The sequence below is a fragment of the Ochotona princeps genome, chromosome 29 (assembly GCF_030435755.1).
Source record: "Ochotona princeps isolate mOchPri1 chromosome 29, mOchPri1.hap1, whole genome shotgun sequence".
Classification (NCBI taxonomy): Eukaryota; Metazoa; Chordata; class Mammalia; order Lagomorpha; family Ochotonidae; genus Ochotona; species Ochotona princeps.
The window spans coordinates 10265146-10546472 of record NC_080860.1 but is presented as its reverse complement, the minus strand read 5'-3'; the positions used below and the strand labels follow the sequence as shown (position 1 = coordinate 10546472).

Here is a 281327-nt window from a genome sequence, read left to right as displayed (position 1 = left end):
CCCACTGCTTTCCCAAGCATAAGAATGGGGAGCCAGATGGGTAGTGGAGTAGCCATGACTTGAACTGATACCCATGGGACATGCCAGCTCCGCAGGCGGGTGGTTTTACACACTATGCCACAGAAACATATGAGTGGGCATTTTGGCACTGTGATAAAGATGTTGCTTGGGATTCCTGCATCCCATATCTTAGTGACTGGATTTGAGTCCTAGTTCTGCTTTCAGTTCTGGCTTTCTGCTAGTGCTCACCCTTGGGAGGGATCCCATGTGGGCTCCAGTTCTAATCCCAGCAGCCCTGCTTCCCATCCAGCTTCCTGCTTGTGGCCTGGGAAAGCAGTCAAGGAAGGGCTAAAGCCTCGGGACCCTGCACTCACATGGGAGAGCCGTGTGGGTGACCTGCTTGGGAGACCTGCGTAGGAAGAGGCTCCTGGCTCCTGGTTCCTGGCTTTGGATTGGCTCAGCTCTGGCTGTTGTGGCCACTTGGGGAGTAAACCATCTGATGGAAGATCTTTCTGTCTCCCCGTCTCTCTGTAAATCTGACTTACCAGTAAAAATAAATAAATATAAAAAAAAACAATGTGGATTTTTCAAGGTATATTTAACATACATACATACATGTGTTTATTCATTTACTTTACTTGAAAGAGTTACACAGAGAGAGATCCATCTGCTGGGTCATTCTCCAGATGGTACAATGGGCAGACCTGGGCCAGTCTGAAGCTGGGAGCCAGGAGCTTCTTCCAGCTCTCCTGCGCGTGCGTGCAGGAGCCAAGGCCTTGGGCCATCCTTCGTTGGTTTCCCAGGCCATAAACAGGGAGCTAGATCAGAAATGGAGCAGATGGGACTTGAACTGGTGCTCAAATGGAATGCTGACACTGCATGCAGAGGATTAGCCTGTTATGTCGCCATGTCAGTTCCTAACTGATTCTTTTACCCATATATGATTGATTCTATAATGGCCTGCCCTGGTCACTGAGTTATGCACATTTCTCTAAATTTTCTCCACTATGGAAAACGTCACATTCATTTTTGTCACTTCAGATCTCATAATAAGTATCTTTAAAGCATGAGGGGGGAAGCTGTTACATTCACTGAGATAGACAGGAGTTTTCCAAAGTTCTTATTTTCTTCAGAAAACTCAAATGTTAGTCATCAGTAACAAATGTTGACCACCACTTGCCTTGAGGTGACAGTTTCCCTCGTTCATTCCTGAGAAAATAACTGGCCAGTACATCCAAACCTAAATGCTGTAGTGTGTCGGTCATTTGTTCCAGTAAAAACGGTATTCTATGGAAAACATGGCTGCTTCCCTCCCAACTCAGACGGCAGTACAGGTACCTTCCCTCCAGGCCCTTGATGTGTTTCAGTACGCAGAAGTGCTTTGCGAATCCTTTCTATTTGATCATGTGGAATACTGAAATGGTGTGTGCTCGGAGGTATGGAATTTATAATCACTACCTCATCAGGAACCTTCTTTACTGAAAATACCCTTTTCCCTCTATGAACATGTGGGAGGGAAGAATCACGTGTCCACCAGTACGTCTGGATACCGCCGCTTTGATTGATGCTAAGAGAGCAGTACTGTCACCCACCATTGTTTTGCACCATCATTGAAAACACCAAAAGTGTCAAAAGGCAAAAATGTGCTGGGTGCAATGGTTAAATCTCCCTATAGGTCACCTGTATCCTGGTTTGGATTCTGGCTTCTCTCCTTGTCATCCAGCTTCCTGCTGAGGTTCACCATGGGAGGCAGCAAGTGATGGCTCAAGTTCTTGAGTCCCTGCCAGCTACAATGGAGACCTCACCTGAATTCTGGCCTCCGGACTTTGGTGTAGTCCAGTCCTGGCTGTTGTGAATATTTAGGCAGTGACCCAGAAGATGGAAGATGGAAGGTCTTTCCTCCTTTCAAAGAGAATGAAAATAAATTTTCAAACAGATATTATGAGGTAAATGGATCATGACAAAATATTTTTATCATTATTAATAAAATTAGATTGACTGTGATCACAACCATGATAAAATCAGTTTTGACTTGAAAGCCTCTCTGGGACTTGCAGGATCAGTGTATGTACTCCGAGAACTGCTGGTTTAGAGCTACTCAGGCTTGTCAGGTCAGCATTGAGGTCACGAGATGAACCTGCACCTGCCTGCTTGGAAATTAGTGCCTGGATTTAAAACTCAGGCAATGCAAGCATGTGACAGCCTGTAGACTTCTAAGAAGCTTCTTACTGCGTTTATCCTGCTTCATGCCTGAATAGCAGCTAAGATAGATGTAGTGTCATGTTGCACAACCTGTATATAGCATGATCTCATTTAATCCTCACACGAACCCTATGAAGGGTACGTTACACAGGGATGCTGATAGCCCTAACTCCAAAAGCCTTACTCTCCACTACTGTGCTTCACGTCCCATTTTTACCTTTTAAGTATTACCCTGTTTAATATATTTACCTTGGTGTTGATTTGGGTGAACTTGAACATGACTCACTTAACACACCTTGGATGGATTTCCGCAGAAGTGCTGTAAAATCACGAAAGGGTGGCGCAACATGAAATTTTCCTTCTTAGGATCCTGATAGCTCCAAATGTGATAACACTCTTACAACTTGCCCAGTTGTTTGCTTCCATTAACATCTTGATCTGGGTCCCGGCGGCGTGGCCTAGTGGCTAAAGTCCTCTCCTTGAACGTGCCGGGATCCCATATGGGCGCCAATTCTAATCCCGGCAGCTCCACTTCCCATCCAGCTCCCTGCTTGTGGCCTGGGAAAGCAGTCGAGGATGGCCCAGAGCCTTGGGACCCTGCACCCGCATGGGAGACCCGGAAAGAGGTTCCAGGTTCCTGGCTTCGGATTGGCGCAGCACCGGCCGTTGCAGCTCACTTGGGGAGTGAATCATTGGACAGAAGATCTTGCTCTCTGTCTCTCCTCCTCTCTGTATATCTGACTTTGCAATAAAAAAATAAATAAATAAATCTTTTTTAAAAAAAATCTTGATCTGAAAAAAAAAAAACCCACAGAAAGGGTAAAAGACAAAACATTTTCCAGAAAATTTGTTTTCGAGAAGTAGAGTGTTGAGGAGACGGGAGGAGCTGGCAGAACACAGAATGAGCACAGTTCCAGTTCTGGGCTTGTATTTTTGTGCCACAGTGATGAGTGTGTGTGTATGTGTGTGTGTGTGTGTGTTAAGCTGTATGTTTTCTTTGTGAAGAAGTAGTTGTGGAAACATGAAAATCTCAAGAATTCCTAAAATGTTACCCAAAGCTCCTTATGTAGATATCTATCTATATATAGATATAGGCATATAGTTTGAAGATGAGTTGACTCAATGTCACATAAAATGCAGAGTGTATATCCTTGACGGTTCTCAAGTTTTAGAAAGAAAATACTACTTTTCAGTGCCTGCTGTTCATCACCATCGGTCTTTACTCAGTTTTCTGCCCTGCCTGCTGTGAGGCCAGTTTCCCTGCAACCCAGAAAGTGGATTGAAGCTTCATTTTGTCCCTATCCTGAGACACATCCCTGCCCTGCCTCCCTCTCTTCTACCTTCTGTACCTCCTCACCCTCATCCCTGCCAGCTTTGCTCTTCCAGGTGAGAACTCCTTGGTCCCAAAGATTGGCTTTCTATCCAGGTCCAGATGTCTTTTTCTTTCTTCCTGTTATTTCCTCCCCACTATTGTTTTCAACCCCACATCTGTTACTAAGAGGATCGTATTCAAGCTCACCAGAGTACCCAGGCACCAAATGCAGTTCTGATGCTCTTCTCCCTGAGTGGTTGAGGATATGGACTCACAGGATGAAGCTGTCACTGTTAATACCGGCGTCCCTTGTGAGCCCGGGGACTCCAGCTGCTCTGCTTCAGGCCAGCTCCCTGCTAATGTACTGGGAAATCAGTGCCAGATAGCCTGGGTGCTTGTGATCCTGCCACCCGTGGGAAAGACTTGAATGGAGTGGCAGGCTCCTGGCTTCTGCCTGGCCCAGTTTGTGGCCATTTGGGGACTGAGCCAGCGAGTGAAAGATCTATCTGTGTCTAGCTCTCCCTCTGCATCCCCCTCTCTCTGTAACTACCTTCCAAGTTTTAAAAACCTTGGGCCCGGCAAAATGGCTCAGTGGCTGAATCCTTGTGTTGCAAGCACCAGGATCCCATAGGGGCGCCAGTTCTTGTCCCGGCTGCTCCATTTCCTATCCAGCTCCCTGCTTGTGGCCTGGGAAAACAGTAGAGAACGGCCCAAAGCCTTGGGACCCTGCATCCGTGTGGGAGACCTGGAAGATGATCCTGGTTCCTGTCTCCTGGGGTCAGATCAGCTCAGCATTAGCTGAGCTAATGTGGGCCATGTGGGGAGAGAAGCAGCAGGCAGAAAATCTTTCTGTCTCTCCTCTCCACAAGTCTGATCTGCTTTTCCAATAAAAATGAATCAGAAAATTTAAAAAATCTTAGAAAAGAAGTGAGAATATAGATTCACAAGCTAGTCTTCCTGGGTTGGAATCCCACTTCTGCCACTTTTGGGTGACTTTGGGCCTCTATGTCTCTGTTTCCTCATCCATAAAATGTTAATCATCATAGTACTTACTTAATAAAGTTGTTCTTGAGATAGAAAGACTTAATACATAGAAAGCACTTTAACAGAGTCTGACCCATGGTCAGTACAATGTTGAGTGTTTGGTAAACAAACAAATAAACAAATAAATAAATAAATAAATAAATAAATAAAATTGGGGCTGGCACTGTGGTGCAGTAGGCTAAGCCTCCACCTGTGTTACTAGCATCTCATATGGGCATTGGTTTGATTCCTGGCTGATCCACTTCCACTCCAGCTCCCTGCTAATGTGCCTGGGAAAGCAATCCAGAAAATGAACCCAGTGTGGGATACCCAGAAGAAGCTCCAGGCTCCTGGCTTTGGAATAGTCCAGCTCTGGCCATTATGGTCATTTCAAATAAAAATAAATAAATCTTAAAAAAATAAACTGAACATAATTATCTCCTTCTGATGCTATGATCTTTTCTAATGTTTATGTTGTTCTTTTCCCGTATATACCTGTTTCCTTTCAAAATAAATTTGAGTTAAAAAGCAAGCCAACCCAAGGTCCGGTGTGATGGTTCAACTAGCTAATCCTCCCCTGGCAAGTGTCCACATCCCACGGAGACTCCGGTTTGTGTCCCGGCTGCTCCAGTTCCCATCCAGCTCCCTGCTTATGGCCTGGGAAACCAATGGAGGATGACCCAAAGCCTTGGCATCCATGTGGGAAACCCAGAAGAAGCTCCTGGCTCCCAGCTTCAGATCCACTTAGCTCTGGCTGTTGCCTGTTGTGGCCATTTGAGGAGTGAACCAGCAGATGGAAGAGCTTTCTCTGTCTCTCTCTGTAAATCTACCTTTCCACTAAGAATAAAAAAGCAAGCCAACTCCAATAAAAAATAATCAAGGGTACAGATGGCATTAAATGGGAAAATAATCAGGATGGTGGTATGCCAATGACTAAAGTTGGGATGCAGTGGAATTATGGGAGTGCCAACCTGGGGTTCCTAGATTTGATCTACCATGAAGCAGCTGTGTATGTTTGAGCACAGCTGGATCATCATTCCTTCATTCTTTAAACCAGTGTGTCTGAGCTTGGGGTGACTCGGTGTTTTGGAGGCAGAGGCAGGCATACCACCAGGCACCCAGGAACACGGGAAACATTGGGAGGCATTTGTAGTTGTCCCAGCTGGACAGCACAGGTGCTCCTGGTCGAAGTCAACACTCCTGCTTCATTAACATCCTACCAGGTGCTAGGCAGGACAGTCTGGAGTCAAGTGTCCATAGTGCCAAGGATGAGAAACTCTTATTATAAGTGATGGGCTTCTGTAATTTGACTGTGGGCTTTGTCTCTTGAAAAAGGTACAGATGGAAGCCCTCTGTAAGAAGCTCAGATGGAAGCCTAAGGGTGCATTTGGCTTCACTTAGAAATTTCCTCCAGAAAACCAGCCTGTAGCAGAGCCATAGCATTCAGGCAAACAAATACATAAACAAGCAGCGTTTTTGCTTTGGGCTGAATTGTTCTCAACATTGACTAAATTGCTTTCTGTTCCCTCCCTCCTTCTACTAATGATTTAGCTGTCCTCGTTGCCCAAACTCATCAGAAAATGATTGCTTTAGATTCGGGTTGGCTATTTTTGGTTTTTCTGTTGCTCACATCAAAAAAGATTTGTGGTTTAATTTTCTGTGCGATCACATTGTCAATGATCTTGGCCTTCCAACACACTGCTGATGTGTTTTGCTACATACATCATTCGTCTGAAGCTATTTTGAAACATTTCCTAGTTCTATTTCATCTCAAGAATTTGCTAAACATTTGTTATATCTTGTTCTTTCTGCATCACATTCTGGTTTAATCTCTTGGCAGGCAAGTTATTTATACTTTCCAATACTGCTCATACCAGCTCACGCTGTTTCTTAAGCGAATTTCCTCCCATATTTTTTTTTCTGTCAATTTCAGTGTAAACTGATTGTAGAAACTGGATATCATTTAGTTGCCAGGACAACTAAACACATTTGCGAGTAGATAGGGTAAATGTTTTTAATCTGTTTTTCATAGTTTATGTTATCGTTGCTAGTATGCCCCCCCCCCTTTTAAAGGGATTTATTTTAGTTTAGTTTAGTTTAGTTTAGTTTGAAAAGCAGAGTTGGAGGGCAGGGAAGTGAAAGAAACATGAAGAGTGGCCTGGCCTGGCCAGGTAGAAGTCAGGATGCTGGAACTCCATCCAGGTCTCCCATGTGGGTGACAGGGATCCAAGCCCTTGGACCCTCTTCTGCTGCCTTTCTAAGTGTGTACATACTAAGCTGGATCAGAGTGCTGGTGAGGCAAGAGGTAGCTTAATGCCCTAAGGCCAACCCCAGACAAATTCAGTTTTTTTTTTTAAAGCTGTAAGGACATGTCAGTGACTTCATGGTTATCAGTTGGTTAATTGAGAATTTATCAAGTAACCATTGGGAGTTAGTGAGTTTGGTATTAGCATTATCTGAGAATGTTAGGATTTTAGAAAATTTTAGAAAACATAGTCCCTATCTTCAAGGAGGATCCTGTATTTATATAAGGAAACGGTCAGACTAGGCATTCATTGGTCTTACCATGGCTTGCCCATAGCACATGCCATAGGAAATGCAATGATTTAGAACATGATTCTCATGTGAGCCCTGGCTCAAGTTAAGCCCCTACACCCCCTACTTACTAGCTGAATAACATCGGCCTCTTTTTACAGGCATTGTGTAAGGAAATAATTTTGATCATTAGTGGACTCTTATTTATTTGTATTTGAGTGACACAGAGATAGAGAAAGAGAGAGAGAGACATTCCGTCCACAGGTTTGCTCTCCAATGCCGCAATGTCTGGGTCTGGGCTGAGACTGGAGTTGGGAACCAGGAATGCAACCACATTTCCCAAGTGGATGGCAGGAACCAGTCCCCTGGGCTATCTCAGCCAGCCCCTGTTGCTTGCGTTAGCAGAAAGCTGGGGTCCAGGACTGGAGCTCATACTGAAATCCACGTGCTTTTAGTGGGATGTGTGTGTCTTAACCAGTGCCTTCACTGCTAGGTGAAATGCCCATCTAACACAGTGGCTACCACACACTAAAAACTGATACATTTTTATGGTGAGTAAATAATGTGTAAAAAGAAAGCACTTAGCACATTGCCAACACATAGTGATCACCCAAGAAGACATTAAAAACAAAACCTAAAACCTTCTGTCTCAGAAGGCTGGATTTGTTATGTGTGAGAGTGGTCTTTGTGGTTTGTGTTAACTTCTTCACTTAGAATATTTATCATACCATTGTAGAAATCATTGGTGTGTGTGTGTGTGTGTGTGTGTGTGTGTGTCCAAACAAAGATTCTGTGATCTGTGCCCTCAGAAAGTTTCTAATTCCATAAGGAACAGAAAATAGGGGCAGAAATAGCTGTTATTATAGGCAGTACTGGAAGTATATTAAGCAGTATATTAAAAGCATTACAAAATATGCAGTACATTTCTAGGATTTATAGAACGGGGATCCTTCTGGGTACCACAGTATAAAACAAAAGGCTCATGTGTTTTATATGATCACCGTGGGCAAGCAATTCAGCACCAACCTTCTGCACATTCCCTCCCATGTCCTCTGCCCTCGACTAACCCCTGCACACATTTGACACGGTTTGTACAAAAGATTGTGATCAAACTGATCATTGGCTACTACTCTCACTGTGGCTTGTCCATTGCTCACCCCACAGGATGGAAAGCAGGTGTAAGTGTGAAAGGAAGCGTGCCTGCTTTATGAGGCCATTTTCCCATCTTCTCCAACACCCACCTGCAGCACAGGGCACCCGACCCACTCCACCCGCTCATTCTTGCTCTAATAAAGGAGAGGATTAAGGAGAGAAGCAGACCTTGCCAGTGGGCTTAGGAAATAATTGCACAGAAAGCTGTGTGCACATTTGATTCTACATCTGCACTTGCAAAAATCAAGAATGCAAAAGCTCATGTTCAAGAGGCCATCCGAAATCACCCGATTAAAGGAAGAGATGGCAAAGACTCAAAAAAAAGTGGTTACATAATTTAATTTAATTGAAGGAAAACCAAGAAATACATCAAAGGTATAAATCTGCATTTCCCTGGGGTCTCAACGGAGTGATTCAGCATTTTTCTTTTTCTTTTTTGGTAAGTGGGTCAGAAAACTGCTAATCTTATGATGATTTTGTTCAGCTGCACTCAGCTGGTAGATTTATTTCTTGCAATCTTTTTTTTTTCTTTTAAACCAGGCGTGTTAAAATTGTCAGAGTTGGTGTCAACCCAATGTCAAGTTACTTTCTTTATCAGCCGTGAATACAGGGGTTATTTTCTGGATTGAAAACTCTGTCCTTTTAATTGGTGCTCGGTGACAGTGTTCTTAATGGTCTTGTTTTGAAATGCTGCCCTCTGTGTGGCACAATGTTATGGTTTAGCTGATACAATGTTACCAAGTGAGAGTTTGCAGCAGAATTAACATTTGACAGCACAAACCCGTTGTACTGGAAGGACAAATGCAGGAGCTGATACAGCAGTGGTTTTGTGAAAACAGCTGTTAAAAAAAAATTGTACATTAGCCTGGAAGAACTACTTTTCTGTTTGTTCTTGGTGGTGTTCAAACATACAAACCATCAGGTTTATTTCTCCACTGTTTGTAAGCACAGTGGTGTTAACTACGTTGGCATTGTGCAGCACTCACTGTTGTCCAGATACAGAACTCTTCATCTTGCAAAACAAACTCAAGCATCCACTCAATAGTAACTGTTATCTTTCCTCTCTGCAGCCCTTGGCAATCTATTTTACCTTCTGCCACAGGAATAGGTCTACTTTAGATATCTTACATAAGTGGAATTTTCCAATATTTGTTATTTTTGTGACTGCTTTATTTCACTTGTTGTACTGTCCTCACAGTCCATCCATCTAGGTAGCGTATATCCAAATTTGTTTGTTTTTATCTCTGAGTCATAAATAATTGTATCTGTTTATCTATTGGTCATGTATTTATCCCTTGGGAGGTTATTACTTGGCTTGCTTCTACCTTTTTCTCCCGAAAAACTTTATTTATTAATTTATGTTTGTAAACTATTTATTAATTTGTATTTGTTTTATTTGAAAGGCAGAGACGTGGCAACAGAGAGAATCTTCCATTCACAGTTCACTCCCAGATGCTTGCCAACAGCCAGGGCTGGGACAGGCAGGAATCAGGAACTGGAAACACAATGCATGTCTTCCTGTGGGTCTCATGAACCAGGTACCTGAGCACTCACTGCAGCATCTCAGGGCGCATGTTAGCAGCATGCTGAAAACTGCAATAGAGGCAAACTCCAGCGCTGCGATACGGGATACAGGCGTTCCGGGCAATGTCTTAACTGCCATGTCAAGCAACATCCCCAAATTAACTTTTTGTATAATACCATTTTCATGATTTTTTGAAGTACCTTTATATATCTTTTGAGCTCCTGCTTTTGAGTTATTTTGGGTACATCTTCAGAAGTGGAATTTCCAGGGCGTGGCACAGTGGCTCAGTGGTTAAATCCTCCTGTTGCACATACCAGGATAACATATGGACACCAGTTGGTGTCCCAACTTCTCCACTTCCCTTCTAGCTTCCTGTTTGTGGCCTGGGAAAGCAGTGGAGGGTGACCCAAGGGACCCTGCACTTACGTGGGAGACCCAGAAGAAGCTCCTGGCTCCTGGCTTTGGATCGGCTCAGCTCTGGCCGTTGCAGCCAGCGGGGAGTGAACCAGCAGACGAAAGATCTTTCTGTTTCTCTATGAATCTGTCTTTCCAATATGAAGTCTTATTAAAAAAAAAAAATGGAATTTGTAGAATGAATGGTAATTTGATTTTTAATTTGTTTGAGAAATAGTCATTCCTAAAAACTGGCAAGCTGTTTTTGTTGTTGTCATTAGTGGCAGAACTGTTTTTAAGACCTCTGACATGGGGATGTATTCATTCATTTCTTCACTCTCATTCTCTCCATGAACATCCCTGAGGATTCGCCCTGTAGAATGACTCCACTAGGCTCTGTGAAGTTCATGAATATGACACCTTTGCTGGTGCAAAAACAAAGGGATCAATACAATGACTATGCAATAAACGAGAATAGAGAGCTACAGTCACTCCCCCAGCCAGAGCAAGAATTGCATCCAGCCATTCATCACAGCTAAAAGCTCTTTTTGACTCCTGGAAGGGGAGATACTCTATTTGGAAGCATTGAAAAAGAAGCTTCCATACAGAGGTAAACATTCAGAGTCCTATGGAAGCATAGCTCAGCAGTGAACTTCTATTGTTGCTGACTCATTGGTGAGTCTGTGCTGAGATGTGGTGTATCCAGAAAGCTAACCTAAGGGATGCTGTTTTAACCCATTCATCTAACTCTCCTTGCCTGAACCCTACGCTCCTGACACTGTGTCCAGATTGCAGTTTGGCTCCTTTGCCTGCAAATAGAGAATGATTTGGGTCCTGCCAATACCAGCAAGAGTTTCCGTTGCTTTTCATAAATATGAATCAGCTGGATCTTAGGTCTAAGCATTGGACTTTGTAAGCTCTAATTCATTAATATGAATCCAATTCTAAAACATGGACTCATTCTTGATGTGCTGAGAAAAAAATCAGATTTCTGAGTTTAATAATCTGCAGGCCAGAGCCAGGCTCATAGCAAGCACTTTGTAAGTGTTGAATATTGTTACTGACAGGAAATCCTCCAAAGCAATACTGTTGTCTTATGAGATCTTCTGACCTCATAGGCTTCTTTTCCATTGAAATCTGCATAGCTCCTTTTCTCAAAGTGCAAGCAAACATGGGGAGTAATTATCTGGGTCATCTCCTTCTTGCGGTCCCTTTACCTTACTCCCCAGAACTCCATACTCCTCATTTTTCACTCTGATAACACAAAGCCAGTGTGCAACAGATAGAGCCCCTAGCTCCGTTTTCCAATAACCTGACAGAGTCACTGTAGCAACTATGAGAATTATACCATTGTCGATGCAATCATGACTAACCATGTAGATCACACAAATGGATGTTTCAACCTTCCTGCAAATTTATGCCAACTTTGAGGTTGTCGAATTTAACTGACTTAAAAGAGGCCAAAGGAGACAAAACTGTTGGGTCTTTGGACCCATTTGATGTCACTTTGTCTATCGTCTTCTTTCCTGTCCCTTTGAAGAATTCTGGGTGGCAACATTTGGTACAGTGGTGAAGCTGTAGGACACCCACATTCAAAGGTGGAAGGTGTAGATTTAAGTCCTGCCTCTGCATATGACTTAGCACAGGCCTGAGCATCATCAGACAATGGCTCAAATATCCAGGCCCCTGCCACCCATGAGAGGAACCTGCATAGTCCTGGCTTTGTTCTGGCTCAGATCCAGTTGCTGTGAACATTTAGGGGAATGAGCCAGTAGATGGGAGATATCTTTTTTCCTTTCATATAAATAAAATAATTAAAAACAAAAGTTCTTTCTTTGCCATGGACCTAGAATTTCTTTTTTATTATTATTTATTTTAATTTTATTAAAGGCAAATAGATAAGAGAGATATCTTCCATGTACTGATTCATTGCCCAAATGCCCACAACAGTTGGTAAGAGCAAGAACTCAATTCAAGTCTTCTATTTAGATTGTAGGGACTCAACTACTTGAGCCATCACCTGCTGCCTCTCGGAGTAGCATTAACAAGAAACTGGATTGGAAGTGGAGTGGGCATTCCAGCCCAGCACTGTCACATGGGACATGAGCATCCCAAGTGACATTTTTTAAAGGATTTTATTTATTTTTTGGAAAGATATATACAGAGGAGGAGAGACAGAGAGGAAGATTTTCTCTTCTTTGATTCACTCCTCAAGCAGTCACAATGGCCAAAGCTGAGCCAATCCAAAGCCAGGAGCCAGGAGCTTCTTCTGGGTCGCCCTTGTGGGTACAGGGTCCCAAGACTTTGGGCCGTCCTCCACTGCTTTCCCAGGCCACAAGCAGGGAGCTGGATGGGAGGTGGGGCTGTGGGGATGAGAACCGGTGCCCATATGGGATCCTGGTGTGTGCAAGGTAAGGACTTTAGCCACTGGACTACCTAGCTGGGCCCTCAAATGACATCTTAATCACTATGCCAAATACCACCCCCAAGGACTTTAGTTATTATATGATTTCATAGGATTTTCTGAGCTCTAAAGAGATGTATGTGAGCATGGGGGACACCGGGGCTAGATTAGAGGTTTGGATGTGGTCAGGCACAGAATGATCATTGGAAGGTAGTTTGGGGCCAGAGGAACCAAAGAATAACATGAAGTAGAACCGACCGCAGCCTGGGCCAGATGAACTTTCATGTGGCATACAACTCGGCCAGGAGGAAGTGAAGCAAAAGGGCAGGCTAGTCCTCATTCACTATGCTAGTTTCTAATGAACACTCGAAGTAGCCAATGGTTCAGAGAATCGCTAAATGGAGCTGGTAAACAAAACCCACAATGAAGATACTTGTGAATAGGATTATTTAAGCTGAAAGATGAACTAGCCTACCCTGTTATTTCACACAAGGTAACGATCAACTCTAATTGCATTGAGGGATTTTATTAAATCTCTAAAGAACATTTGCTGGAAATATAGGTTGTGGCACTCTGTAATCACATACTGATTTTGCTGGCTGTGGATGGTTTTTAAAAATTAGTGTGCGTTGGAGATGAAATTGGCAGACAAGTCTTGGGCTGGGTCTCGTGGGGACATTGGAATGCAGGGACCCTATCCTGTTTCTATAAGCTCTGCAGAAATGTTTCAATAAAATCAACTCTGGAAGATGCAAAATAAATAAGTAAATAAATAAATAAATAAATAAATAAAAATTGGTGTGTGGGGGAGGGTGGCCCAACACATGGCTTGGTTGACTAATCCTCCCCTTCAAGTGCCAGCATCCCATGTGGGCACTGGTTTGTACCCAGCTGCTCCACTTAATAAAAATAAATTCATTAATTAAAAATTAATGTGGGATTGGGCCCGGTGGCATGGCCTAGCGGCTAAAGTCCTCGCCTTGAAAGCCCCCAGATCCCATATGGGCGCCGGTTCTAATCCCGGCAGCTCCACTTCCCATCCAGCTCCCTGCTCGTGGCCTGGGAAAGCAGTCGAGGATGGCCCAAAGCTTTGGGACCCTGCACCCTCGTGGGAGACCCGGAAGAGGTTCCAGGTTCCCGGCTTCGGATTGGCGCATACCGGCCATTGCGGCTCACTTGGGGAGTGAAACATCGGATGGAAGATCTTCCTCTCTGTCTCTCCTCCTCTCTGTATATCCGGCTTTCCAATAACAATAAAATCTTTAAAAAAAAATTAATGTGGGATCATGCATTTGGTCCAGTTGGACATCTGCATCCCGTGTCTCTCTGTTTCTCTCCAGTAAACAGGACAACAGGCATCATGGCCCAAGGGGGTCAATGGTTGCTAGGGACGTTAGCACTCTTTTTCCTTGTATCTGAGTTCAAATCCCATTTCACTTCGAATCCAGCTTCCTGCTAATTCTCTCCCTGGGAGGTGGCTGATGACCACCAAGTACTTGGGTCCCTGTCACCCATGTGAAAGATCTGGGTGGAATTTTAGGGTTCTGGCTTTGAGCTGACCCTTCCTGGAAACGTGATTGGAACTAAGGTTGATGGCTCTGACTTGCATGACAAAGGGTACTGCTCACTCCTCTCTAGGTAACTGCAACACAGAAAAATTCTCCAGTTCCAGGAAAGTGGTCCAGGGTTCTTGTCTTCAGAGGCACTGTGTGTGGTTCTCATAAGTTTGAGATTCTAGGCTGAGGTGATGTGAACTTCTGGGTGGGAGCAAATATAGGGAACAGGAATGTTAAATGAAGGAGCGTGTGAGTGGGAGGTAAGAGCAGGACCTGCAGCTCCAGCAGCCTTCAAGCTTTTACAGGATCAGAAACTCAGAATCCTCTATTTTTCTACTTTCTTTTTTCTTTTCATGTTTTTAGTACTTCCTTTGTTTACTAGAGGATCTTCTTTTGAAAATTGCAGCTAATCTCATCTTTGCTAAAGGGAACAAGGGAAAATGGGTTCTATTGTTGAGAGGAAGAAATTTTTTTTTTTTTTTTGAAAGGCAGTAAGACAGGACCAAAGCCAGAAGCCTAAAGCACCACCGGGGCCTCCCATGTGGCTGGCAGGAGCCCAAGGCACCTGGGCCATCCTCTGCTGCCTTCCAAGGAGCATTACAGCGAGCTGGATCAGAACCAGGGCAGCAAAGGATTAGAACCTGAGCTGATCCTTCAACATGGGATTCTGGTTTTGCCGGTGGCAGCTTAGCTCGCTGACCCACACCAGGCACACCCCCACTTTTTTTTTTTTTTATCAGTTTTCTTCTTTTGGAGGCTAAAAATCCAAACAGCAAAGCGCTGTCTCCAATGAGAGTCCCCTAGCAGGTGTCATGTGTGAAACTAGAGGGATGGCAGGTTAATGCAGGGAGCCAGAGAAGTAAGGATGGGCTACACTAAGCCTTTTGTAAATCTTCTCTCGAGGACTAAACAGGACCAGGATGAATACCAAAAGCAGATCCTACAGTCCCAAGCATCTCCCTTGAGGCCTTTCTCTCTCTTTTTTTTCTTCCAAAGATTTATATATTTACTCTGAAAAAAAATTACAGAGAGAAATCTTCCATCTACTGGGTCACTCCCCAAATGACCACAACAGGAAGTGCCGGACAAGGTTAAAGCCAGGAGCCTGGAGCTTATCTGGGTCTCCCGCATGGCTGGCAAGGAACCAGGTAGTTGAGGCATCAACCATGCTTTCCCAGGCCACAAGCAGGGAGCTGGGTGGGAAATGAAACAGCCAGGATATGAACTGGTGCCCATATGGGATATGGCTGCTGGAGGCAGAGGATTAGCCAATTGAGCCATCACATTGGCCCAAAGGGGTAAATTTCTAAGCTCTCCAAACCAGGAGGGGTCTGACTGATGTCCTGGACCTGCCACCTGGTGAGCAAGGTCAATCACTTTGAGTATTGATACCATATCGATCACTCCTGCTAGCAGTCAGATATTCAGCCATGACCAAGGCAGAGCATCGTTCACGGTACCTCTATTCTTACCCATGTGGTCATTCATTCTATGGGCCCATTGTGCAAGAAGAGAAAGCAGTAGACAAGAAACCCCAGCAAAGACAGAATTTCTTATTCTTTTCTGAATAGTCAATATAAGAATTACTCGGTAAACACTTAAGTTTGAATTATTTACTCAACAAACATTTACTGAGTTCCTACAGTGCAGTAACAACCAGATAAGAATAGTAGCTGGGACTGGCATTGAGCTAAGCCTCTGCCTGTAACACCAGCCTTCCCATATGGACTCCAGTTCATGAAGCTTAGTAGGCCAAGCATCTGCCTGTGAGCCAGCCTCCCATACGAACTCCAGTTCAAGTCCTGGCTGCTCCACCTCTGATCCAGCTCCCTGCTAATGGGCAGGGAAAGCATCCATCCCATGTTGCAGGTTGAATTCTCTAGAAACAGATATTGGGAAGGTGTTTAAGGAGTGGGAGAAGGCAGATGTCAACTGCCGAGCCTCCCAACAGAGCATTGGTGAAGCCAGCAGGCAGCTCTGTACCCCTGTCCTGCTAGCTTACAAGCAAGAATACCGTCTTAAGGGAGGCTGAACCCAAAGCAGCTGACAGCTGGAGGTCCTCTGCTGACTGCACTCCTCACAGCTGGAGAGCAAGTCTTCGTTTAAAGCGAGATCCAAGCAGCTTCTCTCTCTCTCTCTCTCTCTCTCTCTCTCTCTCTCTCTCTCTCTCTGTTCATATCCCTCATCTCCCTAAAGGTTCACACTCCAGCGGGCTTCTCTTCTGAGGGAGAATTCAGAGGTCGAGTAGTTGTGGATGCACCACAGCACTTGCCACCACAACTCGTCTCAAGGTCACACTTGACATCCTCTTATCTCCTCCTCCACTGCCCATTCTATGTTTCCCCCAGCCCGGCAGGCAGGCTTTGATATCTTCCATGGGGAGAACTTCAGATCATCTCTAGAGCTGAGCAGGCAGGGTGTTGATTAGGAAAAGCTCTCTGCATCCACCTCTGGGAGGGTGAGGGAAGCAAAACAGGTCACAGGGAGGAGCTGAAATTTATCACCCATGAGATTTCTGCTGACCCTACATGGAGCTTGGAGGCTGGGCTCTCTAATCTATAGAGTTGTCCCGGCTGGGGTGAGAACATCAGGGCTTTTACTAGCCCCTGTGTTGGCCTCTCGTTAGATTCAGGCTGCCCTGGGGTACTAGGTGGGATGCTGGGCACAATGGTGTTTATAGCAGAGAGGGTTTCCCAGACAGGGCTGACAGCTGAGTCCGGGTATGTGGTGCCAGTCCTGAGGCTTTCCCGGGCATCCAGAGAAATGTCATTCATTTCTCCGAAGTGGGGAGCAGAGTGAGCGCCAGCCACACACCTTCCCCCATTTGTGTCCAGGACCCGACCCTCATCTCCCTTTGCCTCTGCAATTTCATGGAATTGTTTCTCACCAACTCTAATCTTCAGTGTTTTAAATTTTTTTCTTTTACTTAAAAAATATTACAGGAAAAGAACAGAGGTATAAATTCTGAGATAAGTCCCTCCCTCCCTCAATCCCCCTTCTTCCTTCCTCTTTCTTTCGTTCATTCTTTCTATTTCCTGCTTAAACGTTTGCAAATATAAAATGTCAGTCCACTCTGTAATCACAGGCTTAACACAGCACTAACTGTTAAATTCAACAAATATCCTCCCTCTTCAAGCGCTGGAATCCCATATGGGTGCCAGTTCACGCCCTGGCTGCTCTGCTCAAGCTCCTTGCGTGTGGCCTAGGAAAGCAGTGGAGGACGGCCAAAGCCTTGGGACCTGCACCTGCGGGGGAGACTTGAAAGAAGATCCTGGCTCCTGGCTCCAGATTGGCTTAGTTGTGGCTGTTGTGGCCATATAGGAAGTGAATCAGCAGATGGAAAATCTTTCTGTCTCTCCTCTGTAAATCTGCCTTTCAGATAAAAATAAATAAATCTTAAAAAAAAAAAAAGTAGGAAGACCACAGTGTGCCACAGGATAAACAAGGTCTAAAAACAACAACCAAATCACAAGGCGCCTGTCTCATTCCTGGTATTCTAGTATTCTGTTAACTCCCACATATGCTGAGTAGTATCCTCTGATGTATATCTTTTTTTAATTTTAATTAAAAATTGTAGTACATAAATAGGTAGCAGGAGCAGGCGTTTGATCTAGCATTAAAATGCCGCTTGGGATATTGCTGTCATATTGGCATGCCTCGGTTCAAGGCCTCACCTGTATCCTCAGTCCAGCTAGTGTGCCCCCATGGAAGGCAGCAGGTGGTGGTTCAAGTCCTTGGAGTTCCTGCCATTTATGTGGGAGACCAGGGTTGGGTTTCAGCCTGGCTCATTCTCAGCTGCCATGGGCACTCAGAGAGTCAATCACCAGTGGGGCGATTCTCATTCTCTCTCTCTCATTCTCTCTCTTCCTTTGACGTACATGATCCCTACCCACCTCCAAACAGAATAGGGATTTACTTGGCTCATGACTGTAGTGCCTGACAGGTCTGAGCAGCATGACTTGTGTCCTGGAAACATCAGCCTGGCTGCATCACAAGATGGCAGAGAAGCGGGAAGTGGCAAGGCCCCAGGAGAGAAGGAAACACACAGCAAGGCTTAAAGAAAAAGACAGCGGTCAGGCCAGCATGGCTGTTTTCCCAACAATCCTCGGGAAGGCACTTCATTTCCCCTGTGTTCCTTGTAAAGACATAATCACCAGCCCTCCCTCCTCCCCCTGCCTCTTTAAAGACTCAACCTGGGGACCAAGTGTCCGGCACATGAATCCTTGAAAAGATAAACCATATCGAACTGGTAGCATCCTGGCTTTTGTTCTTTTCAATATATGCCCAGATTTAGTGCATTAAAATAAAAAGATTGATTTCTTTTCATTGGAAAGGTATATTTACAGAGAGAAGGACATATGGAGAGAAAGATCTTCTTCCCACTGGTTCACTCCCCAAGTGAAGCCAGGAGCTTTCTCTGGGTCTCCCATGTGGATGCAGGGTCCCAAGGCTTTGGGCCATCCTCCACTGCTTTCCCAGGCCACAAGCAGGGAGCTGGATGGGAAGCGGGGCTGCCAAGACTATAAGGAGGGACTCTGAGGACTGAACCCACTATCCTGGACTCAGGGGCCATCTTGAATGCCTTGAATGCCTGCAAACCCAGAACTGCCTTAATCGCCTAGGTCTCAGTCCCCTTGAATACCTGGGTACCCAGCATTACAGTAAACCTCCAGATCTCAATCCTCTTAAGGCCCACTTGCCAAATTAAGCTTAGTGACCTTCAGCTTTAAACTGTGCGCTCCACCAATCCCCTGAGGCATATATTCCTGGTGTCTAGATACAGCCGCATCTGCCAATCCCTGACCCCACATCCCTATTCCTCTACCCACGAGGCCATAAAAGATGTCTCTTCCCTTTGTTCTGTCTCTGCTCTGCTCTCACTTTCTCTCTCTCCCTCGCTGAAATAAAGGCCTCTCGTGTGCCACACTTGCTGTATATGGCATCTTGGGTTTGTGAAAAAAAAAAAAAAAAAAAAAAAGCTAACAGGGACTAGTGTGTGTTTATCCAAAGTGGGTTGAGCTCTCCTGGGCATCATTCCTTCCAGGCTCAGCTAGAGGCGATGATGAATGACCTCATTCTCTATTAGTTCACAACACTTGGATTGGGTCAGGCGGATGCATGTTAGCCTTGGTTCACGATTAATTCTGAGCCCGTGTTTGCTGTCCAGTCCTTTCTGTTTTTTTCCACCCAAGGGAATGAAAGTATCTGTGAAGGAAATTTCCCACCTGCTGCTTGAACCTGGCTTCACATTTTGTCATGCCAACCTCCAAGGTTAGTTAATTACAAACAGGACAGCTTCCACAAGGACAGACACTCAGGTGAAGAAACAGGTTCGTTCCTAAGTTGTTGCTGTTGACTCTCTTTGTGTTGATGAGAAAAAATAGGGGCTGGCAAGAGAGACCGAGGCGTGAGCTGGGGGCGTGGAAGAAAACCTTGCCTGGCATCTAACAGTTCGTCGTTTTGTCACTGTTGTTGTAGGCTTCAGCTAGGCCACAGCTGAGCTTGCGCATGGCAGAAATGAAAAACGTGTGCTTTACTTTTAAAATAACTCGGGCTTCCCGGCAAGGATGTACACTTAGCCTTCAGGGTGGATTTCTTGTGTTTTGGTTAAAGGTGCTGAAACCTAATCAGCTTGACTCAAGCCAGAAGTTAAAAGCAGCATCAGATCCTTTGAGCTTTCCTGCCCTGCGGGAAGCCAGCTGAAAGATAGAAAGTGATCAAAGTCCATGTTGAACTCATTTTCTTAGGGGAATTCTCAACTCTGAAATTCACCCACGCAGACTGTGTGCCATTGGACTACTGATACAGAACAGGTTCCATGGCAACATCATCTAGGTGCATCCTGTAGTGAGAGGAACTTGACCATGGGTGATGGTAAAGAGGCTACGAAATAAATAACAGAAAGATTTTCTTACCACAGAAGGCTCACTTTTAATCATCATTGGAAATAATGATAGCTGACTACATCAGACATGTTCTGGAAAGAGAATCAACCCTAGAAATTATATTGCTAAAGTTCAATGATTGGAGATACCAAAGTTGGTAACTGCTCTACGTCGGCTGTGGTTTCAGTGTGCCCTTCAAAGGTTTGCACATGAGGGGTTTGGTCCCAGAGTGAGGGCCACAGCTGTAGGGCCCTGCAAGCAACCTGAGCTATTCATTTCATGAATAAGTAACTATAGCAAACTGATCATGAGTTGAGGAGGTTACACGCATTGGTGACTTTCATATTCCAGCCCATAGAAAGAAGCTGGTTTTGGGAGAGGAGGCAACTATGGGCCATGTACCTGAATACGGACTTAGAATCCTCCTCTCCTGTTGCTGTGGGGTTCAGGGCAAGCACTGGCTTCATTTGCATAGCCTAAGAGAGGCTGCCAGTTCCAGAACCAGCTGCCAAGTCTGTGAAAAGGAGGAAAAGAGAGGAATCAAGCAGACAAGTGGTTGAGATGGCGCCTTTCACTTCCACTCACTCACACGGTTAGGATGAGAACCTGCTCACCTGACCGCTATTAGAGTGGGGGAGACTGGGCAAGGTGATTTGCAGATGGACAGAAACCCTTGGGTGGAAAGAGAGAAAGAGAGAGAAAATGTAGGGCATCCATTGGAACAACAATGAATACTTTAAAAAATATAACTATGTCCCATTTTTTCAGATAAGCAATGCATGTCCCTAAGTGGGATGTAGTTATTCTAAAAAGCTATTCATTGTTTACCTGAAAGTCAAATTGAACTGGGAGTTCTGGAACAGAGGGATATAAAGGGCTATGCCCTTGAGCCAAAGTTCATGAACTGCTGCTGAATTCTCAAAACTCACCCTGGTGCATTCCTTTTTCTTTTTATTTTTTTAAAAAGATTTGTTAATTTTTATTGGAAAGGCAAATAGAGAGAGAAGGAGAAGCAGAGAGAAAGATCTTCTAGCCACTGGTTTACTCCCTAAGTGGCTGCAACAGCCAGAGCTGAGCCAATCCAAAGCCAGGGGCCTGGAGCTTTTTCCGGGTCTCCCATGTGGGTGCAGGGTCCCAAGGCTCTGGGCTGTCTTCTACTGCTTTCCCAAGCCACAAACAGGGAGCTGAATGGGAAGTGGAGCAGCCAGGGCATGAACCGGTGCCCATGTGGGATTTTGGCACATGGAAGGTGAGGATTTAGCCACTAGGCCATTGCCAGGGCCAATGCCTTCCTTTTCAAAATTTTAGTTCTCCAACTCTTCTGTTTCCATAAAATATCTCTAGTGTCCTCGCAGTAACTTCCTCTCCCTCTCCCCCTACCCTTCCCAGGCTTTTTTTTTTTCTTTCCTTTCATGCTCATGTTGTCTCATAGAACATTTCCGTTCCTTGCATTCAAAAGTTTGCAAACCAAATGTGTCCTATATCCAAGTTTAACCTTGAAAGAGGCATAAATGACAACAACTCCAGGGAGGAGTATTTGTCATTTTGAGACATCTGTCGAAGTCATCACATTTGTCAGCAACAGGATTGAATGTGCTCACACGGTTTGTATTTCATTGTTGTTTGTAAAGATACTTACACAAGGCCTGTGCTATTCACAAATGGGGGAGGCACGTATTGATGCAGAGAGCTGTCACCTCCATTTTGGAAGGTAGAATTTGAATACATTTCTACTAGGATGTTGGCCAAGGAAAAAAATTAACCAATGGAGGTTTTATTTTGCTCTTCTATCCGGGTTGACAAAGGAAGGAAGTGGAAGAGGAGAAACAGAGGGAAACTAGAAAGACAAAGAAACTGGAGGGAGAAGAAAAAGCCTAGGCTTTCTATAAAGATACCAGTTGGGAGGTGTGCATCTCATATCACAGTGCCTGGTTCCCGGTCTGGGATCCACTGCTGACCCCATCTTCCTCCTGACATGCATCCCGGAAGGCATCAGGTGCTGACCAAAGCGGCTGGATCCCTGTCCACCCATGTGGGAGACCCACGTGGAGTTCCGTGTTGCTGGCTGGGGCCTTGGCTATTGTGTTCATCTAGGGGAATGAATCGGGATGAGAGATGTCTGTTTTTCAAGCAACTAAAATAAGTTAATATTTACATTTAAAAAAAGGAGACGACACAAGAGAGATATGTCTTGGTAAAAGGTTCTGATATTCAGGGAACAACCATCGTTGGATGATAATAGATTTGGCAGATGAACTCATAAAAGATGTTTTAAATTTTTCAAATTTTATGTGTTTATCTGAGAAGTATATATGTATAGTATGTGAGAGAGAGAGAGCGAGAGAGAGCTCCCATCTGTTGGTTCACTCCCAAGAATCCCACAATGACTTGGGGACCTAAAACACAGAGCCAGAAATTCAACCCAGGTCTCCCACAGGGGTGGTTGAACCCAACTACTTGAGCTGTTACCAACAGCTCCCAGTGTGTGCAGTGGCAAGGGGCTGGACACAGATGCCAGAGTCAAGAATCCAGGAAAAATGTTGTGGAATGTGGCCATTCTAACTGGCATGTTAACTACCAGCCCCAATGCCTGTCCCAGGAGAGGTCTTGATAAAACTCAAGAAAGATACTTCTGGATACCTGAGGGACGACAGCACAATGAGAAAACAAGTGATCGTGGATCTTCATCTCTGGAAAATTGGAGGGGAAAGGGAAAACGACTGATTTGTCTGAGACAGATTGGGGAAGCTTGTCAGATTCTCCAGCGTCCTTGTACTTGTCTTTGGAGTTCTGTGAGATTTTTCTCCCCCTCATCATCGTGACTTGCCAAGGCTGAGCTCATTGCTCTACTGCCCCCATGAGTCCCTGGAAGGCAGAGTTTTTGGAGACCTTTGTGGGGGAACCCTCGTAGCACAGACACAACATCTGATGCCCCACACCCTTCAGAAGTACAATTTGGGGGGCCGGTGTGATAGCTCAACAGGCTGATCTCTGCCTGTAAGCAGCATCAGCATCCCATACGGGTGTTGGATTGTGTCCGGCTGCTCTGCTTCCCATCCAGCTCCCTGCTTGTGGCCTGGAAGGGACATGGAGAATGGCTCAAGTGCTTGGGCCCCTTAACCCCTACGGGAGGTCCGGAAGAGGTTCCTGACTTCAGATCAGTTCAGTTATAGCCATTGTAGGCATTTATGGGGAAGTGAACCAACAGATGGAGGACCTCTGTCTCTAACTGTCCTTCTCTCTGCAAATATGCCTTTCTAATCAAAATAAACAATTTTTTTAAAAAAAAGAAAGGAAATACAAGCCAAGACTCATAACCTACTCAGAAATGTGGCATACCCAACAGTCTGTCATACACACACACACACACACACACCACCCAAGTTCTAATTATGCAGAACAGCAGCAATCATATTCATGGTTACCTCTTGTGAAATTGAAGCGTGACACTTCAGTGGCTGCCAGGTGGTGCTGAAATAAACGGGGACACTTCACCTTGAGAGCTGAGTGAAGTGTTAGGAAACAAAACAGAAATCAATGATTTACAAAGTTGGATCTCCTGCATTTAAAAAGTTCTGAGCCCAGTGACATCATAGCCTGGAGATGTTGAGTCTTTGGAGAGTGTGATGGGGGGACTGAAGTTGTCACTTGAAATCTATTGGTTTACTCCCTAAATGCTGGCAAGTACCAGGACTGAGACAGGCTGACATCATGAGCTGAGTGCTCAATCTGCGTCTCCCACTTGGGGAGCAGGGCTGAGGGAACTGGAGCCAACACCTGCTATCTCCCAGGCTGTGCTTTAGCAGGAAGCTGGGATTGAGAGCGGAGTCAGGACTCTGATATAGGCTCTCTGATACGGCATGCTGGTGTCCAACATGGTGTCTTACCTGCTGTTTGGTGGTTTTTCTGAGCTCTGAGTACAAAGGAATTATTTCCAACTCAAACTGACTTCCTGAACTGAGAGACCGAAAGTATAAGAAGTATAATTATACACTGACATTTCTAAAGCTTTAGACACAAAAAAATGTAAAATAGCCCATGCAACTTATTACATAATGCTTGTGTGTTGAAGTGACACTGTTTTGACTATAATATGTGTAATAAAATGTCTCATGGACCTGGCGCGATGGCTCAATAGGCTAATCTTTGCCCTGCAAGCACTGGGATCGTATCTGGTCACCGGTTCACATCCCAGCTGCTCAACCTTCCATCTAGCTCCCTGCTTGTGGCCTGGGAAAGTAGGAGAGGATGGTCCAAAGCTTTGGGACTCTGCACTTGTGTGGAAGACCCAGAGAGAAGCTCCTGGTGGCTTTGGATGGGCTCAGCTGTGGCCGTTGTGGCCACTTGGGAAGTAAATCACTGGATGGAAGAATGCTCACTTTGTCTCTCCTCTCTGTAAATCTGCCTTTCCAATGAAAATAAACAATTGTTTAAACCATGTATCACACATGCTGTTGTTGTTGTTGTTGTTTTGCTTTTCTCATTCTGCTACTTGAAAATTTAAGCTTGCGTAGATAGCACTGCAGCAAGATTGGGTGGAAGGCAGGAACCAGGGCACTGTTGGATTCTCTCATGTGGGTGATGAATCCTTGAGCCGTCACCTACCAATTTCTAGGAAAGAAGAATAAGCTCATAAACATGGGAGCTGAGCAGACTCTTGATATGGGTCCCCACCGTGCACAGCTCAGCAATCCCGACAGGAAGTGAACCTTGCAGAAGCCTGGAGTCCTAGAGGGAACAAAAGAGAAGTCTTAGAGAGCTGTCTTTGTGTTGTCTTCCCCAGGAATTCTCACTGAGTGAGGCAAAGACTCAAGTGCAGAGAGTTTGGGAGGTGATGCCAGGAGGCAGCAGTATGGGGTGCCAGAAGGGGAGACACAGAAAGGAAGAGAGCCTTCGGGCACTAGGAGCTCATCGCTACTGGGGACCTCTGGAAGATGTACAGAGTGTGGCTCAGTGCCAGGCCCCTGGAGGGCAGAAGGAGCTGGTGTATTCAGTTACCAACTCCCAGCCTCCAATGGGTGGAGGCTGTAGTTAGGGACATGAACTTTCTGGGTCCTATAGGCTGTCCTCATTGCTGGCCAGGTGTGCTTCCATGATCAGAACAAAAGCCTCATTTAGGGAGTCACGTGACCCTTGTTGGGTGTAGAGAGGTGAGTGTGGAGGGGTTCTGGGCAGGACCCCAGTCGAACTGGCTTATACCAGCAATGACGCCGTGTTTACCTCTGTGTGAAACTTCCTTCTGACCCCATTGCAACCCTCATTCATGTTTCAACTTTCTTTTTTTTTTTTTAAGATTTATTTATTTTATTACAAAGTCAGATATACAGAGAGGAGGAGAGACAGAGAGGAAGATCTTCCGTCCAATGATTCACTCCCCAAGTGAGCCGCAACGGCCGGTGCTTGCGCCAATCCGAAGCCGGGAACCTGGAACCTCTTCCAAGTCTCCCATGCGGGTGCAGGGTCCCAATGCATTGGGCCGTCCTTGACTGCTTTCCCAGGCCACAGGCAGGGAGATGGATGGGAAGTGGAGCTGCCGGGATTAGAATCGGTGCCCATATGGGAACCCGGCGCGTTCAAGGCGAGGACTTAAGCCATTAGGCCACGCCGCCGGGCCCATCTTTTTGTTTTTCTTCTCCTATGTGTAATTCATGCTAGCTGGCTGGTTTTTTTTTTTTTTTTCTTTTTTTTTTTTGAATGTATCCATTAAAAACAGCCTCAAATCTTCTTATTCTGTGATCCTGGAACAGGGAATCTTTACCTGTGTTAAATGCACTCATAGATAACATTTGATGATGATGATTATTATTATTTGTGTAATAGGAGAATATAGCACAAAGATTCACAGAACTTTCCAGAAACTTATTCTGTGACCAGATACAAAGAAATCATCCCTGACCTGCTGCCTGTCACCCAGTAGGCTATTAGAACAACCAGAGAGAATCCTATATCCCAAGACATCACAGAGATCATCCGCCGGAAATCCACCATTCTACTAGAACTGCGCATTTCATAAGCTCAAGGTTGCCCTTCAATTGCCATCTTCTGGGTGTTTTTCTTTTCATGAGCACTAGCTTGGAGGTAGGGTCTAAAGATAGAGCTGCAGATAGTGTTTCAAATGGGTACCCAGCAGGCTGCGTATGTCTAAGAACATCCAATGGGCAATTCAAAAGCAGCCTGCTTATGAGCTTAATCTGGGCTTGTAAGTGTCCTAGCAAACTGTGCCTAATAAACACTCCCGTGGAGATAGGAATTGCCAGCAAGGCTGGAAACTGGGCTCCCCAGGAATTTCAGATGCTGGGAATGGCGCAATTTCTTTACAGTCTATGAACCAGAAAAAAATTGTGCTAGGTCACAGGCATGGAGGCATCTGGGGGTTTGCACTGTCATGTTTTTCCCTTCAGAGTCAGGCATGGTAGTTTTATTTCATGAAACACTAACTAGAGCTAGAAATAAAAAAAAATTAGTCTAGTCTTTGGAAGTCAAACTCATGCCATTGAATTTATTGGTGTTTATGCATTTTAAAAAATAAATTATTTGAAAGGCAGAGCGAAGCAGAGAGAGAGAGAGACTCTGATAATTCATTCCCCAAATGGCCACAACAGACAGGTTTGGGCCAGACTAAAGCCAGGAGCCAGGAACTCCATCTCAGTCTCCCATATGGGTGGCAGGGGCCCCAAATACTTGGGCCGCCTGTTGCCACCCAGGTTATCAGGAAGCTGGATTGAAAGCAAAGCAGCAAGGACTCAAAGAAGTGTTCCAGCTCAAGATGCTGGTGTTGCGGGCTGCAGCTTAAGCCTGCTGTGCCACTACACCAGCCCCTTTGATGTGTTTTTAATTGATAAATAGTTCATGTAATATAAAGTTCATCTTCTTAAAGAGTAAAAACCAGTGGTTGTTAGTCCATTCATCACTAATTACAGAATCGCCACGACTCTCTAACTCTAGAACATATTCTGCCCCCACCAAGAAACCTTGTACCCAGTCCCCATGCTTCCCTCCTCCTGTCTCCGGCCACTAAGCTACTTTTTGTCTCTTGGGATTTACCTATTCTAGAATTAGGGTTAGGATTACGTTTAGGGTTAGGTCTTTCACACCTGGCTTCTTTCATAGAGCATCATGTTTTAAGGGTCTACCCATGTTGTAGTACAAATCAGTACAAATTAACCATTGTGCTAAACCCCTGCCCCAACAAATACTCGACTTTTCACGTAGTTTTGTCTTTTCTAGAATGTCACAGATTTAGCATCATACAGTATGCAGCCTTTTCCCACCGGCTTCTCTCACTTAGTCATGGAAGTCCTCCCACCCATTGCACCCTGTGGCTTTTTGTGGCTTGGTATTTCATTTCTTGGTATGCTTGGCTATTCTGCAGCACTAGGCCACATTTATTTTCCCACTTGAAGGACATTATGTTTGCCTTTGGCTTTTGGTAATTATGAATAAAGATACTCTCGACACTCACAGGTTTTTGTGAGGATGTGAGGATTCAAGTCATTAGGAGCACAGGCGGCTGGGACACACAGGAAGCTGCCCACCTGTTGTTCAAAGGGACTGTCCTAGTTGGCATTCCTACCAACAGTGAGTGAGTATTCTTGTTTCTGCGCATTCCTCTCCTACCCAGCATTTGCTATTTAACTTCTTCAACACCAGTCCAAACGTTCATAGGAATGTAGCGGTGTCTTGTCTTTTCAATCTGCAGTTTCTTAACGGCATTTGATGCTGAGTGTCTCCTCACATGTTTTGTTCATTTATGTATCTTTATGGAGAGGTGTCTGTTTTTTTCGTCTATTTAAACAGTGCCTGTTGTTTCCTGATATTGAGTTTCAAGTGTTCTCAGGGAAATCTGCCAGCAGGCCCCGAGGCCATCGAGGGGTGAGGTGATCCTGTTTTTCAGCCATCTGGTGGAGGAGCTCCAATTTATTGTGCATGAATTACAAGCTTATAAAGGCTAGGGAAGAGAAGAGCTGGAGGGTGTCTCCTGACAGTCCCCTCGGCCAGTAATGGCACTGTAACTGACTAGAAGGCATGTTATATACCCTTAGACCCTCCAGTCATGTCAGAGGTCACATTCTGCACACAGGGCTTGGAGCTGCACCTCAGCTCCGGGGCACAGTGCGATGAGTGAGCCACTCGTACCAGGCGATCTCCCACAAGGTGTTTTTTGCATATGTTGGATCTAAGCCCTTGATATAGGTAAACAAAAATATTTTCTCCCAGTTTGTGGCTCGATTCTGCATTCTCTTCCTCCTTTCCTCATCTTTTTCACATGCTTTTTAAACAGTTGTAACAATGAGGGGGCAGAATTAATCTGGTTTTTTGTTTCCTGCTGCTTATACTCTAGTTGAGGAGACCAAATTATCTGATACAGTTCCCATATACTAGTTTTCACTACTTAGGTTATTTTCATTTGTATTTTATTTGTTTTTATTGGAAAAGCAGAGAGACAGAGAGGAAGGTCTTTCATCCACTGCATCACTCCCCAAGTGGCCACAACAGTCAAAGTTGAGCGGCTCCAAAGCCAGAAGCTAGGAGCTTCTTCTGGGTCTCCCATGCAGATGCAGGGCTCCAAGGTCCCTTGATTGCTTTCCCAGGCCACCAGCAGGGAGCTGGATGGGAAGTGGAGCAGCCGGGACACGAACTGGCACCCATATGGGATCCTAGTGCATGCAAGGTGAAGATTTAGTCATTAGACTATCACACCAGGTCCGACTAAAGTTATTTTTTTAAAGATTTATTTATTTTTATTGGAAAGACAGTTTTATAGAGAGAAGGGAAGACAAAAAGAAAGATCTGTCATCTACAATTTCATTCCCTAAATGGCTGCAATGGCTGGAAGCTGAACTGAGCCAAAGCTAGGGGCTAAGAGCCTCTCCTGGGTCTCCCATGTGGGTGCAGGGTCCCAAGACTTTAGGCTATCCTCTACTGCTTTCCCAGGCCACGAGCAGGGAGCTGGATGTGAAGTGGAGCACCCTGGATACAAACCTACTCCTATATGGGAACCTGGTATGTGCAAGGTGAGGATTTTGCCATTGAGCCATTGTACTGGACTCTACTTAAATTAGTTTTAATCTAGCTGCTACAAGCACTGACATAGACCAAAAAAATTATAAAAGAGAAACCACCCTAAGCTGCAAAAGTCATTAAGGAGGAGAGAACTTTCTGGACTAACCTTGAAAATTAGGTAGCATTTATGTAGTATTTTCCCCTGTCTGTAATACCCCCAATCAACTTAAGAAGGCCCATTCAGGGCCCAGCATGGTAGCTTAGTGGATAAAATAATTGCCATGTACACACTGGGATCCCCTGTGGGCACCGGTTCTAATCCCGGCAGCTCCACTTCCCATCCAGCTCCCTGCTTGTGGCCTGGGAAAACAGTCTAGGACAACCCAAAGACTTGGGACCCTGCACCCATGTGGGAAACCCGGAAGCAGCTCCTGACTTCTGGCTTCGAATGGGCTCAGCTCCGACTGCACAGCTACTTGGGGAGTGAACCACAAGATGGAAGATCTTTCTGTCTCTCCTTCACTCTGTAAATCTGACTTTCCAATCAAAATAAATAAATCTTTAAAAAAAGAAAAGGCCCATTCTGTTGAGTGAGTGACCTGTCATCTACTGCATGCTTGATGGTTTCAGGGTCCATGTTTGCAGATAGAGAGGGAGGAGGGAGAGAGAGAGAGATCTTTCAACATAGAAGATAATAAATGTTCATAAATATTCAAAGCTGGACATGGTGAGCAATAGGGAGGGAGAGAGAGAGAGAAAGCGAGAGAGTGGGAGGCCTGTTATCATTTGCTGTGATTCTTTCCCATGACCCACTGAGGCCTCGGTAATCTCTAGTGAAACCTGTGAAATTCTTGGGTCAATGGTCAAGAGGTTGTGTCTCCATTGACGGGGTAAAAACAGTGTCAGCTGAGGCTGGAAGGAGAAACACCAGGCTTAGAAAAGACACTGCAGGGCAACCAGTGTCACATGTTCAACCCAGAGGAAGGCAGAGGTGGCCTGATGGGAGACCACAGACTGGACTTGTGTGTTGTGGCTTCTCTTTCTCAGCTGTCCCCAAGACAGTGGCCCTTCCCCTGTGAGAAGACCATCTGCTCCTGCTAGGAAAACTCCAGATAAGGCTGTCCATTCCTGAACCAATCACTGTCTAGGTTTTCCAAAGGACAGTGGCAGGGGTGGTGTGAGGTGGCACAGAATGGATGTGGAGACGGGGGAAGACAGAGGTGACCTCTGCATTGCACTGTAGACAGTCTCCCCAACTTGTGTCTGATGTGGCTGTGACCTGGAAATGGTGGAGAACTATTACCAAGAGGCCAAATGGTAAACCTTGTATTTTAAGCTCGAAGATCAACCAACAGTCATCTTGAGTTGGAAACAGATGCTATGGGGTCCCCAGGTTCCATCTCTCGGTGTTCACATCCTTCTGGAACATCCTCCTTATGAATGGAGACAGGGCCTGAGCCTTGCTTGTGATGAATGAGTCTGGCAAAAGGGATCAGATGTCTCTCTCGTGGTTATGTTACATAGATTGTCATATCTGTCTTGATGGTAGACATTCTCTCTTGCCATTTTTGATAAAGCAACTTGCCTTACTAAGGAAAACCCAAGTGGCAACGGCGATGACACCTGGCCAACCCCCAGAAGGCTGGTAGAGGAAGACACGGAAGGACAGAAGCTTTTGGTTGAACAGGTTGTAAGGAACAGAGTTCTGCCAACAGTACATGAGCCAGGGAGAGAGTTTCCTTTTGCAGGTGAACCTGGGAGACCTCAGCTCTGGCCAACACCTTCATGGCTGCCCTGTTAGAGTCGAGACACTGGCTAATTTGTCTTCATACTTAGAATCCACAGAGATTGTGAGCTTATACATGTGTATTGCGTTAAGCCTCTAAATTGGTGGCACGGAGTCATGGAAAAAAACAGCCAGGGCATCTAGCTAAGGAATCTTCAGTCCCGTGATCCTGGCAGGTGCGTGCTGTGAGTCACTTAAGTCATAGGAAATAGAGTGAAAACCTTGCTTCAACTCAGACCAAGGGCTCTACCTACTTCATGGTTCTTGAAGAGATACCAGATTGTTCCACCACACACTGAATTCCATCCTATCCATACAATGAACCACACCATGGAGAAGCCTCAGAGCCATTTTACCATGTGGCATTTCTGGATAGGTTTGTGACTGAGGAGTCGGGACAGCGCTGTGAGTGTAGATGACAGCCGCAGCTATATTGGGTGGTTTTTCTTCCTTGGCAACCCCTTATAAAAATTACTTGGGTTTAGTATCATAAAGTTAGAATCCAGGGATTTCAGTATAAACTGAAATTAGCAGGATTTAGGACTTCTTAAGTGAACCATGCTCTATAGTGGATGTTGTCAGAGCCATTCCCTTATTCTCTTATTTTCCTGCCTCTTCGGCGGCTGTGGGTCCATCCGTGAGCCATCTGCATTCCTCTGATGGAGGGATTATCTGAATGCTGGAGGCTGCTTTCCCTGCCCGGGTAGCAGAGATGAACGTGCCAGTGAGCTGGAGGCTCTGGGAACAGACTTCAGCTGCTTCCTCCTAGGGCTTGATGTATAAACACCCCAGCCCTGCCCCTCAGGGGCATCTCTCTGAGGTGCTGTCTGCTCTAGTTAACTCTGAATTTCCCTCAGAAGGATAGTTTTTGAGTTAGGTTCCCTGAAAGTAGATGCTTCTAGGGAGTCTGATACAAAATGCTAATTAGAAATCAATCCTGGTTAGGAAGAGGGGATGTTTAGCCTAGAGTTTAAAAAAATACCCATACCAGGGGCCCAGCATGACAGCCTAGTGGCTAAAGTTCTCACCTTGAACACGCCAGGATCCCATGTGGGCACAGGTTCTAATCCTGGCAGCCCCGCTTCCCATCCAGCTCCCTGCTTGTGGCCTGGGAAAGCAGTCAAGGATGGCCCAAAGCCTTGGGAGTCTGGACCCACGTAGGAGACCTGGAAGAAGCTCCTGACTCCTGGCTTCAGATTGGCGCAGCTCTGGCCATTGCGGCTGCTTGGGGAGTGAATCATCTGATGGAAGATCTTCCTCTCTGTCCTCTCTGTATATCTGAATTTCCAATAAAAAAAATAAATCTTTAAAAAAAAAAACCCTCCCACATTAGGGGTATCTGGATTTGATTTTTGGTTCTACCTCTCAGCTCCAACTTCCAGCCAGTGCAGACCCTAGAAAGGAAGCAAGGATGGCTCGGGGGGTTAGGCTCCTGGCCCCCAAATGAGAGACCTGCACTGAGTTCCCAGCTTGTTGCTTTGTTCCCAGCCTTGCCTGCTGTGGGAGTTTAGGGGGATGGACCCGTAGAACCACATGTGCATGCTTCTCCTCTCTCTGCATGGCAAATCAATACATCACGTTTTTAGGACCATATCCTAATTTGCATGATTTTGATTTTATGATTGTCCTACCACTGTTTGAAAGCGAGTGAACCCTTGACGAGAAACACAAACAGGGCAAAAGGGTTCATTTTGACCTTGAACGTCATCACCTCATTTATTTTGAGGGAGACATCACATTGTAGGGCTCCGACAATTTTCAGGGCCGCCTGTCCCGTCAACTCTCCTTCTCTGCTTCTGTCCCGGTGCTCACGGTCAGAATACACCTGCACACCACCCCCATGGGAATTCCCAGTGTCCCAGCAGTGACGGTCCCCATCTTCCTCCCACTTAGGAAAGCATATTCAATGCTGGCAAGGATGGGATTGTTATCAGGATACTGTGTTATGTAAAAGAGCTGACTCATGTGCAAGCTCCTCTTAACCATGAGCGTCAAGTCAGCTGTGACACCGTTCACGACTGATCAAATGCAGGAACTGCTGATCTTCCAAACCCCAGAATGACACCCAAGAGTCGTTTAGTCTCCTGGTATCTTCATCTTCTCAGCTGAAAATGGGAGTGGCCAGGTCTCCTTCTCTATGTGGTTGAGCTGTGGTGGATGACAAATGAGATAGTGAGTGTGCAAACATGAACATCTGAAACAGTATATACATGTAGTGTATGGGTTCAGCACCGACTGTGACTCCTAATTCCAGCTTCCTACAAACACACACTGTGGGAGGCAGTGGTGATGACAGGTGTAGTTGGGTCCCTCCTCCCATGCAGAAAAAAAAACCTCACTTACATTCTTGGCTCCCAGTTTCAGCTCTAGCTGTCAAGGACATTTGGAGAGTAAATCAACTGAGACATAATATTCTCTTTTTCTGCACTCCCCACCCCTTGCTCTCTCTCTCTTTCAAACAAACAAACAAAAAATTAAATATTTATTTATTTGAAAGGAAGAGATACATATTTTAAAAATTTTATTTCTTTACCTGAAAGAGCTACGAGGAGAAAGGGAGGGTACTACTCAAGAGAGAGAATCTTTTATCTGCTCATTCACTCTCCAGCTGGCCGTAAAAGGCTGAGATCCTGCAGCCAGAAGGTTTTCTGGGTCTACCACATGGGTGGCTATCTTCCACTGCTTTTCTCAGATCATTAGCAGATTGGAGGTGCGGCAACTGGGATGTGAGCTAGCACCTGCTTGGGATGCCATTGTTGTAGGGGGCAGCTTTACCCACCACATAAGGTGAATGCAGGGTCACGATGCTGACCCTGGTATTAACCTTCTCTCCACTGGCTCACTCCCTAAGTGGCTGCAATAGCTAGGCAGGGCCAGGCTAAAGCCAGGAACCAGGAATTCCAGCCAGGTCTCCCACATGGGTGGAAAGGGCCCCAATTCTTGACTTCCTCTTTTGCTGCCTTCCTAGGCCCAGTAGCAAGAAGCTGGATCAGAAGCAGAGCATCCAGGACTGGAACCAGCACTCTGATGTGTGATACTGGATTCTTAACCCCCTAGACCACGATAGCAGCTCTCAAAATAAATTTTAAAAACTAATAATAAAATAAAAAGAATTTCAACAAATAAGGCCATCTATATATGACAGGAGAGAATTATGTCAGAGCCACATCAGAATTTACATAACAGGCCCGCAGGTGAATCTGCATCTGCTTTGCATAGGGATTCTTAGCTCAGCATATTTGCAAGTCAAAATGTCATTAGTTCTCCTGGTTGTTGTCTTTTTAAAATTATTATTAAAAAGATTCATTTGGTTATTCATCTGAAAGGCAGATTGACAAAGACAGGAGAAACAGAAAGAAAAAGGAGTCTTCCATGTGCTGGTCTGCTCCCATAAATGGCTGCAGTGGTCAGGAGCCAGGAGCCAGGAACTCCATCCGGGTCTTCTATATGCGTGGCAGGGGCCCAAGGACTTGGGCCATCTTCAGCTGCCTTCCCAGGAGCTTGGACAAGGAGCTGGAATCGGAAGCCGAGTACAAGTGCTCTGACCCGGAAAGCGGCATTGCAGGTGGCAGGCTTCCCATGCTGTGTCAGGGTCCAGTCCTCTTTCCTGGTTGCACGGTTTACCTCTTTGCTAAGATGTGCTGGTCAGAGCCTCACAGTTACAAGGGGCAGGGGGAAAAAAAGGTTGCAAATTGGTTTGAGCCTTGTGATTCTGACTCCTGCATCCCACATCATAGGACCGGGGTTGGCTTCCCTCTGGCATCAAAAGGAAATCTCTGTGCTTTTCACCCAGGCAGCTCTCTGGATCAGGTCAGTTTCCTCCTGAGTTGGGGCCGTGGAAAGTGGACTGCAGACCCCTATTTTCACGGCTTGTGACCAGGAAGGCTAGGTGCCCTCCATCTCTGACCTGTCCCTCCAGATCAGTCAGAACAATCTCATCTTTTGTCTTGGTCTGTTCAGGTTGCTCTAACAAGCGTCTGAGACCAGGTCATTCATCAGCCACAGAACTCATTGAACCAAGACACCTTTGGTCCGGTTGTTGTAGTCCAGGGACTAAGGTCTAGACTGAGCCAGTGAAGCCCAAAACCCACACCTCTGCTTCCTGAGCCAGCAGCTTCCCCGTACATGTCTATGAAGGGTAGTTGGGGGCTGGCAGCTACCAAATCCATGCCTATCACTGGGGAAAATACAATTTTATGCACTGTCAACCCTTAATTCTTAATGAATCTATCACACACTTCCAAGACTATAAATAACAAATCCATTCCCCTTCCTTTCCAATGCAAATATTTTGAATATTTTAATGATTGCCTTCCAAAGCCTACTTTTCAAATCACCCCTCCAAGTCTTGTGCCAGCGGATACTCCCACAAACAGATGGTGCCGGGCAGCCTTGAATTACACGCCCATCTATCTTGATGATTTTCAGGTGAGGACATTTCTCCCTCCCCAGGGGAACAACAGCAGTATTTGGTTGTCACAACTGGGTGAGGGGGTACCACTGGCTTCTCATGGGTAGGAGGACAGAATGCTGCCTGGCTTCCTAGAATGAATAGGACAGCTACCCACAGTAGATAATTATCTGGTTTTAAATGTCAATAAAGCTGAGACAGAAAAGCCCTGACTGTGCAAACAGAATCCTCACCAGCGGAATGTAAACTGGTCGGAACTAGAAGACTCCGCCTGACAGTCAGGCTTTGGCAGCGTGCAATGTGCTATAAGGAGGGAAAGAAAAGGGGGAACTCTCTCTGCCCAGAGTCCAACTCTGACTCCACTAGATATTGGTGTGGCTTGGGGAAAATCATGCAACTAGCCGTCACGTGCGGATTTATAAAATGACTAATAGCACCACCTTAGAGAGTTGCTGTGAAGATGTGTAGATTAAGTAGTTACCATACATAAAGAACTTAAAATGGTGCCTAGGACAGGCTGAGTATTCTTTATCTGAAAACATGTAGTTAACTATTTTTTTTAAAGATTGATTTATGCTTATTGCAAAGTCAGATATGCAGAGAGGAGGAGAGACAGAAAGATCTTCCATCTGATGATTCACTCCCCAAGTGGCCACAGTGGCCAGAGTTGTGTTGATCCGAAGCCAGGAGTCAGGAGCCTCTTTTGGGTCTCCCAAGCGGGTGCAGAATTCCAAGGCTTTGGGCTGTCTTCGACTGCTTCCCCAGGCCACAAACAGGGAGCTGGATGGGAAGTGGAGCTGCCAGGACACAAACTGGTGCCCATATGGGATCCTGGCATATGCAGGGCGAGGATTTTGACCACTAGGCTACTGTGCTGGACCCATAATGCTTTTTTAAAAAATTTATTTATTTATTTATTTTACTGGAAAGTCAGATTTACAGAGAGAGAAGGAGATACAGAAAGAAAGATCTTCCATCCACTGGTTCATTCCCCAAGTGTGGCTGTAAACAGCCAGAGCTGAGCCTACTGACTGCTCTGGTCACTAGGCTACTGCGCCGGGGTCCAGAAGGATTTTTTTTTTTTAAGATTTATTTATTTTATTACAAAGTCAGATATACAGAGAGGAGGAGAGACAGAGAGGAAGATCTTCCGTCCGATGATTCACTCCCCAAGTGATCATAACAGGCGGTGCTGCGCCAACCTGAAGCCGGGAACCTGGAACTTCTTCCAAGTCTCCCACACGGGTGCAGGGTCCCAAAGCTTTGGGCCATCCTCGACTGCTTTCCCAGGCCACAAGCAGGGAGCTGGATGGGAAGTGGAGCTGCTAGGATTAGAACTGGCGCCCATATGGGATCCTGGTGCATTCAAGGTGAGAACTTTAGCTGCTAGGCCGCACCACTGGGCCCCAGAAGGATTTTTGAATTGGGGACTTTTTGTGAGCTTTTGGAATATTTGTGTATAATGAGATGACTCGGGGGTGGGACCCCAGTCTATACATGAAATTTATGTAAGTTCCATATACAACTTCCACATAGAACCCTAGGTCATTTTTTCCAATGTTTTTAATGCTTCTGACATTTAAAAATGTCATTTATTTGAGAAGCAGAGAGAGAAAGCTCACAGCTTCTGGTTCACTCCCTAAAAGTCTGCAACAGAGTGGGAACCTTGCACTCCATCCAGGTCTGCCATGTGGGTGCCAGGAAGGAGTCACGTGGACAGCCACCTGCTGTTGACCAGGGTCGGTATTCGCAAGAAGCTAGAGTTGGGAGTTGGAGCTAGGACTCAAACCCAAACATTCCAACATGGGACACAGTCACCTTAATTTGGGTCGGACCCAACGTCCAACTCTGTGGTCTGACACTTGACTGTGACCAGTCACATGAGGCCACACTGATGCTCAGAAAGTTCCAGATTTTGGATGATTTTGGACTTTTGGACTAGTGACTCTGCAACCAATGCTGTGCGAGTGTTTTCAACACTCTGCCGCTTTCTGAGAATCCGATGTCAGACTAACACCCAATATGAAGTTTTAAATGAATACTAAATTGTTTAGTGTGGGGTGATGTTGAGGATCTTTGGGTTTAAGTACCTGAATTTTCCGAAAAATAATATTTCCCATAAATCTTAGCGAATGCCTTGGTCTGTACATCAGAGTCCTCTGGAGTTAGGAATATTCGGGCTTGACCAAGTTCCTAGTCCACAAGCCAAATGCAGCTAGTCTTCTGTTTTAAATTTTTTAACTTTTTTTTAAACTTATAAAATTTATTTTAGAAGCAGAGAGAGAGAGAGAGAGAGAGAGAGAGAGAGAGAAGAGTAGGCGAGAGAGAGAAAACCACTTACTCATAGGTAAGTCACAGATATCGAAGACAGCCAGGGCTGGGTGGGAACTGGAAACAGGAGCCAAGACCTAGACCTAAATCTCCCTTGTAGATGTCAGGAAATCAATTATCTAAGCCATCACAGCCGCCTCCCTTGGTCTGCATTAGCAGGAACCTGAAGTCAGGAGCTGGATGTGGGATTCGAACCCAGGGGCTGTGATGTGGAGCACACAATCTCACACACACACACACAGAGAGAGAGAGAGAGAGACAGAGAGAGAGAGAGAGAGAGAGAGAGAGAGAGAGAGAGAGAGAGAGAGAGAGGAGCATCCTATAAACCAGACCAAATGCCCACTCTTCTGTTTGGGAAAAAGAGGATTTTACTGGAAGCCAGCCACATCTTTCGGTCCCGTTTTGCCTAAGGAGACTTCTGAGCCTTTCTGGAAGACGTGCAGTCACCTTGGCAGACTCCAGGGGTCAGCACAGAGGCTGCAGGACTTGCTAAACCGAAAACCGATCGATCCTTTACAGAACAAATGTACCAACCCCTAGATTGCTGCTACTCCAAGTGTGATTCACAGACCAGCAGTGTTCCGTCTCATGAGAGCTGGTTAGAAGTGCAGAGTCCCGGGTCTCCCCAGACATCCGCAATCACTCGGTCTGTCACTGTCCCTTCCAAGGGCCCCGTGAACAAAATGCAATGGGGGGAGGGGGGCCGCAACGTGGAGGATACTGGCTTTGGGAAGGTTCCCTCCAACATCAGGATCCTTGATTGTTTGTCTCTCACTGAGCTGAGCTGTAAAGTTTAAGCATTTCCCTTTAAACCAACAAATGAGAATTGAAAGGAACTTAAAAGGTGTCACTTCTTCCTTCTCTCTCTTGGTCCAGTTTTCTTAGTCACTCCTCAGGGTCTGTGCTTCTGCAGGGTGGGAGGAAGCTGTATTTTCTGTCTTCTACTCCTAGCAAAATCAGAGAAATGACAGCTGTCTGTTGGAGTCATTTAAAGTGTCAGAGAAGCCGCGTTTTCCTCTCCTATGAACTCTGCCCTGGACCTATGTGAGCTGAATTTCCGTTTCCTCATCTGTCACATGGGCGTACCTCAAAGAGGTAAAATAGGGATACGTTGAAATGTTGTAGCTGAAAATGCTTTATCACGGTGAGAAATCATCTATAGATGGCTTGGACCCAGAAACCTGAACACAATACGTACCGCCTTATTGTTTGTTGGTGGGCAGTTTTTTCCTGCGGGAACTGCTCCAACCATAGCCACCAGATGGCAGCAAAGAGCGAGCTTCCCCTTGGCTGTTCCCTCTGGTTTGCCCTGGGGGTTGAGGGGAAGAAAAATGGTTTTTCTGGCTTTTTCTAACAGGGGACTGCCTTGTCACTCATTCCTTCTCATCTTGCCACCTTCACGACCCCACGAGTCTTTTCCCCATTCTTCCTCTTAATGCCAACTAAGGGAATGATTTTTTTTTAATGCACTGAGGAGATTTGAAGTGACAACAATCTGTGTTCACAGCCAAGTCAATATGGATCGGCCATGGGATTAAACCTAGGGAATTTATGAAGTACTGTTCAGGCAAAAGGGATGGAGACTGATGAGGCAATGGAGGAAGAAAGGAAAATATTAAAAATATTGAAATAGATTTGTTCTTCAGTCCCATTCCAGAAACTGGAACATTTACACCTGGCTTGGGAATACAGCTACAAGGAGTCTTCAAAAATATGTGAAATCAAATGATGTTTATTTTGGTAGAAAAAGTTCAAATTGCATGCTTAGTTTCTTCATATGATGCATTTTCTATGAAATTGTCTTTTAAGGGTTTATTTATTTATTTGAAAGGCAGGGTTAGCAAGAGAGAGTTCCTATCCACTGGTCCACTCTTCAGATGGCTGCAAGCAATGGCGAGGACTGGGCCAGGTGGAAGCCAGGAGTCAGGAGCTAGGAACCAGGGGCTAGGAAATCCAACTAAGTCTTCCACATGGGTGGCAGGGACTCGATTCTTGGGATAGCTTCAGCTGCCTTCCTAGGAACTTCAGCAGGGAGTTGGATTAGAAGCAGAGCAGCTGGGACTGGAATGTGGGCATCACAGCAGGCAGTTTAACTGGCTATGCCATGATGCCAGTCCCTTTCCTGGTTGCATGGTTTACATCTTTGTGAAGATGTGTTGGTCAGAACCTCATAGTTCCAAGGAGGGCAGAAAGCCAATGCAAACTGGCTTGGAAATGGTCATTTACCTTCGTGGTTCTGACTCCTGCATCCCACATCATAGGACCTGGTTGGGTTCTCTCTGGCATCGCAAGGATTCCTGGGCTTCTTACCCAGTCTGCTCTCTGGAGAGTGGCTCCGGTTTCTCAAGAGTGAGAGGGAGAGCGAAGGAGAGAGAGAGAGAGATTCCATCCACTGGTTTACTCCCTAAATGCTGTGATTTTCAGGACTGAACCAGTCCAAAGCTAGGAGCTAGGAGCTTTTTCCAGGTCTCCCATGTGAGTGCAGGGGCCCACCAACTGGATGCCCATATGGGATACTGGTGTTGTCCCGCTATGAACATGTTTAAGGCCTCTTGTGTGTGCTGACTTCAAAAGTTTTTGTACCCAAATCAAAACTCTTGACTTCATTTTTGTAAGAACAATTTTGTTTGAGAGGCAGAAAGAGAGGGAGAATTGCCAGAAAGAATAGAGACAGAAAGAGACTTACAAAGAGAAAACTCCAATCTGTTGTTTCATTCCCTAAACGTTCACCATGGTTGGAGCCGGGCAAAGCTCAAGTCAGAAGCTGGGGTCTCAGTCCAGGCTCTCCCACATGGTGCAAGGGACTCAACTACTACGCCATCATCTTCTGCCTTCCAGAGGCTTCCCTGGTGGGAAGCTGGAATCAGGAAGGAGAACTTGAACTGTGGGAACTGCGCATCTTAGCTGCTGGGCACATGGCCTTCTTTTTTTTTCTTTTCTTTTCTTTATTTTTATTGGAATGTCTGATTTGACAGAGAGAATAAGAGAGAGAGAGGAAGATCTTCCATCCTCTGATTCACTTCCCAAGGGGCCGCAATGGCCAGAGCAAAGTCAGGAGGGTGGAGTTTTTTCTGGTTCTCCCATGTGGGTGCAGGCTCCCAAGGCTTTGGGCTGTCCTCAACTGCTTTCCCAGGCCACAAGCAGGAAGCTGGATGGGAAGTGGATCAGCCAGAATATGAACCAGCACCCATATAGGATCCTGGAGTATGCAAGGCAAGGACTTTAGCCACTAGGCTACAGCGCCGAGCCTGCCACATGTAGTCTGTAAGTATAAATGACAAATCACAGAAATATCCGTGGGGCCCATAATTTAGACACCTACAGCGGTCGCTGAATCCTATGTACGGAGTGCGGTTTCGCTGCTGTTATCGCAGAATCCATGCCCTTCCTGATGTCGAAGCCTGGCAGTTATTAGACTTGTTGCTCCATCTCATTATTTCCGCCATGAATAAAATCATGCACATCTCCCAGACTGGGCTTTTTAAAGTATTTGGATAACTGGATTTCAATATCACGGGTTCCTTTCTAACCCTGTGTGATTTATCTCAGGCTTTCAAACCTATTTATTCTGGAAGAGTCATTTAGTTTCCAAGGGTTGCCCAAGGGATTTAGGAAAGACCAGAAAATTCTGCAAAATCAAGGATTTCTTAAGCTTAGTTTTTAGCTTCTGAGTGTTATGACATTTGTGAGACCAGGGCGCTCTCTCTCTCTCTCTCTCTTTTTCTCTCTTTCTCTCTTTCTCTCTCTCTCTCTCTCTCTCGCTCTCGCTCTCGCTCTCGCTCTCTCTCTTGCCACCATGGGCTCCTCCTCCTCCAAAAGATACTGCAAGTTGTATTTCATGGGTTGCATTGGCGTAAGCACAAATACCACCCAGACTGAATTCATTATTGTTCTGTTTACTTCTTTTCTTCTGTGCTCAAAGCCAATTAAACCAGTCTGATGGCACCTGCTGATGCCTGCTGGAGAAATCAGCATTGAGTAAACTCCTCCATTTCCATTTCTTCAGCTCCTGATGAGAGTCAAGGCTCCGCCCAGCCAGTGCCATGCATGATCTTGAGTGAGAGTCACAGAGGGAGAAACTTCCAGGGTCATGCATGGCTCCCTCCTCTTCTTCACCCTCCACATCCCATCGATGATCAAGTCTTGCTGCCGCTGCCTCCCAGGCACAGCCAGGCTCAGCTCCCCGCTACCTCCCCGGAGCCTCGGCCACGGTGCAGCTCTGAACTGCTGGTCTGGATCTCCTGCGGCTCTCTCATGATCTTACTCTGCAGAGTCACCTGCCTGGGCGCTCCGTCTGACCATATCCCATCCTTGCTTACTCCTTGGACCTTCTTTGTCTAAATTAATCCTGAGTCTCACCCTGGGGACATTATGGAAGTAAGGATTTATGGCATGTGCTCAATTCACTTACTTTTGGATGAGGATCTGAAATCTGCCTTAAAAAATAATATTTGAGAGGAAGAGAGAACTCCCATCTCCTGATATTCACTGTCCAAATGCCCGAGAGGTTCAGGGCAAGACCAGGGTCAATGTCAGGAACCAGGAGTTCAATGCAAGTCTCCCAGGCGGGTGGCAGGAACCGAACTATCAGAGTCATCACCATAGCTTTTCAGGGTCTGCATTAGCAGAAAGCTGGAATAAAGAGCAAAATTGTGGTCCTAGTTGGCATCTTCACTGTTGGACTAAAAGGCCACCCCATGTGGTTCGTCATGTGACAGTTCTTAGATCCTACTTTGAGACACGCTATGGTCAGAACGGCTGAATATGCCATGGCTTTCATTTTGCTTTCTGACCTGACTCTTTTAAACCTCCTGGTCCCACGCTCCAGCTATGCCATGTCTCCCACCTCCCTCTAAGCCTTCACATGTTCTCCACGTCTAAAATGCCTCCCTCACTACCTGCTGGGGAGCGTCTTATGTTCTGGGGTCCAGTGCAAAGGCTGCTTGCTTCTCTAAACCCTCTTTGAGCCCTCCAGGAAGAGCCATGCAAGGGGTGTGTGGACACAGAGGCGAAGCAGCAGCACTGTTTGTGGAAGGAAGCCGGTGCGTGAAGATGTGCGTGCGCACTGTGGGTGTGTCCTGCCAGGAGGAGCGCATTAAGCCACCTGTGCGCATCGCTTCCTGTGGCTCCCTCCGTGGGCTTTGCGGTCTTCGAAAACTGACAGCTTCCACTGTCAGCCGGAATCCCTGGGTTTGAATCCTGCCTCTGGCTCCTGGCTCGCTCAACTGGTGGGGTCGCTGCCACTCATGCAGGAAACACCTGGCTGCCGCTGTCAGGCCGTTTGCAGGCATTTGGGGAATAAAACAGGAGGTGGAGATCAGAGTTCTGACTCTGTCTTTCAAACGAAAAAGAAAAAAAAAAGTAAGAGAAAGAGGGCATGGGGACATTCTCTGCAAATGCCCGTTACAGGGTCCCGCTCCAAAGCCACAAACTCAGACACTCTGGGTGGCGACAATGACTCCGCGCGACCCCATACATGATTCTGATGCAGGTGAAAGGTGAGAAGCTAGGTTAGGTTAGCATCCTTCAGACCAGGCTGCTCATGAGCACTGCCTGGGGAGTAGAAAAGAAGAAAAACGCAGTCGAGGTGAGCAGACTCGACCCCAAACCACTTAAACCGAATCCCGGCAGGTCTGGGGTTACTCGCATCTCTCTCGGTGATTGTGTTTGCTGTCAGGACTAAGAGACGCTTACACCGGTTAAACAGCCCCTGAACAACGGGTGTTTGCTGGAGTGAATGGGTAATGTGTTCTGTGCAATTTGATCTCAGACATCATTGTTTTATGCAGGGGAAGGGGGAAAACACCTTCCTGGGGAGGGGGAGCTGCTGTCCATGGGGGAACTGCAGAGTTAGCCACTTCCTGCATTTTTTTTTCCCAGCGCCGGGCACGGCGGTGTGCAAGGTTCTGAGGGTGGGCAGAGCTGGGGTCTGCGCCTTCACGCGTGCCTTCACACGCAGGGGTCTGTGTTGCTGGCGGGGCAGCTGCTTCGGGGCCTTGTCTGCAGTAGCTGAGATCCACGGTCGGCCTTTTGCCCAGCTCCCTTGGGAATGGACACAGCTCTTTCCCTCCTTGTTTCGTGAGATAAATAAGGGACAAAAACACAAGGACTCTGCTCACAGCTGGCTGTGTTGCAGGTGCCGTGGGCGAGGTTATGCAACAAGCAGGGATGACTGGATTCGAGTCCAAGCAGTTGGCCACTAGAGTATTTTTGCATCACATATTTCCTTGCCTGTTACCCTTGTTCAGTTTCAAAATTGTCGTTATATAAGCTGAACTCATGGATTTCAGAAACATAGATTTCAAAAGGGAATAAAAAAATTTTTTTAAAGATAAATTTATTGTATCGGAAAGGCAGCAATACAGAGAGAAAGAGAAACAGAGAAAGATCTTCCCTCCAGAAATTCATTTCTCAAATGGCCACAAGAGCTGCAGCTGAGCCAATCCAAAGCCAGGAGCCAGGACCTTCTCTCTGAGTCTCCTACACGGATGCAGGGTCGCAAGGCTTTGGGCCGTCCTCGACTGCTTTCCCAACCACAAGCAGGGAGCTGGATGGGAAGTGGAGCTGCCGGGATTAGAACCGGCGCCCATATGGGATGCCAGAGCTTGGAGGTGGAGGGTTAGCCAGTTGGCTCATCGTGCTGATATTGCTTGCTAACTAGAAGATATTGACGTTCATTCATATATATATATATATATATATATATATATATATACACACATATGTATATAACACTTGCACACAAACATGTAATATGTAAAGACACTGTTCTAAGCATTTTACAAACCATTTGTCAACATCTATGAGGGATTTTCAAAAGCATTCATGGATAACAGGTTTAATAAAACAAGATAGATGGATTGCATAATTTTTTGGCAAGGAAATAACCTCACGCTAACTTGTTCTAACATGTCTGAGTAGAATCTAGTCTGAGGCATTAAATACGCGAAGACATCAGTTTGAAAACAGTCCAAATGAAAGCAAGAACAAACACCACGTTCATATACAGTGAGCTTGCAAGCCAGAAGGTGAGATCATTGCTGTAACAGCCCCAAAGAAACCAACAGTGGAAGCATAGGAAAGTCATTTTAAAATGCAGTGAGGTTCAAAGAAAATAAAGCAATCTGATGATGCTGAACATGATGCCCACAGCAGTAGCAAACCGTTCACCACAATTTGCAAGGAAAAAAATTCATCTTGTTCATGCTCTAATTGAAGGGGACTGACAATTAGCAGCCAAAAAAAAAAAAAAAAAAAAAAAAAAAAAGAGCCGACAAGATAGGCATCTCAGTTGGTTCGGCTTGTTCAATTTTAATTCCAGCAGAAAAACATTAACTGGAGCCGTGAGTGCCGGAACTGTTGCTGCACCCGGGTCAGCTTCAGACAAGAGGAGATACATAAGGGACGGTTTTCAACAAATGGAATCAAGATTCGGAAGTGTTTCGGGCAAGTATCTGGATAGAAGATGGAGTATGGCCTTCACGGGAGATTGCTGAAGACCAGGCACCTGCACAGTCACATGGCTTGGCCAGGGGTTTGAGAAGGGGTTTGAGCCTCCCTCCCTCAAGGGACCCAGTGTGTCGGGAAAAGCCTCCAAGCAGAGGGTCTTGAAGGTCTGCCATGAGCACCCCTCCCCCAACAAAACATTCTAAAACTTCCTTCGCAGTGTAGCAGCTTAAAATGCCGCCTTTGATGCCAGCACCCTGTATGTGTGCCCGTGTGAGACCTGGCTGCTCGGCTTGCCATCCAGCTCCCTGCTGATGCACCTGGGAAAGCAGCAGACCATCCAAGTGCTTGGGCCCCTGCCATCCATGTGGGAAACGGGAAGAAGCTCGAAGATCCTGGCTACAGCCTGGTATAGCAGCTGTTGCAGTCATCTAGGGCAGTAAGGCAGTGGGTGGAAGATCTGTGTGTGTGTGTATTCTTCTGCCTTCCAAATAAATTTAAAAAAGAACAAACAAACATTATTTACACAAGCTCATTTTGAAGACATTCATAGAAAAGCAACTGGGAAAATACGCACATCATAATGCTTGATGGTTTCTTTGTGTTGCATTTTTTTCTTCCAAACTTCCTGTGATATCTGAAATTAGACACTCTGAAGTGTATGATAAATATGATCTTTCTTCTGGGAGTACATCTTTGCATAACTAAGAGGACATGGCGCACAGCGCGAGTGTAGTAAAAATCAGGACAAGAACTCGGCTGTGAAAACAGTGTTCTTCCGGGCATCTGTGAAGAGGCTCTGGGATGGATCGGCAGGGAGCGTGACCCTGCACAGCCGTAGCGTGGACGGGCTGCTCCTGCCTCCACACTTGGCTTTCAGATGCGCTTCATCTGCAGATGCATGGATTCAAGGTGTGAAATGTGGATGTTCCAGAAACCCAGGCGGTCTCAAGTTGATAGGGAAGATATTTTCAGAGTAGAATGCAAGTCTTTCAGAAAGAAAGTAGAGCCTGGGTCCTTTATCTTATTGGAATTAAAAGAAATAATAATAAAAAAGTTTAATTGTTTGAGATGCAGAGGAAAAGAGATTTTGCCTTGATCGGTTCACTCTCTAAAGAGCGGTAATAGCTGGGATAGGGCCAGACCCACGCCAGGCATCTGCAGCTCCATCTGGGTCTCCCATTTGGGCAGCAAGGATCCAAGGCCTTGCACCATCCTCTGCTGCCTTCCCAGACACATAGCACGGAGCTGGACGGGAAGAGAGACTCGGCTGATGGAACGTCACAGATGACAATGTGCTATGCCACAATGCTGTCCCCAGCCCCAAGTCATTTACCTCAAGGCATTTATGCGGTATGAACTTAAGCTCCAGGCTGTGCTGGGTGCTGAGGTCCCAGGATGGAAGGACACACAAGGACGGGGTCCCTGCTCGCACCACTCTCTGCAAGAGCTGAAAAAGATGAGAAGCCGAACTATTTGATTTGTTGCCAGCCCTTTTGGCTGTGTAACCCCCACCCCATGATGCAAGCTGCTAGGCAGATCTCAGGGTTATTTTATTTTTTTTTTAAGATTTATTTATTTTTATTGGAAAGGCAGATGTACAGAGAGGAGGAGAGACAGAGAGGAAAATCTTCCGTCCGATGGTTCACTCCCAACTGGCCGCAACAGATGATGCTGCGCTGATCCGAAGCTGGGAGCCAGGAACCTCCTCCGCGTCTCCCACATGGGTGCAGGGTGCCAAGGCTTTAGGTTGTCCTCGACTGCTTTCCCAGGCCACAAGCATGGAGCTGGATGGGAAGTGGAGCTGCCAGGATTAGAAACCGGTGCCCGTATGGGATCATGGCATATGCAAGGTGAGGACTTTAGCCACTAGGCTACCACGCTGGGCCCATTTTATTTTAATTTTTAAAAAGATTCATTTTAATGTTTTTAATTGGAAAGTCAGGTATGCAGAGAGGAGATACAGAGAGAAAGATCTTCTGTCTGTTGAGCTGATCCAAAGCCAGGAGACTGGCACTTCCTCCAGGTCTCCTACACGGGCACAGGGTCCCAAGGCTTTGGGCCATCCTTGACTGCTTTCCCAGGCCACAGGCAGGGAGCTGAATGGGAAAGGGAGCAGTCGGGACATGAATGATCACCCATATGTGCTCCCGGTAGATGCAAGGTAAGGATTTAGTCACTTGGCTATCGCTATAGGCCCTTGTTTCTGGGGTTATTTTACAAGAACATTCATCCTATTGACGAGGAGTGCGCCTCCAAATGCCATCCCGTTGGGGAATGGGTTTTGGGAGGGTTTGCACGCGACTTGCACATATTCCCTGAGGGCTCACTGGCCCTCAATGGGGAAATGGCAGGAGATGGAGCAAACTTCAGAGGGTTTAGTTTAATGCGAGGTAACCAAGTTGTGGCAGGTGTCAGCTGGCACCTCGGCTAAGGGCTGCCTCTCCGGCTTGTGTTCTGATTCCGCCTGGCTCACCCCTCGTTTGTGTCTCTCCTGCTCCAGGCCAAGACAGAGCAGAGGAATGTCAGTAAAGGCCAAAGCTGGCATGGCTGGGGGGCATCCTCCCCGGGAGCGTTCTAAGGAAGTATGGCCTTGCGGGCACCCTAATTGGAACCTCCAGCCTCCAGCGCCGTGGGAGAACAGAATTGTGTTGGGTCAGCTGCCTTTGTCAGAGCCGCTTTAGGAAACTAACCATGTTTTACTGGGAGGTTAATGAGGTGTCAGCTGACCATCGTTCGAATGCGCAGGACTGTCTAATGCTGGACATGAAGTGGGCATTCAAGAGATGCCTGGTGTGAAAAGTGAACTGAATGCTAATCAAAAGGCAACGTTAAGTCTGGATATGTGCTTTATTCATTTTCTTTAGACTCTAAGTGGGTGAGTACCTGCCAATTAGCACACTTGTATGTGACATCGGACTTCACACGTAGAACTGCAGCAGGCACTGGTATTCATTTTTGGACAATTTTAATGATTCTTGTGCCACTGCAAGGCATGTCCTGATCATTTAAATCAGATTTATAATTGTAAAATGCTCCTGGTTCTGTCCTCCACCTTTCTTGGGCTGCTTCTTTTAATCTCTGGGGAGCCCCCACTTCTATTTTTTAGGTGGTCTAGCTAGGTGGGTAATAGGTGGCTGGCAAAGAGAGTTTAGGAGCTCATTATTATTATGAGTCTAGCAATATTACTATGTTATTATATATCTGAGTTCTCATTATTGCCTGCGTTGCTACTCTACTGCTGAGTCACTGCCATGGGCCTTAACTTGCCTTATCGGTAAAATGGAGCTCTCATTGCTTTTACAAAAGTTAGCAATAAGACTCGGCGTGGTAGCATAATGGCTAAAGCCCTTGCCTTGCATATGCTGGGATCCCATATGGGCACCAGTTTTTGCATCCTGGCTGTTCCACTTCCCTTACAGCTCCCTGGCTGTGGCCTGTAAAGCAGTAGAAGACAGCCCAAAGCCTTGGGACCCTGCACCCGTGTGGGAGACCTGGAAGAAGCTCTTGCCTCCTGGCTTTGAATCAGCTCAGCTCCTGAGCAGGTGCCCTCAAAAGAAGCATAAGGCAAGGCTATCAAAGAGGGTGTGTTTGTTGCAGCATAGCTCTAGGTTGAAGCCAAACAATACAGGGAATTTATTATCTATTTGCTCACATAACTAAATGCCTAGAGATAGGGCAATTTTTTTTTAAAATTTTAAGACAGGGCGGCAGAGATGGAGCAAAGTTTTCCATCTGCTGGTTCACTCCCCAGATGACTGTAACGGCCAGGGCTGAGCCAGGATTGAAAAGAGAAAGGGTAGGGCCTGGCACGGTAGCTCAGCAGCTGGGGTCCTAGCCTTGCATGCTCTAGGATCCCATATGGGCACTGGTTCTAATCCCGGCAACTCTACTTCCCATCCAGCTCCCTGCTTGTGGCCTGGGAAAGCAGTCGAGGACAGCCCAAAGCCGTGGGACCCTGCACCCATGTGGGAGACCCTGAGGAAGCTCTGGGTTCCTGACTTTGGATCGACTCAGCTCTGGCCATTGTGGTCACTTGGGGAGTGAATCAGTGGGTGGAAGATCTTCCTCTGTTTCTCCTCCTCTCTGTTTATCTGACTTTCCAATAAAAATAAAATAATCTTTAAAAAAAATAGAGAAAGAAGGCTTTGTGCCTATATAGCCATCCACCTGGAGAATATGCTAGAACAACAAGAACAAAAAAATATTTTTCAAGTAAGATTATTTATATATATAAATTTTATTTTTGATGATGCTTACATAGTTGATCAAGCTGGAAAGGGTCAAGATTTAGGGGAAAGTGGGTGAAATCATTTCCAATTTTTTTTCTTTTTCCTGTGTCTGGGGGAAGGGTGGAGATGGTGCAGGAAGTCGCACCCAGCCTCACAACTACCTCAGTACCCAGGGATGGGGAATGGCCATCTGACGTCATCCCAGAGACCCCAGTGTAGAGCATGCTCCGAGGGATCTGCTCAAGTGGTTTTGGTAATTCTGAAATACTGTCAGTCCCACTGATCCAAGGATGAGAAAATCCTTCCAAGGTCCACTGCCCAACATAGTTGACCTCAGAGTCTCCATTCGCCCAGACATTTGCTGTCAATGCTTGCCTGGGGGAGTTTACCATTTGGTTCTGTTTTCCTTCCTCTGCTATGGTACCAGATGTTCTCTGATGGCCCAAATGGACTGCCACATCCTCTGTGTGCATCTGGGTATGTCGTCCACCGCTCCGTCTAAGCCACTGAGGAGACCCAGTTCTGATGCATGTACTCCACGGTCAGACCACAGATCCTGCAATTTCTGCCCATGGTTGGAGTTCTGAGTCCAGCGGTTCAGTTGGGACGATCCCCAAAGAAACCTCATCTGGAGTGATCCCAGACCTGACTCTTGTGTGAGCTTGTAAATACAGGGTCCGGCTCAGTCTGTCACTCATATCAGCCCATGCAAACACTAGTAGTTGTAATTGCTGGGCCAGTTTTGTCTCCAGCCCTTTCTCTTCGATAATCCAATGGGTGCTGTAGGCCAGCTCAACCCTGACCACACGCGGCCCTCATGCACACTGGTGGGAAGTAGGGCCTAGTTGGAGCACCCCTCAATAACCCCCACCAGACTCGCTCCCAGACCTGGTTCCTGTGCTTGCCAGTATGTGCAGCAGACTGGTCCAGTCTGTCCCACATCCCATTCTGCTCTCATACATGCCAGTGGGCTCCAGGTAAGATTTAACGCTACAATGGTCGTTGACAACCAGAGCTGGGATTTGGATGACTTCCTGATGAACCTCCCATTCCCTTCCCTCCTGTAGCCCCCAGCCCACAGGGGATCACCCAGCCTTGGCGCATAACTTGTTTAAGGGGAGAGGTCCTGTTGTGAATGCGCTTGCGCGGACTGTGTGCTCCTCCCAGCCCTCGAGGCTGGAGGCTGGCAGCTTCCGTCCAGGAGAGACTGCTCTCTTAACCAGCTGACCTCAGTCCCTTTGGAGATGCTCTTATCTGGGAGTGACAGACATTGTAACGCAAATGAATGAAGAGGTCCTGAGAGTCCTGACTCTTCAATGGCAGCTCTCTGAGGTTCGCAGTGATTTCAAGTGACACTTGAACCAGTGACTCACACCGTATTGGTGTTATTTTTTTCCCTTCTGGGCGCCCTCCTCATCTCCACAGAACATGGATGGGTTCAGTGCATCCACTTTCATGTCTTTAGCCTGTAACTGTTTAGGGCTGGCCAGTCGTCACCAGCCACTTGTGGCTCCAGAGAGACGTGGTCATTCTGAATTGAGGAGTGCTGTGTCAAATCTACACCAAACTGGGTATAGGAGAAAACCAACGTCTAATGTCCATGGATGGATTTCACACTAATTGCATCTTGAAAATGATATTTTTGGATACCTTGTGTTGAATAAAACATGTTATTAAAGTTAATTTCATCTTTTCTCTTTGTGTGTGTTTTTAAAGATTTATTTATTGGGCCCAACACAACAGTGTAGTGGTTAAAGTCCTCGCCTTGAATGTGTCGGAATCCCATATGGGTGCTGATTATAATCTTGGCGGCCCTGTTTCCCAACCAGCTCCCTGCTTGTGGCCTGGGAAAACAGTCGAGGATGGCCCAAAGCCTTGGGACCCTGCACCTGTGTGGGAAACCCGGAAGAGCTCCTGGTTTTGGATTGGCTCAGCTCCAGCTGTTGCAGCCCCTTGGGGAGTGAACCATCAGAAGATCTTCCTCTCTGTCTCTCCTCCTCTCTCTATCTGATTTTGTAATAAAAATAAATTTTAAAATAAATAAATACATCTTTAAAAAATGTATTTATTTTTATTGGAAAGGCAGATCAGTTTTATGGAGACAAGGAGAGGCAGAAAGATTTGTCTATTGATTCACTCCCCAAAGGGCTACAATAGCGAAAGCTGAACCGGTCTGAAACCAGCAGCCAGGAGCTTCTTCTGTGACTCCCAAGTGGGTGCAGGGTCCCAAGGCTTTGGGCTGTCCTTTACTGCTTTCCCAGGCCACAAGCAGGGAGCTGGATGGGAAGTGGAGCAGCTGGGAGTCAGACTGACATTCATGATAAATCCTGATGCTTGAAAGGTAAGGAATTGGCCACTGAGCTATTGCTCTGTGCCCTCTCTTCTTATTTTTAAAAAACATGCCCACTGGCAAATAAAAATTTGTTTGTGAGACAGATATTACGTTTTTGTCAGATCACACAGCTTGAAGAGACTTTTCTAGAATCTTCCTGGAGAGAACTTTCCTATTTAAGCCACCCCAGTCAACATCTCCTTGCACTTACTGGTTTTGGCTGAGCCAATTGCTGTAGGAGAAAAGGACAGAATACTTGGAATTCAGTGTTGTTCTCAGTTTACTGGCTTGCGGTGGCTTAGGCTGGTGGAAGAGGACCATGGAAAGTCAAGGCTCGTATGTTGGTGGACGGCATGTAAGACCATCTCTAATGTGACTCCCATCCTCTCCTCCTGGAGTATAAGCAAAGCCTGGGGCGGGCTTCTCACTGGGAGAACATGGCCAAGGTGACGGTCACTTCTACAATCACCTACATCAGACTGTCATGTGTGTCTTGCTGAGGGGCGCTTTCCCTTGGCTACCAGTGTGTGGGCGGGGCCAGGTGGTAGGAGACCCAGGGTGGCACCCACTGACAGCTGGAAGGAAGCCACAGCTCCAGCTGCCAGCCACCGTGGCAGACCCTTCCCCAGTCAAGGCTTGCCATGATAACACTAAACAAGCTGACCCCTTGATGTTGGTTGCTTTCCAAGCGCTGCCACGCCTGTGATCCGGACTTGGAGAAGCTAGATGAAAATTAATATGGGCTGAGACAGGCTGTGAAATAGGTGACCCTATCATTCCGCAGAAACGCAGGACTCCTACAGACAGATCTGATTGGTATCCCGCACTGAATCTACAATAGGAGTTCATAACACCTTTGAGTGTTGCTCTTTTATCGATCAACATCCATGAATAGCAAGACATTCCAATGGCTCAGAGAACAAAAACCGGGTCTCCGCCGCTTCCCGCGAAGTGTGGCCTTCCTTACCGTCGCGGACCACCTGCCGTGCGTATTTCCGATAAGTTTCAAAGCTCATCGATCCTCTGTTCTTTGAAGGATGTGAGCGAAGTGTTGAGGGAGCGCCTCTCTGAGGCATTAACTTTTTGTCAGTGCCAAGAGTGCTGGTTTTTTTTTTTTTTCTTTCTTGTTTTTGTATTTTGTCTTTTTATTTTTCTGCTCGGCGGAGGGAAGAGAGAGCTAAGGATGCCATTCCGGCAGACACAAAGCCTTTTCGGAGCCTGCTAAAGGGAAGAAGAGGGGAACGCTCCTTGACAGCGCGATCGTCCTGGAAGGAGACGTTTTAGTTCTCAAAATACACCAGCGAGCACCCCAATTGAAAGAGAAATGCCCCTAATGGTTGCAGAAACACCTTGAAGAGACCCAAGAGAAACTGGTGGCGTTAGGGTGCCAGCCTCGCTTTTATCCGAATCTGTTGATGTCTCCATTTATTGCTTTCTCCAGAGCTTTACAATCAATAACAGCAGCTCTGGGAGCTGACGCCGTGAGTTCATCTCTGTGGTCTCACTTCTTGCCTAGTGTAACCTGGAATCCACCAGCTCATGGTTGCAGGTGTCCTCTCCTGAAACTCCAGAATTTATTTTGGTTTAGAGGTGGCACACGCGGTCACACCACGAGCGAATAAGTCCCTGGAGGCCTCTGGGGGAGAAGCAATGTCTCCAGGGTGTCAGAGTCTTGCTTCCTTTTGCAATAGGATCATTCCAGAGGCTGTAGCCGGGACTTGGAGCTGAGAACCCAAAGTTCAGAGCCTCCAGGTCCCCAAGAGTGAAGAATAGCAGGATCCTCATCTTCTATGACGACAGAGATTCAGACCAGGCTAATGCTGTGGGATAGTGGGTCAAGTCGGCACCGGGGACTTCGGCATTCCATGTGTGTGCTGGTTTGAGTCTCAGCTGCTCCACTTCTGATCCAGCTCTCTGATAATGTGCCTGGGAAAGCAATGGAAGATGACCTAACTGCTTGGGCCCCTGCACCCACGTGGGAGACCTGGACGAAGCTTCTAGTTCCCAGCTGCAGACCTGCCCAGCTCTGGCCATCGTGTCCATTTTGGAAATGAATCAGCAGATGAAAGATCTCTCTCTCTCTTTCTCTTTCTCTCTCTCTCTCTCTCTCTCTCTCATTGTCCTGTCCCCTTTCCCTTTGTATCTCTGCCTTTCAAATAAATAAGTAATATTTTTTTAAAGATTTATTTATTTTTCTTGAAAGTCAGATATACAGAGAGGGTGAGAAACAGAGAGTAAGATTCTCCATCTGATGATTCACTCCCTAAGCGGCTGCAGTGGCTGGAGCTGAGCCGATCAGGAACCAGGAGCCAGGAGACTCCTCTGGGTCTCCCACGCGAATACAAGATCTCAAGGCCTAAGGCCATCCTCAACTGCCTTCCCCGGCCACAAGCAGGGAGCTGGATGGGAAGTGGAGCTGCTGGGATTAGAACTGGTTCCCATATGGGATCCTGGTGCATTCAAGGCGAGGACTTTAGCTGCTAGACCACCGTGCTGGGTCCTAAATGAGTAAATCTTAGAAAGAATGGGGTCAGGGAATGTGGTGGCATAGTATGCTAAACCTCTGCCTGTGAGATTTTTAACCCCGGATGGGCTCTGGTTCAAGTTCTAGCTGCTCTACTTCTGATCCAGCTCTCTGCTAATGGCCTGGGAAAGCAGCAGAGGCTGGGCCAAGTCCCTTGGTCCTCTTCACCCATGAGGGGGACCTAGAAAAAGCTTTTGATTTCTGGCTTTGGGCAAATCCAACTTCTGCCATTGTGGCCACTTGGGAAGTCAACCAGAGGTGGAAGACTCTCTTCTCTCTCTGTAATTGTCTTTCCAATAAAAATAAATAAATCTCTTTTTAAGATGAGAATGGAGAAGTCATTGCCAATTGGGGTGAAATCCCATCTACATTATATTTTTAGGCTCATGCTTTTATGGGTCTGCTTGGAATTTGCCCTTTGTGGCACTGCCAGTTAGACCACCAGAGGAATAAGGTGTCAGGACTAGTGTGAAATAGGGGCTGCCCCTGCAGTTACTCCATTGGGCCACTAGATAGCGCTTCTGCTTCGGTGAGGCAAAACTTCAACCGAGGCCCCAGCGCTTTGGCTCAAGTAGAGATGGCCGAGGCCACCGCTGGTGGCAGTAGTTTGATGGGTTTTAGAGAAGTTAAACAGGATTATCCTACCTAGGACCCCTCCCTGTACACCCCAAACAACCGAAAGCAGGGGACTCCATACAGACGCAGGTGCAGAGATGCTCCCTCAAGCAGATGGGGGAGACGGAGAGTGAATTCCAGGAGTACGTCAACAAGTGAGTAAGAGAAGATGATACAGGTCATGCAGCTGAAGGATGTTCCGGTGTGTGTAACAACACGAGTGAACCTGGAAAAAATGGCTGCCAAGATGGGGGAAAGAACCCAGACCCCAAAAGGAATAATGTGATGGTATTTCTATGTAGGACCTAAATTAAGCAAATTCATCAAGATAGAAAGTGGAGTGGGAGATGAGAAAATAGGACAGCGGTTCCTTGGGGTTGGGGAGAGGTTGGTGGATGAGTTTGTTTTGAAAGGGAATAAGTCCTGGAGATGGTGAGCGAGAATGGCTACACAACACCAGGAGTGGTTTTTTCATTTGGGCTGTTTGTTCAAACAAACATCACTCCCTCAGTGAGATGGTCCTTTCTCCCTTGTTTATTATTTTAAAGATTTATTTACTCGAAAGGTAAAGTAACACAGAGGGAGGGAGAGTCCTTCTATCTGCTGGTTCACTTCTCAAATGGCCACAGCAAGTCAGGGCTGGACCAGGCCTGAAGTCAGGAACCAGGAGCTTCTTCTGGGTCTCCCGTATGGGTAGCAGGGACTCAAGCACTTGGCCATCGTTCCCTGCTTTGCTAGGAGCCTCAGCAGAGAGCGCAATTGGAAGGGAATCAGCCAGGTCATGCCCTAGCTAGTGCCCATATGGAATGCTAGTATTGCGGGCAGTGGCCATAGCGCCAGCCCCCAACTAATCATTTGAATTTTTGTATTTTTGTCTTTTTTAAATTTGTTTCTTAAGTGGCTTTTTCAGGTGTCTTACAAATGTATCAGGGGCTCCCCAAGGCCAGGCACCTGCAAGACACTGAGGGCTGTTGTGTGTGTATGTGTGTGTTTGGGGGCAGGAGGGTGGCTATAGGAGAGAGAGAGAGAGAGAAATATTAACCATTAGATTGACAAGAAGCATAGTGAGTCAATTTTATTTAAAACCTATTATGACAAGCCAAACTAAAATAAACCCAAAGGAAAACTATGGAGGAGGGGGCTGTTTCATTGTATTTCCAGGAGAAGGGGTTTGTCTTCTTGGGGTTCAAAGTCACGTCTTGAGACGTTGTTTTAGTCCTTCATTGTCATTGTGAGCAAACACCTGAGGCTGTCAGCTGTGAATGGAAGAGGTAGATCAGGAGGCAGAAATTCCAGAGAGCGTGGAAGGGTTACCTTGGCCAAATGACGTCATGGTGGATGGTGTTCCAGTTGGCAGAGAATTGAGGCAGCCTTTGAGAATAGATGAGAAACGTGTGCCCACTCTCTGTTGGGTCTGTGTCTGTCCCTGTGCCTGTCAAATTCTCTCTGAAACAACATAATGGTTTGTAAGTATATGCTTTTCATGAATTTTGAGAGACTGATATTTGTCTAACGTCTGGGAAGAGTTTCCAGACTGATGGCACTCATCGTGAAATTGAATGATGGGGAGATGGTGAGGATTTGACAACATTCAAATTACATTCATTGAATTTGGAAGGTAGAGAGAGATCTTCCGTTTGGTGGCTCACTTCCCAAATGCCTGCAAGAACCAAGACTGGCTCAGGTTGAAACCACGAGCTGGGAACTCCATCCGAGTCTCTTAGATGGGTGGCAGGGACCCAAAGACTTGAGCCATCACCTGCTGCCTTGTAGGGTACATATTAGCAGAAATAGAAGATTGGAAGCATCGCTGCAAACGGAGCTCAGGCACCTGGATCAGGGATGTGGGTGTTCCAAGTTACATCTTAAGTCACTATACCAAATGCCCACTCCAACAATTATTACTATTATTTTTACGAATTGTTTTTAGAGAATAATTGAGATGAGTCAGCTGCGTGAGTTTCTTTAATTATTAATAAATTTAGGATGATGAAAAGCTCTCAGTGTTTTGGTATCAGTGTTGTGGCACAACCAATGACGTTACCACTTGAGATACTGGCATCCTGTATCAGTGGTGGGGATCCCAGCTGCTCTGCTTCCCAACCTGCTCCCTGCTCATGCGCGTGGGAAAGCAGTGAAAGATGGACCAAGTGCCTGAGCCCCTAGCACACATGTGGGAGACCTGGATGGAGTGTCTGGCTCCTGGCTTCAGCTTGGCCCGGATTTTGCTGTGGTGGCCAGATGCAGAATGAACCAGCTGATGGAAGATCTTTCTGTCTCTTCCTTGTGCTCTGTTGCTCTATCTTTCAAATAAATAGTTTTCTTTAAAAAAAAAAAAAAAGAGCATTTTTAGAGTTATTGAACTGAAGGATGAGAGATCTGGTTTACAGCTTCCTACATTTCTGGAGAAATTATAGCCAACGGACATGCCCACCCACAGTAGAAAGATTGCTCGGAATCAAATGGCACGAAGGCTAATTGCCATTTAATTGCGCTTTGAAAATTTAACTTCCCTCCTTAAATACTCTGTCTGAGGTCAAAGGAGGAAGGAAAAACATAGACAGAAAATCTTTCATTCTCATGATGAAACACACAGAAAGCGAGGAGATCAGAGTGAAGTTTCTAACAAGCTGTTAGAATTTTATGAGATCTGCTGCCTTAAATAAAGTACAAGGGTCGTCAATAACAGTTCATGGAAAATATGCATGATAAAAAAAATGGTAAGGATTTCAAAACTATTCTTGTACCTAAATACACGTTTTTTTGTTTTAAAGGTTTATTTATTTTTACTGGAAAGGCAGGTTAACAGAGTGAAGGAGAAACAGAGAGAAAGATCTGCTGATTCACTCCCCAAGTAGCTGCAATGGCTGGAGCTGCGTCAATACAAAGCCAGGAACTAGGAGCTTCTTCTGGGTCTCCCATATGGTGCAAGGTCCTAGGGTTTTGAGCCATCCTCTATTGCTTCCGCAGGCCACAAGCAGGGAGCTAGATGGGAAGTGGAGCAGCTAGGACTTTGAACTGGTGCCCATATGAGATCCTGGTACTTGCAAGGGGAGGATTAGCTAATTGAACCATAGCAGCAGGCCCCTTATAAATAAACTTTCTAAAATCCCTTTTCCGTGAACTATTTAAGTAGCTGGTGAGACCATTCAAGCCTGTTAACATCTTGTGTCAGCCCCAGAGGCAAACCTTGCCAGGTCTTTCTCCCTGGGCCACTATCTCCCTGCCCCATGTTTGCATATACACACTGTTTCTGGCCAATTTGCCTGTTTGTCTCTCACCAGGAGACCAGGAGACTAATGCCTTCCAATGGGCAATACAGGAATCGCCCAGCTATTTCCTAATTGGTTAGAGACTACCAATGAGAAAGTCTTCCGTAGGTTCTTACCCAGATAAGGGGGAGTCAGGGAACCCTTAAAAATCCCAGACACTTCTAGAAATCTTGGTGTTTCTCTCTCTCCTTTCAGAGACATCCCACCTCCCCCATCCCCCTCAGGAGTTGCTGTCCCCTTGGGCCTTTTCATGTTCACTTGTTGACTTTGCAGATAAAACCTCTCCACTGTTTGTAATGGATTCTCTGCTTTTTATTTCTATATGAAGCTGAGAAGAGAACCCATGAACTTTGCTAGTAAATCCTTTGCTTGGTAGCAGAGACAGAGGGAGAAATCTTCCATCCACTTGCTTACCTCCCACATGGCCAGTTTGAAGCCAGGAGCCTCTTCCAGGTCTCCCACATGGGTGCAAGGTCCCACGGCTTTGAGCTGTCCTTGACTGCTTTCCCAGGCCACAAGCAGGGAGCTGGATGGGAAGTGGAGCTGCCGGGATTAGAACTGGCGACCATATGGGATCCTGGGGCGGGTTCAAGGCGAGGACTTTAGCTGCTAGGCCACGCCGCCGGGCCCAACACGTGTTATTTTAATTTACTTGAAAACCAGAGGTACAGAGAAAGAGGGATTGATTTTTCCATTTGCTGACTTATTCCCCAAATGGCGGCAACAACCAAAGTTGGACTAGTCCGAAGTTGGGAGTCAGGAGCATCTTCTGGGTCTCCCATGTGGATGTACACTTGGATTGTATCCTCTACTGCTTTTCCAGGCCATTAGCAGGGAGTTTGCAAGTGGAACATCCAGGGCTTGAACCAGCTCTCCTGTGGAATGCCGGCACTCTAGGCAGCAGGTTAACTCACTACACCATAGCAGTGGCTTCAGCCTGGGCTCCCCGTTACACCTGTTGGGGATTTGGTGCCACAAGTGGAAGATTAGCACACTACCCCACTGTGCTGGCCCCTCTGTGAGCTTTTCGAAGCACCCCGGTCTGTTTTCATTGAGGCAGGAGGTGAAATCGTCGCATCATACGGATGCTTTATGATGAGCTTGTGGAGGAATTGTCAAACTCTTTTCCAAAGTAGTTGTGCCGTTTTCACATTTCCACCAGCGGTGAACAGGGTTCAGTCTTCTCGTATCCTGATCCACTCTTGGTATTGTTTCTCTGATTATAGCCATTCTTGGGCTATGAAGTGTTATTTTGGTTCGGATTTCCATTTCCCTAATGACTAATGATGTTGAGCATCTTTTCATGTGCTTATTGGCTATTTGCATATCTTCTTTGTTAAAAAATTATTTCAATGATTTTAAAATTGAGTTATTTGTCTTTTTTAAATTTTGTAATTGTGAGGATTCTTTAGACATTCTGAATACTGGCTTCTTACCGGAGATGTTATGTACAAATATTTGCTTCCTGTCTGTGAGTTGGTTGGCACTGAATTTTATAAAGCATTTTTCAGATCTCATAGCTCTTAAATCTCCTCATAGACATAGCTGCACGTGCACATGTGTTTACGCTCAAAAAGGCTCAGTGACATTTATGGGATCAGAAGTGGGCATAGCCATACATTTTAGCAGGAACTAGATGTGGAATTGAACCAGACACTCTGACCTGGTGGACAAGCAGATGTCTCCCCTACCACGCTATAACACGTGCCCCCTTGGCACAGTTCGGGTGACGGTTCATTCTGTTTGGTGTATCTTAGGCCTCTGATCACGTTGTAGTCTCAGTTTCCATGAACTTTCTACATAGTCACTACTCCTGACAAGAAACTTGGCAGAGTTAATGAGGTCTGTGCTGTGTTTTTTTTTTTTAATTACAGATTTATTTTTTTAGTGGAAAGTCAGATTTACAGAGAAGGTGAGACAGAGAAAAAGATCTTCCACCCTCTGGTTCACTCCCCAGTGGCCACAATGACCTGAGCTGAGTCAATCAGAAGCCAGGAGCCAGGAAGTTCTTCTGCATCTCCCATGTGGGTACAGGGTTCCAAGGCTTTTTTGCTCTACTGCTTTCCTAGGCCACAAGCTAGATGGGAAAGGGAGCACCTGGGATATGAACCAGTACCCATATGGGATCCTTGCGGATGCAAGGTAAGGATGTTAGCCACTAGGCTACTATGCTGGGCCCTTGCTGTATGTTTTTAAGAATCATTTGATTTGCAGTTTATTCATTATCTTGTTTCACAGAGGTCTGTAATTGTTCTAACGAGAAACCTGTAGGATATTTAGGTTGGATTTGGGACAGTGCTGTAAATGCTGTGTTCCAATTTAGGATGAACAAGTCCCAAGGTTCAGATAAAGGCTTCTATTTGGGATGCCTGAAAGCTATCGTATGTGGCTGGGCAAGAAAAATACAACAGAAGCGTCCACAAGATCCATTTTTATAGGAGTTTTTTTTTCATATGAAGTCAACAGATAAATCAATAGTCTACAACCTATTTTGCATTTCTTTTTTTTGTCACCCCCACATTTTGGCTTAATCTCCTAGTCGTTAGAATCATTTCTCATTTTGCGTGTTTCCCCCTTGGACTAGGTCAGCTGCTGCAACAGAGCAGAACAGAGGCTGAAAGAATTTCTGATGCCCCCTGAGAAGTGGGTTTTGTGCCAGAGGGAAAGCCTTGCGATCAACCCGGAAACATGACACTCAGCTCTACCAGCTGCACCTGCAAGACCCAGGGTGAATTATTCTGCCTCTTTATTCTTCCCATGTCTACCAGGTGGATTAGATGAGAGGAGGTACCTGGGAAACAGTGGCAGTGGTGAGATAATAAATAGTAACTACCCAGCAGGCATTTGGCAGAGTGGTTAAGACACTGCTTGGGGGCAACCAGAGCCCACATTCAAGTGCCTGGGTAAAGTCCTGGCTCTGTGACGATGACTCAAGTGGTTGGGTCCCTGCCACCCATGTGGGAGGCCAGGATTGAGTTCCTGGGTCTTGGCTAGCTGTTGTGGCCATCGGGGTTTGAATCAGAGGATGGGAGCTCTGTCTCTCAAACAGAATACAACACATAGCTACCATGATCATCCTGGGAACAAGAAGTGAGTTCTACGTGTTTGGGGAAAAAAGTCTTGTTTTTAAAGATGTATATATTTTTATTTGAAAGGCAGATTTACAGATGAGGGAAAGAGAGTGAAAGAGGAAAAAAGGGAGGGGGGGAGAGACTTTTCCATCTTGGCTGCAATGGCTGGAACCTGGCTGATCCAAAGCTGGGAGTCGGGGGCTTCTTCTGGGTCTCCCATGTATGGGTGCAGGTCCCAAGAACTTGGGCCATTATGCTGGCCCTGCAACAAGCATGTCTTAAGTCTGTGCTGATGCTTATGTGTATTTTGGGAGGTAAAGAGAGAACAACTCAAATTTTCAGTTCTATTTAATGTGGGGATCAGAGGGGATTGGGAAGGGTTGGCTCTGCCCCTTAGGACTTTCTACACAGGTAACTGGAATACACACACACACCCAGAACTGACTGACAATAACATCCATAGTATTGCTGCCCAGGTTAACTCATTGCAACAACACCCCACACCTTAAAAGACTCCACTTGAACGCCAGGGACTAGTGTCAGAACGTCGGCTTCCTTTCACCGTTTTTGCCACTGTGATTTGCCATCTCTTCCTAAACTATTTGGCTTTTGTTTTCCCTGACATTGCAGTGCCCATTTTTTATTTTGTCAATCGCTGTGACACATTTGGGTGGCTCCCAGTTTTTTTTTTAGGGGGTCTTCCCCATTTTGTTCTACCACACTAGTGTGCGTTCCTAATGTGCTCTGGCGAATGAGGACACTTTATGAAAAACGGAATTAAGAGCTAAGTGTACTTCGGCTGCAGAACGTTTTTGAAATCCAGATGCAGTTTCTCAACCCTGGCATTTCCCACGCAATCTTTGCAGATCTCTTCGTAGGTGACTGGAGGTCTCTTCTTGGAAACACTGCTCCCAGGAATAGTCAGTGTCAGTTGGCTGTGCCTGGTGGGGTGGTCCAGAGGAGGGGGCTCCCCATCCACAGGCAGACTCCAGCTTCCTCCTACTTCAATTCTGCACGTGTCTACTACCCGGGCCCTGATTATACGAAGTTGAACAACTGTCCACACACCCAGAGCCCTTGTTGGCGGGTTCAATGACCTCCAGGTACAGTCGCCCTGAGCTGGGGCAAGTTCAAGCTCAGGACGCGCGGCTCTCTAGCTGTGGAGCAGAAGCCGGGAGCGACCAGAAGCAAGCCCAGGTCTAAAGTGGCCTTCCCCCTTGAAGGGGGGTCCTCAGAGCCAGCAACTGTGCCGCCGCGGCTTCCTCAGGCCTTCCCAGAGAGACAGACCGCGACGCTGAGTCCGGCGTCCTTGCCTAACCGCCGATTTCAAACTCCTAAGAGCTGTCCCGCCCGGCCTCGCTCTTTCCCTTTCCCCATTGGTCGTGAGTCAAAGGGAGGAGCAATTTGATTGGCTCTCCTTCCTCATTTCCTCCGTCCCTTTAAGGCCGTGGGCGGGCCCTGCCAGAGACGCGGGTGTCTATCATTGGAGCACGATGATGATTGGTCTAGACACGGCTGAGCTCCGCCCCACGCCGCTCCCCTGGTTCAAACGCGACGGCGGGAGGCACGGGTTGGAGTAGAGAACGCCGCCGGTCGGGGGGCGCTGAGCGTGAGTGTGGGGGTCCCCCGCTCCGTGCCCCGGTTCTTCGCCTCCCGGCTGTCAGGGCTAGAGGAAAAGCCGTCCCCTTCTCACCAACCCCCGGCTTTGGGTCCTGCGGCGCGGTTTGTCCGCCCGGGCTGTGGAGGCCTGGAGGGAGGGTCAGTCTGTCAGCCTGGAGCACACGGCCACTGTCCCCGGGCGCCCGGGGTGGCCTGGCGGGTGGTGCCACGCGGGGCCAGGAGGGCTTGATCCTGGCTCTCTGGCCTTGCCTGCTCTGCCTCATTTTCTCTAGTTCTGTATGTGGCCCTCTCTGCCCAGGTCCCTACTGCCGCAGCCCCTCTCGGCCTCCCTGACCTGGGAGAAGCCAGGTTCTGCCTCCTGGAACCAGTGCCCGGGGTATTGTACCCTAGAAATCAGCTTAGTGAGGTCTGCTCCTTTGTGGGTTTTTTTTTTTTTTTTTTTTTTGGTTCCCCAAAAATTAATTTATGGATTTGAAAGGCAGTGTGCCAGAGAGAGAGATCTGCTGTCTTGCTGGTTCACTTCCCAAATGGCAAGCACAACCAGGGCTGAGTCAGGCTGGAGCCAGGAGTCAGGAGCTGGGTCCAGTTCTCCCGTGTGGGTTCCAGGGGCAGAAGCCTGCCCTTGGTGATGCTCGGGTACAGAATGGCCAGGACTGCGGCTGCCCTGCTCTTAGGATGTAGGGACAGAGACGCCCTTGTGGAGAGCTTACCTTCTGGTGGGCTAGTAGGGCAAATTATCAGCACGACCGTGAGTAACAGATACGGGTCAGATAAATGTTTCCTGTTAGGGTAAGTTTACAAACTAATTTTTAATTTCCATGGCCAGACTGACCTTCCTGAAACCTAGGTGCTGGGCTGGCATGGTGGCATACTGTGCTAAGCTACCACTGGTAGCACCTGCATCCTGTATGGGTGCTGGTTCAAATCCTGGCTGCTCCACTTCCCCTCCAGCTCCCTGCTGATGCATTTGGGAGAGCAGTGGAAGATGACCCAAGTGCTTGGGCCCCTGAACCCACAAGGGAGACCCTGAAGAAGTTTCTGGCTTGTGACTTCCGCCTGGCCCAGCACCAGCCACTGTAACCATTTGAGTCCACCCAGTAGATGGAAGATATCTCTCTGATTCTCTGTAAGTCTGTCTTTCAAATAAATCTTTTTTAAAAAGCCCGCAGCCTCGGTATGGGCTGATTTCAATTGCTTGTCCTTGATACCTAGAGGAGAGCAGGATGTCTCGAGCTTCTCTTGTTGAAAATGTCAGACACACTTGACCTTTTTCTGTATCCCTTCAGCACCAGTGAGGAGATGCTCAAGTTCAAGTATGGAGTGCGGAATCCCCCAGACACTGGGGCTGCAGAAGCCATTGCCAGCCGGGCCTCCCGGCTGAACCTTTTCTTCCAGGTAAGAGCTGCCGTGCCATGTCGCCTGCTCGTGTTTGTTCCTTGGGACTGTCCTTGGCATGCAGCTTGGCTCTCGGTGTAGATGGACGTTGCTTTTCTGGTGGTGTTTTCTAGGCACTGATTGGATTGGAAAAAGGAAGTTCAGACTGGAGTAGATTGCTTGCCCTTTGAAGGGAGATCTTTTCATCGTTTCTTAGCCTTTTTATATCTGTACTAAAGTTTGTCCTTTTGTTGAAGAAGGGAAAGCAACAGAGAAATAGAATTTTTGGATCTGCTGGTTCACTCCCCCAATGGTTATAGTGGCCTGGGTTGAGTGAGCCTGAAGCCAGGAACCAGGAGCTCCATCCAGATCTCCCACATGGATGGCATGAGCCCATATATTTGTGTTGTTCTCCACAAACCCGACAGGAAGCTGGGTTGAAATTGGAGCAGCTGCCTGACTTGAACTGGTGTTTATGGGATGTTGGCATTACGGTGCTGGTTGGGCCGCAGTGCTTGCCGCTGAGGCAGAAGCAGAAAGAGGGAGAGAGATCTTCCATCTGCTGGTTCATTCTCCAAATAGCTACAATGGCCAGGGCTGACCCAGGCCAGAGCCAGGAGCCAGGATCTTTTTTCTGGGTCTCCCACATGGGTGCAGGGGTCCACACACTTAGCCCATCCTCCGCTGTTTTCCTAGGCGCATTAGCAGGGAGCTGGATTGTAAGTGGAGCAGCCAGTCCCCAAAGGGATACTGGGGTTTTTAGGTGGAGTGTTTATGTGCTTTATCACAGTCCCATCACCCCATTTGCTAATTTTTGTTTTTAAAGATTTATTTATTAGAAAGGCAGATCAGATTTATGGAGAGAAAGAGAGACAGAAAGATCTTCCATCCACTGATTCACTCCCAAGTGGCCACGATGGCCAGAGCTAAGCCAGTCTGAAGCCAGGAGCCAGGAGCCAGGAGCTAGGAGCTTTTTCTGGGTCTCCACATGGGTGTCCCAAGGCTTTGGGTTGTCCTCTACTGCTTTCCCAGGGCACAAGTAGAGAACTGGATGGGAAGTAAATCAGCTGGGACACAAACTGGCACCCATATGAGATCCTGGAGCTTGCAAGGTGAAGATTTAGTCATTGAGTCATAATGCTAGGCCCTCGTTTGCTAACTTTTAAACAGAGGTTTAAGTACCTATTTCTTAGGGTTGTTAGGAAGGTTAGATGAGATCATCCATATGTAAAGCACTTAGCACCTTTCCTGGCTCTTGGTAAGCCTAGTGATTAGTATTAACACCAAGTGCAGGATAATATTCTTCATAGTCATGATAACTTTCTTAAAATATTTAGGAAGGCACTTCTGTAGGATACCTGTATTGTGGGAAGTCTTTCCCGCCAAAATAGTGGTACTGGTGGTATTCTAACAGATCAGAGTGCAAAAAATGGAAAAGTTAAGCTGTGCCATGGTGCCATCCCTGCCATCCTTTTCTGTCCCAAGTGAATCGTCTCCATCTCTAACCTTAGCTTGCTGGGATGCTACTACTCTCTAGCCCTTTTATTAGCTCACTTCAAAAAGTCTCCAGTCCATAACAAAACACCTAGTGAGTTTGTGAAGGGCTCCTGATGGGCTGATGACATAATAGTCTGGCTCCCACGGTGGTGGGCGTGGACTCCGTATGCTCCCATGGTCTCATTTTATCCCAGGGGTGAGATCTGTTATACTCACACAGAAAAGCCATGAATGCACATGTAGCATCCCCCTGACGCTTCCCTGGGTGGCCAGGCAAGGTTATTCTCCCCTAGCAGTGCTATTTTATTGGACTTTAGATCCAATAGCAAATTGGTACTCCATCCCAGTAAGTCTTTTACTGGGTCTCCATTTGTCTTTTTCCTTTTGGCTCAACAGTACTTCCCAGGGTGTTCTAGGTTAGAGGCTTGCCAACTTTCAGAGCCAGCAAAATGTTACAAATTGGGACAAGTGTTGTGGCATTACGGATCGCACTGACATTCGCAATACAAGAATACCATATCAGAACACCGGTTCAAGTTCTTACTGCTCTGCTTCCAGCCTGGGTCCTTGGTAATGAACCTGGGAAAGCATCAGAAGATGTCCTAAGTCCTCGGGCCCCTCCCTGTGTGGGAGTCCTGAAAGGAACCTTCTGGTTTCCGGATGGTTGTTGCAGCCACTTGAAGAGCGAACCAATGAATGGTTCTGTGTCACTTTGTCTTTCAAATAAATAAATACATTAATCTTTAACAGAAGCTTCAAGTTGCTGAGTACATATGGATTTTTCACTTTATATTTTGCCAAGTCAGGATAAAAAAACTAATAAAAAGAAAAAAATTATTGTCTTCTGGCCCCTTTATTTTATAAAGGAAGGACATTTTAAGATACCAAATAGGAAGAACGTCATCGTAGCATAAAGGACCATTTTAAAATTTAAGTACATTTGGCTTTATAAAATAGATGTCGTGTGGTGTTCATTTTCCCCCTCATTTTACTGCAGGCTGTTGAAAACTTTGTTAAAAATCAGTGCTATATTTGGTAACTCCTGCTGTAGCAGATCTACACTCATAGAAGAAGAGAAGAAACAAAGAATCTTATTTTTCTGAGGAGCAACTATGACTGAAGTGACAGGGTTTGTGACCCAGTGCTTGGAAAATCCACTGAAGTCTCTTTTAGGGGAACTTGTTAATAAAAGATTCTAAGATATAATCTAGAAAATTATTTTTTTTTTCAAGACTTATTTATTTAAGAAGAGGGACAGAGATTGGTAGAAAGAAAGAGATCTTCCGTCTGCTGATTGACTCTCCAAATGGCTACATTAGTTAGGTCTGGACCAGACCAAAAGTGGGAGCCAGAAACTCCATCTGGGTCTCCTACATGGGTAGTAGGGACCAGGCACTTGAACTATCTTTCAATGTCTTCCCAGACACATTAGCATGAGGCTGGGCAAGAAGCGAAACAGTTGGAACTCGAATGGAGAGGCAGTGAAAACAGCTTAACTGCTGGATTACCATGTGGACTCCTGGTCTGGAAAATTCTAATTCACAAGGGAGAAGTTACGAGCAAAGAACCTGTGTGTATGTGTGTGTGCGTGTGTGTTAAGTTCTCTGTCTTGTGATTTAATTGCAAACAGTTTGTTTACACTGTGTTATCCAGTGTTGGGCAACAAACTACTCACAAAGCTTAGAACAACAAGGATTTTTTTTTTTCCTTTGGATTCTGTGGGTTGGTTGAACTCAACTGGGTATTTCGGTCCCTCCAGGGGCTGCTGCATGCAGCTGTGGCTGTGTCTGGGAACTGAGCATGTGGGTGCTCTCTGCCACCTGGGACCCTCATAGACCTTGCAATTTTTTTGGTCCATAATAAATATCCTGTCCTTTGTGGGTCGTGTTGCTCCTGTCACCACTCATGCATTCTGGCACTGTAGCGCGAAAACAGCCCTAAACAGAGTGTGAATGAGTGGCTGTAGCTGTGTTCCAGTAAAACTTTACAAGAACCAATGGAGAGTTGGAAATGACTTACAGGCTGTAGTTTTCTGAGCCCCGGGTTAGTGAAAGCTTCTTTTAGATTCCCTAAAATAGTCAAGGCAGAAGCTGCCAGACTTCCTAAGGGCTCCCCTGCTCAGCTGACCTGGGGTATCTGCTGTGATATTCTGATGACCGCAGCAAGCATCAGCACAGACTCAGGGGCAGAGAGCTAAATTCCATCTCTTGGAGGAGGGAGCAGGAAACACCTGCAGAGTCGGCCGAAGTGTCACCAGCCATCTCTGCGTAGAGACTGAGATATAGTCCCGTGGCCTGACACGTGGAGTCGCTGTTATGGAGCAGGGGTTGCAGATGTGTGGCTTTAGGGAGGCATAAGAGTCAGGTGGCCTGAGAGGTGGATGGGGAGTCTGCTTGGAACATGCTGGGACCCGAGTGTGGTGTGGGGGATGGCGAGGGTTGTCAGAGCTACCGCCATGGCAGGAGAAGCCACCCATTCCATCTTCGTTTGTTTCTGGGTAAAATCTCGTGATTTTTAAATATTGGCAGATAATTGAAATGATTTTACACATTACAGGCCAAACACAACATGTCTGTGGGCTACACACAGTCTGCCAGTTTGTAGCTGTTGCTCCCCATCATGAATAAATTTGGCTTTGTGATAGTCGCTCCATTCACATGATTTTAGATTGTTCCAGTGAATCAAAGAGACCGACGTGATCTTATTAAAGCCCGTAACACACCAAAGAAGTGACAGCTGCGGTTTCCTGTCATTAAAACATGGAGATGTGTTGGAACCAGCAGGGTTTGGGAAGATGGGGCCATGCACTTCAGATTACGGAGAATGAAGGACATATTCTTATTCCTGGGCTACTTGTGGGTTTTTTTTTCCCCCAACTACTGGAGGCAGAAACCCACAGTAATGGAATCGACCGTGTGATAATGACAGTCAATTGACGTTGCCACAGAATTGTGCTGGTAGGGTGTCGTGAGCAGTGAGTTGAGTTGGTGGCTGGTAATTTACGCTGCATGGGTGTTATTGATCAAAGCTTTTAGTTATTGACAGTGTCTCCATCTGCTGCTTGCTGTTTTTAGGGGAAGCCACCCTTTATGACTCAACAGCAGATGTCTCCTCTCTCCCGGGAAGGGATATTAGATGCCCTCTTTGTTCTCTTCGAAGAATGCAGCCAGCCTGCTCTCATGAAAATTAAGCACGTGAGCAACTTCGTCCGGAAGTGTAAGTTTGGGGAACTTTTTTTTTTTTTTTTTTTAGAACTGTCGCAGTAGAGAGCGCGAGAAGGATGTATGCCAAATGTGGAGTGGGTTAAATTGTGGGTGGTAGCGAGGAGGAACTCTGGTCTCAGAAAGAAAGACCCAGTTGGGTTCATGTTTGTATTCCAGTTGTACCTGCTGCAGTTCAGGGACCAGAATCAGGTTTCTTGGTTGCAAGTGACACTCAGTTTGAAGAATGAATTTACTCAGTTGTGAAGCTGAGCCAGCCAGGCCTGCCTGGTTCCAGGAACATGTGGCTTCTCTGGCCCCATCTTGATGGACTTATTTAGGCATAGTCAACACAGTGCTTAGGGACTATACAATATGTTAATGTTTTTTTTTTTTTTTAATTTGAAAGATAGAGTTGCAGAGATAAGGAGAGAGAGAGGGAGATCTTTCATCTACTGGTTCACTTCCCAAATGGCTGCAACAGCTAGGGCTGGGCTGATCTGAAGCCAGGGACCAGAAGCTTCTTCTGGGTCTCTCACGTGGGTACAGGGTCCCAAGGCGTTGGGCCATCCTCTGCTGGTTTCCCTGACCACAGGCAGGGAGTTGGATGGGGAATGGAACAGCTGATCCACGAATCAGCACCTATATGGGATCCCGGCACCACAGACAAGGATTTAGTTTATTACATCACCGCACTGGCCCCCAGGGACTGCAGCATTTAATTGTAGTAAGATTTAACTTGCTCTTAATTAGCTTAATTTAATTACAAATCGTAAGAAAGGTGCATGCCACAATTGCATATAATGATTCTGAATTATGTTCATCTTGATAATATTGTATTCAGGAAGTACAGTGTTTCTTTTTTTTTCAATGAAAGAAGGAGTTAGTGAACACAAAAGCATCTAGGGCCATGGAAACTTTAGTCTGGCCTTGTTTTGTGATGTTTCTGGCTTTGCTTGCCTTCCGTGTGGTGGGTGGGCACACCCACCCTTTGACTTACACTAGTGTTTTCAGCCACTGGTGACTTTGCCACCTGGAGATACTCGACAATGTCTGGAGACATGTTTGGTTGTCACAGCTGGTGTGGGAGGGGGACTAATGGGTGAGAGCAGAGATGTTCTTCAATGTCTTACAATGCCCAGCAGTCTTCCACACAGAGAATGTTCTGAGCCATCATGTTCTGGGCAGGTGGGGAATGCCCAGCCTGCCAGGGCTTTAATGGCATAATGCTGTAAGTCTGATGTCCTCCCATGTGACTCTGGGGGCTGGTCACTAGCTGTGGATTCCTCTGCTGGGGAGGGATGCTGACCAAGGTGACTGTGCCCTGGGGCTCCTCCTGGCTGTAATGTGTGAGGTGGAGTATCTGGTGCTGTGGCTGGAGGGCCAAGCCTGGCTGACCATGGGGTGGCCAGGCCTCTCCTTCTCCCTTTATGAAATCTCAGACTCTTTCCCTTCTCATGTGGTATCTGTCTGGCCCCTGTTCCCCTTCCCCTGTGACTGCTGTCCCACTGGGATTGAGTTGTGATCAACTCTACTTTGGATCATTTGACCACCAGGAGACTGAGAATCATAGTTGGTCTCATCTGGACCCCAGAGGGCCAGGACATTGTGATGGCCAGGGCTTGTTGAAATGGGTTGGGAAGAGTGTGTGTGCAATGTAGTTACCCAGAGGAGCTGGGGCTGCTCAGGGAACAAAGTCAGTATATCTCTCCTGTAGTGATTGATCTCTACTTTTTTTTTTTTTTTCTTTTTCATGTTTGAGAGGCAGAGATCAAAAGAGAATTCCCATGTGCTGGGTCATTTCTTTTTTTTTTTTTTTTTTTTTTTTATCCATTTTATTGTACTGTTGTTGACAATCTTTACATAGTTAACTATAGTTGAAGGAAAAACAAGAAAAAGAAAAAAAAAAGGTTCAGGGGGATAGGGAGGTGGGCAAATGCTATTATGTCAATATTGTTTCCATCATGTATCTGAGGTAGAGGGGGACACTGAGGGAGAAGCCCCTCCTGGTTTCCCGCCCACCCCAAGTCCCGGATGTGGGGCATGCTCTGAGATATGTGCTCAAGTGGTGTTAATAGTTCTCCAGTTATGAGTCACTGCCAGTTTCGCTCGATGAGGTGGTCCACTGATTGATATGGTCCATCATGAAGTCTCCATTTGTCCCATATTTCGCTGCCAACATGTAGCTGAGATGAATGATTGTCCTATTCTGTCTTCTGTCTTTTCTTGGTTAGAATTCTGAGTCCAGCAGTTCAAGTGGGGAGATCTCCAAAGATACTTTGAGGTATTCCCAGATTAGTTTCTTGTATGTTCTAGCAAGCACAGGGCCCGGCACAGTCCATCACCCTGATCAGCTGGTGGTTGCAATTGCTGTGTTGGTTCTGTTTTCAGTCCCGAGTTGCACTGGAACCAATGGGTGTTGCAGTCCAGTCTGGTTCGGCCCTTACATCAACCAGTGGGAGCTGCAGCCTAGTTGGGGCGACCCACAATAACCCCCACCAGACCGCCCCCTACCCTGGTTTGCCAGTATGTGTAGCAGAAGACCAATCTGTCCCCCATCCCATTTGGCTCTGGTACTTGTCAATGGGTATTAAAGCTTAGTTTTATCTAACCAACTCAACCATCCAGCCCTCACAGATATTGTTGAGTACCTCTCTATCTAGCCATCCCAGCCCCCATCCTAGTTTTCATGCCCTCCCACGGGAATAGTGACCCAGGAAGGGGGAACCCACTTTTTCCCTCCCAGGTCTCTCTGTCCCGGTTTATGCACTCTTTAGGTGGTCCTGTGATTTGACTCGACAGAATTAGTCCCCAGTGCCAGCTTCTGCCAGCTGATGCTGTGGCCCTGATCTAGTCCACATGCAGCGCACAGGTGTTGTAGCCTTGCTTAGTCGTGTCTGTCTCTATCCCAGCCCACGCTCTCCAGTGGGAGTGGCTGTCCAGCGAGGGGACCAGCCCCTTAACCCCCCCGCCAGCTCTGCCCCTCCCTTCCTGGATCTCACGTGTGCTGGATGGGTGCTGCATTCATATCCAGTACAGGCAACCACGCCCTGGCGTTCCATAATGTGTACTGGTTTTGTCGCAACCAAACCCGGCCCATTCCACACTCTGTTCTGGTGATCGGATTTGCCAGAGGATGACATGAACTGATTCAGCCTGGTCTGCTCCTGACCCATGCCGAATGCATGTCAGTGGGAAACTTTCCATGGCCTATTCTGGGCTGTTTCCAATCATGCTTCTTGCGCTTACCTGCAGGGACTGTGTCCTGCCAGAGGAGTTGCCCAGGCTCCTCCATCAGAACCCCTCCCAATGCCAGATTTTGCGCTTGCCAGGGGGTCCTTGAGCCAACCCTACTCAGTTCACCTCCTGTCCTAGCAGGAACAGTGGCTTTTCCTGGCTGGCCTTCACCCCATTCTGACTCTTGTTGTTGGATGTTTCAGCCCAGCCATGGCTCGTCCATACCCACATACAGCTCACACATGGCTCAGAAGGGGATTGAGACCCAGCCTAGTCAGTCCCACATCTACCTTGGTTCTCCATAACACCAGATGGTGCTGGGATCTGAACCGGCCTGCTGCATCCAATCCCAGCCCACACTAGTGCCTCGGGTGACTACAACTGCTTCCTAGATAGAACGCAGCCCCCATTCCAGCACATACACCCCTTGGTGGGAACCTCATCCCAGCTGTGGCATCCCAGATTGGGACCGTTCCTAGCCGTAAATCACGCACCTGCACGTGGTTGCTTCGAGGACCATTAGGTGCCAGCCTGCTAGACAAGCCGGAGCTTATCTTTTACTTGATAGGTGTTCAAAGCTCAGCATTATTAAGGGATTGGAAGTTCTTCAAAGGAAGAGTTACTGGCATTGGGAATCTTTAGGATTGACTCAGATCCCAGAAACAGTGGGGTCACTCTAGAGCTATCTCAGCAGCGATTTAGACGTCCAATACCCCAGAGCTCCCCGCCCGGGCCCAGCCCGCCATGAGCCATGGGCACATGGCGGACTGGGTTCGGGATCCGAGCTAGACGTCCTCTCCCGCAGCCCTCGGCTCGCCTCTGGCAGCCGGAGGTTTAATCCTGCAGGCCCAAGGTTGCGCCCCTCCCCAATCCCGTTCACCACCCAATGAGGGTGGTGGGTGGGCCCCGGACATGCCCAGTCACGGAGGCCTCCCCCCTCGACGTACTCACCCCAGAAGGAAGCAGGCCCTGCACCCAGGCATGTCCGGGCCTGGGTCATTTCTTAAATACTTATACTGGCTGGGGCCGAGCCAGCCTGACCTCAATCAAGGTTTCCTAATCCAGGTCCCCTATGTGGTGGCAGGGACCTGCTGCACCTCAGTTGCACATTAGCAGGAAGCTGGGCTTTGGAGTGGAGCTGGGACTCAAACTCAGCGCTCCAGTGTCTACAGCCATTTCAACCAGTGGCTCCACTGCCGGGCCAAACACCCAGCTGCTTACACCTTATTTGCCTGCAGTGAAGAGAATGCGTGTCTAATAAGGCTGTGTGGGAATTAAATAAGTTAGTGCACAGGTTAGGCTTATCTTTTTAGCTGCCTGGCATGAAGCAGAAAGCAAGTGTTACCTAATAATGATTACCTAAGCCTCTGCAGCTTTAATATGTGTCCTTATGATCTACTTGAGGTATTTGTGCGAATAAGCTCTCAGCCTTCTTTCGTTGAATATTTAAGTTCTCAAGGAGGGAGTGGGAAGGGAAGGGGATGACATGCCGAGGCCGGTTGCACGAGCCAGCTCCAGGCGCTTTCTTTGGTCTTGGAGCTGCCCTCTGGTTACTTAGCAGCCCGTCAAGGAGATATGCTCAGTAACCAGGGGACCAGGTTTAACGAAATGTCAATATATTTATTTATTTATTTTTCTGATAAGCTTTCTAGCAGGGAACTGTTTCGTATTTCTGGAGTGGCTTCCTGGGGAACACTGTGAAGAGGCCATGATTGAGAATGAGTGATCACATTAGAATGGCCTTTTTTTTTTTTTTTTTTTCCCATTTCTGATTTGAAAGCTTTTCCAGGTGCAGGCAAGTCCATCAGCTGCTGGTGCCCACATTTCTTGAGTCTCCCCATAGGGGATGGTAACCTTCTGTGGGGACCCTTTGGAGGAAATGGAACAGGACGTGTGGCTTCAATTTGGTGCCTCTAGCAAAAAAAAAAAAAAAAAAAAGGAAAAAGGCCCTAACCTTGGGCTGAATGGGGCAGAGATTTTTGTTTGTTTGTTTGTTTGCTTTGGTTTTGATCTTTCTTAGGCATGCTGATATCTGTAGGACCTGAAACAGTGGCTGGAAAATTGGAGGCACTCAGTAAATCCTTGTTGAGTGGGTGTATGGCTAAGTGAACAGAAGCAAGTGACAACCGTTAAGCACCGTGTTGCTCCGTGTAAGCAGTAGCAGGCGTGGTATTCAGATGTGCCTGGGAGAGTGTCCCTCATCACCGAAGCTAGGCTCTTCTGGAAGGATTGACGGTCGGTAGCTGCGGTTCTGCCAGCTTCGCATTACATTTACTGTATGAGAATTTGCGACTTTTAGACCTAACTGGCTAAGGATGACCTGTGAGGATTTAAAAAAAAAAATTCTTATTATTATAAACTAAGACAAAGTTAAACTTTTAAAAGATTTATTTATTTTGTTTGAAAGGCACAGTTAAAGAGTGACAGAGAATTTTCCATCCCCTGGTTCACTCCCTGAATGGCTCCCGTAGCCCTGGCTGGGCCAGGTCAAATCCAGGAGCCAGAAGATTTATTCAGATCTCCCAAGTGGCTGCAGGGGCCCAAGGACTTGGACCATCTGCTGTTGCTTTGTTGGGCACATTGGTAGGGAGCTGCATCAGAACTGGAGCAACATGACTTGAACAGTTTTTTCTCTTATGGGATATCTGTGTGGCAGATGGTGGCTTAACTCAGCGGGCCACAGTGCCGGCCACAGGCCTGGGACCTGAGGGCACTGATCCTCAGTGTTCATCCAAGTGGAGCCCTCAGGATTCCATCGTGTCCCTAGAGGTCTCCCGCCACCTCCCCCTTTAGTACTGTCACACAGGGTGTTAAGTTTTAGCATATTTGTTTTAGAAGGATCAGCTGTGCATACCACAGCACAGCCCATGCATACACATGCCATGTACCACAATGAGAGAAAAGCCCTTTGGAGTCTTCCCTGAGACAGCCAGGGTCAGTGGTTTGGCAACTGGCAGTCTTTTTTTTTTTTTTCCTGAAAATATTGATTATGGAAAGTTTCCAAACGTACCCACTGGCAAGGAGACAAATGTAATGAATCTCTCTGTAGCATTCTGCTAATTCCAGCGATTGTTTTGGCCTGTGCTGACATCATTCTTGTTTAATTTTACACAGAAATAGGTCATATGTGGATAATGTTTTGCTGCTCATTTCACTGACTTCGCAGGCTATTTACTGAACAAATATTTATTGGCACTTCTATGTGGTGGTTTCTACTTTCCTACTAGGTTACAGCCGTCATGCAAGCAGAGCAAATTTCCTGCCCAGAGGAAATACAAGGGGTCTTCCGAAAGTTCGTGGAAAGTAACATTATGAAAAAACCATGCCTGGCATTGAAAATGTTTGTACCAAAACAAATTTAACTTTTTTTTTTTAATTTAAAACTTATACTTATTGAATTTTTTTTGCGAGAGAGAGAAGCTCCTATTGGCTACTTCACCCTTCAGAATGGGCCATACCAAAGCCAGGAGCAGGAACACAGCCACCTGAGCTATCGCCACCTGTCGCCTCCCAGGGTCTGTGTTAGCAGGGAGCTGCCATGCAGGGTGGAGCTGGGCCTCAACTCCTGGTTCTCCAGTAGGGGATGCAGGCCTGCCAAGCAGCGACTTAACTTCTATGTTGAATGCCTGTCTCTGGCATTTGTCTTTTGATTCCCTAGCCCTCAAACTCTTCCGTCTTAATGTACATTCTCATGGAAATTGAGCTACCTCATTCTTCTCAACATTTACCTAATTATCTTTGTTCATAGTTTATTTAGCTATTTCATTTTTGTGTATTTGAGAAGTCAAAGAAGAGAGAGATACCTTCCAATTCTCCTGGTTCGCTCCTTAAATGCCAGCAACAGCCAGGCCGGGTCAAGCTGGGCCAAGACCAGGAGCCAAGTATTTGGGATGTTAGCTGCTGCCTCCTAGGTTGTGCACGTGCAGGAAGCTGGGATCGGAGGCTGAGATGGGACTTGATCCCAGGTACTTGATGCGAAATGTGGGTGTCCCAAGTAGTGGCTGAACCATTGGCACCACAAAACCCACATCCCTAATAATCTTTTACACTGTTAGTTTGTTTTGCTTTCCTGTTGATGAACTTTTAGGTTATTTCTGATTGTTTTTGTGTTATGACTGTTCTCATCATGAGCTTGTTTTTTTCTCTTTTCTATATATATGGAAATATATATATAATATATAAAATATATGGACATATACTATATGTAATGTATGTAATATATATTTCCACATATATGGAAATATTAGCTTTTCTTTTAATTTTTTAATTTTATCGTACAATTCTGTATAGTCTGGGATTCTTCTCCTCCCAGCTCCTACCCCCCAACTGATTTTTCCCATATTGTCCCAACAGTACATTTCTTTATAAGGAGTTACAATTCCATCAGCCTGCTATTTAAGTGTGTCCCGACATTACTGGTACAGACAGTGTCAGACAGCCCATCATCCCATTGTCTAGATATGTCCAACACTTTCATTCCATTTTTTGTTTGGAAGTAAGGATGCATGTTGCACTGTGTCCCCACATCTGGATATGGTAGTCTCCATTACTCTATCATTATACATTCCAATTTGCATGATGGTTTCCTTATATTAGAGAGAACATATGGTATTTGTCTTTTTGGGATTGACTTATTTCAGTGAGCATAATGGTCTCTAGTTGAGACCATCTAGTTGCAAATGGTATATTTTCATTCTTTTTATTGACTGAGTAATATTCCATGGAGTAGATGTACCACAGTTTCTTTAACCACTCTTTGGATGGGCGTCTGGGTTGTTTCCATGTCTCTGCTATTGTAGATTGTGCTGCTGTAAATATAGGATTACAGATCCCCTTATCATATTAGTTTTATTTCTTTGAAAAGAGAGGAGAGAGAGAGATCTTTAATTGGCTAGTTCGCTTTTCCAAATGCCAGCAATAGCCAAATGGAAGCCAGGGGCCTGAATTCCTTCCTGGTCTCCCAGGACTCCCATATGGGTGGTAGGGGTCCAGGCATTTGAGCTATCACCTCTTGCCTTCTAGGATTTGTATGAACAGGAAGCTGGAATTGGAACTGCAGCTGGGACTTGAACCTGGCTCTCCAATATGGAATGTGGATATCCCAAGCAGCGTTGTAATCCCCTTGTCAAATGCCCACTGCTGTCCCTTTATCTCGGGACAGGTATGAGGATCCCTGTGACGGAGGGATTCCTTGAGGCTGAGATGGCAGATAACTGACTTTCAAGGTAGACTTGGCTGTATCAGCTTTTGCCCTCTTGGCAGCGTCTTCATTCCAGGACTTTGGGTCCTTATCTCTGCCTCAGTATTCTCGACCCACTGAGCTCTTAGGTGCTGTAACCTAGAGTGCACAGGGATAAAGGATGATGTGACTTTGGAGTCACAAAAGCAGCTGATGGGGAGAGAAGTTGTGAAGGAATCTTTTTTGTTTTTTAATAGTCATAGGCTTGAGTTCAATATGTCACTGTTCACTTGTTAGGCTTAAAAAACTCTGAAGCTTTTGGATAAACAACAATGAAAAAATGGAAATCTGAACAGTGTCTTGACATTCTGACAGAGTGTTGTGATGCCTTTGCTGGCAAAGCAGTTTGTCTCCCTGTATGATGAAGATACCTGGTCCTCTCCAGTGACAGATCCAAAGCCGTTAAGTTGGACGATGCCGCAAGCAACTTTGGGGCCCAAGGCCTGGTAGAGAATTAAGACAAATTGGCCTTGTGCATGAGCAATGACGAATCAGATTCCACTCAGAAAGTTGCAAGCCAGCATTATTTGGCCAAGGATAAGTCAAAACTCAAGCACTTAGATGGAAAAAAACTGAAAAAGGGCAGGGGAAGGAAGACAGAGCTTGGCCTAGTGGTGCGTCTCCAGCCCGGCACAGACTGTGTTGACAGTGAACACTGTCAGATCCATCCATTCTTCTTGCCTGGTTCCCTAAGGGAAGGTGTCTTTAGAGTGGTTGTCTGAAGGGGAGGTGTGGTCTGGAGGTGATGGAGGGAAGACCCTCTCTCTGTACAAGAGAATTCAGCCTCACTCTTGCAACAGAGAAAGAGAATGAGTACTAACTATTGGGATTGCCCTGGCTAACTCATCAAAGTGCTATTCATCCACTGTGGCTATGAAATGGCTTTCCCTTTGTCAGATTCAGCCCCTCTCATTCTGTGGACAACTTGAGTTGCGTGTGATTCTAGCATGTACGTTTTTTTTTTTTTTTAAAGATTTATTTTATTTTTATTACGAAGTCAGATATACTGAGAGGAGGAGAGACAGAGAGGAAGTGGAGCCGCCGGGACCAGAACCAGCGGCCATATGGGATCAAGGCGAGGACCTTAGCCACCAGGCCACACCGTTGAGCCCCTAGCATGTACGTTCTTGATATTCTCAGGAGTGTGATTCCAGGACCAGCCCCCCTCACTGCTGTTCTCCCTCTTGCCCCCTTTGGATACCAGAATCTGTAAATGCTCAAGTCCCTTATATAAAATGGTATAAAATTACATCTAACCTAAGCACATTCTCTCCTCCTATGCATATATTTTAGATGGCTTATTCTGTTTAGTACAGTGCCCACATTTACCCATCACTTCCTTTGTATAGATACAGTGAAGTGCTTGGCATGGTACAAATTCATGTTTTGCATTTTGGAACTTTCTGGATTTTTTTTTTCTTGTACATTTACCATCTGCAGTTGGTTGAATGTGCTGCTGCTGAGCCTGTGGATGTGGAACCCATCAGTAAGGTGGGCTGACTGCTCCTAGCTTTATCTGGTGTCCACCTGCCAAAATGGTTATCCTTTCTAGCACCTGGTGCTCTTGTATGCCTGTGGTGGGATTTTAGGTCAGCTTCTTGGGCTCTAGCATGGCCAAGATTGTCCAGGATAATTTTGATCAAAAATTCAAAAAAATCAAAAAATTCCAAGATAAATTTGCCTTCCTTTGGTTTGGATTAGGCATACATTGCAGTTTCCCCATACTGTGCAGGATTAAATTTTCACATCAGTCACTGCTGCTCCCCTCCTGTTTTGCAGGTTAGACAAGTTGCTGCATGGCCAGTGATGCCTCAGCTTAGTGCATTTAAAGTGCTGAGAAATGTGTATGAGGGCACGTAAAAAAGTTCATGGAGAAATTGAACAGGCATGGTGGGCAGATAGCTGAGGACCCCCAGCAGCACCCATGCATGCTCACACCCAGACTGTGCCCTCTTCTATGTGTGCTGGCCTGAATCACCCAACGTGGACACAGGCTCAGCATACCCATTCTCCACCACGCATCATGCATGAGGCACTGTGACACCTGCCTGGAAATGACCACATGTGCGCTCCAACTCAACAGGGAGACGTTGTGACACTAGAGATTCCCCCAAAAAGGGCCATGGCAGTCCCTCCCCAGTACTGCCTCCCTTGAATGTTTAATCGGGCACCACTCCCTAGCCTGTGAAAGGATCACCCTAGCTTTGATGGGGTGTGTAGCTTCACCTTCCCGAAGAAAAAAGAGGTTGCCTGCACTGTGCATCTCCCTTTCAAGAAATTTTACTTTGCCTAACAAGCATTTCCCCTTGGATTGTGTGTGTGTGTGTGTGTGTGTAGGTGTAGCCAAGAATTTGGAGCAAACCCAGCCAAGAGCCTTGTGCCCGCAACATAATGAAAAGATAACGACGAACATTTCCATGGACATTCTGAAGACCTCTTTTATATTGAATTACAAACCTGCCTCCCACTTAGTCTATGCTTTGTATTCTGAAGATCTTTGACAAATTGGACTTAGAAAAGGAAGTACAACTGTAGGCGAAGAAAAAAGACAGCTGCAGACCCAACCCTGCAGAGTAAATATCAGGGCTGTGTTTGGTTCTCTGGGCTAAGTCCCGTAGTCCTTGTGTTTTGAGCACTGTTGCTCATTAGGCAAGTAAAAACCTTGTCATTACTGGTAGAATCCAAGGGAAATAAAATGGGGGCTGGTGGGCTAAACTGCATAGAGCATATGCAATTAAAATGGAGTGAGCTGGAAGCCAGTTCCACAGCTAATTGAAATGGGAATCATGTTGCCTTATGTCATGTTATAAAACCGTCCACATGCTGATAAGCCTGTTTGACCACACACTGCCCGGCAGCCTTTAGAGAGGAAAAGAAAAGCATGGATTTTTATCCTGCCTCTCTCTTTCCTGCTCTACAGGATGCAAATCATAGCTGCCATGGAAACTGTACTTTGGAATTTCTGGAGCCCTTAATTTTAACTTAACATATAAAACCACTTTTGTGCCGATTTTATAATTATTCGTGATGGATGAGAAAGTGACTAAATGTCTTTTGAGAGCGGAGCGAGACATAAGAACACGTTTTTTCCCCCTTTCCGTTTTCATAAAGATGCATGCATCTGGAGGGCCGTATTTACCTGTGAGTAACCCTTCCATCTCCTGCAGATTCTGACACCATAGCTGAGTTACGGGAGCTCCAGCCCTCGGTGAAAGACTTCGAGGTCCGAAGCCTTGTAGGCTGTGGGCACTTCGCTGAAGTGCAGGTGGTAAGAGAGAGAGCAACCGGCGACATCTACGCCATGAAAGTCATGAAGAAGAAGGCCCTGTTGGCTCAGGAACAGGTAGGAACTTTTTCACATCACACTCTTCCCTTGGCTGTTCCAGAATGTTCGTGGCAGAGACAACAGTCTGCTGAGTTGGCATCTAGGAGCTAGCAAGTTCGCCTCTGTGACTGGCTATTGTGACATGAAAGGTCTCTTGTGGTGTCAGCTTTACTTTCTGAATCCACATTGGCTAATTTTGAAAGCTCACCAAATTCCCCTTTATTATTATTATTAATTAAAAATCATGTTTCTGTGGTTGTATTTTATTTCAAAACCATATTGGCCTTTTTTCTAATGAATTGGAGATCTCTTTCATGGCCACCAGCTGGGGACTCAGGGACGTGAGCATTGTGGGGTGAATCAGTCAGCATTGGCTTCTGTCCACTTTCCAAACATTGACGTCATGGGCCTGTGTATTTGATTTTAAAGCAGGCCACCAAAGGAGGTAGAGAAAATAGCTTTATTACATGGTGAGCAAGTTGGTTGTTGGCGAACAGGCATAGAAGCCATCTCTTCAGCTGTGGTGCTTTTCTCTGTATGAGACATGGTCGTGTCCCCAGGTGCATTGATTGGTTTGCAGTGTTTGAGAGAGACATCTGTCAGCATTGGAGCTCAAATTGTTCCTTAGTGACAGATGTCCTCACGTGCATCATGGGTCGGATAACGTGCCTGGCCCTGCAGGGAGTCTGCAAATGAAATTGAACTTCCATGGCTGTTACCGTCAGGGCTCCGAGACAACCCTGGAAGTGGAGGGAAAAAAATGCAAACATACGAAGCGGATGCTCACCATCTAAGCATTGCAGAGGGGGAAAGGAATTAGCAAATTCATTAGCAGCCCTGTGAGGGAGGTGTTGTGGGTGATCCCCACCCAGGACAGTGAGGAAGAGTTCTTGCTGAGGAGAGGTGAATGTTGGGTTCTGGACGGGTAGACGTGAGGGGAAAGAACAGGTGCAAACTTGACTGTGTGTGATACTCTGGAGGTCTGAGAATTTTGATACTGTGTGTGTTCCTGTGTGTATGTGGTACTAGAATGTGGGGTGTGTGTGTATAGGTGTGTAGTAGTAGAACACTGTGTGTGTGTTTGATACTAGAATGCTGTGTTTGTGGAACTAGAATATGTGGGTGTGTTTGTTACTCAGAAGCTGTGTGTGTTTCTAGTAGTATGCTGTGTGTGTGATACTAGAAAGTGGTATGTGTGGTACTGGAAACCATGTAAGGGTGTATGTGTAGTACTTAGCACATGTGTGTACGTTTGTGTTGTACTAGGACACTGTTTGTATATATTTTGTTGTCTGGTGTATGTGTGTTGCGGCTTAGAACAGACAGACTGAGAAATGGGGCAAAATGAAGACATGTGCGAAGTGAGGGATATGTAAGCCAGCTTATCATTGTAAGGTTCACTGACCACCAGGGAAATAAAAAACCTCGGCCGACTATTGACAAGGGGCCTTTATTTGGGATAAGTCCATTCTTGGACCTTTTCTCAGTGCCACGGAGAGGCAGAGAGAAAGCAGGGAGCCACAGGGTCGAAAAGGCGTGGGTGAAAAAGGTGCCCAGAGAAGCGAGCAGGCGGTTCTTAAACACCCCTCCTGACGTGGGGGCCAGGAGTGCCGCTCAGGTGAAGTACCGGATCTATACCGCTTCTTCCTCATCTGGTTGGAGGTCCCAGTGATGTGTCAAGTCTAATGCAAACTCCGCCCACCTCCGTAGCTGCCATAACCATCAATCATTACTTAGAAAATTCTGGAGAGCAGCTTCATGGGAAGGAAAAGTTTGGTTTTGGCTTCCAGTTCAGAGGTTCAAGACTGGGTGACCCTGTTAGTCTTACAATTCAAGACTGGGTGGCCCTGCTAGCCTTGCATGGGGTGGAGGGAAAGTCACAGAGTGAGCTGGGATGGACAGGGACGCAGGGAACACATTCCTTCCAATGCCATCATGACTCAACAGCAACCTAGTCCAACCCACTGGCTTTCCCAAGACCCCACCTTGGCCCTCTGTGAGTGGTCCGCCCCCAACATAACCCTCTAACCATATTGGCACTGACCCATTAGCGGTTAACATTAGGCTGTGGCATTCAAACATCTGTAGCAGCGTGGGGAGCCGAGACCTGTTCAATCTATAATGGGTGACTGGGGGGAAATCTCAAAGATTTTTTTTTAAACTGTGGTCAAATGTATGTGCATGTAACTAACACGATAACCATTTCCACATGTACAATTCAGTGTCTTAAGAGCATTTACAGTGTGGTGCACAACCGTGGCTGATGTCCATGTTGAGAACTTACTCGTTGTCCCAGACAGAAACTCTGTACCCCTGGCCTAGAGGTGGTGGGAGGCGGGGGGGGGGGGGGCCTTGTTTCTGCCAAGGGCCGTTTGGATACTTCGAATTTCATTTGCAAGCCGAATGAAACTGTCAGCTTCAACACCAGCCTTCGTAAGGTGTGCTGGATTTCAAGTCCGACCTGTGGTCATCTTGGCAGAGCCAGACCAAATGATTTCATGGGCCTCATACCTCCCACCCCAGGCCAGTCAAATGGGGAGAGTGGGGGCAAATCCTACAGACACAGGCGCTCATGGGATTCATGCATCCCTGTATTCGCTGAGAGAATGAGTTTAACTGAGTCATGGTAAAGATTTGAAATTCCTAGGGTGTGTGAGGACAGAGAAGCCAGCACAGGGAGCCAGTGAAAGGAAAGGCCAGACAGGAAGTCGGGGGAGGTGGTGTCCTGCTGACAAGGCCTGTGGTCAGCCAGGCGAGGCTGCACGCCTGCCCGGAGTTCTGTGACAACCGGGAGAAGTCCCCAGAGACCGCCAACTGTGACGGAGGCTCCAGAAGTCAGACAGTCAGTGGAAAGCAAGCAAGAGTGGAGACTGTTCTGTGCAGCCAAGCTCCAATGAGCACCTTTTGTGAGCTGGGCTAGGGAAGGACATCAGCACTTCTGGGTGGAAAATTGCCGGACTGTGTCTGCGTTCCTGGGATGCATTAGCTCCGTCCCTGGGAGTGGGTGAGGTGATTTTTAACAGTATGGTAGTCAGACTGTTTAAAGATATTTAAAACCTTAATACTAAACCAGAGCCTCCAAACCTATGGTTTTATTAGTGTTAGAACAAATCAGAAGAAAGTATGTTTGATTTTTTTTTAATTTGAAATAATCCCAAATTTCTAACAGTTTTAACTTGGGGTTCCTGAGAGAAATACAGCCAGAGACTGTGGTTCATGCAAAGTGGAATTAAAAAATGAATGTGTTTTGGTGTGAAAAATTGAAATTCATAGGCGTAATGGGTGTGTGTTTATTAAACAGTGACCTAGGATTGGGCATTTGGCACAGTGGTCAGGGTGCTACGTGAGGTTTATGTATCCCTTGTTGGAGTACTTAGGGTTCCAGTTCTGGCTCTGCTTCTAATTCCAGTGCACCTTGGGAAGCAGCAGGTAATAACTCAGGAGTTTGGGTCTCTCCACCCACATGGGAGAGCCAATTCCATCCTGGGCTCCTGGCTTCAGCCTTGGCCCTGTCCCAGCTGTTGTAGGTATTTGGGGAGTGAGCCAATAAATGTAAAATCTTTTTCCTTTTTTTTTTCCTCTTTGCCTTTCGAATAAAATGAAGAAAAAAAATCATACATGATCCAGTTCAGGATGACATATCACATTCAGTGTTTTTGTCTCTTGATTTTCTTTATTTGGAAATGATTCCTTAATTTTTCCCGACACTCATATGATAACTTGGTGATTCTGAAAATTACAGGCCACTTGATTTGTAAAACTTAAGATTTGTCCGATGTTGCTCATGTTTCTACAAGGTGCCCTGTTCTTTTTGTGCAAAATGATGCTTAGAGACCAAGATCTTGGCACTGAGTGTTCTCACCGCTAATGGGGTATCACTGCTTGTGGACAGCAGTAAGAAGTACATACAGATGTGTATATAATTCATACACAAACATTCACACAATCATATGTACATACCCGCACATCTTAATTCATTTCTGTGTCTCTCTGAAGAAACATGCCTTCACACTAATACCTCCAATTCTCAACTTCTTAGGCTCTTTTTACTTACGCTCTTTCCATGTTTGTAATTCCTTTCTCTGGCATTCTCTCCTTAACTGTGTTTGTTCTGTATGTTAATATGCATCCAAACTCCCATCCTCTCCTTGGTGGGCTCACATCTCCTGCTCTAGGCCGCCCCTGCACACCTGGCTGCCCTCTACCTGCTCTGCTTGGGCCTGGCACCCTGTTCTGGGCACCATGGTTCTCTCTGGCATCAATGCTCACTTTGTTCCGCTCTGCCTAATGGCTTAGGACTGAGTATGCAGGAAAGTAAACAGGAAGAGAAGTCTATTCAGTTTTTTTTTTTTTTTTTTTAAGTGAATTAGCTCTAAAGAAAGATGTCAAGTGATTGGAGAGGTAATACCACAGATCTGGCCAAAAAATTGTAAGCAAAGTAAGCACACAACTAAGAGAAATGCTAAGTGATGACTTTTTGTTGTTTTTTTAGAAGTATTTATGTATTTTTATCTGATACTTAGAAGGGCAGAATGACAGGGAGTAATAGAGGAATCACTCCCCAAATGTCCACAATAGTCAGGGTTTGTTTAAGCTCCAACTAACTCCAATTTAAATGCTTAGGACATCCTCTGTGCCTCCCAGGATGCGTTAGCAGGCAGCTGGATCTGATGAGCAGTAGCTGGGATGCAGACAGGTGCCTTGTAGGTGATGCAGGCATCCTCTGCAGTGGCTTAACTTGCTGCACCATGTTGCCTGCCCCTGTGGGTTTTTTGTTTTTTGTTTTTTTTAATCAGAAACAGCAGTTTCTAAAGAGAAAAGGATTGTTCCCATACCACCCTCAGCCACCCCCTTTAATTCTTTATAATTGACTAAAATGTTTTCTTTTTTCCCCCAGGTTTCGTTTTTTGAGGAAGAACGAAACATACTATCTTGGAGCACAAGCCCCTGGATCCCCCAATTACAGTATGCCTTCCAGGACAAAAACAACCTGTACTTGGTAAGTCTGTGTATGCCCACCTCTTTAGCGTTCTTGTGGTCAGAAGCTGCAGGCTCGAATGCGGTTCTTGTTCCTATGGTTCAGGTAGCCGCTCGTTCTTGCGGTCGCTTCCCGGGCTTACAGCTATCTATCTTCCTGTCCTTCCCATATTAAAGATGAAGAGCAAACCCCTTTGGAAATAGCCTTATTATTGTTGGATACTGGAGCTGTGGCTCAGAAGGCAATCGTGAGAAATCATTGGTTTGGGAATAGTTTGCTGTTACCTTTAACGGAATCTTGCCTTAATTTTTTGCATTAACATAGTTATGTGTGATTGATACAAGAAAATGCAGAATTTCTTTGAAACACATGGAAGCTGAGAAACTTACCTTCTCAGTGCAGAGTAGAATAGCAATGACCCCGGGCCCGGCGGCGTGGCCTAGCGGCTAAAGTCCTCACCTTGAAAGCCCCGGTATCCCATATGGGCACCGGTTCTAATCCCGGCAGCTCCACTTCCCATCCAGCTCCCTGCTTGTGGCCTGGGAAAGCAGTGGAGGACGACCCAATGCATTGGGACACTGCACCCGCATGGGAGACCCGGAAGAGGTTCCTGGTTCCCGGCTTCAGATTGGCGCGCACCGGCCCGTTGTGGCTCACTTGGGGAGTGAATCATCGGACGGAGGGTCTTCCTCTCTGTCTCTCCTCCTCTCTGTATATCTGACTTTGTAGTAAAAATAAATAAATCTTTAAAAAAAAATAGCAATGACCCAAGGTTGGGAAGAGTAGGGGCACATGAGAGAAAAGGAGGGACTGGCTAATGGTTGGACAGGAGGCCCGGGTTCCTGTGGTCCGCCACACAGCAGGCTTAGCGGTTTAGTTCAGGTAATGGTTATTGTATTTTTCAGAATACAGTACTTCCAGCTACAAGAGGGTTTTGAATGTTCCCAACACAAAGACACGATAAATACTTGAGATATGGATCTGCTAATTATCCTGGTTTGGCTATTGCCCATTATGTACCTGTGATGTAATTGCACCATGTATGCAATGAATAAGTGGTGTCTATGTGCCAGTTAGGAAGGAGATGCAAGCATTGCAGGCGTGGACGAAGTAACAGGAAAGTCCTCTATCTTTTCTCCTAATCCTGCTCTCTAGGGGACCATGTGCTAATGGTTGTGTATGTTCTTTCTGAGCCTTAACTATGCCGCAAGGGAAAAATATTTCTATATACTCATGGATGTATAGTTTTTTTGTTTTTTTTAAAAAGCAGAATGGCTTGCTGCTGTCTCCCTGGCTATTCAGCTTACTTTTTGCCTTTTAACAATTTATCCCAGGCAACTGTCTCTGTCAGAACATACTGATCCCCTTCATTCTGCCCAATGATGACAGTTTTCCCTTGTGTGCATCCAGCATAACTTAATAGAATGCTAAAATTAATGTCAAGGCCCTGTTTAGCCTCTTGGGGGATTAGATTTGTAGATTTCAAAGCGTATGCTAGAAACAGTTTTCATTCCTGGGTTAGCCCTTAAAACAGGGGTGGGGAACCAGCCAAAGCCATTTGGATATTTCCAAAATTGTTTGTGGGCCATTACAAAATGATCAATTTGAAAAATGAGCTCACTAAACAGATTTGTTGGGATCTTGAGTTCTGCCTGTGGTTTCCTTGGAAGGACCAGACCAAGTGCTTCTGTAGGCCTTGTAACAGCCCATGGGCCAGACATTCCCCCAACCAGGCCTTAAAACAAGACTGTTCTGTTACTTTGAAAAATGGAGATGGTCATGTGAGAGAAAAGGGTGGGGGAGAGGTGGAGTCCCATCTGGTTTGAATTTTCACTGGGTGTTTTTGAGGGACTTCAGCCGTTATTCCTGGCCTAGAATAAGCAGTTTATTAGTCTGGGTTTCCTATTAGTTGCGACTCCTCCCTGGCCCCCCTCACCTGCTGAGTGAGGACGTTGTCACACACAGGCGTACCGGAAGGCTCTCCGTGTATTCAGCACATGCTGCTTTGGTTCTGGACCTAGCCTCTTGGCTTCTGGCCTGAAACATCCTTTGCAGTGTATTGTCTTGGAAACCTTCCTTCTTCAAGACCTGGGGCGTTGGAGCCCCCAGTGCCACAGATGATGTTTTATTTTTTTTCTCTAAACTTAATATTTTATTGATCTTTTGAGATATGGTATTTTCAATTTGCAGTATAATCCAAGGCTTCATGGCTCTGTTTAATAAAGAGTGCAACAGAGAAGAAGCAAAAAGGCTCAAGTCTAGTAGGAAAACAAGGAAGGGCTATGAAACAGTGACCAAAAGAAAAGACATTCAGCTTCCCTCATATAAAAGCAAATTTAAAACAGCCACAGGCACATTCAGACTGAAACAGTGCATCATTTCTGTTGATTTTTCTGACACAAGCAAAGATGCCCGAGATGTGTTTCCGGGGTTGTTGATGTTCTAGTGTGTTTGAGGCCCATGCAGTGTTTGCCATGCCCTCTGTGGCTTGCAGAGCCCCCACTCCCCGCCCTGATTTGCTTGTGTGGTCACACAGCCCATAATGAGGTTTGGAGCAGTGGCGGCTGCATCACCAGCAGTGGTCCTATGAAATTATGACAGAGCTGAAAAACCCTGGTAGCCTAGGATTCTTCTTGTGCAGGTACACAGACCCTCCTCGTTGTGTTAACATCGTCTCCAACATTTGCGACCATGATGGACTGTGTGAGTCAGCAGTCCAGGAGCAGTATTCAAGGTTCATGCAGGTGCATGCGATGCTCACACAACACAGTGACCTGTGACTGTGGTAGCCAGTGGGGCTGGTCATCAGCCTTCGGGAAGGAAGTTCTCCTGAAACAGCAGGGTGTTTGGGTTGAGATCCTCATCCATTGTCTTTATTGTTCTTTGGATTTTTTTTTTTTTTTATCAGAGCTCTGCAAGAGAGTGAGAACATCAGTTTCTGAGGGTAAACCTCACCTTCCTTGATTTTTAAAAAATTTTAATTTTTTTTTTGAAAGGAAAAATTACAAAGAGAGAAGGAAAACCAAAATCTTCCATCTACTGATTGACTGGAGACAGGAGCTTCTCCCGGGTGTCCTACATGGGTGTAGGCTCCCGAAGACTTGGACCATCTTCTGCTGCTTTCCCAGATGCAATAGCAGGAAGCTGGATCAGAAATGGAGCAGTTGGGACTTGAACTGATACCTACATGGGTAGCTCGTGTTTCAGGTGGAGGCTTAACACACGGTGCCACAATGCCAGTCCCCAATAAATTTCATTTTCTTTTTTTTTTTTTTAAAGATTTTTATTATTATTGGAAAGCCGGATATACAGAGAGGAGGAGAGACAGAGAGGAAGATCTTCCGTCCGATGTTTCACTCCCCAAGTGAGCCGCAACGGGCCGATGCGCGCCGATCCGAAGCCGGGAACCTGGAACCTCTTCCGGGTCTCCCACGCGAGTGCAGGGTCCCAAAGCTTTGGGCCATCCTCGACTGCCCTCCCAGGCCACAAGCAGGGAGCTGGATGGGAAACGGAGCTGCCAGGATTAGAACCGGCGCCCATATGGGATCCCGGGGCTTTCAAGGCGAGGACTTGAGCTGCTAGGCCACGCCGCTGGGCCCCATAAATTTCATTCTTTTTCTTTTTTTTTTTTTTTTAAAGATTTATTCATTTTATTACAGCCAGATATACACAGAGGAGGAGAGACAGAGAGGAAGATCTTCCATCCCATGATTCACTCCCCAAGTGAGCCGCAACAGGCCGGTGCGCGCCAATCCAAAGCCAGGAACCTGGAACCTCTTCTGGGTCTCCCATGCGGGTGCAGTGTCCCAATGCATTGGGCCGTCCTCAACTGCTTTCCCAGGCCACAAGCAGGGAGCTGGATGGGAAGTGGAGCTGCCGGGATTAGAACCGGTGCCCATATGGGATCCTGGGGCTTTCAAGGCGAGGACTTTAGCTGCTAGGCCACGCTGCCGGGCCCCATAAATTTCATTTTCAAGGCAACACAGATCACAGGAAGCCCTGGAGTTGGGAAGGGCTCTAATTTTTGTTTCAGAAATTTAGAGAGTCTATAGTTTTCCTGGTGTGCCTTATAGTGTTTCATCAACTCACTTTTTCTTACCCTCTGGGTAGAAAAACTCAACTCTTAAATTTTTTTTTTAAATTTATTTGAGAAGCAGAAAAGTCTCCCATCCATTGGGAGACTTTTATCTACAGCAGCTAGGACTAGGCCAGGGCTGAAGATGGGGACTGGGAACTCAGTCTAGGTCTCCCACATGCATGGGCAGTCGTCAGTCATTTGCACCACCGCTGCTGTCTTGTAGGGTCTACATTAGCAGGAAGCTAGATTCAGAAAGTGGAGCCAGGAATTGAAGCCAGGCACCCTGATGCAGGGCGCAGGTGTCCTAAGTGGTTTATTAACTGCTAGGCTAAATGCCTACCCAAGAGTTCATCTTATTAAAAAATAAGATTTCTTTATTGTTATTTGAAAGACACATTTTACAGAGAGAGAGAAGGAAAGACAAATAAAGAGAGGTCTTCCGTCTGCTGACTCACTCCCCAAATGGCTGCAATGGCTGGAGCTGAGCCAATCCAGTGCCAGGAGGCAGGAGCTTCTTCCGAGTCTCCCACATGGGTGTAGGGGCCCAAGGACCTGGGCCATTCTCTGCTGCATTTCCAGGCACATTAGCAGGGAGCTGGACCTGAAGTGGACCAGCCAGGAGTTGAACCGGTGCTCATATGGTATGCCAGTGCCTCAGGAGGAGGATTAGCCTGCCACTGTGCTGGTCCCCATTGCTGTACTGTTAAGTGCTGAAAATTCCTTTTCATCAATTAACCACCTAACAGATTGCAAAATCTTTGAAGTCTGGAGAGACTTCTGTATGGTGATAAGCTCCTCGGGCAATTGCACATTAATTTGTGATGCTTACAAAATATAATGGAAGATATATTTTAAATCAATGATAAAAAAAAATCAGGACTCCTCCCCCTGCACCCCATCTCTGTCTACTGGCAGTGCCTTCGCTCTGGCCCTGTGTCTGCTCTGGGAGTTAAGCCCCGTGTCTCGCTTGCACCACTGCGGTATGGTACCCTGTTTGAGCTCTTCCTGCCACCTGAGGTGCCCTCCCTGCAGGCCTTCTTCCACCAGGGCATCCCTCCAAGGCTCCCCCCACCGCCTCCCTCCTGTCTGCTGGCTGCAGCCCAGCCCAGATCTTGCGTGGGGCTTCCAAGGGCCCTGTGGCTTCTGTCTTCAGCCTGGGGCTTTGTCTCTCACTCCCCTTTCCTTTTTTTGTTTTCTGACCTTGCCACTCGCTTTTCTCTGTGCTGTTCCTTCACTCCCTGATTGGCTTAGCCAACTCTTCCCCTTTTGTGGCTGGGGTCACATGTTGTTTCTTCCAGAACTTTCTCTTTGGGCCCTGTGCCGCTAGGGTGAAGCTCTTCTGCTGTATGCTCATAGCACCCTATATTCCTCTTCAAGAGCAAGTGTTGGTCCTATCCACTAGGCTACTTCCTCCATGAGCTGAGCGATTATTTCTCTCTTGCTGCTGGTAGCGCTTTGCCAGCGAAACAGCTTGATGAATGCACGATTAATTTCATAATTTGATTTACATACCCTTTTACTTATATAAACAGTGAGCACTTTGTTCTTGCATATATAATTCAAGATAGACTTAGTGGGATTTTTTTTTCAAAATTTGGAGTGCAGTGCAAGGCAATAAAACTTGGATCCTGTTGGATTTCTGATAGTTCAAAAGTTCCCCTTTGCTATGACACGCCAATGAATGGGGCTCGCCGTTTCTTGGTATATATAGACAACCATAGCCAATGGCCCTGTCACATCTAGTCCTGTATAACAAGGCTGGGCCTGGCTCCTGGCAGGTGGCCCATGGAAATGGTGCCTCATAGACGCGATTCATGAAGAAATCTGTTCAGTTCTATGCAACAGATGCCTGCTTCGGTGCCCTTCCACGAAGGAGTGAGCCTCGCACAGAAAGCACCGTGTTGCAACTCGCCACATGTGGATCTGCTGCCGCTGGGGCTTTTGAGCGATTCTCCGTGTCGGTGTTGGCTGCGCTCATGACCTCTTGAGGCCGCCTTGGCTTTCAGCCTGTAACCTACCTCTCTCCCCTGCTGTCAGCTCTCCTCTGTTGATTTCACAGTTCTTCCCCAGTGTGTGTGTGTGTGTGTGTGTGTGTGTGTGTGTGTGTGTGTGTGTGTGTGATAATCCACAGACCCAGGTTCTTCTATCTGTGGCACTCCCATTCTTTAGGGTTTTGGTGATCTCTATGACATGGTTGAGCCAGCCTACATCTTTGTTCTTGCTGGCTAACAGGAGAAAAGCACAGAAATGCAGAATCAACAAATTCCATTGGACACATCACTTCCTTTCACATTTTGTTGGTCAGAGCTTAGTCACATCACTGCATGTCTGGTGTGCCATTGAGCTGTATAGCCTAGATTCAGCTAAAGAAAAGGATGGATTTGGAGTTAGGGGACCATAGCTTTTTTTTTTTTTTTTTTTTTTTTTTTTTGTAATATGCATTTTCCGTGAATTTATTGAAGACTCCTTCATACTGGTGCATCCCCAGCCGCTGTTGCTAATAGAACCCTGGTTCTGACGTTCCATTTTTCTGTTTGGGATTTGTTCTGTCTGTTTCCCGTCCCATTGTCAGCCCAGCTGATCGTGTTTTTCAGGCTTCTTTCTGAACTCTCCTGGCTGTGTTCATGTGCTACGTCTCCCACAGCCAGTGTTTGGCAGCCAGATGCCCACCCTAACAGGGATGGGTCCCTGCACTGTCACTTCTACTCTCATCGCATGCCTTGTTTGGTGTTTCCGGAGTCATTGTCCTTTGTGGCTGCCATTTTCCCATCAGCAAAAAGGAGGCATTGATACCCCCTTTCAGTCAGCCTGATGGAGTTGCTGGGTATGTTGCTGCCTCAGGGAGTTCTCTGTGCCCCCTGGAATTGCCTGGTGTGTATGCTGGTGTATGGAGGTATACTATAAAGTTAGCGCATTTGGATTTTTGTCATTTTAGGAACCACAATTTAATTCCTTTGTTCTAGTTTGTCTTGTCCCATTCTCAGAGTTTCTTTTTTCTTTTTTTTTTTTAAAGATTTATTCACTTTATTACAAAGTCAGATATACAGAGAGGAGGAGAGACAGAGAGGAAGATCTTCCGTCCGATGATTCACTCCCCAAGTGAGCTGCAACGGCCGGTGCACGCCAATCCGATGCCGGGAACCAGGAACCTCTTCCGGGTCTCCCACGTGGGTGCAGGGTCCCAAAGGTTTGGGCCATCCTCGACTGCTTCGCCAGGCCACAAGCAGGGAGCTGGATGGGAAGTGGAGCTGCCGGGATTAGAACCGGCGCCCATATGGGATCCCGGGGCTTTCAAGGCGAGGACTTTAGCTGCTAGGCCATGCCGCCGGACCCCCATTCTCAGAGTTTCTGATCCAGGGGGTTAGGGTATGACCGAAGAATCTTTCTTTCTTTCATTTGAGAAGAAGAGAGACACTAGAGAGAGGCCTCCCACTGCTAATTCACTCCCCAAATGTCTGCCTGGGCCGGGACTGGAGCCAGGTGTTTGGGAACCCTGTCAGTGGCTGTCCTGTGGGTGTCATCCATCTAAGCACTGGAGCCGTCACCTGCTCTCTGCCAGGTGTGCCTTAGCAGAAAGCTAAGATTAGGACCTTGATCCAGGACTTGAACCCAGGTACTCCTATGTAAGATACAGGCGTCCCAATTTGGCTTTTATTTTTTTATTTTTTTATTTTATTGGAAAGGCAGATATACAGAGAGAAGCAGATACAGGGAGAAAGATCTACCATCCACTGGGTTACTCCCCAAGTGGCTGTAATGGCTGGAACTGAGCCAGTCTGAAGCCAGCAGCTTCCTCTGGGTCTCCCATGTGGGTGCAGGGTTCCAAGGCTTTGGCCCAGGTCATAAGCAGGGAGCTGGATGGGAAGTGGAGCAGCCAGAGTATGAACCGATGATCATATGGGATCCTGGCAGATGGAAGGTGAGGATTTAGCCACTAGGCTATTGCACTGGGCCCTAATTGGCCTTCTTAACTACTAAGCCAAACACCTGCTCTAAATTTTGTATTCTTTTCTTTACTATTTATTTGAAAGGCGGAGTGACAGAGTGATGGGAAAGGGGGTCTGGCAATGGGAGAGAGAGTTGGGGAGAGAGCGAGAGAGAGAGAGAGAGAAAGAGAGAGCTGTTTTGTTCTCTGGTTCACTTCTCAGATACCTGCTGCAGCCAGGGCCGGGCTGGGCTGAAGCCAGAAACTCTGTCTTCCACAGGAACAGCAAGAAGCCAAGTGCTTGGCCTGTCACCTGCTGCCTTCTAGGTGAATTAGCAGGGAGCTGGGTTGGAATCAAAGGCAGGCTGATCCCTGACACTGTGATGATGGGCTCGGGTGTCTGAAGGAGTTGCTTAACTGGCTGTGCCACAGTATCTGCTGCTGCACTTTTCTTTTTGAGGGTTTATTTATTTTACTTGAAGAGCAAAGTTACATATAGAGAGGGAGAGACAGAGACAGAAATCTTCTTGCCACTGGTCCATTCCCCAGATGGCCACAACAGCCAGAGCTAGGCTGGTCTGGAGCTGGGACCCAGCAGCTTCTTCTGGTCTCCCCCGTGGGCGCAAGGGTCCGAGTCCTTGGGCCATCCTGTGCTGTTTCAGGGAGCTGGATGGGCAGTGGAGCGGTTGAGACCAGAGCCGCAGTCCTATGGGATGCCGGTGTGATAGGATTGCCTTGCCACGCCACCGTGCTGGCCCTGCCTTTGCATTTCTAGCAAGTTCTTAGGTGGTGCTGTTAGGCCTGGTCTGGGGACCTCGCTTGTGAACCATTCCTCCGCAGCTGCCGTTCCTGGCGATTGCTGTTCCCTGTGGGCTGTTAGCAGTCATGCAGGTGTCTGAATTCCCTTTCCTCCTCTCAAGCCTAGAGTTGTACCTGTTCCCCTGCACTTGCTGGCCTTCCAGTGCTTGTCAGCTCATGTTTATTTCCTTGAACCTAACTGGAAGCTGTGTAAACAGCTCCTTTATTAGTTAATGTCCTCAATTACCTGGTTGGAGGATGCTGCTTCTTGTCTTGACTGTAGATGATTCAGTTCTCAATCAGGCTTTTTTTTTCCCCAGCAGATGAATGAGTCAGGCTGCATTCACGTTTTCTGAGATAAACAGCCTGTTGTCTTTCTCATGGTCACCTTGCCCTTCAGGAAGGATAGTCTAATTCTCTGCCGGGGGCCAGTCTGTTTAGAGGTGCCCTCCCCTCCCCTGAGCCAGAAGTGAGGAACACTGGGCAGATAACGATGCCAGCGATATCATTCCATCTCTCCACAGCGCTTCCAGTCATGCTGAATGCATGAACCTTTCAAGGAGACGTTTCTCAGAGGCAACTAGCACAGCATGCTGCTGCCAATGCCCTATGCAAACGGCAGTAGAGGATTTGTCTTCATCTGCAGTCTGTCAATGTAACAAAATACTGGTCCGGGATCATGTAGACAGAGGAGAGTTTACTTGGCTTATCATTCTGGAGGATGGGTAGTCCAAGAGGCTGGTGCTGGCCTCGGCACAGCTCGTGATGAGGGCCTTCCTGCTGCAGCAGCACATGGCAGAGGACATCGTGAGGCCGGGTGGGCTTCAGTTTCTTCCTCTTCGTGTGAATTCACTCTTGCCATCCCTGGGGCCCCACCCTCATGACCCCATCCAACTGATTATCTGCAAAGGTCCCAATTCCCAATACCATGGTCAGATCACTTTGGGCATTATGTCTCCAACACATGACTTTTAAGGAGACCCACTCCCACCATAGCAGGTCTAAAAGACTATCAACTATTCTCCATCCCCATGTGTGGGCATGTGTATTTGAGTGTGCATCTGGGTCAGAGTGCATACGTGTGAACACATGCCCACACACACACACACACGCTCTCTCTCTCTCTGTTCTTCATTTTATATGCAATAGAAAAGATAGAGTGTCATCCTACTACAAGGTGTTTCGATGCAAACACCAGTAGAGAGGCAGCCACACGCCTTGCAAAGGGAACACGTGTAAGATTTGCCCTTTAATTAGCATCTGCAGCTGCTGCCATCAGAAGGGGTGTCTCTGTTGGCCGGAATGTCTTTGCTTTAAAGAGCAAGTCCGTTATAGCTCCGAGCCAGGCTTGTCTGTCAGCTGCCATGCTTTCCTGCCATCAGTGGGGTTGCCATGCTGTGTGGGGCTGGTTCCCTGAAGGGCGCCTTGCCCCTGTCTCGTCTCTGCAGTCTTGTGGCTTCTGTGCCTTGGTAACTACCATCCCAGTGAGGATCTGCGGCTCTTCACCATGTGCAGGGATATTTCCAGCCCTTGCAAGGATATAGAATCTTCATTGCCGATGGACTGGTTATTTCCAGCCCTTTGTTGTCAGTTGATATATAGAAAAGCTACAGAGAGAAAAAGAGAGAAGCGAGAGCTGTTTTATTAAAGCTGAGCTTTTTTCAAGGGCACCTCTGCTGTACAAACCTTGAATTCAGCAGGAGTGGAGAGCCACACTGGTTGCATAGCCTCATTGGCTGTGAGTCTCCATGCTGCAGCAGCCGCACTGGCTGCATCAGAAGCACACCAGTGGTGACTTAAAATGCATGTTCCTGGACCCTAGTTAACAGAGCTGAACTCGCCAAGTCTGGGTGTCAGTCTCTGGAATCTGTAATTTTAACTTGCTCCCTAAGAAGGTGGCATAGGAAGGAGATATAGCCCACTGCTTTACACTGCATATTTGTTATTTACTTGTAAACGTTTGGTTTATTTGAGAGACAGTGAGTGAGAGAAAGACGCACACACACACGCACACACACACGACTCTCATCTGCTGGCTTACTTTCCAGCTGCGTGCAACACGCAAAGCTGGGCCAGGGCTGGAGCCAGGAGCTGAGGACTAAACCAAGGTCTCCCCTGTGGGTGGCAGAGACGCATCTACCTGAGTGATTATCTCGTGCCTCCCAGGGTCTGCATTCCCAGAAAGCAGGAGTCAGGAGCTGGAGCCAGGGACTGAATCCAGGCACTGATGTGGGAAATGGCTATCTTAACTACTAGACTGAATGCCCTCTCTATTATTATAATAACTTAAAATATTTTTTCCCATTCCACTGGAATGCTGATTCCACGAAGGCAGCAGGTTTCCTGTGTTTTATTTGCCGCAGTTTTGCTCAAATCTAGAACAGTACCTGACACTGAAGTCTTTATTTGAATGAGTGTGTCTTATCCTTTTTCAAACAGCCACTTCTTCCAGGAATCCTGATTGTATGGGCAGGCGTGGGAAAGCCTTGCTCACAGTCTCCTTGGATTAGCAGTCCCATTGTAAAGGAGCAGCACCTCACCAGCTCTCTGTGTCAAGGTCTGTTTTCGACAAGTTCGGTGGCAGCGAAGAACCCTCTGATATAGACCTCAATGGCTGGTGCTGAGTCAATCTGAAGCCAGGAGTCAGGGACTTTTTCCAGGTCTCCCACGTGGGTGCGGGGTCCTAAGGCTTTATGCCGTCCTCGACTGCTTTCCCAGGCCACAAGCAGGGAGGTGGATGGGAAGTAGAGCCACTAAAACTGGCGCCCATATGGGATCCTGGCATGTGTTAGACGAGGACTTTAGCCACTAGGCTACCACACCAGGTGCTGTTTGTGTGTGTGTGTGTGTGTGTGTGTGTGTTTTGTTTGTCAACCCTGGTTTCTAAAGAAATGGAAAGTGATTTAACATGTAGGAAAGTCTGGTTTGAGCTGGATTTTTCTGAATGGGAGCAAGGAACACATATCTTTTTTTTTTTTTTGCCTTTTTTTAGGGATGCTTTTTTATTTTCAGAACAGTTCATCTAGACATTACAAGTAGAATCTTCTGGAACAGCAGCTGAGGACCAAGTGGCACTCATGCTTGACCTCCTTGAAGTTGTAATGGCTTCCATATGTGTGACTTGCTCAAACCCACAAGCCAGCCCGTTTTCTCACACCATTAATTGAGCCACAGGAAATTCATAAATGCAACCTGTCATAAATATGTATTGTTATTATTTTAAGACATTTCCGTTCTAAAAGTATGAGTACTTCTGTTATTATCTATGAATTCCTTTTTTTTATGTTTAAGACCTTTTCAATGGCAATATATATTTAAAACAGACGTACAAATTAGCATTCACCCACGTACCCAGGGCCCGAGGAGAACCAGGTTGGGATGAGTGGGTGAGCTGTCGGCAGCCAGGTGGCTGAAGGATGGGGACGAGCGACTTACGTCAGCTGTGAATTTGGGGGAAACTGAAGATGCACTGGAGAGGCTGCCCCTTCCAAGTCTCACACTTTTTAGTTCCTGAGTCAGTTTTGCTTTTCAGCAGTTACCATGCAGATGGACCCATATTCTTCATGTCCATGGTTAGGCTGAGTGTCAGCCGGGGGATCTGGGTCGAGGCCAAGGAGCCTTTGGGAATTCCTGGGCAAGTCCTTGGCTTCCCTAAGAGTCTCAGATTCAAGGATGACTTGGTGCAGGGTTAACTTCTGCAGTCTTCATTGGGCAGCCAGGGTCTTAGGATGCTCCATGTCCACTTATCCAGAGCATTCTCCTGATTCTGGCCTAAGTACAAATAAGAGTTGGGAGGCTGCTGTGGAATGTAGTAGTTTGATTGATTTAGTGTTTTTGTTTGTTTTTTAAGAAATATGTTCAGATATCATCTTTTTCTAGAAAAGATTTGAGGCCTTTCAGGACAAAAGACATTCACTGACAAAGCTTGGAGTTGGGGGGGTGGAGGTGGGGAACTCTGGAGAGTTAACACGGGTGCACTGATGGTGAAAGTGGGGCCGAGCTTCTTGGCAGCCAGAGCAGATAAGATCCTATAATAAAGGAACAAGGAAGGTGAGGAACAAGTGGTAGCCAGGGCCTTGACACTGGTGCCAGGCCTTCTGGGGACCTGGCTCTTGAGAAGGTGAGGGCCGAGCTAAAAGCCAAGTGGCCTGGGTGCCAGGTGTTGACTCTTGATTATCAAAACGAGGAAGGATTTCAGTTCCTCGCATAGGAAACATTGCTTCTGCTAATCACAGATTTTCACCTGAGGCATTATGTTGTTCTTGATGTTCCCCTGTGTACATTGCAGTGTGTGTTTTCCCACTGTTTTTCTCACAAGAAGAGGGTTATACCTTATCCTGTAGAGGATGACACTTTACAAGAGACTCCTGGAAGAAAGGGAAAGAATTCATGTTCTCCACGAACTTTTTGAAACTCATGCCTATGTTACTTTGGACAGCTTCCCATGGCTACATGAATATTTGGAACCCACTTATTTATTTATTTTTTTTAAAGATTTATTCATTTTATTACAGCCAGATATACACAGAGGAGGAGAGACAGAGAGGAAGATCTTCCGTCCGATGATTCACTCCCCAAGTGAGCCGCAACGGCCGGTGCGCGCCGATCCGAAGCCAGGAACCTGGAACCTCTTCCGGGTCTCCCACACGGGTGCAGGGTCCCAATGCATTGGGTCGTCCTCGACTGCTTCGCCAGGCCACAAGCAGGGAGCTGGATGGGAAGTGGAGCTGCCGGGATTAGAACCGGCGCCCATATGGGATCCTAGGGCCCTCAAGGCGAGGACCCTAGCCGCTAGGCCACGCCGCCGGGCCCGGAACCCACTTATTTTTAATATCTGCATCATATCCCATGATTGAGACGTTATCATATTCCAGTCAGGGTCCTGCTGACAGATATTTGGCTGACTTCCAAGGTTTTGTGTATGTGCTACAACACTGCAGCGTGTCCATTTATCCATCTGCAAACTAGTGTACCTGGAACATAAATTGGTAGATTTGGAATTATAGGTCAGAGGTTCTAGCTTTCACATTTAAGTGTTTCCTGGAGGCTGCCGTTCGTCTTCTAAGCCAACCGTACAGGAAAAGATGGCATCACGTTTTCTGCACGCCTCCTGTAACCTGCTGCCTGAGGAAGGCAGCACAAAGAAAGATGCAAGGGAGTTTGTTGTCCTCTAGGAATATGCATCCATGCTGTGTACCTGCCCCTGGGGAATGTCTGGGTGTCGACTTGGGTGGGTGGGGGAGTGGGTGGATTTAATTCAAACTTTCCAAGCTTGCATTGCAAACGTGACTGTGCTTGGTGTCTGGGACTAGTCTTGTATTTTTATTGATTCTCTTGGGAGAACGGATATGATTTCCCCTAGCGCAAGGACCACTCTTCATAACTTCCCCTGTGCCTCACAATTCTTCCTTGCCTGTGGAGGCATTGTGGTTGTGACATATCAAGCGGTATTTGAGGATTCTATTGAAGTATTCCTTTGTTGTTGTTATGTGAAAAATTAATAACTCTGGCATTCTTTGCAGGTCATGGAGTATCAGCCTGGAGGGGATTTACTGTCCCTCTTGAATAGATATGAGGACCAATTAGATGAAAACACAGTTCAGTTCTATGTGGCTGAACTCATCTTGGCCATCCACAGTGTCCATCAAATGGGATACGTTCACCGGTAAGTGGGGCTCTCTGGTAGCATGCTGAGGATTTATCTGCATTACCCATGGGTTCCTGCATAGCTAATGAGCAGACAAATGGCTGCAGTACTGGGATAATGCTTCATCTGATTTTTAACCCTCCTCTCTTGGGATAAGCCAAAGGGGAAACTTTTCAAGATGGCAGGCACCTCAGCTTGCCATTCAACAGTGAAAAATAGGCCTGGAACTGTCATGCTTCCTCAGTTTGCCAGGGAGTAAGCTCTGTTTGTGTAGCTGCTAAGATGAAGAACTCTCGCTTTGCTTTTCTGGGGTGGATGGTGGAAGGACCAGGTGTGATTTGCGGAAGGAACTGGGCTACACACAGGAGCCGAGCACGACTGTCAGTATTGTCCAGGGGCTCCCCAGTGATGCGTGTTCCTCACATCCCCACTTGTCCGATGTTTCCTGTCTGTATGCAGTGTTGTGATGGCAAGACCACGAAACCTGAAACCTGCTTTCTTTGTTTTTTTCTTTTCCATTGGCTATCTGCAAGATTCGGGCTACATGATCTTGGGCAAGTTCTTCAGCTTCTTTTTTGCCTGTCTACCTTCCTTTTCTCTTCTTGCCTTTCTTTCCATATATATATGTGTGTGTGTGTGTGTGTGTGTATATTCCATATATATGTATATGGAATTATATATGTATATATATAATTTTTGTTTGAGAGGCAGAGAGAACACGAGAGCACATGAGTGAATGTGTGAACACTCTCGTCTACTGCCATACTCCCCAAGTGCTCCCAGCAGTGAGGACTGGGCCATGCCCAAACTGGGAGCCAAGAGTTCAGTCCAATCTCCCACCTAGGTGATAAGGACCCAAGTATCCAAACCATCTCTGCCTCTCTCAGCCTGCTTTCTCCAGAAGTTGGAGTAAGGAGCCAGAGTGGGAATTGAATCGGAGGATCCTGATAAGGGCATGGGGTTAGGGCTGGGCAGGGCCCCCACAGTGTGTCACTGACTTATGCTAAGTGCCCACCCCTGGGCTTAGCTTTTGTGATGTAAAATCTGCATCTCTGGGGGAAATAATTCGAGTTATAACAGGTATGTGGGCCTGGCGCAGTGGCCTAGTGGCTAAAAGTCCTCTCCTTGAATGCGTTGGGATCCTATATGGGCGCTGTTTCTAATCCCGGCGGCCGTACTTCCCATCCAGCTCCCTGCTTGTAGCCTGGGAAAGCGGTTGAGGATGGCCCAAAGCCTTGGGATCCTGTACCTGCGTGGGAGACCTGGAGGAGGTTCCTGGCTCCTGGCTTCGGATCGGGGCAGCACTTGCGGTTACCTGGGGAGTGAATCATTGGATGGCAGATCTTCCTCTGTCTGTCTTCCTCTCTGTATATCTGACTTTGCAATAAAAATAAAATAATTAAAAACCAACCAACCAACCAACCAACCAACCAACCAACCAAACAAGTACTTGCCTCCATTCCTCCTTCCCTCCTTTCCTTCCTCTTCAAATCTGCTTGGCAATGTGTATGCTTCTCGTTGACACCCATCTGCAGGTGTAGAGGAAAACAGAAGCTAAGGTTCTTGGTGGAACGCAGATCCCAGGTTAGCAGTTACTGCTGCTGATTTGCACAGGGAGGGCAGTGCTGATTCATTGTTCCGACTTCCTTACAGAGACATCAAGCCCGAGAACATTCTCATTGACCGAACGGGCCACATCAAGCTGGTGGATTTTGGATCTGCTGCTAAGATGAATTCAAATAAAATGGTAACAGAATGGAATGAGATAGCTTATTAGCACAGGACTTTGTTTGGGAAGTACTAAGATAAGATTTGGAGCCTTTGTGGGAGTTGGGGGAGGGTTAGCATGGCCATAAGGGCCATTTTCCAGGTTGTGACACCTTTTATATGTAGTCCCCTTAACACCCTCAAAAGCAGTTTTAGGAATATTCTTATTTTGGTTCAAAAGGAAAGACTGATTTTGTTTTCCTTTTCCTTGTCTGTTATAGCCTGTTTTCTATTACATCATCTTTTTTACTTTTAAAATATTTTGATGAAATCTAACTGTCTTTTCCTCAAATCCTGTATTTTCCTGTGCTGCAAAATTGAAATTAATCACTGGAGCATTTCATCCAAATATCCTTAAGTGCTAAAAACCCAGAGCTCAGAATATAATTTTTAAGTCTTAAAACTTAAAAATCAAGCTATATCCCACATGCTAATTAGGGAGGCAGGAGGGCAGCTGTTATCCATGGGGAGACTTCTTTAAAATGACAAAGTTAAAAGAAAAAAGGAGATTTTAAAAAATCTTCTAATAAAATTTGTCCTTACTGAAATGTGAATTATGCAAAAAAGTATAGGTCTGAGAGAAGATCGACTTAGGTTTTTAAGACTTCTTTCATAACTGAGCCATTTGGTGACCTGGACAAATCCTTAGGAAATTGGCCTTTCATTCCCTTTCCAGCAAATAGTGATTGGAGTAGAATGCACTAATCAAGAGGTTAGAGAACCATGCTGCCCAGGCTGAGAGTTCAGTGCTTTCTCTCAAGGACAGTAGGTAACATTGCGCTCCCCCTCCCCCCTTACATATCTTGGAGATGTGGTTATTATTAGGCTAAGGCCAGAAGAAGGTTTGGAGCCCTATTGGCTCTGCATTTTATGACTGTTCTTCGGACCCATCCTGAGATAACCGGCCTTGCATTTGGGAATTTTTTTTTTTTTTTTTTTTTAAAGATTTTATTCATTTTATTACAGCCAGATATATACAGAGGAGAGACAGAGAGGAAGATCTTCCGTCCGATGATTCACTCCCCAAGTGAGCCGCAACGGGCCGATGCGCGCCGATCCGATGCCGGGAACCTGGAACCTCCTCCGGGTCTCCCACGCGGGTGCAGTGTCCCAATGCATTGGGCCGTCCTCGACTGCTTTCCCAGGCCACAAGCAGGGAGCTGGATGGGAAGTGGAGCTGCCGGGATTAGAACCAGCGCCCATATGGGATCCCAGGGCTTTCAAGGCGAGGACTTTAGCCGCTAGGCCACGCCGCCGGGCCCGGGAATTTTTTTTTTAAAAAGAGGGGGAAAAAAAAGCATCACTGGGCTGTCCCAGGCCAGGATTCCTCTACCTCATTGCTGTTGTTTCTCGCAGACCCTGTCAACTTACCTGGCCATTAATGTTAAGAATCAGAGAATCAGAGCATTTGCATTTAAAACTGTGTAATTCAGAAACAGATGTGTAATTCAGAAACAGATGTGAGAACTTAGGTATTGAATTCAGGGGAATCAGTTGCTGAAAAAATAAATAATGTGACTCTTCTTGTTACCCTGGTGGCATTCATAGACACCTGTCTTCGGACATACATTGAAGTACAGGCAGTACAGGCACAGAGCAAGACAGCAGAACCTCGGCACTGTCGACATTATGGTCTGCACGATTCCTTGTGATTGGGGAACCGTCTTGGGGATTTCAGGATGTCTAGCTGCATCCCAGGCCTCTTACCCTCTAGATGCCAGCAGTGCCTTTTCCCCCACATTCATAATGACCAAAAACCTCTGCAGACATTGTGTGATGTTGTCCCTGGGAGAGAGGGTTAAGGTCAGGAAGAGGTGACTCGGGTCACTCCTGGTTGAGATGCCTGCATATTTGAGAGGTATCAGAAAGCTGACTATTAGAGCAGGGAGATTCATTTGCAGCAAGAAATCCTACTTGGAAAGCTGGATGATGGCACGAAACAGTTGCTGAGTAAAGGAGTGATGGACAAGGCCCTGTTTGCATCCCTGTGCTCAGACGTGTGGGGGCACACAGGTCTCCTGTTCACTTGGAGTTCTCAAGCTGCCAGCTGCCCTTTTCAGTTCCTCTGATTGTAGCACCCTGCAGTCCAAGCCAGGAGCTTCCAGGCTCTTAAGACTCTTCGTGGCTCAGGAATCAGGAGACCTGAGAATTGTGGTCAAGGAGGCATGACTCTTCAGACACCCCCTCGAGAGTATTATGCCTCCTTGGCTGGGTGCTCACTAGGCCAGAGGGTGACAGCAAATAGTGTTTTGTTGTTATTATTGTTATTTTTTGCATTGTTTTAAGTTAAAAGGCCATTTTGTTACAGAAGAGCAACAGTCTGCAATTTAGAGGAAGTCAAGGGTGGATACTAAAGAATCATAATTATTAAAATATTTTTAATTGATTAACATAGGGTTAAACCTATGTTTCCTTTCAATAGAATGTTTTACAGGCCCATGGCAGGGCCTCAGTATTTTCTATACCCAAAATATACTATGTAAAAATGTAACCTGCATTTACTGAAATCACTGCATGTTACCCAAATCAGTCAGTCCTTTTTCCTGCCACCCCCTGTGTGAGTGTTGGATCTGTCGAACGTTCCGTCATCCATTGTCTTTCTGACAAGCTTCTTACTGAGGATGTTGCTTTGGAGTGTTTTCTTTTCATTGGTAAATAGGAAGGGGGGTTGCTGGTGACCGGAAGACCTGCTGTGTGGCTTAGGTCACCCATGTCACCTTGCTGGAATGTCAAAGAATGGCAAGCAGCATGGCAAGCAGCCAGCAGTTGAGCTTATCTCATTGATCTCTAATGAACACAGTCGTAAGGAGCTTGTAAATGAAACGCATTACAGCACAGTGAGTGATACTCAGCCCCCATGTAGCAGCTGGAAACTCAGAGGAGACAGCCCTTTTTAGATTTATGTAGGAGCTAAAAGGTTGGGCTTGTTTTCCACAGAGTAACAGCATAAGTTTCCTTTCCCTGTTTGGCAGGTGTAGGTTTAATGCCTTGGGCATCTAGATGAGGAAAATTAGGAAAAGCATTTCATGTTTCTCTCCCTTCCTTTACTCTCTCTCTCGCTTCCTTTACCCTCCTCTCCCCTCCTCTCTGCTTCCCTCTCTTTCCCTTCCATCCCCTCTCCGTCCCTCTACCTTCCTTTCTCCTTCCCTCCCTCACCTTTTCACTCTCTCTCCCCCAGTGAGACTCTCCTATCTCCTAGTTCTTTTCTTGTTGTCTCTGGTTGAACTGGTTTGTTTTCTTCCCCATCAATGTCATGAGAATTAACTGTGACTTATACTGCTGGGAGCTGTCCGTGTGCTGCAGGCAGAGTGGGTTCCTAGTGCATGTCCTCTGTTAGAATCCCACCCAGATTAACTGGCTGAATTGCCCCAGGAGGAGGGGGGGAGTGCGTGGTGGGAATTCCTAGGTAGGATGTGAGATGACATGGTGAACAGGTTTAATGTGACTAATGAAACCTGAGTAATCATTAATTATCATTAAAGACCATTATTAATCATGATTAAGCACCATTGTAGGAGATGTACAAAGGGTGAGTTAGCATATATTTCTCCTTTTCGTATCTTTCTGATACCAATTAATAATAGAATTTAGAAGATTGTTGGACATAAATATATAGAATCACAGATACATTGTGAGACAAGAATGAGTTTGGGGAATTAATCTGTCTTTGAACAGTCTAGTCATTAGTTTGGAAATGAAGCATTGACAACTTAACGCTTTTTGTCTGGGTCACCCTGGTACCTGTGACCCTGTCAAGTTCCTTCGAATTCTCTGAACAAGCAGCTGTGCCCTGTGAGCTGCAAACAAGGGGAATGGGATATTTGCAGACAGTTTGTGTTCAGCAAGTACAGCAAGAATTGATGGTGCGTATTTGACAGTTGTGTAGCTAGGGTCCTGTAAGGTAGTTAGGCATAAAGGGTGAACATTTAAAAAAAAAAATGATAGAGTGGTGCTATAATAGCCAAACCAAAATGTTACAGTTTTTTCTTGTTATCTTCCAAAAAAAATATCTGTTGTTCGTTGTCAGTACTGTGATTGTAGCCAAAACCCTATAGTTTAACCCTCATTCTGTGCTGAGCTCTTTAACACCTCCATACTTGCTGGCGGGCTTGGTGCAGACAATCCAACATCAAGGCTTCCCCTTGACCCATGTCCGTTTCAGTCCCTCAGGCTTGAGTCATCTTCACACTGTGTGCCAAAGCAAAGCTGAGCAGACTTGGCAACAGCAATGTCACATTGCTGTCTAGGGAGTAGGCAGGTGGGGAGGGCAAACATTCCAGGGATGATTTACAAATAGTAAAAAGCAAGGGAATGGAGGAAAATTAGAGGAAACCTTATTTCTTCTTCTGAGAGAGTCCTGGCCAGAGAAATGATGACGTTCAGACTGTGGACTGGAAAAGCTTTGCTCAGCTTCATCGCTGGCAGTGTGCTCTCTGAACTATCCTTTTGCTCCTGCATTCCCAGTTCAATTGAAGCAAAGAAAATCTGCTTTCTTGCTTTATAAGGCTCAGCCTTCAAGGTCTGTGGTCAGATCTGCACACTCTCTTGGCTTCCTCCGGGGCACTTACCATCTCTTAACGGGGAGAAAGTTGTTTACACCATGCATCTGCTGCCCCATGGTTTGTGATGTGGGATTATAGAACAGCTGGTCAACATGATATATGACTACAGTAGGGAGGCAGGTGAAAGAGGTGATCGTTAAAGTTAGGTTTTATGGCTCAGGGAAACTTCAAAATAGTTTTGAAGACCAAAGGGGCTGCCAGCTGGCCACGTTGCCTAGTGGGTTGGGGATAAGACTGAGGGGGCAGGAAATGTCCTTTGCTTCCATCAGCATCATTTCAAGAAACACAGGGCATTTAAACATGGAAGCAGTCAGAAGGACAAATTGTCAGGGAAAAAGGACAGTTGTTTAAGTGCAACACTTTGAGCTTCCTAACTGAAAAGGCCTCCTACATCCTGCCTTTCTTTACCAAGGTCAGGTGCTTGGGCACCACTGGATTGGAGAGCCCTGGGTTTCTGAACAGTGGGGAAGGATCAGAGGAAAATGAACTCATTAATATTTGGCCCCAGAGGAAGCCACTTGTCATGTTTTGCGCTGTGGGTGGCCCAAGAAAGGGATATGGATTACCGAGGTTTTTAAATGTGATGTGTGACGCAGGTACGTAAGAGCACGTCACCAGATGGCTGCCGATTTTCCAGTGATGGTTAGATTGTTCTGCTACATCCATCTTCAGAGTTGATAAACACTCTGCTGTTTCCAAGAGAGAAATCCTATCCTATCAGTCACTTGTCTATGGACAGCGTCGTCCAGACCATTTGTGTGCCCGTGCTCAGCTCTCGGCCCTTTGCCTTCGTTCTCTCTTCTTTTCTTTTTAGTTAGGACAGCGTTTGCATTTCCTGTCAGTGTGCCACTTGACAGGAGGTTTGAGTGCCTGGGAGCATGGCAATCAGCAGCAGGTCAGCCTGTGTCTCAACTGCCGCTGTTGGCAACCTACTCGAGGCTAATTGAAAGTTTGCTGTCTGCGTTGTATCGATGGTTTTCTAGGTGAATGCTAAACTCCCAATTGGGACCCCTGATTACATGGCTCCTGAAGTGCTAACTGTGATGAACGGGGACGGGAAAGGCTCCTACAGCCTGGACTGCGACTGGTGGTCCGTGGGTGTCATCGCCTATGAGATGGTTTATGGGAAGTCCCCATTCACGGAGGGCACTTCAGCCAGGACCTTCAACAACATCATGAATTTCCAGGTAAGGAGTCACCAGTAGATGCTTAAAGATGGTGTGAACGAGGATGGGAATTTGGTAGAGTACCTGGTATGCCAGTATCCTGTATCAGAGATGCCTGGGTACAAGTCCTAGCTCTGCTCTGTCCCAGCACCTGCTGCTAATGCACTCCCTGGGAGGCAGCGGGTGATGTTGGCCCAAGTGCCTGGGAACCCACCACTCACACAGGAGACTGGATTTGACTTTCAGGCTCCAGGCTTGGGTCTGGTCCAACCTTGACTGTTGTATTTGGGGGAGGTGAACCAGAAAACGAGAAAACAATCTTAAAAAATTAAAAAAGTTGTATGAATGAATGATTATATATAAACCAACAGTATTTCACTGGAAAATAATAATAAATACTTATTTAGCACTTGTTTTTGTGCCAAAAGCTATTTCAAACACCACTAATTGTAGTTCGTTGAATCTCAGCTGCTAGTCAAGTTGTACGACTGCACTCTGCTGCCAATTAATGTATGATCCTTTATTATAAGAATATGTTTGATTTCGCTGCTATTGAATGTGAGTATAGGATTGATGGAATACAGTTTATTAACTTGATCTTCATATTCTGTAAGGTAGAAACGGTTGCATTATTATTTTACTTTACAGATATAATACAGAGAGGTTAAATAACTTTTCCAAAATAACAGACTATTTGGTTCAGAAATCCATTCTCTTGATTTCGCATTATATTGCTTCTTAGTACCAACAGTTCGATATGGCAGTACAATTTTTTTTAAGTTTATTCATTTTTCTTTGAAAAGCAGATTTGAAAAGGAGAGTCGCAGAGAGGAGAGCGAAAGGAAGAGAGGTCTTCCATCTACTAGTTCTCTCCCTAAATGGATATAGTGGCCGAATGGAGCCAGTCCAAATCCAGGATCCAGAAGCTTCTTCTTGGTCTCCCATGCAGGTGCAGGCTCCCAAGTACTGGAGCCATCTTCTGCTTTTCAGGGAACCAGATCAGCGCCCATATGGGATGCTGGTGCTGCAAGTGGAGAATGAGCTTGCTGAGCCACTGCGCTGGGCAGTGGAACTGAATTTTAGATATGGTAACATGTATGTGTATGTGACATGATGTGTGTGTATGTAAGTATACATATATGAAGCTGAACCACTTTCTAATAACTATACTTGCTACTATATTAAGCTTGTTTCTTAAGGATATGATAAATGCATGTTATTTAGTTTCAACCAAAAGGGAAAAGAGAACTTAGTTTCTAGGTTTTAATATCTCACCCAATTCCATCTTTCTGGAGTGCCTAATATAGTATGTATACACATACATATACACACAGTATTTGTTATTCTTCTTAAAAAATATTTATTTGAAAGACAAAAAGGGATAGAGATGGACAGATATCTCCCATTTACTGATTTACTCTCCAAATGCCTGCAACAGTAGGGAGTGGGCCAGTAGCCCAGAACTTGACCTGAGCCTGCTGTGTAGGATGCAGGAACATAAGCACTTGAGCTGCCTCCTGCCTCGTGGGGTGCACATTAGCTGGAGGCTGTGGTAGAGAGCCGAGTTAGGACTTGAAGCAGGCACTCGAACATGGCATGCTGGTATCCTGAGCAGCATCTTACCACTACACTAAATGTATACCCCTGCTATGTGTTATTCCTCAGTCTTTTCTTCATTTATAGTTTCCTTTTAGGTGACCCTTGGGGATTTCTTTCTTTCATCTGGATTCAGTCATTCAGCAGTTTGAGTGATACTGCGTGGAACCCGTTTTGTAGCCATGAGCCAGAAGGAGAAGGCCCTCTCTCCCATCTTTCTCTGTCATCACACACAAGTCCCAGTGCCTTGTGCCTTTACCAAAGCAGGATACAGAGAGAGTTTGCACAAGGCAGTGATGGGGCAGAAAATGTAGCCAGGGCAGGCTGAGTGGGTGGGGAGGGCAAGCTAGGCAGAGAGAAGAGAACAGCGCGGTTTGTTCAGGAAGCTTTAAATAGCTCATCATTGTTGGACAGCAGAGAGCAGTGGGAGCCCAGCGAGATGCGCCAGGAGAGGGGAGCAGGGGTCAGCCGTGAACTCGGCCTATTGATGTACACAGGCCACTTATTTCAGGAACATGCCTTTGGTCCAAAGTAAAGAGGACACAGAACTTGTTTCTTTAAAAAGGAAACTAAAGGAACTTGGATATGTGAGAAATAGTCAACTTTGGAACATGACAAGCTGAATTACCACTAAGGAAATAATGATTGTGTTTCATTTCTTCCTTCCTTTTGTATTTTCTTTCCCTTCCCTTGTCCTACTCCCTAACCTTCCTCCGTCACCTCCCCTCCCTCCCTCCCTTCCCTCCTCCCATCCCTTCTTTTCTCTCCTCCCTTCCCTTCCTCTCTCCTGCCTTCCCTTCATTTGAAACAGCGGTTTTTGAAGTTTCCAGATGAACCCAAAGTCAGCAGTGAATTTCTTGATCTGATTCAAAGTTTGCTATGTGGTCAGAAAGAGAGGCTGAAGTTCGAAGGTCTTTGCTGCCATCCATTCTTCTCTAAAATCGACTGGAATAACATCCGCGAGTGTAAGTAGAACCCATTCCTTACATTCTGGCGTCGGTATTAAGAAGTACTTAGGAGCAATCAGTAATTACTTGGGCCTAGAGAAGCTGAGGAAAATTGCATAAAAGATTTGATTATCCGCAGGAGGTTAGAAAAGGCTAGTAATGTAACTATTTTTGAGCGTTAATATTGCACAGAAGTGAGAGGTTGACCCAACTCCGTGTTTGTGCGGCCTTTCCCATGTGGTCTGGCAGTGCATTAGAGGTGCAGGATGGCGGAGCTTTAAGGTTTGGTGGTTTCTTCCCAGAAGAAACTGGAGAAAATGGAATGTCAGAATTCCATTCATGTGTTAGGAGGAAGATTGGGCCTGGGCAGTATCTTAGAATGTTCCTGACCAAGGCTGCGTAAAACCACAGGTGCTTCATTGTGTTGCTTTGTTTGCTTCTGTAACACGTGTCTCTGCTCACAAGCATGTGGAATCCGTGCTGCAGATGTACAATGGATTCTTTCACACGTCACTCTGAAGTCAATTAGCATGAACTGAGTCACTTCATTAAAACAAAGACCTGACTTATTATCACCAAAGCAGAAATGCCCTTTGGTTTACAACTTGGTGGTTTTTACAATTTTTTTTTATTCACATGAACCATTTTTATTTTTGAATGTGCTGTTGATTGAATACAGTCTAATCACTCGTTGGCGTGAACGGCAGGGACCAGAGCCAGTAGAAAAGCAGCGGACCTGTTTTTCAGTTATGTTGATGGGAGAGGTGAGGAAATGGAACTCAATTTTGTTTTTCATTTTTATTTATTGAACTGGAAGGTAAAGAGAAAGAGAGCTTGTGATCTCATATCTGCTCTCATATCTGCTAATTCACTGTCTAAATGCACTTAAAGCCAGAAGCTAGGAGCTCAACCCAGATTTCCCCCATGTGGCAAACTCCCAAGCACTTTTACCTTGTCTTGCTGCCTCTTAGGATCTGCATCAGCAGGAAGCCGGAACCAGAAGTGGAGCTTGGCCTCAAATGAGGCCTCCTGATGAGGGATGTAGGTGTCCCATGGTGTGTCTTAACTGCTGGGCTAAACGCCCACCGCCAGAACCCATTTTTAGATGTCAAAACTGGGCTTCTAGGAGGCCTGGGTTGTGGTTGGAACCCTGTGTGCCTTTGGCAGGGACTGGTGTGAGTGTGTGGTAAGGGGCCAGTGCTGTGTGGCCACAAGCCACTTTGATGGTTTTCTTGGCCTGTTGCTGAGATATGTCGATAGGCTGTCCCTTCCCTAAGCCATCTGGGTCAACATTGTTCTTCTGATAGCCCCACACTGTCTTGTTTTTCTAATTTTTGTAGGTCTCCATCTTCCCGAAGGCTCAGGCCTTTTAATCAGTAATAGATTTTCAGGACGTTCTCCCTTTTTATGCTTTTTAAAAGGCTTGATAGAATTTCCTTTAGATGCTATTCAAGTACCTTTTTTTTCTTGCTTTGCCTTTTTATCTCTGTAATCATCTTGACTAAGCAGCTAGTTTTTTCAATGCATGAATGTGCTGATTATGCCTAATGGTCTATCTCCCCTTAAGTCAGCAAATGGTGATTAATTACCAGAGTGACTTTATTTTGTGTTTTGGTAAACTCTAATGTTGTTTTTAGTATTACGGTGAGCTCTTACTGTCCATGGGGGAATTGGTTTTTGCATTCCAGGAATACCAAATTCAAGGATATTGAAGTTCCTTATAAAATGACTTAGGGGCCTGGCACGATAACATAGCGGTTAAAGTCCTTGCCTTGAACGTGCCGGGATCCCATATGGGTGCCGGTTCTAATCCTGGCAGCCCCACTTCCCATCCAGCTCCCTGCTTGTGGCCTGGAAAAGCAGTCGAGGATGGCCCAAAGCCTTTGGGACCCTGCACCCGTGTGGGAGACCCGGAAGAGGCTCCTGGCTTCGGATTGGCTGAGCTCTAGCTGTTGTGGCCACTTGGGGAGTGAACCATTGGATGGAAGATCTTCCTCTCTGTCTCTCCTCTCTTCTCTGTATCTGCCTTTCCAATAAAAATAGATAAATCTTTTTAAAAAATAAAGATAAAATGATTTAGTATTTGCATATAAACTACCCAGTTCTCCTATGTGTTATAAATCATCTCTAGATTACTTATATTACCTAACCCACTGTAAAAACTATAGAGAGAGTTGTACTATATTGTTTAGGGAATAATAGCAGAAGGTTTTAGTACACAGTTTCTTGGACCTCATGGATATGGCATTTACAGAAATGGAGGACCAATTGTTTGTCAGACTCCCAGATTTCGTCTAATTTCTCCTTTCAGGCTATTGACAGGTTTTAAGTTTACTGGATTTACAACTCTAGCTATTTTTCTGTTGTATTAGTTAGCTTTTGGTTACCATGAAGGAAGACCCAAGGGAAGCCACTTAGAAAAGAGAGAGGTGGATTGTGGCACATGATTTTGGAGGTTCATAGGGTAAGATCAAGAGGATGGGTCATGCTGCAAGCCAAGAAGCAGTGGGATGGATACTGGCTAGGCCTTACTCGGGCTGAGAGAGCTGCCTGATGAGGGCACACCCCAGGGCTCCAATGTGGCACACCTCCTAAGCACCATAAATGGTACTACGTTTCCTTCTTCTTAGTGTCTTCAACTTGTCACCTAGGTGATTTAACATTGACATTGTGACATGGTGGTCATCTCATCATAGTCACGCACGGGGCCTCCACATTGGATTGTTCATGTTGTCCATGGCTGTGTGCCTGGTATCCACGTAGCATGCCCGTCTTGATGCTCCCGGTCCCATTTGTCCCAGGGAGTTCTCACCTAGCGGAATTCAGGTTCCTAAAAACATCATTGGTTTCTGTGGACTCCCAACTCTCAGTATAGTGGCTGTGAAGACATGCAAAATGCATTTGCCCTAAATATTTTTTTCTTTTAATTTTAGTAAGTGCTTTATTTTGAAATAATTTTAGATTATTATAGCACCCATTCAGAGAGGGAATCTCTGCTCACCCTTTACCCAGTTTTCCCGAGTCAGTCTCACCTGTTAACCGTGTCACCTTAGTCTAAAATTAAGGTTAACACTGGTCAGTAACTGTTAACTTAAGACATATTTGGATTTCAGCAGTTTCCTAATCCATACTTCTGTTTTTTCCCCCATATAATTTGAAGAGTAGGATACAGAGAGGGACACACACACACACACACAGAGTATGTGCTTCAGTCTGCTGATTCACTCCTTAAAGCCTGCAACTAGGAACCATAAATGCAAGGCAGGTATCCCATATAAGTGGCAGGGACCCAGTTACTTGAGCCATCACTTGTTGGCTCCCAGGTGCACGTGAGGAGAAAGCAGAGCCAGAACTCCATCCCAGGTGCTCCCATATCGGTAAACATCCCAACAGGTAGCTTACCTGCCTGTTTAAATGCCTGTCCCCTCATGTCCCTTTCTTCTCCAGGTGCCATATTGCTGGAGTCATTCCAGGGTACCATATTGATGTTGGGCTTTGGTTTCCTACAACTGTGCCCTCCCTGCCCATGAAAGCTAATGCCTTGTGATTATCTGGCATTCCTGACTCTGCCGAGAGGTGCAGTATTAATTAAGGGTTGCCTGGCAAGTTTTCCTGTTTTTCACCCACTCATGATCCCCATAATTTGCAATCAACTGAGAGTCTTTATCATTGAAAACTTGATTGAACTCCTATTATTTGAGCCTCTTTTCTTACAATGTAATGCTACGATAAATTATGCCTTTGTCCAGTCACACTTTTCATAAGCACATGTTGAGTGATTTTTGGCAGCCCAAACACTTGAAGTCACTGAGTTGCCCAAGTTCATGGTTGCTGCTTAAATAGTACCATGTAGTTCCAGGCAGTGGAATATTTCTACTCTGAACAATATGAGACTGTCTGTTGATGAAAGCAGCATTAGCCTCTCTGCTGTTTCAACCCCTTATTCTTCTTTTTCTTGTTGTAGCCAATGAAGGAGGTACTGTTAAACTCAGCAGGTAGTAATTTTCTACAGCTGGCTAACGCAAGAGGTGGTCCTGGCAGGATGCATTCATGCAATGTAAGGGGGACTATGGCAAAAAAAATTTTTTTTAAAGATTTATTTATTTTTATTGAAAAGTCAGATATACAGAGAGGAGGAAAAACAGAGAGGAAGATCTTCCGTCCAATAATTCACTTCCCAAGTGGCTGCGATGGCCGGTGCTGAGCTGATCTGAAGCCAGGAGCCCAGAGCTTTTTCTGGGTCTCCCATGTGGGTGCAGGATCCCAAGGCTTTGGGCCGTCTTTGACAGCTTTCCCAGGCCACAAGCTGGGAGCTAGATGGGAAGCAGGACTGCCAGGATTAGAACCGGCACCCATATGGGATCCCGGCATGTGTAAGGTATATAAGGTGAGGACTTTAGCCTCACCATGAAATGTTAGAATAATGGACTAGGCTACCATGCAGGGTCCAGGCCTTGGTAAATTTGTGTATGACAGCTGGGTGTTGCTACTGAGAGCAACATCCCTTGGCTTTGACCCTGAGATCAGGTGAAGAAGTTGCTGTAGGCTGCACTCTGTGGGCCAAGGCTCTGATCCATACAAGGACAGCAAGTCGGGGCTCTGTGCTGGATTCCTGCCATTTTTGTAGGTGATTACGTGCCCCTTCTTTTTCTTTTTCTTTTTAAAAGATTTATTTATTCATTTTGAAAGGCAGAATTACAACAGAGAGAAGGAGAGAGAGGGATCTTCCATCTGCTAGTGCACTCTTCAGTGGCTGCAACAGCTAGAGCTGGGCCAGTCCTCAGCCAGGAGCCAGGATCTTCTTCTAGGTCTCCCATCGTGGGTACAGGATCCTAAGGCGTTGGGCCATCCTCTGCTACCTTCTCAGGCACATTAATAGGGAGCTGGACGGGAAGTGGAGCATCTGGGACTTAAACGGGTGCCCATATGGGATGCTGGCAGCACAGGCAGAGGCGTAACCTGTTATGGCACAGTACCGGCCCCACCCATTATTTTAACATTTCACTCACAGCTTCATACAAGGGTTTTCGGCTGCTTAAAATTACTCATCATTTTCAAGGCTGCTCTCCAGATTTCAGCAGGGATTTTGCTAGTAGACCAGCTGACTTGGACTGTGTAATTGTTGTGTGAGATTTTGATTGTATCCAACCTGACTGTTCCAGGCATCTGGAGGCCAAAACCAATCAGAACCCCCCCTTTCATGCTTCTGGGGTCACATCTACTGTGGGTGGCATCACATTCCCACTCTTATTAATGGGAGAGTTCTGCATCGGATGCTTTCTTTCTATCACGTTCTTTAGCCAACTCCCTCTGAAGGCAAAGTGACATCACCAGCGCCAGTGAGACCAGCATGTCTCAGCTGTGAGTACCCCGTAACGTGAGGGCTTGGAGCACTGGAGGACTCTAGAGAACTTGTATTTCCTGCCACTGATGACATGGGCTGTTGTTCCTCTCCAGCCGTCTCCTTTTCAACATTCTCAGAAAGGCACAACTTCCTGCAGCATTGTCCTGAGTATTCAGGTCCTGGGCATTTGTGGGCGGGGAGTTCGTTCCATCTGGCTGCTGTGGCCAGTGAGTGCTTGGCCCATGCTGATGACACACGGAGGTCCTTCCCTCCCAACTCAGTGTCGTTTCTGTTACTGCTGACCATTAATCACTACCTGGTCCTGAATGGCCAAGGTGAAACACAAGTACAGCATCTTGTACTTGCTCAATGAGCCTGAGAGATAATGGCTTTTGGCCTAAAGGAGAGACAATCCACACTTTCCTGGCTTTACATGAGATTAATACATAAATTTGTATGTGGAAATAACTACTGTATCATTCACTGAGCCGCTTGCTTTAGCCCATTAGTATGACAGGAAGTGTCGGTTGGGGCATCTGCTCTATGCCAGCATATCCCCATATGCTACTGCAGTGCAGTTCCGTCGGATACAAGGATGGTGACCATTTTATAGATGTGTATGCTGTGGTACTTTTTTCAAGGTCATGCAGCAAGTGAATAGGAGAGATTGTAGCTAAAGTCTGTGTGACTCCGAAGCCTGTGCTCTTTCTACAACATCATAAATGTTTTTGAGTAAGTGATTGCTACTAATAGTATTGTTTGTGATGTTTATAAAAAGATTTATTGGGGCTGACGTGGTGGCATATCCTGCTAATCCCTCCCCTGCTGTGCTGGCATCCCATATGGGTGCTGATTCTGGTTCTGGCTGCTCCACTTCTCATTCAGTTCCCTGCCTGTGGCTTGGGAAAGCAGCCTTGGGCCTCTGCTGTCATTTGGGGCACCTGTAAGAAGCTTCTGGTTACTGGCTTTGGATCTGCCCAGCTCTGGCTGTTGTAGCCATTTGGGGTGTGAACCAACAAATGGAAAATATGCGCTTCTGTAACTCTGATTTCATCCAGGTCTCCCACATGGACGGCAGGGATCCAAATACTTGGGGAGTTTTTACTACTTTTCTGGGCCGTTTGCAGGCCCTAGAGCTGAATTGGAAGTAGATCAGCCAGGCACATTTAGCACCTTCCATATGGGATGCCAGTGTTGCAGGCAGCTTTACCGGCTACACCACAGTGACAGCTCCCTATGATACTTATTTTTCAATAAACAGTGTTACACTGGAGGATAACTCCTGGGTCTGTTTAAAAGCCTTAAGACTTGTCGTAACTTCTGAAGCCACAGGACGTATTCTGATGCTTGAGTGTCTATGGTATTCCTAAGTGCTCTGTTAGGTTCTGTAGCTCCATCGAGGAGCAGGTGTAAATTAGGCTCAGACTCCGTGGAGCTCAGGGCCTAAGTACCTGTTGCTTGAACTGCAAGATGTCTAGCACCATCCTTGGCCTTCATCTGTAGATGGAAGTCACACCCTTCCTCCTGCAGCTGCAACAACCAAAAACGTCTCCAGACATTCCCAGGGGCCCCAGGGGTGGGCAGGTCCCGGGGGGTGGATTTCACTGCAAGTGAGAGGTATCAGCTTAGAAGAATTAGTTGGGTTATTCTCAGGAGAGGGAACATGCTGTCAGAAGCCCTCAAGGCTGCCCTGGCTAAGCAGCAGTCAAGATGTTTTCTGGGATCGATGGGACCTTGCTCCTCAGAGTGTGGTCTGCGGACCAGCAGCATCCACATCACCCTGGAGCTTGGTAGAGATCTGCAGTTTAATAAGATCCCCAGGTAATGCCTGTTCACAGGCGTGGCGGTGAAGGGCTGCAAGAGGAGGAAATGACAGCTGGGAGCTTCTGATCCATCCTCGTGGGTCTCCCTTGTTTTGTCTCCTGGGCTCTGGTTTTGGGACAAGCTGCCTTTTGGCTAAGGACTCCCATGGGTGGGTAGCACTGCTTAGAACTATTGGATTTCAGGCTTTACTTTGGAGGAATTTGAAGCTATTTGTCTCAGATTTTACATCCTTCCTAGTCTGATTTGACTTCATCTCTACTGGTTGATAGCAAAATGGCTTTTTCACTTCTCCCCTACCTCCTGCGTTACTATTGTCCCATGATTATTTTGAATGAAGGCTGGATGGATTCAGTGCTCTTTGTGAGGGTACAGTATTATTGCCTGTGCTGTTGTTGAACACCTGCTGTGTGGCTAGAGCTCTACAAAGGGTGTTAGGCACATTGTTGCCCCACTAACTCCTCCCAGACAACTTTGAGGTAGGTGCTGTAGTTAGCCCCGCTGTGCAGATGAAGATGGATGCTGAGGGCTGCAGAGGTGAGCCTCTTTGGCCAAGGCTGTGGACCAAGGGGTTGGCAGCAGTGGGAGTTGATCTCAGGTCTCCCTGACATTTCAATTTTATGTTACAGGGAAAGACGTCTCCTTCCCGTTCCTCCCCCAACCCCTTTCCCTCAAGGGAATGGTAGCTGTTAGTTTCTTTTGTAACTTTCCAGAATGTTCTGTGCTGATATAAATACCATATAAACTAAAAGCCTACAGTCACAGCAGTATCTTTATTCTGCTTTGCACTATGCAGTTTTTTTTTAAACTGGCAGATTCGTTTCCTGCACCTCTGGAATAAACAAAGAAAAAGTCTTTGTAAGACATGACCATATTCATTTTTTGAATTTGCTGCTCTGTTGTTGATTTCTGATGGGCAACACTCTTTAGCTCAATTGAAAATGACCTCTTCTGGTTTTAACTTTAGTTTTCTGTTGGTTTGTCTTAGGGATCTTCCTTTAGCATCATTTTAGAGATGTTCCTTTGTTTTGGGGCTTTCACAAGACTGCTAATTTTTTGGGGGTGTAGTGCCTGTCTTCTGGGCAGGTGTCTGGTCATGTTATGGTTTTCTTGTGGAGGAGAGTGGTCAAAACGCTTCTGTGTTGGCCTGGGTTAGCCCTTAAATGTGTCTTCTTGCCAGACATTCAGTTCCATCAGGGGGCAGGAGCAACAGGGGCAGTGGAAAAGAGCTGTTTTGGGGTATGAGCATGGGAGAGGGGGAGGGATGCTGTTGTGATGGTAGAAGTTCCATTTTCTAGAACAGAATCATGTGACACCACCTGCTACAATGTGAAAAAAGGAACAATGAAGACAGTTAGTAATGCATAGAGTCGCTTATGGGTCGCGCAGGCAAATATTTATGTCTCTCCTGAGAGCTGTTCTGTTTTTAGAGGGTAAGTCACTGATAGGAGAAAATAGGCTAAAAAGAGCTAAATGCTTATGAATTAGGATGATAGGACTCCCCCCCTCCAGTGTGAATTTAGAAGCTATATGCAGAGATGTTAAGGGGGCGGGTGCTTGGCGCAGTGGTTAAGATGCCTCTTGGGATACCCACATCCCATATTGGAGTGTCTGAGTTTAAGTCTTGGCTTGGCTCCCAATTCTAGCTTCTTGCTAACATGCATCCCAGGAGGCACCAGGTGATGGCTCAAATAGCTGGGATCCTGCTACCCACCTGGGAGACCTGGATGGAGTTCCTGGCTCCTGGGCTCCCAGCCATTAGGCAAATGAACCAGCAAGATGGGGTATTTCTATCTCTCTCTCTCCCTTCTTTTCTTCCCTCCCTCCCTCCATTTCTCTCTTTCTCTCTTATTTCTTTCTCCCTCTCTCAAATAAAAAGAAAGTTTAAAAATGTGTAATGTTCTACTTTATACTAAGCTGAATTGTTCACAGCTTATTCTAGAGGTTATTACTATATTAAGAACCTAAAAATGAATAAATTCAAAAACCTGGGGGAAAGGAGAGTCAGGGAAACAATCAGGGTTGAAAATAGAAAGGAGTTCCTGCTGCCTTACTACAAGTTGGAAGATTTGGGACTCGGCCTCCTAGTGGCCAATGCAAAACAGGAGTTTCCGTCTAGGATAGGCAATTTGCCCAGGTTTTCTGGGTACTGACTGAGCTTTGAGAAGCTTCTCTAGTGGGCTTCCCACAAATAATCCCCATGATGCAGTAACCGTGGCTCCCCAACACCAGTGTGTGCCCCCTGATTTTCATGGGCTGCTTAGTACCAGTCTAAGAGTGCAATCCCAAATTCCAGCTGCATGCCTCAGTTCCAGATGAGATAAAGCAGTGCTTGTCCTGGGGAAGGTGAGAAAGGAGAGGATAGGTCCCTGGGAGAGCTCCTAAGATTAGAGTTCCTAATTCCTAAATTTTCACTTGCCAAAAAAAAAAAAGAAAGAAAGAAAAAAAAAACCTTCAGAAACAAGCCAACATAGAAACAGTTTTGCCAAAGATCCCGAATGATATTAAACATCTGGGGCTCTATTCAGCTGCCAGCTTTCCAATCAGTGCTATGAGATGTGTTGATTGCATTTGCGCTCATTTTCCAAGGGTGAAGGTCGTGGAGAACTAAAGAGGGCGGTTAGCAGGAGTTCCAGGGATGCAAGCCTGAGCACAGCGAGTGCCAGGCCCAGGTGGCTCGTGCCTGAGGCCCTGAAAGTCATTGCCAGTGTTTCGCTTCAGAGAAAATAAATCTGGCTAACTCTGTTCATTCCTGGTGCTGGAATGTTTGGCTGTGCCCTTGCAGTGTGGGATCTGAGACCACCCTTCCTGTCCTTTAGACTCTGGAGAGAGAGAGAGAGAAAGAGAGAAAGAGAGAGACACACACACACACACACACACACACAGGCCCAATAGCGATCAGAATGCAAGGCGTTGGTAGCCTCGGATGAAGGTCTCTGGCAAATTTGCCCATCCTCCCACACAGAGAAGAATAGTGGGTCATTCGTTATTGACAGGGGCCTGATGCAAATGAGGAGGGGCAGAATGGTCAGGTGGCTGTTTGCCTGCACACCTGTATGTGGCCAAGTTGGAGAAGCTGGGCTCTTCCTTTCAAAGCTTGATCACCCTACCCTCCAGGAACACACGGTCCAGAGAATGCCCAGTCCTGGTGAGGTCCACCAGCTCCTCCTCCCCTTATTCAGCCCTTCCAGCTGAATAAACCTGAAGGAGCCTGAGTAGAAGCTCTTAAGACCAGAGAAGAGCTTGGGACAAGTGATCCCCTTCCCTGAGGAAGACGGCCTCATTAAGGAATTACAGACGTGACAATACTTGTTAGTCACAGGTATTTTAAATGTGCAGATACCTGGGAAATGTCTCTCAGAAACCATCAGCAAACTCAAGGTAAGGAACAGACCTTTATCCCCCAGAATTTCCTTGTATCCCTTTGTGACCCGTTACTTACTACACTGTACCCCTGCTCTTGGACCCAGATAATGACTGATCTCCCCCGCCCCCACCCCCATCCCATCACAGCAGTTTGGTTTGTATCTTTAAAATTCATATAAATTGAATCATGCGAAATGTCTGTATTTTGTCTTAACTTCCTTCATTCACATCATTCTGATTCTTCCATGCCTGTGTTTTTGTTCATTTCTTTTTATTGCGGAGTGGCGTTCCATTTATGGATATGCCACAGCTTGCTTGTCTTGTTACCTGCTGATGGATATTTGGGTTGTCCCAGCTCTTGGCTATTTAAAGTGATTTTTTTTTAAACTGTTGAAGCTCCCAGGCAATGCTGATTCTGTTGCTCTGTGGACCGCACTCTGAGGACCAAGGTCTACCAACCCCAGAAAACCAAATGGCAGCCTTGAGGGCTCCCGATTGCATGTGCCCCCTTCTGGGAACAACCTATCTAATTATGTTGGTGGATGCTTTCTTCCCTCTTGGGAAGTATCTAGGAATGCAGTGGCTAGATCAGATCGTAGGCATATTTTTTAAGTTTATAAGAAACTTTCGGGGAGTGAGTTTTCAATCTTGTGGTTAAGTTGCCTTTCAATTCCTACTTCTGTCTGCATATGGCAGCCCTGGATTATGCTTCTGACTTTTGGTGTCAGCCCTGGCCCAGCTCTGGATGTTACGGGCATTTGGAAGTTAATCAATGAGTGGGAATCTCTAGCTCTTTCTCTCTTTCTGCCTCTAGATTAATAAGCACTTAAAAAATTAAGATGAGACTGCCAGTCCTTTCCAAAATGCTTGTACCATTTTACATCCCCACTGACAGTATGGAAGTGCTCTCCCTTCACGTCTTTGCCAGCACCCCGACACTTGGATTTAAAGTTAGTTTTATCTTGGACTGTCACCAGCTATGGAGATAGGTTTAATTGTTTTTCACGTTAAAAAATTCTGAACATTCACACACACACACACACACACACACGAGAGGACTTCTAAAAGTTCATGGGAACTTATATTACCTTTTTAATAATTAAAGAAAATTTTAATTTTTTTTTAAGAGAAAGAGATAGACAGAAATCTCCCATCCATTGGTTCGCTCCATAAATGTCCAACAATATCAGGGACTGAGCCAGGGCAAAGCCAGGGGCTGGAAAATCACTCCACATGTCTGACATGACTGGCTGGGACCCGACAATTTGGGTCATCTGACCTGTTGCCTCCTAAGATGCACAGCAGAAGGCAGCTGGAATCAGGGACACAACTAGCCTGGAGCCACATGATCTTTTACTTCAGGTTTCCCGTGAACTTTGTAAGTTCCTGTATACATATCCTTGGTGAAGAAGTGAGGGCGTTTTTCTTTAGACAGTCTCCTACGTGTTGGACTCATCTCCTTGCCTCCTCACCACAGGGGGTGGTGATGGTAATGCTGGTAGTTTTGTAGTTGTTCTTAAGCCCCTGTAAGTTGGAAGGCTAAAATGAATTCTGATTTGACTTCTTTTCTGCCAAGAATGTCTAATAGAGGGGCTTTCACTGTCCCAAGATGGAACAGTTTGAGCATTAAAAAGACTGCAGTGGCCTGAAACACATCCAATACATAAAAATTCATGAGTTCATAATGATGCTGAGGAGGAAGTCTCATTGGTCATTCCTGGAGGTTGCTAAGGCCCCAACTCATTACTTTGACTGTTGCTAAATATAGGGAAGGAAAGCAAGCATCGGTCTGGCCCTCCTATTTGAATTGTACGCCAGGGTAACCAAACTGTTGATGTACTGATAAATGTTGAGGAAGTGATGAGATGAGGAACTGTGTAGTCCTTGGTGAAATAATCCCTTGGCCATGATCACTAGTGGCTGCTGAAACCATGAGGTGAAACACTGCGGCAAGCTTTACGTGGAGGGATGAGGCTGATATCATCAGAAGCCGTGGATCATTCTTAACATCTCAAGAAGGCCAACAGGTAGATGCTGTGTGCCCCCTAATGTCATGCACTAGTAAGCATGGCCTGGGCCAGTATTCTTGTCAGAAGCGTTGTATATGAATGTCTGTCAGCCCTTGGGTTTAACAGCCAATTTACAGGGACCAAGGGACAGAGAGACGTAAATGATGCCACAGGGATGCCGTCAGCTACGTCCAGAAGGTCAGAAGGTCTGAATTATCTAAGGACTCAAGATGCAACTCCTTAAATCAATAAATGGTATTTGGGAAAAAAAAAAAAAGGCAGGGGGACAGGGTTACAGCTTAAAAGCAAAACCCCAGCTAAATCAATGGTTGGATCCTGATTCAGACAAGCCAAGTATAAGACGTGTATTTGGGACGACTCATGTTATGAATTCCTGTTCATTTTCTTGTACCCAACTCTGTTTGCCAATCCTGACTTCTCTGGGTTCATTCCCATGAACTCTCTGCTGCCGAATGTTTTGTTCTTGTTCCCATTGCAGTGTTCCCGCAAAGATTTGTTCTCATTCTCAGAGTTGGTCGTTTGATTGTCTAGAAATCTTCCTATTTGCATCAATTGTCCAACTTTGCTACTTATTTCTATAACCGATCTCCTGTTCATCATGTCTTCTGCTTTTCCATCACCACTTCCTTAGTGGAAAATTTGTCACATTGATGTTTGTGGACATGTCCCTTAAGAGATTTCTAGCAGACACCTGTTCCAGCTGTCACTGCTGGCACGAATGTATCAGGCCAGGGCTCTCTAACCCTCTGGCATTATCTGCCGTCAGTACAATGCAGGGCTCCCTCTCCAAGGCCCAACGAAGATTTCACTTTCACTTACTTTCTGTTACCTGCAGCTCCCTTGGTTCACTGCTCTGACTTTTGTGGCTTTTCTAAAGTAGCAGTTTCCCCACCCCCAGCCCAAGCAGGTGCCTTTTAACCAACTCTTGAGATGCAGTCACCTCCATGACAATTTTCCTGCAAGAGTCCACAAAAGCCCACTACACCCACCATTGGCAAAACATGGCATGGCCCTCAACACCTGCTTTTCTTCTTCTTTTTTAAAGATTTATTTTTATTGGAAAGTCAGACATACAGAGAGGAGGAGAGACAGAGAAAGATCTTCCGTCCGATGATTTACTCCCCAAGTGCGGATCCGGAGCCAGGAGCCAGGAACTTCTTCCAGGTCTCCTATGTGTGTGCAGGGTCCCAAGACTTTGGGCCATCCTCGACTGCCTTCTCAGGCCACAGGCAGGGAGCTGGACGGGAAGTGGAGCCGCTGGGATTAGAACCGGCGCCCATATGGGATCCCGGCGCGTTCAAGGCTAGGATTTTAGCCGCTAGGCCGTGCTGGGCCCAACATCTGCTTTTCACACCCACATTCTGACCTCTGAAGCCACATGGCTGTCATCCTCTGCTTAGTTCTCAGTTTTGCCTTCCTAATCTACATAAGCATGTCCTTGATAGTGCCTCAGATTCTAAGACAGTTGCAAGTCAGCAGATTTTGGAGTAATCTTCAGATTTGAACACAGCAACTCTCTAATCAGTCAAAACATTCTTTAAAGAGGTGCGATATCATGGTAGGTAGAATAAAGGTGAAAGTGTTTTTTATTGAATGTGAGTGAATGCCCACTGTGTTCCAGGCATGATCCTGATTCATGGTGTCATCACACAGTGTTCATTTGTGTGCCCTTTGACCTGATGTTGGCTGTAATTCATCTTGTGCTTCTGCCACATACAATGCAGCATCAGTGTAACCCATGGTGATTATTAAAAAGTCTTGAGGATTTCACTGTCAACAGGTTTTATTTATTTATTTGGAAAACAGAGGAAGAAGGAGAGGAAGGATTAGAGGGAGAGGGGAAGAGAGAGAGAGTTTCAATTCCCAAATGGCTATAGCAGCTACTGCTGGACCAGGAATCAGGAGCTTCTTCTGAATGCCGCACAGGTGCAGGGACCCAAAGACTTGGGCCATCTTCTGCTGCTTTCCCAGGCACATTAGCAGGGAACTGAATTGGAAGTGAAGCAGCTTAGACTCCAACTGATGCCCATAACAATGCTGGCACTACAGCAGGTAGCTTAATGTGTTGCTCAGCCACAGTGGCAGTCCCATAATCAGGTTTTATATTTATTTTTCTTTTTTTTCAAAGATTTATTTTTATTGCAAAGCCAGAGAGAGAGAGAGAGAGAGAGAGAGGAGAGACAGAGAGGAAGGTGATTCACTCCCCAAGTGACAACAATGGCTGGAGCTATGCCAACCCAAAGCCAGGAGCCAGGAGCTCTTCCAGGTATCCCATGTGGATGCAGGGTCCCAAGGCTTTGGGCCGTCCTCAACTATTTTCCCAGGCCACAAGCAGGGAGCTGGATGGGAAGCAGGGCTGCCAGTGTTAGAACCAGCGCCCATATGGAATCCTGGTGTGTTCAAGGCGAGGACTTTAGCTGCTAGGCCACGGCGCTGGGCCCTGTGTTTCTTAGTATGTCAGTTCTTCAGGAATAACCAGGATACGTGAGGCATGTGAGCACGTGCATTTCCTACAGTGGTATGTTGCATGGGCTAACACATTAGGTCTAAAAAGCTTATCCAGCATCTGAGATTCTCATTACTCATCCATTCCTTTCACAGAGTAAGTGTTAGACATTGAATGAGGACAGTCAGGTACTGTTGTAGGTGTTAGGTTTTTCACAATAGATTGTGTGCTAGTGGGGAAAGCATACAATAAGACCTTCACTGATCTGGGGAAATGTATTCTTTCATGGTTGTCTGGCACACTGAAAAGTTAAAGTTTAGAATGTGGTGACTGTTGCTTCATGGAACATGTGAGAAAGAAGCAAACGGCGAGAGGACAAAATCTATTTAGATTTTTTTTTTTTTAATAATTTTTGAAGATAATTAACTTTCCCCCTCAAAGCTTTGCATGAATGTCAGGATTTTAAAAAACGGGGAGGGGGGAAGAATTTATAGAAAAGAAATTAACGACAGCTCTTAAAATAGCTCTTTGTTTCTGAAAGCCTTGTTCTGTCATTTATCTTGCAACTGGGGAAAAAAATCCTCTCAGAAGTGACTTGTAGAGCCTCAGTCGCTAAAGAGAACGTGCCCTGACGTGACCTCAGACAGCCTGACGTACTTCAACAGAGAGGAACAGAGTCTTTCCTCCCTGTTTCTCTTAATGGCTTTTGACAATGAACAATAGATCAAAATAGGTGATTTGTTGTTCGTGATTGGAGTGGTATATGGCAGTGGGGGTAACTGATGGTTTCATAATAGTTGATCAGAAAATATTAATATAGATACTCATTAACATATTTTTCAGACAGAACAATCGACTTTTGAAGCTTCTTCGTCCAGTTCGAACATCAATTAGCTTCTCTCTCTCTCTCTCTTATTTTTTTTACTTCTTTTTTTATTGTTATAATTTTGTGGTACAATTCCATAGGCCCTGGGATTTCCCTTATCCCCTCCCCAAGCACCTCATCCCCACTGAGTTCTTCTATATTAATAATATAGTATAGTTCTTCATAAACAGTCATAGGTCCATCATTACGGCCATGGACAATGGCAGAAGTCCAGCATCCTATTGTCAATATATAGTTAATGGTTTCATGTGAGCCCATCTTTGATCTGGAAGTAGAGATGCATACTGCATTCATTGTGTCCTCACATGTGGATCTGATAGTCTCCATTACACAGTTACTATACATCCCCTTAAATGAAAAGCTGCAAAACAAAATCAACAACAGGAAGAAAAATAGAAATTTACAACGCCATGAAGTCAAATAACATGCTACTGGATATGATAGTCTCCATTACACAGTTACTGTGCATCCCCTTAAATGAAAAGCTGCACAACAAAATCAACAACAGAGGAAAAAAAGAAATTAACAACAGCATGAAAAATAACATGCTATTGATTGACTAATGTGTCGCTGAAGAAATGAAAATCAAGAACCTTCTTGAAGAAAATGATGCTACTGTATGATCTGTTAGTGAAGAATTTAATAAGAAAGTGTTTTGAAGAGATGAAACTTAAAAAATTAAAATCCATGAGATAAAGTTTCCACTGATCTTTGTTAGTGAGATATGTCTCATGTAGGCAGCATATAGATGGGGTTTTGATTTTTTAATCCAGCCTACTAATCTATGACATTTGGTTGATGAGTTTAATCCATTTGCATTCAGGGTTAGTATGAGTGGGTGATAATTTGGTCCTGTCATTTTAGCAATGGGTTGTTAATTGGTTTAGTTTTCTGTTATTTTACTGGGATGTCCTTCAGTTTTGCCTTTGGTTATTTCTCTTCTCTGTCAAAAGAACACCTTTAAGTATCCTTTGTAGGGCAAGTTTGGAAGAGGCATATTCTTTTAACTTTTCTTTACTGTGAAATAATTTTCATTTTCAAAGACAAAGGAAAGCTTTGCTGGGTACGTTATCCTGGGCTGACATTTTTTGGCTTTTAGAATCTGGAATATGTCACTCAATTCTCTTCTGGCCTGTAGAGTTTCCTGTGAGAGGTCTCCTGTGAATTTAATTGGCATTTCTTTATATGTCAGTTGATTATTTTTCCTGTGCACATTTTTTAAAAGATTTATTTATTTTATTACAAAGTCAGATATACAGAGAGGAGGAGAGACAGAGAGGAAGATCTTCCATCTGATGATTCACTCCCCAAGTGAACGCAACGGCCGGTGCTGTGCCGATCCGAAGCCAGGAGCCAGGAACCTCCTCCAGGTCTCCCACACGGGTACAGGATCCCAAGGTTTTGGGCTGTCCTCAACTGTTTTCCCAGGCCACAAGCAGGGAGCTGGATGGGAAGTGGGGCTGTGGGGATTAGAACTGGAGCCCATATGGGATCCCGGCGCGTTCAAGGCGAGGACTTTAGCCACTAGGCCACGGCGCTGGGCCCTGTTTTGTTCTTTTTAAATGAATTTATTTGTGAGGCAGGGAGAGAGAACAGGAGCTCTTACCCTCAAATGCCTGTCCCAGCTAGGACTGGGCTGGGTTGAAACTGGAAACTTAATTCAGTCCTCCCATGTGGATGGGAGGGAACTGATGGTCACTGCTGCCTCCCAGGGTCTGCCTTACCAAGGAGCTGGAGTCGGGAGGTGGAGTCAGCTGGTAATCGGGGGACTCTTTCGCTGGACACAGGTGTGTTCACCTCTGTACTGAACACCTGCCCCCCACACCCTGGCCTTTAATTCATGTGATGACTGCTTCACCTCTTACCTAGTCCACTTCGAGTTGACACCTTCATGCTGTCTGCTAGCAGATTCTCTGTTTTTCCAACCTTGACCATGTTAAGCTAGTTTTGAGCGCGTTGGAGTTGTGCAGATGAATCTTATTTTATAGTATGGAACTCGGAAATCATCATTATTTCACGGAGGGTGGATCCTACCACCTCAGTTAATCATAGTCCTCACTCAGAAACAGAATTCTATTTTCGTCTGCTGAAGATAAATGAAGGATATAGTAGCAAGGGGGTTCAACCGCTGCCGGGGAGAGGATGTGATATGATTAGCATCAGCATCCACCTGATGTGTTCCTGCACCTTGGGCAGGTAGGCAGACTCCTCCCAGAACTGTGAGGTCTGTCACCCCATGCACATCCTGTGTGCACTAGCAATCATAATTGGATGCCAGTAATCTCTACAGGGTGTTTACTGTACACTAGGCGCTACATTCAGCACTTGAGAGGTGCTTCCAGATGAACTATTCCCTTGTTGAACTGAGAGCACCACGGAGCTGGTCCATGGCCGAGCTGGGATTGTAAAACAGAGTCCACGGCCAGTGTATCATGGACTGTCATGTTTCCACAACAGTGTCATCCGTAAATGGCTCTCCAGTCTCCATCTGAGTCCTCTTATTTCAGGATGGGAATTTTGTTTAAAAATCAAGTATTAGTAAATTGAAATCAGGTTGGGTAGAGCCTGTACTGGTGAGAGTACACGTGGGATGTGAGTTGAAGCCTTACATCTGATTGAAATTTTAGAGTATTAAATAAGTAACTGTAAATTCCCTCCGGAGGGGAGAGCGCTGGGAGGTGTTAGGGAATTTTCTGGTTGCCTCTTCCTCCCACCCACCTTGTCCGGGCGCACCTGAGACTCTGCAACCTCCGTGCTTTGGCAGCCAGACCCCCGGCTTCAGCTGCTCCCCTCTCCGCAGCCCTGCAGCTCCGCCGCCACCGCCTGGGCTGTTGTTGTCATTGGGGAACTTTGCAGACAGATTCTTTGAGTCTGTACGCAGAAAACAGACTGCTGCTCATCTGTGGTACACAGCTTTGTCCAGAACTGGAGGAGTTAAAGCTACAAGTCAGGGCCAACGAAGGGCTGTGACAAGTGTCCTAGGGGGAGCTCTAGCGAACTCTGGCGGGCCGTGACTCATGCTGCTCTGTCACTCAGCTCGGGCACTGGCCCCTGCCACGCAGACAGCTAGCCAGGCAGGGGTTAGAGCCCGAGCACGCACGGAGCCGGCACTCCGAGCCTAAACCCCAGCCGGCAGCAGGCACCCTGCACTGCGGGGGGATGTGATGCCCGGCTCGCCCACTTGCCCCCCTGGCCAGCGCGCCCGGACGCCTGGGCCCGCAGCCATGGTAACGCTTGTGGCCGGAGACGCCCTCGGGAGCCCACGGCGATGGGCAGCGTCTTGGTGACCAATGGCCCAGTGTCCACCGTCCTGACCGAGCAAGCTTAGTAGGTCTCAGCGGGCCGCCGAGAGAGGATGTGAGGTCCCCCGAGCCGGGAGTCGTGCCCTGGCGAGGTAGGAACCGTTGCCGCAGTTGTGCGCCCATGCGTTCCCGGCCCGGCGGGCGCGCGCGCGGGGAGCTGTAAATCACCAGCAGCAACTTTGTCCGCCTGGTTTCTCCTTATGCTGATGAAACTGCGGCGGACCAGGGGGGCGCCATGGCGCCGGGGAGCAGGGCAGTCAGACGGAGGAAAGTGGGCGCCGAGATCCCAAGTGGCATGCAGAGATGAGTGAACCCGACTGCAGCGCTGCCCGGCGCCCCTAGCCTGCTCTCGCCTTCCCTGTCCTCCCGACCCCTTCCATTTAAGCGGCAGGAAGGCAGAAGTTCTGTCTCACTTCATCAGCACTAAATACCAATAATTTGCACCTGTCTGCAAGAGAAACGCAGCGAATAGGTGTAGGTTTCGCCTGGCACCCAGGCAGTGACCAGCGGCTGCTCTTAGGGAAAGCCTTCAGCAAAGACCAGAGGGGAGGGTGGCCGGCTCCCGTTGAGTTGCCCAAGTTCTCCAGGTGGTCCAGGTGACCTGTTTGAGTTTATCCTTGCCCGTGCCCGGGCCAGGAAGGCGTTCTGTCTGCGGGTTGGTGGCCATGTTGGCAGGGAAGGGGTTAATCTCTTGTTGCTGAAGGAGCCCAGGCTGGGTCTGCCTGAGCGAGGAGGAGCTGGATTGAAAGCAGGCGCTGCAGTGCTGTCGCCAACGCCAGAGGAGTAAGGCGCTGCTCTCAGCACCAGTGTTAAAATCCCTCTGAAAAAAATTTTTTTCTCCCCCCACCTCTCTTGTTTTTCTTTAACCAGCTCCACCCCCCTTCGTTCCCACCCTCAAGTCTGACGATGACACCTCCAATTTTGATGAACCAGAGAAGAATTCGTGGGCTTCCTCCTCTTCGTGCCAGCTGAGCCCCTCGGGTTTCTCAGGCGAAGATCTGCCATTCGTGGGGTTTGCATACAGCAAGGCGCTGGGAATTCTTGGTAGATCTGAGTAAGTACAAATCTGACTTTTGCTAAGGAACCTGCATTGAGGCAAAGGATAGGGAGCCAAAGGCGGTGGTAGTGGTGGCAGTGGTGGTGGTGCTGGCCGTACTGGGAAGTGGGGGCAGTGCAGGGAAGGGAGGCATACTGGTGAGCCTGCATTTGGCAAGTCAGCTACCTGTTTGGGTTTCAGTGGGGGCAGCTGTGAATATTGTCATTCTGCGGTGTGCAGGGTACTTGTCCTGCTGGGAGCGTCGTCATTGTGGACTGGGCACTTTGGGTTAGTTTTTTCAGTCTTTGCTCTTCTTCAGAGGGGAAGGAGATGGTGGTGATGGGATTGAGAGGGTAGTAAGTGGTGGTGGTGGGGGAGTCTTAACAGTCTGGCTCCTGGCTGAAAGGCGAGGGTACAGGAATTGAGACAAGCCATCCATCCATGTCACCACCAGTGTGTCTGTCTGTCTCAGGTGGGTGGATGGTTACTGTCTTGGCTGTATGGGGTTGGTTGGTGGGTTGGGGGCTAGGTGGGGAGATGGTCAAACACGGTGTCTCATAAGCTCAAGGTGTCCTGATGGGTTCAACTGAGCTGCAAGTGGCTGAAGCAGAGCTCGCCCAGAGACAGTGCTCGGCTGCTCTCCAAGTCTGCTGCAAGATGAGGGACCTGGCAGTCCAGTCCCTCGCCAGGAGGGAGCGTGATGTATGTAGCTGGGGCGAGTCCCTGATTCACAGAACCTGGGCTTGGCAGGGAAGCAAACAGACCCAGCAGACCGGGAGTCGGGAATGTGGAGATAGGAACATCCCGGGAATCTCCCTGAGCTGGTGGGTCTCCCTGCCTGCTTCTCCAAGCTGTTGAGCCATGCATGAGCACAGGCGGTGCTCAGGACCTGAGCGTCCTGGCTGCTGGCCCCATAGAATTTCTGTAGAACGCAGCAGCCTGGATGGATTGGGAGCCAGTAGGGATCACTTCATTCCTGGCCGGGTGTGCTGACATTCTGTTTTCGGATGAGCAACTTCCCAGGCAGGTCTTTTCCCTCAGCTGCTCTCGCTTACTTTGCAGCTCTCGCGGGTAGCTTTCGGGGGTTACTTCGGTGGTTACAGCATTGGATCTGCTCCTTGACGGCTTTGGTTCCCTTGCTGGTGTGCCTGTAGCTTAGCCCTCGGTCTGAGGGACTGTCTCCTTGGCTCCTGGATGGTGTTTCCCCCAAGCATCTATTTGGACAGTCATTTCAGGTGCTGGTGGGGAATTGGGTATTTGATAGGGGAAATTGGACTACAGGCTGTGATCAAATGTGAAAGGGGTTTTGATATTGTGTGCTCTTCTTTCCCTCCCCTGCCTACAGTCTGGGTTTAGAATACGGGTTGGGTTTTGGTAGCATTGACTGTGTCTCTGTGGTGGATTTTCCCCATAAGCCCAAAACAGACTGGTTGATGGCAGCGAAAGGCAGAAAGCTCACTAGCTGTGGACTGTGCCACCCGAGGGATTGGAAGCAGCTCAGCAGAGCTGGGGTTGGGGGCGGGAGGGTGAGGTCTGTGCACTGGCAGGAGGGCAGGTCGGAGGAAGCAGAGGACCAACGTTGAAGGGTGCGCGATTAGTGGGCAGTATAACCTTGACACACACGACATGCTGAAGGTCACAGATCAGACAGGAAGGTGCTGTAGGGGAGCAAGTTCTGGTTAGTCCTGGACCAGCTGGGCCAGAGTGGGTGCTCGCTTTTAGGTGTGACTTGCGAGGACATGGGTAGGGGGAGCTAGGTATGGGGGTGAGGGTAATGTAGGAGTGATGTGGAGGGTTTCAGGCACTGTAATTAATTGGAGGTCGTGTGTGATTAATCGCTTAGGTTCCAGGAGGACACTAACTGCGTCTTTCTGCTTTTTAGAGAAAGCTCAGTTGAGAGAGCTCTCTGACAGGGGTGTCTCAGCGTTGAGGCCCAGGCAGTGGATAAACGTTGCTTGGTCCAATTTGCTCACCATCCTCTCCTCCTAAAGGTGTTGACGTTGCTTGATGTTCGTGTAGCTTTGCTGTTTCTCCTTTGGTGATTCCAAAGTGCACCTGCCAAGCCTCAGATGAGCTTCTGTGTGTGCCCCGACAGAAGGTTTCATCTGATGCTCATAAACACGAGATCCAGAGCAAACAGAACCTTGTTTCCTGTCCAGAGGATGGAACCGCGGACAGCCCCAACTCTGGGGAAGCGGAAGTTCCATCTTCACCATGGCAGTTTGAGGTTGGAGTCCCAGAGACTTCCTCTCCTCTGGCATTGTGATCGCATGATGTCACCACGGGACTTGATGACCTCTGCTGTGGACAGCGCTTTGGGGAAAACTACAGCATCGTGGTAGACAGGCACTCCACCTGTTGGATGCCAGCGACCTGGGTGTGTTGCGTCAGAATGAGTTAGAAATACACTGAAAGAAGCAGTGGTGACATTACCCAGCAGCCTCTGCTGTTTCTGTTGGCACAGTTACAAGGTTCACTCGGGAGGGGGTCGAGGAAGCATTTTTTGGGGGTGCTACCGTTGCATCTCCACTTCTTCTTGTTTGTCGTTCTCCCCTCCCTGTTTTTGGCATCACAGGTTTTTTAGTAAGACCTGATACTCTTGCTTTATTGTTTTTTTCTGACACCACTGAGGGAGGGGACTGTAGATCCTGCTGTGCTAGGCTTCCTGAATTGATCCTGCACTTGTTACCAGGGAATTGAATGAAACGGCCGGGGGTGGGGGGTGTCTGTAGAGACCTTGGCAGTGAGGATGACTTTAATGATGGTGATCATTCCTCACCTTTTAGGTTCCTTTCTTTTGGGGGGATTCCAGCCTATCTTTAAGCCAGCTATTGAGTGCATCATTATTTTAGGCTTGGCAGGAATTTTGAACTCAGTGTTTCAGTGGATGGGGCGTGGTGGGAGTCCCTGGTCAGTTCCGTTGGTGTTAGTAGGAGAAATTCTAGAGAGCTAAGGTTCGGTTGACTTCAGGGTGGTATTAACAGCAGAGGTAGTTTTGGGGAGCATCTTTCTGGTGCCTCTCTCTTTTACAGATGTATTTATTTTTATTGGAAAGAGATTTACAGAGAAAAGGAAATACAGACAGAAAGATCTTCTGCTGCTGGCTCACTCTCCAGATAGTCATAACGGCCAAAACTGAGCTAAGCTAAAGCCAGGAGCTTCTTCTTGGTCTCCCACGTGGGAGCAGGGTCCCAAGGTTTTGGGCAATCCTAGATTGCTTTCCCAGGCCACCAGCAGGGAGCTGGATGGGAAGTGAAGCAGCCAGAATATGAACTGGTGTCCACGTGGGATCCTGGTGCACGCATGGCAAGTACTTTAGCCACTAGGCTACTGTGCCAGGCCCACCTCTTTCTCTTTTTAACCAACAATAACCCAAATCAAATCCCCAAGCTCTGGATGCCTGTGTGTTCCTCTGAGCCTATTTGCTCAAACTCTACCATAGTAGGGTAGTAACAAGCCAGCGTGTTAGAGGTTTAAAAATAAAACAGATTCAGCGTGCTTCCCTCCCCTGCTGGCATGGTGTACATTTCTTTAGGCCTCCCCTCCTTCCTCCTAGATGGAGGCGCTGCCCCATTTAAGCCCTTACTGCATGCAGCAGTGCATTTTTGCAAAGCTTTAGCAAGGCTGCTGCACACTATAAACCACTTGGTCTTTTGTTTGCGTTATTTCCTCATGCTCTGGACTTCATTTTTTGGAGAAGTTGGGATGGTTGGAGGAACAGTGGGAGCTGGATGAGGTGGAAATCTGTGGGCAGACAGGTCCGCATTGGCTGTTTGGAGGCAGGACTTCTCTCATTTTACTCAGGGCTTTTTTCTTTCCTCTTGGAGGGTGTAGAAATACGGCGAGGGAACCGGCTGTTCCCACACAGTGGTGGAGTGTAGGCTGGCCGCCACCACTGCCTTCCTAGCCTTACAGAGGCCTGGCAAATGGTGTTTCTTTCCCGCTCTGTTGGGCTTTTTTTCATGTCAGTTTTCTTAAAGGGGGATGGCAAACAGTGACACCTTTCTCCTGGGGCCATCGGCAAGGAGTGGGGTTGGGGTTGGTTAAATGAAATTTGGAAAAGCCTTGATACACATCTGCTGTGAACGGTTTTGACTGTTGCTGATATGCTAGTCTGTGTATGTGTAGTGACCATCTGTACATGCCAGCGTAATATGGGAAGGACCTGGGAACAGCTAAGTCCAGAGCTGTGTCTGAGTTGGAACTCAGCTTCAATGGCCCCAGGGGTTTGGTTGTTCTAGAGACGCTTACAAGTCCTGACCAACCATGAGGGTTAATATGCAGTTGCCAAATACCTGTTGGCCAAGGCAGCAAGTCTCTGGGGATGGGGTGGGGGAAGGACCCAATGGGAAGGCCCAGTTCCGGAGAGGCTACCTTCTCATCATGCTGGACAGGTCATACCGGCAAGGCAGAATAAGGCAAAGTCTTGACAGGGGAGTGCCTGTTCAGAGTTCTTGCTGAGCTGCCCAAGTGATCTTCCATGTATTGACTGTGACCTCCATGCTAGGTGTTACTCCCCCTGGTGCTTTCTGGAGCACAGAACATGGTAGGCTTTCAGTAAATACGTGTGCTGGAACTCAGTGAATGGGTTTACCCATGGGAGGTAAGATATTGGTGTCAGCACTGTTGGATTTGGATCCATGGAGAGGAATATGGGGGAGAATTGGTCATCCTCATGGGGTCCCCACTCCACAGCAGGCTCTGTTCTGAGATGAGTTCATTTGCATTTCCCCAAAAGGAAGTTCGTCCTTTTCATTTTAGATGGGAAAACCTGAGGCATGGGGAGACAAAGCACCTTGTCCAAGGTCAGTTTAGCTCTGAGTGGCTCATCTGGGACTTGAACCCAGGCACTGTCAGTTTATCAGCCGCTGTGCTGTGCTGTGCTGCTAAGTATAAATGTCACAGGCAGGAGAAACTAGGACGTTTGTGTAAGGCGCTTGTCAGAAGTGGAGGCCCACTGTGCGGAGTAGCGAGCTGAGTTTGGGGGAGGCCAGCATGAGGGCTGACAAGGAGGTCTTTGTGTGCTGGGTTTTATCTTCAGTCTCTGCAAGTTTATCAAGCAGGTGGGCCATACAGCTCTTGGCCTTCTCCGATGTCTTCTTGTACTGAAGGGGCTGTTACCTGGTGCGCCTCTGTCCGCCAGAGTTGCCCTTAGCCCAGGTGTGAGCTCCCTAAGGACAGGAAACTGCCCAGACCTCCCTCTCCACTGTCTTCAGACTGAGCAGCATTTGGTAAATGGACCCAAGTCATTTTTCTGGCTACCCCTCTCAGTTTGTGGATGGCTCTGTGATATGCATTTGCTCCATTCTGCTTTCTGCCACCCTGGGATGGCTTGCATCATGGAGGACAGCCCGAGCTCTCCCTTTAGTTGAAATGTTTTGGGAGATTGGAGGATCCACCCTTAGAGATTGCTTGCCAAAGCCTCTGTGTCCTTGTGTCCGTTATCCAGAGCCCTACCGCAAAGAGTCTCATCTGTGATCTCATGTTCTCAGTAGTGACAATGCCAGTCTCTGCTGGCACCTGAAGGCATGCATCTGCTGTACTGCCCACGTGGAGTGAGGACCCTTCCCGGCTTCTGCCCTCCATGCCTTGTGGTGCTTATTCCAGCCATTATCTGGAGCAGATGTCTAGCAGCCGCCCCTGCCTGTGGGTTTTTCTTCTCTCCCCTCGCTCATCCTTCTTTCTCTGAGGCATGTCTTGTTCTACTTGCCTTGTTCTCGGCTGTATTTAGACCGTGCGAGTCGGCCTGCCTTGCAGCCCTGGCAGGGCCATCCTATCACCTTCTCCTCTGTCTGAGATACCTTGAGGAAATGTCACCTGCCTGATCTGGGCCCAGGCCCGAAGATGAGACTCCCTGTGATCTGGCAGGTGCCTTCCTTGCTGGCCTGCACATGCTAATTTGCATGGTTGCCTCGGCTCCCTGAAGAAGGCAGCCATGGATGGAATGGTGCTGCGTGTTCCCTAGCTCGGTGCCAGTTTGGCTCCTCTTCCTTTGCCTACGTGGGCTTGTCTCCAGTCTCTCTGCTTTCCTTGCCTTTCACCTCCTGACCTCCAGGAAGCTTCCTGGGATAACAGCCTGCACTTACTGCCTCTTTTTCCTTCCTTAAAACTCTGTTGAAGCCGCTGAGTGCACGGAACGCCCAAATCTAGTGGTTTACCCCTGGCTACACAGTACCACCCATCCCCGTGTTTCACCTGTAAAACTGCTGTTCTCTGTCATACGGTGACCTCCTAGCCTGCTGTTCTCACTGGTGGGAACAAAGTGCCATGTCATCAGTGGCTGCTGTCTTCCTCAGTATCAGACTCGAAGCAAATGCACCTGAAGTTCCAGCCTTTGTTCTTTCTCTAGCCTGTCCTCATCCATGTATTCATTTGAGACTCAGAGAGAGTGGTGTGTACACACAAGAAAGCATGTGTGTTCTCCTCCCCATCAATCAGTTCACTCTCCCAGTGCCCACAACAGCCAGTTGTGGGACAGGCCAGGAGCTTAGAACTCAGCCTTGGTTTCCCACATCGGTGGAGCGAACCTGGTTACTTGAGCCATCATCTGATGTCCTCCCAGGTATGCATTAGCAGGAAGCTGGAGTCAGGAGTCAGTGCCAGGAAGCAACACTAGATTCTGTGATAAGGGCTGCAGGCATCCTGACTGCCACGCTAAACACTCTCTCCTCCTGGTCTCTTTTTGGTGATCCCATCCAGATCCTTGACCTTAACTTTGACTTCTCCACATTCACTGTCATCACTGGTGTTGGTGTTTGCTGATTTCTTACCAATCCATCCTCTGATCCCTCACTCTCTTTTAAAGACATTTATGAAGACACAGTTGCAGGAGTTGAGGGAAGGGAGGTAGGGAAGGTGAGAAATCTCTTCCATCTACTGGTCTACTCTCCAAATAACTGCAATGACTGGAACTGAACTTGTTCAAAGTCAGGAGTCAGGGGCTTCTTTGAGATCTCCCACGTGGGAGCAGGGGCCCAAGTACTTGGGCCATCTTCCACTGCTTTCCCAGGCGCATTAGCAAGGAGCTGGGTCAGAAGTGGAGCAGCGGGAACTTTACCTGCTACAGCACAGTGCTAGCTCCCTCTGTTCCCTCTTTTTGTTTTTTTTTAAAGATTTATTTTATTTTTATTACAAAGTCAGATATACTGAGAGGAGGAAAGATAGAGAGGAAGTGGAGCTGCCAGGATTAGAACCAGCGGCCATATGGGATCAAGGCAAGGACTTTAGCCACTAGGCCACGCTGCCGAGCCCATCTGTTCCCTCTTTTACGCACATAAGCCTACTTGATCCTTCAGGAAGCCATGAGGTGCAAGTCTTTCCTTCTTCACTTAAGACACTACCATTTCCCCCTCCAAGCCCCCTTGTAGGAAGGAAGACAGGCAGCTGAAGCACATTCATGCCTCCTCCGTAGCACCGCACTGATTGCCGAGTCCTCCACATTGTGTCTGTGGGGTGACACTCGTGCGCCCACCCTTCTGTCTTCACTTTGGCTTGGACCATTGCAGTAGCCTCCCAGTCAGTGCTCTACCTTTGAGTTTTCCTGGCTGCATTCCATCCTCAGGGAGTGAAATTCTTCCGAAGCAGAGGTTGGATGATGTCACTTACTGCCGAGATGTGCAGCAGCCCTGCGGGGCATGCAGCGTCAAGGCCCACTCCTGAACTTGTTCTTCAAGCCTTGTGTGCTGGAACTCCAGCCCTCCTCCTCACTGGGTGCCCTTCCTTGCCCCTAAGACAGGCCAGCCTGCTCAGGGCTCGTGGTGTCCAGGGCCATGTCTTCCTCTTTTTGCTTGAAACAGTACCTTGTCCTGACAACTTGAACATTTTGTTCTGTTGAATTAAACTGAAGTGACCAGAGTCTGTGACGATTCGTCCTGCACAGTTTATCATCATCTATTGAGCCCTGCCTGTGTGGCCTTGACGATGCCACCTGCATCCCATGCCTGGTGATCTCATTACGCCCTCAGAGATCCACCATCGCTCTGTGAGGTAGCTGGCATTATCCCCATGGTAAGATGAGGATGCTGCAAGGCTCGGTCACTCTCCTGACATCTCATAGGCCCAGATCTAGGACTTGGACCCAAATCTGGTTGCTTCAGAACACCATCTTGTCTACCCTGCTGTCTGACAGGACTCAGCTGGGTTGCATAGGACCTGTAGGCTTACCTAGCAATGAAGGCAAGAGAGCCAGCTTTGTTGAGAGCTCCCCCTGCCCCTAGCACAATTCCAGGTGCCCGAGGACTGGTCTTAGCTGATTCTGGCAAGGAGAACCCTTCCCCTTTACAGATCAGGAAACTTTGCTGACTGCAGTGACTTCTTAGGTTCAAGCAGCCCACTTCTGGTGGAGTGTTGCCAGCTTTTCCCTTCGGAGCTGATATCCACATCTTTTATTTTTTGGAGACCGTGAATATTTCAGGCACTGGAATCTGTCATTTGCATGTTCACATCTGGGTGCCAGTGCCTGTGAACGAGCCACTTAGCTGCTCACAGCCCCAACTCCCTGGCCTGCACAGGGAGTGCCTATCTGATAGGCTTGTGGAGAGCACTTTGCAGCAGCGCCAGGAATGGGGTGAGCGTGCATTTCCTATTTACTGTATCTACGTAGCTGTGAGGCTGGGCCAGGGTGCATTTGACTCTCCTTTTCTTCCTGGTTCGGCTTTATAGAGAGATCTTGCTGGTTTCTGCCCATTGAGAGAATCTGGCTCCACGTGGGGCGCCTGACAGATGTCCTAATATCCCCATCCAATTTCTTATTCCAACTGGAGTCTGTGACATGTCACTTAAGACTGTGCTTTTCCATGAGATGCCCTGGTGAGTTCCAGCTCCAGGGGGGACAGTGCATAGTATCATACACTGCCACTCACCCTCCAAGTCCTTGAGCTTCCCTCAATGGGAGAAGGTGTGTGTCATTGTGACGTTGTTGTCCCAGCCCTGGTACTGGCCATCTCTTCTCTGGTGCCAGCGCTGATGTCATGCACTCTGCATTGGCTTTCTTTGTCCCACCATGACCTTTTAACTGCAGCTGCCTGGGGCACAGAAGTGCCGCCACTCCATTGGTCCATTCATTCACTTATCAAATGCAGTGTTCTAGGTCTTATGGCATATTTGTGAGCAAGACAGATGAGGGCTCTGCCCTCTAGCAGCAGGGGAAGCCAGAGGTAAAAGGGCACACACAGGAGGTGATTGCAGGTGCTGGTCAGGGCACAGCAGTGGGACTGGCCAGGAGCAGCCACTTTAGACTGGGTATCTGGGGAAAACCTCCATTGAACTGAGCATCAAGTGTTCAAGAAGGTGGAGTTGCTACCCATGGTGACACCGCCACACACCTGTGGTGCCCAGAGGCTGTTCTAGAAGCCGGGAAACAGCAGTGACCACCAGGGAGTCCAGGTTCCAGAGTTTCATAGAACTTGCCTTCTGGTGGGGACGAACAGCCAGTCATTTGCTCACTCCCGTATCTGAGAGTCTACTATGTGCTCAGACCTTTCTGGGCTTTGGGGATATGACAGGATGCAAGCAGGTTGAAATCCCTGCCTATCTCAGGCAAAGACCCTGCAAGCAGACATAGCCTGCAGCCCGTCCAGTGTGCAGAAGGCACGTGGGGGCAGTGGGGACACATGGTCCACCTTGAGGTTGGCCTCATGGTTTGCAAGGTAGTTTCAGTTGTCCTGAGTGGGAAAGTTTTGTGGGACTTTGATTAGGGACATGGAATATCTGACTCCTGTTGTCCAGATGGCCCGTTAGACTGCTGTGTGGAGGGCAGATAGCAGGGGTATGGCGTTGGAGCCAGGAAGTAAGTCACTCTGTTGCCGGAAGCTAGCAAGAGGTGGAACCATGTCCTGCAAAGCTTGGCACTGGTGTGAAGGTGGGAATTGGATTAAAAAGTCATGTGAGTTAACTCTGCTTTCATTAACAGTCCGGCTTTTGACAAATGACTTTTGAGCTGTGTATTGATCATTCCAGAACAAGGGTTCTGAGGCAGCTGGAGACCACTGCTGCCCATGCTATATGTGTGTGTGTGTGTGTGTGTGTGTGTGCACATGTGTGTCGGTCAACCAGGTGGGCTCGGCAGTTCTTGAAGGGGGAGCAGTGTGTTTTTTGACATTTCGAAGGGCTCCTGATGGACACCACTGTGTCTTAAAATGGATTTATAGAGTTGGATCACAAATTTCATAATGTTCAATCTTAAAAGCCAATATATTTTTGGAAACAGAATGCTGATGAGTTTTTTTTCTTTGCACCATATTACATCTTGTGGTTTGCCTGTATTTTTAGTGCTGTTGGCCACAATTAATGTGGGGCCCTCAGCTGAGCTAATTTTGATTCCCCTTGATTTAGCCTCCAGGATTCATTCTTGGTTATGTCAAGAATATCTGCAGCTTGTGATCCTCGCGCTCTGTAATTCGGTGGCGTGTTTTGCAGGTGGAGGGTCCTCTTCCTAGAATAGAAGGGTGACTTGATGTCAGCTGCCACAGTGGTGATGAGGAAGTACCCAAAACAGATACCTGCTGGTGTCCACATAGAATGAAGGAAATGTTGCGCTAATGGCTTTGTCAAGGACTCTTTGGGGGGAGTTACGGGATTGGTTGCAGGCACGTCATTGAGGAAACTGCATCTTGTTTTTTTTTCCTGAAGTGTCAGAGTTCCGTGGAGAGCAGTGTGTGGGGTACACGCAATGCAGCTCTCCTAAGAACGCAGTCTGTCCCCTTCTGCAGCCTAGCCACCCTCCCACAGGGTCACACACCAAAGCCTCTCTTAACTCTCATTGGGTCTAGATAATCATCAAGCAGATGTGTGTCTCAGGAGGAGAGGTGGATTTCAGAGTAAATTTTTCTAGAAAATAGAAGCTTGGGGCGGGGCTGGGGGGGGAATGAGGAGTGGGGAGGAGAAGCCAAACTTGGCTTTGTGCTGGGAGTGACAGCACTGCTGTGCGGGGGCAGGCGGCTGCATGGCGGCTGCTCACAGTGCCTTCCTCTCCCCAGGGAGGCTGGCTGAGGTGCCGCTGCCACAGGCAGGCAGTATGTGGGCAGCCCGCTTGTTCTTTTAGGAACGTCCTCGCTTGGCTGCACCTCAGCCAGCCCAGGGCAGCAGTGGACCTGGGTCTCCAGCTTCGAGTCTCTCCTGTTTTGTCTTTTCATGAACAGCTCTTCCACTAGCCTCCCCCTCCCTGCCCTGTCCCATCTCACCACCACCACTGTGGGATGGAGGGACAGTTGCTCTCTCTCTTTTTTTTAAGGGGGTTCGAATGATGCCTGTTTTTGGTTTTTGTTTTTAATTGGAAAGATTTACAGAGAGGGGAGAGACAGAGTGATGATCTGTCTGCTGGTTCACTCCCCAGATGTCCACAATGGCTAGAGCTGAACTCATCTAAAGGCAGGAGCTTCTTCTAGATCTCTGATGTGGGTTCAGAGGCCCAAAGGACTTGGGCAATCCTTTGTTGCTTTCCCAGCCCATCAGCAGGGAACTGCATAGGAAGTGCAGCATCTGAGACCTGAACCCATATGAGATGCCAGCACTGCAGGTAGAGGCTTAACCTACTCTGCCTTGGCACCGACCCAATCAGTTGCTACTGTGGGTTGAGCTGTTTCTGGGGTTGTGGAGTGCCATCTGGCTTGTGGATGTTCTTGAGCCACTGGCTGTCTTGACCTTAGGCCTTGCGTTGAACGTAAACGGCTGTGGGTGATAGGTCACCTTTTTTTGTGTGACCTTTCTCCCTTTGCCCCATGATCTTGAACCTCTCAGCCTCTGCAGAACTTTTTGTGTTTTACGTGAGCCCAGAAGCAGCAGAGCTGAAACCTGAGTTCCTGCCCCCCACCCAGCCCACCCGCCAACCCCCAAGTCATCCCCGGGGTGATGGGAGAAGGTTAAGGCTGTGGGGTCTGCTCTGCCTCAGCCTTGGTGCTGTGGGCAGAGGGTCACAGCGAGAGGATTCAGTGAGAGGACATGGGAAGCACAGGCACAGTGCCTGGCATGGAGCAAGTGGCACTCCTGCTGGAGACCAAAGTTCTCTTTCTGCTGTGGGGCTGCCAGGGTGAGGGTGGGAACCACTTCTTCCAGCCGCCCTGGCAGGGTTGCTCAGCCTGGGCAGTTCTCATCTTTGGCCTCCTCCTACCAGGTGGCAATAGCCCTGTCACTTGCAGTCATGAAAATCAAAATGAGACCCCTGCAGGGGGCAGGTGCTGGGGAGAACTACCAGATAGTCCCTGGTTGAGGACCACTGGTCTTACTGGTACCTCTAATGGGGTCTATAGGACTTTTATGTTCTTGTATATGCTACTCTCTCAGTACACAGAAGATGGTAAAGAAAAAAGGCTCATGTTTGAGAATTTTGAGAACAAAGGCAAGTTCTGGAAGGTTCTTCAGGGTTGACAGCGTTTCATCACTAGATAGTCTCCTTACTGTTACTTCTGCAGGTTGTGGCCCATAGCACTGGAGTAGCAGCCGTCTATAGGAGTGTTTTTTTTTTAAACACTTTTCCTCAAAGCCACACTAGTATCAGCTTTTAAATAATACCATGCCTCAAAGCAACAATAGTATCAACTCTTTAAAAATACCACGCCTTAAAGCAACACTAGTATCAGCTCTTTAAATAACACCGGGCCTGATGAAGTGGTGCTTTTAAGGACAATTTTAGACCAGCCTGAGTGTGTTGCGGCTGAGGGCTCGGTTTGGTTGCAGGCGGTGGGCTCTGAGGCCAGCTTGGAATGGAGACTGTCAGGCAGTGATTACCATGATGGTCAGTCTTAGAATAATGCGATTACCAGCAATAATTTGCTGTTGCTTTGAAAGTCAGAAGGAGAGCTAATGAAAATCCTAGACAAGAAATGAATTGTGATAATGCTCTAGCATGTCTGCTGGGGTGTGTGTGTGTGTGTGTGTGTGTGTATTTCCTTGGGAAACATGGACTGAGAGCAAACCATTGGAGCTAGGAATTGAATTCCCTTAAGTGTTTCTGGAAAAGTGGTAGAATGTAAGTATTTTAAGTTGAGCCAAACCCTTCTGTCGTGTATTTTCTCTTATAGGAAGTTCATGGAAATAGTCTAGATTAATTATGGTAGAATACAGGTTACTCACTGACACCTGTATCCTGTTGAAATTCTTGCCTCGTTGTGGTTATCTTCAAGCCTGGCTTTCCATTCCAAAGACTGTCCAATAGACGTCCATGTGAAATGGCCTAGCCAAATACTACGTGGAGCCAAGTGCTTAGTATAGTACTCCTAAGAATTTATTTATTATTTTATTTTATTTTTTAAGCAAAGAAGACCAGTTTTCTTATTTCTTCTTAAAAAAATCATTTACTTGGTCTGGCGTGGTAGCCTAGTGGCTAAAGTCCTCACCTTGCATGCTCTGGGATCCCATATGGGCACCGGTTCTAATCTCGGTGGCCCTGCTTCCGTCCAGCTCCCTTCTTGTGGCCTGAGAAAGCAGTTGAGGACAGTCCAGGGCATTGGGACCCTGTGTCTGTGTGGAAAACTCAGAGGAGGTTCCAGGCTCCTGGCTTCGGATCGGTGCAGCTCCGGCTGTGGCAGTCACTTGAAGAGTGAATCAGTGGACAGAAGATCTTCCTCTCTGTCTCTCCTCCTCTCCATTTATCTGCCTTTGCCATAAAAATTAATAAATCTTAAAAATCTACTAAAAATTAATTTAATCAGTTGAAAGGCAGAGTGAGAAATGGAGAAAGACATCTTCTATCCATTGATTTCACGTTCCAAGTGGCCAAAATGACTAGAGTTGGGCCAGACTGAAGCAGGCACCTTAAACATCTGGGTTTTGCACATTGGGTGGCAGAGGCTCAAGCACTGAGGCCGTCTTCTGCTGCTTTCCCAGGCACATTAACAGTAAGCAGGATTGGAAACAGAGCAGCCAGGACTTAGCTGGCACTCATACTGGAGACAGGTGTTACAGGTGGTGGTGTTGTGCCGGATTTTGAGGTCCTGAGAAAATTCATCGAGTGTGAAGTCAGTGCTATCACGTAAAGGCAGTTTATTCAGGTTAGGTCTCCCAGCCACTCCCACCCCCCAGCCCAGCCCAGCAGGGCAGAAAAAGAGAGCGAGGTTGAACAGCACAGGCTTCTTATACATTTCAGGCCAATTCCATGTAATTATACAGTCATGATTTGTCAGTTTGACTGTTAACTTTTTAAAAGAACAAGTTGACAGGCTTCTGTTGGTAGGTTTGAAGTAAGCAACTTTAAAAAAGTACAAACTGGTGGTCTATGGGCAGTGAATCTTATCTACACCACAGACCTCCTTCCTGAGGAGTGCTTTTCCTACGTGACCTGCTAGGTGTCCTGCCGGGTGTCACGTAGGCTGCCAGGCTGGGAGTTCACACAGCCGCCAGCCAAGCAAGCAAGGCAGAATCACAAAAACAGAAAACGCCTAGGTTCTTCAGTGGCTTTCTGTGCTGTGCTGCCACGTGGGCCCCGTCCTGTAAGTTGTCAAAGCTTTACTGAAAATGGCAAGCACTTCAGATCTTAGTTCTGGCTACATGTTAGAGTCACTCAGGAGCTTGCCAGAAAGGGTGCTGCCTGGGCCTGTATTCCCAATGTATCTGTTGCACACTGAGTTGGCCTGGGGGTGGGAGTGTAGGGGGGTTCTGCATGTTTGTATTTGTGTAAAACCCTTCAGGTGCTGGTGCTGTGAGCCGCTGCTGAGACCAGGAGGGTACAGAATGATGAGCCTGCCCCCGCCCCCTGGCCCCGCCCCCGGCCTTGACCTGCAGTCTTGTTGTTTACAGATTTGCTGCTGCAAGCCAACTTTAATCACTACATTCTTCCCGTTAGCTTGCTTTATTATTTTTTCTTTCAGTTGTGATTTTTATTCTAAAAAGGATGGTTTCTTTAGTGCCTTTGTTCTGAAGGGCTCTTAATTGTTGTACTTAGAACTTCCTAACAGTGAGCATTGGTCCAGCATCAAAATAGCAAAATGAGGGAGTTAGCCTCTGGCGGGCGAAGGCTGCACGTCTCTAGCCTGCCAGGCTCCGTTGAGTGAGTGACCTCGAAGCATGTTTGTGCAAATCAGCAGTATGTTTTGTTCCTACGGCAGCACACTTCAAACACCGAGCACCTCACCAGCCACGTGTCATGCCATTTCCTAAGTCACATCTCCCCCTGCCACCATCCTGAGTGACAGTATTGCATGTTGTCGTTCTCCTAAACGGGTGCTAGTAGGTGCTTGGCCACAAAGAGCTGTGGCCTGAGTGGTCATCTATGATGTACGTCTTGCGTATGACTGCGTGAAATGCAGGTGATTGAGTTAAGAAGAGGGTTGGGGACCCCGCCTGTGATTTGTCCTTGCCTCCTTTAGGGCGGTGAACCTCACTGTCTAGCCCAGCCATAAGAGCACAGTTAGTAATGAAGGTAGGGTGCAGTCAAGTCAAGGGAGTGTTACACAGTCCACCTCGCCTCATATGGAATAGGTGGTGTGAGCAGGGTGTATGTGTGGGTACATGTGTGTGCATGTGGGTGCGTGTGTGGGTACTCGTGGGTGTATGCGTGAGTGTGTGTTGGTGCTGTGTGAGCAGGGATGTATGTGGGTTTATGTGTGTGTGTACATGTGGGTGTGCGCCTGTGTGTGACGATGTGTGCATGCACAGGGTGTGTGTATGTGTGTGTGTGTGTGTACTGAATGCATTTAGATAGAAAACAGCATGGTGAGAGGTATAAAGCTTGGTTAACATTTCTAGCCAAACGTGCGGGTTTTTTCCAAAAGGTCTATTTTGGGATGCCAATCCCTGCTGCCCATTTCTGCAACACTTGTCTGCAAGTGAGTAACAGTGCAGAGCACACCCAGCCCCAGCGTTCTGCCACTCCAGGTCTGAGAGGCGTGTGCCCTGCTGCAGGTTGCCTGTCATGATGAAAGTGATGGTGGACATCCGTCATCACTCACAGGGCTCTGCCTGTTTGGTCCCCTGTTGTCTCCACAAGAAGTGGATTGAGAATTAGCCCTGGTGAGTAAAAATTACCCGAGGCTCCCCTTTTCCAGAGTCCTTCCATTTGCCTGGCTTGTGGCCTTGATGCTGTTAGAAGCAGCACCAGCAGCCACAGAATGCTGGCGGAGACAAGGGCCCCACTGCAGAAGTGTTTGACTGGCGCGTGCCAGGCCCACCTACCCGCTGATCACCCTGACATTGGCTTTCTTCTACTTAGGTCTGTTGTATCGAGTCTGGACTCCCCTGCCAAGACTAGCTCCATGGAAAAGAAACTTCTCATCAAAAGCAAAGAGCTGCAGGACTCTCAGGACAAGTGTCACAAGGTATTTATTTCCGCAGCTGGCCTCCCTACTTGCTCCAGGATCCTCCCGTCCATCTATGCCAAGGGAGCCGCCGGGGGCCACGGCTGGCGCTGAGCCACCTGATCTGTAGCGAGCGAGGCGCCCCCTCCCTCGCCGAAGTCGCGCCTCCAAGCTGCTCAGAGGGAGATGAGCTCGCTTGGGCCCTGACTCTGCTGTAAATCCTTTAAGTCCTAACCTGAGGAGGCCCTGGATTTAAAGCGGCCCGTTTCTCAGCGCGAGCCAGCCAGATGTGTGCTCCTCCCGGCAGGTGGCCGGGCCCTCTCCTGTGGCCAAGATGCACCCCATCTGCTTTGAGTGAGGCGAAGTCTGTCTTCATAGTCTTTGAGCACTCCTGCTCTGTCACTGCGGCCGCTGTGTTGGTTATGCTCAACGCCTCCTAAACGCCGCTCACTGTTCCTGCCCGTGGGCAACTCTTTGGAGACTAATAGCACCACTTGCCTGGGACTCCTAAGAGGGCAGACGCTTCTGTAGCTCCTTGCCCTGTCCTGGATTTATCCTCTAGATCTTTGCAAGGAGATGGGGGGGGACCAAGATGGATTTGGGATAAAATTAAAGTGACGCCTGCAAAACCCGACCCAGCCAAAGCAAACCACACACACCCCAGTGGCAAATGGTACCTTGTGTGACTTCCTTGCTAACTGAGGTAGAGAAGTGATCGCACGTGGAGCGAGACTTGGATGAGAGGAGTGACTTAGCATTCGGTGACTGTCCTTACGAAGAAGCGTGCGCTCCTGGGCGAAGACGCAATGGTATTTGCACACATCCCGGCCTCTGGCGAGGCAGCTGTAGCCCGGGCCACCACGTGGCTTCCGGGGGGCTGCATGAGATTTGATTGCTCCCGGCAGGCCGCCGCGGGCTTTTTTAACCTGTCGATGTGTTTGTTGCAGATGGAACAGGAAATGACCCGGTTACATCGGAGAGTGTCAGAGGTGGAGGCTGTGCTTAGTCAGAAGGAGGTGGAGCTGAAGGCCTCTGAGACTCAGAGATCCCTCCTGGAGCAGGACCTTGCTACCTACATCACAGAATGCAGTGTGAGCCTCCCCCAAAGTCCCCTTCCCTTGGAGGTGGCACTTCCTGTCGTGCGTTGTCTCATCTTGTGTCATGATGGCTTCACAAGGCACATCACAGCCAGGGGCAGGGCTCAGAGAGACAGGTGGCACAGAACAGTGAGAGCCGGGCGCCGGGTCGCAAGAAACGAGGCTAAACCATTGGCAGCACCAAGTCCCAGCAGGGCACAGGGCACCGTGGAGCCTGGTACAGGAGTGAGCTGCCATGGTAGGAAGTGGCAGCAGACCCAGCCTCCCTGGTCTATAATCTTATGTCTTAGGACTAAACTCCCAGACATGTAGAAGGAAAAAAAAAAAAAGAAAACTTTCTTCTAAGCAGAGCCTAGAGCCAGCGCAGGGATGCGAAGACTCCACTTGTAAAACCCAGGCCCCCTGCCATTACTTATCATGTGACTCATCCTTTTTTTTCCTTCACCAGAGTAGACTGTCTCCTCCATTGTCTCGTTCAATGCTTCATTCAGGTGTCTTTTTAATGTGCCCAATTAAACAGTCTCAAGAAGTTGAATCACACTTTTTTTTCCCAAGTTTTCTCTCTCTCTCTCTCTTTCTCTCTTTTTTCCCTCTTACAAGGGAGAGGAAATCTATAGGACGTGGCTGATTAAGAATAACTGCTATGTTTCCTTTCCAGACTTGGCTGCCTGCTGGTGGTGGGTGAAGCTATTCAGCTCTGTATCTCAGATACATATTTCAGTTCCGTGGAAGCAGTAAGGGGATCTTACAAATGCAAAGTGGCCAGGAAAGAAAAGCTGGGACTGGGGGTGGGGTGGAAAAAGATGTCTCGGAGTCCTCCATGTCAACTGGGCAGGAGGATGAAGTCACTGGGCTTTGCGAGAGCACTCAGATGGCTGATGCTGCAGGCAAAGACAGTTGATGCCACCCTGGCGGTGGTGGTCACAGCCGAGGGAACTCGTTGGTATTTAGGCCTAAGCGTGTAAGTATGTGTGAAGGCAGGTAGTCAGAGGCAGGAGGCAAGCTGGGTCCTGATGCCCACAGCCACGTTACGTTTTTCGAACCTAAAGGTTTTGCAGGACGGAAACTGGACTTGGCACCCACATGGGAATTGTTGGCAACCTTGGCCAGTCCTTCCCTGGCTCCACACTGGGGTCCACGGAGAGCATTGCGCCTCTGTCGCAAACAGAGCCGGCCCCATTAGGCATCCAGGTTAACACTTTTGCTTTCTACAGAGCTTAAAGCGAAGTTTGGAGCAAGCACGAATGGAAGTGTCCCAGGAGGATGACAAAGCACTGCAGCTTCTCCATGACATCAGGGAACAGAGCCGGAAGCTCCAGGAGATCAAAGAGCAGGTATGGCCGCCGAGCCCAGCGCCCTGCTGGCTCGGTGCGCTCATCTCCGGAGAGGCGAGTTTGAGATACACCAAGAGAGAGGCGGTGTGGGCAGGAGGGGGGCGAAGGGAGGGGAGGTATGTAGGTCATTTGGAAACTTTAGGTTCTGTGTGATTTATATAAGTCGTGGTGTTCTCCTTCTGGTTGCTTGTACCCCATAATGTCTCCTTCTTTTAAGAAAGATGTCGGTTTAGAGCAAGAGCAGCCCTATGACAGATATGGCCCACAGTTGAACAGACCTTTAAAACTTTCTTTCTTTTTTTTTTAATTTTAAGAAAAGGGTCAGTCCATCCATTCACTGGCACATCTTCCAAATCTATGTGAGTTAGCCTTTCCCCCAGGAGTAAAGCTGGAAACTGGGGGCACAGTCCGGGTCTCCCACATGGGTGGGGGCAGGCACGCAGTCACCCAGGCTGTCCTTGCTACACAGACCTCCAGGGGTCTGTGCTGGCAGGTTGGCTTTGAGAATTCAAGCCAGGAAGCAGACCAGGTGCTCTAAGGTGGATTCTCAATCATTAGGACAAATAACTCCCCACTAAGAATGGGTTTTCATTTAGAAATGTTCTGTAAAGTTGAAGTTTCAGTGTTGATCAGTATGGTTTTATGAGAACACTGCCTGGTCAGTGTCCCCCATGTTGACCATGGCAGCTCTCCTGCTGCAAGGGCCAGAGTGACAGGTGCTGCCTGAGACTGGGCCGCAAAGCTGGAGGCCACATGCTGTCGGCTCTGTGTGGGACGCATTTGCCAATTGAAAGCTTAAAAAACAACAACAAAAACCCAAATTGTTTTTATAGGTTTTTTTCTTTTTGTTTGTTTGTTTTGAGGGGACACGGGGAGAGAAACCAAGGCAATTCCTAGTTTTGCTTCTGCAAAGAAGTGTTGTAGAAGGAAGGTTTGTCATTCTGGCCAAGTCACGAACAACACAGCATGTCTGAGTGTGGATGAATGTTCTCCGTGAGTCCAGAAAAAAAGGATGTGCACCTTTAAAAAGCCCACTCTCTTCCCCCTAATTCTAAAAGAGTCTTTTTTTGGGTAGATGGCTCATTTTTATATTGCCTCATTGTTTCCCTTTTAGCACGGATTTTTCTGTCTTTTGAAGAAACTGTAAATAGAAACTTTAATGAAGCAATGGCAATGAGTAATTGGGGAGCTGAATTATCAGCTGCCAGGCAACCCTCATTCACTTAAAAAAAAAAAAAACAGTGAAAACACTGAAGGAAAAGAAAGGTTTTATCCCTGGGTTAGCACAGACCCGGCCATCTCTGGCAAGTAACCTGATCCTTGACTTTCTAAGGTAGGAGTTGCTGTGTTTGCGTGTCTTGTTGGCAAAATGTGCACATCACCTTCCCATCTCTGAGTGACTCATTATTGTCCCCTTGCTTGCCTAGAAGCGTTAGAAAGAAACGCAGGCATAGGAAACTAACTTTGCAGGTAGATTGTCGTGTGTCTGCATAGCCCTGGCCTTAGAGAGGTCGAGGGGCACACAGGGAGACATCTGCTGTGGCAGGTGACTCATGCCCCTTTTTGTCGACGGTTTTTTCATCTTAAAAGTTCCATGAAGGAGGGTTCTTGTCTCTCCCCCTTCTTCTCTCCCCACCTCCACCCAACTCCATCAGTTCAGTGTGTTTGGAAATTGACTTTTGTTGATATCCTGGGGGAAATGAAAGCTGCCTTTGGCCACCAGAGGGAGCAGCTGATGGCCGAATTCAAAGACGGGTCTTTTATGATTCATTTCACAGTTGGTGATCATATGGAGTTTCAGGTTTAATGATCTCCAAAAGTTCCACCGGGGGTGGGGTGGGTCAGAAACTTCTTGAATTTTGTTCACTACTGAAGAAGGACTTATTCAAGAGCCCTGGCAGGAAGCCTTATGAGCGAGCATGGGATGCTACCAAACCAGGATAAGACTTTTTCATACTTGCAGCTGACTTCCAGTATTTGGCTTGCAACATACTGAGCCCTCCCAGGCTTGGGATCTCTTTCTCTCCGAAGCTGACTTTTTCTGTACAGCTTTTACTAAGTCTAGTCGCCATGAAGGCTTCGGATCTGGTTTAAAAGAAGAATCCCTAGGAGTCTGGGTGATTGCTTGATTGGGACCCTCTTACTGCTGTTTTCCTCAGAAGCAGCTGCATGACAGGGTCTGGTAGTAGACAGGACTGTGCCTGCTGCCTCCCCAAACCCCGACCTCTGTACGCTTGGTTTCCGTGGGACTCGGAGCTCGTGGCTGGGCCTGCGCTGTGAGCCTGCCTCATTGGGGCCTGCAGAGCCTTCCATGCTGAGGTGGGCCTGCTCTCTCCCTCTCAGCAAGCCTCTCTCAGGCTTGTCCCTGAAGCAGGGATGCCAGGATTTCCTTAAAGCAGCCAGCAGGTTATCAGAGAGAGACCCACAAATGTGTGACTGTGAGTTCGGCTGTGGGCAGCTCTCACAGAGCCTGGCAGACACTGCCTTCCCTCCCTTGGGAGGCTGGAGCTCAGGAGAGAGATGTGGGTGGGGAGGGAGGGGCCCAGATGCTGGCTCGGTGCTCTCGACAGAACACCACAATCACATGCTCTCTCTGTGGGCATAAAATCAGACAGCAGAGTGAGTCTGAGGGTTAAAGGTGCCCAGGCCCTGCCTGAGCTCTCTGCTGTCTTTGCAGCTTGGCATCCGTGCCTGGGCGTGGCTGGCTTGCCAGCAGGCACAGCAGCCACAGGGACCCCCTGGACACTTAGGGACCCTTCAGGTTATTCTGTTTTATCAGAGGAAGATTGAGGTTTGAGGTCAAAATCACTTTAAGTATAGATAGAATTGACATCTTTGTGTTTAGATGAATATAGTTAAGTACATGTGATTTTTTAAACAGAAGAATTTATTTATTTATCTGAAAGGCAGGCACATAGAGGGAGAGCCAGAGGGAGAGGGAAATCTGTGCCGGTCTCCCTTCTTCTGAGTCTCCCACAAAGAGTGTCAAGCACTTGGGCCATCTTCCATGCTTGCTTGCTTGCTTTTTTCTTTTCTTTTCTTTTCTTTCCTTTTTTTTTTTTTTTCTTATTAAACAGGCAGATTTACAGAGAGAAGGAGAGACAGAAAATCCTTTATCTCCTGGCTCACTCTTCAAATAGCCACGGTTACTGGAACTAAGCCAATCTGAAGTGAGGAGCCAGGAGCCTCTCCTAGGTCTCCCACATGGGTGCAGCGTCCCAAGGCTTTGGACCATCCTCGACTGCTTTCTGAGGCCACAAGCAGGGAGCTGGATGGGAAGTGGAGCAGCCAGGACTCAAACCGGTGCCCGTATGGAATGCTGGGGTCCTGGGTAGCGGCTTAGCCGGCTGTGCCACAGCACTGGTCCCATCATGTGTAATTTTAATGGAGGAAGGGATCGAAGAAGGGTTAGTTGCTAACATTCTTGTAGTGGGGTCCTGGCTGAGGGATCTGGGACAACTCCAGGTAAAGGATGTCCCATTGACTCCCCTGGTTCCTGTCCCCAGCGTTCACACAGCTGGGAGATGTTTGTGGAAACCTTTGTCTCTTCTGCTTTCCCCTGTCTAGTGGCACCGCCTGGCACCCTGTGTGAGCTTTGAGCCCAGAAACAGTGTGGGTGGGAGGGAGTGAAGTGAGACCCCCCTGCTCCAGGCTGGGCTTGTTTCCTAAAAAGATTTATGATTGATTTATTTGAAAATCCAAGCTGCAGTGATTGAGCAGATGCAGAGGTTCCATCAACGGGGTCACTCCCTGGATGGCCATAGCATCCTCAGAGGCAGAAGCTTCATCCTGGTCTCCCATGTGGAGGTCAGGGGTCCAAGTACTTGGGCTATCTTCCACTGTTTGCCCAAGTGCACCATCAGGGAGCTGGATTCAATGTGAAGCAGCTGGACCACAAACTGGCACCCATATGGAATGCCAGCCCTGCAGGCAGCAGCTTTACCAGCTGTGCCGCGAGGCCCGCCCCAGAAAACCTACGCTTTATTTAGAACCTGGCTTCTGTTTCAGTGTATACCAGAAGGATCTGCTGTTGTAGTGGGGGTGAAAGGTTACCTTTGTACCTGGTTAGTAAAGAAAAAAAGAATCATAAATTGCAACTTATTGATTAAGAATTATCGTGACTTAGTCGTTCCTTGAGAGAACAGACCTCAGGGATGTTACTGCATGTTGTCAAGGTCACAAACAATCTCTTACATTTCCTTGTTCTTCTCCTTGGGTGTCTTCCCCACGCCCGCCCCCTTGGATGAGACAAATGGTTATTCATAATTCTTACAGTTAGCCCTGCTTTTGCTAAAAAGGAATATTTTCACATCTCATCCCAAAGTTGCCGAAGTCATTGTCCATTTCTCATGGCACCTCCAATCTTGAGCAGCCTCAAACCTAAGTGTTCTTTGTTGCTTTTAGAAGTGTCCCCTTGGGAAGGAGCAGGCTGGCTGGGATCCCTTCACAAGGGTTTGCGTGAGGGAACAGGACCATCTTTTCCTTGGCACTTTCATCCCGGGTGATTGTGTCCAGAGCCAGGGTTTTCTGAGTCTTCCAGGTTTCAGGGTGACTTGCAGGGCGGGAATGATGATGCTAAGTTGACCCTGTAGGTTTGGACCCAGAAAAATTAATGGTGATAAACTGACAATGATGAGTTTCACCTTCCAGGAGGCTTTCCACTGAGACTCCAATTACCCCTTTGCGCTGCTGGAAAGGTTAATTTTAAAACTAGAACCATATCTAATTATGTTAGAGGTACCTGACTTGTAAAGGACAAATCTATATAAATGATTACCCTTGGAGGGAACCCACATGGAAGCAGTTTCTCAGCTGTGTGAAGAGCGTCCCTTTCGGCTGTCTTGTGTCAAAGCCTAGTGTGAGTTATTTGTTCAAAGGATTAAAAATATTTTTTTATTATAGAATTTTTTTTTAAGGAAGAGCAAGCAGTATCTTTCTCTGATTCACTCCCCCCTGCCCCAAATGCTTGCAGCAGCCAGGGCTTGAGGCCAGGAACCCAGAACTCCAACAGGATCTCCCACAAGGGTGGCAGGAAACCAGGCGTTAGGCCATGACCTGTGGTCTCTGCAGATGCGTGGCCAGCGGCAGAGGAGGCCGGAGTCAGTGCTCTGCAAAGGGTTGCAGGTGCCAGGAGCGGCTCAGCCTGCTCCCTGGGGCACCCCCCTGCCAGCACTGTGTTCCCTGTGGTCTCACTGGGGATCCCGCTCTGCATACACACAGTTACAGACTGGGTTTTCTTTTTCTCCTTTCTCTTCCCCAAATACCATTTCCTTTGCCTATTCAGTATCTCTTTCTGTAAAATTACACACACACACCACCACCACCACCACCACCTCCTCCCTCCCCTCCCCTTCCCCCGCTGATTATTTCTTGAAGGCCTACACCATCCAGGACTGGGCCAGGAATGCCTTCGGGATCTCCCACACGGGTTGTATGAGTCCGGCTATCGGAGCCATCACCTGGCTCCCAGGGTGCTCATTAGCTGGAAGCTGAAGTTGGAAGGGAAGATGGGATTTGAACCCAGGGTCTCTGCTCTGGGAGGCAAGTGTCCCAAGCAATGTCATAACTGCTGTTCCAAGTGTGTGATGCAGCCCCACGGGTGCCCCTCTCTGCTCAGTGTTTCCCAGAAACCCTTGCTGTGTCCTTTGGCAATCTCTGTCTTCCATGTAGACCTGTCCCTGTTGGCTGCTGTTCTCCGCTCTTCACCGCTGCCTTGCTCTTTGAGGAATTCCAAGTCTCCCTTTGTCCCATTGCCTGCTCTTTAGGAGTACCAGGCTCAGGTGGAGGAGATGAGGTTGATGATGAATCAGCTGGAAGAGGACCTTGTGTCTGCCAGACGGCGCAGCGATCTCTATGAGTCCGAGCTGCGAGAGTCTCGGCTTGCAGCCGAGGAGTTCAAGCGGAAAGCGACAGAATGTCAGCATAAACTGATGAAGGTGGGTCACTTCGGAGGGTGCCTGGTGGGGGCAGGGACAGGTGACCTCTGCCAGAACAAAGGGCATGCTAGTCTTGGGACGGCAGGTTGGAGGCATCATGGGCTGCCTTGAAAGGCTCACAGTCCTTATTTGTAGGAGGTAATGTTATTTATTATTATTGGTTTGACTCTGGAGAACGGAGAAGTACAACAAAGTTGTCTGCTGATCTCTTGACTGATATGATCTTGCAATATGTGGTACCTTTTTCAAAAGTTACTACTCGGGGGTCCACAGCAGTGGCTCAATTGGCTAACCTTCTGCCTTCAAGTGCTGGGATCCCATATGGATATTGGTTCATGTCCCAGCTGCTCCACTTCCCATCTAGCTCCCTGCTTGTGGCCTGGGAAAGCAGCCAAGGATAGCCCAAAGCCTTGGGATCCTACACCCAAGTGGGAGACCTAGAAGAAGCTCCTGGCTCCTGGCATCAGATTGACTCAGCTCATCCATTGTGGCCACTGTGTCTCCTCTCTGAAATATCAGTCTTTCCAATAAGAATAAATAAATAAAAAAAAATTTACCACTTCACAACTATATATTTATGCATATAGTAGGGTAATTCAACATATATATTCAGTGTATGAAGATCATCAAGTTAACATTTCTATACCTTTGAGTATTTAATAAAGGAGAGGCAGAGAGAAAGATCTTCTACCCACTGGGTCACTGCCCAAGTGGCTGCAATGCCCGGAACTGAGCCAATCTGAAGCCAGGAGCTTCTTCTGGGTGCCTCACATGTGTGCAGGCATCCTCCACTGCTTTTCCAGGCCACAGATAGGGAGCTGGAGGGGAAGTAGAGCAGCTGGGATGTGTACTAACACCCATATGGGAGGCCAGTGTTTGTGAGGGGAGAATTAGCCAATTGAGCCATTGTGCCGAGATCATTAATGAAGTTTTTTTTTTTTTTTTAATGAGTAATAATGGTGCATGTTTATGGGAGTGCAATAGGAAATTTCAGCATATGGGTACAGTGTGTGTGTTGATCAAATCAGGGAAATTAACATCTCTGCTTGTTACTACTTTGGGATGGGAGCTTCCAGCTCCTCTTTTTTTTAAACTTTGTTGGGGTAAAAAATACTTAGCACTGGTAACTTCTATCTAACTCTGGTTTGATACCCATTATCCAACCTGCCTCTGACCCCTCCCTGTCACTGTCACTTTTCACTGCAGGCCAAGGATCAGGGGAAGCCTGAAGTCTGTGAATATTCCAAACTGGAGAAGGTATGTTCTTTCTTCATGATTGGCTTTGACATTTGGGGTGTTTATTTCTTTAAGTATCACCATTGATGACCATTCATTGATTAGGAGCTTTGTGACAACGGCCTGAGTAGCCAATTCCAGGTTCACTTTGCTGGTCTTCCCCCAAGTGACCACAGTTAGCTTTAGCTGTGATTCTTAAAGAGTTAAACTCCCTGTTTTATCCTGTCTGCTCATGGTCATAAATAAACCCGGGCGCTACATTAAACAGCAAGGTGCTGCCTGAGGTATGGGGTGACTTTGCCTCTGGGTGCTGTCTCTGTGTTGCTGGCCTTAGAGAAATAGGGTGGAGATTGACACTGGGACAGCTAAAGTCTTCCATGGAAGGCCTCCATTCTTTTTGTCCCTGGTGGAGGTTCTGGAAAACAAAGCAAAAAGACCCCATTCAAAAACCTTAAGAAAATAGGACTGTTCTTAGTGTAGCATAAAATGTTAACTCCATCTTGCCTTTTGCTTTTATTTCCTGGGATTTTATTATAGATCAATGCTGAACAACAGCTCAAAATTCAGGAACTCCAAGAGAAGCTGGAAAAGGTAAGCCCCAAGTGATGTTTCAGGGGACTCTGTCCCCTTCTCTAAATGCTTTTCGTGGTCTCGGAGCAGTGAGTGATGAGAGCTACCTAGTTAGTCATCCAATGCCAAAGAAAAACAAGGGGGAGTGCATGTTACCTGAAAGCACTGGAGTTCTCAATATGCTTTTGCCCTTTGAGATGTGTCAGCAGTGCTTATTTTTAAAAATTCTCCAGTAAAGGTTCTAATTATACTATCGTAGAATCTGAGAGGCTGGGGGTGGGGCTTAGGGGACCAGGCTCCCCATTTTGCACATTTAGAAGAGAGGTGCCAGCTCCCTGAGTAACAACGGACACTTGGCAATTCGCTGGCAGGTGGGTTTACAACATTGTGCAAAGCTTGTGTCAGTACCCTACTGGTCCTTGTAATGAAATAAATCGTATGTACATATCCTCCCACCAACTTTATTAAGTCCTAATTGATAAATGAAATCTGCGTGCACTTTCAAAATACATATGATACGTATGTATGTATATGCATATGTGTGTATACCCTACCTGTGCACACTGGAAAAGGATGCCATCAAGCTGATGATGAGGCTCGGTGTGTATCACCTCGTGCACGTAACTGCCTGATGAAAGGGCCAGGATGAAGGTGGCTCTGAGGCATGTCTTCTCAGCATGAGCGTCTGTGAACGTGTTTGCCGGCTTGTGTTCCTAGGAGGATGTTACAGAAGGCTCACGGGAGGCGGAGTGAGAAGATGAGACAGATTTGGAAATCCATGCAGAGTTTTTCCATGATCCACATTTTTTCATGAACTTTTTGAAGGCCGCTCATAGAATCTTTTCATATTTCTTTCTTCTTCCTTCTGCTTTTTCTTATTGTGCTAAAAAACACAGATTGTTAAATTGCCATGTTAGCATGTACAATTCAGTGGTGCTGAGTGTGTTGACACTGCTGGGGAACAGATCCTTGGAACTCTTGCACTTTGTGATGGTGACACTTAATGTCCAGCATACATGAGTGCAGGGTCCTTCTTGACCCTGGCTCTGGGCAGCTCCCCTTCCACCACTGCCTGAGTGATGTTGGCTATTGTAAATGCCACAGGGAAGTGAAGTAGTGTAGCATTCGTCTTTGTGTCACTAGCCAGGTTCACTTGTCATCATGTCCTGAAGTAGTCCCATTCATGTAGAACCTGGCTCAGAATTTCCTTCCTTTTCAAAGATAAATGACATGCATTGTATAGACAGGTCACATTTGCCTACCCCTTCCTCTCTCCCTTTATCCCTCCCTCCCTTCCTTTCTCCCTCCCTCTTCCTCCTCCCCTTCCTCCCTCTCCCTCCTCCCTCCCTTTCTCTCCCTCCTCCCTCCCTTCCTCTCCTTCCTCCCTTCTTTCCTTCCTTCTTTCCTTCCTTCTTTCAAGATTAATTTATTTTTATTGCAAAGTCAGATATACAGAGAGGAGGAGAGACAGAGAAGATCTTTTATCCACTGATTCACTACCCCAAGTGGCCGCAACGGCTGGAGCTGAGCCAATCTGAAGCCAAGAGTCAGGAGCCTCCTCTGGGTCTCCCACGCTGGTGTAGGATCCCAAAGCTTTAGGCTGTCCTCGACTACTTTTCCAGGCCACAAGCAGAGAACTGGATGGAAAGTGGGGCCACTGGGACACGAACAGGTTCCCATATGGGATCTCAGCCACTAGGCAACCAAACTGGGCCCCTCCCTGCCCCTTTCTTTTAAAAACTTTATTTTTAAGGCAGAGAGAAGTGAAGGTGTATTTAGAGACATGCTTTGCATTTGCTGACTCACTTCCCAAATGCTAGAAACAGCCAAGGGCTCAACCATACAACAAGCCAGGACTTCAACCCAGGTCTCCCACATGGATGGCCAGAGCCCATGGACTCAGCGTCGTATGCCCTCCCAGCGCCTGCATTAGCAGGAAGCTGGACATAGAAGCAGAGCCTGGATCTTGAATCCAGGGATTCTGGTGCCAATATATCCAAAAATATTATCACTGTTGATACTCTCCTGTAGACTGTATCAGTGTTAGCGCATTTATATTGCTTCAATTTTTCAATTAATTATGCTTAAGCTTAAAAATTAATGTGTTGAGGGCCCGGCCGCGTGGCCTAGCGACTAAAGTCCTCGCCTTGAATGTGCCGGGATCCCATATGGGCACCGGTTCTAATTCCGGCAGCTCCACTACCCATCCAGATCTCTGCTTGTGGCCTGGGAAAGCAGTCGAGGATGGCCCAATGCTTTGGGACCCTGCACCCGTGAGGGAGACCTGGAGGAGGTTCCTGGATCCTGGCTTCGGATCGGCGCAGCACCGGCCGTTGTGGTCACTTGGGGAGTGAATCATCGGACGGAAGATCTTCCTCTCTGTCTCTCCTCCTCTCTGTATATCTGACTTTCTAATAAAAATAAATAAATAAATCTTTAAAAAAAGAAAAGCAGGTGTCACCTGCGGCACCCAGTGTTGCCTGCTTTTTCCCATTTGTTGGTGTGTTCTTGGTGTAAATCTGTGTGTGTGTCCTGTGTTCTGTTTGCCCTCGTAGGCTGTCAAAGCCAGCACAGAGGCCACCGAGCTGCTGCAGAATATCCGGCAGGCAAAGGAGCGGGCTGAAAGGGAGCTGGAGAAGCTGCAGAACCGGGAGGACTCCTCCGAAGGCATCAAGAAGAAGTTGGTGGAAGCCGAGGTGAGCAGGGGGCCTCCAGCCCGTGCTGGACTGACCTCTGCCCCTTGCCCTGACCAGAGGCAGCAGTCAGGCATGCGCAACCTTGAGACCGCTGCTGGCCTTTGGCTGTGCCCAAGGGTCGGAGACAGTGAAGACATCCCTCGCTGATGTTGGGCCAGAATGTTTTTCCTTTGGAAGATCCCTTCGAAACTTAAGAGCCTTGGAGAGACCCCAAGAGGAGTGTGGGCTCTGTCATCGCAGCTTCTAGGAGAAACACGTCTCAATGCAAGAGAGCTCTTCCTTGCTGAGCCTGCACAGGTGTCTGGGAGGGTCTGTGTCCCTGCAGGCCAGCCATGATTCCGTCTCTGAGCTCTGCCTCTCTCCTTCCCTCCGTCCTCCCCTCTCTTCCCCCAACCCCTATTAGTTTTCCAGGCTGTCCCTATGGGCCTGTGTGCTGCCGCCTTGTGGGCTGCTGTCCTCTCAGGCCTCTTGTTCAAATTCTTTGTTGTTGTTGTTGTAGTAGAAACCATTGATGCAATTAGCCCAGAAAATATGAGTGCTTTTCCACTGCAAACAAAACAAGGCAGAAACTCAAAACAAAAGCATGTATAGTAAAAAAAGTGACACTCTCCTAACTGCTCTCTGTCTCCCCATGCCCCTTGGTGTTGGTTCCACAAGAATGATTGGAACTCAGTCGAACAACCTGTCTTTCTATTCCTATTGCTGGGTCTTTGGCTTTTGCCCATCACAGTCCTGGCGAGAACATTCTGGAACACAATTCTCTGAAGCATCCTCACCCACAATCCTGGCTGCCTTTTTCCCACCACTCGCCTGAAGCCTGAGCTGGGTGTTTGAACGGTGTTTCTAATTCAGAATGGACCTTTTCCCAGAGGCTCGCGTCTCTTCTCAGTGTCCTAGCGCTGGTCAGGGCCACCAGCATCCGTGTGGTTGCTTAGCCCACCCTGGGACCCTGCCGTTCACTGCCTCATGTGGTGCTGCAAAGATAGCCACATTTTCCTCTGTCCTTCCTCCCCTGCCTGCCATTTCTGCAGCTCCCCAGGCCTTTTTCCTCCAATCTGAGCAAATGTAGAAATCTGTCAACCTCTTGTTCCTGTCCAACCTTTTTTCTCCCAGCCAGTTCTGGACCTGCAACACCCTTTGCCCCATCCCAGACTCATATCCATGTTCCCTATGTGCACCGCAGAACTTGGTCCAGGCTAGTCGAGCATTTGATTCAGAAATGCTGATGTTTCACCCACCTGTCCAGCTGACATATCTTGGTCTATAGCCTTCCTTGAATCTGCTTAGGACATAAACTAGGGCCTGGCCATCTGTACTGTATGGTTTTTCAAATATGCCTGCCTCTGCGTGAAACACCCTCTACCCTCCTTGCTCCAAAATGCCTTACATGCTCCCCCTTCGAAGCACCTCTCTCGGTGACTCCTTCACTGGACCCTTCAGCTAGAAACCCTCCTCCCTGCCTCCCAAATCCTGCCTCACCGGGTCCCTGCTTGTCTTACGGTTCTTCCCCTTTGAAGCTACAGTGCGTGTGTCTGTCTGGCTTATCTTTCCCAGGGGCAGGAGTTATGTCATCTTCCCTTCTCTTTCCCGTGATGCCTAGTGTGGTGTTTCGCAGATAGTAGGTGCTTGGTAAATATTTGAATGAATGAATGCACTCTTGTAACCTACACAACCGAGTTCCCGAATCGTAGAATCTGTACTTTCTCTGCCGTTGCTTCGGGTGCCTGAGACCTCTCTTTCCTACTGGAACGTACACTTCCTGGGGACTCTTTTTTGCCTTGGTGCAGGTGTTAATGCCCGTAGCAGTTACTCCATTAAAACTCTCTGATTGATTCACGATCTACAGGAACGGCGCCATTCTCTGGAGAACAAAGTTAAGAGGCTAGAGACCATGGAGCGTAGAGAAAACAGACTGAAGGATGACATCCAGACAAAATCCCAACAGATCCAGCAGATGGCTGATAAAATTCTGGTGAGCAGGAACCCAAGTTGACAAGTTCAAAGACACCAGGTTAGAGGTTTACAAAGGGAAGGGGGTAAGGAGGAGGAGAGTCATGCCACAGCAGGGGAGGCGTCACCCAGCAGTCAAGAGAAGAGAGACGGTCCAGTGTACACCACCTAGTAGAATAGTGCAAATAACTCCAATACTGGACTTTTCAGCACTGGTAACGGACCCATCAGTAGTAGTTGTTTTTTGGTTTTTGTTTTTTTTGTTTGTTTGTTTTTGGCTCTGTTTGCAATTGCCTGGCATTTTTTTTTTTTTTTTTTAGCAGAATGTGCACCTTTCATTCTTGGTACATTTTTGTAGGAGCGTTTTCATCCTTCTCTCGGCAGAGCTTTGTACGATGGTTACATTTTCGATTTCGAAAGCTGTTGGGGTTTAGACCTTCAAGACTGAAATGCAGATCCTGGCTTTCAGAGAACAAATGAGTCACACAGGCTTGTGGCTCTCCGAGTAGGATTTGTCATGGAGCCACGCTCACCCACACTCTCTCTGCCACCGTTGGTTGTGAGGATTGTTTACGATTCCCTTAGAGGTTGCAGGTCTTCATTTAGGTTTGCCAACTGTCCTGATTTGGACTTGGGCTCCTATGGCCAAGTTGAGGGAGGAAGGCTCCAGTTGTACTTGCAGCTGGGCCACTGCTTTGCCCTAGCCCAGGTGGCACCCTGTGAAGGACTCCCCTACGTGTGATCTCAGTGCAGTGCCAGAGATTTGATGTCACCTCGGAGAGACTTAGTGACGACGCGGGGTCCATTCATATACCTCACCCACCCTCTAACTGCCCTTAGGGGAGACTCCGAAGTAGGTGACCATGTCTCCCCATGCTCAGGAAGGGAGATGGTGAGTGGGCCACTACATCAGTTCTGGGAAATGAGTCGCTATTAACCATGCAAAGTCAAGAATGACCAACTTACATGCCCAGGCAGTGCCTACCGCTAAACCCAACCCAGTTCTTCAGAATGTGGCATTTCTCTGGCTGTTTGTAAACACTTAGGTATTGAACAAAAGGATAAAAGAGGAATGAAATTGTTTTGCCTTGCCACCCTGTCTTCATGTATACGTGTACACAGAAAGATAACTGTGTCAGTCTCCCCTCTCTCTGTTCTCTTGTTGCGTCCTCAGAGTTTCCCTTGGCGACTGTCAAGTGTGTCCGTTTCAATTGTGGGTAAAATCAGATCTCCCACCCATGCGGGACCTCTGGAGATCCCGCCTGCTCATTCTCCTTGCTCGGTTACAAAGAAAATGGCACACTCTCTTGGGGCTGCAGAGTAGCCCTCTGTTCAATGGCGATGTGTTCATTCATTCATTCAACAAATATTTAATGAGCTTCTACTATGTGCCAGGCACTGTTCCAGGAGCTGGGCTAACAGCAGCAGACAGCAGCATCCGCATGACCAGCCCAGACTGAGGCATTGATCTCATGCATACAGAAAAGAGATGTTTAAAAAAAATGACAACAACAACAAAAAATGCCAAAGCACTCAGAAGTCAGGCTGTGGAGCACCTGGCTGTTTGCCAGGCATATGCAGTTCTGGTATATAGACCAGAATTTATCCTGAGAGTTGTCATTTTTCAGGTATCTCTGGGTTTTTGTTTGTTTAAACCCATTTTTAGTTTTTACTTTCTATTCTTATGCTATCTTATGAGGGTTGAAACTAAGAAAAGATGATTACCAAATGATTTTGGACAACCAAAGAAAAATAAGCACATTACCTTGTCCAAATGTGTCTCGCCAACCTGCCCGAGTACCTTTGTGGTCGGGACTTGACTTACCAGATGGTGTCTTTTGCTCAAGAATCATCCTAGGCTAGGTGCCCAGGCTGCAGAGTCCCTCAGACAATGGGCAGGAGTGGTCCTTGGCACCATTACATCATGGCGACGCTTGGAAAGAGATCCCCAAGTGTCACTCATTTGAAGATATTCCCCATTCTGATAAAAATTCCCAAAAGAGATACGTAGGGCATCAGGGCCAGCAGTCTCGTGTTCTGATGGAAGTCATTGCCAGGGGCACGTGAGGTATGTTTTTCCACTCATTGAAGTTCTGTTTACATCCAGTGTTTCCAGATCGCATCTGTTAGAATGTGATAGAGCTTGTGCGCCTGGCCTGGAAATTGACTCCTTGAAAGCCCCTTCTTTCCACTCCCAAAGCAAAGCCAAGGCTCGCACTCTTCAGAATTTAAAACACTTAGTCATGAACGTTCTCTGTGCACGTGAATCCCAAAGTACTTTTTTCGATCCATTTTATAGACATATCCTGTGTAGTTTCCTTATCCTTCAGAATTTTCATAATTGCCTCCACTTCAAAGAAAAATTTTGTAGTGGTGTGAAGAGCTGAGAACTTGGAATAATGACTTTTGATATTGGTAATTAACTAATGGGTCCAGATTCCCAGGAATTAATGTTGATGCAACTATCTATGCGTTCAGAGACGGTTTCAGTGAATTGAGTGCCTTTTAAAAGATCAGTTTATAATACTTTGGCAAATGAATTGGTATAATTTTCCAATGAATCACAATGTTATTTAAAAGCAGGAAACAAAGAACTGGGAGAGCATGAAAGCAGAGCTGTTTGTATTACTCCAAGTTCCCTTTCCATCCTCCATGTGAATGTGCATGCATTTTTGTACATCATCATTATTGGTGTGTTTTGTGTTCAGCTTGGATCCTGTGTGCCTTGTACCCATCAACATTATGTGCACATGCCCAGCTACTCGTGGACTTCCTGATAGCAGTCACTCAGAGTCATCACTCAACATTCAAAGCACTAGAATCACATCATAACATTAGTTTTCTTTTATTTTATTTTAGGTAAGGCTCTTGAGCAATGCAAAGATATTGCTTTTACCCTCACCGTAAATTAATTTTTCTCATTTAAAGCAGTCTTAACAGTGAAAGTGATCTGAGGCTCAAGCTAATAGTCAGGAGCTTTGCGCCATCCTTAAATCTGGAAACATTGCTTTGCCACCCATATTTTCTCCATGCAAAGAGGAAAAGCCAGCTTTGCTTGTCTTGTCATGGTGACAGACTTCCCATTCCAGGCCTGCAAAGCCCAGCTGCTGTGTGTGAATCCTGGGAAAACCAGGGCCAAAGCGCTGTGGTGGATTTCCTTCCCAAGAGCCTGAGGGGCTAGAAACGGAGGAGCAGCTGCCTGGGCCACAGTCAGGTTTCCCCTGACCATCTAGTGTCCACTAACATTGGCCTTCCCTTTGCACACCTGATTGACCGTTTTCTTGTGTCCAGGAGCTGGAGGAGAAACACCGGGAAGCCCAGGTCTCAGCCCAGCACCTGGAAGTTCACCTGAAACAGAAAGAGCAGCACTACGAGGAGAAGATCAAAGTAAAGACACTTTCTAATCTCCCTCCCCCGTGGGTCCCCCTGGAGTATCTTGCTTGCGCCTCTTCCCGGCTGCTTCTGGTCACTTCCATCTCAACTGAAGGACTTTATGGATGAGTGCTGTCTTTCCTCCATGGTGGGAGGTTTGGGAAGTTATCCTTGTGGATGTTTGAAATCTAAAGAGGTTATATTTTGTTATTGTTGTTGCTGTTTCTGTTTGGTCACTGATTTCTCAGTTGTGTCTTAAAAAAAAAGTTAGCCAATGTCATTTAGGTTTGGCCATACAGTCATTATAGTGTTTGCTTTAAAAGGAAAAAAAGAGGGGGAGGGGGGCGCGGGGACATTTCAAACCCAAGCTGCTATTCCTGTTGTTTAAAGGATACCCTGTTACTCTCCATCAGTAACCAACTGTTTTGTTTTTCTGAAATAGGTATTTATTTCACATATTTTTAAAAAACAGGTTTTTTTTTTTTAAAGATTTATTTATTTTTTATTACAAAGTCAGATATACAGAGAGGAGAGACAGAGAGGAAGATCTTCCGTCTGATGATTCACTCCCCAAGTGACCACAACGGCCGGTTCTGTGCTGATCTGAAGCCAGGATCCAGGAACCTCCTCCGGGTCTCCCACACAGGTGCAGGGTCCCAAGGCTTTGGGCCGTCCTCAACTGCCCTCCCAGGCCACAAGCAGGGAGCTGGATGGGAAGCGGAGCTGCAAGGATTAGAACCGGCGCCCATATGGGATCCTGGTGCGTTTAAGGCGAGGACTTTAGCCACTAGGCCACGCTGCCGGGCCCTAAAAAACAGTATTGACTGTGAATCGAATTCTACATTGGCTGTTGAAGATAGTATTCCATTGGCTTTTGGTTTTACTATTTTGAAGTCAGCTGTCACTCTCATTGTTCTCTTTGAAAGTAACTTGTCCTGATCAGGCACATGTGAGGTCACCTGTGGTCTATCCTTTTTCATCTCACTCTCTGTGTTATAATCTGGGTTAGCTCTTCTGACTTAGTTTCCAATTTACAGATTTTCTTTGTTAGCTGTTAAATCTATCCATTGACTTTTTAATTTCAACTGATTTTTTTTTTTTAAATTTCTAGGCATTTTATTTGGTTCTTTTCAAAGTTTGTTAGACAGTTCGTAGCAATGCTGTCCTATTTTCTACCTTCGTTTTCAGGTCTGTTTGCTTTTTTCAAATGCACTAGGCATAGTTGTTTTCCAATCTGTATTTTGAGAATCTGTTTTTGCTCTGTTGTCTCTTTGCTGTGGTATGCTTTATTAGTTCTGTGTTTTCCTGGGAAAGTTAGTGGTGGGAATGCTTGGAGGCTATGGGAAAAAACCTGTTTCTGTCTAGAGGGCTGACCCTGGACTTTGGCTTCTGTCTCTGACATGTCTGAGATCATCAAAACAGAAGCTCGAGTTCATTCATTTCAGCAAATGCCTCCAGTTACAGCAGCTTAATATCCTTACCTCTCCTGGCTTCTGTTTCCACATAGATTTTGCATTGTGTTTTCTGACTCCCTCATCAGCTTTTAGGTGCTTTGGCAAGAATGTTTTGTGTAGCAATTTATATGGTTTTCAACAGAAGGACTGGCCTAACATCCTGCCCACTATAGTATCAGAAATGGATGATAGCTTATCAGTTTCCTTTTAGAAACATGTCACCTTCATGATTGCCACCAAGCCTTTAATTTGTTGTTGTATTTTATTTTAGGAAGATTTATTTATTTGAAAGGAAAAATGAGTGAGAGTGATTTTCTGTTTCCTTTTTAAAAAAATTTTAAAAGTTTTATTTTTATTGGAAAGTCAGTTATATATTCAGAGAGGAGGAGAGAAAGGAAGATCTTCCATCCACTGATTCAGTCCCCAAGTGGCCGCAACGGCCGGAGCTAAGCTGAGCCAATCCGAAGCCAGGACCCAGGAGCTTCTTCCAGGTCTCCCACATGGATTCAGGGTCCCTAGGTTTTGGGCCGTCCTCGACTGCTTTCCGAGGCCACAAGCAGGGAGCTGGATGGGAAGCACGGCTGCCTGGGATTAGAACCGGCGCCCATATGAGATCCCGGCACATGCAAGGCGAGGACTTTAGCCACTAGGCTACTGCGCCAGGCTCTGTTTCCTTTTTTACTCGCCAAATGGAGCTGAGCCAGGATGGAACTGGGAGCTCAATCCAGTTCCCAACCCATCACTTGCTGCTGCTTCCCAGGGTGTGTATTAGCAGGAAGCTGGCATCAGGGTTGGAGTTGGGACTTGAACCCAGGTACTTCAGTATGGGATGTAGACTTCACAACCAATATTTAGCCTAATGCCACTCCTCCCCACTCCTCTCCCCCAACCTCTTTCCTCTATTGTTGCATGTTTTTTTTGGGTGTTTTTCATTGAAGTAAATATAATGTTAGAGTGACTTGAAAATGTTCTCATGTGACCTCCTACATTAGTGCATTTAAACTTTGCCAATGCTTTTGGCTTGAGTACCTTCTGGCTTCCAGACTTTTTCTCTTTAGAATAAACCAGCTTTCAGGAAACAGTGAGACTCCATACAGAATAGATCACCAGCACATTTGCATGATAAAAAGAATCCTTTATAAAATGCATCCTGTGATTTGGATGATTGTATTGACATTCTTACTGAAAGCTGCATTGTGCCTTAAATTGATTTAGATGCCTATAGTGGAATCCCTCAGCCTCCCCTACCATCTTGCTGTTCCTCCTCCTGCTGTCTGTGGAATGCTGTTCTAGCTAAGAGATGGATGATTGTCCCTTCTCATCCCCACCAACCTCTTTGTCAATGATGAATACCAAGTTGAGGTCCAGGGTCACGCTGGTGTGTCGCTTTGCTTCAGCACGCCTGAGGAAGAAACGTACCCAGTCTAGGTCTTCTGTGGTTCTGCCACATCCCAGATGGAAAGAACTTTGTTTTGTGGAGCCCAAGCCCAAAGAAAAAGATGTTTTCTTCTGTCTCCTTTAGTGGAATCTGTATAAGGCAGTTTCTTTACTGCCTACTTTGTTTTGTGTTTCCTGTCCTGGGCTCAGTGAGACCCTTTTGGTCATAACTATGCCCATAACCTAGATTGCACCCTGCTTTTTTGCTCACAATTTTAGAACTGTGCTGTGACTTCCAAGAGAACGGTCACTTGTCCCACTGAGTGATTTTCTTCTTCTCATGACCCTGTCTCCCAGCCTTCTGCTCTTCTCAGCCAACTTCTATTTTTTTTTTATTGGTTCCAGTTGAAAACCCTCTTTGAAAATGGGTCCTTTCTTAAGCAATGTGGGCCCCCCTCCCTGCTAATGGCCTCCTTTGTGGGTTGATGCCCCCTGTGGGCGTTTTACAATAGACATTGCAAGAAAGACAGGTTTCAGCCCCAACCGTGACCCCAATTCTTTGAGCTTTATTCCCAACATCCCGTTGTCCTTCTTGATGCCACTGGCGTCCTCCAGAAAAGTGGGTTTGTTTGAGTCTCTGATGTGAACCACAAGGCTGTGGTCAAAGGCTCCGACAGGTTTTTATGCCTCCCCTTTTCCTTTCTCTCTTGCTTGTTTTGGTAACTGGGAGGGCTGTGGTGTGTTTCGCCGAACATTAGATGGAAGCTGGTGGTTGGTGACACCATTACCGTTTTGTTTTATTTTTTTCCTCCGGGGAACAGCAGGTACCTAACAGTGACGCTCCCAGCACCGAGAACAAATGTTATCTCCTCCCCTGGGAAGGCTTTCTCTTACCAGAGACTTTTTGGGGGTGTTTTTTTTTCTTCATTGCTGAAGGATAGTAACTAAAGAAAGAGAGAGGTTCTTTTTTTCCATTGCTCTTTGATGCTGTCTTTTCAATCTGTTAACCATCCGCTTACATTTCTTTTGGTGGGTAACATCCTGGCTGTTTCTGAACATCCTTGGACTTGGTTACACAAGCTCCAGCAGTCTTGGTATCTCTCCCTCTGCACACAACTCAAGGGTATCCAGGATTAATTTTGTACCTGTTAGGTGCTAGGATTGCTTTGGATAAGAACTGCTCGTCTCCAGGCAGTTCCTACGAGTGATGAGAACTGGATTCTGCAAGTCTAGATCACTAGGGCAGATACCTCTTCCCTCTCTTCCTGGAGGCAACTTTGTTTTGGTGCACTCTCCTTGGGCTGACAGACAAACTCGCTATTGTTTGCTTTCTTTTCGCTCCAGTTTGGTGGCCTCGGACCTCTTCACTGTTTATTCTCTTCCTCCTCTTCCTCTCTCCTCCCCCTCATTGCCAGCCTCTATGGAAGATTCCACAGAGGTTGTGCCCAACTTTGCTGCAGAAAGAGGCTCACCTTTTCCTTTGTTCCCGCAGGTGTTAGACAATCAGATAAAGAAAGACCTGGCTGATAAGGAGAGTCTGGAGAACCTGATGCAGAGACACGAAGAGGAGGCGCATGAGAAAGGCAAAATTCTCAGCGAGCAGAAGGCGGTAGGTGGGGGGTCGCCAAGCCAGTTTTTTCGAGGAGGGTGTTGGCAATGCCAAGAATCACCCACCAGAGAAGAACACATCTTGTCTGGTGCCTTCTCTCCCTGCAGTCGCCTGGAGTTTGTGGAGGGCAGGGAACTTCCTCTGCAGCTGCTTCCTCTTCTAAAGGCGCAGTCCTGGATGTGTTCTTTTGTCAAGAGCTCACGCTGGGCTGGGCTTCCACCTGCTGGGTTGGGCTCCTTTAGATTGCCTGGTGGCTCTTCATTTCCTTGCTTCTTACTTCTCTCTCTCTCTCCAACTTAACCCTAACCTTGTGACTACACATCTTATTCTCAGATGCCATTGAGACTTTCCATGTAAGAATCTGTAAGCCATGATCCTGGGAAAGTTCTATTATGAGTCATTAAATTGGTGAAAACTTTGATATCAAGTATATGGTACAGCCATAGCTGGGCGGGCGAGAAGGATTTACCGCAAGTGGTAACCTAGTGAGAGAGGCCAGAGAGGAAGCTGAAGGTCTGGTCACACACAGATGGAACAAAGCCGTATTGAGGCTTGTTCACAGGACGTTTCTGCGTGGGGGTCCTCTTAGCCAGTGCGAGGGCCTTTCATCCCTGTTGGAAAAACAGCTGTGTCCTTTCTGTTTGAGAGGTAATATCTGTGATCCCCAGGGTACAGACTGCTGGAATCCCTTGCCACTACTGGCAAAGTTTCAGATAAGAGTCTGAGCCCAGTCCCCAAGCCCACTAGAACCCCATTCCAGCTTCATGTCTGCCTGTGGGGTTTCAAAGGTCCCCTGTGTTTCAGATGATCAATGCCATGGATTCCAAAATCAGATCCCTGGAACAGAGGATTGTGGAGCTGTCTGAAGCCAATAAGCTGGCTGCAAATAGCAGCCTTTTCACCCAAAGGAACATGTAAGTATTCAGATTCTGTCGTGATACCTTACTGCACATTGGTCTCTCCTGGTACATATACTCTGTTCTGCTTCTCTCTGATCGAGTGGGAGCAGTTTTAGAGTTCTGTGGGTCGGCCTAATCCTGGGATGCTCATGTGATTTTTTTCCCTGTCTTAAGTGGTCTCCCTCTATGTGTGCACTCCCTGTTGAGTTGGGGTTCTTAAGTACCTCAAATTACTATCCGATTATAGAGTGTTGTGCTGTCTCTAATGAAGCTATTTATAGTTTGTTTTTGGAAAGCTTTGGTCCTTATTCCCCAGACCTGCCTTCCCTAATGATCAGGAAGTGATCCTATGTGTCTGATTGGTCCATCTGTCTCACTGTAGTTAGGCAAGACCCTGGGGTGGGATGATGTCGGAGGTTCAGTCCGAGGACTGTCCACACAGGGAAGCACTTTGATGTATCTTAATCTGTTAAATTGTTAGAAGAAAGTAAGATTCCCATGAATTACTTTTCTCCATGATTCTTTCCCACCCACACCATTGTAAATATCTCTCTACAAAGATGATTTTCCAATGGGGAAGATGTACAGAGAACTAGAAGGTAGAGGTTCTTTCTTTTCTTTGCTACTGATTCACTCATGTTTTTGAGTTAGGAGGCTACCTTTGTCCTCTACAGAGGCCCATTCCTGCTCTTGTGTGGAGCCTCTAAAAGGAAAGAAGGGAATGAAAGAAATGTTGGTGTCCTTTGCTTTCTCCTCAACCATATATAAAACTCAGAGCTGAAGAACTCATGGGTGTCCAGCCCCTGCATATTGAGATTGTGCAGCCAACCAAGGCTGAGGCAGCAGAGAGCTGATGTTGGAATGGCCATGGTTCACTCCATGAGACCATGTGTCTGTCTGTCCTACCAAGGAGAAGTGCTCCCTGTTAACCAGATTGTGATTTTGTTTGCACCCTGCCACCACCCCCACCAGGAAGGCCCAGGAAGAGATGATTTCCGAACTCAGGCAACAGAAGTTTTACCTGGAGACGCAAGCTGGCAAACTGGAAGCCCAGAATCGGAAGCTAGAAGAACAATTGGAGAAGATCAGCCACCAAGACCACAGTGACAAGAATCGGCTGCTAGAGCTGGAGACAAGGTTGAGGGAGGTGAGAGTGAGCAGCTGTCTCCCAGGAGTTTCTGTTGACCTGAAGACAGGCACGCTTCCCCCTAAAGGCACACCTGTGCAAAAGGCACTGTGCTTTGGGAGGCAGGATGCAGACTGGACCGCATGGATATGAATTAGATGTGCACATCCTTTTCTTGTTAGTGTTGCAGGTGCATCAAATGTGTCTCCTTCCTGGGGCCACGTGGGGGACTCTTGTAACGAGTGTATCTGTACAGGAGCAGCCCAAGTGGTACTTTCTCAGGGTTTCCTGGGGGGAAACCACATGAGCCCAACCAGGCGTAGAGCTTAGCAGCATCAAGCACATAGTGTGGCTGGATGACGGCGGCAGAGTCCCATTAAAGGAAAAGACTGAATTCAGTTCATTTGGGAGGTCATTGTCCTCAGAGTTACAAGGAAGGTAAAGAGAGCAACCCAGCCTGACCGGGAGGGAAAGACAGCAAGTTTGGTCGCACATGTGTTGAGGTTGACTAAAGACAAGAAGTTACATTCATATAGACACTGCATGTACATTAAAAGGCTTCTGCAGGCCAGTTAGTGGCCTGGGTATACAAGGAGTCTTCAAAATAATATTTCCCTATCTAGGTGTAAAACAACCTTGGATGGTAGTAACAGGACAAACAGTGACAAATCATGGTCTTGGGCATTTGCAGCTTGGTAGGCAGAGTTAATTGGCTCTGGTAGAATACAGGACCAGGAGAACTGCGAATGAAAACCCAGTATCTTGTGTGTAACATGCTCACACACTTGTAATGGGATTCTTCAAAGATGGTCTTAAGGAAATGACTCCTAACCAGGATGGTGTTCTGAGAAGTAAATGTACATCTTCATGAATCCAAGTTTAGTTATAAACTGGGCTATCGGAATGAAGTTGGTTCTCCAAATACAGGAAAACATGAATTGCTGGTGTATCTGAGGAGGTTGTCAAGGTTTGGACACCTGCATTGGGATTGCCAGCATGTCATTTAAAATGAAAATTTCTTAGTGTTAGCTTTGTAGAAAGGAATGGACAGGGAGTGAGTTGTCTTTAACAATCCTCTAGGTGATTCTTCACACCATATCCATTGTTTCAGCTCCTCCAGAAACCTTGGGGTAGGACTTGAACTTATCTAGCTAGGCTGTATCTTTACTCTTGGGTGTGAGTGTCAGTAACCCAGACAGGATCCTAGAGCTTGGAACCTTTGGATGTCTTTTGCATTTCCTTTCCACAGAAGTCTGTTCTCAAGAGCCTGCCTTGCAGCTGTAGCTCCTCTGGGCCATTTCAATGTCCCCAGGAAGCCAAGAAGCTTTTGGTGTGTGTGGGGGGGAGAGTTGGTGTGGTTGGCCTCCAAAAAATGGAAGGAGAAACTTAAAAAAGGTTTGATGAGAGGCTCAGAGTTCTGTATTCTCCCTGGGTGTTTTGGAGTTTAGCTCTAAATATAACGAGGCCAGTTCATCTTCTCTGGGCCACCTGCTGCTAGTGAGATTGAGGGCAGAGGCCTCAGGCTTGAGGTTGGTCTACCTTAAAGGGCCCCAGGCCTCCTCTAACTCCTGTGTGTGCAAAGTTAGCTCTTGTCCAGGGAAGGCTGGGGAGTGGCCAAGTTGCAGGGCTCCTGGCTCTATCTTTCACGACCCACTTCTCAGCACCCCCACGTCTCCTTAGCTCTCTGCCACTGCCTCTCGTGGTTGTGCCAAATGGCAGTAGGGAAATTCTCAGGGTTGTTGTTGGTGTCCTTGCCTGCTCTGTTGGCATTTTCAGTAAGACAGAGAGTGAGGGGTGTTAGGTGCATTGTCTGTGAAGGTAGACCCTTGAGCCAGATGTCCTAAATTCAAATGCTAGTTCTGTGTTTTTATTTTAAGTTTATGTGATGTTTGCTTGAGTGCCTAATCTGTCATTCATTGCCATAGTTTGCTTATCATGGGTTGTTTTGGCATGTTGTGAGTACTGTTTCTGTGGCTGTCACATCACCCTCATCATCATCATTGTAGTCATCAGCAGTACACATCTGAGCCAAGTTCGCAGCTTCTTCTGACTTACCAAAGGCCTTCTCTTCTCCAGATGGAGCTCCTCTCCTCTCCTCTCCTCTCCTCTCCTCTCCTCTCCTCTCCTCTCCTCTCCTCTCCTCTCCTCTCCTCTCCTCTCCTCTCCCCTCCCCTCCCCTCCCCTCCCCTCCCCTCCCCTCCCCTCCCCTCCTCTCCCCTCTCCTCTCCCCTCTCCTCTCCCCTCTCCTCTCTCCCCTCTCTCCTCTCCTCTCCTCTCCTCTCCTCTCCTCTCCTCTCCTCTCCTCTCCTCTCCTCTCCTCTCCTCTCCTCTCCTCTCCTCTCCTCTCCCCTCTCCTCTCCCCTCTCCTCTCTCCCCTCTCTCCTCTCCTCTCCTCTCCTCTCCTCTCCTCTCCTCTCCTCTCCTCTCCTCTCCTCCTCTCCTCTCCTCTCTCCTCTCCTCTCTCCTCCTCTCCTCTCTCCTCCTCTCTTACCTTTTCTGGATGTGTCCTTTGCATGCACCCAGCCTCCTGTGCTGAGCTACCCCTGTGTGCTCCACTTCTGGACAGTTCCCTTGAACAACAAGCGTCTCATTCTCTTGACCTCAGGTCCCAGGATGACCTTCTCAGTGTTGGTTAGGTCAGCAGACATGCCATGGTCTCTGTCATATCCTTGTCATTGGATGTCTTGCTTCCCTAGCCTGGAAGCCTCTTCCTCCTCGGCTTGTTTTGAGTCTCACTGATTCTTCAGCAGGATTGGAGTTAGCTCCTTAGCATTCTGCTATATACCCATGACAACCCACGGGCTGGCTTTTGTCCTTGGCCACACTTGTACAGGAATAATCAGTTTTCATATTTTGCCCCACTTGAAGGCAGAGCCTCTCTCTTCTCCATGTTCCTTTTTTTTCAACACTGAAATTTCTGAGTAAATTATCCTTAAATTAATGTATGAAACATTGAGTTAGATAGGTGGATAGATGGGCGAAGGGAAGGAGAGCTCATGATGTGACAGTAATGTGGGTTACCTAATGAAAACAAATCAGAGCCTAGGATGTTTCAAAGAAATGGAATTCAGTCTGTTATTCCATTTGCATTCTAATGAACAAAGTGTCCCTGTTACTAATATAGTATTTACACCCATTTACCTCTAAACGTTTTTCTGTTCAGAGTAATTATCATCATTCCCATTTGGGGTCCTTGCTGTGTGGTTTTTCCTTTGAAGCCTTCCCAGGCGTTTGGATATTTGTAAGTAGGAATAGTTAGGGTACACAGTTGTCCATCTGTGTCTGTGGGGGATTGGATCCAAAATACCCTGATGCACTCCTACCCCGAAATACCAAAATCCACAGTCCTCCACTCCCTTACATAAAATGGCATAGTTTGTGCAAACTGCGTGTACTTCCTCCTGTATATTTCAAATCAGCTCTGATTTGCTTCCAACTCCTAATACAATATAAATGCTATGTAAATAGTTACTGTTTGCTAGGGAATAATGAAAACAGTCTATACATGCTCGGTATGATAATTTCTTTTTTAATCTGAGCTGACTGGTTGCTGTAACTGAGAAAAGCTACTTAAGAAGGAAGACAGTGTGTTTCTGCTATGGTTTGGAGGATGAGGTGGCCCCAGTGGGCCTTGTGTCTGCTGAGGGTAGAGGGTGGCAGAGCAGCTGCAGTAAAATCTCAGGGTGAGACAGGGAGCACTCCTGGGCATGTCTGTGAAGCCCTCAGCTCTGCCCCATTCCTTAATCTAACCCAGTTGCTTCCTAAGACCCCACCCTTATACCTCACAGTTGGATTAAGTCTCTGCCGTGTAGCCAGTATAACATTAATCCATCAACTGTTAATTCTGCCCCCTCACATATTCTCACTTGTAACTGGTTTCTGAGCTGTTCAGGACTTGGAGCTGTTGGCCCTCCCACCTGGACCCACACTCCCACTCCACCCTGTTGAAGGCTGGGAGTTTCGTCCCCAGCACGTGGTCTGAAAGCAGCAGGTGGCGTTCTGACCACCTCTCTGGCAGCCATCAGCATGGCCTCTCCTTGCCTTCCTCAGGTCAGTCTGGAGCATGAGGAGCAGAAACTGGAGCTGAAGCGCCAGCTCACAGAGCTGCAGCTCTCCCTGCAGGAGCGGGAGTCCCAGCTGACGGCGCTGCAGGCTGCACGGGCCGCCCTGGAGAGCCAGCTGCGCCAGGCCAAGACGGAGCTGGAGGAGACCACGGCAGAGGCAGAAGAGGAGATCCAGGCGCTCACGGTGAGTCTGGGGAGGGCAGCTTCCGAGGCTGGAGGCCTCAGCTGGGATGAGGGTGGCACCGCCTGAGGGATCTGCTTGCTCAGAAATACCCAGAGGGCCAGAATGGCCCACACAAGTGTTTAAAGGGTAGAAGAACAGGGCGCTGCAGGTTTCCCTTTTGCTGGAGTTCTGGGACTGGCGTCGTCGGTCAGAGCCGAGCTCTCTGCAGCATTCTGAAAAGCTCCCTTTTATTTATGTCCTTCCTGCTTTCAAAGTAGTTGTCATTGATCTGACTTCTGCTTTCCCTTGATCTCCTACTTTAGTTTTCAGTAATCATTAAGAAAAAAAAGTCTTGTATCTTAAAGTTGTAGTCTTTTCTAGCAGACCTCTATTATTTTAATTTTGATTACCCTCATTTGTGTTACTCTTTCTTCAACTGTGTATTCTGCGTCTTGAATTGTATATGCACTTGGAATCATCTGGATGGGAGTGATTCTTCTCTGATGTTAGCTGACTCAGCTGGAGCATTCTCTTGGGAAGTGGACCTCAGGAGGGGAGAGGTCCCTGGGTTTCTGCCCTCAGTTTTTTTCTGGAAATCTAAAAACAGGACTGTTTCCCCCCAGCTGATCTTTCTCATCAGGTCTGACCCACACTAACAAAACCCTTGTGAGTTTCGGTGGCAAAGTGGCAACTAGCTTATCAACTTAGAGTGCCAACTATGGTCCTTGTAGTGGGTAAAATCTTCTCATTTCCTCCTCTTTCTCAGAAACCACATAGAACACTATGTGGCTTTTGGAAGCTTGGCTTGGCGGACCCTGGGCTTCGAGCACAGAATAATTTTCATCTATTGTCACATTAGCACATACGTTTCTCATGGTCAAACACTGTACCTGCCAAGAAGTTGGGCATACTCGTGCCTGCTGGTCAGGGTGTCCTCCCCTGCGCTCTGGGTATAATGTAGCTGATTGGTTCCCAGTGGTTTTAAAATAAGGTACCTAAGTGGGTGTCCTGTTCATTCCCATTCAATTTGGATGCCATCCTCATCTCTGTCCATGGGTATCTCTAGAGAGCTCTTGGAACAGGATTACATATGTAGTTAGCTATTGCATGCTCATTGCTTCTGATTCCCCTGATTGAAAAGTAATGTAAATATTTGTTTCTTTTTTTACATAAGGAGTTTATTTGAAAGAGTTAAAAAGAGAAGGGCAAAGTGGGAGGGAGAGAGATCTTCTATCTGTTTGTTATTTCACTTCCCACATGACTGTGACAGCCCGGGTGGGCTAGACCAAAGATGGGAGCCTAGAGTTCTTGGGCCGTCTTCAGCTGCCTTCCCAGGCACAGGGAGCTGGACTGGAAGCAGAGTAGCCCATTAAGACCAATGAGATTGCCACTGCATCTTAACAATGCTGGCCCCTATGACAGTCTCATCTTTAAAAGTTATTGGCTGCTGTTGAATTTAGGAATCCCAGCCTGCATACCACACGGGAATGCAATCTAACAGTGTTGGGGTTTTTGTGCAGCCAGTCAGGGCCCCAGAGGCTTCTGGGGTTTTAAAAGTTCAGAGTAGCTTCTGTATGGAAAGTGTTTGTGCATTCTAGATTTTTCTAGGCCAGAGGCCAACTGCAACCTTTAGTTCCATCATTTCTGAAAACACTCAGTAAATGATGCCATGAACCTCCAGTGTTGGGTTTGGGGAGTGGAAACAAAAAGAAATCACAGTTATATATAGTCCCTGGTTATATTGGGTCTTGTTTCAAAATGAACTGACTGGAAAGATGCAAAACAGTGAAACAGGACAAAGGAAGGAAGGAAAGGCAAAGAAAAACTTGTCTGTAATTTGGGAGGGCGCAGTGGGGAGAAAGGAGGTGAGAATGAATCGCAGCCCAGAGTGCATGCCAAGAAGTCTTACATGTTTGCTGGATCTGGAAGAGTGGTGGGGAAGACAGACAGCATTGTTGAAGGGAGACACTTAAATGTCAACAAAAACTCTATTTAATGCTTTGTGCATAGATATTAATATCTCCCCTCTGTGTGAACACCCAAGCTCTAGAGGGGAGAGAAGGAGACATCAGTAATATAATCCATATTTAATGAGCTCTGTCTGTGTGCCTAATGCAGTGTCTTATGGCCTTTTCTTCCCCCCAGGGCCTTGGCCCGTAATTCCTCAAATCCTTTTACTTTAGAGCAGCTGAGAAGGACACATTGATCTTGGCTGCTGTGTGGAAACCTGGGAGGGGAGGTGGTGCTATGTATCTCATCCTGGCTCCGTATGGCAAGAGGAGGGTATAAAGCAGAGCGTATGTCACCGCTGTTTATCCATGGGGAGATTACTCCTTAAAATCCTGCCGTCTTGCTGCCTGTTGGCGCATGCTGTGTATAATGGCTGCTGGAAGCCTCACTCAGCACCGAGTTACCACTCTGTTCAGTTGGAGGAGATCCGCCACCTCTGAGCAGCTTCTTCAGCAAGCGACTTGTGGGAGCTGGGAAGTGGGGCTCTCCAGCTCAAGCAACTGTGGGAAACGGGGCTTGTCTACAGATGTGGCAGGGGTTGGTGCCAGGGCCTTAGAAAACCAGTCCCCACCCTGCCGCCACCCCTTGCTTCAGTTCCCTGCAGAAGCTGTGGACTACCTTACCCATCCCCTGCCTCCTGCTGCGGTCCTCTGGGAACCTGCTTGTGGCCAGCATGTGGTGGTTGCCCCAGTGGCTCGCTTGGCTTTTGGCACTGCAGAATGTACTTTTTTGAAGAAAATGAGAAAATGGTTGCAAATTCAGTGTATACTGCTTTCTGGTTATTGGGAGCCTGGGTTCAGAGCCAGCGCCGGCATCCGTTGGATCGAATCAGCCAGATCTATAATGCTCTTCTAGGACATTTGTGAGCTTCCCAGCAGCCTGCTTCATCAGTCGATGCAAATGGTCAGGTGGGCCCATACCGCTTCATTTTCAGAGGCCATCCACCTCCTGGCCTGGCAAAGGAGCAGCCACGTTGTTTGGCTTCCCTCCTCCAGGCCAAATCAGATGGTGCATGGTGCACTTGAAGAGTCCCGTGGCAGGAACTTGAAAGGGGTTGCTGGGAATCCCTGTCAGCCTTCCTGGTGCTTTTTGCTTCCCACTCTCCCTGTTCCCATCCAACCAACTACATTTGCATGGAAATCCATGGCATTTAGAGGCTGAAAGAAGGTGGAGACCCGCAGCAGAGTCAGGTGTAAATAGAAGCATTTTTTTAGGAGATATTATTGGTCATGGGTGGGAAAGAAAGTTTCCTGGCAGGGCCTGATTATTAAGACCCTGTATGTTTCCTTGATCTAGGAGGAAGACAGTTAGAGACTGCACAGCACACAGGGGGGATAGGGCCAAAGCGCTGCTGCAAGTGGGACTGCTGGGCTGCCCGAGCACTCCAGTGAGACCTCATGGGCCTGTGTTGTGTTCCTGGCTCCAAGTTCTCCTACCAATGTGGTCAAAGAACTGACACAGGCAGCAGTGAAAGGACCCTTCCCCACTCCCAGCGTGCGGGCAGGATCCCAGAGCCATCGCTTTTCATGTAAAACAGTAATCACGGCACACTCTCATTTTCTTATGTTACCCTGAAGATTGTATCTGATTAATAAGACATTGGCACAATAGCCAAAATGTGACATCAGGGCCGCTGTGTGGTGGGGTGGGATGGGCTGGTGTTGTGGAAGGCTGTGTTCCAGGAGCCTGGCCAGGGAGGGGGTCAGACAGCTGGACGGTGGCTTCTGGTCCGCAGTGCTGCTGTGTTCTCTCGGACCGTGGCTGTGTGGTCACTAGCTGTCATCCACAAACACTGCCAGAAGGGACTGGGCGTTTGCAGCCTAATGACTCCCCTTGGTCACCATTCAGCCCCTGGTCAGTGGTCGGGCGGGACTGAGGGGGCAGATCATTCCCACAGTCTTGACATTTTCCACTGTGTCAACATGTGCCCTCATGACACAAAGGCAATATTACTGTTATTTTCAAAGAGATACCAATATTTTATGAATATCTCTGCTTTAACTTCTGATATGGCACATACGGGCACAACTCATGTAAGCAAGAGCTCTTGGGGACTTTTTTTTTTTTTTTTAAGATTTGTGTATTTACTTTTTATTTGAAAGGTAGACTGCAGAGAGAAAGAGATATCTTCCATACCCTGGTTTACTCCCCAGATGGCTGTCATGGCCAGAGTTGAGCTGATGCAAAGCTGGGAACTTCTTCCCATGTCTCCCACATGGGGTACAGAAACCCAACGCCTCAGACGATCCTCTGCTGCTTTCCCGGTCTGGCAGCCATGACAGGATCAGTTCTGCGTGGTGAGTGAGTGTGTGTGTTTCACAGTTGATGACAGATCCAAGGCTGGCATGACCAAGGCTTGTTACTTTATAACCTCAGAGAGGATCATAGTCGGCTGTGGTGAATTGACCCAAAGACCCCTTGGTGATCGATTTGGATGGAAATGACGGACACTGCAGACGCTGCTGGGACTGCTCCCTGAGCCTTGAGCCGAGGCAGTGCTAGTTGCAGGTTCTGGTCTTCAGAGCAGTAGGGCGTTGTGGGGATGTGGCCCAAGGCTCCTGGCCCTGTCCGGGCTCCTCTTCATGATCTGAAGGCTGTAAATCCACCAACACTTTCCCATTTCTGCCTTTGAGCGATCTCACACTAGATAGTCAGTCAGTGCAGGGACTCGCAGTGCATAGGCCAAATCCAGCTAGCCACCTGCTTTCTGTAAATCAGGTTCAGTTGAAACACAGCCGCAGCCTTGTGAATGCACGCTGACAGCAGCTGCTGTTTCTCTGTGAGGACATGATCGAGCAGTTCTGATTGGACCAAACGTCCCGCCTCCAACCTTGGGTTGGTTAACTCTGGGGTCTCGTTACTTCTCAGGACGTGTCTTTGCCTTCTGTCCTTGGTTGTCATGGAACCCATTGGAGGGCCTGGATGGTCCTGGGGGCCAGGCTGCCAATGGCTTCCAGGGCTGATCTCAGCTACGTGCCTACTTGGGGTGAATGGTATTTCTAGCCCATCATGTTAACCCATCTCATTGTTAGGGAAGAAGGCAGATAGTTTTTGTTTTTGTTTTGAGGAAAAAAACATGACCTCTTAAATCTATAAAGATAAATACAGGCCAATTATTTCAGAAGTTTATTCTAATCTAAAATGTTCCATTTATAACTTTCTCAGTGAGTTTTTGTGCGAGTGTTTTTGCTGTATTGTCTTCTTCACCGTTCTTCCTTGTTTTGTATAGCTCCATTTGTGGGTGTCATTGTTCCTCTGCCTAAGGGACCTGCAGTAATGCCTCTTAATAGCACAGGTCTGCTGGTAGCAAATTCCTTAACTTGCATGTTGACAAAATCTTCATTTCACTAGGTTTCCCTGCCCCCTCCCTGGTATAGAATTCTAAGTTGCCAGGTTTTTCTCTGTTGTTTTGTTTTGTTGTTTTCCTGTCAGCACATCCATCAACAAATCCTTTCACTTAGGTTTCCAAAAGAAATCCCCCAGTTCCATCTGCTCATCTGTTTTTAACTACCCTCCTACTCTGAACTGCCATCATCTTGTACTAGAACACGACCTTCTCCCAGATTTCTCTATGTCTGGTCTCCCCATAATGTCCACGGGGAGCCCGAAACAGCAGTCAGACCTGTCACTCCTCTCCTTAAAATCCTCTGTTGGTTTCCAGTTTCATTTAGGTTGAAGTCCAAGTTCTTTACTGAACTTGAAGGTTTTTGGTCCCTGCCTGCCTGTCTATAATTATCTTGGGCTGCTTCTTAACTTTGCTACTGTGCCTTTGCAGAGATTGTCTGGCCAGTACCCACAGAAGAAACATATTTTTATCAGCAATCTAATGTGGAGTGTGCACGAAGGGACTTTGAAAGGTTTGGAGATAATTTACATTATTCTTTTATTCCATTTTTTTTCTTTTTTTAAAAAAGATTTGTTTATTTTTGTTGGAAAGGCAGATATACAGACAGGAGGAGAGACACAGAGGCAGATCTTCTGTCTGATGATTCACTCCCCAAGCAGCCACAACAGCCAGAGCTGAGCCAATCCGAAGCCAGGAGCCAGGAGCCTCCTCCGGGTCTCCCACATGGGTGCAGGCTCCCAAGGCTTTGGGCCGTGCTCGACTGCTTTCCCAGGCCACAAGCAGGGAGTTGGATGGGAAGCAGGGTTCCTAGGATTAGAACCAGTGCCCATCTGGGATCCTGGTGCATTCAAGGCAAGGACTTCAGCCACTACACTATCACGCCAGTCTCATCTATTTATGTGATAAGCAGGTAGGTGCATGCACAGGCCTGTGTAGATGTAAACACACACACATACACACAGAGCAAGGACAATTTTCCATCTCCTAGTTAACTCAAATGTCCACAGAGGTTAGGATTGGGCTGATGCAGAAGCCAGAAGCTAGAAACTCAATCCAGGACTTCCACATGGCTGACAGGAATCCAGTTACTGGAACTGTCACCCATTTCCTCAGAGGAGTTACATAAATAGGTAGAGTCCAGAGCTGGAGCCAGGAATTGAACTTAAATGTGGGACTTTGAGTATGTTATCCACTAGCTAAATGCTCACTTGAACTTTTGAAACTCCCTCATTTTTTTTCTTTCTTCAATTCTGAGATGTCTGAAATCGGCACATGTGACAATCATCATGTGTGGAAATAAACATGTCATGGTGGAAGTGATAGGTCTTGTGATTGGTAGCCACACAGATCTGAGGAATTGTGGCATTGAAACACACACTTCTTTTTTTTTTTTTTTTATAATCTATTTTATTGTGTTGTTGTTGACAATCTTTGCATAGTTAATTACAGTTAAAGAAAGAAAAAGAAAAAAAAAAGGTTCAGGGGGATAGGGAAGTGGGCAATACTATTATGTCCATATTGTTTCCATCTTGTATCTGAGGTAAAGGAGGATATTGAGGGAGAAGCCCCACCCGGTTCTTATCACAGTGTTCACCTTCAGGACCCAAGGCCCATTCAGGTGTTTCTGCTTATTTCATGGGCACAACAAGCCAGGAAGGGAAATAATAATAATAATAATAATAATAATAATAATAATAATAATAATAATAATAATAAAAGGCAACAGAATACTCAATTTTCCTGCTTGCTATTGGGCCGTAGCAGCCACTCGGACTTTTCTCTGTTCCTCACATGCCCCTGGCTTGTTCTTGATTGCGGTCTTTGCAAAGGTTGTTCCCTCTACTGTTTCTCCTGTTTTGTGCTTGGCTGGGGTCTCCATCTTGTTCATCCTGCCTTTTCCTTTGGTTGTTATCTGTTCCTGTCATTGTGTTTTTCCCCCACCCCCCATGTGTGTTCCTGCACTCTTGTATTTTCTGTCTCCCCTTTCCAGAACAAAGGTGTGTTCTTCCGTGGGCACATACAACGTGCTCTGAACACACCTGTTTGGCGGACAAACCTTGGAGAAAGACTGTTTACTTCAAAGGCCCCTTAGCATTTTGTAAATCTTGGAAGCTTTTGATGAAACAGCAATCCCCTATGCCACGTCCTGGATATTGTCCTGTGGTGTGTGTGTGTGTGTGTGCGTGTGTGTGTTGTGCATCTTAGGGCTCAGGCTGGGGAGGAAAGCCACTCATTTTGCAGAGTGGGAATGGGGCAGATGAAAGGAAGCAGGAGCTTCTGCCTAGGTTCCCCCCCCCCACCCTCCCCGCCTCTTTCTCCCACCAGTGCCTGGGTGTGAATGTGAACATTCGCAGGATTTGCGTGCACAGCATGCATGCGCGGTCCAGACAATTGTGATTCACATGATGTCTCGTGTTCCTCTACTTTGTTTCTGGTGTCGGGGATGACTTGATTAATGAGTTCTCTAGCAGGCGGATGCCGGGACTGCCATAGCAGTGATTTGTGGCTTTCCCAGCAATCCGCTGCTCTCTCTACTTTGACCCGTAGCGTATAGGAATGTGTTCTACCCGATGAAAAATTTATAATACACTTCTTACCTTTTAGGCACATAGAGATGAAATCCAGCGCAAATTTGATGCTCTTCGTAACAGCTGTACTGTGAGTATTAATTCACCCAAGATGATTGAAATGATGTGGATCTGAACCAGGGGGTGGCTTCTCTGTTACACCAGTGACTGAGTTTTGATATACACTTGCAGCTTAGATCAGATAGTGCTGGTCAGACTTGGACTTTTTGGAACCTACCCCCTTCCCCACCATAATCTATCTTTCGGGGTTCTGTCAGGTTTTTTTTTGTTTGTTTTTTTTTTTAATGACAGCCTTTCTTTATCGCCAGGGAGGAGGGTTGTTGGGAAAGTCACATAATTCCTTGTGTGGTTCACTAGTGGGTTACAGAAGTTGCAATCAGAGTCCACGACAGCTCCTCTTCATTGCCTCCCGTGGAAGGGCAGGGGGCCAGACCAGGACAAAAACGGTCTGATTGCCACTGCAGAGGTTTCTGCGAGGACTCTCAACTGCCTCTTGCACACAGGAAAGTCAAGTTTGTCCTTCTGTTGAGACCTAGGAATGTTTCCTTCAAAAAAGGCCAAATCTGGCATCCTAACTTGCAAGTTCAAATTCTGGGACCCCATGGATGATGATGTTTTAAAAGGTGAGAGAGGGAGAGAGAGAAGGAAATGGGTATGTCCCAGCTACTGGTTTATTCCCCAAATGCCTGCAGCAGCCAGGGTTGTGTCAGTGGGAGCCGGCAGCCAGGAACTGAATCCCATTATCTCATGTGGGATCCCAGCCATTTAAGCCATTTACTGATACCTCTCAGCGTGTGTATCAGCAGAAAGCTGGAATGGAAGCAGAGCCAGGATTTGACCCCATGCCATTCTAACGGGATGCGGGTGTCCCAATCAGTGTGTGAATTGCTGCACCAAACACTTGACCTGGGAGAGGATATTGATACAGAGAAAAGATGATTGCATTAGCAAATCAGCAGCATCCCCACCTCCATCATAGAGAGCACAGAAACTCAAGGCTTTAGATAAGATCAGACCACGTAGTAGTCACTTTTTAAAAGATGGGCATCCTATTCTTATTCGGGGTTTTATCTCTCTTCAGCTTATTACCTTCCTTCAGCCTCCTTTGCCCAAAGAGGAATGGACTGTTCTGACCTCTGATACCATAGACTAGTCCTGACTGTCCTCTTACTTAGAGACACAGCCCTCCAGGGTATGATCTTTTGGTTGTTATTCCTTGCTTCTTCCTCCTCTCTGAGGTTGCTTTGTGTTGTTGGCATTGTCCCTAACCTTTTCCTTCTTGTCCCTGTGTGTTTGTAGTGTATGCATACAACTGTAGATTACTCATCCTTTCTCTGGCGTTTGGACATTAGCGTCGTTTCTGTGATGCATACCACTCTTGGCAATGCTCTTGAGCGAGGGTTTTTGATGTGCCTGCTTCCGTTTCTTGGGAGTGACCGTGAGAAGGACCAGACTGACAGGTGCCAGTGGTGCCCGGCAGGCAGTTTTTTGTTTGTTTTGTTTTGGGGGGGGTCTCATGGCGGTTGGAGTAGGATAGGCTTGACTGTTGACTTACTCCTGATCTCCTCCCTTCTTTCAGGGGCTGCTGCGTTCTGCTCCTGGGCTAGTGTTGTAGTTTCTCATTTGACACAGAGCTCTTGCGTCTCACACACACTGCAGGGTGATCCCCAAGGGAAGCACCCATCCCTTCACGACTGGCGTTTTGACATGACCAGTTTTTCCTGATGTAACCCCAGACATGTTTTCAATGCAGGTGTCAGTATAATCCCATACATATATTGGGGCTTCCTCTTTTTTCCTTTTTCAATCTTTTTGGTACTAAAGTAATTCTGCTGCTAATTAAAAAAAAAAAATGACTTCTGCAGCTGTGTTGCGGGTGAATTAGTTGGTGTACTTAACAGTGACTTGGGGAGTTTCCAGGGTCTCCGTATCCGTGGAACTAGTGAAGCAGTTAGAGAAACAAATGTTAACTGTTACGTTCAGGAATTTCCTGCTGTCCCCCAGGAATCTGTTCTGTCCCCCACATTTAAAATTGGTAGCTCAGTTTTTGTGGAATAAGACAATACATAAAACGGTTGGATTTCTTTCTTATATATCTTTTAAGTTCTCCCACTTTGCTTTATCTGGAGCAGTGACTTCTAATTCCTGCTTCACTTACTTCTGGTGTTCTGTGGCCAAGCTTTTGGGTGGATGGGTGGGGGACAGTTTCCCTCGTTGGGAAATCTGAGTAAGTTTTCCTTCCCCTCACAGGCTGAGGTAGTGCTTGAGTGATCCATGCCATGGTCGCTGGAATCAGGCCAACTGAACTCATGTTATTAACTCGTCTCTTGGTAACCTACATGATGTAACATTCCTAAGCCTCCATTTCTTCACCTGTCAAATGGGGATAACATTGTGTATTCTCCATTCTGATCCACCATGGACTATTTGAGGCATGGTTTCAGAACTGCTTCTTGGGGGGTTGGGTGAGGGGAGAGATAGCTGCTTCATTCCAACATGCATTCAGATTTTCAGAAACAGTAAGACTTAGAAAACACTGAGTCATAGAATTTGGCAATAACACCTTCCCCCTAGGATTCGTGCAAGAACTGAGGGAGGTGGTGTGTGCCCCATGCTTGCACAGAGCCTGATCCTTAGAAACTACTGAGCAATGTCACTTACCATTACATTTGTACTGGGCTTACAACATAGTCTTGTTTGTAAAGTGGCTGTGCTACTTGAAAAAGTCTGAAAACCATGGCCTCTGAGCGGTGTCTGGCCATCACAGGAGGTCTCAGTTAACACTGCTGCCAAGTTCAAGGCCCTTTGGAAGTCACCTGAGATGAGCACACTGGGTGTGCCCTTCCCTTTGGTGCTGCCCAAGGTTGTGTCTGCCAGGAGCCAACCCCCTTGGCACTGGTGGAGACTCTCGTGACAGTGCAATTGAGAGGAGCTCCCCAGTTAGCAGCTTTCAGAAAGCTCAGGAACAGTGATGCTTCCAAGCCTAGACCATGTCTATATTTTGAAGGGCCTTTAAAAAAAAAAGATTTTATTCAATCTGGCACCTACAGCCCTACCTAAGTCTGTTTTAGAGGGGAGTTGGTGGGCAAACATATGACACGGTTTTAATTATGAATCAATCTGTCAGCTATAAGATTAAAAATAAATAATATGCAAATAGCTGCCTTCAGGAAAGAACGAAGCATTAAAATAGGATTGTAGTCCTGTGTCTTTTTAGCCTGGTGCTTGCTCTCCAGCCTGCCCTAGAGCTGTTGATTCTCCCCTGCTGTTCTCCTTGCAGACACCAGAGAGGCTGGCCTCTGTTCCTCAGAGCTGGGAGCTTTGCATGACAGCCTCAAAGAGCAACACAGAGCTCCAAACAAGCACCTTTTTTTTTTTTTTTTTTTTTTTGACACTGAGAGTGGATAATACCCTTGTTCTCTCTTAAAAGAACTGCACAAAAATCTATCTGCAAAAATGTACATAAAACAGTTCTGTTGGTGGAACCAGCCTTTCAGTTCATCTCTACATGAACTGAATGGAGTTGAACAGTTCACAGCCTGATAATAACAGCCTGTTACTAAGCAGATCATTAGTGGAAATGTGGAAACAATATTATGATGGCCACAAAGTAGACTTAAGAATCCTCTTTGGAGGGCAGTGTTGTGGTGTTGTGGTTAAGTGGCTGCCTGCAACTCCGGCATCTCCCACGGGCATCAGTTTGAAACTTGCTTGCTCCACTTCCAATCCAGTTCCCTGCCAATGAGCATGTCAAGGCATCAGAAGATGACCCAAGTGCTTGGGTTCTTGTACCCATGTGGGACTCCTGGAAGAAGCTCTGGGCTCCTGGCTTCGGCACAGCATAGCTTTGGTCATTGGGGAGCAAACCAGTGGATGGGAGAATTCTGTCTCCCCTTTCCTCTCTGTAACTTTGCCTTCCAGATTAAAACACATGAAGAATCCCCGTTGGACATTAACCTGGTATAAAATCAAGGAGGGCCATTCTGGATGGTCAGTGTATCTTATTCCATCATTTCGGGTTTTGAGGATCCGAAGGAAGAATGGAATGTGCACATCTGTTTGAGAGAGGCAGTACAGGTTAGGGGAAAAGCACACATTCTTGATTTCAGAGCTAGGTAAGGTGAGGCTTTGTTATTTACTAGCCCTGTGACCTTGGGCAAGTCACTTAGCCTTGTAGTTACATCTATAAAGCAAGGCTAAATTGAGGACTACCACAAAGGCAGACATTTTAAAGCAGGGAGACCTTTAATTTACTGCCTGTATTCCAAGTCAATTTCATGTTGGCTGACTCCATACTGTATGGTGTATGGGGTGGGCAGGGCTGTGTACCCAGGGACTTGAAGCAGGGTCACACCTGTACATGTTCTGGCTGGGACCAACAATATATAAAAAGGCTGAGTGAATTAAAATGCTTCAAGTCCCTGCATGTACGCTTCATCCAGACATGTCACTCTTCTTATCAAGTGGGCAAAATAGAGACAATGACCAAATATAGAAGCAGCATTCACAAACTGGAAATAGAAACCAGAGACACAAGAACCCTTGAGAACCGGATGACATCACCGACACAGAAGGACCCTTGCCACTACAGTGGGCGCATCTCCACTGAAGTGATAGTAATAAACCCTTTAACGATGTTTATATATTTTCAATCTATCTGAAAGACACAGTGGCACAAAGGGAGAAAGAGAAACCTTCCACTCTCTGGTTCTCTCCCCAAGAACCCACAGCAGCTCAGGGTGGGTTAGGCCAGAAGCCTAGAACTCCATAGGGTTCTCCCATGTGAGTGACAGGGGCCCATGCACCTGAGCCATCACCTGCTGCCTCCCAGGATGTGTATTAGCAGGAAGCTGGAATCATGAGAGGCGCTAGTAACAAAACCCAGGCATTCTGATGTGGGATGTGGGCAGCGCTTAACCCGCTGTAGCACAGTACTCATCCTGACAATAAAAACCTTGACGCCTCCTTGGCCTTTTTTCAAGTGTTTCTTCTTTGGAATTATGTATTCTAATTTTGGGAGAAATGAATAATTGACAGAAATGGATTCATTATACGTTGTGTACACACACGCACAAATAAATCAGAGAAAGAAAGTGATTATCCAAAGGCTTAAATATATATCTGAATGACAGGTAAATATTTCAGTCTTATGTGAATGGATTCCCTATGGTCTGTTTCCCAAGAGGCTTTAAAAATGAAGCATCGTGTGGGTCATTCATCATTATTCCCCATATTTCCAATGACATATGAAGGTCAAGAAATACACAAGAAATAAAGCAACAAATGAAAACAGGTGGAGCAGAAAATGATCTGAATGAGCTTCTAAAGCATAGATGGAAAATCCAACTCAGCCACGCCCGAGGTGGCTGACTGGGGTCGTGGGGTGTCTCTGGAACCCTCACCAGGCCAATTTGCCTTAGTCATCTTGTCTTCCTTCGGGAATGCAGTAGAGGTTAAGTAAAGGCATTTATGATATAGGATGTGAAGTATCAGGATGGGACAGGTTTGCCATATATAGGAAGCAGACTAGTTGGATAGGTGGGGTGTTGGTTGTTCCTTAGTTCTGACATTAAGAGACTCCATTACAAGGGAGCTGCCCAACGAAGCACAGCTGTGTGCCATGAATGACAGATGTGCAGTTTGCTCCCTTTGTCCCTGATGCCATTTTGGGCTGAGCGTCTACTCATTTAGCTTTGATTCCTCTCTTGTAGCTGACATCATATCTCAATGAACACATTAGCAATTCACTTTTTTTTTTTTAACACTGAGAAAGCAAGCTACTATGACAGTGCAAGACCATCAGCTCAGTTAACAAAATGGAAAGTTGTGTTTTCTGGGCCATGGTCAGTAAATGAGCTTAACTGATGTCCTGAAATTATATGCCCAGGAGGAATTTTTTAAAAAATTAATAATCAGAGGGGTTAAAATGGGGATTTGTGGAAATTAACGATAGTGTTTCATGCAGTAGGTCTGCTCTCAGTTTGAAAATTGGAAACAATAAGTAACTGTGGGCTTAAGAGCCATTGCCTTTTAATTTACTTTGTTTTGTTCTGTAAAGTTGAATTTACTGCCCATGCACTCCATTCCAACTATTATTAGCAAATTACCCTTAAATGTCTAAAGTATTATATGCAAGCGCTCTCTGTAAGCCATGACATCAAGCCTCAGCCGAGAGAATGGAAAGCTAAGTGCACCGAAACAGAAATCCCTGTGCGATTGAACAGGGACATAATTGAGCAAAACCAGATTAAATCTCTCAGTAAAACCACAATTTCTTATTCATGAATTTCCATTTTCAGATAGCTAGCTGTATAGTGAAATCTGCTATTATAACACCTCACTAGGTGTCACAACACTGTATCTGCAGGGTCATTCTGAGTTTCCCTTTAGTTTCTCTTTCCACTGTTGCATGAAATTACATTTATTGCCCGTGATTAGAATAACTCTAGTGTCCTTCACTGTTGGTCTTCCATGATAAGAGCATTATCGCGCTGTGTAAGACACATTGGTCATCGGGCTCGGCAGTGTGGCCTAGTGGCTAAGGTCCTCGCCTTGATCCCATATGGCCGCTGGTTCTAATCCCGGCAGCTCCACTTCCTCTCTGTCTCTCCTCCTCTCAGTATATCTGACTTCGTAATAAAAATAAATAAATCTTTAAAAAAAAAAAAAAGACACATTGGTCATCAACAGTAGCAGTGTCCTCCATAGATGGTCTCAGGGCCATTTTTAGCTTAATTAGCCTATTTGTGATGATCCGACTTCCTCTCCTCCTTGCTCAGTTTGCATTTGCCACCTTAAAGTGACCCTGTCCATCACTTTCGATGGATTGACTTTTGCCATGTTTTTCAGGTGTATCCTGAATTAGGGAGGAACTGAGGTTTTCCCTCTTCTGCCACTGCATCCTGAGTGGGTGGGCATGCGCACATGGATTTGGCTCTGAGCATTGGGGAGCTGCACGGTGATTGCCAACAACAGCTCTTGAAGCGATTCTTTACTGAAAAGGAACTGTTAAGCGGGCATGTCACCTGGATTCCTTTGCTTTTTTAGGTCATCACAGACCTGGAGGAGCAGCTAAATCAGCTGACTGAGGACAATGCCGAACTCAACAACCAAAACTTCTACTTGTCCAAGCAACTCGACGAGGCTTCCGGCGCCAACGACGAGATTGTACAGTTGCGGAGTGAAGTGGACCACCTCCGCCGTGAGATCACCGAGAGGGAGATGCAGCTCACCAGTCAGAAGCAGGTGAGGAGGGCCGACGAGGGCCTGACTCCTGGGGGGTGTGCCCCAAAGTTTAAGAGTACCTCCCAACGTCTGTTCCATAAATTAGCTCTTTCTGCCATTGTGCCTTGTTCCCAAGGTTTTGGGATCTTAGAACTGTCATTGTGAAAGTGTATAGTTCTTCTGCATTTTGATTTAAACCAACTTAGAAGTGAATGCTCTGTAAAGATAGTATACTTGTGGCCTCGTGCCGCAGGCCTTGCTTTGGACTCTGCCTCCAAGGCACCAGTAGGATAGGCTGGCTGCTGGTGCCTTCTGTCCTAGCCGCTCCAACTAGAGGAGCAGAGAGAAGCCGTATCTCAGCCCGTTTGTTAGAACCACGTGCTGTTTGGAGCCTCAGCCTGGGACATCCTCATTACAAGGTGTGACTCAGTGGTACTGTTGCAGACGATGGAGGCACTGAAGACCACCTGCACAATGCTGGAGGAGCAGGTTATGGACCTTGAGGCCCTGAACGATGAGCTGCTGGAGAAAGAGCGGCAGTGGGAGGCCTGGCGGAGTGTCCTCGGGGATGAGAAGTCCCAGTTCGAGTGTCGAGTTCGAGAGCTCCAGAGGATGCTGGACACCGAGAAGCAGAGCAGGTGGGATTCCTGTCTGTGGGGGGCAGTGACAGGCGACTGCAGTGGAAGAATGGTGAACAGGGTGACTAGCTGTCACAGCTAGCCCGGGGCTGAGAAGGTTCTTGGGAGATTGCTGAGCAAAAGCAGGTGGGGCTGGTCATCCCTGCTGTGGACAGTGGCTCTAGATTCCCAGGCAGTGGCTGCTGTCCCTTTGGCCTGTGCAGTGACCTCGGAATTAAGGTAGAGATGCTCTCTTCAGTTTGTTTTCTAGTGTCTCTGCCAGACCACTGCCATTTTCATCTTGTTTGTGTCTGGTGCTGGTCTGTCCCTTCTGCCCCGGCTCCTGGGTGATCCTTCCTGCAGGCGACTGCTGGATGTCGTAGGTTACCAAGCATCAGCTCTTCTTTCTACCCACAGAGTGCTAGCAGCATCCCTTTTGCTAAGTTGTGACGGCCGAAAATGTCTCCAAACGTTGTTCCTTGTGTCCCCTTGTACGGGGCCAAGTGGTGACCTCCAGATGGGGACTGCTGCTTTACTAGAAAAGTTGATTGTTCTTCTGGTTCTGTTTTTCTCTGGAGAACGACTGACGTTCAGGCGGCTTCCCTGCTCTGCTGTCGCAATCCCCCAGCGTGGAAGCCCTCTCCTCTGGGAATCAGGAGCTCAAGGTTGGCCTGCATAGCTTGACGCTCCTGTTTGTATCGAAGACATCAGGGTGTGAAGTATTCCTGTGACAGTTTCACAGCTCCTGACAGGAAGGGGCTGGGTGTTTGGACAGTTTACAGATGGAAAGAAATGGCCTTGGAGAAAGCGTGCCTTCTCCAGTTGGCACAAGGATAGCTCCTGGGACAGAATCAGCCTCATGGCTTCAGGTCAGAATGCTGAATCGTGTCTTGCTTTGATGATTGTGCCTGTGTCAGCTTCCTGCTTGTGGCCCCCTGGTCTGCTCAGGTGTGTCAGCTACACCTCTGGGACTCGGCCAGATGTGTTGGATGGATAATCTTAGGCTAAGTTCAGTTGCAGTAGAAAAGATGTTGGCAAAGATGAAAATCCTTAAGCATCAAGAGACACTGGTGGAAATAGCTCCTCTTTGCACAGTCGCCCTCTCAGGGTGTTTGCTGTTGTGGGGAGGCCAGGGTGGGAGTAGAGGAAATGTCTCAAGACTGTTTTTGCTTTCCTTGAATCCCTTTGGCCCCACTTACTTGCTGTGAGCTCCGGTCCCACCTTCAAATCTACCTCCTACTCTGGCTATTCCTAGAATCCTCCAGAGAGCTTTCTGGGGCAGGAGCCGACTTCCACATCCAAGTCAGGGGTAAGCATTAGACCTGGAAGATAAGACACCTGCATCTCAGTGCCTGGCTCGAGGCCTGGATCCACTTGGGATTCCAACTTGCTGCTTCTGCACACCCTGCGAAGCGGCAGTGCTGGTTTATGTGCTAGGGTCGATGCCAACCATCTGGGTAACTTGCAAGGAGTTCTTGGCTCCTGGCCTTGGCCTGGCCCCCCCCCGTTGCAGGCATTTGGGAAGTGAGCACGTAGCTAGAACTCTGTCTGCCTCTCCAATAGCATTAATGGTGATGATTATAATAATCATTAAGAAATACACAAGCACACAGGGAAGGTGTAATTATGGCTATGTGCCTAAGAACTCTGTGCTCGTCTGTTTTCTTGTTGACTTGCAGGTCAGCTCTGAATAAACTTGGCTTTTCCTTTTTTCCTGTTCTCTTTTGGTGTTCTATGAGATACCAAGATGGGGAAAATATAATTCTGAATTCTTGTCCTCAGAAGGTTAGTGGAGAAGATAGGCTCTGGTACCCTAATATTTATGTCCCCAAACAGGGCATTGGGTGCACTAGGCAAGAAACAGTTTTGGTATGGAGCAGGCGGAGGAGGAGCTGGGAATGGTTTTATGGAGGACATGGTGTTGAGTTTATGTTGGAAGGCTGAATAATATTTGAGTTTGTGAGGGCTGGATGGAGGGAATTGTCTGTGGAGAAGACTGTAGGAGCCGAGGGGTGGGGTAGGAGAATGTCTGACCTGCAAAGGGGAAGGGACGACATCTTTCCAGTTGGCCTCTTGGTTTCCGTCCTTCCGTGTTGCTTGTGGACCCGTTCATCGGGTCACACTTCAGTTGCGTGGAGCCGCTATAATGTCTGGTTTCTTGCACACGTTTAAAGAGAGGAAATGCTTGCAGCTGCAGTGGGGTCTCCCAGGTCCGAGCACCTGTGTTCCTTCAGTGGGCCTTGGTTCCAGCTCCAGGCCCACAAAGAGGCCGTGCTGGTCCTGATACAACATATTCAGCTCTGTTGCCTTTGGCAATGTCTTTCCCTTTCCAAGTGAGTACTTGCAGGAACCTTCCTTTTTTAATGGCATTTTTTTTTTTTTAATCCAATGCCTGAAATGGGTCACATCTTTGCTTGGTCAGCGATTGGAGGGAAAGAAATCATTTGGAAGTAGAAGACAAGGTTGGGCATCTGTCCAGCTCTCAGCCTGTTGAGTTGCTTATTGGGGTCGGACGTGTGCCTCACCTCTGCAGGTCGCCAGGGATGGGAGCTCTGAAAGCAGGCCTGTTGTGTGTTTCTCTGCTAGGGCAAGGGCCGACCAGCGGATCACCGAGTCTCGCCAGGTGGTGGAACTGGCAGTGAAGGAACACAAGGCCGAGATCCTCGCTCTGCAGCAGGCCCTCAAAGAGCAGAAGCTGAAAGCCGAGAGCCTCTCTGACAAGGTCAGCGCTCGTCCCTCTGGCCTCTGAGAAAAGCATTTTCTGTTTTTGTTTTTCAAAGTCATGCTTGACACGAATCTATGTTCAGTCCCTGGTAAACATACTTCATGAGCTTACATCCGTTCCATTGGAAATGTCGTCTGTGTGCTTTCCTCAGGATGTCCTTGCACGGTGATAGTGTGAATGGTTGGTGGGTGTTGGGTTATCATGGTAACATCTGCCTATCTGGGCCCCAAAGTCCTGAATTTCTCTCTAGGGAAACAACTCTCTCGTTTTCTGGCATCTCACTCCGAGCAGGGCTGTACGGACTTAGTGCTGAGTATCCTTGGGCAGGTGCTTGGTGGTAATCACAGCTAGCCAGTTTCCCTAAGCCTCAGGGTCAGGGCACAGTGTGGCATCATGACACATGCAGGTCCTCCATGTTTCACACTGGAAATACATGTGCTCTGTCTGTGGACCTTTCCATGTTATATTAAAAAAATGCATGAATGTTCTGGATTCATTAGCTAATGACTTTAGAAGGATGCAGAACAGGTGCTTTTTGCTTTAGTGTTACGGATGAAAAAAGCACAGATCTGATTTTACAAGTGCAAGGCTCACATTTTTTTTCACATTATATCTAGATTTTAAAATTTTCTTTGTAATTTCATGTTTAAAAAGTGTTTGAGGTCATTATGGAACATATACAAACCATGGGAAAAGTAGAAGGAAAATAAATAATAACCTATTACCCTGTTATATTAGTGGAGAAATCTTGACAGTCTCTCTGTTTATGCATCTGCATATATGCGCAAATAAATTACCAATTGTGGAAATACAGGTTTTTACTATACATACAGCTTTACATTTTTTTTTAGCATCCCATAATTACAAGCTTTGCTTTTATGGGTTATTGAACATTTTTAAACATGCAGTTCTAAAAAAAAAATCAATTGGACGGCAGCACCTGAGTTAAGCATCCTTTTTGTGCTGGGAATATGGGCTTCTTCCAATTTTTTTTTTGCCATTTAAGCACTATGAACAACATAAATCCTGTTTATGTTTTGTGTACCATAATCTTGTTATATGTATTATAATCTTGTTTGTAGGGTTTGTTTGTTTTTTTTCCCATGTCTGAAAATCCTGATGTTTTCTTACCAGAAATTCACGGGAGCAGAATGATGGGCTTCAAGGGGCGGTGGGGGGGGCGCGGTTCCCACACTGGAAGCTGTCCAATGCTGACTCACCATTTTTTTTTAAAGTACGAGAAAAGTAAATTTATTATTTAGAGTTGAGCTTTTATGTTTAACTTGGTATTTCTGTTTTTCATTTTCCAATGGACTCTTTTGAAAATCTCCAACAGTCTTTTCTTATGTTTCCATATATTCCAGTCACTTCCTATGTGTCCAGATATTCCAAGCCCAGCCGTTCTTGATCCCAGTTGGGATCACTTTCTCTTTCCCACACCTCTTTTATCCAACTTATCTTCAAGCCATGTAGTCATGACTTGTAACACCCTCTGCTTTTCTGGTTGGAAATCCTTGGGAGAGCTCGACTGTGCTTTTAAGCCCAGAGCTATATTGCTGTGCAGGCAGTTAGTATTCACTGTATGATGATTTAATTAAATGCACCCAAAGCATGTCGGATAAATAAATTCGTGGGCATTCACCCCTGTAGAACTTGTCATAGCAACCTATAAGAACCATTCCTCAGAAAGAATTTCTAACCTCAGATAACAACCCCTGGAAAACTTACTTATGGCTAAAAACAACATTGTCATTCTGACCTTTAGAACTTGGTTATTCTCCCTGTGTGAGAGTTTGCTGAAAGTTATTAGCATCTGATAGACTGATATGTGGCATCATGGTCTTTTTTTTTCCCCGTGTCCAGCTCAATGACCTGGAGAAGAAGCATGCTATGCTTGAAATGAATGCTCGGAGCTTGCAGCAGAAACTGGAGACTGAACGAGAGCTCAAACAGAGGCTTCTGGAAGAGGTGGGCAGTAAGGCCCTGGGGAAATTGAGACTCAGTGTGCCCTGGTTGTCAGGTCGAACCAGACATTGCACCTGCAGACCTGGGGGGCTTTCAAGGAGGAACAGGACAGTATCTAAGCTTTAGAAAGAAAGTGTTGTATGGGCCTGGCATGGTAGCCTAGCGGCTAAAGTCCTCGCCTTGAACACGCCGCGATCCCATATGGGTGCCGGTTCTAGTGCCGGCAGCCCTGCTTCCCATCCAGCTCCCTGCTTGTGGCCTGGGAAAGCAGTCGAGGATGGCCCAGAGCCTTGGGACCCTGCACCCACATAGGAGACCCGGAGGAGGCCCCTGGCTCCCGGCTTCTGATTGGCTGAGCTCTAGCTGTTGCGGCTGCTTGGAGTAGTGAATCATCGGACGGAGACTCTTCCTCTCTGTCTCTCCTCCTCTGTGTATATCTGACTTTGTAATAAAAATAAATAAATCTTTAAAAAAAAAAGATTTATTTATTTTTATTAGAAAGTCAGACATACCAAAAAGAGGAGAGACAGAGAGGAAGATCCTCCGTCTGATGATTCACTCCCCAAGTGACCACAACGGGCCGATGTGCGCCGATCCGAAGCCGGGAACCTGGAACCTCTTCCGGATCTCCCACGCGGGTGCAGGGTCCCAATGCATTGGGCCGTCCTCGACTGCTTCGCCAGGCCACAAGCAGGGAGCTGGATGGGAAGTGGAGCTGCCGGGATTAGAACCGGCGCCCATATGGGATCCCGGGGCTTTCAAGGTGAGGACTTAAGCCACTAGGCCACGGCGCCGGGCCCCCAAAATAAATAAATCTTAAAAAAAGAGTGTTGTGAGAATCAGAGAGTCTCAATCTCTACCCTCCTACAGGGTACACAATAGATTGGTAAGCTCACAGAGATTCTGTGCCAGAGAAAGGCTTAGGAAACACTCAGGTGAATGAATGGCAAGTTAAAACTGTCCATTAGCATTACTATCCAAAGCATGTTAAGTCTCATGCCGAAAGGACATCCATGAATGTTAGCTTCCTACACGGGGTAGAGATTGGATCACCTTATGTCAAAGACCGCATTTCATGAACTCAGATGACACAGAAGGTGTCCTGCTTTTGAGGCAGGAGATGTCCAGCTCACACTGACCTCCTAAGCCCATCCATTTTCTTATTTCCGGTGCCTTTTGACAGGGTTCTGAAAATCACTGCAGAAATGGAGGACCACTTCCCACTCACAGTCAGTCTTTCAGATTGACTCACTAATGATTCTACTTTGTTTGCCAGAATTGACCTACCAGGAAAAAATGCACTTTATACAGATACCTAATGAGAACTTGAACCCTAGAGTTCTGTGCATAGTGAGCCCGTCAGTTCAGCCAGCACCCTAGAGGTGATTTGCTGATAGAAGTAATATCGGTATCTTAATAGGTTTGCACAATGTGGTGAAAATTTTAGGTTGAGTCTTAAATATTCTGTAAAATGTTATTGTGAAGCATGTATGTCTCAGACAGACATCTGGCAGACATACATGTTTGGGAGAGTTGTGGAGCGTGATGTTGGTGGTATGAGTGTCCTCGGTGCCACCAGATGCACACTGAAAGACGGGAGGACTTAGGCTAATGGGCAGTTATGTCCTGCGCATTTTGCCATGAGAAATAAAAAAATAAAATTAATACTGTACATCTGCAAGCATATAGAAATACAAAGTTCATCGAACGGCCTGGAGAATACTACATATATGAAGATATATGTAAGGAGGTATCTTAGAGGTTGGACCTACACCTAAAAATGAAAATCATTTTTGTGTCGTTTATACCTTACAGAGTCTCCTGAAGGCAAATTTTATATAATATTTTCGGGCCACATATGTTTTGACCTCTTTTGGGGTCATGTGTGGAATTTTCCACTTGAGGCATTTACATTAGCACTCAAAAAGTTTTGGATTTTGAGTTAGGCATTTATAAACACACTAGTTAAGATACCCACATTGTATATAGGAGTACATCTGGGTTTGATTCCTGATTCTGACTCCTGGTTCTCATGTTCTGCTGTGCTAAGTAGACCCTGGGAGTCACTGCTGATGACTTAAGTTACTGGTTGCTGCCGCTCAGATGGGTGACTTGAGTCCCAGCCTGCACCTTGGTCGTTACAGGCATTTTGTCTCTCTCGCTTTCTCTCAAAGAGAAAAATAAATTGATTCTGTAGGGTCTGTTTATAAAATAATATATATTTTAATTTCAGATTTTTTTTTTTTTTTTTTTTGGTCTTAGAGATGTTGAACCTGTAATGGAAATTTTAAATGTGCCTGGTGGTCAAGTAGAGATTTACGGTCTTTTATCTAGGATGAATAGACAGTGTCCCCTGGCAGCCACCTACTGGAAGCAAAAAGAACAGAAACACTGCCTGTCCCATCGTCCTTCTGAGGAGGGCGAATTGGCCCTGACAACTCAGTGCTGTGGTCCAAGGTTACTGGTTGGTGAGTCAGTGGCAGTGCCAGGAATAGGCTGCTGGAAGCCTGCCTCGCTTCCCTAGTTCTCACTTCTAAGTGGCACAAGAACATTCCCAGTTTCCCAGTTTGTATCTCACAGGGAGATTTTTGAGCAGACATCTGGCTGACAGTGAGTTTGAAGCAGATGTCACAGACAGCTGAAACAGCTAGGACATAAAGATTGAGGTTTATTGTCCCCAATTGCAGCTGGGAGCCATGGTTCTGGGCTGTGCTCGATGTGCGTGGGCCCAGCATCCTATCCAAGTGCAGGTGCAGAGATGTTTAGGTCGGGCAGAGTGAAAGCCTTGGCATTGGGGGAGCTTCTGGCTCCTGTGACCCACATGCCCACCACTGACAGTCTGTGCGCATGGATCTTCCTCCCACAAGCTCCCTCTTGGGCCCTGACAGGGTCCTTGACAGCAGCTGTCAATCTGCTGGAATGTATCACCAGTGAAGGCAGTTCAGTTATGGATCCTGGTTAATGTCATCCTGTATCCACTGCACAGAACCCCTTCCCCACACTCACAGCTGGATCCTTGTTCACATGGGCCTGGATACTTACAATGGCTTTGGATGTCTTAGCCTACCCTTATTATAAACATGTATTTATTTGAAAGAAAGAGACAAAAAGAGGTTTTGACTCATCTACCGTGCAAAAAATGCTGCCCCCGAAACCGTTTTTTTCAGCATCTCTAATTCTTAGAAAGTCCTTTCTTATTTCAAACTAAAACCTAAAACTTCTACCCATTGACTCTATAATACCAAAACCTGAAATTAGAGAGTAGTCTAATGTCTCCAAATCAGAGAATGATATTGATGAGTAGTCAAATTACTTGATTAGTAATCAAAATACCTCGTATTTATTTAGCAGTTACTCTGTGCCAGGTGCCTTTCTGAGTATTTTACATGAATTAACTCATACCGTCCTTGGGATGAGCTCACAAGATAGCTACTTTTATCCTCTCTGTGACAGTTGCCTAGATCCAAGTAGCTCTCCACCTCCAAGTTGCCTTCTGTTTTATAAGTGAAACATTTCCAATCCCTCCAAGTTTCAGATGTTCTTTTCTTGTGGATCTATCTTTGCCAAAGGGTGTTTCCAGAGACCCCTGTGGGCTGTACGGCACTGGATGCCTTGGGATGTTCCTACCTCTGTCTTGGGTCCTTTAGCCCTCTGCCCATTCCCAGGGAATCCACGGGGGTCCCCTCACAGTATGGACTCCCATTGGCCGGCGAGAGCATCAGCAGTACTTCCTCTGCATTGCTGTGTTCTCCTGCCTGTGTGCAGTGGAAGTGTGGAGAAGCCCCACCCCAGCGACCTGTTTCTTGGTGCATTTGTTCCTTCCTTCTTGCTCAGTCGGGATCGTTCCCTGCTCTAGTTCTGTCTCGGGCTGCTGCATTCCTCCTATGTGCTCTTGTCACCCTGTGATTGTTGGCCAGGACTGAGTGCCTTTCTCTCAGTCCACTGCTAACCCATTCGCCTCTTTCTGGGAAGCAGGTGAATGGTTTCGAAGAGCATCTCAAAGTGCCTAAGTGTCACTCTTCTGTGTTGGCTTTTGTAGTAAGTAACCAGCTCGTGTCTTGGAAAGCAAGTGATTGGCAGATATTGGGCCTGGCTATTACCAAGCTGACTCTTGTCCCCAGCTCTCATTTCTTGCCTCCTGCTGGGTAGTTAATGTTGTTCTAAAATAGTGGAGAGAAACTGAAAAGGGTGATTGGTGGGTGAGATGACCCAAGCAGCAGGGTACCATGGCTCCCATCAGGAGGGTGTCTTGGCTGTTCTCTTTCTTTTCCCCTGTGTCTTAGGAGACTGTGGTTTGATTGGGAAACTCCTGGTTAGGCCAGCCAATCTCTAGTTACTAGCAGTTGTCTCTTGCTTTGTGGCAAGACTATAGGGGGATAGCAGGTGGGAAGGTGCCAGAACTGGGTGGAGGGAAGCTGAAAGGATGAAGGAGATGGAGAGTACCAGCATCCGTAAGCACCTGCCAACTGCTGGGCATCACGCTGCATGCGTCATCCAGGGAGGCCTCCCAAGAGGCCACTGAGTTGCCCACGGTCATGTTACTGAGCAGTTAAAGTCTCACATGAGCCAGGTTCTGTACATCTAGAGCATGATGCCTCAACAGTCAGCTCCCTCTCAACAGCGCAGGTGGATGATGAGTAGAAACGGAAGGAACGGGCACAGGCAGGGAGAAGTGGCATGAAGTCAGCAGGGCCAGCATGTACTGAGGTTGCCAGCGGCTCTCTGCCTGCCGGGGTTGAAGGTTCTGGGACCTGCCATCAACCGTGTGAAAACTCCCGTAGCGATGGCTGTTGTTGTTGTGTGGCTCGCTGTGGTAAGTGTGCAGAAAGTCGAGGCCACTCAGGAAGAGGCGGAGTGTTTGGAATGCAGCTGGGTCCAGTTGAGTGCCAGCCATGGTGCTGATCAGGGTGGCTGCTCCTACTTACTATGTAGGAAGGCGGGAAAGAGCCTTTTATTGTCCACTGTATCTCTGTGTTGACTTTTGTGTAGAAATGCAGAAGTAATTAGTGGCACAAAACCCTTTCTGATATACTAGATCAGATTTTCTTCCTTGCACGTTTCACAAACACTGACACCGAGGTTCAGCTCTTCCTTTCTCTGCCTCCGGTGGAGTGAGCTGTACACATGACCAAGTCTGCTTGCTGGCATCCCTCACCAGCGCTCATTGGGTGGGGCCAGTGGAGTTCCTCTCTTGTTGACAACACTCGAGGCCTTCGTCTTGAAAGCAGGGGCTGCAGGCTTAGCTGGGGTCTCAGGTGCCCCACGATCTGAGGTTCCCTCTGACTGCAGCCTGGTGCCCGTTACTCTGGGGACCCTGTGACGTCTGCCCATCACAGAGTCTCTTGCACATTTTCCCTAACCATGCCCACATCCTTTTGGGCCGTAACAGACAGCAGTTACTAATGATGGAGTGAGATGATTTCAGAAGCTGAACATTGGGTGTTGTGCCTGAAATTAGTTTGGGAATAAGAATGGGGAGGAGGGGGATCATGAGCTAGGTGGCTTGTGGTGCTGAGCCCCTGTCTCACCCTTCCCGCACCAGCAAGCCAAACTGCAGCAGCAGATGGACCTGCAGAAGAACCACATCTTCCGTCTGACCCAAGGGCTGCAAGAGGCCCTCGACCGGGCTGATCTACTGAAGACGGAGAGGAGTGACCTGGAATACCAGCTGGAGAACATTCAGGTGGGAACCCATACAGGAGGCGGGGGCAAGGCAGGGTGCCATTGCACGAGACCTCTGCTGTGACGGCTGGTGTCTAAGTTGTGTGCTGGATGTACTGCCTCCCAGGTTTCATAAAAAAAATGTTTTCAAATATTCAGGGAATCTGGGAAATTTCCCTGCTTAACACCACCTGGATTCTACCATCCACCATTTACTGTTGGTTTTTTTTTTTCCATGCATCTAGTCGTGTATTAACCTGTCTGTTTTTCCCCCTCTTGTGATACAATCGGAACTGGAAAATATGTGTGCACACTGGCAGGGTGCCCAAACATGTGGCATGCTCATACGCCAGGATCCTGGCACTTGCTCCGCTCTCTGGTTGCGGATGATGCTGCCTGTGGACTTACTCTCCCATCTGGGTTTGCGGTTATTTTGCTTATTTATTTCTCCATGCATTTTAGGTTCTCTATTCTCACGAAAAAGTGAAAATGGAAGGCACTATTTCTCAACAAACCAAACTCATTGATTTTCTGCAAGCCAAAATGGACCAACCTGCTAAAAAGAAAAAGGTGGGTCCCAGTGGGAATTGACAGCCTCGCTCCATCACCCCGCACTCCATGGGCACCGCTGCCAGGTGTGACCACAGGGACAGAGAAGGAAGCAAAAGGCACATGTTCCTGGTGGTTGTAGTCAGAAAATTAGGTTTTGAGAGGATGAGAATAGCCCATATCTGGGATATCATTGGTCAGATCTAGCCAGTTACTTTATATTTATAGCTGTTAAGGTTGTGATGCCTCTCTCTTTTAAGGGAGTGGCCACCTAGGAGCTGTGGGGTAGATACTAGGTCATGTGTACATGACTCTCAAGGTCAAAGATCATGTGTTCTAGACTGCAGTGGGATCAGCAGGTCATGGGTGTGAGCGGCTTAGAGAGATAAGAAGGCTGCACGGATGGGGATTCGGAGGGTCCAGTAGGTCCTCTGTGGGGCACTCTAGAAGAGTTCTCAGTCCAGAAGGGACTCGGAAATGAGCTGGTTTGGATCATGCAGAGACTGGAGCCCAAGGAGATGGAATGCTCTGGTTAGAGAGCTGTACCCGGCCCCCTCCCATTTTATATTGTAACAAATCAATACCAACCGTGGACAGGCTGGATGTGGGTGCATGTGGGGAGAGTGCTTTTAGCAGTCCCGAACATGTGACATCCCAGATCACTGCAGCCCTCACTCATCCTAGGTTTGGCCAAGTGTCCTTACTTCCAGAAAGGTCTCTGAGGAGTTGGGGTTTGCTCATCTTAGTGGCGGTAGTTTTCTCAGGAAAGGCCTTGCAGAGTTGGCATCCCTAGACAGGGCATGGGACAACAGTCTCAGGATAGAAGTCGGGGTATGTGTGTGTGAGGTGGCCCTGCTGTGGGTGCCATCTTTGCAGCAGGGGTTAAGACAGCCTGGGGAGGTGCCTCTTGCTAAGTGCTGGCTGCTGGGAAGAGCCTCTTGCTCCTGCATGACCTTGTATGTTTGTGACTCTGATGATGTTTAATCTTTTCTATTTTAGCAGCAGCTGTTACCCAGTTATGTCATTTGATGTAGTTAGGGTGTTTCCATTTAATTTTTTTTTTTTGGTTGATTTTTTTTCCAGTTGCATTATTTCTGGCTTTTTCTTTTTTTTCTTCCATGTGTGGTAAATGTTTCTATTTGCATTTTTTTTTCCTTGACACCTCTTCTTTTGATGTCATGTTTAGCCTTCATTTTTTTCTTTTTCGGGTTTTTTCTTGTTGTTGTTGTTTTGGTTTTTGCTTCTGTTTGGTAAACCACTCCCCTCTGGGTCTCGTCATAAACATCGTGAGACAAAATCTAAGGCAAGAGTGCCCTCTGACCCCTCTCTCCTGACTTCACCCTCCCAACTTGTCCTGATTGCATTTTTTATGGGGGAAAAGATTCTCATAGGAAATGTCCTTCTATCCTGAGACTGTCAAAGGAAGAGAGAGGGTGGCAGTGCAAGCAGCTCTAACCCTCTCGGCGAACACTTCCGCACCCCTGTTTTTTTGTTTGTTTCCAGCCGCCTTCCCCTTCACTTGCCATTTTCCCTAAATGCACTTACAGTGAGTATGCCCCAAGCCTCTGTGCTTTGCTTCTCCCCAGTCAGGTTTCCTGTCGTTGGTTCCCCAGTGTCAGTCTCCAGGAGTTAGGAGATATCTCTGTTTCCATTGCTAGGGTTTATTTAGTCGACGGAAAGAGGACCCTGCTTTGCCCACACAGGTTCCTCTGCAGTACAATGAGCTGAAGCTGGCCCTGGAGAAGGAGAAAGCTCGCTGTGCAGAGCTAGAGGAAGCCCTCCAGAAGACGCGCATCGAGCTCCGGTCTGCTCGCGAGGAAGGTAGGACCTCCCCCGCCCCGTCTCGGGAAGCACGGAGGGGGCAGGCAGAGCCTCTGGCGAAATGGATGAAGACGACGTCCGTGTCTGTGTTTGCAAAACGCCCATACATGCCTGCCATTGCAGGCATCCCCAGTGTGGCACACAGCTGGCAGCATGCTGGATGTGGCCACGTGGCTGCCATGTGTGGCCTTTTGGTCTTTGGAAAACAGCCTGGGGCCAGCCTACTTGGCAACCCACTGACTGTAAGCCATTGTACCCATCTTGCCACAGCCGCCCACCGGAAAGCCGCGGAGCACCCACACCCATCCACGCCGGCCACTGCGAGGCAGCAGATCGCCATGTCCGCCATCGTGCGGTCGCCTGAGCACCAGCCCAGTGCCATGAGCCTGCTGGCCCCGCCATCCAGCCGCAGAAAGGAGTCTTCCACCCCCGAGGGTGCGTTCTCTCCCTAGTCCTTCCTCTGTCGCTGTAGCAGATTCCTGGAGACAAGCGATTCACAAAGAATAGAAGTTTCTGTGGCTTGCAGTTCTCCAGGGTGAGGAACCCAGGAGTGGGGTGCAGGCACCTGCTCCGCATGGAGTCCTCAAGGGACTTCTTGAGGCATCATGGCTTGGTAATGGGCCTTTCCACTTCTTGGAAAACCACTAATGCCATCTCGGGGACCCCACCTACCCTGGATCCCACCTCCAAATACCATCAGTGCAACACTTTTGCAGGTTAAGTTTCCCACACGTGAGATTTTGGGACACATGTTCAAAACACAGCTGTTCTCAAGGGGCTATTTTAAATGCATGTAGTTTCGTTTTGTTGATTTTTTTTTCCTCTCTAAAAAAGGCAAGGATATTATGAAACATGCAAGTCATATTAAGGGATTAAGGGCAAAACGGCTCTCTCCAGCCTCAGCCACAGATCTGTTACTCAGCGTCACCCTTCATAGTCTCTTAGCCGTAGCTCTTGGATGTATCCGTGTTATCAGTTATATGATTGTTGTATTTAAAGAATGTGAGAAAATGAACATTTTTTTTTGGTCCTTTTCTGAAAGATACCTTTTAAAATTTGATTGTAGAGTGCTGCATGCTAATACTCAGGAATTGCCTTTGTTCTTTCAAAGGACTGCACAGTATTTTCTGGTGCTGTATTGACCTGCTGATGGCCGTTGAGGTTGTTCCCGATCCTCTGTTAGGGTGAACACCCTGCATAGAACAGTCTGTGGTTCCGCGGGTGTTGCGGCCATGGTATACATTCTTGTGAAATGAAGGTCGTGGGCATTTCCAGTGCCGGTAGTTTATGCCAGTTTATATTCCTCTCAACAGTATAGAGTTGTCTTTGTGGTCTTGAAAGTACTTGGTTCAGTAGAGATGGGAAAGGGCTTTAGAAAAGACCAAGCAAGGTGGTTTGGAGAGTTTTAGGGAAGACAAGGTAGAGCTGTGGTGTAGTAGGGTGGCATCCCAGTCAAACCTACTTTGGTCATAAATCAAGTGCTGGGTTTTGTATTATTCCTTTTCTGAAATCATATCCTCTTGTTGCTTTGCTTGCTTAACACCTGGAATAAAACACAAGGGTTTTATTCTTGGGGGTGGGTATTTTGCTTAGGGTTAAGCTGCCCACATCCTAAATCAGAGTGTGTGGCCTCTGTGCCTGACTCCAGCTTCCTGCTAGTGCAGGTCCTGGGAGGCTCTGGGGATGGCTTCATTACTTGGGTCCCTGCTGTCCTCCTGAGTTCCAGGCTACTGGCCTTGCCCGGCCCCGCCTCTTGTGGGCATTTGGAGATTAAACCAGGATTAGAGATTGTTTTGTGTTTCTGCCCTTCAAATACAGTGAAATAAATTTTTAAAAAGTGAAGTTTTTCAATCTATAATTCATCTGCTTTAACAGTTTTTTATGAAGATTTATTTTTATTAACAAGTCAGATATACAGAGGGGAGGAGAGACAGAGAGGAAGATCTTCCGTCTGAGGATTCACTCCCCAAGTGGCTGCAATAGCCGGAGCTGCTCCGATCTGAAGCCAGGAGCCAGGAGCTTCTTCTAGGTCTCCCATGTGGGTGCAGGATCCCAAGGTCCTGGGCCGTCCTCAACTGCTTTCCCAGGCCATAAGCAGGGAACTAGGTGGGAAGTGGGGCTGCTGGGATTAGAATTGGCCATGTGGGATCCCAGCGCATTCAAGGCGAGAACTTTAGCCACTAGGCTACTGTGCTGGACCCTTAACAGTTTTTAAATACTTTATTGAAATATAATTTGCTTTACATTCAATTTATTCAGTTAAATGTACAGTTCAGTTTTTTTGTTTGTTTTGCAAATTCACAGAATATGTAACTGTCATCAAAATGTAATTTTTGAGCATTTAAGTTTTTATTTATTTTTTTGTTTCTGTATTTATTTGAAAGGCAGAGCGACAGGGAGGGAGTGACAAAGCGAGAGCTTTTTTCTTCAGGTTCACGCCCAGATGCCTCCCAACAGCCAGGGCTGGGCCAGGCTGAAGCCAAGAGCCAGGAACTCCATCTGGGTCTCCCACCTGGGTGGCAAGAATCCAAGACTTGGGCCATCTTCTACTGTTTCCTAGCTCATTAGCAAGAAGCTGGGACCCAAACCAGGCACTCCGATATGAAATGCAGGTGTCTGAAGCAGTGGCCTAACCTGCTACGCCACAGCATCGGTGCTGAGTTTTGAATGTTTTTATTGCTCCCACTGACCCTGCCAAGAAAAACCTGCCAAGCTCTGTGCCTTTTGGTGGTCACTGCTTTTCTCTCCAACCACTGGCGGCCACTAATCTGCAGCTCCTTTCTTCTGGACATTGCACTTGTGGCATCATGCCACATGTGGCCCTTTGGGGGGCTCATTGCTTTCCCAGCATCTTTTGAATATTGATCTGCATGTAGCATCAATCAGAACTTCATTTCTTCTTCTAGCTGAGTATTTTCTTATGTGGATAGCACACCCTGTTTTTCCTTTAATCCCATGCATGGACATCTGGCTGTTCCTACATTTTGGCAGTCATCAGTTCTGCTGTTAGGAAACTTTATGTACATATTTTTGTGAGTCCATGTGTCTTGCGTTCTCTTGGGTACATGCCTGGGCATGGGGGCAGTTCGGGTTAGGTCCCTCCCTGGCCGTGCGATGTCCCGTTCACCCGAGCAGTGCAGGAGAATGGTGGCATCTCACTGGGGCTTTGGCCTGCGTTTCTTGAGTGACTGATAATGGGGAGCAGTTATTTACATGCGTGTTGGCCATTTGTTTACCCTCTTGGGGCAAATATCTGTTTAAACCCTTGGCCTTGTCCCCTTTCAGGATTTGAGAGGAAAGGAGAGCCATGGAGTAGGGAGAGGGAGAGGGGAGAAATCGCACATACTGGTTCACTCCCTCAGTGCCACAGTGGTTGAAACTAGGACAGGCCCCAGGGAGGAGCTGGCACATGGGTGGCAGGGTCCTGACTAGCTGAGCCATCACTGCCACCTCCACGGGTCTGCATTAGCAGGAAACTGAACCTTGAAGTGGAACTGATACGGGATGCGGGCCTCCCAAGGGGTGCCTTACTCTTTAGGCCAAATGCCCAGCTTCTTGGCCTGTTCTTCAATTAGTTTGTCTTCTGCTGGCATCATTCGCTGCACTGTAATGATTTTTTTTTAAAGATTTATTCATTTTATTACAGCCAGATATACACAGAGGAGGAGAGACAGAGAGGAAGATCTTCCATCCGATGATTCACTCCCCAAGTGAGCCGCAACGGGCTGATGCGCGCCGATCCGAAGCCGGGAACCTGGAACCTCTTCCGGGTCTCCCACGCGGGTGCAGGGTCCCAATGCATTGGGCCGTCCTCAACTGCTTTCCCAGGCCACAAGCAGGGAGCTGGATGGGAAGTGGAGCTGCCGGGATTAGAACCGGCGCCCATATGGGATCCCGGGGCTTTCAAGGCTAGGACTTTAGCAGCTAGGCCACGCCGCCGGGCCCTGAACTGTAATGATTTGTAAACTTTTTTTTTCCTCCAGAATTTAATCGGCGTCTTAAGGAGCGCATGCATCACAATATTCCTCATCGATTTAACGTGGGACTGAACATGCGAGCCACCAAGTGTGCTGTGTGTCTGGATACCGTGCACTTTGGACGCCAAGCATCCAAATGCCTGGGTAAGAGCCGGGGGTCTCTGTGTCAAAGAGCTGTCAGATGCAGATGCCTGGTACTTGTTGCCTGGCCTTTCACTCCTTGCCATCAGTCACATTCATCCACAAGCGTCTCCTTTCCATGGAGAATGTGATTGAGCCTTGAGCATATGTGTCCCCTGTTCATGACTGCAGCCCATTGTAAATTATCCCCATCTTTGCTCATTCCTAGCCCCTTCTTGTCAGGCTGGATTCCCCCTACCCGGCCCCAGATGACATCTGAAGGCTGATCCTTCCCACACCCATTTGTGGGCAACCTGGGATGAAGACAGGAAAATTAGGTCAAGAGCACTTGGCTCTCTCCTTCCTCCCCGCAGAGGCCTGGCAGCCAGGAAAGCTGAGGCATGGATAGGATGCCAGGGCTAGCCTCAGGGGCCAGCTGGGGTGAGGAAGCCTTAGGTTTGGCTGGAGACGGCAGAGCAGGGCTCAGGCCCAGCTGAGAGTTGGGTTGTACCCTGTTCCCTCCTAGAGTGCCAGGTGATGTGTCATCCTAAGTGTTCCACCTGCCTGCCCGCCACCTGCGGCCTGCCCGCCGAATACGCCATGCACTTCACGGAGGCCTTCTGCCGTGACAAAATGAACTCCCCAGGACTCCAGAACAAGGAGCCCAGCAGCAACCTGCACCTGGAGGGGTGGATGAAGGTGCCCAGGTAGGGTGGCAGGGCAGCTCAGCCTGGGGCAGGTGTTAACATGAAAGACAGAGAATGCCTTCCTCTCCTGTCATTTCCCAGGGAGGCATCTTGTCTGGGTTTTTTCCACCCCCCTCACCCGTCCATTTGACCCAACTCTCAGGCATTCAAATGTTTATTTATTTTTTTACTTATTTTTTTTCCCCCAAGGAATAACAAGCGAGGGCAGCAAGGCTGGGACCGGAAATACATTGTCCTGGAGGGATCCAAAGTCCTCATTTATGACAGCGAAGCCCGAGAAGGTAGCTGCACAGCTCAGGGGGGACTGTGAGTGCACGTGGCCTGTCCAAGCCTGCCGGCGTGGGCATGAAGGCTCTGGGTTTGGTTTCTGTTGGTTTGTTTTGTTTTGTTTTGTGTTTGCTTTTGGATTGCCTCGCGTGCCTTCTACGCTCTCCCATTTTTGAAAAGTGAAAACCAAGTGACTTTTCTAAAGGTTATTGGTGCGATACTCACATCTATAGGTCTCCCCCCTGAAGGACCCGCAGGGTGCTGCCCCGAAGATTCCACCTGCTAATACACCTTCTGGGAACTTCTGCCTCAGTCAACTAACCCATAAACCCGCATCGTCATCAGACATTTGACGGTGCTACGCATCTGACACACTTTATTTTGTTTTTATCTTCCCTCTCTGCCTTCTCTGCACATCTCTTTGCTTCTCTTGTTCTTGTGTGCCCCTCTTCACTTGCGTCCCCTGTCTTGCTCTCTCGCTCGCTCTCTCTCTCTCTCTGTTTCTCTCTCTCTCCCTCCCTCAACCCTTCTCCCTCTCCTCCCCCACAACTTCGTTCTTGTCCCTGTTCTTTTGTTTTTCTTTCTGCCCTTCCTCTTTGCACCAAGCTGGACAGAGGCCGGTGGAAGAATTTGAGCTGTGCCTTCCCGACGGGGACGTATCTATTCACGGTGCTGTTGGTGCTTCCGAACTCGCAAACACAGCCAAAGCAGGTGAGGGGGAGCCAGGGCTGGGCTGCCTGCTGGGCCCTCCCTCCCCAGTTCCCATCGTAGTGCGTGATTGAGCAAGGGGTGGTGTGGGAGCCTCACATCTCAGGGCCGTCCTCCCTGGGGGTAAGGAGGACATGCACCCCCAATGCCGCACCCTCTGCCATCTCCTAGATGTCCCATACATCCTGAAGATGGAGTCCCACCCGCACACCACCTGCTGGCCCGGGAGGACTCTCTACTTGCTAGCTCCCAGTTTCCCTGACAAGCAGCGCTGGGTCACCGCCTTGGAGTCGGTGGTGGCAGGTGGGAGAGTTTCTAGGGAGAAGGCCGAGGCTGACGCTGTGAGTATGGGCGTGGGCACAGCGGCTTGTCTCCATGAAGGGATTGACTCAGTGCTGATCTGCCCACAGAGGGTCCTGTTGGCCTCCCTCCCTCCCTCCCTGAAGAGAAATGGCTCTGGGCCAGCCTGAGCCAGGGTCTCTGGGGAGGATGAGGCCCCGAGGCAGTGGGTGGCACACCTCTAGCTCAACGTCTTCAGCCATTTTACAACATGGGGATTCGGCAGCTGTAGCCGACTCTTGGGCACGACAGCACATCCACTCTCCTGCTGCGGGGTGGAGTTGGCGTGGTTGGAAGGCTTGAGTCAGATGCACTGGGGCTACTGGCAGCCCCGCTGGCCCCAGCACGACTTTTCTTCACCTTCCCCATGGCTTCTACAGTAGCTGTTCTTCTGTGGGCAGGTCTGAGATTCTCCTCGTGCCTAAGCTGTTAAAGATGTAGGTGTGCTGTGATTGGCAGCCTTCCCCCTAGGAATGTTCTAAGATACAAACAGTACTCATCACTCCCTGGCCCAGAGAACTACCAACAGCTCAAGGACTAGCGCTCAGGACAGTCTTAACCTGAGCTTGCTGATTGAGGGCCTGGTCCCTGGGTAGACCTGTAGTGCCGACCTGTTGCATTGTTGCCTTTTACTGAAATCCACATTGATGTGTGCACAATAGGCCCAGGACAGTACTTCCTTGGAGATCCTGCCCGCGTGGGTTCAGGTACAGAGATGCGGGGGCTCTTTGATTGGCTGCTGACACCTCTGCACTCTCGCTGCCGCGTGGGGTGGGGAAGGAGCTGGCCATGCAGCTTATTAACCCTGTGCAGGTGGAATCTCTTTTAGCTTCCGCTTACCTGCTAGCACAGGATAGCTTTGTGGGCTGACCACGCTCACTCCTGTCTACGTCCCGGTCCAGTGAGGCCTCCTTGCCGATTAACAGCCAGTCCAGAGACGCCAGCGAGGCTCGTGTGTTTCCTTTGGAACCCAAAGCGAGATTCAGGGCAAGCGCAGAGCAACTGTTTCTGAGTGTGTTATGAATAGCTCGCTGGTTGGATCCCTAGCACTCCAGTCTCAATGCATCTTCTTTGATCTTTTCTCTTGTGGATGAGAAGAAATGGCTTGGTAACTCCCTGCTAAAACTGGAAGGTGATGACCGGCTGGACATGAACTGCACACTGCCCTTCAGTGACCAGGTACTGCCTCCAGGGCCCTGGCAGCAAGGGAGGGGCTGAGGTTTGTGTGGGGACACGACCATGCTGACATTGTGCCCTTGGGCCTCTCCGCAGGTGGTGTTGGTGGGTACCGAGGAAGGGCTGTATGCACTGAATGTCTTGAAAAACTCCCTGACCCACGTCCCAGGAATTGGCGCCGTCTTCCAAATTTATATCATCAAGGACCTGGAGAAGCTGCTCATGATAGCAGGTGCAAGGCCAGGGGCAGGGCACTTGTCCTTTGCCTTTGAAGGAAGCTGTGTGTTCAGCCAAATGCCAGGCTCAGGGCACACAAGGCCAGGTCGCTGGTGGCACAGTGAAGTGGCAATGGCTGTTTGGCCTGACCTCAGCTGATGAACTGTGTCTGTCTACCTCCACTTCCCTGTTGGAGTCCAGTTTAGCAGTGTCTGACCCCCCGCTCAGAGCATCCCACTGATGTGCCAGGTGGGGAGTGCCATGTCTCAAAGCCTTGACCCGTCCAACCTTCTGAGTGCACTGGAGCCACTGTGGGCTGCCCTGTTCCAACGGGGCCTCCCTTACATGATGGGCTCTTGCAGAGCCACTGCTGCATTCTCTGCTGCCTCTCATTTTGTCCTGCCTTTTTAAAAAACCTCTTTTGCTCTCCTTTGTTCTGACAGTGAGAGTTAGTGGCAGTCAGAACCAGAGGTTCTTCAGAATATCAACCAAAGACCAAAGGTGTTTTCTTACATTACCATGGTACAGTTTGTTTTGCTCTCTTGTTGGCAGCACTGTATTTTTAGGGAGAAACAGTCCTATATTGATTGGCGTGAAGATCAAAATATCCAGTTACTTATTTCAGGCATGGCTGCTTCCAGGGACTGAAATAATAATATAGTCAGGAATCGACTTTCGATCTTTCTGCTATTTTCCTGCCCCATCCTCCTCCCTTTCCTTCTTCTTTTGAGCAGTTTTAGATCCAAAGTGAAATTGAGGGGAAGGCGTTTCCCATTGGTCCTTCCCTCTACGTGCCCTGTGCACCCCCACCAGAGTGGTGCGTTACTTTGACCCACTGGACTTGCACGGTCTGACACGTCATCACCCATGTTGTGCAGTTTGTACCCCAGTTCACTCCTGGGGTCATTGAATTCTGTGGGTTTTGATAAATGCATAAATGTAATGACACGGCCACTGGGCTGCCATCTAGAATGGTTTCACGTCATTCAGGAAATGTGGCCCTTACTGTAATCTTACTGTCTGATCTGCTGCCTGTTGTCAGGCTTTTGCGCTCCGCTCCAGTCACGGCCTGTTGTTTTTCCTAATTCATGGCCCAGCCTGAGATCAGGCATTGCATTTCATCCTGTCTCTGCAGCCCTCTCTACTCTGCAGCAGCTCCCAGGCCCTGCCTGATGTTGGGATATTGGCACATCCATGTCTGTTGCTGCATAGATGGGTGCCTATGGTCTTCCCGTTACAGCCTTTCTGTGTTGATGGAGGAGCTTGTCGGGCAGGACAGCTCACACACTCCAGGTGTAGGTCTGCAAAGGGTCCACCCACCTGGAATGTTGACAGGAAGCCCAAACATTTGCTCAAAGATCTGCAGCATGGGCTGGATGAGTGTGTGCAGGTGGAGCTTCCCTAATTGGAAAATCCAGAATGCAGTTTTTTGAACCCTGACATTGCCTTGAGTATGAAGTTGCACAACTGACCCCATAGAATGGGCGTAATGAAAATGCAGGTGCACTGAACGTGCTGTGTGAGATGAGCTTCCAGTTGCATGCAGAAAGAGTGAGTGACACCTCAGTGAATTTTATGTTTAGACTTGGGTCTGTCCCCAAGATAACCTCATGAGATGCACATATTCCAATGTCTAGAGGAAAACACCAGATCTGAACCACTTTGGGTCCCGAGTGTTTCCAGGAAGTGATACCCATCCCCGGTGGGCCATCTGAGGTTTCCACTTGTGACTAGAACCACAGTGGCAGCTGCCTCGTGACTCTTGGGCCTCACACTGACCGGTGGCTGTTTACCCCTCAGGAGAAGAGCGGGCCCTGTGTCTTGTGGATGTGAAGAAAGTGAAGCAGTCCCTGGCACAGTCACACCTGCCCGCCCAGCCTGACATCTCACCCAATGTTTTTGAAGCTGTCAAGGGCTGCCACTTGTTCGCTGCTGGCAAGGTAGGCAGTCCTTGGGGCCACTGCTGGAAGAACATTCTAGAAAGTGGCACTGTCCTTCAGGTGTGGCGTTTGATCTTGGAAATCTCATCTCCTCAAACTGGGTTAAATTCCTGTTGCTGCAGCCTTTAGGGATCTGGAAAATTTGCATAGCTGTGAAATTCATACTAGTTTTAGATATGAAAGAAATGTCTGAGAAAAATAAGCTTAACCAATTTAAAAGGATAATTTTTAAAAGTGTGTGTATGGGATGAGCCTTTTCTTGCTCTGACACGGAACCCCGAGTCTGAACTGGATGACAGGATGCTTTATTTCTGGAAGTTTATAAATCCCAGTGTATGGCATTTATGTAACAGAAAATCAGGTCATGAGAAGTCAGATAAATTTTTTCGAAGTTTCTGCCATCTTCAAATTTGGAACATAAATACATTTGTTTAACACTTTTTTTTAAAAAAAAAAAAATTGATCCATTGGTAAAGTGGTTAAGATTGGGTACCCTAACATCCTGCATTAGAGTGCCTGGATTTTAGTCCCAGCTCTGGTCCCAATATCAGCTTCCTGCTAATATGGCCATTAGGAGGTAGCAGGTCAGGTCCCCGCCAACCACATGGAAGATCTGGATTGAGGTCTCTAAGCATCCAGGCCACACGACCCTGAGTGCTGACGGGGACTGAGACCCTGTGTTCCCAGTGGTGACATTCTCTCTGCCTCTGCTTCTTTTTTCTCCCCACTTGCTTTTCAGATCGACAATGGGCTGTGCATCTGCGCAGCCATGCCCAGCAAAGTAGTCATCCTTCGCTACAACGAGAACCTCAGCAAGTACTGCATTCGCAAAGTGAGTCGAGGCCTCACCCGTGCCCCCTCCCCTGCCTCCAGCACTCCCGCCAGTGTGAGCAGAAGCCCCACGTCCCACAGATCGGCTGGAAGGGCTGCCATCTAGCTGTCTTTCAACCTGTGGCCCCGGCATTGCTGGAGAGGCCACCAGAGCTGCTGGTCACTCACTTTCCTTTGCTTGGTTTAGGAGCTGCCCACCCACCCATCCAGCCCCATGAATTCAGTCTTGCTGTGAGGGCGGGAAGTTGCTAATGAAGGAGAGAGTTGTTCTGAGCTAGTGTTGGAAAAGGCTCTTTCCAGGGACCTGGCAGGTCTGAGTTCCCCTGGCAGGAGCTTTTCTTGGACCACAGCAGTGTCTAGGAATGAGCTTTTGGAAAAGCCAAGGTGAGCCCTATTTTGCGTCACAGTTCAGGAGCAGCTTCTTGGAACAGAGGGAGTGTGCTGGTGACTGCTGTGGGGACATGGTGAGGCATGGCCTATCAACCCTCAGCCTAACCTGCCTTGGATGCTTTAACCTATCTCGGGTGCTTTTCAGTCCCACAAATGAAACGAGGGGCAAATAGCAACACACAAGGGCTGCTGCCCGCTGGAGCAGAGATTTCATTCTGCGCCGGATATCAGTACCTTAGTTAGTGCCTCAACTGAGTGGGTAGCGAAACCAGGAACTGAGCTGGTTGTTTCCAAACACCTTCCACTGTGGTTCTGAACAGCAGGGTATGGGGGTAGTGCTCGGGTAGTACCCAGTTTCCAGGTAAGGGAGAGATCCTGTGTTGGCAAAGCTGAGCTCCAGAACTGTGGTTTGTGTCTCCAGTCCTTTGACTGTATCACACTGCCTCCTTAAGAAGGCAGCCAGTAAATACCTAGTGGTTTCGGGTTTGCATTCGGCTTCTGGAAGCTTCTCGGAAGTCATTGCTGCTCCCTGATTCCTGCCCCCACTTGGAATAAGCATGCCTGATGTTCTGGTGATTGTAGGACTGGCCTAGAAAAACAATGGGGGTAGTCAAAGATGATGATGGTTGCTATAGGTAAGGAAGGTTCTCGCTGGGAGCTGACTGAGCAGGACAGAGCCAGGGCCACTCCTCCCAATAGTCGGTATGTTGTTCTGGGCGCTTGTCTTTCCTCCAGTAAGAATGCTGAGTTGTTGACATTGTATCTACTCATGGTCCCTGTGCTTATGACCCTTTGGGGACTGCAGTCTTCTTAGTCTGGGTTTGCAAAGAGCAATAGGAAGAAGTAGCTGGTGGGTCTCTGAGAGGCATGCACTGTGATAGCCTGTGCGTGATGTGGAGCCCCAGGCAGGCTTGGCGGCTACCTGCAGAGCAGCAGGGGACACTGGGGCATCCTGTGTGGTCTCTCACATCCTCCTCCTCCCCTGCCCACTGCTTGTCCAGGAGATAGAGACCTCAGAGCCCTGCAGCTGTATCCACTTCACCAATTACAGTATCCTCATTGGAACCAATAAATTCTACGAAATCGACATGAAGCAGTACACGCTCGAGGGTAGGGCCGTGTCCTCTCCCCGCCCCCATGCATGCTCAGGGCTGCCCCGGGGTTGCTGTAGCTCCTGACATGCGCCCGTCTCCTCACGTGCCTTTGCAGAGTTCCTGGATAAGAATGACCACTCCTTGGCGCCTGCCGTGTTTGCCTCCTCGTCCAACAGCTTCCCAGTCTCGATCATGCAGGTGAACGGCGCAGGGCAGCGAGAGGAGTACTTACTGTGCTTCCACGGTGGGTCACAGCTGCTCTTGGGAGGGCAGGGCCCTGGGGCGTGGGGAAGCCTAGCCTGGGCCCACTGGGACAGGAATGGCCAGTGGGACCCTGGGGCACTGGGAAGCTTGGCTTGGGCCTGCTGGGCCAGTAGTCAGCGGGACCCTGGGGTGTGGTGAAGCCTGGCCTGGGGCTGCTGGGCCAGGAGTGGTCAATGGGCCCTAGGCACTCAGGGACTGTTTTTCCGTCACCCGAGGCACCCATAGGACCTCTCTTCCCCACAACGAGGGCACTGGCCCTGTCCACCCTGTCCACTCCTTCCACCCCTTTCTCTGGCTCTTTCCTTCTCTCTTCTTCACCCTCTTCCCACCTTTCTGTCTCCTTCTCCTTCCCTCCTCCCCTCTTTCTCTTCCTGCTCTCCATCTCCCTTTCACTTGAACGCCCTTTTCTCTGATAGCAGTCTTAAGACAGGTAAAATAAACTGCTAGATGAAAGACAAAATGAAACAAAAATCCTTTGCTTGAAATAAAACAGCTGGCTTGGCTGAGGGCTTCAGGTTTGCATGGCCCAGTTCCGTCTGGCCAGAATGCCTTGGGCTCGGCTCCTGGTCTACTGTCACAGTGTCACCCACATATTGGGCTCATGTCCCTCTGGTCTCCTCCTCTTTCAGAATTCGGAGTGTTCGTGGACTCCTACGGAAGACGTAGCCGCACAGATGATCTGAAATGGAGTCGCTTGCCTTTGGCCTTCGGTACGTGAGGTGCAGTGCAGACAGCCCAGCCTTTTCCAGCATCTGATGTCCTGGGAGGGACTTCCAGGGAGGGAATTTACAGGTGGAATTCTTTGTGCCGAAAGCGCTGTGCTCGTGGATTCCTTCAGACACCCAGTGAGATGATCACCCGAGTGAATGTTCCTGGCAGGGAGTGTGAGGCTCCTGGGGCTGCTTCCGCCAAATCCAGTCCCAGCTTGGGAAGTGTTGTTAGGCTCTTGCAATAGAAGGGAGACAATTCCCTGTGGATTTCAGTCATATTTCAAAAGGCTTCTTGGTGATCCATGGCATAGCTGAGTGCTGTTGAAGCAGCCAGTTGTAAGTCAGCAGGAGGGTTAGGTCATGCTCACTCCTTTAGCTGATGTGGACAACACTGCAGGGAACATGTTTGTGCTGACCTGCTTGCTTTTGTCCAGTGGGATTGTAAGACCCTCAAAGTGGAGTTGCCAGGTGCAGGAGGAAAAATGCACACACATATCTGTGAATATTCTGAAATACCATTATGGCTGTGACAGCTTTCAACATGGCCACTACCAGGCCACTGTAACCTATTTTGTTTGCCTGTGGTTGCACTGCATGCCACACCAAGATCTTGTGAGGCCCAACAGCTCATCATTGCCGTGATTCTGTGGCTACCCCACACCCTTGTGCTCCTTACACTGTTAACAGGTCTCCTGTGCAGGCGGCAGGAACCCAGTTACTTAAGCTGTCTTCTGTAACCTCCCAGAGTGTGTACTAAGAGACATCTAGACTGGGGAGCTAGGGCTGTGCAGTGTGACGTAGGATGTGGCCATCCTGGTCCTGTTAGGCCAGGCTTCTGCCCGTCAGCTTACGACTTTCTTGTGCTTCCATTACTTGATGCAGATATGACACATGAAAATACACATGCTGATATGGTGCCCAGATTTTTTTTTTACCAGTTAATGTAGCATGCTTTAGGTGTTTCTCTGATCCCTGTTTATATGGCTAGCCATGAACTTTGACTGTTTTTGTATGTTGGTACATAGAGAACCAGTTTGTGCCATTTCTAGCAGTGCACAGTTGCCCAGATTCACCCGTGGGATTCAGTGGATCCCCTGCAACATACGGTTGAGCTGTTGTGCTGTAACAGGCTATGTGGCAATGAATAAGCTCACACATGCACAAGTGTGTTGGCACGTGGATATGTGCGTAGGATAAGTCCCTGTTGGGAAATTGTTGAATTTGAAAGCTGCATGGAGCCAGGTTTTAATTTTCCCTGTTCCAACTCTTCTTTGACCATGCCCTCTTTCCATGGTGCCCACACAGCCTACAGAGAACCCTACCTGTTTGTGACCCACTTCAACTCTCTGGAAGTTATCGAGATCCAGGCCCGCTCCTCTCTGGGGTAAGCACTGCCTGCCTGCGCTTTGGAAAGTCTAGATGTTGGTGGGGAGCACGTGGGTTTTGTCCCCCACCTACAGTGCACGTGAACTCTCGTCCGGAACTCTGCAGGACCCCTGCCCGAGCTTACCTGGAAATTCCCAACCCACGCTACCTGGGCCCCGCGATTTCCTCGGGAGCGATTTACCTGGCATCTTCCTACCAGGATAAACTACGGGTGATTTGCTGCAAAGGGAACCTGGTGAAGGAGTCTGGCACCGACCACCACCGCGTCCCCTCCACCTCCCGCAGGTACCCAGCTTCTCCCCTCCCTACTGCTCGGACCCAAGTGGTTTCCCACAGAGCAGAAGCAAGTCTTGCCCTACTGGCCACTGGTTTCCAAGGCATCACTCTCTTTTCACACTTAGACCACTCATCTCTCTAAGATCCGCAGGATCGAAAAGACATGCTCCTTCACAGGGGCCGTCTGCCCTTCCCCTGGCGAGCATTTCTCTGGCTGTTAAAGCTGTGTTAACGGCCGTGAAGCATACTGCCAGTGCTTGAACGGATGGATTAGTGAGCTCCCCGAGTCATGCTGCTTAGGAAAGGAAGAGATGGAATTTGGCTAGCACCTGGGGAGGCTCATGGTCCAAGCTGGGGCAGCCCCTGGGTATGGCATCTGACAAGGATGGTGGATCAGGGGAGGCGGAGAGAGGCAGGGTCCCAAAGAGAGCTGGGGAGGGTGTGCTTATGTCTGTGAAGCCAAAGTAGGAATAACCCTATCCCATCACTTCCTCAAGGCCCGTCCCTTAGTCACGTGGCTAGATTCAGTTGCTTTAGCCAATGGCATTGATCCATTAATCACTGCCATGAGATTTTGGTGGACCAAACCTTTAATACTGGGGCCTTTGGAGGACCCCAGACTATACCCAAACTCTGACAGCACGTATTTTGCTTTTCTTGTTGCTGGGCTTGCCTGGTGGGGTGGTGGAGTGTAGAAAGCCAGGTGCTGCCCCACCCCACCTGCCGCCCCTGATAGTGTTCAGAGCATGGTGGAAGAGACAGGAGGGTCCTGGACGGGATTTACAGAGAGCTCACGGGGAATGTGCCTCATGGGAAAACTGTGGACCCCAAAACATCTGCGCCAGAATGAACCTGGTTGTAACTTAATGTTCTTCACCAACTCTTTGGAGTATCCTCAGAGCACACAGTAGAGAGGTGAGTCTGTGATGGCTACAGTGCAGGGGAGCTTCCGTCTCCAGAGGACCAGGAACTCCGAGGGCCAGGAGCCAGATCCAGGCTGCTGTGTTGGGAGTGTGAGACATGGGTTCACCCAAGACATGCCCTAATCTGGGGGCCCAGTTGACTGGACTGGGATCTCTCATCCAAGTACTAACCAGACCCGGCCCTTCTTAGCCTCCGAGATCAGACGAGATCAGGCACGTTTAGGGTGATATGGCCGTAGACTGGACTGGGATCTCAGCAGCCCCACTTGTCTCCTGTGAAACAGTTCCCAGACTCACCCCCCGTGCCCAGGTCGGAGATGCAGAGGTGATTAAGGCCCTGTCATCTCGTCACTGTCAAGGGAGGGACCATCTCTAGGATTCCACAATGCTTAGGTTTGGAGAAAGACAGACCCAAGCTCACTGTTGGCAGATTCCATCCTTCTGTTGACCTCTGGCAGTTAGTGAATCCCAAGTGTTTGGTCAAAGTGAGCTTAGTCCCAGGACCTTGTTGAAGAACAGGCGCTCATCCACAAGATCCCGAACTCTTTTGTCTTGAGATGCCTAGCTTAGATCTTGAGTTTCCTGGGCTGCCAGAAACAAAGCATTGCAACATTTTTCTGCACTGTGTCACTAGTTAGATGGCCAGGCCTTGCCACCTATGACTCTGTGGTCTCCCGAAGAATTGCTTCCTCGCTGGTGACCAATGGTTCCAGTGGTTGTGGCAAGGGACAGAAAGGGTGTTTGCTTTCCAATGCCAAGCATGGCTGGAGCATCAGTTATGAAGTCTGTAGTTGTCCCCGGGTTCTAGAATGGTCTTTTTGCTGCTGACTGCTCTGGGCAGGCCAGCATGTGAATGGTCAGCATGGCTAGTTGTGATTTACTGCAGGCCTCATCTCTGGTCTTTGTAACGACAGGCAGTGCAACTCTCTGCAGAAAACTCAACACTGATGTGGTATGCCATCAGTCCCTGGCAGATGTGCAGGCGGAAGGCTGCGCATTCAGCTCGAGTAGTGGACACCTCCTTTCTAAAATGACCTTCCTCAGGCTGGCCTCCCTTCCCTTGGCCTCACTGCTCCCTCCCACTCATTTTCCGATGGCCCCTATTGGACACTTCACCATTTCTGTTCCATTTCACATAAGCTTACTGCAGTTCCCCCACTTGACTTGTCATTTCTTTTCATTGGTCTTTCATGTCTCAGAACTGTCTGGCTAGGGAGTTGAAATCTGAGTGGTCTTTTCACAGGGTTTTGACCATCCAAGCCTTTGCCAGCTGGAGCAGCCTGGGGAAGCGAGAGAGAGGGACAAGAGCCTGGCCTCAGACATGGTGCCCTCCTCTCAGCAGACACCACTGGTTCCTCAGAGCAGGAAAGAGCGAGTGTTCTCTCTAGAGGTCCAAGGGGCAGGTGCTTTGAGCTCCGTGGGCCCTCTGGCTTGACTTTCAGGTCCTGTCTTGCAGTGCAGAGGCAGCCAGCCACAGACAGCGCAGAGACAGATGGCCATGTCCATGAGCCAATAGAACTTTATCCCCTAGAAACAGGCAGGGGTCTGCATGTGGTCCTCCGGCCTGTCCCAGACTATCCTTCCTAGGAGATCGGGTCTTGGCTGCACAGGGGACAAGAGGGGTTTCCATAATGAGGGTAATGCTTGAAGGAAAACAAAATCAGATCGATACAATGCCTACCTCTTCCAAAGACAAGGAATTGCCTGTTCAGGCTTCAGATGGGTCTTTGGGAAAACCAGAGCTGCTCTCAAGTTCTTCTCAAGAAATGACTTGTGCCTGATCTCGTGCAAACCCTACATGAACGTGCAGACATCCCAGGATGAGGGCAGAAATGTCTGCATGTAATTCATATTTGTTTCCTTTCTACAGTCAGCATGTAAGTGCATTGTAACCTAGATTAAAAGAAATATCTGTGGTGAAATAAATTAGTTTTCTTGATTGCCAATTTTGATAAAACCCTGACCAGTCAAAATATGCGCAATTTTGGCCCTGTTGAAGTGAGGTGGCCTTTTCCCAGCCTAAGTTCTACCCAGATCATAATGGGCATCCCAGTTATGTTTCTGCTGACCAAAGGGTGAGAAAGAAATAACCGAGAAGGTCAAAGTTCAGCTTTCACTGTACCAGGAGACCTCAAAAAATTCATGGGAAAACAGGAATGAAAAACTAAGTTTATTTGAGAGGGGCAAAAAGTTTTGAAATCCATGCAGTTCTTCCATAATGTGTATTTCCTATGCATTTTTTGAAGACTGCTGGTATTTCTGGGCCTTGCTGCGTCAGAGAGGTCCCGGAGGCCCAGGAAGGGGGACCCAAGCTGCAGCATGGGCTTTCTAAGACCACGTCACACGTGGAAGGTCTTCGTGGGTCATTGTCCTCTAGGTGTCAGCAGGCTGCACCCCTTCCTTCTGCGCCTCCTAGGCTCTGGGGAAGCCAGGTCAGGGGGCTGCAGTGTGGGGTTTAGAAGGTCCATGTGGCTCACCTCACCTGCTCAGGCGAGTCCCCGCCTCCCCACAGGCTCCATGATTCCCATGCCTGCGTGACAGCGGTCACACTTGTCCTTAGCTCATAGAGCCGTCCCATCCTTTCATGAGATAACGTGGTGCATGCACATCCAGAGCTCAGCTCGAGGCCTGGCCCGCAGCAGGCACTTGGTGTGTAGCACAACTCCTGCCTGCACCCTTGGCCTTACCACGGACATACAGCCCTAAGGCTGAATGCCAGCTCTGATCTCTGTCTCCTCCTCCTCCGAGAGGCCAGGGCATTGGGGGTGACTTGGAGGAGGCCCTCAGCTCCCCACCTCCTTTTGTTGCCAGCAGCCCCAACAAGCGAGGCCCACCTACGTACAACGAGCACATCACCAAGCGTGTGGCCTCCAGCCCGGCACCACCTGAAGGCCCTAGCCACCCCCGAGAGCCAAGCACACCACACCGCTACCGTGAGGGGCGCACAGAGCTGCGCAGGGACAAGTCTCCCGGCCGCCCCCTGGAGCGGGAGAAGTCCCCCGGCCGCATGCTGAGCACGCGGAGGGAACGGTCCCCTGGGAGGCTCTTCGAAGACAGCAGCAGGGGCCGCCTGCCAGCAGGAGCCGTGCGGACCCCACTCTCCCAGGTGAACAAGGTAAGGTGGCACCTGGGGCTGCATGCCTGCCAGGTTGTGGAGGCCCAAGGAGGGGCGTGGGGCTCATTGGCTAAATCCACACCTTGCATCTGCCAGAATCCCATATGGGGGTCAGTTCATGTCCCAGCTGTTCTACTTCCCATCTAGTTCCCGGCTTGTGGCCTGGGAAAGTAGTCCAGGATGGCCCAAAGCCTTGGGACCCTGCACCCGCGTGGGAGCCATTGTGCCAGGCCCATAAATAAATAAATCAGAATTTTTTTTTTGAGTCTACTGCCTTCCTACCTTTCAAATGAATTTTGAAATATATGTGTAGTCCTTAATAATGCACATTTTCCACATGCTTTCTGAAGCTCGTCGTGTACAGGCCCATCTGCTGGTACACACAGCATGTTTCTAGGAGCTGGGAAAAGGACCAGTCAACCTGCTGTTCCTTCTTTTAAATCACAATAGTGTAATCCATTTGTTTGGGACACATTTATAACAAAATTCCTTCTATTGGTGTACACCTCAAAAAGCCAGAAGCACAGCCAGCTTCCTCCAGGTCTCCCACATGAGTACAGGGACCCATAGATTTCGGCTATCCTCTGCTGCTTTTCCAGGCACGTTAGTAGGTAGCTGGATTGGAAGTGGAGCAGCCAGATCTCGAACTGGCACCCATATGGGATGCTAGTGCCTCAACAGGCAGCTTTATCTGCCCTGCCATAGCACTGGACTCTTTGTGGGCTTTTTGAAGTTTCCAGAAGAGGGGCTGCCCTGTGCCAAGGAAGCTGGCCCATTCCTAGAGACCACACTGCACAGTGGCGCCATCTTTCTTGGGGGGGCTGATTCCCTGGGAGGCATCCTTCTTTAATGCCACTTGTGGTTTATTGTGGGCACCTTTACTGGTAAAGAAAGAGGGAAAAGCCCTCCAGATGTCTTTCATCCTTTCTGATTTACCAATGAAACTGTGTGTGTGTGTGTGTGTGTGTGTGTGTGTGTGTGTGTGTGTGTGTATGCATGTGTGCACGCAGCAGCAGAAATACACAGCCAGCTTTGGGGCCTGTTCAGCAACTGCCTTTCCCTGAGCCCAAGCCCCGAGCACTCGCCGCGAGCTGCTGCGAACTGTGTGGACGGGATAGTGAGTTGAGCGCAGTAGCTTCTGGGGCCGGATGGGCTGAGCTGGCTAAACCGCCCACCTTCTTCCCCACTTCTGTTCCTAGGTCTGGGACCAGTCTTCAGTATAAGTCTCAGCCAGAAAAAAACAACTCCTCATCTTAACCTGCAGGAAAATACCAAACATACTATGGGACTCTGCTGAAGGGGACTCCAGCGCCTGTCTGCTCAGCGGCTCCCTGGCATGGTTGGGCCCAGACAGACCCGCCTCGGCACAGACGCCCATCCCCAGGAGGTGCAGGCGGCTCAGGCGCCCCCTCAGCGCCTTCTTGCAGTCATCCTCTTTGCACTTTGTTACTCTTTCTCATGAACTTTTGTAAAGCTTTAGCCTGTACCAGTTCATCCAAGGACACCAACCACAACCCCCCAACTAACTACAGCGTGGTTAGAATCCTATTTAGCTACTCAAAGACCATAGGGTTGGTTGGTTTTTATTTTGGTTTCATTTTATTTCTGGTTTACTTTTTTGTTTGTTTGTTTTTAAGACAACAGAATTCGTAATAGATTTGAATAGCAATGTAGTTCCTGTTGCAGTCATTTTTAGCTAGATCTCCCCATCAGGTCTCTGCTACTGAAGCGTAGTGTAGAAGAGTCCCCGTCAGTTGGCTAACCTCCTGCACCCACGTAGGCTCATTATTGGTCAAGTCCATTCTCATAGATGGCCCTGTTTTACCCAGGGTGAAACTGTAGCCAAATGTTTACTGTTCTCATTGCCTTCTGCGGCCTTGCCGGCTTCCCTTCCCACCAGCTGAGAATGTACGGAGGTCATTGGGCCTCAGCTCGGAGGCAGTGACTTGGGGCCAAGGGACCTCTCTGAGTTTTCCTTCCCTGCCCCTTGGCGTCATCCACCCAGCCTGCTATTCCTCCCGCTTGCCATCGTAGCTCTGGCCAGGAAAGCATGCAAAAGACCTGCTCCAAGCAGGAGGGCGGGGAGGGGTCCAGGGATGCCCACCTCCCTCCCATGAGGGCGTTGCTCCCCGCTCTACAATGGGGGGAGAGGCCTGCCCAGGAGTTTGCATGGCGGTTCACTGCATGTGCTGCCCTCCTCCAACATGGCTGATCCTTACCTGTATGAAGACCACCCCATCGCATAGCTCCTGCCGACTCAAGACCCTCTGACCACTGACCAACGAACTGGCCACCCCAAGCTGCAGCCTGTAGCACTGAACAAACAAAACACAAAAACGCTCAAGCCTTACGACCAGAGAAGGATTTCAGCAAAGCCCCTCGCCACACTCAGTCCCCGCTCCGCCCGCCACGCTCCCTGGCCAACTCCTTCGCGGGTGACTCTGTGTTCACACAAAATCCAGCACGGTTCTCCCCTCCTGCTCCCACAAAACTGTGACTTCCCAGATGAGCCTTTTCCTAGGGCTAGCCCCGAGACCAGGAAACTGGAGGAAGAAGCCGCAGCTCAACTCTTCCCACCCAGCCAGGGTGGGGGTGTCTCCCCTTAGGTGCAGTGCGGCCCCCACTAGGTCCCTCTCACCCCTCGGGGGAGGGCGAGATTCCTGGCAGCTGGCACAGAACCATCCTAGAGGCTCTGCAGTTGGCAAGCTAACTAGCGGCCTTACTTCTGCCTTTAATCTCCCACGAGGCACCTCTCGCTTTGGATTCTCCACGCCTCTTAGGCACGCCTCACTGACCGAGGCACATCCTGGGCATAGGCTCAAAAGGTAGACCTGTTTCCACCGCAGCAGGTGAACATAACCGTGTTTTCAACCCGTGTGTGTCCACAGTTCAGGTCGCTTTCCCGATCACAACCTTGGCCCAAATCCTGGCTCCCTTCCTGCTAGTCTCTGAAATAACCTAAGTGCTTTTCTTGTGTGAATGCCCATGAACCTCCGTCTCGTGGCACCGTTGACCAGCGTGTTGCTGTTGTGTTCCATGTGTTGCTTGGAGTCTTTAGGGTCATCCCTCTCCCCGACTCCCCTCCCTTCCCCAGGGAAGATCTGACCGAATGTTTGCTGAAGTGTCTGTCTCTTGGTCCACGAGTATTTTTGGAAAGGTCCCTGAACGTTGGTCTTTCAGTCTTGGCATTTCATTTCAGATCTCCATGAGCAATGGGCAGCTGACGCCCTGAAAGTGTATATCGTGTGTCTCATCTGTGAAAATGCTTCCTGCTCTATAGAACTAGCTCAAAGACTGTACATATTTACAAGAAACTTTATATTCGTAAAAAAGAAAAACAAAAAAAGGAAATTGAATTGGTTTCTACTTTTTTATTGTAAAAGGTGCATTTTTTCAACACTTACTTTTGGTTTCCACGGTGGCAGGTGTGGACAGCCACCCCTCCCAGAGAAGGTGGGGCGGGAAGCTCCGTGTGGCCACCAAGATGCCAGCAGGAAATAACCGTTACCACGAAATTGCTGTCAAAAGCTTCTTAGCATCTGTAAGATTCTAGGTCTCCAAAAGTACAGGCTTTTTTCTTCATTACCTTTTTTATTCTGAACGCAGAAGGCGAGGGAGCCATTCAAGATCCACCTTGAGAGGAACGGACTTGGTTGTGGAACAATAGTGAAATAAAGCAATGATCTCAAAACGCTGGCTGCCATGCAATTGTCTTTTCTCGAGAGACCCTGAGCACCCACCCCCTGGTGTCAGCCTGGGCACGCTGTCCAGGCCTGGGGCCTTCCCTCTGCAAGGAGTCTCTTGCTCCTCTAGGGTGGGCTGGGAAAGCAGGCTGGTAATCCTGGCATAAAGACGGGCAGTGTTCTGGAACTGTGGCATTGTTGTGGTTTAACCAACATCCCACAGTGAACTATTAATTTACAACATTAGGGTCATTTCCAGGACCGCAGCACTGGAAACCTCCGTCGGCCCTCACCAGGACATTGTGAAGATCGCCCAGCTCTCCTGGTCACAGCCAGCCAGGAAAGCAGGTTGGGTTGGGATTTCTTTTGCCAAGCATGGTAAGGCCATTGAGGGTTTCATAATGTAGATTTCTTTGGGAGGGAGGAGTTAATTGTGGTTATTAACAATATAAACACTTAAGTCTCCAGTTGAATGAATATCGAAGTCTAAGACAAATAGCTAATTTTAATTTTTGCCCTATAAACTGGCTTGAGCCAGATAAATACTGTTTTTGGCAAATGGTAAACCTTTCTCATTTCCTGTTGCTTTTAGTCATTAGTCTTATCTTCAGATTTTGATCTCAGACACAGAATATTCCATAGGCTAATTCACTTTCCAGTCTGATATGTTGGCTGGGGCTGGGCCTGGGCTGTGTCTGAAGCCGGAACTAGAGACCTAGTGCAGGTCTTGCATGTGGTGGCAGGGAACTGATGACTTGAGCTGTCCCCATGCCATCACGGGAAGCTGCAGCCAGGAATGGAACGCAGGCACTGCTGTGTGGGATATGGGAATCATTTAAGAATTAAGCATGAGAGCCTGGCGCAGTGGCCTAGCATCTGAAGTCTTCACCTTGCATACACTGGGATCCCGTATGGGTGCTGGTTTGTATCCCAGCTGCTCCACTTCTCATCCAGCTCCCTGCTTCTGTCCTGGGAAAGAAATGGGGGATAGCCCCAAAGCCTTGGGACCCTGTACCCACATGGGAGACTGGAAAGAAGCTCCTAGTTTTTGATCAGCTCAGCTCTGGCTATTGCAGCCGCTTGGGGAGTAAACCAGTGGATAGAAGATCTTTTTCTCTGTCTCTCCTTTTCTCTGTAAATCTGACTTTCCAATAGAAATAAATAAATATTAAAAAAAAAGATTTAAGCATGAGGCTAAATGTCAGTCCCTGCTAGTTCATCTTGTGCTAAAGTCATCTGGGGTTACCATTTGGATTGTATCTAACTTTGCTTGGTTCCCTTTTTCTATTTTGCTGCCAGGCATAAAAATCTGCCCAAACGTTGGCACTTTCCATTAGACACATGCCCCTTCCAGGTACCTCCCCGAGGACGTTTCAGTTACCACCCTGAGGATGCCCTGCAGCCACAGAACAGCTAAAGACACACTGGTTTGATGCTAAGAAGGAAGAAGTGAGCGAACGGACACATGACTCAGTGGCATCAAAGGTGAGGCCCAAGCTCCTGAGCTGCCACTCGTATTTCTTAAACGAGATCTTGCATTTCCTGCACTTACAACTTGAATTTCAGGAGAGTGAAGACACTGATGCATAGAAAGTGTCATAAGAAGGAAACCTGGGCCACAAACGGTGGTCTGCCCCGACAGCTGGTGGGCTTTCAGAATCGGGCCTCTTCCATGCATGAGGGCGGCCTGCAGTGGTGGACGAGCTAAGCTTTCAGTGGTCATGCGGCAGCCCCAGCAGCTGGTGCTGGGGGTTCTGGGCCGGGGCAAATTAGGCTTCCCTCTTGCCCAGATGACAATGTGGCGGTGTCTGGAGACGTTTTGGTTGTCACATGGGATATTGCTGAGCAGCCTACAAGGCACAGGAGACCTCCACACCCCTGACCACCACTACCACCACCACCCCAGTCACCAAGAATGATTTGATTCAAATAGCATGGCGGTCGGTGAGCTGCCTTGGTGTGTTCTCATGGTCCTGGTAGTATTACTTTCTTGGCAGTGGGAATACTATTTATGGTGTCTGAGGCATGCGGATTGTGGTTCAAGGCACACAATGTTTATGTGGGGAAAAAAGTCTTTATTATTTGCCTAATTAAACATGGCCATTTCCTGTCCCTAGCACTGGGGAGGGAGAGGAGTGGAAATGTGGTCCAGGGGTGACTCTCTTGCCTACCCTTGAGTCTATCAATGATTAATGGAACTCCACTGGCCCTGGATTGGTAATCAGAGGTATAGGGAAGAACTTCAAAAATAATTTCACTACCCTACATAACTCACATTGGCGTTCAGAGCCTTGCAATAGGAAAAAGGAAACTGGCTCTCAGTAGGCACATCAGGAGCTGGGATCTGAGTCTCCCAGATGGGATGGGTGAATTCACTGCAGGGGGACAGAGGGTGGCAGTGAGCACCGGCCTCCTTACTGAGGCAAAGGCCCTTTGGTTGTTTAAAGGAGATGGAAAGTAGGTAGTTGTGGGTTCCAGCCTTGAGGGCAGGGCCTAGGGGTACAGGGTGCCACTCCAAAGGCAGTTGGCTAGGTCTGAGACTGGCTCCAAGTCATAGAATTCCCAAAGGAGATGGATCCTGGAAGGGTCCTGTGGATGTTTTTGCAGTTAGTTGAATTTTAGATTAAATGTCCCAAACTTCCTTGTTCTGTCCTGAAGATAATTACAGTTGTTGCTACAAGGCGGAAGTTTCTAGGCTGTCTCTCTCGGATCACCTTGTTAGGAGCAGTAGAGAGGCAGTGCGGAAGCAGAGGGGCATGCTGGAACAAGATAACAGACACTGGGTAATTCCTTCTGGGCAGGAAGCTAGTTTCCCATAGTTCCTTTGTCCACAGACAAGGTGCTGGCAAGTTTTCGTTTTCTGTTGCAGGGTGTGAACGTCTTGTGGCTGTCCTATCATCCTGAGGGGTGGAAGGCTGCCCACATGGGGTAGAAGCTGCCAGGGCAAGCTAGCTCACTGCTGCCAGCACCCTCTTTTTAGGAGGGTCTTCATCCCATCCACATGAGCAGGAGCCTCTTAAAGGCCTGCCTGTTAACAGCATCCCACGAACAGCACCTGAACTTTGCAGGGGACACACTCAAGCTCTATCAGGGGAGGACTATAGTGGGAAAAGTGAATGCATGTTCAGAAATGAAATGGTGCTCCTTTATACAACGAACTCCATTGAACCAAGTGAAATTTCACCTTTACTAAAATGGTTCCATTTCTGCCCCAACCCTGTTGGTTCTGCTTCCACGGATGGGAAGTATTTTTTTAAAAGAAATTCCAACTGTCCCAGACATGTGCAGAGTTTTGAAGTCATTATTCACTAAACAATACAGCGGAGCAAATATTTTCCTGGGATTTACATTGGGTAAGTAAACACAGCGATGACTTAAAAGTACAGGGAGATGGTTATGGTCAAACATGCTGTCACAGAAGGGACTGGAGCACCTGGATTTTGGTGACCCCAGGGAGTCCTGCAAACAACCACCACAGCTCCCAAGGGATACTGCATTCACCTTGCAATCCTGTTCTACATATTAGTAAAAAAAATTTTTTTTCATTTCAGTAATTTTTAGGCCTTGCCTTTGGCTCCATAAATTTGTTTGCATATACATTGCTGGAGGGAGAGATCTATCTTCATTCAAAAGCTATTTGAGTTAAGCTTTAACGAGTAACCACTCTTCACCCATATGCTAATGGAGTGAGTGCTACCTAGGTCACGGGGTGTCCTAACGTGACAGGTGGCTGAGCCTGGGACTTGTGCAAAGTGGGCCATCCTGTTCCTCTGTGGTAAGGTCATTTCCATTACCTTTGACTTCCTGGGTACATGCCTTAATTGAGCTCTGTGGCAACCTTCCAGGCCATTAGGGATTTCTGTGTGTGTTGCTTTCTAAACTAAATGGGTTCTCTGGCCAGTATTCTGTGCTGTAACAGATAAAGCTACTGCCTGGGATGCTGGCATCCCCTGTGGGTGCCAGTTAAGAGACCTGTCTGCTCCTCCCCTGGTGCAATTCCCTGCTGGTATGCCCAGTAAGCAGCAGAAGACGGCCGAAGTCCTTGGCCTCTGCATACACATGGGCGATCCTCAAGCAGCCCTGGGCTCCTGGCTTTGGCCTGGCCTCTGCAGACATCTGGGGAGTGAACCAGCAAATGGAAGCTAGGAGAGACAGATCTTCCATCTGCTGGTTTACTCTCCAAATGGCCACAACAGCCAGAACTGAGCTGATCCAGAGCCAGGAGCTAGTTCTAGGTCTCCCACGTGGGTATAGAGGCCCAAAGATTTGGGCTATCCTCCCCTGCTTTCCCAGACCATAAGCAGGGAGCTGGGAGCTGGAGTAGCCAGTGGAGTGGAGTGGAGTAGCCAGGACATGAACCAGTACCCATATGGGATTCCGGCGCTGGCAGGCAGAGGATTAGTTTGCTACACAAATGCACTAGCCCTGCCTTTTAAATCTTAAAAAATACATAGTTTAAATATACACACAAGTGTGGAGAATGCCACCTGATGTCCACATCAAGTGTTTTCTGCCTGTGCCTTGGCAGTACCCCTCACCCCCCATGGATGGCTGCAGCCCCAGGACTCGAGGGGCTTCTAAGAGAAGACAAGTTCTGTCTTTCACATCATCTTCTGCACTGTGGGTATGGCCACCCCATACTGGCCTTGCTGACCTCTCACATTTCTGCTGAGGCCAGGGGCTCCAATTCCTCTCACAGGTGGGGCCGCAGGAGCACTGTGACAACACAGCCACTTCTAACCAGGACTGTTGTGTTTCCTTCATGTAACTCTAGGAATTTCTAAGTGGCTGGTACCATTAGCTGCACAGCCCTGCTTGGAATGCTGTCCCCAATTCATTTGTAACTGTGTCCTGATGCCCATGAAATGGCAGGTGCAGATACCGGTAACCTTCGCTCACTCTTGGAGGGACAGAGTGCTTTCCAGTCAACTCCATGAACGCTCTGCTATCACCAGCCAGGCCCACGATCCTTGATTCTCTAAGGAGCTAGAACAAGCAAACGTTCCCATCTGGGGATGCTGCCAGCCTGGCTAGGCCATTACCTCACTTCATGATTGCTGAAGTTGGCATGCAGTGTGGTCAAGGCCATGTGTGGCCCAGGGGCAGCCTTATGCACTTGCCACAAGAATGGTAATGAATAAAATCAGGCTTCCTCTAAGTGCATGTTCAAATTCGCTTTACAAACTTTATTCAAACTTGTATGTCAAGATGAAAACAATTCAGTGTTCTGAAAACAGTAACAAAAACAGGGTATCCAGAACTCAGGTCTTCCGAGTGCATAGCGGAAACCACACCCGTGCCAACAGTGGGGATGGGAGCTGCTGCTGACAGGTGCCCATGCCAGGGTGCCCGGGTGCGGCTCCCGGCTCTCACTTGGCCAACTAGGGCCCCGGCACCGAGTGGGGTGGCACAGCTGTTGTGAGAGGGGGTGGCTGCTTGTGTGGCTTTCATGCTGACATGTCCCGAGGCCCACGCAGCTTGGTGGAGAAACCTGGCAGCTGGGCAGCTCTCTTAGAGCAGATTATTGCTGAGCAGCTCCCATAATCTAGATCCTAGCTCTGGTGACTTCGAAGTTGACTGGGGCTGTAGGCCCAGCCACCTTTGGTAGCAGAAAGTTCTTAGTGCACATAGTGTAAGAGATGATTGTAAAACTTCATCTGGAAATCAGACAGCTTTAAATTTCTACAGAAATCGCATCCCTGTGAGTACAGGAAGGAAGCTGACTTATTGCTTTGATTATGAAGGACAGGTAAGAGCGACATGACTGAGCACCACAGCCAGGCCACGGCAGGCACCAGGACAGGAAGGGGCCTCGCACAGGGGAGCGCAAGCCTTGTGTGACCTCTCCTCCTGCTTCCTGAATCTTGGCCAGCAGGTGGCTGGCACTCAGCTGGGGCTCTGCAAGCAGGTTGAGAGGCCCCATGTTCAGAACTGCACCTGTTGTCCAGTGCTGCACAGCCTCATGCCCCCAACTCACTCGTCTCTCGGGGCCCCAAGGCCCACAGCAACAGGAGGCCTTGGGAGACTGCACCTTCAGGGAGCACAGGGCAGGTGAGAAATGTCTGAGAGCGTGCACAATGAGAAATGTGTGGTCCGTCCCTCAGTGGGGGAAGCCGGCATATGTGGAGCGTGGTGGTGCAGACTGTTCCCAGCCCACCACCAGCTCCTTGCCCATCATATGGGCTTGTACAGTAGGGTGGTGACATACTTTTTCTTGTACCGGTGGGTTGCGCTAAGCACCATCACGCCATCCTAAAGGAAAAGGGTGACAGTTGGCAAAGGCAGGGCAGCCTGTGGGATCAACCTCATAGTCCACGGGACTCCTGAAGAGGCTTGACAGAGATCCTTAGGCCCACCCAGGTCCTGAGCCAGAGGAAGCTGGCCCAGGTGATCCCACTGCTGGGGGGGTAGTCCTTGGGGCACACCCCGAGAGCCAGCCCCGCATGGGCCCTTACCTTGATGGACAGTGCGTAGAGGTGGTTTAGCATCACGTGGTTGGGCTCAGGGAGTAAGGCTGGATCACACTGAGGAAACAGAGGCAGATGTGAGCATTCATGGGACAGGAAGCAATAGGGTCTCCCGGAGTGTCCTCCCGCACCAGGCACAGCAGAAAGGCTTGTCCTCGGGGGCAGTCATGCTGCATAAGCTGGAGGGAGCCCTGCATGCCTGCCGGAGGAGCTGCTGGGCAGCCCTGGGGCCCTCGCCTGCGCCTCTCCCACCGTCCTGTCCCGAGTCATAGGCAGGAGCCAGGGAACTGGCTGGGAAAGCACTTTCAGTGACCACTGAAATACACTAGACTAAGCCCAGCTGAACAGTGAATGTCCAACCTATGTAGGACTCCGACGACGAACTTGAAGGATGAAATGATCCACCAAAGCTCATACAGGACTGGCACTGGGTGTTGCTGCTTTTTTTGAAGACAGGAGCTAGAAACCTATATTTCTTTTCGTACACTTTTAATTTGAATGTTAATTCAAATAACTTAAAAAAAAGGGTATCATTTTGTCAACACCCAGCAGGTGTTTGGAGGGACGCCGTGCAGGCTTGCCTGGTGAGAGAGAGTTGGGCCCTTGCTTGCCCTGCACAATGTCTCAGCCATTTACTGCAAACCCGCAAGATTTATTTTTCCATTAACTTTGAAGCCAGCAGGTTGTATGTACAGGGAACAGGGATGTGACTTAGTTAATTAAGACACCCGTATCCCACGCTGGAGTGCTTGGACTTGGTCCTGTTTGCTCGACTGCGGCTTCCTGATGACACAGCCCTGGGAAGCAGCAGGGAGGGCCCAGGGGCGTGGGTCCAGGCCACTCCGGAGACCAGAGGGAGTTAGCAGCTCCTGCCTGCAGCTGCTGAGGGTGTTCAGGGATCAGTCAGTGGGTGGGTCCTCTCCTCTTGCCGCTCAAAAAATTAGTTTCTTTTAGAAAATTACGTAGGAGTAATTATTATGTATGACATTACATACTTATGTGTGTATGTTATATAATGGCCATGTGGAATGTTAGCATATGTATCAAGTCAAACAATGAACACTTAAATCTGTTCTCTTAGTGTGCTGTTAGATGTTCCTTAAGCAACTACAAGAACTCCTATATGACCCAGCAGTCCCACGGAGCTTAGCCAAAGGAAAGACGTCAGTGAGGGACATCTGCACTCGGTGTTCCTTACAGCTCCAAGAGCCAACCCACAGTGCATGGGCAGATAGGAAAATGTAAACGCACACGCTGCAGTGTTTCGTGTTAGCAAGGAAGGCAGCCATGCCACTTGTGGCAGCAAAAGACACTCTTCTTTGTTCATTTACTTTATTATTTCTTTTAAGATTTATTTTTGTTGGAAAGTCAGACATACAAAGAGGAAACACCGAGAGGAAGATCTTCTGTCCACTGATTCACTCCCCAAGTGGACGCAAAGGCTGGACCTGAGCCAATCTGAAGGCAGGAGCCAGGAGCCTCTTTGGGTCTCCCATGTGGGTGCAGAGTCCCAAGGCTCTGGGCCATCCTCGACTGCTTTCCCAAGCCACAAGCAGGGAGCTGGATGGAAAGTGGGGCTGTCGGGATTAGAACCAGCGCCCATCCCAGCGCATGCAAAGTGAGGACTTTAGCTACTAAGATTACCGTGCAGGGCCTGAAGACACTATTCTTAGCAAGCCAGGCCCAGAAACATGATCCATGTGCTTGCTGGTGCATGGGGTCTAAGAAGGACGGTGGTTGTGACTGTGTAGAGCTGCTTGTGATGAGCTGTGAGTCCAGGGTCGTCAGACTGACGTGAGCAGGCATCCAGGAGCTCTGCTATGCAGCCCGATGCCTGCAGGGCCCCCAAGTTACAGGCCTGAAAGCTGCTCAGGGAGAAGGTGCTAATGACCTTCTGAGTTCCACTCTCCTTCTCATATAAATGTGGGTCTTGCAGTCTTGAGTCCACAGCACTGCTGTGCGTGCACTAAGTCAGTTACAACTGTAATTGGCGCCGAAGTCTAGCCAGCGCTCAGGGCTGCCTCAGAGGGGCCCAGCCTTCCCTGCCTGGTCTCTAGTCCCAGCTGGTCTAGCTCCAGAATCAGTCTCCTTCGGAGAAGGCAGCTAGTGATGCTGGCTTTTGTGAGGTGGGACAGAACAGGAAACTCCCTCACTGGCTTATACGGGGCTGGCAATGTGGCATAGTATATTACACCTCCACCTGCGATGCTGGCACCCCTTCTGGCACTAGTTCAGGGTCCCAGCTGCTCCACTTCCTGTCCAGCTCCCTGCTTGTGGCCTGGGAAAGCCATGGAGAACGATGGCCCAAGTGCTAGAGTGCCTGCATGCATGTACGTGATCCAGAAGAAGCCCTGGGCTTCTGGCTTCGGTCTGGCCCAGGCCCAGCCACTGTGGCCTTTTGGGGAGTGAACGAGCGGAGGGAAAATTCTGTCTCCCCTGTCCTCTCTATAACTCTGCCTTTCAAGTAAATATTAAAGAACAAAGAAACAAATTACACGCACAAACATACAAAAGACACTTTCCCCCAAGTGCATCTAGGACAGAAGGTCAGTGTCCCAGCGGCCCCTCACCCGCTGTTTGTGGTGCTGTCCCTGCAAAGTGTCCTCCACTTGCACAGGGCTTGACCTAGCAGGGCAGGTGAAGAACAAACCCTGACACTCTGCCCTGGCAGCCCGGCAGGGATCTGTGTGGGGACACCTGAACGGGATACATCTGGCTCAGCTCGGCCCACACCTCCTGCACTGGGTGGGGCTGCATGGTCACTTTAGCTGAGGTTCAAGTGTGTGTATTTGAACTGGGTCTTTAGCACAACAGGGCTGAGACACGAGGCCTAATGATTTATTGCCCTCGCTAAGGGACTGGCATTACAAGGAGGCCATGTAGGTTACCCTACAGCAGACGTGTTGGAGTGTGGCTCTCTGCCCGCCAACCTTCGGTCCTGGGATGACACAACAGTGATATCCTCGCCAGGGCTGTCCTGATTGCCCAGGTCCTCGGAAGCAGGCCCCTGTGCATCTACACGCCCAAAGCGCAAAGGGGACAGCTGACTGCCTGCCAGGATCTAGGAGACACGCTGGCTGTTGGCACGCACTATCAACTGCCCAGGGGAGAGTACTGGCCAGATACCCCAGGTTTTGATCCAGAGGCACCACTGTTTCTGGAGACAAGTGGTTGAAACTGAATTCTAAGGTGTGGGAGCCTGAGGTGGAGCACCCATACACGGCTCACTATGAAGGGGCAAGCTGGGTGGCTGATGCTGGCCCATGCAGCGGCCGCCCGGAGCAGTGGACAGCAGGCAGAGCAGGTGCCCCAGTACTCACAGAAATGCCTGTGTCCTTGTTCAGGATGACCTGCAGCAGGTGTGGCGGCAGAATGGGTGGGGCCTTGAAGCGCTCCTCCGGCTTGGAGACGTAGGGCTCCTGATGGTAGGGTCCTGGCGGGGAGCTGGACAGCTCTGCGGACAGATGGGGGACAGGACGTCTATTGAAAATCGCGAGTCCGAGGGGCAGTCTTGTGTAACTCACGGTGCTGTCACCTAGTTTTGCTCGTGTCAATAAAGAGTTCCTAGTTTCTAGAAGGATACAGTTTCTGAGGGTAAACAACAGAGGAAATGAGGAAGGCTTCAGGAACCTGTGTGACGGGCATGAAGGTGTGCGCACGCCCCGGAGGCCATGGCTCTTGGACACCTGCCCCCCTCCACAGCTCGGGAACACCTCCGTTTTGTGTCTGGCTGGGCTGACGAACGCCACAGCACTCAGGCCTCGGGAGAGGATTCAGGGGCTCAGCTCAAGCTGCAACCACCGCCAGTCACAAGGAAGCAGACACAGCTGCCTCCTCGTCTGGGAGGAAACGGGTTGCGTAAGGCACAGCACCTTCCCCACAGAAAAATAAAACCAACCCGAAACGGAAAAGCTGCTTTCTAAAAGAATCCTGGAGTCCATCATGCTCAAGCTCCTGACTCTTGATATACAGATGTGTTCAGAAGCTTCTAGAATTGTAGCGTTTCATATCAGAAGCATCTGACTTACTGACTTCTGGCCAGCGGGAGAGGGCAGAGCCACCACCCAGAGAGCGTCTAGTGTGCTCTGGCTCACCCAAGTCCCCCAACCTCATTCTCTAGGGGACAGCTCCTCCCCTCACAGAAGCCAGTCACATCACAGCGGGGAACTGAGAAAAGCAGAGCAAAACCCAGAACCACAAGCGGTACGTGGGACAGCTGAAGGTGACTGCCGAGACGAGCACCTGTGACCGACCCAGCAGGAGATGGCAGACGGCAGATAGCAGAGCTCTTAGCTGGCTGGCCCACCCCAGCCCACCAGCGGCTAGGGGCCCAATTTCTTTGTGCATAGCAGACATCTGACTGTAAGTTTTGATGTGAGGCCTGGTGTTACAGTCCGTAATAAGTGGAAGGATATTTGGACACTGTCTCTCTTCCCTGACTTCTCCCTGGGCGGCCAGCCTCTTGGGGAATCCGTTCACGTCCTCCCACACGCCCCAGGGGGAGGAAGTTCACTACAGGTCACGGTGCACACCTCCTGCCTGAACTCGAGCCAGGAGTCTCGGCAGTTCCTTCCCACCTAGGGCATCTGGGTAGAAACTCTAGACTGCTGAGAGCTGAGGTGCACAGCCTGCTTCCTATGTGAGCCCCCTTCTGCCCTGGTCATGGAGCCTGGTGGGTGCTGAAGGAACACAAAAGGGACGGCTGAGGTCACGGAGGTGTCTGCCTGCCACCTGTCAAGGTTGAAATTCTCCCGGTGGCACAGGTGGGAAGCGAGTTGGCTAGGTCCCAACCCACACGTTTCTCCAGGGCCTCCTCAGCTCAGTCCCAGGCCTGAGCCCAGCGCTGGCTCTGTCCCTGCCGACAGTGGCCTGAGCCCAGCGCTGGCTCTGTCCCAGGATCTGCCATCTGTGTCCATTCCTGCACTGTGACTCATGGCTCCCTTGGGGCGAAATGCCAGCAACATGACCTGGCAGAGCCAAAGATTCGTTCTATGGCTCCTCAAGGAGCTATAAGCATCCACCTGCCGGAGCGGTTTCAGCTCAAAAGCAAGAGAGGAAGGAGGGTATGTCTAGATGGCAGAGCCCCCACCTGCACACGTGCGCATAAAATAACTGCGTTCATACCAGACACATCAGAGCACTTTTGGGAATCCACCATTAAAGCATCAAACACTTCAAAGTCCGTTTTCTTCACTTGGATGATGTTGTTAACTGTGCCAAGCTGGCTGGTTACGATGGGCTGGGGGAGAGACACACAGAAATCACTACATGGCAGGTCCAGGGTGTACTCGGTCCTGGCGGGCCACCCTGCTCTTCCCAGTCACACAGGCCACAGTCCATGCTGGCTCTGCCACCTAGCTCGGTCACACATACACAGGGAACTGGCCCCCTAGGCCTGGGCAAGGTAGGTACCTCAGAAGGGTCGTGTGTCCACTGCCCATCCACGAAGAACTTGTACTGATGCTCTCCTTCTGGCAGGTCCAGGATAGCTACAAAGTTGTTGTGGCTGCAAGGAAGAGGGAAGCAGAGCTCTCAGCTGGCTGGACCACCCAGACAGCTTGCGGGCCAAAACAAGGAAGTTCCCTGTTCAGCCGCGATCAGCTGCAGGGGCAGCAGCGGTTTCAAGCAATGGGGCAATGCAGTTGGAGGGTCTCATGCTAGAAGGGTGGGCAGTAAGGAAGCAGCGGCCAGGAGGTTTTCCAGAAAGCGTGCTCTGTTCCAATGCTAGGGAACCATATTCCTAACATGAAAAGGATGTGGGCCTGGCGGCATGGCCTAGCGGCTAAGGTCCTCGCCTTGGACGCACCAGGATCCCATATGGGCGCCGGTTCTAATCCTGGCAGTTCCACTTCCCATCCAGCTCCCTGCTTGTGGCCTGGGAAAGCAGTCGAGGACGGCCCAAAGCTTTGGGACCCTGCACCCGCGTGGGAGACCCAGAAGAGGTTCCTGGTTCCTGGCTTCAGATCGGCGCAGTACCGGCTGTTGTGCTCACTTGGGGAGTGAATCATTGGACAGATCTTCCTCTCTGTCTCTCCTCCTCTCTGTATATCTGACTTTGTAATAAAAATAAAAATAAATCTTAAAAAAAAAAAAGAAAAGGATGTTGTTCCCCAGGCATCGTTGCCTCTCCAGTCCTGAGGCCACGGAGGCCAAGGACGGCCACCCCAGATCAACAGCCAAGCCATCCTTTGCCATTTATCCTACTAAAAAAAGTTGCAAACTATTGCAGGTGGAGTGGGATTAAGGATTCCAGGAATCTTCTTCCACGTGGCTTTGCTCCTGACTTGGGACCGAGCTGCCCAGCGTTACCCTGGACACTCAAGCAGGTGTGACCAGCCGTATGCACCTCACCACCAGTTCTCATGCTTTCTCATGGACAACTTGCTGCAGGAAGCCACGCTGGCCTGGCTTCCTGAGGAAGTGCCAGGAAGTGATGAGGCCTGCGGAGCCTGTACCTTCCAGTCAGGAGCACAGGCGCTCAAGGTCAGAAGCAGGCACAGCTCCCTTTGTACCAACAGGAGAACCGGGCCTTGGGGGCCGAGCAGTGCAGCCCAGGGGAGGCCCCAGGCCAGGGCTCCAGCCCCAGCGGCCTTGGAGACATGCAGTCAAGAAGCAGAAGCTCCTCTGAGGTTGGGACTGCCCCTCTGATGTACCAAGCGAGATCATTTTCTCACTCTGTGTATTTTTAAGTAGTGACCCCTCTTCTCCCCCACACTCGTCTTTTAGAACCCAGCGTACCAAGTGCACCTAGGGGTCAGGCGAGGGCAGGTCGAGCCCCAGCTGGTGGATTACCTTCTTGTAAGAGGCAGTTTACTCCAGTTGTTGAAGGACCCAGACAAGTATACTTCCTTTCCGCCACCTGTCCACCGAAACACCGTGGGCCGGGCCTGGGCGGGGGCTTTGTCGTTCACTTCCAGGTCATGCTGCCAGGCCAGGAATTCCTCCTTTTCTGGAGCCTAGGGGCAGAGCAGTTTTCTCAGGGACAGGAAGTCATTAGGAGCTCCCTGACAGTAGCTGCCTCTACCTAGATTCAGTCAGGCTTGCTGATTGTGCCACAGTTTCCCCACCTGTAACATGGAGATAGTAAAATGGATTCTTAAGGTTGCTGGGAAGACTGAGAGACATTCTACGTAAAATGTTGTGCAAACGGGCCGTGGCATAGCAGCTTAAGCTAAGAGTGCCAGTTCGAGTCCTGGCAGCTCCACTTCTGATCCAGTCACCCCTGGTAATGGCCTGGGAAAGGGATGGCCCGATGTCCTGGGCCTCTGCTCCCACATGGGAGTCCTGGAAGAAGCTCCTGGCTTTGTTACTAGCTCAGTTCTGGCTGTCAAGGTCATTTGGAGTGTGAACCAATGAATGAAAGATCCCCATCTCTCCCTTTAATTCTCTATAACTCAAGTAAAATAAATTAATCTTTTAAAAAAATGTTCTGTAAAGTGATGGGGACATGCATGAATGTTAGCTAACTAGCGTCTGTCACAGCTGTTAGCAGTCTGCGTTCAGGGCCGGCCCTGCACTGGGTTCAGCTGCTGCCTGGGATCTTGGCGCTGTCTCTGAGGCTCCAGGCCCGGCTAATGTGAGCGGAAAGGTGGTGGAGGATGGCCCAAGTCCTTGCGCTCGGGGTATCCGGATACCCTGATGGAGTACTTGGCTCCTGGCTTGGGTCTGGCACAGCCCTGACCTATGCAGCCACTTGGGGGAGGATCTCAAAGGATGAGGGGCCTGCAAGTTCTCTGCCTTTCAAATGCATAAATCCTAAAAAGAGGTCTACATGAGAACCGTAGGGCAAGTCATAAAACCTGCCTGCAAGACTGCTTAACAAATGTCACTTTGCTCCCTTCACTAAGCTAGACTGGAAGCACATGAACTGCATTCGGATTAACGCCTGAGCCCAGAGCTTGTCAGTTTGTTCACAGATGGATGGTGTTTCTGGAACCAGTCAGAAGAAAGATTATAAATAAGACAGAGTGGTCCTGTGTTGGAGCACAGGCTGACGGACCACCAGCACAGCCCAGCACGCATCACTGAAGTATTCTGGAATCAGCACATCCAACTCTGGCCAAGTGCGATAAAGGCAGTTGAAATTTTTTTTTCCTTTATAATAAACTTTTCTTTCAGTCAGAAGTCAAAACTTTCTCAAGGGCGGCAGCTGTAGGATGGGAGAGGTCTTGAAGGGGACCCACCCGCCGTGGGCTTCTGGCACTTTCTTTTCTTACCCTGCCCTGAGTATACGTAAGATGCGTGCACCTGCCGAATGCTAGCAAGACCTGCAGTTAGAGGCCAGCGCAGCTCTCAGGCCGCGGATGGTGTGATGCAACACGTGCCCGGCAGGGAAGCCTGACTGCGGTGGCCGGCCACAGGGCATCTCAGCAACTGCTGAGGTCACAACAAACTACGCTTCCCAGCCCACCCACTTGTGAGACACCTAGAAAGGTCAACAGCAACAGCTGGTACTTGTTGCACAACGTGCTTTGCCTCTGACAGGGTGCCATCACCCACCTGGTAGGGGCCCAGTGTACTATCGGGTGGGGGAAGGGCTGTTAAGTCAACAGGACTTCAAAGTTCACTTTTTGCACACTTTTTCGGAAATGCAACCAGTTGAGAAAACCAGTTCAAGCCATAGGACACAGGGCAAGGTGACAGCCGACTCTAGCTAAGGCTCAAAAGGAAGGGTGCGAATTCATAACGTCATCCCCCTAACGGGCCCTTTGGCCAGGGCTGATGACCAGGAGCATACAAGTGGACAGCAACAGCATTCTTCCCAGCCACCCCAGACCCACATCAGCCGCCAGAGCCAGTGGACCGGCTGTGTTAAGGCAGCTGGTAGGAATGCGGCTGGAGATGGAGAGGGGACGGAGAGGGGACGCAGCTGGGCTGGTGAAGAAGGAACGCAGATGGTTCCCGCCGGCCCAAATGGGGCTGCCAAGCGGTCTACGTGGACCCGCTTCAAGCAGCAAGTCACATCCAAACCCCACGGAGGCCTCCTTCACAATCACAGCTCCCGCGTCCCACTGACCTCCCCCCAAAACCCAGGGACTTCTCCATGCTTGCTTTCCGTAAGCGAGGCGAAGCCTCAGACTGCCCGAAACACCTGTGACCGCCACGGTCAGCTGTGCCCACTTTGAGCTAATAGACAACACTTCTTAAAGTCACCACCTGTTCCCACAGCTCCAGTGGGCCCAAAGCGGGAGGCGAGGATTCCCGCGGCTGTGAAATTAATTACCCCTAAGAGGAACAGCCGGCGGCTGGGGCGCAATTACTGCCAGCTCAGCTGTCTTCATTAATTAACAATATAAAACCCCGTCCCAGAGTTGCCTTCCGCCTCCCTCAGGACGGCTGGTTCCCGCCGGTCCCGGTTTGCTGGTCGGCTGCTCCAGGGCCACAGGGCAGGTAGGTGCCGGGGACCCGGCAGAGGGCTCCTTCCCCCCAACAACCCGCACCCCAAGGTCTCGGGGAGCCGCTCCCCTACCCCACGCCCCGCACCTTGATCTCGCCGTGGAAGAGGTCGGCATCCTCGGGGCTGTCCATCAGGATCTTGGGCCGGTGGTCCCCGTCCTTGGCGCCCCCCGAGCTGTCCCTCCGGGGCGTCTTGTGGCCCCCATGCCGCTCCAGCGCGGCGCGCTCGCTGCTCGTGTTGCCCATGGCGCGTGGGGGTCTGTGGGGTGGACACGGAGTGGGGAAGGCGGACAGGAGCCTCACGCCGCAGGGACGGGATCGGGGGCTGGCGGGACACGCGGGGACACGACCCCGGGGGCCACGGCCCTGCTGGCGAGGTCTCGAGACGGTGCTTTCTACCTGCTCTGCCCAGCGGAGCCTCGAACCTCAGACGCGGGAAGCGAACCCGGACTGAGCCCTCACCACACCCCCAACACCCCCCAGCCACTTCCGCTTCCGGCGACTCCGCTCGTCTTCCCGGCCCAGAAAGTCGGTGGTAGTGGTGGTATGGGGTAGGGTGGTGGCTGCGGCTGGTCCAACCCGGGACTCGCTCGACCTCACTTCCGCTTCCGGCCTGGTGTGGCCTCGTTGGGGGCTTCAGGGTGCGCAGGCGCAGTTGGCGGGGCGGGGGCGGCGTGTGTGCACAGGATGTGGCTGGCCGGCAGGGGGCGCGCCGGAGCGCCCGCGGTCTGGGCTGGTCACAGTTGAACTTGTCCAAGGTGGCGTCCGGTCAGGAAAACCCTATTCAGGCTCCAAAGCGTCACGGAGAAGTTTGCTGGAACAGGTCTTGCATTTGGCTCGCTGAATGTTGATTTAGAACCTACAAGCTTCTCTCGAAGTAAAGAAAAACAACACCACACCTTCGTTTTTGCAGTTTTCCTGCTGGGAAACCATAGCTGAGTGTGTTCACTACCAGTGCTAGTTCTAAGCGCGTAGTAAGGCTAGAGCTATTTTCTTTTGCATTTTAATCTCTTGAAACTGGATGTTTCTTAGAAGTGATGGAGTTTCAGACTGTCCTTTCCTTATGTCATAACATCTGCAAAATCCAGAAAGTTGCTTAGTTAAAAACAAAAATGCCTGAATGGATTGAGCAGCCATTTGGTAGAATGCTGAATGGCTTTTAAGAAGGAGGGGGTGAGAAGTGGCGTCGTGTGGGGCAGTGTCTGGTGGGAGGGCAGTGGGGACCACGGGCTCTGGAGTTGGCTTGCTTGGGCTGAGATTCTGGCTTTATCGTTCAGTCAGTAGGAGGAATAAATAGACATCAGCAAAGCCCAGAGTCCTGGAAGTTGGGCCAGGGGCAGGGAGCCTGCAGGGAGTTCCTGAAGCTCCTGGCTGTGGCGACTGAATTGACTGTAAAACTGGATCTCCCAGATGGAGGAAGCCAAGGGGTTAGGAAGGTGGTGACCCACACAGTGTGCTGTGAGCTGCTTGTCTGTCTGTGGCTCCTACTGGGCCCTGAGGGAACCAGGCCCCCCGTAGACTTTGCGTTTTCCCCAGGCGGTCTGAGAGAGAAGCAGTGTCCAGCTTGCCAGCTCGTGGGGTCTTATCTGGGCTGTGCAGGTGCCTTGGTGCGCAAAGAGTGCTTCCAGATGCCCGCTGTGGCTTGGATGAGATAACAAAGCGAGTCCGAGTCCCAGGTGCCGAATGCTGGCCATGGCAGGCTGAGGGGGTTGTTGGGGTGTCCCAACGAGGGGAGAGCCTGTGCTTCAGGCTCAGTGGGCCATGTGGGCTTGGAGAGATGACCCTGACCCCAATCCCTGGACAGTGTTGCCTGGGAGGGTGGCCAGCTTTTTTCTTAATTCCCCCAGTTTGTACAAAGGCGGTGTGTGGACTGGTCTTGGCCTGCCTTCTGTTCAGCAGAAGTAGAGCTTGGATCCTGAGGAGTGGAGGTTGCTAGTATATAGACAGCCTGCTACACAGTTCTGGTAAGCTCCACGGAACCTTCCAGAAGGGACATTTGTATCTTGGTGGTGCTCTGACTGCTCATCTTGAGTGTTTTGGTCTCTTGGTTGTCACGTAGAAGCTGCTGTATCAAGTTTTCTGACTTCTGGATGACTCGTCCATGGGAAGAGTCTGAGTTAGAAAACTGCCTTGTGTGCTCAGGGTGACCTCAAGGGCAGGGAGAGAAGAGGAGGGACAGCAAGACCAAGAAGGGGAGGGGAAGAGCCTTCTTGTGGCCATGGGTGAGTGTTGGAGGGCCATGAGGGATTGGTGGATAGGATTGTCGGGGCCTCAGGGGTTTGTAGGTGCGGAGGTGGGCAAGGATAAGGGGCCATGAGGGGTTATTGGATAAGGCTGCCTGACACGATGCCATGAGGTTACAGCAGATTGGTGGGAACAGGCTTATGGAGTTACAGCGGATTGGCAGACAACCAAATTTGAACTTAAAGGGCACACGAATCTTCAGGAAGCTGAGACCTAGGAGAAGCAGATGTTTACAGTGGCACCGAGTCCCAAATGGCAGGGGTCTTCAGGGTCAATGTTTGAGTCGCTGGTTACCTCCACCTTGCTGAATTAAAACTCGGAGAAGCCAATGTCGGCTGTAGGTCCCACACTGAAGATGACAGAGTGGACTTTCAAATTACCGGTGTCCCAGCTTTGGTCTCTGTGTCGTTTAGCTTTGCTTAGAAGTGGGTTGTGATTCTTCCAAGCACCAGAAATGCCTCTTTGATTCTCTTAGAAACTGGGGTGTGGGTGGCCTGGGCACCGCGGTGTCCCATTCTGCAATCAGGGCCAGAACAGATGACCAGATATGTACCCAAACAAGCCAGTACTTTTTTTAAATTCTTAATTCTTCCCTCCATTGATTTACTTCCCAAGCAGCCACTATGGCCATTGCTGTGCCAATCCGAAGCCAGGACATCCAGAGAAGATTTGAAATGTTTGGGAGGGGTTTTGCTTACAGTCATGGCAGTACTTTAAAAAAGGGTATGGAAAGTGACAGCAAAAGTGTATTTTGGGGGCAAAAAAGGAAAAATCTGTAGTTCTTCCTAATGGGCACTTTTGTGAACATTCTGAGGATTCCACATATGAATTGTGTATCAACTCTTGTACCAAGATAGACTGCTCCCAGATGCCACACTGTGGAGTTTTAGAAGTGGTCTCGTGCTGGGCTATTTTTGATAAGGGGCTCTGACATCTGTAAATTTTGGTACCCAAGAGGGGCTTCTGGATCCAATGCCCTGTGGATGCTGAGGGGGTTTTGTATTTTGTATTGCTGTTGTTCGTCGGCTGAGAGCACCTGCCAGGGTTTGGCACAGAGCCCGGCAAAGAGCAAACTGTGATGTTGTTGTTCTGTGGGAGAACAAGCCCCATGGAGCTAGTTTGTGTCTTCCACAGTCACCAGGTGTGGGATTATCTCGCCTTCCTGGGGTAGGTAAGGCAAGGGGATGGGAACAATCTTCTCTTTGATCATTGTGGAAACATTCCAGGTCCTAACTAAATCTTAGCCTGTGAACTACCCACAGGGCGATCAAAAGCCGAGGTCAACAGCAGCAGGCTGGGGCAGGCGTTGGACACAGTGGCTTCAGTGGCCGCTTGGGTCGCCCACATCCCATCCTGCAGGATCTGGTTGGAACTCTGGCTACTTGGCTTCTGATCCTGTTTCCTGCTAATGTGCACCTTGGGCGGCAGCAGCTGATGGCTTGCCAACTTCTGTCCCTGCCACCCACATGGAAAACTCATCTCTGTGTTTTTCCCTCTGTCTCTTTTGGCTTGCTCTCTTTCTCAAGTCAAGTCCTATTATGGTTAGGATTTAAAAATCTACAGCCAGCTCACTCGGGCATAAATTCTTGTTCTACTACTTTCCAGCTATAGGCCCTTGGCGATGGTACTCAATTTTTCCATGACTTGATCTATTTTGTTATCAAAAGTGCAACAAATGTACCTTTGTCAATGATTCTGGTGAAAGTTAAATATTATTCTATGGCACAATGTGCTTAGAGCAGTACCTGGTATTATGTCAGCTTTTAAAACTAGTTAGCTCAGAGCCCAGTGTAGTGGCCTAGTGGTTCAGTCCTTACCTTGCAATCACTTGTATCCCATATTGGGCGCCAGTTCATGTCTTGGCTGCTCCACTTGCCTTCCGACTCCCTGCTTGTGGCCTGGGAAAGCAGTGCAGGATGACACAAAGCCTTGGGACCTTGCACCTGACTAGGAGACCCGGAAGAAGTTCCTGGCTTTGGATTGGCTCATCTCTGGATGTTGGTGCTACTTGGAGTGAACCAACAGATGGAAGATCTGTCTCTCCTTCTCTCTGTATATCTGCCTTTTAATAGAAATAAACAAATCTGTAAATGAATTAGTTCAGTTTGCTTCTTGTTAAAAGTATTAACCATGGAGACTTGTACTTTTTTGTTCAAGTGTACTGTCTTCTCCCAGTGTATTTTGCCATCTTACATGAACACAAATACTCTTAAGTGCTCTTCTCCACTATGTCCACTAGAGGGCACCCCAGCCTCAAAGGAGGCCTTCGGGATGGGCTATTCATACTTGCGGAGTTCATATGAGTTCATTTCTTCTTGAAATAAATTGCAGATGGATTTTTATCTCTTCCTCTCTCTAGACTCTCTTCATGAATGCTAAAGAAATAAGTGAGAAGGTTGTGGGATAGGATTTTCAGTCAATATCTTGGTTTGTTTAATTTTTATTTTTTTAATTTGAAGGGCAGATGTAGAGAAGAGTTCACTGGTTTATTCCCAGCATGGCTGCAGTTGAGCTGATCTGAAGCCAGGATCCAGGAGCTTCTTCTGTGTCCCCAACGTGGGTGCAGTGACCCAAGGCCTTGAGCCATCCTTTGCTACCCTCCTAGGTTTTAAGCAGGAAGCTGGAGGGCGAGTGGTGTAGGCAGGACTAAAACTGATACCCAAATGGGATTCCAGCACTGCAAGGTGGAGGATTGGCCTGTTGAGCCATCTCTCTGGCCCTTTTCATCTTCTCTTAAAATTCAAATTTCCATCTCATGTATAGCAACATTTAAAAATAAAAAAGCCAAGATGATTGAATAAACTTTGATTTAGTTCCCTCTTGTTTATTAGCACCTCTGTACCCATAATCACCTGCCCATTCATCTGCCCATTCAACCACCCATTTCTCCTCTTCTACGGTCCATAAGTAATCATGTGAAACCTTCCATGTCCCAGGTAGGTACCAACCAAAACTTCAGGAATACAGAGGTAAGACAAACATGGCCTCTCCTCCTAGGGTGCTTGGAAAGACGGGTGTGAGACGGAATTCACACATGCTGTGTCTAACAACCATCACGGTCAGACTATAGGGAGTGCTCCAGGGCTGTGAGAGCATGCTGGAGGAGTCTGTACATCACAGAAGACTTCCCTGAACAAAGGGTTAATGAGTCAAAAGGGAGGCCTTTACCATGAGATGAAGTGGTCATTACCTGTGACTGGGGCACAGAGGGAGGTGTGCTCACTCATTCAGCAAATCCATGCAGAGACCCTGCTCTCTGTGTGTGTGTGTGTGTGTGTGTGTGTGTGTGTGTATTGGGAGAGGGGCCTTGCAGGTACAAACACCTATACTTCAGGATGCCAACATCCGAAGGAGAGAGGATGGGTACAAAAACCAAAGAGACTAAATACGAAAGTGGCCAAGACAAGATGATGATAGAAATAGCGGCGTGCTCCCTAGAGGAGAGAAGGCAGGGTGGTGTGATGGTGACGAGGGTTGGCTGCCTCAGACGATGGGGAAGATGGGTCAGGCCAGCCTGCTTTGAGAAGCCGAGACTGGAATCCTGCAGAAAAGCCACAGATGCAGAGACCTGAGGAAAAACATGGGCACAGGAAATAGCATGTGCCAAGGCCCTGGGGCAGGAATGAATTTGGTACATTCAGGAGCAGCCGGAAGACCAGCATGTGACTGCAGCAGAGTGGAGGGAGTGGGGAGGAAGTGACAGTGTGGGGCTTTGTGGGTCACGATTCAAAGTCGGGGTCTTCAGTTGCATGGAAGGACATCGCAGGGTGTGGCCTGGGCTTAGGGCAGAAAGGTTGCGGTTCCATTCAGGTTTTGAGGTCACCCTGGGCTTCTGTCCTATATGTTTTGGTGATGTGACAGCAGGGCCGCTAGGCAGAATAGTGGTAAGTCCACTGACTATACCCAGCAGACAGCCACAAAGCTGGGACTGTGATAGGCTACTTGGCAAGGGGAAGCTAAGCTAGTGGAAGGAATCTAGATTCGTCAGCTGACCCTATAGGGAGATTAGCACGTGGTCTCGGGTGAGCAGAGTGCTTAGGTGGGAAAGAGGGAGGCAAAGAGGTGCAGTTTGAGGCGTGGTCAGGGCTGACTGGGAAGGTGTGGGGCCATGAGCTGAGGGGTGTGGGCCACCTCTGGAAGGCAGGAAAGGAGGTGGCCCCTGGGGGCCTCTGGAAAGGGCTCTGGTTTTACTGCCATCTGGATTTCAGGCTAGAGACCAGGGCAGCCTTCCCCTCTGTGGGATTATGAGAAGCCACGGTGTTGGTAACACTTGGAACAGCACCAATCGGCAGTGAAGACCCAGGAGCCCCGTCAGCTCACTGTGATCATTGAGGTGAGCTTTGGGAATGGCTCAAAAAGTCCATGTGTGGGGTGCGTGTCAGGTCTGTTACAGGCTAGTCGTATAAGGTTTGTCACCTCTATAGGAACTTGCAACAAGATCTCTTGGCGTAATTGCCCCTTAGTATCTCCAAGGAATTGACTCCAAGATCCTTGGAGATGTTCAAGAGTAATATTTGCATAGAATCGACACACACCCTCCCACATATGCTAAGCCTTTTGAAGACTTATAATCCTCTAATGCAATGCAAATGTCATGTGAGTCATTGTTATAATGTATTGTTTAACAATACCAAGCAATACTGTTGAGCAAGAGTGACACATCTATGCACATTCAATACACTTTTGAGGGAGTATTTCAACCCACAATTGGTTGAATCCATGCATCTCATACACACCAGGGGACAAGTGCCTTTACACGAACTTCAAAACACACCTGGGATTCCAGGTCACTTGTGGGAACAGAGGCTTGGTGGCAACACCAGAGGCAGACCGCTTGGGAACACCAAACAGCAGGACACGTCCGTGAACCCGTGTGTGAGTGTGCCCTGGGACAAGCCACTCAGAGGGGCAGCGAGATGACCGCGGTGCCGAGGTCTTGGGAGATGTGATCGGGCGCTCAGCTCTGCTTGGGAACAGGTGCACAGAAGGGAAACTCCCGTGTCTCATGCAAGCAACGCACAAGGGCAACTCTGCACTTGCTGCGGCAGCCCCCGCGAGGTGCACAGCTGCACAGCCCGAGGGCAGTGAATGAACGGAAAAGCAAATCGGGACCTCTCTGTGGGGATTCCCCAGCTACGGTGGGTGGGGCTTGAGTGGTCTCTGTGCCGTGTGTGTGTGTGTGTGTGTGTGTGTGTGTGTGTGTGTGTCCGTGTCCAGACCAAGGTTCAAAAGCTATTCTTGGGAAATAGCTTAGGCATAAATAAACATCCTTTTTTTTTTTTTTTTTTTTTTTTTTTTTTTTAAGGATTGCTGGTAACCTATGAATGTGAAAACTATCTTAGTTTGTTTTCTTTTTCTGTAAGAGTGTCTTATATTTAGAAGCTTGGCTCTGGGGTTATAGGTATCAAGATACATGCGTGGTGCTGTTTTTGCTGAAGGCAGCTGTCCTGCTGTAGGCCAAGGATAATTTGCTGATCCAGGAGCTGAGGCCAGCGATTTTTTTTTTAATATATGTCTGCATCTGCTTCTGCCCATAACCTGTGAGCAAAGGCCAGGCCACGGCGAGAGCTGGAGTCCGATCTGCCTTTGTCATGCTGAGAGCCGCGCTGCCAGAGCCTTTGTTTTTTTTCTTACAAGCTGATGGCATCACATTTTGTCAGTGCCTTCGACTTGCCACTCTGACATCTTTTCCTAACGTTGTGGTCTCTGCAATGAACTCTAAGCAACCTTCCCAGGGGGTCTTTCTCAATCGTATCAAAACTTCAAAAGTTGAACCTGGTTGCTAAGGTGGAGCAGGTGCTTCATAAATAAATGGGAGTGACTATGCGATGGGGAAAGGGCTTGGAAAGCTGCGAGAAGCCATGGACCCTGTGCGGGGAGGGCACTGTAAGAAGCAACATGCTTAATTGGACAAGTGGTTCTTTGTTCTGCCTGGTGCCCGCATCCCTGTCTGGTAAAAACACTTTGATTTTCCTCTGGGGGGGAATACCCCTCCCCCACACCCCGGATCCACAGAGTTTGCATGGAGTTGCTCTCCCCCTCAGCCTCAGAGAATGAATCTTGATTTCAGGCCCGGCTGAAGAATGCTGGACTTCAGCATTCGCTTGTGCTGTACCCCCGTATGCTCGTTGCCAGGATCCATGCTGCTGGATGGCTTCCCGCTTCAGACCGGTCGTGCTTGTGGTTGAGTTGAGCCATTTATTTCAACGGTGTTGCTGAGCTGGTAGGAGCAGGTCCCGGGCTGGTGCTCTCGGCCACCTGGTCTCTGTGAAATGAAGATGGACTCAGCAAGTGGATTTCAAGAAATGGGACAGGAGGAGCTCCCAATAACACTGAGCGCCCGGCCCCATCCGCACCTGAAGCTGTCCGTGGAATTCTGAGTTACCCGAGCCTTGAGCCCTGCTGTTGGCTCCAGCTAGCTCTTGTCCTTGGCTGATGAGAGGGTCTCTTGGCTCATGCTTTGGGTCGATCTCCGCTTTACTGGAGAAGAAAGACGAGCCATCCCACTTGTTTGAGCCTTGAAATTACCATTCTGGGGTTGGGGGAGGCACCAAAACTTAGGGCTCCTTAGATCTCCAGAATCTCGTAGTGGCTGAATTGTTCTTATGTTCTTTTGACTTTAATGGGGCTTTTAGAAAATAGTTATTCATTTGATCTTTGTTTTGTTTAGTTTTTAAAAATAGTTACTCATTTGAAAGGCAGGGTGATAAATACTGCTTGACTTTGCCCGCTGCCGGTTGGCTGGTTCATTCCCCAAAAGGGCTGGTGTGGCTGTGGCCAGGCCAGGTCAAAGGCAAGAGGTCTCCTGTGGGCAGCAGAGACTGAGGTACTGGGGCCATGTTCAGCTGCTTTCCCAGGCACCTTCCCACTGGAAGGTGGAACAGCTGAGACTCACCCCTTGTACTAGCATCCTAGGAGGAGGCTTAGCTGGGTGAGCCACAACTCGGGCACCAGGATGAAGACGGCTGGTGCCCTGTGGAGGTGCTTTTTAGGCCATGTGTTACTATGAGATGGAGGCTTCTCTAGCCCTACCCTTGACCTCACTATGGTTTTTACAGACTCAGGCTGGGAGTGATGAGTGCTGTCTGGGTGTAGAAGTTTCTAGAAGTTTGAGAACCCCAAAAAACACAATTCACACGCTAGGGTAAACAGGCTTCCTTAAAAACCACTTTTATTCTGCCTTTCAGCAACACTTGTTATTGGAGGTGTGTAGAAGACCAGGGATCCAAACACACAAAAGACAAGATGTCAGAAATGGTGGGATCCAATATATCGGAATGACATTAGCATCTGTGTGTGTTAAGAATCCATGTCCCTGAGTCAGTGTCCTCCTGGGACGCTTGCTGGCTTAGAATGGACACCAGGGTGAAATGACAGATGGAATATACTGTCCATCAAGTTTTTTTTTTTTTTTTTTTTTGGCTAGGATCTAGTATTTGAACAGGTGCCTAGAGTCACGATTCTCTAAGAATAGCACTTTGTATTTGCATAGAACTTGAATTCTCCCTCCAGGGGCATCCAGGTCTTATCACAGTGAGACCTTTTCCTACTGGTGCTGGATGGTGAGCAGTCGGGGGTCCTTACCTCTTGTCTGCAGGTGAAGAAAGCTGAGGCACACAGGTTAGTGAGTTACCTAGAATAACTAGCTTGCAGAACTAGTGAGTGGCAAAGAAAGGTATTGAAACAGGTGTTTGACTTCTGAGCTTCTGCTTATTCAAGGAAAGATTATGATCACTGTGTTTCTAATGTTCGTTTTTGAAGTGGTCCCCGCCATGGGTGACACCTATGATTTGAATTGTCCCCTGACTCCATGTTCTGGTCTAAATCGATGCATTTGAATAAAAGCGGTGTATCACATCCACTCGCAGAAAACCAGAGGGGGAAAGGAAGAATACACTCAGTGGCATAAACACAATACCATTGCGTGCTGTCTTGATAGAAGGCGCTGAACCCAAGGCCTGCTCCGTCTTTGACTCGGTGTTGGGGACCCGTGGGCTCTACCTGGAGACTTTGTTCTTCCTGTTAACCAGAACTTGTGGTTTGCCTTTGTGGCTCTAAAACTCCTTAAACATGACCTTGTGTGCCACCAATGGCACACATGTCATGCAGTCTATGGTAGTGTTTTCTGGTAGGCAGACATAGTCTATCCTTGAACCTGTACCTCCTGTTAGGATATTACTTAGCAGGAAAGGGATCTAGGGGTGAGCATTTCCAGGAGGCATGGGCAAGGAGCAGATCAAAGATCTTTGCTGTCATGAAAGAACGTGCTTGCCAAAGAGTAGATTCTAGAAGTCCATGGAGTGCATTCCCTGAAGCGGGACCCACAAGGTACTTGAATGTCTAAAGTTGACTGCGTGGAACATTCTCCGTCTGTTTGCATCAAGAGCGAAGCTGTGGTCAAGTTGACCCAGTGCAGTGCAAGCAAGGGGCGGGCGTGTAGTGGGAGGCGCAGGAAAAGTGAGGTCTGATCTAGCCAGGACCACCTGCTCCTTGGAGCTTCTGACTCCCTGGGGGCACAGTGTGTGGGGTGATGGAGGAGTTGCTACAACATGAGCTAAAGGCAAAGGAAATCCACCTGCTCCGTGGCATGAGACAACCTGAAACTTGCTTTGTGAAGGCCAGCATCCTCTGTTCTTCTAGAAAGCTCCCATTCTCCCCAGATCTGGACACCACGCCCCCCTGTTACAAGTAGGGAGATCTCCTGAGGCCCATCTCTGGAGATCTGAACACAACAGGCTTTGCTAAGCAGGGACGTACTGGATGTTGTCGTCTTTGTCTTACACATCAGCGACTTGGGCCCGTCTGGGGGGGAGCGTGCCGCTCAGATTTCCTAACTTGGGGATTTGATTTTTGGTTGCTGTTGGTCTGCCAGGGCCCTGCCTCTGGAAAGTTCTGGAGGAAAGGGTCTCGCAGTCCGAAGTCCAGGATTCAGTCCTCAGGAGCTGCTGTGGGAGCGTGTGGATGAGCCCGGGGGAGCTCCCCGCCGACCCGTGCTTCCTCAGGGGCTGCATGGGTGGGAGAGAGAGAGCGTGAGAGAGAGGGGCAGGGCATGGACTGAGCTCCCAGGGGAGCCTTTCTTAGCTCCACAGCCCCCCAACGGATGTGGAAATGATGCTGGTTAGAGGAGCAGTGAAGTGGCCTAACGGTGTTAGGCTCTAAGGGCGGGCTTCTGCTTTGAGAAACATGTCCTGTTACGTTGCTTACGAGGCACATGCAAAAGCCATAATGAGACCGAGGCAGCAAAGTGGTTGGTGGGTTTTTGAGTCGCCTTCTCTTCCCCAAGGGTTAGCCATGCTGTTAGCTCACACTGTAGCCTGTAACTAAGACTTAGAAATGATGCAGGCACTGTGTGTGTGTGTGTGTGTGTGTGTGTGTGTGTGTGTGTGTGTGAGAGAGAGAGAGAGAGAGAGAGAGAGAGAGAGAATGAATGAATTTACTGAGTATCCTGTACACAGCCACACCTCCGTATCCCTGGGGGATTGAAGCCAGGGACTCCTCAGGTACCAATACCCGTATGTGGCAGCTTCCTTATCTAAAGTGGCATCAGGTTAGCCTATAACTTTTGCATAGCCTCTCCTGGATACTTTAAGAAAGACTCATTTCATTTGAAAAGCAGAGTGAGAGAAAGAGACAGAAAATCTCCCTTATTGCTGGTTCACTTTCCAGATGTCCATACCCTGTAGGTATGAATCAGTGTGAAGCCAGGAGCCAGGGACTCCATCTTGGTCCCTCATGTAGGTGACAGGGACCTCTGGACATGGGGGCATCTTTGGATGCCTTCCCAGGCACATGAGCCAGAGACTGAATTGGGAGTGGAGTGGTTGGTTCTTGAACCAATGCACCCAAATGGAATGCTGCCATTGCAAATAGCTGCTTAGCCAGCTGTGCCACAATGCAGCCTCATTTTTTTTTTCAATCCACGGATGGTGGAATGCACAGATTCAGGGAGCATTGGAAGTGGAGAGTTGATCATGCCTTCAAACTGACTTCTTAGAAGACTGTCCCAGTTTATGATACAACCCACAGTGTAGTATCCAGTTCTATTGACATCCTGGCCAACCTGTCTGTTATCTTTTAGAATTGTTTCAATTTGGCAGATGATTAAAAAAAAAATAGAGGGCTTCATGGCTGCTCCAACTTGTGCTTTCCTGGTGACTAGCAAGGTTGAAGGTGTTTACTTTGGTTTTGTCATCAAGGTGCTGTTAGTTTGCAACCTTCTCAAAGCAAAAATCCTTCCGTTGTCACTGACAGCTTAGGATGTGCCTCATTTCTCTATCAACCCAGCTGAACTAGCCAAGACAGGCCCTCCTGACTTTTTTTTTTACTCTGGAGTCAAGAAAGTTCTCTGACAACACATTTATGCAAAGCAATTTCCAGGAAGCCTTACCTCAGCCAAAATGATTGGAAAGATGGATTTGCTTTTATAGTTTTTTTTTTTTTGCAGAAAGGCCAAATTCTTGTTTTATGTCCACTTTGGTAATATGAAGAGACTTGGAAGCATTCATGTCAAGTGGGATGGGAAGATTGGTTTATTTTGGTGCAGCTTAAAAAAGGATCCTCTGCATAGCTCTCCCATCACCCACATTTCACCAGCTTTCTTCCAACCGTAGTCTATTGAAAATATTTCTTTTGTGAAACAAGATTTTTTTTTGAGCATGTACCCATCTGCTAATTCACTTCTCATATGGCAGCCCTGGCTGGGAATAGGCCAGGCTGAAGCTAGGACTGGGAGCCAGGAGCTCCAGCCTGACCCCTCCCCACTTGTGGACATGGGGGACAAGCACTTGGGCCATTCTTCCTCTGCTTTCCCAGGTGCATTAGCAGGCAGCTGGATCAGAATTGGAGCAGCCAGGACTCTAAAGGTGCTCATAGGATGCCAGTGTCACAGCTGGTGACTTAAGATGCCATGCCACAATGCTGGACTTGGAAGGCTATTTTCAGGCCAGGGATCCTTGTGCAGGATGGGCTAGTATCTGCTAACTCTGTGTCTGTTAATGGGACACCGTAGTTAGGGCCCTTAACCCTGCATGGGGGTCAAATTTTTTCTTTAATGGAAAGTTCAGAGCATGATGTTGCTCATTGCTAAGAATGAGAAGAGAGGCACTTTAAGTACATGGGAGGGTTGTCCTTGGCTGTTTAGATCACTACAAAAAAATCATGGAGGCTAATTTTAGTGGATGGTGTCACATAGGAATTTAACTTCTAGAAAATAAGCATTTGATCAAAAAGAAAAAAAGGCAATTATTGACTTGAAGCTGGAGGCTCCCACTGTATCCACCCATGAAAGTGAGGATGTCACATCTGCTTTTTCTTTGTAAGCATGGAACATGGCTCCAACACTTAAAAGAATACTGTGCACTCTAAACGGCCACCTGCTGTGGCTGGTGCTCCGCAAGTGTCACATCTTCCAATACTGCAAAGGTTAGCAGGATGGCATGAGATGGACGAGATGTCAGGCACGGTGTCCTCTGATGGATGGGCTCCAAGATGTGGTTCAATGACCTTCAAAGCTCATCTCATGGCCCTGGCCTGAGAAACTCATCTGTACATGAAACAAAGCTCTCCTGTACTACCACGGTCATCTGAGAAGTTCACATTTGTGGTAGAAGACACCTGGCTCCCTTGTACCCAAGCTTTGCAATTGGCTTTATTGCTAAAAAAAAATTCTACAGGCAGGGTTCAGTATGATGGCTCAATAGACTAATCCTCCACCTTCAAGCACTAGCATCCCATATGGGCACAGGTTCATGTCCTGGTTCTATTTTGAGTCCAGCTCCCTGCTTGTGGCCTGGGAAAGCAGTAGAGGAGGGCTCAAAGACTCGGGACCCTGCACCCATGTGGGAGACAAGAAAGAGGGTCCTGGCTCCTGGCTTCAGATCAGCTCAACTCCAGTTGTTATGACCATTTGGGGAGTAATCCAGTGGATGGAGGATCTTTCTGTCTGTCCTCTGTGTAAAGCTGTATTTTCAATCAAAAATCTTTAAGGAAAATTCCACAGACAATTCCCCTGATACAGAGGGAGTAAGGGGAAACTTATGTGTGTATGTGTATATGTGTGTGTGTTTGTGTAAGAGAGAGAGACAGAGAAAGAGACCGCTGACCAACAAACCCTCCCAGGGAAGCAGCAAGAGCTAAAGCTTCCACCGGGTCTCCTTGGTGTGCCATTCTGCTATACTAGAACTAAATATCTGGTCTCCACCCTGGTTCTTGAGCTGCCAGTACCCTAGTGGATAAGGCTGCTGGAAGATCTTGTTCCGACATCTGGTCTCTGACCCCGGTTCCTGCTGCAGGGCTTACACGTCCCTTGGCATTTCCTGGCAGCAGCCTCATCTCTTGTTCTAATGAAGTGGCTCCTGGGTAGTAGTCTCAGGGTAGGGGCTGATGGCACGGGGAGCCAGTCTGTGACCAGAGGGTTGGGACTCTGTCTTTTTCCTGCCCTCCAGGGAAGGCAGCAGTTCACTTCAGACTGCATTCTTGGGTAAAACTCAGAAGTCCCACCTCTCGGTGATCGTCTCATCCCCAGGCCTGGTGTTCCTAGCTTCTTAGTGGGAGTTCCTAGTGCCTCCCTGTGAGTCTCTCCACGAGGTGGTACCTTCATGCCCTGTCTTGGCATGGGGTGAGGTCTTGTGGGGAATTGATCTTTGAGAGCCAAATGATCCCCTGGAAACTAGCCCCAATAGATGGTGTCTCAGCAGTAAATGTGCTTTTTGTGATATTTTTGGTTTTGATTCTCTCTGTTGTAAAAACACCAGTTAGTTGTTGTGCAAATCAGGAGGCTGTGAATGAAATCCTAGATGTTAAGCTCCTTTTGCAAAGTTTGCCCTGTGCAGTGATCATTGGAGTGGAGTGGTAGCTGCCTCCTTTTAACAGTGCTCTCTCTTCATCACCTTCCCACCAGTCCCTGTTGTCCTGTAGTGTTCACGCATGGGGTCTCTCTGTCTGACCCTGCAGTCCTTGCACTTTGTGGCCCTGGGTCCTGGCCCATCACCCCATCTGCTTGTAAAGAAATCCCAGTTAGCTTTACAACTTGCACTACTTTATTTGCCTTTGTAACTGGCTGTCCTAGAGAGAACACCGATTTGGACAAGGGTGGTGGGGACAGGGTGGCTGTGAGAGAATTACTAACTTGAGTTTAAATCCTGCCTTCCTTGCCTAACTCACCATGGCACCGTAAAAAGATCACCTGACCTCTCTGAGCCTCAGTGTTCCCATCTACACGATGGGAATACAGCACTTACTTCTTGGCGTGGTGGTGACCATCTGTTGACGAAGCTGTGGGACGGTGCCTGCAACATGGCAAGGTCTGTGTCTGTCACCTGCTATTATTAACCCCACTTCACTCCAACACTGATCTGGGCAGTGTGTATTTTCACAAGCTCCCAGGAGTTGAGCCAAGAGAAGCCTTGGCCTCATTCCCTGGAAACACAGGCCTTGGAGCTTGGCTCCTGAGTGCGACACCTTGAACTCCATTTAATGGTGTCATAACTTCTCGGGTCCTTTCTCAGTAACGTTGATGATGCAGTCAGAAGAGAATTAATCATTGCTGTCTATATTTTTGTGCACTAAGCTAAGGGCCAAACTACACACGTTCTGTAGGCCACCTGATAAACCTTCATCGGAATGGATGAGCCAAACCCCATATTGTGGTGGAGGAAACAGATTTGGGGGGCAGTTATGCAGTGAGCAGGCTGAGAACTCTGGTGCCAAATCTGCAGCATAGACACCACACTCCACAGCCTCTTGAACATCTACAGGCCTGCACCCTATGCCTGCTTTACATAAAGGCAGGTGTGACCTCATCTATTCCCCTGCTACCTCTCCCTCCAAGCGTCCTCCAACTGCCATCCCTTAAGTGACATATCCTCAAAGCAAGGAAACCTGAGTTTGCTTTCATGTTGTGGCCTCCCTTTTTCCTGTGACCTGGACAACGTCCCCTGTTTTTCCCTTATAGTGCTTCCTGCTTGGGTGTCTCCCCTTCCTTCCATGTCCTCTGGATTGCTAGGGTTCTGGCTCGTAGGGAAGGAAGTTGATCTGCTGTGACATCTGCTACTCAAGGGATTGCCAAGGTTGGGTTGGCTGCTTGAGCAGCCAGAAGGTGTCTGCTTCCTTCCTCACCCACCCTCTTTGGTTGACTAAACCACGTGGGTTCGGCTTTCTGAGCTCAGCCCTTGGATCGGAGGCAGTAGAAGTAGCTGTCGTGCTCTAGTGGGAAGCTAAAGGATTTCTCAGCACTCCTGTCTGTCAGACCAGGAGTTAGTGTGGAAAGGCAGAGATGGATCTGGGGGCTGCTAGGGACTCCTAGGCTGTCTGAATATGAATTAATGCAGCAAATCACTTCACAGACTATATGGTAAGGCTCTACACTTCTGTGGAACCATGTGACAGGTTATAGTCAATTGTGTACCTAAGTGACATTTGTCACCACTACTGGGCGGAGGCTGTGAGAGGCACATGTGAGAGATGGGTGTTTGGTGCACCTGTACCACCTGTTCTCATATCGGAGTGCTTGGGTTCAAGTCCCGGCTCCACTTCTGATCGCAGCTTCCTGCTAATGGGCGCCCTAGGAGGCAACAGTGATGCCCTAAGTATTTAGTTCCCCACCTCCCACTTGAGAGACAAATACTGATATCCAGGCTGTGAGCTTCAGCCTAGCCCAGCCCCACCTTTTAAAAGCATTTAGGAAGTGAGCTAGGAAATGGGAGATTGCTTTTCTCTGTCTCTCCAATGTTTCAGAAAGCTTCAGGGGGGAAAAAAGCCCGTGTGGAATTCTGTTGTTTTCCTCTGCCTCTGCTGTAGGCTGAGGACGCCTCATGCTCAAGATGAGAGGGTGGTGAACTGCTGTCCAGTTGAGACACCTGCTGTCGAAAACAACATTTGACTGAAGCACGGCCATGCTTGCTCATGCAGTTATTATGGGAGGCTACTTTTGTGCTAAAATGGAAGGGCTCAATAGTTGCTACCAAGATCATACAGCCTGCAAGGCCTAAAATGCTTGCTACCTGGCCCTGTGTGGAAAAACAGGGTTGGTTTCTATTCTAGTTAGATCAACTAAGAGGTGGTGCAGCTTTCAGTAGCCTTCAGCCCCAAAAGAATTTCTGGAGGAGCAACCTTCCCCAGCCTGCAAGGCCCAGGTAATCACAGCAAAGCATGCAAGTCCCGTCAGTTTGGGTTGTTGGTGTCTGGCACAGAACCTAACCTTCCTGATGGAGCCCCAGGCATTTGCCACTGTGAGGGACTCAGAGCATCTACTTACTTCCTCGTGAAGTGAACGGCACATGAGATGCCAATGATGAGAAGGCCGATGATGATGGAGGCGATGGCCACCCACTTGGCGTTCCGCCCCAGCCGCTTGGCTCCTTCGAAGTCTCCTTCGTTGTAGCTGTTCTGAGACTGGGGACACAGAGGGAGAGATGGTGATAACCGAGTACCCCAAGACTGCCATGGGGAGGGGTGTGTAGTACACTGTCTTGATGAAAAGACCCCAAGAGGCCTCTGAGAGGACTTTGCTCGTGTCCAGGCTGATGCACAAGCAGCCTGGTGTCGGCACCTCCGGGAAGGCCTCCCAGACTCCCACACCTGTTGCCTGGAGCTGTTCATCTTAGAGTCTGCTGTGGCATATGAAAGTGCCTGGTTTTTAACTTTTCCCTCTAGGCTGTAAGTGCTGCATGGTAAGGGACAGCTGGCTATCTCCTCCAGCATGGTAGATGCTGGCATTTGGGTTTGGTTTATTCTCCACAGATCCATGTTTGGGAGCTTGGTCCCTGCTGTGGCAGTTGCGATCACTGGGTTCTGAGGGGGGATTCCAGGTTGGAAGTGAAAGGTAGTGTTTGCACCACCCTTGAGTGCAAAGAAGAGTCATAAAACCCATTCCATGTGTCTGCTCCAGACCCTAGCTGATACAAGTGCCATGAGCTTGAACCAGAAAAACCATGAGCTAAACAGACATTCTTTCTTCATACGGGTCCTGTCTCGGGTATTCCATCACTACAGCAAAAGAGCTGACTGATACAGTATACCAGTGCCTGACGTAATACTTACATTGTAGGAGATACTTGATAGATATTTGCAGAATGAATGGACAAATGCGTGTTTCTCATGTCCACTAGAATAGCGACAGCATCATGGGATGACCCATGGTTGAGCTTGCTGCCAGTTTGAGTGAATATAGTTCCCTCACAGCATGGCCATACTCACTGGTTTGCTATTCTCTGTGGCTTCTATTTTGCTACCATGACAGAACCGAGCAATGGGGACAAACACTGCAGGACCTGCCAAGTCTGAAATCTTTGTGATTTGATCATCTATAGAAACACATGCCTACTTCTGCAGTTCAAGGTCAATCCGTTGAGATCAGAGACCTTGTTTATCTCTGTCCCCAAGCCAAGGTTATCCCCCAGTTGGTACCTAATGATATGACTTCCTCAACTGCTATGGCACTTCTATGCTGGCTGATACACAGTGGCTTTTCTGTGTTTTCTTCTCCTTTCCCAACGTCCAGCTGCTCTTGGTCTGTGCCCTGAATCTCTCTAGATTCTCCCATGACCTGGCATCATCTGAAGTGTTTTTATTGGCCTCGGCAGGCCATCCGTCCTCACTCTGGGCAACGTTGTTAAGTATGTAAACATCCTCCTCCTCACTGGCTCTTTTGGTGGTGCCTGGTACCTGGTAGGAGTTTGAGAAATACGTGCTAAGTGAATGACTCGGTTTCCCTGCAGAATGTGTGTGCCTAGCATGTAGAGCGGCTGTCCCTGGGACCTGGCCTAGGGCCATCCAAAGGGCAGGTGTCCAGACCATCCTTGCTACCTGGATGGAGGTGAAATGCTGCTTTTCTTACAGCAGGTCCACTTTCTTGGCCCACTCTCATCTCTCCAATTGGAAACCCTGTAGCTGTTAAACATGAATTTCTTATCCTAATGGTCGCCATCACCCAACTTTGAACTTGACTACTCTGGATACTTATTTAAATGGAATTGTAGTGTTTGTCCTTATGTGACCGGCTGCCTTTACTGAGCATTGTATCCTCAAGTTTCATCCAGGTTACAGCACATGAATTTCCTCTTTTTGTAACTGACAAAAATGTTTTGAGACAGAGAGGGATGTGTGAGATGGAGGGAGAAGGAGAGAGAAAGATGAACAGCACTCCCACATCTGCTGGCTCACTCCTCCAGTCCCCGCTATGACTGAGGTTGGGCCAGGGTTGAAGCCTGGAACTCAATCCAGGTCTGCCATGTGAGTGGCAGAAACACAGCTTCTTGACCCATCCCTGCTGCTTCCCATGATCTGCGCTGGGAGGAAAGTGGAGTCACGAGCTATAGCAGGACATTGAACCCATGCACTCTGTGACACACAGGCCACCTAACCACCCGGCCAAGTATTTGCTTGATTCTGTCTCCTTAAGGCGTTGTGGGGATATGCCACAGCTGGTTGACCCATTCATCTGTTGATGAACACAGGGGTTGTGTTTTGCATTATAGTTATATTTTAGCGTGACAGGGTGGAACATCTCTAGTTTAGGCAGCCATCCTGAACCTCCTACAAGCCATGATGCTCACCACCTTTAAATTTCTTCCAAGAAAGAAGGTAATAAATCATGGACTCTAGACCCGAGGAAATGAGAGCTCAAATGTCTTATCAGCTGTCCACTTGTAGGGCCTGTGGTCAGCCTTTCTCAGACTCAGTGCCCACATCTGAGCACTGGGGGCAGTAGAGCCAACGCCTGTTCACAGCTGAGGGGCTCAGGAGTTGATGCGTGTCAGATGGCTCACCTGGCAGCAGTACTTGGTATATATTCAGGAAGTTTGGCCTGTGGATTGCCACTCTGTCTTGCTTATGTTCCAAAGCTGGGATCCTGGGAAAGCAATACAATCACGCTGCCTCAGACTCTTCGGCAACCCATGTTTGAAAAACTAAGAGGCCTCGCAATCAGAGCACAGAACACTGGCATCTGTAATGCTGAGCTGTGGGGGAATCTAGAGTTATGCAGATCCAGATCCCCCACAATTGGTTCTTATTCTATTAGGCTACTTTGGAAAACAGTTCGGAGATGAGTCATGGTCATTGCTGTGTTGGTATCACCAGGGACAAAATAATGAGATGCCTGCTCTTCCCAAAGGGTAGCGACTCTGGGCTCTTAGGATGAAAAACCAATTTCATGTTCTTAGCAACAGTGACCAAAAAATGGGCAGGACAGCCAGTCTGTGCTGGGTTGCTGGGTCTTTCTGCCATCTGTGTGCACCGGCTGCGAGCTCAGCCCGGACGCACTGTTTGAGTGATGTGATGTGCAGGTCAGCAGAGCCGTGCTGGGCGCCTGGCTGAAGGGGAGCTGGGTGGATACCCCGGCTGAGTCCTGCTCAGCCTCTGCCTGACACTGTGCGTTACCCTCATGTATGCGAACTGCCATCTCTCTAGGATTCCCCAGGGAGACATTGAGTACATCCTGAACTGCCTCTGCTGTGGACTTGAGAAGCCAATTTCAATGTCAAGCATAGGCTCTCCTCTTGCCAGGAGGAATCCCTTATCTGCTCTGGTTCTTACAGAAGAGGCTGCCCACGGGCAGATCTGGGTGGATGGGAGGGGAGACTTCAGAACTCTGGTGTTTCATTCTGATGGACTTCATTGGCTGGGGAGGGGGACGGAGGTAGAGGGGTTGATCTTGGACTTCAGGGTGCAGAAGTGACAATGATGTAGAAGAAATACTCCCTCCTGCCTGATACGTTGGCTCTAATTCTTTCCCACTTCCAATGGAGGGTCTCTTGGTGAGATGGACAGATTCAAGTGGTGGAAACGCATTTTGGAGAAAAGGCAGGCCTTATAAATTTTTCCCCAAAGAGCTTGGTGTGCAAGTGATCCCATCTGAAGTGAAAGGAGTAGAAAGCCATACGATGGCTGTGGATCTTTCAAAATGTATATAGTCTTTGTTCTTGCAAACATCGCGCATGTGATCTGTGCAAATACATGCTCTTCCCCTAACTATATTTCTCAAGGACAGCCCTCGTTAGCAGTTTGGCACGTTGGCTTCATGGTTTGTTTTTTTCCAGAAAAAAATAATGTGAAAGGAAAATGGTCTCTCCCCGCTGCTTCCATTAAGACTCAGCATGTCATGTGTAGTAGGAAGTGACAGCCATTTGTACCCCATGACAAACCTAGAATAGTAGTCTGTCTCCTTCTCCTTCCTCAAATATTAAAACATTGAGAATTTCCCACAAATCTCAGCAAACACAGCTTCATCGCTGATCCTGGCCAGGCAGGCTGCTGTCTAAACAAAGGCTTCATCCTTTATGTACTGAAATCTTTCTCTCTCTCGATCCTTTCCATAGTTTTTTTTAACCATGAACGAACTAATCTAAAACTTGGTAACCCTGGCAACTTGGCATTTGTCTGCTTATAGGCCTGGGCTATGTTTTTTGGTTTGCTTGTGGGCCCTTCTGGAGTTGGACTCCCTAAGATGGCTCTTTATTTTTTCAAGTAAAACCTGTTTCTGGAATGTTCTAAATGGCTTGTACTCTGAATCTTGGATGAAAAAAGAATGATCACACGTAACCTTGATCATATGTCAGGGACAATGTTCTGTGCTTCTCCAGCGTCACCTTGTTAGTTCTTACAACAAGCCTATGAAGTAGTTGTCTGTTTCCATTTTACTGATGAGGAAACGGAGGCATGGGAAGTTAAAATGATCTACCCTGGGGGTGGGCAATTGGCACAAAGGTTTAGTTGTCAGATGAGATGCCCACACCCGGAATTGGAGTCCAGCTCCTCTGTTTCCCAGCCAGCTTCGTGCTATGTGTACCCTGGGGCACAGCAGGTGATGGCTCGAGGAGTTGGGACTTGGCCACCATATGGGAGACTCAGATAAAATTCTGGGTTCCTGGCTTTGTCCCGGTGTTGCAGGTATTTGCAGAGGATGGAAGAGCTGTTTGTTTCTCTACCTTTCAAATATAATCAAAATCTTAAGAGTTTGCCCAAAAGTACATAGCTAGTTTGGTAATGTGTGTGTACATATTTAGACACATTAGTTTTTACTTTCTTTTGGTTAAAAATTATTAGTGTTTGGGGGCTGGTGTTGTGGCACAGCAAGTAAGGCTGCTGCCTGCAAAGCTGGCATACCATGCAGGTGCTGGTTTGTGTCCTGGCTGCTCCACTTTCTATCTATATTCTTGCTAATGCCTGGGAAAAGTAGCAGGAGATGGCCCAAGTGCCTGAGCCTGTTGCCCATGGGGGAGACCGGGAAGAAGCCCCTGGTTCCTGGCTTTGGACTGGCCCAACTCTGACCTTTGAGACCATCTGAGGAGTGAACTAATAGAAGATTTTTCTTTGTCCCTCTGTCACGGTAACTCTGACTTTCAAAAAAAAAATTGGCAGTGTCACACTACACTTCGGCAATTGCTTTCTTCCACCGAGTTAAGAGTGGGCCATCTTCCTGCTTTCTTTGTACACTCCTGGTGAACATAATGAGTTTTTCATTGGAAAGGCAGATTTACAAAGAGAAAGATCTTCCATGTGCTGGTTCACGTCCCGGATGGCTGCAATGGCCAGAGCCAAGCTGATCTGAAGCCAGGAGCTTCCTCAGAGGTTCCCACCTGGGTACAAGGTCCAAAAGCATTGGGCCATCCTTGATTGCTTTCCCAGGCCACAAGCAGGGAGCTGGAAGGAAAGTGGAACAGCCAGGATATGGGCCGATGTCCCTGTGGGATCCCAGTGCACGCAAGGTGAGGATTAATCAATTGAGTGATCATGGGGCCCTTAAAATAATGGGTTAAACAGAAGGATTTCTGCATGTTGCATCATTGTTGCATTGTTGCATTCTTGGGGGAAAAAAGTCTTTGACATGTTGCAGTCTTTTATTTTCAGAAAGCTTCAAGCTTACAGAGGCTTTTGTTTCTAGTTGCCGCATTGTTTCTCATGGCCTCACAGTCATTGACTGAAATGGCCATATCTCACCTGTACACATCTCGGCTACTTGAAGCCTGCAGCAATTACATAATGGGCTCCAACAGACATTTTTAGTCCAATCCTTTCTCATGCACTCGAGACTGTCCTTGGGGTGGCTTCCTAGAAACGGGATTGCACAAAGGGTTTATGGATTTACATTTGCAGAGAGGGTCAAATTACCCTGCCAAAGTGTTACACAAATCTGCCCTCTCACTAATGGTATTTAAGTGCCCTTTCCCTCACATCTTTGATCTGAATTTCTCCATTCTGATGGGTGAAAACGAAGCTCACCACCATTGGACTGAGTGGTGAGTTTGAGCCAATTGTTGATCCTTGAGGTCCTGGCTTTGTTGTCACTCCATCAGAGAGGTCCTTTCATACCAGCTCATGCATCTAGCCATCTTTCCTCCATGACCCACAAAGCACCTGGAACCCCAGAAGGAGAGGAATACTTGTTGAATGAAGAAATGTTATATGAATGAATGTGCATTGATTACAGGCAACTCATTGTGGTGAATTTTTAATTCAATTTTTTTGGGCCTTGTTTTCTATTGGTTTGTCTTATTTGTGAGAGCTTTTTATATAGATTAGCACTGTGCAATAGAAATATAAACACGATCATTAAAACCTTTATATTAGTAAACTTCAAGATGCACATGAAGTTGTGAAGGTTGTACCCACAGACCCTCCCCCGGGCACCTTCCCATGATGATATCTTGGGTAACCAAAGGGCTTTGTCCAAATCAAGAAATTGAGATTTGCATTATATACTATTGATTCAGGTGCAAATTTCATCTGTCTGAACATGTTTCTGACTTTCTCCATACACGTAAATTTCTAAGAATTTTTTTTCTCGTGTAGAGTTTGAGTAGCTATGTCCACAGTGGGGATGCAGAACTGCTCTGCTACCACAAATCGACCCCATCCTACCACCACACACAAACATGGCTATTTTTCATAAGCCACAACTTCTCTTCAGACTTACTGTATCTAAAAAAAGATGAGAGGTAGAGCATGAGGAGTTCAGGGGTAGAGAAAGATGAATCCAGGAGTCAGGAACTCCAGGCTAGTCTCACACATGGGTGTCAACCCAGGTCCTTGAAACATCAGCTGCTTTTCCAGGCCTCTTGGGAGGGAGCTGGGTCAGAAGCCAAGGACCTTCTTTCAGGTCGCCTGGGCCATCTTCTGCTGCTCTCACAGGTACGGTGACAGGGGTAAGCCACCTATTTGAGAGCTGGCTGCTCTACTTGCAGTCCAGCTCCCTGCTAGTGCTCTGGAAACTGGGTGAGACTTGGTTCTGTGAAGGTAACCAAGAACACAAATGTGACTGTGGGGTGGGGACAGGGAGAGAGAAAGCAGAGGCCTGAGAGAAAGCCAGGAACTACATAAGTCATAACCATACACCATCACTGAAGATCACAACTCTACTAAGATAGTCACAGTAGGATAGGCAGGATGAAGCCACTTTCTAAGCTTTGTGTCAATAGGTCCTTAAGAAGAACTATCATGGGCATAAAACTATTTTATTGCTCATTTTGTATGTGATAAAACTGACTCAGAAAGGAGTAGATGCTGGTTTGGATTTCTAAGGTAGCGGAGCGGAAGACCATGTGTTCACCCACCAAGGCCTTGGCAATAACTAGGGTCATGTGTCCACAGCAACGGAAGAGCTCAATGCTGATTTGTGGCTTTCTGCACCTGCACCAGGGACAGAACTTGCATCAGATGGAAAGGGTGGGGAAGGTGGGGAGAGATGGATTGACAGGCACTGGGTTACAGCCACAAGGAAGTATCCATTTCCTGGGTCCTACTGACAATAGGGCCAAGAGAGATCCCATGAACCTTTGTATGTATCTCCATTAAAAAGCTACAACGTTGAATTATTAGATGTTTTCATTATAAAGAACTATTAAACGCTTGAAGGAATAAATACATGGATCATGACACAATGCATACAGGTAACAAAACATTGCATGGTGCTCCATACGTGGTGTGATTTGAAATGTGTCTGTTCTTTCTCGAAGGAAAAAAGTTTAAAGATGGAAAAATTTAGCCACTGATGGAGAAACTAGGGCAAATGGATCCCTAAGCTGTGTTACTATTCTCACTGTCAGAAATTCATTTTCTTAGCAAAAATTTCCACATTATTTACCCACATAGAAACTTACTATCCCAAACCCAGAATGTTAACAATGAAGGTGTCAGTTATTTTTAAAGTTTAACTGGATTAAGTGAATATAGACATATATATCATATCCTGGATTAAATGAGTTAATATATTCAAAGTGCTTAGAAGAGTACTTTGTCACTATTAGCTGTTACTGAGGTCATTATTGTTTCTGTGGCCGGTACTGGTTGACGAAGGTGACAGCAAATGTGCTACTCGATGTATTTCTGAGTGTTCTACATTTCCCTGGCCTAAGTTGATCCTTTTTATGTTTGTGGTGAGGGACCCTGGGAGAACACAGCACATTTCACTTGCAGGGACTGGACAGGATGGCCACGTTATGTGGCCTCCACGGTACAAACCCATCCTGCTCTCCCCGTTGCTCTTGCAAATGGGGGCCCCCTCAAACTCGCAGGCCAGCCCCCCGCATGCCTCTGTGGCTTCATCCTGTGTTCCCTCTCTTGTCCATCCCCTCCACCTTTCCTGCCTCATGTCTCTGCCCAGGTCACTTCCTGTACTTGGAACCCTCTCCCGGAACTCTCTGCCTCCTGTGACCAGTGTCGGCTGGCCCTCTGGGTCTCAGCTTACGTGCCAACTTGCCAGGATCACCTTTTCAGGCCACCTTGTCCTCAGCGGGTGCCCTGCTGGCCATCTGTGGGCTCTGACTCAGCCCCTGGAGTGCCTTCTTCCTGACTTGGGGACTTGGCAACTTGGCTCAGCTGCCCTTGGACTCTGGCGAGTTAGCCTCTGCCATCTGACAGTGTTTCGTGAGGCCACAGCATCTCTTGTGGTCCTCGCCATTCTAACCCCATGGCCTGAGGGAGGATCTGGCAATCTGTCCTTCTAGTTAAACCGGGAAAAATCCCTCACAGAGTCAGGTTTGCGTTTCTGGCTTCTTGAGAACACATGTCCCCGAGTTCAAGAGAACTTTGAAAAGCTCATGGAAAATGGAATGAAAAGATCAGCTTATTCTGTGTGCAAAAATGTGTTAATTCATGCATACAAAGGGTCTTCAAAAATTTTGTGCAAAATGGCTACCATGAAAAAAAAATTCATGGATTTCAGGGTTTTTCTGGTAGCATACAAATATATTTTCTGATTTCATTATCCATGAACTTTAAAACATTTTACATTTTATTTTGAAAGGTGGGGACCTGGGTAGGGAGAGTAAGGGGTAGAGAGAGAGAGAGAGAGAGAGATGGAGAGAGAGAGCATGTCCCATCTAAAGTTGCACACCCTGGTGCCTGCAATAGCCCTAGTCAGGAACCAGAACTCCATCTCATCACCCCTACGAGTGGAAGGAACACACGTGCCTGAGCCTTGCCACCTAGGGTGTGTAGTAGCAGGGAGCTGGATTGAAGGTAGAAGTGGGGCTGATTCCGAAGGCTGACATTCCGGGTGTTGTCTCAGCCACTGCAGCAGACACGTGCCTCCCATAAATTTTTGAAGAGCCCTTGTTTCTGTCTGGACAGTGGGTGGTTGCTGGAGTGTACAAAGAACACTTGGTTGGCCGAACAGATGAAGCTCTCCATGATCCTAAAGTGACGTTAGTTATCTGAGGTTTTGTTCATGTCTTTGTTTTGGTCCTCCATGCTAGTGCCTGTCTAGAGATCTGAAAGATTAACTTTTTAACTTCTCTGTTTGATTTTGTGTGGGAGACCTGCAGACAAGATTTCATCTGAACCTTAGTTTCCCTCAAAGGCAAGTGGTAAAAGCATCCTCTGATTGCACTCTAGTGTGGGGAGTCTCTTCACCGAGGCTGAAGTTGGAAGACCAGCATCACTGGCCCTAGAGACGAATCCCTGTTTCCTGATACTGGCAGGTGCTGTGTCATGGAGGTTGAATATGTGCCTCCATCCAAGTTTGTCTTCTTGTGGACTGTTGAGTGAGTCACTGTGGGCTTACACAACTTCTCTGTATCTTCATCTCTGATCCCGTGAGTGTGGGTGATGGGAACAGACATATGTACTTAATGAGATTTCCAGGCAGGCAGCCTGAGCGTATTCACAGAAAGCTCTTAGTGGAGTGCCTGGCCTATGGCTAGAACTCGCTATGTGGCAATGATTGTACATTTTCAGGAGAGAGTACCTCTAACGGGAAGTTTTCCAGATGATGAAATGCGGGCTACTTTGTGTATTCATTGATTCAATCATTAAATATATATTAAGTCACTACTACATAGTAAGTAAGTGCTGGGGCTATCAGCCAGGCATGAACTTGGTAGACAAAACTGGTGTTCTCCGAGACTGGAGGGAATGTGACAGTCCTCAGCCACATCACTGGGCATGGGAATGCCGGGCAGTGAGAAGAGCTAAGCAGGTGGGCAGGGCCCTGGGGCAGGGGAGAATCGATAGGCTATTGGGCATTCACAAGCCAGAGTCACTGAGGAATTTCCTTGGCATGGAATGTCTCCCTTGCTCTGGCTGTCGATATTTGCATATAGTGTGTGGGAATTGTACCGAGCCCTGTCTTAGTACAGAAAAAATCAGAAAAGAGATGGAAGGATGTTGACCATGGTGGTGGCCCACTCAGAGGAAGACAGGGCTGTGTCAAAACTCCATTTTTCCCACTTGTTCTGTTGGTATTTTCCTACCTATTTTACAAGTTATTATGAGGCTGAATGAGATAATAACCAGGTAGGGACCTGGTGATTGTCACCCGTACTGCAGAACCCCATGGCAAAGTCAGTATTAATACTCCCAATGTGTAGGATTAACTCCCAATTAATATTCCCAATGTGTGAGCATGCTCAGTGGAGATTTAATTCAGACTCAAGGACACACCTGATGTCCGTCTTTAAATCTATTCCCAGCCCAGACTCAAGCTAGATGTCAAAGGATAGAGTTTACAAACTGTCCCCTGAGGAACTCTGCACCTGCAAACCAGATTTCTCCAAGAAGGCTTATAAAGCTGCGAAAGAACAGGGCTCAGTTGAAAGAAAGATTGGGATATCACGTGCTTGATGAGGGATGGAGAGCAGAATATACCAAGAACTGTGACAAACAGCCCAGGAGAAAATTGGTAGGAAGCAAAAGTTTGGTGAGGTGGTTAATATGCTGCTTTGGTTCCCACATCTCATATCGGAGTGCCTGGGTTCGAGTCCCAGCTCTGATATGTATTCTAGTCTCTTGCTAATGTGCATGCTGTGTAGAGGTGGTGCTGGCCCCAGTAGCTGAGCCCCTGCCAGCCCCAGGGGACACCTGGATTGAGTTTGCAGTTTCTGGGTTTGGCCTGGTCCCAACCCTGGCAAAGGCAGGCGTGTGGGGAGTGATCCAGTGGATGGGAGATCTCTTTGCGTTTCTGTGTGCCTGTCTCCTTGCCTATACACAAGATAAACACAAAAGGAAAATGGGCAGAGGATCTGAACAGACATTTACTTGAAGAGTTGCCAGTAACCACATGAAAAGCTGCTGGGTATCATTAGTCACTAGGGAAATGCAAATCGAAACCTCAGAAGGAGGCTTGCTTGGATAGCTAGAAGCAAGGAAGGCAACAGGTGTGGATTGTGAGGATACCCAGCACTTGGGGGGTATAAAATGGTACAGCCCCTTGGGAAACAGCCTGGCAGGCCCTCAAAATATCAGACTGAAAGTTATCTTCCAACCCAATGATTCTACCTCTGACACTACACCTAGAACACAGGAAGCTCATGTTTGAACTAGAAATGTGGTTTGAACTAGAAATGAATGTTCGTAGTAGCGTTCCTTGTAAGAGCCAAGAAGCAGGATCTGCTCAAATACCCATTAAAGAATGAATGCGACAGCAAAATGGGGGTATTCCCAGGCCTAGAATATTCTATATGCACGCAAAAGAATATTGTGTAGCCTTAAAGAAGTTCTGATCAATGGAAAAACTGGGAAGAACCTTGCAGATGTGACACAGTCAAGGCCATGTTCAGCAGCTCCTACAAGGAAGGATTTCACGTCCGTGGAGCAGGCAGCATCAGTCAGTCCACAGGGGCAGGAAGGAAGCTGGCACTTGCTAGGGGCTGCACTGAGAGCAGATGGGGAATGAGGGCTCATGGACTGGGTGGTTTCATTACTGAGTGATAAAAATATACTGGAATGAAGACCCGGCACGGTAGCCTAGCAGCTAAAGTCCTCGCCTTGCATGCACCGGGATCCCATATGGGTGCCAGTTCGTGTCCTGGCTGTCTCTCTTCCCATCCAGCTCCCTGCATATGGCCTGGGAAAGCAGTCGAGGATGGCCCTTGGGACCCTGCACCTGCATGGAAGACCTGGAAGAAGCTCCCGGCTTTGGATAGGCTCAGTTCTGGCTGTTGTGGCTGCTTGGGGAGTGAATCAGAGGATGGAAGATTTTCCTCTCTGCCTCTCCTCCTCTCTTTGTACATCTGACTTTGCAATAGAAATAAATAAATCTTTAAAAATACATACTGGAATTAGTGTGGTAGCATAATTTCTGGAATGTAATAAAGATCACTGAAATGCATACTTCTTTTTTCTAAGACACATGGTCCGGTGACAGAACTTTCACATCTCAAAGGCTCTAGTGGACTAATGGGGATTCCCAAAGCCATTGGTGGTGCTTGGTAAGAGCGGGTGGCAGGGCGTGGAATCGGCTGGGAATGCATGACGGATTCTCCTGTGCCTGCTGCAAGGGGTAGCCAAGTCATGCTGGATTTGGCTTCTGTGTGTGTGGGTGGAAAATGCTCTCTAGAAATCGAGAGTGGTAGTTGGGCAGGCCGCGACTGAGCAGGGGAGTTTAAGAACCTCATTTGAATAAGCTCCTCTTCAACTTGCAGGTCTCCAGTAGGTAGGCAAACTGGGGCCTGGACACAGACAGACAACTTCTTTAATGATCAAATTAGCTGAGTCATTGTGGTATGGAATGTGGTTGCCATTAGACGGAAGCACAAATGGATGCTAAACATGACAGTAGGCTGCATCAGGGCCAGGATAAAGGACTGGTCTGTTAAGAGTTCTTATGAGGGCCTGGTGCGATGGCTCAGTGGCTAAATCCTCAACTTGCACACTCCAGGATCCCACATGGGTGCCGGTTTGTGTCCCAGCTGCTCCATTTCCCATCCAGCTCCCTGCTTGTGTCCTGGGAAAGCAGTGGAGGATGGTCCAAGGTTTTGGGACCCTGCACCCACATGGAAGAACTAGAAGAAACTCCTTACTCTTGGTTTCGGATGGGCTCAGTTCTGGCTGTTGTGGCCACTTGGGGAATGAACCATTGTATGGAGGATCTTTAAAAAAAAAAAATTTTTTTTTTTTTATTTTGGGAAGTCATTTACAGAGAGGAGGAGAGACAGGTAGATCTTCTGTCTGCCAATTTACTCCCCAAGTGGTCACAACGGCTGGAGTTGAGCTGATCTGAAGCCAGGAGCCCAGAGCCTCTTCTGGGTTTCTCACATGGATGCAAGGGCTCAAAACCTTGGGCCATCCTAAACTGCTTTCCCAGGCCACAAGCAGGGAGCTGGATGGAAAGCGGGGTCACCGGGATTAGAACCGGCGCCCGTATGGGATCCCAGCACATGCAAGGCGAGGACAAGTGTGCTTTTGTGAGATGCCCTCTGGGTAAGAGATCCCCAGTTGTTGATTTAGGGGGACATCCTAGGATTCCCTTCCCAGTTTAAACAGATGGCATAGCATATCCTTGGAAGGTTATTTCTACCCCAGGACCTTTGTGCTTCTTTGGCCTGCACAGGCCTTCTTGTGGCTGACTTCTCATCCTTTGCCAGTGCTGATCACCTTACCTTCTGCCTCTATGAATCCTTGTCTTTCACAACTCTGCTTTCTCTCTCCTCTCTCCTCATTACTTAGTGTGCTGACAGGTGCATCTGATGGCAAGGCAGGGTGTGAGCAAGCCTCTTTGGGCTGTGGTTCTGAAGTCGGACTCTCCACATGTCTGTTCTGGGCCTGGTGGCTCAGCTGGTTCAGAATTCTCAGTGTGTACAGAAGCGACTCATTCACTGGCTCTCTGCAAGAGCTGCTTTTGGCCACTGCAAAGCCAAAATGGCAGTTGTGCAAGGGCAGGCTAACCCCCAGGGCCACCACCTGGGAGGTAGTACGAGGTAGGGGTTCACACAGTGTTGCAGGAATGAACAAACCCCCAAATGCCTCCCTTCTTGCTTTCCTTTCTTGGCAAGAAGCAGCAGTGGGAAGTTCCCAGGAGTTGTAGAACCTTCTCTGAGGGAAACAAACACGCGTGGAGCACTCAGGAGAAGCTTCTCTGCTGGCTTTCAGTTCCCCTCCTCATCTGAATTCCTGCCCCCAGATCTTATGAGATTCTCAGAGCTATCTGTCAACCACATAGAGCTGCTGCCCACAGGGGCTAGGAGTGGCTGTCCCTGGAAGAAGGCAAGCCTGGTGACCCAGGCTTTCTTGACTAGTGGCCCTGCCAATGCATGCGTGCCACATTCCTGGATTGCTCATTTTTCCTTCTCCGTGAAAGCGGCCACCGTCGCATGGAGAACTACAGAGGGGCTCGTGGGATGCTTGAAGGGATGCAGGCATTGTTTCTGGAAACTGCTGTTGGCTTGTGTTGGGAAATGCTTTCCGAGCAGATACAGGGCAGTTCAGGGGAAAGCTTAGGCAACATCTGACCTTCCAAAACGGGAGGAATTTCTTATGGGAACATCAGATGTCCTCTGAGGTGGAGAGACACAACCAGAAAGTGGGTTTATCTTGGCTGAGGTGAGTTTCTGCTGAGGTAGACAGAGAACTGCTCCTTCCCATTTGGGGCTCAAAAACACCACTGGCATTGGGACAAACAACAAAACTGCTGAGATTTGCAGGCCTTTGCTCAGTGGCCAGAACTTGGCTAAGCCGTAGTTTCTCTGTCCTTAGCAAGCTTCAAGACCAGAATCAAGCCTCATTGATCCACAGTTAGCTAGGGAGCTGACCATTTCAGATCAGGAACACGTAGGAGTTAGAGCAAGAACCACCCTTGACTATGGGGAAGAATGCACTCATTGCTAATGCCATCATGTTTAGAGAAATGCTTGCTTCTGACCCTTCAATATGGGATATGGGCATCACAAGTAGGGCCTTAGCCACTGTGCCAGTCACCTGACGTTTGTAAATATTGTGTACAATAATATTGTGGACAATAATGCTTCAGTTCTCATGTGACTGCCAGAATTTCTCATTTGGATTTTGCTGGTTTCTACGTGTCTGTGCTGGGAGTTGTGAAATTGATCTTCCACAGTGCAAGCTACATTTCCTATGCATCACCATGAGTGCGTTCAAGCCTGCTTTTGATTTTTGAAACTGTTTGTTTTCATCTACTCAAAAGACAAGCAGATCTCTTCCATCTGTTGCTTCATTCTACAAAGGCCCGCATCAGCCAAGTCTGAGCCACAGTCAGCCAGGAACCTGGAACTCAGGCTGGCTCCTTCATGAGGGTAGTAGGGGCCTAAGTTCTTGGATGCTCATTCGCTGCCTCCAGGGATGCATTAGCAGGATGGCTGGCTGGAGGCACAGGTGCTTGGTCTGGGAAGGGGTATGGACATCCCCGGCAGCAGCGTCATCACTGCGTTACCATGCCTGCACCATCTTTTCGATATTGGAGGGGGGTCATTTCTTTGAATTACCTTCAATTTCAGCTCTGACTTCTTAGACTTTGATATTCCCAAGGAGCAATGGTTTTTCTATTGTTGAACTCTTTGGTGTGTGTGTGGGATAAAGCTTGTGATGATAAACTAAATTGAAACTATGTCATTGTAAAAATTAAAAGAAAAATGAGCAGGAGGGAGGGAGGGATGTGGGGTGGGAAGTATCATGTTCTTAAAATTGTGTGAAATGTATGAAATTTGTTCCCTTTATATCAATTAAAAATCAACTAGTATATTTTTTTAATCCTCTAGAACTCTCTTGCTCCTACTCAGCCTGCTTCCTGTCTGCGTTGTGGATACAACATAGCTGCTGATCTCTGAGGATGTTAGCTAATCCTAAAGTTATCTTCTACCTCTTAAGTTACTCATATTCTCTTCTGTAAAACACAGGTCTGTTAGTTTAGAACTGCTCAAATGCGTGAGAACCTTTGTCTGCCTCTTCAAATGTGAAAATGAGATGCTGAAAAAACTGCCCAGAAGTTTTGGCTATGAGAAAGGCATTTGTCAGAAGGTGGACCATAGAATGACTGAATGCAGGCATTACTATTTCTCTGGAAGACTTCTAAAGGTTTTTCCTTTTGGCTGGTCACATCTCTAGGAAATCTCCCATCTGCTGTCTGGATGCCAGAGCAAGGGAGCTCTAGGAGTCTGGTTATTATTTTTGTTACTATAACAACATACCTGAGACTAGGTTCTTATAAAGAAAGGAAGCCTCTTCAGCTTACAGCATTGGTTGGGGGTCCCAACCGTCTACTGCTGGCTCTTGCAAGGGCTGCCTCATGGTTGATGATATCATCACAAAAGTGCATGCAGGAAGGGAGGATCTCATTGCAGGGGGGGCGGGGGAAAGCCTGAGCACAAAGAGGGGCTGGATATTGCCTCACAAAGTCTCCCCTCTACCCTGCCAGATGGAGGACACAGCCTCCAGCTGTGCCCAAACTGTAAACTGTAAACTTCTATCATTTACTCTCTGCAATTGCTTGTGGATAAGAACTATCCCAACCTTCATTTCACAGGGTGGAAAAAAAAACAAGCTTCAGAATGACAAAGGCATTTGCAAGAACCTCACAAATGTGGAAAATAGCAGAAAAGGCATTAGACCTCAGAGGGTGGTTTCTAAGAAGGTGTAAGGTGTGAGGGGGGAAAAGGGGGCTCTGATGAAAGAAGGCTTATAAAGAACCCAGTGCTATTGAGTGTATTGACCCTGTGATGGAACTGAACTAATGGACTGTTTTGACCTATGATTAAATCACTAATGGTTCAGTGGTACACATGAACTGCATGATGCTATCAAGAACTGAGGCTGGGCATGGACTCAGCTCCAACCTTCTGAATCAAAGACCCCAGTTCCCAGACCAACAGATGGTGAATTCATCTGCAATTTGCCAACATTTCTACGAGTTGTGTCTGGCAGGAGGCCAGAGATTTGCTGATCTTACCATTTGATAGAGACATAGGAGTGTACCGCTGGATGGAAGGAACTTGGTACAAAACAGGTGCTCCAGACATACTGGTTGGGTGAATATCTTTTCTCAATGGGGTTCCTTTCAAGTGAAATGTGCAGAGATAACTGGGATGGGTAGGGGCATGCTGCTCAAGGTCTGAAATGCTTCTGGTCTCCATTTACTTAATGCTAGGTGCAGGACTGTGTCTGCCTTCAGGAAGGGGCACCCTATTGAAATCCTTAGGAAGGCTCAGAATGGATGAACAGGAGAACAGGATTGGAGGGGCCAATTCTTGAGATGTACGTCCCCCGATAGTTATTTTTTAAACAAGCAGGATTCCCTTAATGGAGGAGTAAAGACCTGAGTGTTCTTGCCGCAGGTGACACTAGACCCACCAACATTCTGATATAACCAGGCAGGCATGATGTGCTAGTTTCCAGCTGGGGCATGCTGCCTTCCAAGCCCTTTGGCTCTAACTGGCGTGGAACAACAAAGATGCCTGTGGCTTGAGGAACACCCTCCTTGACTGTGCATTTTTCAAATTTATCCTCTAGCCCCCACCCCCATTCCTCCCTGGTACATTTAAAAAAAAGCTTCTTGTGCTTTGTTTATTGTATCTGGAGCTACTGGTTGTTCTTTCTGCTATTCTACAAACTAGTTATTCTGAGCCTGGTCAGTATCTTCCACACACCTTGCAGTGTGGCACTCTTGGGGTGCCACTGATCTTTGGGTGTGTCCACGTGATCTTAGAATTGCAAGGGGTGAGCATTCTCTTCCTCTGTTTCCTGTCAGGGTCAGGAATCGGTGCAGGTGAGATGTCCTCTGGTTAGGAGCTGCCAGCACCTGCTGTTTATCATAGACTCCACAGAAACGCACGTAACGTGACAAAACCCTGGAGAAGGAACACACCTGGCAGGCACCCTTGCTTTTCCTCTTTGTCCCTTAGAATCTTGATCAGGAAACCTACGGAGCACAGGTATGCACTGTTTCCTTGAGAGGTATGCAGTAGCGAGGGTGAAAAGCTTGAGTTTTAGACTTGGATGTTACTTGTTTGATGCTTTTTGGCTATTTTCCTATATGACCCGTGAAGTCTGCAGGTTCCAAATTCTCCCGTGTGACAACTTTTGCGTAAACCTAGTATAAGGCTGGGGGCTTGATGTGCCCAATTTTGTTTTATCTTTATGACAATTTTAGTCAACCTGAAACACCTTTCCCATTTTGGCTTAATAGGGGAAAACTCCAAGGTCTTAAAAGGGCACGACACATTCTCAGAGTCAACTTATTCTCACCAGTGCCGGGAATCAAATCGCCCCTTGCTATAGCAAAGTATTTAAAAAAAATGGAACAGGGATTTAAAAATGTGGGCTCAGTGAGTGGCATCCTTAGTTCTGGCCTGTCACCACAGGTTAGAGCATTTACTTGTCTCAGACCACTGCAGGAAATTGCCTTTGTGGGCAGTTTTCTAAGTGGCATAGAGAAAAAAAAGATGAATTGGCTGCTTCGTGAATAAACCAGGAGGGAGTGTGGGCACCAGTGCCAGCCACAGAATCTGCTGCAGCCTGGGGAAGTTGGCTGCTTGTATCGCTTCCAATCTTCCTGCAAAGAAAAATCCACTCAGGGCCGGGTTTCAGGGGTGAGGAAGAGCGGAAGGAAGGAAATGGGCTAGTTGACCTCAAGGAACCTGGTACCATGGCTTCCAGAATTCCAACATGGGAAGGAAGAACAGGAGTGTGCAGACATGAGAATCTAACAGTCTCCATTCAACCCCCTCCACCCCAGTTCTGCTTTAGTAAGCATCTACTCTGCGCCAGGCTATCAGGATGTTGAAGGTACAATTGCACAGGTAATGGTCAAAGAGCTTCTCTCCTGTCAGGGGACACAGGAAGCATGACCAGTAAGGCATGAAAATGCTTCCAGAAGTCCATGCAAGGTAGAATGAAAAGAGAAATTCACTTTGGCACAATTAAGAAAAAAAAAAACCCAGATATAGTTGTCGTGCCTTTCAGCAGTTCATAGAAAATAAGTAGTTTGAACAAACTTTGGCTTTCAAAAGGTTTTGGTGTTCAAATGAACTTTCATTCCATTCCCCCCTCACCTCCCCCTCCCCCGAACTTCAATTATGGGAGATACCAGCGGCAGAAGTGCCAGGCTGAGTGTGTAGGGCAGAGACAACGGGGTTGGGGGGTTAGATGGGATTGGTTGTTGGTAGTGGCCAAGGGAGCCCACATGACGAACTTGAGCAAGGATTTTAGAATGATGTTTGAATCTATGTCCTTAAAGCTCACAGCATCTCCAAGAAATATGGCTGCAGTTTTTCCCAGGTTTAAAAACGGAAGTGGTTTTGGCACACCGCACAGCTCTCCTCAGCCAAACTACGATTGGAACCTAGAAAGCTGGGTGGGAGGTGGGGGGGGACACCTGAAAGGAGGGCGGAGGCGGGGCCAAGGAAGGAGCCCTGTGTTTGCAAGAAACCAGGGGGAGCAGGGGCTCTCCCCAGTGAGGGGTTGCCTGGTGGTGCACTGGCAGGCGGGGGAGGGAGCATGACTGCCTGGATTGTCCTGGAACAGTGTCTGTGCGAACCTCACTCCACAGCTACCCGCACAGTCACTGGGGGCCCCAGCTTTTCCAGTCGTGTCTCGGTGGTGTTCCTATGGGGACTGAGCGCTAGCTCAGAGCTCTGAAGGATGGCGCAAGGGGAACACCGGGTACAACAGCGAGCGCTGGGTCCCCCAAGCACTCCGGGAGCAGGGTGGAGGAGTAAGGGGGACCCTGGGAATCCTGGCTCGGATAAGGTCCGAGTTCAGCAAATGGGGGCGGAAGTGCAACACGTTCCTGTCCGAAGCAAAAGAGAACGGAACACACATGTGGCTAGTGAGACCCGTGCTGGGGGCACCCCGAGAAGGGCCTGGAGCAGTAGCAACTATCAGCAGCCTAGGGGGTGTCCTGGGCCACAGCGTGGAGCCAGAGACCCAAAAGGAGTGTTTGATTCTCCTGGTTATTCCCCTTTGCCCCCAAAGAGTGGCCCTGAACAGCAGCAGCAGCATTGAACACGCGACAACGACCAGGACAGGGGAGCCTCCAGACCCCCAGAGGAGACAGGTGCCCCCAGAGGTGGCAGACGTGCTTTGGGGCTCTATAAACTGACACTTGAACAAGACGGCAGGGGAGAGAGAACTCCCCGGTGTGGATTGCAAGCGCGTGGTGGTATAAGCCTGGAGGAAGGCTTGGTGAAGACTTTTGAGTCCAGAGTGCAAAAACAGGTGCTGATGGCTGTGGGCAGAGTTCTGGCAATCTTAGAGAAACTTAGGGGCAGGTGCAGGGCACAGGGAACTCAGCATGCTCACAGGGCCACAGTGGAGGGGAGCAGCAGGTGCATATCACCGCCACCACTGCCACAGCTGCAGCCCCGTTGCCTCTGGCCCCTGCGGACTCACCATGATCGAGAAGACCAAAGCCACGATGTTGATGGGGTACGCGGGGCAGAAGCAGGCAATGATGGTGAGCCACAGGTAGTTTCTGGGCCTGGGCGCGTCCTCTTCGGTCTTGTCATCTTCTGTATTGGCCTCAGGGCTGCTGTCCGAAGGCTGTTTGAAGTCCGACTTGGGGCCGTACTGAGACATGGGGAAGCCGGGCAAGCGCCGGGAAGGCGCGGGCTGGGACTCTGGCTGCTCGGTGCGCCTTGAGTGGTTCTGAAAAGCCGCTGGCTCAGAGCTCCAGGGAGAAATGATCTCACCCCTCCTGCAGCTTGCTCTTCCACAGGCGCCCGCCCCAACTCAGGGCCTTGGGCCAAGAGCCTCCCCACAAGCAGGGAGGGAGAGAGGAGGGGGCAGGAAAGCCAGTCTGCCTGAGAAACTGGAGAAGGGCACTTTCTACAGGACAGGTTAGAAGGGCAGACCCCCCACTGAAAAGTCCAAGGGGAAAAAGAGGCGTATGGTGCTTTAAGTTCCCACTAGCCAACTGGCTGGTGGAAAGTGCTTGGCTTAGTTCTCTAAAGCCGCTGGATTTGAATGGACTATGCCCAGGCTGTCAGTTTCCACAGTTGACTGCCTGGCATCCTGTTTGCTCCCCTCCCTTGCCTCCGGCAGCCCAGGAATCTACTCCATGGCAGCTTCCTGCGTTGGGAACCAGGATCCTGGTGCTCGGGCCCCAGCTGCCACGCCTCCCTGGCTCCACCTGGGCACAAGAACCTGGAGACCCAGGTAGAGAGCTCGTGGGCATCACCCTATCAGGGCCAATCTATTTTTCTAAATGTGGAAGCCAGAAACTGCTACCGTCTCCACTGTTCCACCTATCGGATGCAGACAGATGGAGCAGGTGGAGAGGACCCAGATGGGATGGGGAGTGGAGAGAGAAACTCTGGTATGGACAGCAGATGCATCCATATTGGAGCTACTCATTATTGGCAGTAAGGACCAGAATGAAAACTGTGAATCCCTGGCAGGGTTAGGGTTTGGGTGACCTCAGAAAAGTCCCTTTTCCTTGCCTAGTCCCGTCTGAAAAACAAATGAGTCCCTGCTCCGTGGGAGTGTTGTGAGGAGCCTGTGCGATTTCACATTAATCCAGTTAAGCCTGAGTGAGTGTTCAGTGAATGTTCACATAGCCAATTGCACGGTGTTTCTCATCAAATGTTCGCTGTGGCGAGTATTTTTCTCCAAACGGGCAGATGGCTCTGGGTTGGCAGGACCACCGGGACTTGAACATGACATTATCGTGTACAAAAACAATCGCTTATATCCTCACACTTGCAAATAGTAGGCATTTTGCTGGGCTTTCTCAGAACATGAGGCCACTGGGATAGTCTCACTTCTCTCCTGGGGCTTGCTGCCTTCGCTGGACTGCAAAGCCCTGGGGAGAAGGGATCACCTTACGCATCTTGGTGTCAACACCTGGCACACTGCCTGCAGCACGAGGCATCACCCTGTAGCTTGCAGGCTGGACACACTGGAGAGAAACCAGAACTTCCTGCCTTGCCAGATCCCTCATGGGTTGGTTCATCAAGTGAGAATAGCTAGATGATGCTGCTCATTGTTGAATTTGTCAGCCAAATGTTTGGATCAGCTATTTCCTCGGTTCGGAAGGCCATTCCCCTAAACTGTCACACAGCTCTAGTTGTGAACTCAAAAGTCATTTATTGGGCCCGGCACGATAGCATAGTGGTTAAAGTCCT

The 281327-nt window shown here is 48.0% G+C and overlaps 3 protein-coding genes across 6 annotated transcripts; 1 reads left to right on the top strand and 2 right to left on the bottom strand.

Moving 5' to 3' along the window:
- Nucleotides 1-62568: 62568 nt before the first annotated feature.
- On the top strand, nt 62569-225947 carry CIT (citron rho-interacting serine/threonine kinase). Of its 3 annotated transcripts, XM_058656934.1 has the most exons (49): nt 62648-62768; nt 63917-64025; nt 68576-68717; nt 80345-80520; nt 85400-85501; nt 99804-99946; nt 101582-101675; nt 107241-107444; nt 109831-109984; nt 130032-130215; nt 146339-146444; nt 147371-147514; nt 148735-148854; nt 154620-154790; nt 155997-156047; nt 156564-156617; nt 159152-159292; nt 161139-161264; nt 164534-164629; nt 168938-169054; nt 169859-169968; nt 170926-171100; nt 175130-175327; nt 183267-183320; nt 190298-190495; nt 190919-191112; nt 193678-193813; nt 195680-195784; nt 201324-201464; nt 201905-202012; nt 203650-203812; nt 204083-204247; nt 207796-207933; nt 208436-208616; nt 208806-208897; nt 209490-209594; nt 209763-209932; nt 210593-210637; nt 211029-211109; nt 211203-211338; nt 213123-213262; nt 214002-214094; nt 215485-215593; nt 215693-215821; nt 216471-216551; nt 217857-217935; nt 218043-218222; nt 221948-222251; nt 223451-225947. In XM_058656934.1, the coding sequence occupies exons 2-49, from the start codon at nt 63930-63932 to the stop codon at nt 223472-223474; spliced, it is 6255 nt and encodes a 2084-aa protein (XP_058512917.1). In that variant the 5' UTR covers nt 62648-62768; nt 63917-63929; the 3' UTR covers nt 223475-225947. The 3 variants fall into 3 exon arrangements, with proteins under 3 accessions (XP_036352302.2, XP_036352303.2, XP_058512917.1); XM_036496409.2 differs by lacking the exons at nt 62648-62768; nt 210593-210637 and adding an exon at nt 62569-62619; XM_036496410.2 differs by lacking the exons at nt 62648-62768; nt 210593-210637 and adding an exon at nt 62570-62619 and having other exon boundaries at nt 203695-203812.
- Nucleotides 225948-231775: 5828 nt separating this feature from the next.
- On the bottom strand, nt 231776-242399 carry PRKAB1 (protein kinase AMP-activated non-catalytic subunit beta 1). The gene is made up of 7 exons (XM_004597789.2): nt 241885-242399; nt 239194-239357; nt 237814-237907; nt 237526-237640; nt 235722-235855; nt 232390-232458; nt 231776-232186 (listed from the first exon to the last, which is right to left on the bottom strand). Exons 1-7 carry the CDS (start codon nt 242041-242043, stop codon nt 232109-232111), a joined length of 813 nt encoding a protein of 270 aa, XP_004597846.1. The 5' UTR covers nt 242044-242399; the 3' UTR covers nt 231776-232108.
- A 6973-nt stretch (nt 242400-249372) lies between these two features.
- On the bottom strand, nt 249373-279823 carry TMEM233 (transmembrane protein 233). Of its 2 annotated transcripts, none has more exons than XM_012930532.2 (3): nt 279595-279823; nt 259295-259431; nt 249373-250306 (listed from the first exon to the last, which is right to left on the bottom strand). In XM_012930532.2, the coding sequence occupies exons 1-3, from the start codon at nt 279778-279780 to the stop codon at nt 250240-250242; spliced, it is 390 nt and encodes a 129-aa protein (XP_012785986.2). In that variant the 5' UTR covers nt 279781-279823; the 3' UTR covers nt 249373-250239. The 2 variants fall into 2 exon arrangements, with proteins under 2 accessions (XP_012785986.2, XP_058512921.1); XM_058656938.1 differs by lacking the exon at nt 249373-250306 and adding an exon at nt 251908-253046.
- Between the last annotated feature and the right edge of the window lie 1504 nt (nt 279824-281327).

What these genes read in the sequence shown, in the direction of transcription:
- CIT (XM_058656934.1), top strand. Translation starts at nt 63,930, where the DNA reads ATGCTCAAGTTCAAGTATGGAGTGCGGAATCCCCCAGACACTGGGGCT. An exon ending in CTGGAATAACATCCGCGAGT is followed by an intron (nt 109,985 to 130,031) that starts GTAAGTAGAACC and finishes TTCTTTAACCAG; the next exon opens with CTCCACCCCCCTTCGTTCCC. An exon ending in CCTACATCACAGAATGCAGT is followed by an intron (nt 147,515 to 148,734) that starts GTGAGCCTCCCC and finishes TGCTTTCTACAG; the next exon opens with AGCTTAAAGCGAAGTTTGGA.
- PRKAB1 (XM_004597789.2), bottom strand. Translation starts at nt 242,043, where the DNA reads ATGGGCAACACGAGCAGCGAGCGCGCCGCGCTGGAGCGGCATGGGGGC. An exon ending in TCTTCCACGGCGAGATCAAG is followed by an intron (nt 239,358 to 241,884) that starts GTGCGGGGCGTG and finishes CTCTGCCCCTAG; the next exon opens with GCTCCAGAAAAGGAGGAATT. An exon ending in AAAGTGCTCTGATGTGTCTG is followed by an intron (nt 235,856 to 237,525) that starts GTATGAACGCAG and finishes ATCTGTCCGCAG; the next exon opens with AGCTGTCCAGCTCCCCGCCA.
- TMEM233 (XM_012930532.2), bottom strand. Translation starts at nt 279,780, where the DNA reads ATGTCTCAGTACGGCCCCAAGTCGGACTTCAAACAGCCTTCGGACAGC. An exon ending in CTTTGGTCTTCTCGATCATG is followed by an intron (nt 259,432 to 279,594) that starts GTGAGTCCGCAG and finishes CTGTGTCCCCAG; the next exon opens with TCTCAGAACAGCTACAACGA. An exon ending in GCCGTTCACTTCACGAGGAA is followed by an intron (nt 250,307 to 259,294) that starts GTAAGTAGATGC and finishes TTCATTTCACAG; the next exon opens with AGACCAGGTGGCCGAGAGCA.